The sequence below is a fragment of the Homo sapiens genome, chromosome 6 (genome assembly GCF_000001405.40).
Source record: "Homo sapiens chromosome 6, GRCh38.p14 Primary Assembly".
NCBI lineage: Eukaryota > Metazoa > Chordata > Mammalia > Primates > Hominidae > Homo > Homo sapiens.
In genome coordinates, this window is record NC_000006.12 from 105,206,709 (window position 1) to 105,495,066 (window position 288,358).

General features: G+C 40.7%; 1 protein-coding gene, 2 long non-coding RNA genes and 2 pseudogenes across 5 annotated transcripts, besides 8 other annotated features; 3 read left to right on the forward strand and 2 right to left on the reverse strand.

Moving 5' to 3' along the window:
- Nucleotides 26,598-27,099: an enhancer, noted in NCBI's record as "H3K27ac hESC enhancer chr6:105681181-105681682 (GRCh37/hg19 assembly coordinates)". NCBI's record gives its function as "activates a minimal SCP1, AML or CMV promoter by ChIP-STARR-seq in primed H9 embryonic stem cells {active_cell/tissue: H9 hESC(primed)}" and the evidence as "EXISTENCE:reporter gene assay evidence [ECO:0000049][PMID:30033119]".
- Nucleotides 27,100-27,599: an enhancer, noted in NCBI's record as "H3K27ac hESC enhancer chr6:105681683-105682182 (GRCh37/hg19 assembly coordinates)". NCBI's record gives its function as "activates a minimal SCP1, AML or CMV promoter by ChIP-STARR-seq in primed H9 embryonic stem cells {active_cell/tissue: H9 hESC(primed)}" and the evidence as "EXISTENCE:reporter gene assay evidence [ECO:0000049][PMID:30033119]".
- PREP (prolyl endopeptidase) lies at nt 66,510-196,374 on the reverse strand. Of its 3 annotated transcripts, NM_002726.5 has the most exons (15): nt 196,139-196,374; nt 191,145-191,219; nt 170,678-170,811; nt 169,417-169,547; nt 166,661-166,870; nt 162,195-162,316; nt 146,264-146,369; nt 126,606-126,797; nt 122,121-122,318; nt 116,957-117,060; nt 82,050-82,186; nt 78,778-78,872; nt 75,743-75,874; nt 75,038-75,194; nt 66,510-71,730 (listed from the first exon to the last, which is right to left on the reverse strand). In NM_002726.5, the coding sequence occupies exons 1-15, from the start codon at nt 196,181-196,183 to the stop codon at nt 71,436-71,438; spliced, it is 2,133 nt and encodes a 710-aa protein (NP_002717.3). In that variant the 5' UTR covers nt 196,184-196,374; the 3' UTR covers nt 66,510-71,435. The 3 variants fall into 3 exon arrangements, with proteins under 3 accessions (NP_002717.3, XP_011534227.1, XP_005267101.1); XM_011535925.4 differs by lacking the exons at nt 66,510-71,730; nt 75,038-75,194; nt 75,743-75,874; nt 78,778-78,872; nt 82,050-82,186 and adding an exon at nt 107,924-109,881; XM_005267044.4 differs by lacking the exons at nt 66,510-71,730; nt 75,038-75,194; nt 75,743-75,874; nt 78,778-78,872; nt 82,050-82,186 and adding an exon at nt 115,551-116,403.
- PREP-AS1 (PREP antisense RNA 1) lies at nt 72,308-75,048 on the forward strand. Its single transcript, NR_199037.1, has 2 exons — nt 72,308-72,370; nt 73,913-75,048. It is a non-coding gene; the product is annotated as a PREP antisense RNA 1 (long non-coding RNA).
- On the forward strand, nt 91,433-92,217 carry RPL7AP35 (ribosomal protein L7a pseudogene 35; annotated as a pseudogene).
- On the reverse strand, nt 95,712-96,151 carry RPL35P3 (ribosomal protein L35 pseudogene 3; annotated as a pseudogene).
- Nucleotides 153,286-153,475: an enhancer, noted in NCBI's record as "active region_24868". NCBI's record gives its function as "activates an Ori minimal core promoter by ATAC-STARR-seq in GM12878 lymphoblastoid cells {active_cell/tissue: GM12878}" and the evidence as "EXISTENCE:reporter gene assay evidence [ECO:0000049][PMID:35858748]".
- Nucleotides 191,192-191,954: an enhancer, noted in NCBI's record as "OCT4-NANOG-H3K27ac hESC enhancer chr6:105845775-105846537 (GRCh37/hg19 assembly coordinates)". NCBI's record gives its function as "activates a minimal SCP1, AML or CMV promoter by ChIP-STARR-seq in naive H9 embryonic stem cells {active_cell/tissue: H9 hESC(naive)}" and the evidence as "EXISTENCE:reporter gene assay evidence [ECO:0000049][PMID:30033119]".
- Nucleotides 196,082-196,651: a silencer, noted in NCBI's record as "silent region_17428". NCBI's record gives its function as "represses an Ori minimal core promoter by ATAC-STARR-seq in GM12878 lymphoblastoid cells {active_cell/tissue: GM12878}" and the evidence as "EXISTENCE:reporter gene assay evidence [ECO:0000049][PMID:35858748]".
- Nucleotides 217,713-217,762: an enhancer, noted in NCBI's record as "active region_24869". NCBI's record gives its function as "activates an Ori minimal core promoter by ATAC-STARR-seq in GM12878 lymphoblastoid cells {active_cell/tissue: GM12878}" and the evidence as "EXISTENCE:reporter gene assay evidence [ECO:0000049][PMID:35858748]".
- LOC105377921 (uncharacterized) lies at nt 249,922-274,598 on the forward strand. Its single transcript, XR_942832.3, has 2 exons — nt 249,922-250,386; nt 271,987-274,598. It is a non-coding gene; the product is annotated as an uncharacterized LOC105377921 (long non-coding RNA).
- Nucleotides 252,499-252,768: an enhancer, noted in NCBI's record as "active region_24870". NCBI's record gives its function as "activates an Ori minimal core promoter by ATAC-STARR-seq in GM12878 lymphoblastoid cells {active_cell/tissue: GM12878}" and the evidence as "EXISTENCE:reporter gene assay evidence [ECO:0000049][PMID:35858748]".
- Nucleotides 252,779-252,838: an enhancer, noted in NCBI's record as "active region_24871". NCBI's record gives its function as "activates an Ori minimal core promoter by ATAC-STARR-seq in GM12878 lymphoblastoid cells {active_cell/tissue: GM12878}" and the evidence as "EXISTENCE:reporter gene assay evidence [ECO:0000049][PMID:35858748]".
- Nucleotides 274,599-288,358: the final 13,760 nt, after the last annotated feature.

Consider the following 288,358-nt stretch of genomic DNA (forward strand, 5'->3'; position numbering starts at 1 on the left):
ATGGCCACTGTTGCCAGAGAAACTTTAAGACCAAAATGGAAACCGTAACAGTAAAAATCATAACAGGGCTGGGCGCAGTGGCTCACGCCTGTAATCCCAGCACTTTCGGAGGCCGAGGCGGGTGGATCACCTGAGGTCAGGAGTTTGAGACTGGCCTGGCCAACATGGTGAAACCCCGTCTCTACTAAAGATACAAAAAAAAATTAGCCGGGTGAGGTGGCAGGCACCTGTAATCCCAGCTACTTGGGAGGCTGCGGCAGGAGAATTGCTTAAATCTGGGAGGTGGAGATTGCAGTGATCCGAGACTAGGCCATTGCACTCCAGCCTGGGCAACAAGAACGAAACTCTGTCTCAAAAAAAAAAAAAAAAAAAAAAAAGAAAAGAAAATTGTAACAGTTTTCCTCTGTTTTGCCACTAGGAGATTCAGGACAGATTTGGTGGCCTATCTGTAGCTGTTTAAGATCTGTATTTTGTGTATTAAATTAACCTCAATTCCCCTTGCCCAAACTTTTTGTCTGTTTTTTACCCTGTTGTAATGTATAAATTGATATAACCTTGCTTTTAAACTAGGAGGGGGTATGAATATAAGTAATATATGATGTAATATATTTTGTATATACAGACTATTTATATAATCGTTTGTATATATAGTCCTCCCTCAGTATCCATGGGGGATTGTTTTCAGGACTCCTTGCAGATACCAAAATCCATGGATGTTTAAGTTTTTGATAGAAAATGATATTTGCATATAACCTATGCATGTGCTTCCATATATTTAAATAATCTCTAGATTATTTATAATAACTAATACAATGTAAATGCAATGTAAGCAGTTGTTATATTGTGTTGCTTGGGAATGACAGAAAGTCCATACATGTTCAGTACAGACACAACATTTCTTTTTTTTCCTGAATATTTTTGATTAATGGTCACTTGAATCCACAGATGCAAAAGCCACAGATAAGGAGGGCTGCCTGTGTCTATAAATACAGCTATACTTTGCTTAATGACAGGAATACATTCTGAGAAATGCATCGTTAGGTGATTTCGTCATTGTGTGAACATCATAGAATCCACTTACACAAACCTAGATGAGCTGCCCTACTACGCCGCTACTCTGCTATATGGTATAGCCTATTGCTCCTAGGCAATTGTAACATAATTGTAAGTATTTGTATCAAAACATATCTAAACATAGAAAAGATACAGTAAAAATATGGTATCAAAGATTTTAAAAGGTACACCTGTATAGGTCAGGATCATCAATATCATTGTCTTCCACGTCCACATCTTGTCCCACTGGAAGGTCTTCAGGGCACTTACCATGAATGGAACTTGCAAGACAGGAAGTTGCTCTGGGTGAGTCAGTGGGTGAGTGGTGAGTGAATGTGAAGGCCTAGGACATTACCGTCTACTACTGTAGACTTTATAAAGCCTGTACACTTAGGTGACACTGTTTATAAATTTTTTCCATTTTCAATAATAAATTAACCTTAGCTTACTGTAACTTTTTTACTTTATAAACTTAACTTTTTGAAAACTTTTTGACTATTTTGTAATAAAACGTAGCTTAAAACACAAACACATTGTACAGCTATACAGAAATATTTTCTTTATATTCTTATTCTATAAGATTTTTTCTATTTTTAACTTTTTTACTTTTTAAACTTCTTTGCTAAAAACTTAAGATGCAAACACATATTAGCCCAGGCCTACGGAGGGTCAGGATCATCAATACCATTGTCTTCCGTGTCCACATCTTATCCCACTGGAAGGTCTTTGGGGGCAATAAACACACACAGAGGAGCTGACATCTCCTATGACAACAATGTCTCTGGAAGACCTTCTGAAGGAACTGCCTGAGGCTGTTTTACAGTTAGCTTTTTATTTTATTTATTTACTGTAGAGGAAGGGTCTTGCTATGTTGCCCAGGCTGGTCTCAAACTCCTGGGCTCAAGCGATCCTCCAGTCTCATTCTCCTAAAGTGCTCGGATTACAGGCATGAGCCACCATGCCTGGCCCCAGTTAGCTTTAAAAAAAAAAAAAAATAGGAGTACAGTCTAAAATAACTACAAAAAGTTTGGTAAGTACTGAGTGATAGGACTGTATCAGCTCCATTATAATCTTAAAGGACCACTGCTGTATATGTGGTCCGTTGTGGACAGAAAGGCTGTTACGTGGCCTGGGACTGTACACATACCCCTGCTGAATATCTCCACCTTGATAGTCCATGTGGCGATACCTTAATTTCAACACATTGAAAATTGATCCTCCTCCTAAATTCTGTGCCATGAACTCATCTGACCAGTCTCCCAAACTAGTGGTCATCTTAAATCTTTGACTCTTCTTTCTTTCTCCCCCAACCTCATGTCTAATTCGTCATCAAATCCTCTCAATTTATTCTGGGCTTTCCTCTCTAGCCCCATTCTAGCTGTCCCAGCTGGAACAATTACAAGAGTAATTGCCACCCTACTCTCTGTTCTGCTTCAGAATAACCTTCCTAAACTGTTTAGTCTTGTTAATGCTCTATTTAAAAGACTTCACTATCTCCCCATTGACTATGTGATAAATTTCAAACTACTTTGTATGATGAACAAGGCTCTCCATGATTTGAACGGCGAAGTATTTTCTCTCAATAATGGGAGTTTATCCTCCCTTCTCGGGGTTCACTGTACTTGAGTCACATTGGTTGCAGGTTGGATTCCCTTGGAAGCAGACTCTAAGACAGACAGAGATTGGAGAGTAGGAGTTTTGTCAGGGTGTGCTCCTTGGATTACTACCTGTAGAAAAGAAGGGAAGAAAGCAGAAAGGGGCTAAGGGGGAAATTGGCCATGACTTGTGGTATGCACGAGCTAGCTTGTATGAAAATTGGCAAATGCTATAAACCAGGGTCCACTGCTTCCATATGGCCTCCCATTTGCAGCTCTTTGAGTACCTCTGGCCCCACTGGGTTGGGAGCATGGTTCAAGCTCAAGATGACCTTTAGAGCTGTATGAGATAAAGGAGTCTTTTAGCAAATGTCTTTCTCTCCATCCTCTTGTACTAAAAATTCTCCTGGATTGTCATTCTCTTTAATTAAGTTACCCACTCCAAAGTCATTTTAATTCATCAGCTTCTTTGTGTTCTTTATGGCAGTGCTTCTCAACCCGGGGCAATTTTGCCCTCCAGGGGACATTTGGAAATATCTGAAGACATTAGTTGTTGTTATTACTGAGTGTGGGGGTACTATTGGCATCTAGTGGGCAGAGGCCAGGAATGTTGCTAAATATCCTACAACACACAGGATAGCCCCACAACAAAAAATGATCCAACCTCAAATGTTAATAGTGCTGTGGTTGAGAAACTGCTCTAAGTCCATAATGACTCAGCAGGAACTTCATTCTAGATGACCATGGGGAAATAATGAAATCAATTGTTTCATCTCTGCTGGTCTTGAGTCAGCCAGAGTCCCTTCCCCTCGCAATTTTTCAGTGCTAGCTGGATTTTCATTGCCTTTTATCCCTACCAGACTGGGTAATCAATCTCAGATTCTTTTCTATTTCTTTGGAGTTTATGGCCTGCAGTCATTCCCGTATCAGTTAAAATGCTGTTGCAAGAAAAACAAGCCATCTTGATTTAAAAGAACAGTTTATTGGAAGAATATTGGATAGCTCACAGAAATACCAGGAGGGCTGGATTGTGGCATCCTCACTGAAATCGGGTAGCCCAATTCATCCGGATACTAGACATCTAAAACTACCACAAAGTAGATCTGGTGAGGTCACTGCCATTGGCATCCCAAACATTAAATTTTACAGCTTGTGTACTAGACAGGACACTCCATTGTAGCACCGTGCTGCTGCAGTCCCCAAACACTGGGTGCTGCTGCTGGAGATGATTCCCTGCTATCCCAGCTCCTCTGCTTCTCCTGTTTCACAGTCTGGTGTGGGTATGTCTGTCTGATGAGGCCTGGGTTGTTAAAACTGCAAATAATGCTTTGAGGGTATCTGGTAATTTCAACTTGGATGGTAGAAGGTAAGCTTTACCTTACAAACAACTTGTAAGTTAGAGAATTCATCAGACACAGGGAAGTATTTCTGGGGAACAACATGGTGACAACTTTTAGGCAGAAAAGGTGTTCATTCCTTTTGACATTCACACAGATTTCAGGCTACTTTATCATAAATATCTCTAACAGCAAAAGTTTAGAAGTGTGTAGCTCTCTGTATTTTTCTAGTGTGTTATCTCAAGTTAATTTATAGATTTCTGACTCCATCATAACTGCTGTATACTTTTTCATATGCCCCTCCCCCACCAACAACTTGTAATTTGGAACCACTATGGTTACTATATTTACTTAGGATAAAATTAGGTGTATGTCCCCTAAAGATCTTATCTTTAGTATTCTAATTCATTTCAACATGTGCTAGCAGTGCTAAAATAAACAATGCTGGAAATAGCTTTCTAGGATACAAAGCTAGACAGCATGACTTTTCATTTGTCTTTGATTAATTGTGTACTTGCCTCTTTTATGGAAGACAAACCCATATGTAAAGCTATACCAAGACAGAAAAACAATAGACCTTTTTAAAAGGTTCTTAGTGTGAGTGTGACTTTTTTACTTTTTTCCTTATTGTCACTTGATGGATCTTTCCATTCACCTTTTCTGACATCAAAGATGAAAAATTATGTGCTTCAGAGATGAGCTGATAATACCCTGACAAGGCTTTGCAAGAGTTTCTGGTAGCCTGTCTTATAAAATACCAACATTTCCTGGAAGACTCAGAAATTGCCAGTACGGTAGGGTGGTTATTTAATTTATGTATTTTTATTTTTATATAAGATAGGGTCTGCCTATGTTGCCCAAGCTGGTCTTGAACTCCTGGGCTCAAGGGATCCTCCTGCCTTGGCCTCCCAAAATGCTAGGATTTACAGGCATGAGCCACCATGCCGAGCCATGGTGATTATTAAAAAAAAAAAAAAAAAAAAAAAGTGAAGTTAATGAGGTGATTTGATAGAAGGACCCAGAGACAGGTCAGTTTTTGACTTTCACATGAAGACTGGGGGCAGCCAATTTGCCTTTTGCTGTTGGCGGTGTTTGGTATATGTTGGTAAGACCCCAATCTTACGAGTTCTTATTGCCAAACGTAGGATTGCTTTTTCATTGTTGCCTAAGGTATCTTTCCATACTGTCGTCTATGATTCCTTCACTTTCATAGATGGAGAAAACTGAGTTGTAGGAAAAGTAGACCACGGATTCAGAATTAAAAATATTAAAAACCAACTGATCAAATAAAAACTACTATAAGGCCCAGTGCAGGAAGAAGGGAGGGGAATCCTTATGAGTCAGAGGCTGGAGATCACCACACCCAGTTTCAGAAATCATCAGAATGGCAGGCTTGCTTTTTAAATAAACTTTTAATTTCAGAATAGTTTTAGATTTATAGAAAAGTTAAAAAGACAGTATGGCAAATACTGGATCCACACCAGCAAACTGTCCTTTACTGAAAGTTTATGCTCAAAGAGGTTTGAAGCCTGGTCACCCCCAATGAAAAATGAGAGCTAACGATGTGCCTGGCTGACTACCGATTGTCCTGCCATATTCACTTTTTGATTTTAGCAGGATCTCCAGTCAATTCTTGTGCACATGACAGTTTGAGAACCATTTAGCTAAGTTACATTCTTGGTCAGCTTGTTGGGGTGGCGAGGGTGCGGACTGTGCATGTGTTTAGGTGTGTGATTGCGGGTTGATGATGTGATTTTCATTTATTTGGAGAATCCATAATCCAGACTCGATTGGACCATAATTGCTAGAATCATGTAGGCCACACTGAGGGAATAAACTGCCTTTCCTCTTCCCTTTGCTTGGTATCTTCTCTCCCAGATCTTCACAAAGTTCCCTTCCTCAGGTCTGTCCTTGGAGAGCCCTTTCCTGACCACCCTATTTAAGATGGGCCCTGTCATTCTCTACCTGCTGACCTTGCTTTACATTTTGTCTTCTCTGACATTATAAAATAGATATATTTGGTTTTTATTTTGTTTGTTGCCTCTGTCTCTCACCATGCACTGGAACATGAGGCCAATGGGAACCAGGAATCTGCTTTGCATACCACATCCTCACCAAGTCCCTGCTTACTCAATTAAACCATTTTGATTCATTTTCTGAAAAATATAACACTAGCGATTTGGTAGCACAAACTACTTTTCAATTTTCTTTTCATGAAAAGAAATTCAAGAAGACTTTATTCTAACTCATGTTTTTGTGCTAATTTTTTGACTGAGAATTCCTTTTATCTCTAAGAATATTTTTAAACATTATGTTTATTACACAAACTTATTGGTGATATAAAAAGAGTAAATGAAAAAAATCTTCCACAATTGCTATTCTAACTAGTTCCTTTTCTTTTTTCCCTGCTGGGATCCAATTCATATCTATATGGATGAACTTCAGTTTTTAAGTTAATTGTAGAGGTTTGCTGACAAATGTAGATGACATATATCAGTTTCTCAGACTAGGGATTTGGGTTTTTTTTCATAATTTTTTTGTTTTTATTTTATGTTTTAAATATATAAACCTTTAAACATTTAAAGTGGTAAAAATATTCAGTGTTTTAACTTTAAAATAATTATTTAAAAAATTAAGTGTCCCTAAGGAACACAAAAGGACCATGCCAACTTGCAAAGGACAGGAAATAAAAAGCCAGAAGTTGATAGGAAGATGGTTTCTTATTCACCATATTCAATGAGGCATGAAAAATGCTTAAATATGAAAGAAAGCTTATCTGATAAGGTAAATAAAGAATGACTTTTACAAAAGAAAAACATTTTTAAGCAGTGTATCTGCCATAATAGTGGTGATAAATCACTGGCCCTTATAATCATACCAATTTAGTTTTTACCCAATTCTTTAAGCTTTGAAATATCATTTTCTTGTATCAGTTTAACCAAAATCATGGTCAGTCTGACCATCTGGACCTTCTTATGGTGATGACAGTTGGATGCACCTAATCAAAAGTCAGCAACTAACTGTTAATAAAGTAGGAAATTCTGAGTTCACTACATTCTGAGTCAGAAACAACTGGTCAAATAGGTTTGAAAGATATGCCCAATGGTTACCATTTAGCAATAAAAAGGAATAAAGCACTTTTTCATACCAAAACATAGATGAATCTCAAAAACATTAAGTTGAACAAAAGACAGTTACGGTCTGTACATTTGTATGACACCAATTAAATGAAATTCTAGAAAAGGAAAAAATAATCTAAAGGGACATAAGTTAGATCACTGGTTGCCAGTGAGAAGGAGGAGTAAATGCAAAATGGCATGAGGAGTCTTTTTGGGGTGATGGTAAGGTTTCATCACTTCCATGCAGTGATAGCCACATGTGTGTATATGTTTGTCAGACTCATCAAACTACATTTAAAATGGGTACACCTTATTGTCTGTAAATAATACTTTAAAGTTGATTTCAAAAAGATATTAAGTCTGTCTTCTGAAAAACTTTTATTATTCTACCTACTTTTCTCATCAAAACAATTCCAAGCCTCATTAAATGTAATAATTATTGCATTATCTGTTAAAATGTATTCCTACTATGTGTTAACACTCCCAGTAATGATTTATTAGCCATATTTTATCAAACTATTTGTTATTCAGTGAATTTTAGGATCTGCCTGATATGAGTGTCCACACCTAAATGTTACTGAAAGCCTTTGAACACACCTTTGTCATTGGTTTATTCTTATCTGCTAAGAAATAGAAGTGGCAGATTTCATATATAAACATAGATTTTAAATATCCATTAAAAGAATAGGGCAGATTGGTGAATGCTGATTTCCATATTAATCTCTTTGTGTTATTACAAATAACTCATTGAACACGAGTCCTTTTCTTATCGCAGGTAGGCATTGAAATTACATTTAGAAAATAAGGCTAATGAGAAAAATAGCTAGGAAAATGTCCAAATGCAGTTGTTTATACTGTGAACCTCACAGTCAATAGTAAAGAATAAAACAAACAGCCTTTCTGAGAAGTCTTGGAAATCACAATTCATACTGGTTCTGTGCAGCCTGTTAACAAGCCAGTCACTTTTTGCACTCAGGTTGAGAAAGTCATTATTTTTCTTCATTAGTTACAATTCTGCTGACAACAGTATTCTTCTAATAGCCATCCTACAACTCAGTTGGCTACAATTGATTTGCAGACTCTGGGTCTTTATTGATAACCTTTACACTGACCTTGTAAGATTCATAGATCCTCATTATGGCAAAAGTCCAAGTGCTTCATGAAACAAAATGTTTTGGCACAAGCACTGATTCTATAAGCACTGGACAGGACAGAGGTATCTGCAATGAAAGACCATGCTACCTATACCAATATTTTTCCTTGAAAAGCCCAGTGTAAAACACATGTGTGTATGTGTTTATTCTCCAACAGGACAAATCCAGGTTCCTATTTCTGCCTCTTTTATACTCCAAGGAAATTAAGGCATGCCTGAATTCTGATGATACCTGTGTCAATACAAAAAAACCACTGAATCTTGTACAGATCTCTTTACATGGATTGAGATCCTTTCCAGCTCATAACAAAATGGAATTCCTGTGTAAGATAATTGTTTCATGCAACAAAAGATAATCTCTTAAATCTTTTACCATTTGTTTCTTATTAAATGTGGAGAATTGTGTTTTGAGATTGTGAAAGTGAAGAAAATAATGTGAAACCCATCGAGGCAGCTTTTTATTAATATACCCTATTCATAAAAATCCTTATTTCCTGGAAGGACTGAGCAAATGATGACATTCTCTACAGTAACTTTCCCAGTTAATTCATAAATTTCACTGAGTGTCCACCCACAGTCCATATAAACCTGTTTTATGTGCTCTGGAGGATCAGGAGATGAAACACTGGAGGAAGTTTTTTGCCCTCAAGGAATGCAAATTGTAACTAGGATTACATAAGAAACATAGGAATACACTGCGTGCGTATTCACACAAATTCATACACATCTGTCTGTTTCCAGTCTTCGGATAAATGCAGTAATTAACTAGGGATGGTGGTTGTGTTTAGAGTAATAAGGAAGTAAGTGGATTAGAAAGTGAGATAGGAAAAGGAGAAAGATCTTTCCTCCCACCACAGACAATGGAGACATTCTCTCTGCCTGCTTCCATTTTATTTATCTGAGTGGAAGTATCCCCTATGGACTATTCTGAGGTGTAGGATTTCATACTGGCCCTCTGGAAAATGTCCTATGTAATCAAAAAATGGGTTGTGTATTTTTGTGAGGTAGTGCCGGCTCAGTAACACACCACCTTGTGATAGATGTCTACTTATCTGTCTTCTTGTGATATTATCAGCCATTGATAGATGAAAAATAATCTATTATAAGAGATTACAAAATGGTGGCATTCTAGTTCTATAATTTCTTCATCTATTAACTAAAATAATGTCAGATGTTTGCTTCTTCAACCATTTGGTTACTGTATTAGAGTTCTATAGAGGGTTAGAACTAAGAAGATAGATATATGTATTTAAAGGGGAGTTTATTAAGTAGTAGTAACTCACATGATCACCAGATCACAATAGGCTGTCAGCAAGCTGAGGAGCAAGGAAGCCAGTCCGAGTCCCAAAGCTGAAGAACTTGGAGTCTGGGCTGGGTGCTGTGGTTCACGCCTGTAATCCCAGCACTTTGGGAGGCCAAGGTGGGCAGATCACAAGGTCAGGAGATCAAGACCATCCTGGCTAACACAGTGAAACCCCGTCTCTACTAAAAATACAAAAATTAGCTGGACATGGTGGCGGGCGCCTGTAGTCCCAGCTACTCAGGAGGCTGAGGCAGGAGAATGGCGTGAACCCGGGAGGCAGAACTTGCAGTGAGCCAAGATCACCACTGTATTCCAGCCTGGGTGACAGAGCAAGACTCTGTCTCAAAAAAAGAAAAACAAAAAACAAAAAACTTGGAGTCTGATGTTCAAGAACAGGAAGCATGCAGTACGGGAGAAAGATGTAGATGGGGAGGCTAAGCCAGTCTAACCGTTTCACATTTTTCTGCCTGCTTTATATTTGCTGGCAGCTGATTAGATGGTTCCCACCCAGATTAAAGGTGGGTTGGCCTTTCCCAACCCACTGACTCAAATGTAAATCTCCTTTGGCAGCACCCACACAGACACACCCAGGAAAAATACTTTGCATTCTTCAATCCAATCAAGTTGACACTCAGTATTAGCCATCACAAGTCCACCCCTTGTTAACTTGAACCCAAACACATCTCCTGAGATCATACAGAATCTTCAAATAAAGACAATAATAAGATCATAATTGTGCCTAACATAATACAACTATCCTTTGTACAACTGGAAATGCACCAATCCCCAATCCAAATGCTATTTCATAAAGTTAACAACACTTAAATGCTGATATGAAATCAATAAATGTTATGTCACATGATAAAGGAAAAGGAAATAAAACGAAGTTATTTTCTTAGTATAAGTTTACATGTACAAATGTGTTTTTTTGTTTTGTTTTTTTGAGACGGAGTCTTGCTTTGTCGCCTAGGCTGGAGTGCAGTGGTGCGACCTCTGTTCACTGCAAGCTCTGCCTCCTGGGTTCACGCCATTCTCCTGCCTCAGCCTCCCGAGTAGCTGGGACTATAGGCACCTGCCACCACGCTCGGCTAATTTTTTTGCATTTTTAGTAGAGACGGGGTTTCACCGTGATAGCCAGGATGGTCTTGATCTCCTAACCTTGTGATCCGCCTGCCTTGGCCTCCCAAAGTCCTGGGATTACAGGTGTGAGCCACTGCGCCTGGCCACAAATGTTTTTAACAAAAGAAAGAAATACTCATGACAATTACAGTCCTCATTTCTGCAGCTGGTCACATGGTTGTAGCTGGTATTGATGACTGCCTCCTTCTATCCATTTTGTATTCCCTTTGCCTTCAGTGAGCACCTCAGCAGATTTTTTTTTTTTCTGGTGGAGGGACTCAAACCTTCATCCCTGAAGTGTCTGGGCCATTTGTAGTCCTGCCTGGATTGGGCTGTCGTAGTTTCCCATTGACCTTAATCATAGGGCATGGTAATAGTAAGAGACGCCCCAGGGGATCACCAGTATTCCACGCTTATTCTTCTTACCTCTGTTATGGAGCAGTAGACTGATCTCATCATGATAGCCTGGGTCAATCACCCCAGCCAACACTGTAACTCCCTTCTTAGCCAGTTGACTTAAGGTAGGAGTAGTCCAAAGTGTTCAGGTGTAAGTCTTAACTTCCAGTTTAGTGGAATCGTTGTGTCTCCTGGTGGCAGAATTCCTCCCTCTGGAACTAAAACCTCTAGGCCACCAGAATGTAATGGGGAACAGGAAGCAAAAATTTTGCTAGTGGATCACTAGGGGTGATGGCATGTGGTACCACATCCACTTCCACCTCTTGATTCCTGGACCCGTGAATTCTGGCTATGGGAGAAACAATACCATATATTTGATGCTGATTCAGAGCATACATGGCCTTCTGGAGAACTTTGCCCCAGCCCTGCAAAGTATTATCACCTAGTTGGCATTGTAATTGTGATTTCAAAAGGCCATTCCACCATTCTATTAATCCAGCTGCCTCAGGATGATGGGGAATATCGTAAGACCAGTGAATTCCATGAGCATGAGCCCACTGCCACACTTCTTCAGCCATAAAGTGAGTGCCTTGGTCAGAGGCAATGCTGTGTGGAATACCGTGACGGTGGATAACGCATTCTGTGTGTCCACGGATGGTAGTCTTGGCAGAAGCATTGTGTGCAGGATAGGCAAATCCATATCTGGAGTAAATGTCTATTCCAGTGAGGATAAACCTCTGCCCTTTTCATGATGGAAGAGGTCCAATATAATCAACCTGCCACCAGGTAGCTGGCTGATCACCCTAAGGAACGGTGCCATATTGAGGGCTCAGTGTTGGTCTCTGCTACTGGCAAATTGGGCACTCAGCAGTGTCTGTAGCCAGGTCAGCCTTGGTGAGTAGAAGTCCATGTTGCTGAGCATAACCTCTATCACTGCCACCATGGCCACTTTTATCATGGGCCCACTGGGTGATGACAGGGGTGGCTGGGGAAAGAGGCTGGGTGGTGTCCACAGAACAGGCCATCCTATCCACTCGATTATTAAAATCCTCCTCTGCTGAGGTAACCTGTTGCTGAGCACTCACATGAAATACAAATATCTTCAGTTTTTGACCACTCAGAGAGGTCCACATCCACATACCTCTTCCCCAAGTTTCTTTGTCACCAATTTTCCAATCATGCTTCTTCTAAGTCCCTGACCATCCAGCCAAACCATTGGCTACAGCCCATGAATCAGCATATAATCGCACATCTGGCCATTTCTCTTTCCATGCAAAGTGCCCAGCCAGGTGTACTTCTCGAAGTTCTGCCCACTGGGAAGATTTCCCTTCACCACTGTCCTCTGGGGATGCCCTAGCAAGGGGCTATAGTGCTGCAGCTGTCCACTTTTGGGTGGTGCCTGCATATTGTGCAGAACCATCTATAAACCAGGCCCTAATCTTCTCTTCCTCTGCCAACGGATCATAGGGAACTCCCCATGAGGCCATCGGTGCAGGCTGGGGGAGAGAAGGCAGGGTGGCAGGAGTAGAGACCATGGGCATTTGAGCCACTTCCTCATGTAACTTAACTGTGCCTTCAGGACCTGCTCGAGCCTAATTACGTATATACCACTTCCATTTGATGATGAAATGGCGCGGTGCATGACTTACTTTATGGCTAGATGAGTCAGAAAGCACCCAGTTCATAACAGGCAGTTCAGGTCGTATGGTGACTTGATGACCCATCGTCAAACGTTCAGTTTCCACCAAAGCCCAGTAACAGGCCAAGAGCTGTCTCTCAAAATGAGATTAGTTATCTGCAGAAGATGGCAGGACCTTGCTCAAAAATCCTAGAGGCCTCTGCTGTGGTCCACCTATGGGGGCCTGCCAAAGGCTCCAAACAGCATCTCTTTCTGCCACTGACACCTCAAGCACCATTGGATCTGCTGGGTCGTATGGCCCAAGTGGCAGAGAAGCTGGCATAGCAGCCTGGACCTGGTGCAGAGCCTTCTTCTGTTCTGGACCCCACTCAAAACTGGCAGCCTTTTGGGTCACTCAATAAATGGGCCAGAGGAACATATTCAAATGAGGAATGTGTTGCCTCCAAAATGCAAATAGGCCCATTAGGTGTTGTGCCTGTTTCTTGGTTGTAGAAGGGGCCAAATGCAGCAACTTATCCTTCACCTTGGAAGGAATATCTCAACATGCCCTATACCACTGGACCCCTAGAAATTTTACTGAGGTAGAAAGTCCCTGAATTGTAGTTGCATTTATTTTCAATGCTGTGGCATGCTAATGTCTCACCAATCAGTCCAGTCTGTTTGCTACTTCTTGCTCACTGGATCCAATTAGCATAATGTCAGCAATGTAATGGACCAATGTGATATATTGTGGAAGTGAAAACTGATCAAGGTCTCTCTGAATCAGATTATGACAAAAGCTGGAGAGTTGATATACCCCTGAGGTAGGACAGTAAAAGTATATTGCTGGCCTTGCCAGCTGAAGCCAAATTGCTTCTGGTGGGCCTTACAGACAGGAATGGAGAAAAAGTCATTTGCCAAGTCAACGGCTGCATACAAGGTACCAGGAGACATGTTAATTTGCTCAAGCGATGCAAACACATCTGGTACAGCAGCTGCAATTGAAGTCATCACTTTGTTAAGCTTATGATAACACACTGTCATTCTCTAAGATCCATCTGTCTTCTGCACAGGCCAGATAGAGTTGAATGGGGATGTGGTGGGAATCGCCACCCCTGCCCCTGTGGCTTTCAAGCCCTTGATGGTAGCGCTAATCTCTGCAGTCCCTCCAGGGATGCGGTGTTGTTTTTGATTTATAATTTTCCTAGGTAGAGGCAGTTCTAATGGCTTCCATTTGGCCTTTCCCACCATAATAGCCCTCACCCTACCAGTCAGGGAGCCAATATGGGAGTTCTGCCAGCTGCTAAGTATGTCTATGCCAATTATGCATTCTGGCACAGGAGAAATGAACACAAGATGAGTCGGGGACCCAGTGTAAGTAGGACCTGAGCTAAAACTCCATTACCTCCATAAACCCCTACTTTAACTGGAGGACCACAATTCGGGTCCCCTGGAATCAACATCAGCTCACAGCCAGTGTCCAGTCGTCCCTGAAATGTCTGATCATTTCCCTTTCCCCACTGCACACTCTGGTAAAAGGCTGGATGTGTCCTTGGGGAAGGATGGGAGAAAGATTAGCATAAATTGTTGGTAGTGTAGTGGGGTTCTTCCTCAATGGGACCTGGGCCCCCCTTCATTCAAGGGATTCCAGGTCTGTAAACTGGCTCAAGTCTGGAAATTGACTGAGGGGCTATGATTCTCTGTTCAAATTAGTCTTTTGTTCATTTGACCTGGAAGTTATGCAGTAGGCTTCCTATCAATTTCACTTTTAAGAACAACATCATTAATTAGCCAATGCCAGAGCTCTATGTGAGTCAGACTATGTGATTGCTGCTTTGCCTCTGCTGTCCATTATGGTAGCTGTGCCCACCTTTCCTTTGACAGCTGGGTGCTGCCAAGTTGTCCGTGCCATCTCAGGATCCAATTATTCCCATTGTATTTAAATTTTGTAGTCGGGTGACTGTGGTTCCCACTGTTAGATCTGACATACAGAGAAGAGCAATTACAGGGCTCTTAAAAAATGCAGGTGCTGCCCTCACAAATCTATTTCACAAAGCATTGGTCAAGGGTATATCTTCTGGACCCTCCCAGCTGGGATGAGTAAGTCTAAAGTGACTAATCCACTTCAGCATCCCAATCTCCCTAAGCCTTTGGATCCCTTCCTCTACATTAAACCAAGGGAGATCAGGCATTTCCAGCTCACTCACAGTGGGCCATCTTTTAATCCATATTTCGGCTAACCAAGCAAATAAACTATTAGAACCTTTTTTAACTCCCCAAGTTGCAACATTAAATGCAGAATCCCTACTTAGTGGGCCCAAATCAATAAATTGAGCCTGATCCAACTCTGTTCCTTCCACCATTATCTCACACCCTTAATATCCATTCCCATGCCTGTTCTCCAGATTTCTGTTCATTTAAATTAGAGAACTCAAGCAGTTCTTTTCGAGTGTAGTGTACCTCCTCATGGGTCACACTCTCAACCTCACTTCTAGGGCCCTGCCAGGACTTATAGGTCAGAAGCAAACAGGAGTATTGGGGTGGCTCCTGAGGAGAATCAACATTATCTTGCCTGGCAACTGGCTCAGGGGAGGCCATCACTGTTGCCTCAGGCAGTGCAGGGTTTATCTCCTCAGAGAAAGGTGGAAAGGCTGATGCCAGTGTAGGTCAGGGAGGGAATGTTGCCACTACTGGTGATGGGGAAGCCGTTTCTTCTGGCAAAAAGAGTTCACCAGAGTTTACAAGCTCAGTGTCCCCAGCTTCATCCCACACGTCCCCATTCGAAGTTGCAGGGTCCCATTCTCCTCTAATCATTGCCCTCATTTTAACAGGAGACACCTGGTGAGGCTGTGCATGCACCTTTCATTGCAGGTCAGCCTCTTGCGTGATAAGAGCTTGTGTGTGATTTTCCACAATTTCAGCTCTTTCTCCACAGGAGATAAGACTCTCACTCAGGGCAATCTTAGAAGATTTGAGGCTCAATATCTGCTTCTGAAGCTGGGAGACAGAATCCCTGAGTTCATTATTTTCTTTCATCACTGTGTCTAGTGAACTTAGGAGCAACCAACCAGCTTCATTATGTTCCTTGGTTCTCCGCATATGGTCAAAGGTATTATGTATAGAGTCACTAAACTCCTTGTCTCTCACGAGCAGTGGATCAGGAGTGTCAAATACATTTATTTTGCCTAACTTTCTAAACAGTTTATGCCAGGGACTCTTGGTATCCTCCATACTATTAGAAGTACAGTCCTTAGTATTTTTGGGTCTAATCATTTTAAGCAGCCACCTCCAGAAACCCCCAAACCAACAAAATAACTCCATCCTTAATATTCTGTTCCTCTAGAACCACTCCTGGTACCAAAATCTGTATTAGGGTTCTCTAGAGGGACAGAACTAATAGGATAGACATATATATAAAGGAGAGTTTATTATTAACTCACATGATCACAAGGTCCCACAATCTGCAAGCTGAGGAGCAAGGAAGCCAGTCTGAGTCTGAGTCTGAGTCCCAAAGCTGAAGAACTTGGAGTCTGATGTTTGAGCGCAGGAAATATCCAGCATGAGAGAAAGACGTAGGTGGGGAGGCTAAGCCAGTCTAACCTTTCCAGGTTTTCCTGCCTGCTTTATATTTGCTGGCAGCTGATTAGATGATACTCACCCAGATTAAGGGCGGGTCTGCCTTCCCCAGCCCACTGACTCAAATGTTAATCTCCTTTGGCAACACCCACACAGACCTACCCAGGATTAATACTTTGCATCCTTCAATCCAATCAAGTTGACATTCAGTATTAGCCATCACAGCTACTTCATGAACTAACTAGAACCCAAAGCCTAAGGCAAAGTTTGAATACTAAGGTTTTACTGGGAGATGCAATTCAAGAGCAGCAGGAGTGAAGGAAAAAGTAAGTGAGGCAGGGAATGAGGAAAAGCAAATGCAAGGTGGTATGTTACTGAGCCAGCACAACCTCATAAAAATTACACAGCTGGTTGTTTGGTTATGTAGAACATTTTCCAGAGGGCCAGTGTGAAATGATACACCTTGGAATAGTGCATAGAGGACACTTCCACTCAGGCAAATAAAAATAGAAGGGCAGGCCAGGCATGGTGGCTCATGCCTATAATCCTAGCACTTTGGGAGGCCAAGGAGGGAGGGTCACTTGAGGCCATGAGTTGGAGACCAGTCTGGCCAACATGGTGAAACCTGTTCTCTACTAAAATACAAAAATTAGCCGGGTGTGGTGGGGTGTGCCCGTAACCCCAGCTACTCGGGAGGCTGAGGCAGGAGAATCACTTGAATCTGGGAGGTGGAAGTTGCAGTGAGCTGAGATAGACCCATTGCACTTCAGCCTGGGCAAAAGGGTGAGACTCTGTCTCCAGAAAAAAAAAAAAAAGGGATGGGGGCGCAAAATCTCATTACTCGTGAACAATTAGTTTTTCCTTCCCTACCCTTGAGTTCATTGACCATATAATGTTACTGTTAGTGGGCAAAATAAACTGAGGCTCTATTGCAAATATACTGTGAATATAATTCAACTCTCAGGCTGCCTGTGCATCATTAGGGGAGGAAGGGAAGCAAACTTATCTGCTGATAATTTCCTATATTCTATCTCTCATTGGTCAAAGTTTACCTTGAGGTGTAACTCCTCTAACCCTCCAGACTGAGCTGTCAGACTGGCCAGGGCAGCATCTGGAGAAGTCAGATCCCTTGCACTAATGATTGGCACTTTATCTGGGTCCAGAAGTAATGGGAGGAGCCAGTACCTTGGTGCCTTCCCCCTCAGGATGGACCAGGGCACCAGAGCAGCTGTTCCCAAGGCAGCAGGGATGACCACAGCCATGCTCAGAGCCCAGCCCTTGACTCGGGAGGCCGACACAGTAGCAGTGTTAGGAGGGCAGACAGTGATGGTGGTGGTGGGGATGTCCATTAAACAAGTGGCTGGAAACTCGCGACAGGTGGGGATGTGCAAATATGGAGAGGTACATGAACTACCTTTTATGTGCTTGAGGTAGACTGCATATAAGAGGCAGGATATGTTCTTGACTTTCTCTTTTAAACAGCTTTTCAGATAGAGTTGACTTCCATAGATCCTCTAAGAGTGATAATGAAGGTTCTAAATTTTGTTTTGTTTTTTGGATTTTTAAAAAAACATAAGGATTTATTTCAATCCATTGGAATTTATATTTCACATACATGAAATACACTTTTATAAATGTCCGATTTGTCCCTTCTTTGGCAAGTGGGAGCCACTACAAGCTGGTTCCTGACTCCTACCAACATGACCCAGAAGTCTTTGAGAGCTTCCTTGCTTTGTGGCATGACAAAGTATCTTGTACATTTCCTGACCCAGACCTGGCATCAGCCATTTCTGCGAGGAGCCCTGGTTCATTTTGGTGGGGAATGGTATTCAGAGCCACAACCTGGGCATGAATTGTAAAGTGGCAGAACACTGCAAGGAAATCCAAGTCTCAGATTTGTTAAATAAAAGGTTTCAAGAATAGAAAAATGAGGTTATCAACAGGAGAACTAAATTTTGACAAATGCATGAGGAAAACTTGTGTGCAAACTCAAGGAGACAGACAAGGGAATGTCCCTTTGGGATGGCAAAGTGTTTTGTGAATACAAAGAAAAGGTACATGGAGTGGGTCTGGGATGAGGAGGCGATGAGTATGGAGATGTACATAGTGGTCAAACAAAGTCTGGGGTTATATGCTGTGCCAACCTGTTTGAGCTGTTTAGATCATTAAACATGATTGAATTCATGTGGGAAGTATCATTTGGAAATAGTTTGGTGATTTTCTTTCTGTCTGTCTCTCTTCTCTCCTCTCTCCTCTTCTGACAGTCTCGCTCTGTCACCCAGGCTGGAGTGCAGTGGCGCAATCTTGGCTCACTACAACTTCCATCTCTCAGGTTCAACCAATTCTCAATCCTCAGCCTCCCAAGTAGCAGGATTACAGGCACGCACCACCATGCCCAGCTAATTTTTGTATTTTTAGTAGATGCGGGGTTTTACCGTATTGGTCAGTCTGGTCTCGACTCCTGACCTCAAGTGATCCACCTGCCCCAGCCTCCCAAAGTGCTGGGATTACAGGTGTGAGCCACTGTGCCCAGCCCCTGTCACTTTCTTTATAGATAAGATGTTGACTTTAAAACAGTTCTGGGGCTTAGTTGGGTAGGGCAAAGATTGAAGTGTTCTGAATAGGCCAGTGGCCACCACGAAAGGCAGGGGTCAGCTAGGGGCAAGCAGAATGTAGTTAGAAGGTGGCTGCTATGGACAGCCAGAAGGGTCCTGTGAGTGTTCAGACCTGCAGTTCTAACTTCATCCACTGCAATTCATCTCCTGATTTCTAGTCTTAATTTCCACTGGTGACCATTCATTAGGGACTCTCTTCCTCTTTCCCAGTTCCTGACTTGGCTGGTGGTTTCTGAGTGGCTGTATCTTCTAGGACGAGGATCCCTAATTAGTAGTGGGAAATATCTTTTGGTCCTGAAGTCACACCTGGTAGATCTGCAAGCTGATTAGAGTACAGGCATGTGGCAGGGTTTAAGATTGAACTACTTTGGGATAGGAACTTCCATGGCAAGTTTAAAATATGTTCTGATAAATGAGACCCTGTGAACAGTGTCACATTACTTGTATCAAGATACATCTAAGCGTCAGTAGCAAAGACACTCCAAAATGCCATGACTTTAGTAATGAATAATAAATAAAATGTCTCTCTCTCTTTCTCTCTCACACACACACACAGACACACACACACACACACACACACACACACACACACACACACACATAGTTCCAAAGTGAGTGCTGCAGGTTGGTGGGACAGCTCTGTTCACACGAGGACCCAGGTTTGTTCTAGGTCTGGGCTCTGCCAGCCTTTGGCCGGGGTGTCTCAAACTTCAAGCATGTTTGACTCCCCTGGAAATCTTACAATTCTATTTTTGTAGGTCTGTGACTGGACCTGAGATTCTGCATTTCTAACAGTTCCCAGATGATGCAATGCTTCTGTTCCCGGACCACACTGGAGTAGCAAGACCCTAGAGTGTTATCATCTGTCAAAGCTGTGACTGCCACATTCAGGTTCTAACCTGCAGGGAAGAGAGAAGGCTGGGGTTGGGGGACAGCGAGGAGGCCCCCTTGATGTCTTCAATCCCAGACCTGGTGATGGTACATAACACTTCCGCTTACATTATTTGGGTGAAAACCTGGTTATATGGTTACACCTAACTGCAAGGACATCTGAGAAATGTAATCTTGCCTGACAACCACATACAAAGCTACAATTCTATTACTTTCAAAGAGCGGGGAGCAGATGTTGGCAGACAAATCACAGTCCCTGCCACATTACTCTATCTAAAGTCCCCTCACACACCTCCCAGAGACTCCTGGTGGCCACCCAATCAGGTGAAGCGTACTCAGAAGTGTCCAGGAGGCTTTCCAGATCTGAACTTCACAGCATTCTTCCCTTCAGCATGTACTTGAAAAATTCTGCTCCCAGAATTTCCTGAGTATTTATTTATTTATTTATTTATTTAGGGGAGAATGTACAAGTCGACTTTTTCTTTCCACTTTTGTGACTTTGGAAGTGAACGAGATGACCAGATTATGTCTCTTTAAAATCGACTTGTTTAATTCTTCCTGTTTTGGTGAGAAGAAATTGATGCTTCAATCCCAGTCTCACATTATTCCAGCCAAGACAATCTTGCTGGGCTGAATCACTGTGCTGCAGATTTTCCTGTCCGATGAGTGGGTGAGATATAGGATAATAAATGAGTCCAGGCAGTTGGCAAGATGCACGGGCAGCCTGAGAGCAGAGTTATAATCACAGTACATTTATGATAAAACTGCAGTTTATTCTGCAGACATGACAACATTAGATGGTCAAAGAGCTCAAGGATAGTGAAGGAAAAACTAATTGTTTGTGAGTGATGAGATTTGCCCTTCATTTTTATTTACCTGACTGAAAGTGTCCAGTGTCTTTGCAGATGGAAATTTTCATTTCCTAATATTCTTCTCAATACTCAAGCAAATGAAATAGAATTAACTAAAAGCAGAGAGATATAATCTGCTTTAGCCGAAAGGCTAGAGGGGCAAGGAATAATCAAGCAAGCACTCTAAGGCTGCTTCGATATTTCCTTCATAAATGAAAGTGAAGGGAGAGTCATACTGGGCTGTTCTCTGACACACACACAAATTAAATATGCATATTGCCCTCTTAAAATACAGGCCTAGGGAACAATGAGCTCTTAGTTGGGTTTTCTTCCCTGTATGGCATTCTTATGCGGTCTTTCACTGAAATGAACAATTTCAATATAAGAAAAAAACCCTGAAATATAACTTGAAATCAAATAAGGCTGCCATGTCCTTCCATTAGCCCCAGCAGTTGCTTCCAATTATCATGACCAGATTTTCTCATTTGTGCTTTTTAGAGAAACAATATTTGTATTCAGGAGGAAAGCTGAGAATTTAATCATTTCATGTGATGCTCCAGACAGTACCAGCAGTGTCAAAAAGTAGGAAGAACTCTCCCTGGATTCTGAGTCAAAAGATGTACATTTAAATCCCCACTATTTTTTTTCTTTCTTTCTTTCTTTTTTTTTTTTTTTTAGATGGAGTCTCCGTTGCCCAGGCTGGAAGGCAGTGGTACAATCTTGGCTCACTGCAAACTCCGCCTCCCAAGTTCAAGTGATTCTCCTGTTTCAGCCTCCTGAGTAGCTGAGACTATAGGCGCCTACCACCACACCCGGCTAATTTTTGTATTTTAATAGAGACAGGGTTTTACCATGTTGGCCAGGCTGGTCTGGAACTCCTGACCTTGCGATCCACCCGCCTTGGCCTCCCAAAGTGCTGGGATTACAGGCATGAGACACTGTGCCCAAACTAAATCCCTTCTATTGGCTGGGCACAGTGGCTCACGTCTGTAATCCCAGCACTTTGGGAGGCCAAGGCAGGTGGATCACTTGAGTCAAGAGTTTGAGACCAGTGTGGCCAACATGGTGAAACCCCGTCTCTACTAAAAACAGAAAAATTAGCCGGGTGTGGTTGGTACGCACCTGTAGTCTCAGCTACTCGGGAGGCTGAGACAGGAGAATCACTTGAACTTGGGAGGCGGAGTTTGCAGTGAGCCAAGATTAGATTCTTAATTCAAGAATTAAGATTCTGCACATGTGCAGAATGTGCAGGTTTGTTACATAGATATACATGTGCCATGGTGGTTTGCTGCACCCATCAACCCATCATTTAGGTTTTAAGCCCAACATGCATTATGTATTTGTCCTAATGCTCTCCCTTCCCTTGCCCCCAAACCCTGACATGACCTGGTGTGTGACGTTCCCCTCCCTGTGTCCACGTGTTCTTATTGTTCAACTCCCATTTCTGAGTGAAAACGTGGTGTTTGGTTTTCTGTTCCTGTGTTAGTTTGCTGAGGATGATGGCTTCTAGATTAATCCATGTCCCTGCAAAAGACATGAACTCGTTCTTTTTTATGACTGCATAGTATTCCGTGGTGTATATGTGCTACAGTTTCTTTATCCAGTCTATCATTGATGGGCATTCAGGTTGGTTCCAAGTCTTTGCTCTTGTGAATAGTGCTGCAATAAACATACATGTGCATGTGTCTTTAAAGCAGAATGATTTATAATACTTTGGGTATATACCCAGTAATGGGATAGCTGGGTCAAATGATATTTCTGGTTCTAGATCATTGAGGAATCGCCACACTGTCTTCCACAATGGTTGAACTAATTTACGCTCCCACCAACAGTGTGAAGCATTCCTATTTCTCCACAGACTCATCAGCATCTGTTGTTTCCTGACTTTTTAATAATCACCACTCTAACTGGCATGAGATGGTATCTCAATGAGATGGTATCTCATTGTGGTTTTGATTTGCATTTCTCTAATGACCAGTGATAATGAGCTTCTTTCATATATTTGTTGCCCACATAAATGTCTTCTTATGAGAAGTGTCTGTTCATATCCTTTACTCACTTTTTGATGGTATTGTTTTTTTCTCGTAATTTAAGTTCCTTGTAGATTCTGGATATTAGACCTTTGTCAGACTGCAAAATTTTTCTCCCATTCTGTAGGTTGCCTGTTCACTCTGATGATAGTTTCTTTTGCAGTGCAGAAGCTATTTAGTTTAATTAGATCCCATTTGTCAATTTTGGCTTTCGTTGCAATTGCTTTTGGTGCTTTAGTCATGAAGTATTTGCCCTTGTCTATGTCCTGAATAGCATTGCCTATGTTTTCTTCTAGGGTTTTTCTGGCTTTGGGTTTTACATTTAAGTCTTTTAATCCATCTTGAGTTAATTTTTGTATAAGGTGTAAGGAAGGGGTCCAGTTTCTATTTTCTGCATATGGCTAGCCAGTTTCCCCAGCACCATTTATTAAATAGGGAATCCTTTCCCCATTGCTTGTTTTTGTCAGGTTTGTTGAAGATCAGATGGTTGTAGATGTGTGGTGTTATTTCTGAGGTCTCTGTTATGTTCCATTGGTTTATATATCTGTTTTGGTACCAGTACCACGCTGTTTTGGTTACTGTAGCATTGTAGTACAGTTTGAAGTCGGGCAGCTTGTTGCCTCCAGCTTTGTTCTTTTTGCTCAGGATTGTCTTGGCTATATGGGCTCTTTTTTAGTTCCATATGAAATTTAAAGTAGTTTTTCCTAATTCTGTGAAGAAAGTCAATGGTAGCTTGACGAGAATAGCATTGAATCTATAAATTACTTTAGGCAGTATGGCCATTTTCACGATATTGATTCTTCCTATCTATGAGCATGGAATGTTTTTCCATTTGTTTGTGTCCCCTCCTATTTCCTTGAACAGTGGTTTGTAGTTCTCCTTGAAGAGGTCCTTCATATCCCTGGTAAATTGTATTCCTAGGTATTTTATTCTCTTTGAAGCAATTGTGAATGGGAGTTCACTCATGATTTGGCTCTCTGCTTGTCTGTTATTGGTGTATAGGAATGCTTGTGATTTTTGCACATTGATTTGTATCTTGAGACTTTGCTGAAGTTGCTTATCAGCTTAAGGAATTTTTGGCTGAGATGATGGGGTCTTCTAAATATACAATCATGTCATCTGCAAACAGAGACAATTTGACTTCCTCTTTTCCTAATTGAATACCCTTTATTTCTTTCTCTTGCCTGATTGCCCTGGCCAGAACTTCCAAAACTATGTTGAATAGGAGTGGTGAGAGAGGGCATCCTTGTCTTGTGCTAGTTTTCAAAAGGAATGCTTCCAGGTTTTGTCCATTCAGTATGATATTGGCTGTGGGTTTGTCATAAATAGCTCTTATTATTTTGAGATATTTTCCATCAATACCTAGTTTATTGAGAGTTTTTAGCATAAAGGGCTGTTGAATTTTGTTGAAGGCCTTTTCTGCATCTATTGAGATAATCATGTGGTTTTTGTTGTTGGTTCTGTTTATATGCTGGATTACGTTTATTGATTTGTGTATGTAGAACCAGCCTTGCATCCCAGGGATGAAGCCAACTTGATCGTGGTGGATAAGCTTTTTGATGTGCTGCTGGATTCAGTGTGCCAGTATTTTCTTGAGGATTTTTGCATCGGTGTTCATCGGGGATTTGGCCTGAAATTTTCTTTTTTTTGTTGTGTCTCTGCCAGACTTTGGTATCAGGATGACGCTGACTTCATAAAATGAGTTAGGGAGGATTCCTTCTTTTTCTATTGATTGGAATAGTTTCAGAAGGAATGGTACCAGTTCCACTTTGTACCTCTGGTAGAATTTGGTTGTGAATCTGTCTGGTCCTGGGCTTTTCTTGGTCGGTAGACTATTAATTACTCCCTCAATTTCAAAACTTGTTATTTTCAAAGAACTTCTTTATTTCTGCCTTATTTTCATTATTTACCCAGTAGTCATTCAGGAGCAAGTTGTTCAGTTTCCATGTAGTTGTGCAGTTTTGAGTGAGTTTCTTAATCCTGAGTTCTAATTTGATTGTGCTGTGGTCTGAGAGACTTGTGATTTCCGTTCTTTTACATTTGCTGAGGAGTGTTTTACTTTCAATTATGTGGTTGATTTTAGAATAAGTGCCATGTCGTGCTGAGAAGAATGTATATTCTGTTGATTTGAGGTGGAGAGTTCTGTAGATGTCTATTGGGTCCACTTGGTCCAGAGCTGAGTTCAAGTCCTGAATATCCTTGTTAATTTTCTGTCTTGTTGATCTAATATTGACAGTGGGGTGTTAAAATCTCCCATTATTATAGTGTGGGAGTCTAAGTCTCTTTGTAAGTCTCTAAGAATTTGCTTTATGAATCTGGGTGCTCCTGTATTAGGTGCATATAAATTTAGGATAGTCAGCTCTTGTTGCATCGATCCCTTTACCTTTGTATAATGCCCTCTTTGTGTTTTTTGATCTTTGTTGGTTTAAAGTCTGTTTTATCAGAGACTAAGATTGCAACCCCTGCGTTCTTTTGCTTTCCATTTTCTTGCTAAATATTTCTCCATCTCTTTATTCTGAGCCTATATGTGTCTTTGCACAGGAGATGGGTCTCCTGAATACAGCACGTCGATGGGTCTTGACTCTTTATTCAATTTGCCAGTCTGTGTCTTTTAATTGGGGCATTTAGCCCATTTACGTTTAAGGTTAATAGTGTTATGTGTCAATTTGATCCTGTCATCATGATGCTAGCTATTTATTTTGCACAATTTGTTGATGCAGTTTCTTCATAGAGTCATTGGTCTTTATACTTTGGTGTGTTTTTGCAGTGGCTGGTACTGGTTTTTCCTTTCCATATTTAGTGCTTCCTTCAGGAGCTCTTGTAAGGCAGGCCAGGTGGTGACAAAATCTCTCAGCTTTTGCTTGTCTGTAAAGGATTTTATTTCTCCTTCGCTTATGAAACTTGGTTTGGGTGGATATGAAATTCGGGGTTGAAAATTCTTTAAGAATGTTGAATATTGGCCCCCACTCTCTTCTGGCTTGTGGGGTTTCTGCACAGAGATCTGCTGTTAGTCTAATGGGCTTCTCTTTGTAGGTAACCCAACCTTTCTCTCTGGCTGCCCTTAACATTTTTTCCTTCATTTCAACCTTGGAGAATCTGATGATTATGTGTCTTGGGGTTGTTCTTCTTGAGGAGTATCTTAGTGGTGTTCTCTGTATTTCCTGAATTCGAATGTTGGCCTGTTGCTAGGTTGGGGAATTTCTCCTGGATAATATACTGAAGTGTGTTTCCCAACTTGGTTCCATTCTCTCCATCACTTTCAGTATACCAATCAGTCATAGGTTTGGTCTTTTCACATAGTTGCATATTTCTTGGAGGCTTTGTTCATTCCTTTTCATTCTTTTTTCTCTAATCTTGTCTTCACACCTTATTTCAGTAAGGTGATCTTCAATCTCTCTTATCCTTTCTTCTGCTTAATCAATTTGGCTATTGATACTTGTGTATGCTTCACAAAGTTCTTGTGCTGTGTTTTTCAGCTCCATCAGGTCATTTATGTTCCTTTCTAAACTGGTTATTCTAGTTAGCAGTTCCTGTAACCTTCTATCAAGGTTCTTAGCTTCCTTGCATTGGGTTAGAACATGCTTCTTTAGCTCAAAGGTGTTTGTTATTACCCACCTTCTGAAGCCTAATTCTGTCAATTCATCAATGTCATTCTCCATCCAGTTTTGTGCCCTTGCTGGAGAAGGAGTTGCAATCATTTGGAGGAGATTCTGGTTTTTGGAATTTTCAGTGTTTTTGCACTGTTTTTTCCTCATCTTTGTGGATTTATCTACCTTTGATTTTTGAGGCTGATGACCTTTGGGTGGAGTTTTCATGTGGGGGTCTTTTTCTTTGATGTTGATGTTGTTGCTGTTTCCTAGTTTTTCTTCTAACAGTCAGGCCCCTCTTCTGCAGAAATGCTGCAGTTTGCTGGAGGTCCACTCCAGACCCTCTTTGCCTGTGTTTCGCCAGTGGAGGATGCAGGACAGGAAAGATTGTTGCCTGCTCCTTCCTCAAGAAGCTTCATCCAAGAGGGTCACTGGCCTGATGCCAGCCAGAGGTCTCCTGTATGAGGTGTCTCTCGACCCCTGTTGGGAGGTCTCTTCCAGTCAGGAGGCACAGGGGTCAGGGACCCACTTGAGGCAGCCTGTCCGGTAGCAGAGCTGGTGAGCTGTGCCTGGAGAATCCCTCTTGTCAGGATCAGCTGCTCTCTTCAGAGCCGGCAGGCAGGAATGATTAACTCTGCTGAAGCTGTGGCCACAGCCGCCCCTTTCCCCAGGTGCTCTGTCCCAGGGAAATGGGGCTTTTGTCTGTAAGCCCCTGACTGGGGCTGTTACCTTTCCTTCAGAGATGCCCTGCCCAGTGAGGAGGAATCTAAAGAAGCAGTCTGGCCATAGCCACTTTGCCGTGCTGTGGTGAATTCCGCCCAGTCCAAACCTCCCAGCTTCCTTAGCACTTTCAGGGGAAAATTGCCTACTAAAGCCTCAGTAAAGGCAGACGCCCCTCCCCCCGCCAAGCACAATCATCCCAGGTTGACTTCAGACCACTGTGCTGGCAGCGAAAAATTTCAAGCCAGTGGTTCTTAGCTTGCTGGGCTCCATGGGAATGGGACCTGTTGAGCGAGACCACTTGGCTCCCTGGCTTCAGTCCCCTTTCCAGGGGAGTGAACAGTTCTGTCTTGCTGGGGTTCCAGGTGCCACTGGGGCACAAAAACAAATACTGCAGCTAGCTCAGTGTCTGCCCAAACAGCTGCCCAGTTTTGTGCTTGAAACCCAGGGCCCTGGTGGTGTAGGCGCACAAGGGAATCTCCTGATCTGTGGATTGCAAAAATTGTGAGAAAAGCATAGTACCTAGGCCGGGTAGCAGAGTCCCTCACGGCTTCCCTTGGCTGGAGAAGGGAGGTCTCCTGGCTCCTTGCACTTTCTGGGTGAAGCGATGCCCCACCCTGTTTCTGCTTGCTCTCTCTGGGTTGCACCCACTGCCTAACTGGTCCCAATGAGATGAACAGGGTACCTCATCTGCAGTTGGAAGTGCAGAAATCACCCACCTTCTGCACTGGTCTTGCTGGGAGCTGCCGACCACAGCTGTTCCCATTCGGCCATCTTGGCCCCTCCCCAGGAATTATATTTTGTTCAAATATGTATTAGTTTAGGAAATGACCCAAAGGTGTTTTAAATAACATTTTTAAAAATTTGATTTTGCTGGTAAAATTAATTCAAATATTCTGTGTGGTCTAAGAGATCTTTCGAAAGAACTGGAGTGGGCCCTTCACAGTGGGATAAATAAAGAAGAAAATGGGGAAGGAGGAAAGCGTTGATTACACATGTCTTAAGAATGAGCAAAGGTACAAGGAAAAAATATATTAAGACAAAGCTAAGCTCCAGATTGACTGTAAGAACAAATCAGCAATCCTGAGAGGATTCACAGACCCTCTGAAAGAAGCAGACTGCTCCTGCAGAACCAGGAGACACCCCAAATACTGTGAGTGCCCCAACTGCAGAATTGGGAAAGGGAGATCCTCCTCTCCCAAACACACACTCCCACTGGAGAAGCTGAGCGTCTATTTGTGGGAGAAGTTTCTGACTTTACCTGGAGCTGAGTCAAGCTAAGCGAAATGCAGGGGTAGAGGAAGAAGCCCCTGGGAGCTCGCGGGGTCCCCAGTCAGCCCATTCCTGCCTGGCACCACAGGGATCCATCGGGAGGGGGGCCAGAGGAGCAGGGGGTAAAACCCCACAGAGGGCAGGAAATCTCTAGCTGAACTTTGTAACAATTTAAATGTGGCGAGAAGCCTCCTGGCCAGAAGTTGGAGGAGTGTTCGAATCCCACTTGCAGACTTCACAGGCAGGGGAAGAGCTAACGCCCTTTTCTTTCACAGCCCCAGTAGCCTAGGGCAAGTCTTCAAGCCTGTCTCCCCCTCTGCCTGGTAACAGACCTCGGGGCTGTTGCAGAGGGGCATGGTGGGAGTGAGACCAGCCCTGTGGTTTGCATGGGAGCTGGTTTGAGGCCTGTGACTGTCGGCTTTTCACTACTGCATGACTCAGCAGAGGCAGCCATAATCCTCCTAGGTACACAACTCCAGTGACCTGGGAATCTCAGCCCCATCACCCACAGCAGCTGCAGCAAGACCCACACAAGGAGAGTCTGAGCTCAGACACGCTTAGCCCTGCCCTCACCTGATGGTCCTTCCCTACCCACCTTGATAGTGGAAGACAATGGACACATAGTCTTCGGAGTTCTAGAGCCCCACCCAGCACTGATCCCTCTCCACACTACTTCAGCTGATGCTTTTTGGAAAGTACCACCTCCTGACAGGAGGCCAATCAGCACAAAAATAGAGCATTAAACCACCAAAGCTAAGGACCCTCATGGAATCCATTGCACCCTCCACCACCTCCACCGGAACAAGCACTGGTATGGTTCACATCACAGGACTCTGTGCAGACAACCCCCAGTACCAGCCCAGAGCTGGGTAGATTCACTGAGTGGCTAGACCCGGAAGAGAGAGACAACAATCACTCCAGTTTAGCTCACAGGAAGCACATCCACAGGAAAAGTGGGGAGAGTATTACATCAAGGGAACATCCTGTGGGACAAAAAAATCTGAACAACAGTCTTCAGCCCTAGACCTTCCCTCTGACAGAGCCTACCCAAATGAGAAGGAACCAGAAAACCAACCCTGGTAATATGACAGAACAAGGCTCATCAACACCCTCCAAAAATCACACTAGTTTACCAGCAATGGATCCAAACCAAGAAGAAATCCCTGATTTACCTGAAAAAGTATTCAAGAGGTTAGTTATTAAGCTAATCAGGGAGGAACCAGAGCAAGGCAGAGCCCAATGCAAGGAAATCCAAAAATTGATACAGGAAGTGAAGGGAGAAATATTCAAGGAAATAGATAGCTTAAAAGACAATCAAAAATTCAGGAAATTTTGGACACACTTTTTGAAATGCAAAATGCTCTGGAAAGTCTCAGCAATATATAATTGAACAAGTGGAAGAAAGAAATTCAGAGTTCCACCTGGGTGCAGTGGCTCACGCCTGTAATCCCAACACTTTGGGAGGCCAAGGCAGGCGGCTCATCTGAGGTCAGGAGTTTGGGATCAGCCTGGCCAACATGGCGAAACCTTGTGTCTACTAAAAATACACAAATTAGCTGGATGTGGTGGCACGTGCTTGTATCCCAGCATTAGGGAGGCTGAGGCAGGAGAATTGCTTGAACCTGGGAGGCAGAGGTTGCAGTGAGCCAAGATAGCGCCACTGCACTACAGCCTGGGCAACAGAGCAAGACTCCATCTAATAAAAAAACAACAACAACAAAACAAAATGAAACCAGAAATTCAGAGCTGGAAGACAAGGTTTTCAAATTAACCCAATCTGACAAAGACAAAGAAAAAATAAGAAAATATGAACAAAGCCTCCAGGAAGTCTGGGATTATGTTAAATGACCAAACCTAAGAATAATCGGTGTTCCTGAGGAAGAAGAAAATTCTAAAAGCTTGGAAAACATATTTCAGGGAATAATCAAGGAATCCTTCCCTGGCCTTGCCACAGACTGAGAAATGCAAATACAAGAAGCACAAAAAACACCTGGGAAATTCTTCTCAAAAAGATCCTCGCCTAGGCACATTGTCATCAGGTTATCCAAAGTTAAGATGAAGGAAACAATCTTAAGAGCTGTGAGACAGAAGCACTAGGTAACCTGTAAAGTGGAACCTATCAGATTAACAGATGTCTCAGCAGAAACCCTACAAGCTAGAAGGGATTGGGGCCCCATCTTCAACCTCCTCAAACAAAACCATTGTCAGCCAAGAATATTGTATCCAGCATCCTATGTGAAGGAAAGATACAATCATTTTCAGACAGATGCTGAGAGAATTCACCATTATCAAGCCACTTCTACAAGAACTGCTAAAAGGAGCTCTAAATCTTGAAACAAATCCTGGAAACATATCAAAACAGAACCTCTTTAAAGCATAAATCACACAGGATCTATAAAACAAAAATTCAAGTTTAAAAGCAAAAACAAAACAAACAAAAAAAAACAAAGTACACAGGCAACGAAGAGCATGATAAATGCAATTGTACCTCACATTTCAATACTAACATTGAATCTAAATGGCCTAAAAGCTCCACTTAAAAGATACAGAACCAAATAATTTTCTGTTTTTTCCTTAGATAATCTTAATTTTTTATCATTACACAAAGCTAAATATTCAGTGGTGATGTAATGAAAAATTACATCTTACTGTTGATGTATGTATGCTGTGGTACACAGGTGTCATTTTGTTGTCCCAGTACTACAGTGAAATACACAAATAAAAAGTTTATATAATGACTTAAATGTATTATATGTTAGAATTGACAACATAAACTACTTTTGCTTTGAAATGATGTATGTTTTAGTAAAATCATATTCAAATTTTTAAAAATGATACAGAACTGCAGAATGGATAAGAACTCACCAACCAACTATCTGCTACCTTCTGGAGACTCACCTAACACATAAGGGCTTACATAAACTTAAAGGGGTAGAAAAAGACATTTCATGAAAATGGACACCAAAACTGAGCAGAAGTAGCTATTCTTATGTCAGAAAAAAAAAACTTTAAAGCAACAGTGGTTAGAAGAGGCAAAGAGGGACATTGTATAATGGTAAAAGGCCTTGTCCAACAGGAAAATATAACAATCCTAAACATACATGCACCTAACACTGGAGCTCCCAAATTTATAAGACAATAACTAATAGACCTAAGAAATGAGATGGGCAGCAACACAATAATGGTGTGGGACTTCAATACACCACTGACAGCACTAGATAGGTCATCAAGACAAAGTCAACAAAGAAACAATGGATTTAAACTATACCTTGGAACAAATAGACTTAACAGACATTTATAGAACATTTCACCCAACAACTGCAGAATACACATTCTATTTAACAGTGCATGGAACTTTCACCAAGATAGACCAGATGATAGGCCATAAAACAAGCCTCAATAAGTTTAAGAAAATTGAAATTATATCAAGCACTCTCTCAGACCACAGTGGAATAAAACTGGAAATAAACCCCCAAAAGGAACCTTCAAAACCACACAATACATGGAAATTAAATAACCTGCTCCTGAATCATCATTGGGTTGAAAACGAAATCAAGATGGAAATTTAAAAATTCTTCAAACTGAATGACAATAATGACACAACCTATCAAAACCTCTGGGATATAGCTAAGGTGGTGCTAAAGGAAAGTTCATAGCCCTAAATGCCTACATCAAGAAGTCTGAAAGAGCACAAACAGACAATCTAAGGTCACATCTCAAGGAACTAGAGAAACAAGAACGAACTAAACCCAAACCCAGCAGAATAAAGGAAATAACCAAGATTAGAGCAGAACTAAATGAAATTTAATGAAATTGAAACAAAAAAATACAAAAGATAAAAAGCTGGTTATTTGAAAAGATAAATAAAATTGATAGACCATTAGCAAAATTAACCAAGAAGAGAAGAGAGAAAATCCAAACAACCTCACTAAGAAACAAAACAGGAGATATTACAACTGACACCACTGAAATATAAAAGATCATTCAAGGTTACTATGAACACCTTTATGCACATAAACTAGAAAACCTAGAAGAAATGGATAAATTCCTGGAAAAATACAACCTCCTAGCTTAAATCAGGAAGAATTAGATACCCTGAACAGACCAATAACAAGCAGTGAGATTGAAGCAATAATTTAAAAATTACCAGCAAAAAAATGTCCAGGACCGGATGGATTCACAACAGAATTCTACCAGGCATTCAAAGAAGAATTGGTACCAATCCTTTTGACACTATTCCACAAGACAGAGAAAGAAGGAGCCCTCCCTAATTGATTCTATGAAGCCAGCATCACCCTAATACCAAAATCAAGACAGGACACAACCAAAAAAGAAAACTACAGACCCATATCCTTGATGAACATAGATGCTAAAATCCTTAACAAAATACTAGCTAACTGAATCCAACAACATATCAAAAAGATAACCTACCATCATCGAGTGAGTTTTATACCAGGGATGCAGGGATGGTTTAACATACACAAGTCAATCAATATGATACACCGTATAAACAGAATTAGAAATATCACATGATCATCTCAATAGATGCATAAAAAGCATTCGACAAAATCTAGCATCCCTTTATGATTAAAACCCTCAGCAAAATTGGCATACAAGGGACATATCTTAATGTAACAAAAGCTATGATAAACCCACAGCCAACATAATACTGAATGGGGAAAAGTTGAAAGCATTCCCTCTGAGAATAGGAACAAGATAAGGATGCCCACTTTCACCACTCCTCTTCAACATAGTACTGGAAGTCCTAGCCAGAGCAATCAGACAAGAGAAAGAAAGAAAGGACATCTAAATCAGTAAGGAGGAAGTCAAACTGTCCCTGTTTGCTGACAATATGATCATTTACCTTGAAAACCCTAAGGACTCCTCCAGAAGCTCCTACAACTGATAAAAGAATTCAACAAAGTTTCCAGATACAAGATTAATGTACGTAAATCAGTAGGTCTTCTATCCACCAACAGCAACCAAGCAGAGAATCAAATCAAGAACTCAACCCCTTTTACAATAGCTGCAAAAACAAACAAGCAAACAAAAAACAATAAAATACTTAGGAATATACCTAACAAAGGAGTTGAAAGACCTCTGCAAGGAAAACTACAAAACACTGCTGAAAGAAATAGATGATGCAAACAAATGGAAACACATCCCATGCTCATGGATGGGTAGAATCAATGTGAAAATGACCATGCTGCCAAAAGCAATCTACAAATTCAATGCAATCCCCATCAAAATACCACCATCATTCTTCACAGAGTTAGAAAAGACAATTCTAAAATTCATATGGAACCAAAAAAGAGCCCACATTGTCAAAGCAAGACTAAGCAAAAAGAACAAATCTGGAGGCATCACACTACCTGATTTCAAACGATACTACAAGGCCACAGTCACCAAAACAGCATGGTACTGGTATAGAAATAGGCGCATAGACCAATGGAACAGAATAGAGAACCCAGAAATAAACCCAAATACTTACAGCCAACTGATCTTTGACAAAGCAAACAAAAACATAAACCAGGGAAGGGACACCCTTTTCAACAGATGGTGCTGGGATAATTGGCTAGCCACATGTAGGAGAATGAAACTGGATTCTCATCTCTCACCTTATATAAAAATCAACTCGATGGATTAAGGACTTAAACCTAAGACCTGAAACTATAAAAATTCTAGAAGATAACATTGGAAAAACCCTTCTAGACATTGGTTTAGGCAAGGATTTCATGACCAAGAACATAAAAGTAAATGCAGTAAAAACACAGATAAGTAGCTGGGACCTAATTAAACTAAAGAGCTTTTGCACGGCAAAAGGAACTGTCAGCAGAGTAAAGAGCCCACAGAGAGAAAATCTTCACAATCTACACATCTGACAGAGGACTAATATCCAGAATCTACAATGAACTCCAACAAATCAGAAAAAAATCCCACAAAAAGTGGGCTAAGGACATGAATAGATAATTTTCAAAAGAAGATACACAAATGGCCAACAAACATATGAACAAATACTCAACATCACAAATGATCAGGGAAATGCAAATCAAAACCGCAATGTGATACCACCTTACTCCTGCAAGAATGGCCATAATCAAAAAATAAAAAAAAAACAGTAGATGTTGGCGTGGATGTGGTGATCAGGGAACACTTCCACACTGCTGGTAGGAATGTAAACTAGTACAGCTGCTATGAAAGACAGTGTGGAGATTCCTTAAAGAGCTAAAAGTAGAACTAGCATTTGATCCAGCAATCTCACTAGTGGGTATCTACCCAGAGGAAAAGAAGTCATTATTTGAAAAAGATACTTGCACACACATGTTTATTGGCAGCACAATTCACAATTGCAAAATCGTATAACCAGCCCAAATGCCCATCAATCAATGAGTGGATAAAGAAACTGAGATATACATAGATATAGATATATGATAGAATACTATTCAGCCATAAAATGGAATGAATTAACAGCATTTGCAGTGACCTGGATGAAATTGGAGACTATTATTCTAAGGGAAGTAACTCAGGAATGGAAAACCAAACATTGTATGTTCTCACTGATATGTGGTAGCTAAACTATGAGAACGCAGAGGCATAAAAATGATACAATGGACTTTTGGGACATGGGAGGGAAGAGTGCGGGGGGACGAGGGAAAAAATACTACAAATATGGTGTGGTGTATACTGTTCGGGTGATGGGTGCACCAAAATCTCACAAATCACCACTAAAGAACTTATTTAACCAAATACCTGTAACCCAATAACTTATGGAAAAATAAATTAATTAATTGTTTTTAAAAAAGAAAGAACTGGAGTGAAAAATGAAGGCAGTGCTGGAGTACAGAGAAGTAATTACCAAAGATCACAACAGAGAAGTGTTAATAGCTGCAGACAACACATTCGATATCAATTCCTAATGGCAGACACTGTGGGTTCCTGTGTGGTTTCTTTTACGCTGAATTATGGCACTGAAGCAAACTGTTAATCACAAAAGGTGGAGATGAAGCCTTCTTGATGCTGACCTATAGCTCTTATTCAGTCATCTTTGGCAAATGCTGTTCCAGGGCATCACAAGCTCTACTCATGGGGTTGAAAGTGTTTCTCTTATACTCATTTTAGTTCATGAGGAGACAGCTTTCTTCCAAATCCATTTATCCTGATTGATTTTTAAGGAATCAGGTTTCAGGTTCCAGGCAAAGCAAATTCAGGATAAATAAAATAGAAACACCGATAAGATAGGACACTTCTATTTGCTTGAGTAAGTATCCATTGCTATATATACATATATATATATATATATATATATATATATATATATATAATCTGTATATGTGTATATATTTAGTTACTTTGGCATAATTTTAGATGTATGGAAAATTGCAAATATAGTAGAGAGAGTTCCTATATACTCTTCATCAGCTTCCCCTGATGTGAACATCTTATATAATATTGATGTATTTGTCAAAACTAAGAAAATAACATGGGAATACTATTAATTCAACTAGAGATTTTATTCATATTTCATGAGCTTTCCCACTACTGTACTTCTTCTGTTCCAAGGTCCTATCCAGGATGTCATATTGCAAGTAGTGGTAGTGTCTCTTTAGTGTCCTCTCGGCTGTGACAGTTTTTCAGTCTTTCCTTGTTTTTCATGAACTTGACAATTTTGAAGAGTATTGGTCAAGTACTTTGTAGATGCCCCTCTGTTTGGCTTCTCAGATGTTTTCTGATGGGGTAGCAGTTTGGGAGATGAATACTACAGAGGTAAAGTGCCATTCTCCTCACATTATATGGAGGAAAATACATGATGAATATGACTTATCACTAGTGATACTAACCTTGATCACCTGGTCAAGGTCATATTTGCTAGGTTTTATCCACTGCCAAATTGCTGTTACCTTTCCCATTTGCTGCAGTCTGTCCTTTGCAAGCAAGTTACTAATTCAAGTGGGGAAGGGGATTAAGTTCTACCTACTCGAGGGTGGAGAGCTATATACATTATTTGTAGTTCTTTGTAAGGAGGACTTGTCTCTTCTCCCACATTTATTTCTTCATAATTTATTTACATCAGTACGGACTTGTGGATATTTATGTGATACTTTGGATTCCAATCCAATGCTATTTACTTCATTGCTCAAATTGTTCCAGCTTTGCCCACTGGGAGCTCTTTTAGGCTCACTCTTGTTTCCCTTTGACATGCCTCATCTTTTAAACTTTTTATGCATTTATTTATGTTTTGAGCACTTTCTTTCAGGCACTGAGAGATGTTCCAGGCTTATCTTGTACTTTTGCAGCCCTATGATCAGCCATTTATTCAAGAAGCCCTGGTGCCTTTCATCAGAGACTTGTACCTTATATTTAATATTATTCTGGAAGCCTTAGCAGTGCTCTCTGCAGAGAAAATTTTGGCACAAATGAAATCACTTTGGGTGCAGACTGAGAGAATGAAATGTTAGTAGTATTAGGAAGCCTTACAAGGGGCTTCAGGGCATGGATCCAGAGGGTTTGAAATTGTGTGTCAAGTGACAGGGTTACCACGTCTTGGTTTTTCAGAATTGATGCAGGGGAATACAAATTCTTTTGCCCAGTCTTTCAACAGCAATTGGGGTGCCTAAGTCAAATAGGTTTTTGTCTTTGTTATCTGTGATTCTCAATCCTGTGGAATTATCTTAATGCCTCTATTGCCAACAGTTGTTTCAGTTAGAAATCTCTTTTGTGAGTCATAAATCGTTGCAAATTGTTGTTTGTGGATGTTATAAACAAAGAATAGACTGGAGATGCCGTGGAGATTATTGAGTAAGAGTGAATTGCTGTTAATAGCAGAGAGATAATATTGAAGAAAAGTTGCTGACTGTTACTATGAAGTAGATGACTTTGGTCAGAATGTTCCTTAAAAAAAGTTAACTTTACTATTTTTGTAGCAGGACAACCTGTTAAGATACTATTTTTATGTTTTATTTATACTGTTGTAGAAGATTCAAAGAATAAAGAGTTAATTCCTACCCATCCTTTCTCCTTCTTCCCCTACTTCCTTAACACACACACACACACACACACACACACACACACACACACACACACACACACACCCTCACCTCCATATATTGAGTATTAGATATTTGCTCTTGAGCTCTGGTATCTCTAGCCCCTGGAAGAAATTATCAGTGACTTCGGGCCAAATTCTGAGGAACAAGATTGTAAACTGATTGTCTGAAAGCAGGAGGGAGCAAGCCTGTATTCTTCAAGAAAGGAAGGGGCTGAGATGGAATCTCTAGAAACTACATTACCCTGGAGTTGTCTGGACTTTGGTACAGGGGATAGGAGAGGGTAAAGTGGGATGTCTGTATGTCAGCCAGTGGACAGCTGGAAGGCCCACTGTGAGAAGCACCATTGCCCAGTGCCTGGGCCATGGGAAAATAAACAATAGTAGCGGGAGGAGCCAAGATGGCTGAATAGGAACAGCTCCGGTCTACAGCTCCCAGCGTGAGCGACGCAGAAGATGGGCGATTTCTGCATTTCCATCTGAGGTACTGGGTTCATCTCACTAGGGAGTGCCAGACAGTGGGCGCAGGACAGTGGGTGCAGTGCACCATGTGCCAGCTGAAGCAGGGCGAGGCATTGCCTCACTCGGGAAGTGCAAGGCATCAGGGAGTTCCCTTTCCTGGTCAAGGAAAGGGGTGACAAAGGGCACCTGGAAAATCTGGCCACTCCCACCCGAATACCGTGCTTTTCTGACGGGCTTAGGAAATGGCGCACCAGGAGATTATATCCCGCACATGGCTGGGAGGGTCCTACGCCCACGGAGTCTCGCTGATTGCTAGCACAGCAGTCTGAGATCAAACTGCAAGGCAGCAGCGAGGCTAGGGGAGGGGCGCCCACCATTGCCCAGGCTCCCTTAGGTAAACAAAGCAGCCGGGAAGCTGGAACTGGGTGGAGCCCACCACAGCTCAAGGAGGCCTGCCAGCCTCTGTAGGCTCCACCTCTGGGGGCAGGGCACAGACAAACAAAAAGACAGCAGTAACCTCTGCAGACTTAAATGTCCCTGTCTGACAGCTCTGAGGAGAGCAGTGGTTCTCCCAGCACGCAGCTGGAGATCTGAGAATGGGCAGACTGCCTCCTCAAGTGGGTCCCTGACCCCTGACCCCCGAGCAGCCTAACTGGGAGGCAACCCCCAGTAGGGGCAGACTGTCACCTCACAGGGCCGGGTACTCCTCTGAGACAAAACTTCCAGAGGAACGATCAGACAGCAGCATTTGCGGATCACGAAAATCCGTGGTTCTGCAGACACTGCTGCTGATACCCAGGCAAACAGGGTCTGGAGTGGACTTCTAGCAAACTCCAACAGACCTGCAGCTGAGGGTTCTTTCTGTTAGAAGGAAAACTAACAAACAGAAAGGACATCCACACCAAAAACCCATCTGTATATCACCATCATCAAAGACCAAAAGTAGATAAAACCACAAAGATGGGGAAAAAACAGAGCAGAAAAACTGGGAACTCTAAAAAGCAGAGTGCCTCTCCTCTTCCAAAGGAATGCAGTTCCTCACCAGCAATGGAACAAAGCTGGACGGAGAATGACTTTGAAGAGTTGAGAGAAGAAGGCTTCAGACGATCAAACTACTCCGAGCTACAGGAGGAAATTCAAACCAAAGGCAAATAAGTTGAAAACTTTGAAAAAAATTTAGACGAATGTGTAACTAGAATAACCAATACAGAGATGTGCTTAAAGGAGCTGATGGAGCTGAAAGCCAAGGCTTGAGAACTACGTGAAGAATGCAGAAGCCTCAGGAGCCGATGCGATCAACTGGAAGAAAGGGTATCAGTGATGGAAGATGAAATGAATGAAATGAAGCCAGAAGGGAAGTTTAGAGAAAAAAGAATAAAAAGAAACGAACAAAGCCTCCAAGAAATATGGGACTATGTGAAAAGACCAAATCTGCGTCTGATTGGTGTATCTGAAAGTGACAGGGAGAATGGAACCAAGTTGGAAAACACTCTGCAGGATATTATCCAGGAGAACTTCCCCAATCTAGCAAGGCAGGCCAACGTTCAGATTCAGGAAACACAGAGAATGCCACAAAGATACTCCTCGAGAAGAGCAACTCCAAGACACATAATTGTCAGATTCACCAAAGCTGAAATGAAGGAAAAAATGTTAAGGGCAGCCAGAGAGAAAGGTCGGGTTACCCACAAAGGGAAGCCCATCAGACTAACAGCTGATCTCTCAGCAGAAACTCTACAAGCCAGAAGAGAGTGGGGGCCGATATTCAACATTCTTAAAGAAAAGAAATTTCAACCCAGAATTTCATATCCAGCCAAACTAAGCTTCATAAGTGAAGGAGAAAGAAAATCCTTTACAGACAAGCAAATGCTGAGAGATTTTGTCACCACCAGGCCTGCCCTAAAAGAGCTCCTGAAGGAAGCACGAAACATGGAAAGGCACAACCGGTACCAGCCGCTGCAAAATCATGCCAAAATGTAAAGACCATCGGGACTAGGAAGAAACTGCATGAATTAACGAGCAAAATCACCAGCTAACATCATAATGACAGGATCAAATTCACACATAACAATATTAACTTTAAATGTAAATGGACTAAATGCTCCAATTAAAAGACACAGACTGGCAAGTTGGATAAAGAGTCAAGACCCATCAGTGTGCTGTATTCAGGAAACCCATCTCACATACAGAGACACACATAGGCTCAAAATAAAAGGATGGAGGAAGATCTACCAAGCAAATGGAAAACAAAAAAAGGCAGGGGTTGCAATCCTGGTCTCTGATAAAACAGACTTTAAACCAACAAAGATCAAAAGAGACAAAGAAGGCCATTACATAATGGTAAAGGGATCAATTCAACAAGAAGAGCTAACTATCCTAAATATATATGCACCCAATACAGGAGCACCCAGATTCACAAAGCAAGTCCTGAGTGACCTACAAAGAGACTTAGACTCCCACACAATAATAATGGGAGACTTTACCACCCCACTGTCAACATTAGACAAATCAACGAGACAGAAAGTCAACAAGGATACCCAGGAATTGAACTCAGCTCTGCACCAAGCAGACCTAATAGACATCTATAGAAATCTCCACCCCAAATCAACAGAATATACATTTTTTTCAGCACCACACCACACCTATTCCAAAATTGACCACATAGTTGGAAGTAAAGCTCTCCTCAGCAAATGTAAAAGAACAGAAATTATAACAAACTGTCTCTCAGACCACAGTGCAATCAAACTAGAACTCAGGATTAAAAACTCACTCAAAACTGCTCAACTACATGGAAACTGAACAACCTGCTCCTGAGTGACTACTGGGTACATAACGAAATGAAGGCAGAAATAAAGATGTTCTTTGAAACCAACGAGAACAGAGACACAACATACCAGAATCTCTGGGACACATTCAAAGCAGTGTGTAGAGGGAAATTTATAGCACTAAATGCCCACAAGAGAAAGCAGGAAAGATCCAAAATTGACACCCTAACATCACAATTAAAAGAACTAGAGAAGCAAGAGCAAACACATTCAAAAGCTAGCAGAAGGCAAGAAATAGCTAAAATCAGAGCAGAACTGAAGGAAATAGAGACACAAAAAACACTTCAAAAAATTAATGAATCCAGGAGGTGGTTTTTTGAAAGGATCAACAAAATAGATAAACCGCTAGCAAGACTAATAAAGAAAAAAAGAAGAATCAAATAGACGCAATAAAAAATGATAAAGGGGACATCACCACTGATCCCACAGAAATACAAACTACCATCAGAGGATACTACAAACACCTCTATGCAAATAAACTAGAAAATCTAGAAGAAATGGATAAATTCCTCGACACATACACTCTCCCAAGACTAAACCAGGAAGAAGTTGAATCTCTGGATAGACCAATAACAGGATCTGAAATTGTGGCAATAATCAATAGCTTACCAACAAAAAGAGTCCAGGACCAGATGGATTCACAGCCGAATTCTACCAGAGTTAAAAGCAGGAGCTGGTACCATTCCTTGTGAAACTATTCCAATCAATAGAAAAAGAGGGGATCCTCCCTAACTCATTTTATGAGGCCAGCATCATCCTGATACCAAAGCCGGGCAGAGACACAACAAAGAGAATTTTAGACCAATACCCTTGATGAACATTGATGCAAAAATCCTCAATAAAATACTGGCAAACCAAATCCAGCAGCACATCAAAAAGCTTATCTACCATGATCAAGTGGGCTTCATCCCTGGGATGCAAGGCTGGTTCAATATACGCAAATCAATAAATGTAATCCAGCATATAAACAGAACCAAAGACAAAAACCACATGATTATCTCAATAGATGCAGAAAAGGCCTTTGACAAAATTCAACAACCCTTCATGCTAAAAGCTCTCAATAAATGAGGTATTGATGGGACGTATCTCAAAATAATAAGAGCTATCTATGACAAACCCACAGCCAATATCATACTGAATGGGCAAAAACTGGAAGCATTCCCTTTGAAAACTGGCACAAGACAGGGATGCCCTCTCTCACCGCTCCTATTCAACATAGTGTTGGAAGTTCTGGCCAGGGCAATCAGGCAGGAGAAGGAAATAAAGGGTATTCAATTAGGAAAAGAGGAAGTCAAATTGTCCCTGTTTGCAGACGACATGATTGTATATCTAGAAAACCCCACTGTCTCAGCCCAAAATCTCCTTAAGCTGATAAGCAACTTCAGCAAAGTCTCAGGATACAAAATCAATGTACAAAAATCACAAGCATTCCTATACACCAATAACAGACAAACAGAGAGCCAAATCATGAGTGAACTCCCATTCACAATTGCTTCAAAGAGAATAAAATACTTAGGAATCCAACTTACAACGGATGTGATGGATCTCTTTAAGGAGAACTACAAACCACTGCTCAAGGAAATAAAAGAGGATACAAACAAATGGAAGAACATTCCATGCTCATGGGTAGGAAGAATCAATATCATGAAAATGGCCATACTGCCCAAGGTAATTTACAGATTCAATGCCATCCCCATCAAGCTACCAATGACTTTCTTCACAGAATTGGAAAAAACTACTTTAAAGTTCATATGGAACCAAAAAAGAGCCCGCATCGCCAAGTCAATCCTAAGCCAAAAGAACAAAGCTGGAGGCATCACGCTACCTGACTTTAAACTATACTACAAGGCTACAGTAACCAAAACAGCATGGTACTGGTACCAAAACAGAGATATAGATCAATGGAACAGAACAGAGCCCTCAGAAATAACGCCACATATCTACAACTATCTGATCTTTGACAAACCTGAGAAAAACAAGCAATGGGGAAAGGATTCCCTATTTAATAAATGGTGCTGGGAAAACTGGCTAGCCATATGTAGAAAGCTGAAACTGGATCCCTTCCTTACACCTTATACAAAAATTAATTCAAGATGGATTAAAGACTTAAACGTTAGACCTAAAACCATAAAAACCCTAGAAGAAAACCTAGGCATTACCATTCAGGACATAGGCATGGGCAAGGACTTCATGTCTAAAACACCAAAAACAATGGCAACACAAGCCAAAATTGACAAATGGGATCTAATTAAACTAAAGAGCTTCTGCACTGCAAAAGAAACTACCGTCAGAGTGAACAGGCAACCTACAAAATGGGAGAAAATTTTCACAACCTACTCATCTGACAAAGGGCTAATATCCAGAATCTACAATGAACTCAAACAAATTTACAAGAAAAAAAAAACCCCATCAAAAAGTGGGCAAAGGACATGAACAGACAATTCTCAAAAGAAGACATTTATGCAGCAAAAAAACACGTGAAAAAATGCTCATCATCACTGGCCATCAGAGAAATGCAAATCAAAACCACAATCAGATACCATCTCATACCAGTTAGAATGGCAATCATTAAAAAGTCAGGAAACAACAGGTGCTGGAGAGGATGTGGAGAAATAGGAACACTTTTACACTGTTGGTAGGACTGTAAACTAGTTCAACCATTTTGGAAGTCAGTGTGGCGATTCCTCAGAGATCTAGAACTAGAAATACCATTTGACCCAGCCATCCCATTGCTGGGTATATACCCAAAGGACTATAAATCATGCTGCTATAAAGACACATGCACACGTATGTTTATTGCATCACTATTCACAATAGCAAAGACTTGGAACCAACCCAAATGTCCAACAATGATAGACTGGATTAAGAAAATTTGGCACATATACACCATGGAATACTATGCAGCCATAAAAAATGATGAGTTCATGTCCTTTGTAGGGACATGGATGAAATTGGAAATCATCATTCTCAGTAAACTATCACAAGGACAAAAAACCAAACACCGCATGTTCTCACTCATAGATGGCAATTGAACAATGAGAACACATGGACACAGGAAGGGGAACATCACACTCTGGGGACTGTTGTGGGGTCGGGGGATGGAGGAGGGATAGCTTTAGGAGATATACCTAATGCTGAATGACGAGTTAATGGGTGCAGCACACCAGCATGGCACATGTATACATATGTAACTAACCTGCACATTGTGCACATGTACCCTAAAACTTAAAGTATAATAATAATTAAAAAAAAAGAAAAGAAACAGTAGTGAAATAACAGCAGCCACAGACTGAAAGCTTCTTGCAGGATGCTTCCATAATTATGGGGAGGGGAAGGAAACTTGAAAATGATGACAGTATGTATAAATCAGCCTTGGTGAATGATGGATGTAGACCAGATTTGCTCTGATTAGAAAAGTAAAGAATGATTACAACATCTGAACTGGAAGAATGGCTACCGTGACTCACAGGACACAGCATATAATGGTACTCATGGCTATGATTTATTACAGTGAAAGGACAAGCACAGCAGAGGGAAAAAGTGCATGGGACAAAGTCCATGTAGACCAGGCACAAACTTCCAAGGGTCCTCTGCCAGGGTAGTCACACATGATTCCCTTAATTCCCCCAGCCATGAGTTGTAACAACACATGTGAAACGTTACCAACATTAGAGACTTAGTGTCCAGGGTTCTTACTGGGGGCTGATCATGTAAGCACCCTCTGCTTGGTATTATACCCAAGTTCCAGATTCCTGTAAGGAAAGTATTGTTCATCGTAAACCACACTGTGTGGACAAATAGTTTAGATGCAGTGAGCCACACTTACCGGTTAATGATGGAAATCTTCCCAAAATCTAAGTTCCCAAGACACCAGCCAAGAGCCAACCTTGTAAGCAGGACTTTGAACATTAACTCTTTTCTGCACGGCATGGCTTTGGATTCTGTTTAAGTAGGGCAAATGGACAGAAGAACTTTTGTACCACTCTCACTCCTTCAGAATGTATGGGCACTACTGGTGGTTTTGACTGGCCCTTTATCTCCACCGTACCTAAAGAATTTTTAATGTATGGAGGTGATTGACCACATAGGCTAATGCCACTGAAAAAAGAATGTATTATTTACAGTTCCCAAGAGAGTGGGAGCATGGCATGCCACACAGAGCCACATGGTAAGCACTAGGTTTGGTCAGGAGGCAGAAAAAGTAAAAGGAAAGTAGAGCCTTTATTGTGTTTTTCTTGAGAAAGGCAAGGCAGGGCATGGGCCACAGCTTGGGATTAGCTAGTTTGAACAATGTTGGCGGGATCTGGGTGGTTTCTGATTGTCTGGTACCTGGCTCTGGATTGATTTAAGACAAGATAATTATTGGTTTTGTGTGTGAGGGTCAGATAAAGTAGGGGTGGCTGGGAATATGAACTCGGGACTGATTTGTTTGTATATGAAAGAAATGCTTTCAGGCAACTTGTTATCTCTAGGAATTAGCCCTGGGAAAAGGCAGTCTCTCTCTGGCCAGCAAAGCCCCCAAGATGTCAAAACATCATAATATATACACATGATTACTATACTGTTAGTCCCAGTTCTTATTGCACAACCACTATGTGGTCATTTACTGTCATCCTCATTTGTCTCCATTGATCAGATTTCCACACAGAGGCAGACACATCTACAAAGACCAAAGGATTGATAAAGTTGGTGTCAACTGGGACTTCTCATAGACTCCTAAGGAAAATCACTGACGAACGTGCAATGAAATGTTTTAGAAACATTTGAGAAGATGACTGGAAAGAGAGCAACAGAGATTTTAACTGGGTAGAAAGATCTATTTTAGGAGAGTGGATAAGTTATACAGGAATATTGGCTAACTATTTGGTTTTCATGAATGAGCGTATAGACTGAAATCAGTTGAGTTAGGGGAAGGGGTAGGGAAGTTTGTCACTGGTTGTTCTTAGACATGTGGGTTGAGAAGCAACTGAGAGGTATCTTTTGAGTTGGAAGATGAGGTGTTCAAAAGCATGTAAGAAAGGAGAGTCCTGTATCTGAGAGTGAGGGAATGGGAATGATTAAAGAAGCCAAGGGGTAGTTTGCAGATAGGAAGGTCAGTAAAGAGCCTTGTAGGGAAACAAGCCAGGGACAAAAAGGTGCTGGATGTTAAGAATAAAAAAAGGGAAGACAAATTCTCTAGTCTTGGCAATATGAAGAATGAAGGGCAAAACAATAGGAACAGCCCAAGTGCCCTTTGAGAGATGAGTGGATAATCAAATGTGGTCTATCCATACAGTGGACTATTCAGCCATAAAAAGGAATGAAACTGCTGATACATACAACAATAATATGGATGCATCTTGAAAACATTATGAGTGAAATAAGCCAGACACAAAAGGACAAATATTGTATGATGCCACTTATATGAGGTAGGGCAAATGCATAGAGACAGAAAATAAAATAGTGGTTAGCAGAGGTGGACAGAGAGGAGGGAATAGGAGTTATTTTTAATGACTACAGGGTTCATTTGGGTTGATGAAAAGGCCCTGGAGATAGACAGTAGTGATGGTTATACAACATCGTGAAAGTACTTAATGCCACTGAATTGTTAAAATGGTTATAGTGGTAAATTTTAGGTTATATATATTTTACCACAATGAAAAGAAAAAACCATGATGAAAAAAAGAATAAATGGCAGTTGAATAGTGACTCTGAGATAAACCTGGAGAACAAGATGGGTGGTGGTCATTTGATGACTGGTAAAGCCAATACCAAGGTCATAGACCCTGTGGGCCTATCATCTTTCTCTAGTGCCTGGCCACTGCCTCTTCTGTTACTCCTGGTTGAGTACTGTGAATGATGGTTTGAGTCCAAGGAAGACAGGAGGGAGTACTGACAGAACAATGCATGTTTATCACTTCTCCTGAAAAATAAACACCTTATGATAATGAGTCAGGAAATTGGTCTCTGTATGTGTGTGTAACACAAAGACTATACTAGTAATTAAACCATGGGGGTATAACTCTGTGAAAAATAAATTAAAGGACCAGCTACTTTTGTGGAAAGAGTACCAAATAAGGCTTTCATATCTGTGAGTTCTTGTTCTCACTTTTTCTTAATTGCTTGAGATTGGACAGGTCATTCCCCTCTCTGGATCTGTTTTCTTAATTTCCCTTCACTTTAAAATAAGGAGGTTATTTATTTTATTTCTGTTTTTAGTAGTTATTCTTAAAATTTTAAAGTCATTAGTTCTGTCTACAATTAATCAGTATCTATACCTTTGGGAATGGCACTGCTGACGGCCATCCCAAAGGTCCATCTACATCCTTTCCTTGTGGTAGTTTGCCTCCCGCTAAGGTGTGGAAGAACATAGATGCTCTCTTTGACAGCCTACCTTCCATCAGGAACCTAAGTATGTGACAGAATCCCTGCCTGGGGCTAAGGGGAAGTCTGCTGAATGGGAAAGTTGCTTGCTAGGAAATGAGACACACATGAGGAGCAATGTCACTGCTCCTCATTGTGATAGTTAACTTTGTGTGTCAACTTGGCTAGACACGGAGTGCCCAGATTAAACATTATTTCTGGTGTGTCTGTGAAAGTACTTCTGGCAAGATTAGCCTTTGAATCAATGGACTTAGTAAAGCAGGTTGACCTCCTCATTGTGGGTACGCATCATCCACTCCGTTGAGGGCCTGAAAAGAACAAAAGGCAGAGGAAGGAGGAATCCCCCTCTTCCTGCCTGACTGGTTAGCCAGGACCATCCATCTTCTCTTGCCCTTGACATTCCTAGTTCTCAGGCTTTCCCGCCTGGACTAGAATCTACATATTGGCTCCTCCGGTTCTCAGGCCTCTGTATTTGGGTCTGAAATACACCACAGGCTCTCCGGGTTTCTAAATTGCAGATGGCAGACATGGAACTTCTCAGCCTCCATAGTTGTTCAAGCCAATTCCCTATAATAATTTTTTTTTTTTTTTGAGATGGAGTCTGGCTCTGTCGCCCAGGCTGGAGTGCAGTGGTGCAGTCTCGGCTCACTGCAAGCTCCGCCTCCTGGGTTCACGGCATTCTCCTGCCTCAGCCTCCCGAGTAGCTGGGACTACAGGCACCCGCCACCACGCCTGGCTAATTTTTTGTATTTTTAGTAGAGACGGGGTTTCACCGTGTTAGCCAGGATGGTCTCGATCTCCTCATCTCGTGATCTGCCTGCCTCGGCCTCCCAAAGTGCTGGGATTACAGGCATGAGCCACAGCGCCCGGCCAATAAATTTCTTAATGTATACATATATATGAAGATATATAGTCTGGGCACAGTGGCTCATGCCTGTAATCCCAGCACTTTGGGAGGCTAAGGCTGGCAGGTCACCTGAGCTCAGGAGTTCTTGACCAGACTGGGCAACATGGCGAAACCCTGTCGCTACTAAAAATACAAAATTAGCCAGGCCTCGGGGGTGGCTCACGCCTATAATCTCAGCACTTTCGGAGGCCGAGGTGGGTGGATCACTTGAGGTCAAGAGTTCAAGACCAGCCTAGCCAACATGGTAAAACCCCGTCTCTACTAAAAATACAAAAATTAGGCGGGCGTGGTGGTGGGTGCCTGTAGTCCCAGCTACTTGGGAGGCTGAGGCAGGAGAATCGCTTGAACCTGGGAGGCGGAAGTTGCAGTGAGCTGAGATCACACCACTCTACTCCAGCCTAGGCAACAGAGTGAGACTCTGCCTCAAAAAAAAAAAAAAACAAAAAAAAAAAAACAACTAGTAATCTCCTGTGTACCTATACCTTACTCTCCTCCTGTTACAGTGGACAAACTGTCCAAGCTCCTGCTCAAGGACTACCCCTCCATTTGTGCACAGATTCCATCCTCTTCTGCCTAATCAAGGACATCACGCTCTCTTTGTTCATTGTCATCATTTGCTGTCTCTGGATTATTTTCTCTCTCTGGCTTATTCCCACCAGCATTGTATATATAGTTCAATATCTCCCATTCAAAACAGAACAACAAAATCCTTTTTTTTTTTCCTTTTCTTTTCCTTTCTTTTTTTTTTTTGGAGACAGAGTTTCCCTCTGTTGCCCATGCTGGAGGGCAGTAGTGCGATCTCGGCTCACTGCAACCTCTGCCTCCTGGGTTCAAGCAATTCTCCTGCCTCAGCCCCCAGAGTAGCTGGGACCACAGGTGCCCACCACCACGCCCGGCTATTTTTTTTGTATTTTTAATAGAGACAGGGTTTCACCATATTGGCCAGGCTGGTCTTGAACTCCTGACCTTGTGATCCACCCACCTTGGCCTCCCAAAGTGCTGGGATTACAGGCATGAGCCACTGCTCCCGGCCCAAAAATCTTGTTTACTCCATCTCCCAGACCAGTCACTACTCCATTTCCTTGCTTGTGTTATGCCACAATTCTTTGAAATATTTCTCTATACTTCACATTCTTCACTCTACTTCCTCATTCTCTCTTGACTTCACTGAATTCAGGCTTTTGTCTCTGCTACTTTTCAGAGATGCTTATCGAAGTCACCCATGACTTCCATGTTACCGCATCCAATGGCCAATTCTCAGCATACATTTTTTTTAACCCATCAAGAACATTTGGCACAATTGTTACTCTCTCACTAAAACATTTTAGTCATTCCTTTCTATACTCTTCTCTCTTATTTGTCTTCCTACATATATTGGGGCTCTTCCTCAATCTCTTTTGTGGGTCGTTTTCAACTTCCTGACCACTAAATGCTGGAGTGCCTAAAATGTTGGAGCATCTCAGGGCTCAGTCTTCAGAACTCTTCTGTTTACCAGTCTACATTCCTCAGGTGATTTTATTTAATTAAATTCCATCTCTACTATGATGAATTCCAAATAACTCCCCCCAGAATGATAGTTCAGTTCACCCAACAGTCTAGTAGACTTCTAGGTTTGGTTGTCTAATGGACATCTCAAAACTGCTTCTCTCATTGCTTTTCATTCTCAGTAAATGGCGCCTCTATTGTTTCAAAAGCTCTGGCCAAAAATCTTGGAGTCATTCTTGATGCATTTTTAAGCAGCAGATGCCTCTTTGTAGAACTTCTGCTACCATCACTGCCCAACTCTCACCCATATTATTGCAGCAGAATCTAAATATGTTAAATATTAAATTTGGCTATGAGGAGACTGTTTACAAAAGTATTCCTTTTTGGATTAGAATGATTCAGCAAGTTTATTTAATACTACAAGTGAATAATGGATTTAACTCTAAGATCTCTTTCCTAGTGCAATCACAATACACTTATTGATTGCTTCTTTTTCCTACCACCATTATTCTTCCCTACCTTTGTGAATAATGGCAATAAAAGCTAGGTCTACTCCTCATTTTTCCTGAAACATTGCTCCTAATTCTTAACAATGCTTCCCCAGGACAGGCACATGACTTCCCATTTTTATTTCCATTTATACAGCCCTACAAAGGGTACTGCTGAAGACTGTCCTGGTTCAACCTTGATATCTCCTACCTTTAACAAACCAGAGGGAATCTGAAATTGCAGGAACAGCAGGCAGCCATAACCTGACCCTTGCTTGGCCCCTCACAGAGCTGAATACTGTGGCATGCATTAAATATTCAGCAACCTATTCCCAGTTTAAAACAGACAGAGGTGATCTTTTCAGACTGTCTAGTGGGCCTGCATTGCAACTGAAGAATGACTTTCCTGCTTCATTAAACATTTAGGCTACTTCTTGGTGCAGCTGCCTGTTATCATGACAGCAAATAGAGTATGGTAGCTTAGACTCCCTCTCTTTTTAGTACATGAAAACTTTCATCGCATTTTTATTGATGATCTATGGCAAAGGTGACAGGAAGGGGATGACAGTGTCAATTGTCAGAAAATTGGAACAGATTCTCAAGAAACAAGTGTTAGACCTTTCAAATATGTAGGAGGCTTGGCAATGGCATTACGACCATCTATTTTAGTTTTGAAATGCATTCTCTCTTGCTCTGTGGTCTCGATGAAAGCATGAGAGATTTCTAAGAGCATAGCTAAAACTGTGAAAAAACTTTATTCATATTAATAATGGCCTAAAATACACTAAAACTTTAAGCTCTTCTTGTATATTAACTTGTTCCTTTGCATTTGGAGCTATCTGGCCCTCCTAAATTTTTACCATCATTATTTCAAGATTATAATTTTGCCCTATTGTCATAAGGATCCACTTATGATTTGGGCTGTCACCTTCTGCTTTTGTAGCATGTATTCAAACTCAAGAAAGAGCTGAGTGCACTGGGAACTCAAAGAACCTGTGCTTGACTGATCTAGTTAGTTGATAACAAAACCATGAACTACTCTATATTTGTAAAGTGAAATTTGAAACCATGAACTACTCTCTATTTGTAAAGGGCTTTGAAATTGTGCTCACAACTTTCTCAGTGTATAAGAGACCATTTTGCATTTCTTCTACAAAAACCAATGAAAATGTAAAAGATGTTAAGTATAAATTCATTTTAAATGTAAAGCCTCAAATTATTTTCTTTGTGTGTCACTTTCTCTCCCTTCCATTCATCAATCTATCTTTGCATTGTAGCTTCTTCCTCATGATCACATAGAAGCAATTCCAAAAAGTCTTCTGTGCAAATATCATATGCTACTCCATTTTTTTTTTAATTGTTGTTCAAATTCTACTTTGGAGCAGAGGCTCTTTATTTTTTTAAAAAAACTGGTTTAATGTAATTTGTCGTAAGAGACATTTCAATGGATAATGTTGTTTTGGCCTAATCCTTCTACGTTCTTCTGGTTCTTAAATATCATTTGGTAATAAAATTTTCAGGCTGGATCTGATTTCAGATTATTTAACTTCCTTATTTTATAGATGTGACACTGAGGTCTAGACAGGTGGCATGCACTGCCTGACGGTTGTTTAAATCCTTCTCACTGTTCTCAGTTTTCTGTCCCATGGGATAATATTTTCGTATTTGTCCTCATAACCTTGTCCTTTATGACGTTTCACTTTGTTCCGCTTACCACGACCTTTTCCAGGACATGTCTTCCTGGGTCGTGCACATCTTCCTTGCACCCCCTCCCCCACCCCCGCCGCCAACCACCCCATCATTTCTAGCTCCATCATTTTGTGTAGGGGATGATTTGACCCTTGACACCTGGTTCTTCTAATTTTCTGCCCTAAATAAATTTATTAAGCCAAGAAGCAATTATGTGTAAATAATGCCCACTTCCTCCGATGGTAGAGTCACAAAGTGTTTTCTGAGTCTAGTCCTTATATCAGAGGGTTTCCATCCATCCAATCTCTATCCCTTGCTCCTGCGAACCATGTAGAAATAACACACAGAATGTGGACATCAAGCAACTTAAATTTTTTCCTGCCTCCTTCTGTTAATGTCCAAATTCACCAGTTATATTTTAAACTTTCTGCTTTATTTTTGTGTCACAAATTTTTTCTATTCAAAATATGTGGTAAGAATTATCACTGGCCTGGCTGCCATGCATACTTCTTCAATAAAATCCCACTTCTCCACTTTCTTTTGTGGTTTTGCATTTTGCTTTATTAACTCTTGCTTCAGATTCTCTGGGTTATCAGATACGCATGTCAATCCAGAACACCAGTTTATTGATTTTCACGGGAAACATAAAATACCCAGAATCAGTATCTCTTTCCCTGGACAAGCCTGGCTTAACCTCACACACCTGGTCCTTTGACTCACTTTTTTATCTAGATTTTGGGCTGAACAGGTTTCCTCAGCATGTCAGATTATGGTACAGTGGAGTAAAGTACTGCATTCTTCGGCCACATTCCAGGCCGAGATCTCTACCCTGCTCACCCTGATAGAGCTTTGCCAGCACCGGCACATGACGTGAAATAAGTGACTCTTAACATGTTTATTTAAGTGGATCTATTTTAATTTTCAAGTTCCCAGCAACATTTTTGCAGTGAATATTTGCTTGGTTATTCTAAATTTTGCTTAATTTCTTCCACTATATTTATAGTTTCCCTCCAAAGGGCCTTTTCTAGTTTTTGTTTTTGTTTTTGTTTTGAGACAGTGTCTCATTCTGTCGCCCAGGCTGGAGTGTAATGGCATGATCTCGGCTCACTGCAACCACCATCTCCCGGGTTGAAGACTTCTCCCTGCCTCAGCCTCCTGGGTAGCTGGGATTACAGGCACCTGCCACCACACCTGGCTAATTTTTTAGTAGAGATGGGGCTTCACCATGTTCGCCAGGCTGGTCTTGAACTCCTGACCTCAGATGATTCACCCGCCTCAGCCTCCCAAAGTGCTGGGATTACAGGCATGAGCCACCGTGCCCAGCCACTTTTCTAGTTCTTGACTCTCCTTCTTTTAAACATTTATCTGGGCTGGGCGCAGTGGCTCACACCTATAATCCCAGCACTTTGGGAGGCCGAGGCGGGCAGATCACTTGAGGCCAGGAGTTCGAGGCTAGCCTAGCCAACATGGCAAAACCTTGTCTCTTTTAAAAATACAAAAAAAATAGCCAGGTGCGGAGGTTGCAGTGAGCTGAGATCATGCCACTGCGCTCCAGCCTGGGTGACAAAGCGAGACTCTGTCTCAAACAAAAACAAACAAACCAAAAAACATAAAGATTTATCTCAAGTTTTAGCCAGACAACTAATTCTGGCTCCGATATTTAGTAATGTCAGTACTCTCCAGTTTTTATTATAGTCATGTGCTGAGTAAAATTTCGGTCAACAACAAACTACTTAAACAACAGTGGTCTCATAATACCATTTTTTTTAACTGTGCTTTCTGTGTAGGTATATTTAAATACACAAATACCATTGTGTTACAGCTGCTTACAGTATCCAGTACAGTAACATGCTGTGCAGATCTGTAGTCTAGGAGCAATAGGCGACACCACATAGCCTAGGCGTACCTCGGCTGCACTATCTCGGTTTGTGTAAGTACACCCTATGATTGGACAACAATGGAATCATATAATGACATGCTTCTCAGAACATTTCTCCGTCATTAAGTGATGCATGACTGTACTCTCCCTATTTACTTTTATAATTAACCTTTACCAGCATTCTTTGTTTCACTTGGTTGTTCTTTCCGTTACTGTTCTCTATAGACCCCTCTCTGCCTTCCATCTGGATGAAAATCCTGGGGATAAAGAGTGGTCTCAAGTTTCACGGTACAATAGCAATGTTATCCCCCACTTATCTGGTTACCAAAGCACATCTCCACTCTCAATTAGCAACTTAGAACTGCAAGTAGAACTGCAGGAGATTTCTTTGCTGGCCCTTGTATACTGTTCCTGGCTTCTGTCCTCTCTCTAGCTTTTAACGAAGCTTGGCATAGAGAAGTGCCATTTAGGCTGTGGGTCTTCCTAGCACTTCAGCTTCCTGCACTTGACCAGAAGCCAACAGACTTGGACCATGATGGTTCGGGTCAAGGTAGTTTTATTAATAACCATCTGGAGAACTCAGTCCCATGGAGTCTGTCTGCTCTGGCTGTAAAATAGCTTTCAGGGAATTTTCCAACACATGACTTAGTCACTGATATGAAATCACATGTGAGAAGTGCCCCTTAGACTCCACGGTTGGTGCTCCTGGAGCGTTTTGTACCTCAGTCACATTTTCCATTGTTTCAGAGCTTCCTATGTAGTTGCTCCTCCCCCCTCCCTCTCCCTCGGTAACTGGACTTTTCTGGGGTGCAGGGTCCCTGACTTACTCATCTCTACACTGCCTGCAGCACTGTGCCCTAGAAGGAGTGGAGTAAATGTCTGTATAAGGAATTTCACAAAATATTTTATAGAATTGGGATTGAGAATGAGCAGACCTTTAGGGGTGGTGAAGAGCCGTTAGGGTAGCAAAAGAGCTATCCATAACTGTGAGAGGTTTGAAAATCTGTTCTGAAATTCCTATCGCAAGGGATGCATGTCCTTTGAAATCTTACTTAAAGGAAAGGAGGCTGAGTGTTTGAATCCAGTTGTCTTAGGACATACACGTGACCTACAGGCAGTAGCTGATGAGGCGAGGGAAAAGGAGCTGCAGTGACTTGCTTCATCCTCAACAATCCATTTTTCTAGCCCCGTCTTTCCAACTTCTTAGTTTAAATGATTCCTCTTAGGGGAAATTTAAACCCTCTTTAATTAGGAAAGAGAAAATATGAGATGGAGAGAGAAACTATCACAGGGAGGGGTGTGGCATTCTGAAGAAGTGTTTGTTCTTTGAAATATATTACAGTATAGATTTGCATTTTCTGAGCAGGAATGTTTAGTTTTCCTTGAGGGAGGATTAGGGCAGTCGCAGCAGGAATACAAGGAGAAAGATTCGAGTCTAGGATTCAGTCTTAGACTTCTAGAGGAGGACTTCCGGGTCTGCAGAAAAGCGCTAGTTTTGAAAGGCAAGCTTTGTGGAGAGAGAATTTCTTTAGCATCTATTGAGAGCTGTCCTGGTGGACTAGATTATAATAAACAGCAGGGACAGAGAGAAGTAGCCAATGACAGGGGAGGAGGAACGTGTGAGAGAGGATGGAAGATAGACGGAGGGGAAGCAGGCAGTAAGACATGTCCTGACCACTCCTTTACGGGCTGATGGCTGGGGAGAGGAGCCATGGCAAATCAGTGGACACAAAAGCAAAGGGGTTCGTGTCCTGCCCCACTCTGGATCCCCTGGGAGGATGGCATTGGGAGATATACCTAATGCTAGATGACGAGTTAGTGGGTGCAGTGCACCAGCATGGCACATGTATACATATGTAACTAACCTGCACAATGTGCACATGTACCCTAAAACTTAAAGTATAATAAAAAAAATTGAGGGATTCTGGGAGGATGTAGGACTAGCTGGAGCCTGAGGTCAGGATGAAGAAGCTGCAGAGCAAGTGACTGGCACGCTGGAGCCAGGCGGTGGATGACAGAATGCTGTCCCCAGTGGGTAGACAGATGGGCCTGCTGACCCTCAGCAGTCACCAGTGTGGGGCATGAGCTGGACCCTAGAAGGAAGATGGAGAGAAACCAGCCAGCAGAGAGGGTATCTTTAGGTGGGGCAGTCATTTACTCAATCCAGGTATTACATAATAGCCCTTTTGAGGTCAAGAGATTTGTATTTTTTGGCTGAGAAACTGAGGCTCTTGAAGTGAGGGTAATTCACCCAAGTTCATCCAGGGGCCTGCAGACTCAGGGCTAAGTTCTGTGTTCAACCTCAGCAGTTCATCCCACGTGCTTAACGTCAGTTTCTCTGCTCCTTTGAAGTTTTTATTTTTTTCTGGATTCTACATTTAGATGTCTCATTTAATCTCCAAAGACGTTCATAATTCTTCTGAGATACATACTCCAAACAAATAAAATGTAGTATGGTTTGTCCTTATAGTAATAACTCAATCCATCACCTTTTAATAAAAATGCTGTAGTAATCCCCAGTGGAAAATCCCATACAGTAGAAAATTGGTTTTTGGGGAAACCCTCGATTAGTTCTCCCAGTTGATTTTATGATTCATTCATTTGGAGCTTATTGGATTTACATTTTAGACTCCAAAATTAAAAAGTAATAATTAAACTCAGCAGAATATTGAATTTTTCAAATTCATAGCACTTTGTTAATTTTCAATTTTTCTTTCTTTTGCTTATGGTCAGAGTCTACGATAAAGATCTTATCACACTGTGTATTTTCCTCATTCATTCATGCAAACTACAAGAAAGTTCATTTCTTTTTTTTTGAGACGGAGTTTTGCTCTTGTTGCCCATGCAATGGCGCGATCTCGGCTCACCACAACCTCCGCCTCCCGGGTTCAATCTATTCTCCTGCCTCAGCCTCCTGAGTACCTGGGATTACAGGCATGTGCCACCATGCCTGGCTAATTTTGTATTTATAGTAGAGATGGGGTTTCTCCATGTTGGTCAGGCTGGTCTCGAACTCCTGACCTCAGGTGATCTGCCTGCCTTGGCCTCCCAAAGTGCTGGGATTACAGGCTTGAGCCACTGTGCCCGGCTGAAAGTTCATTTCTTAATCAAAATTTTGTCATAATTTGTATCCATTAATTTTTTCTTAACAGTTAAAAAATACATATTTGTAGACTCCTGGTTCCTCTCTTTCATGTAAAGAGCTCGGAATCACTGTTTCATCCTAGTAACCAGTAAAACCTGAACAGACTAAAAAGTCAAGAAGTCTTCTTGGTCTGTGAGAGGGGAGGACACAGGGCAAATTGTTGTTTGAGAGAATGGAGAGATAGGCAAATACAGGGAGACACAGCTTACTGGAGCAAAGACTCACGCCCAGGTGGAAACTGCCATGGGAACCAGTGCCACAGTAGGAAAACCTTAACTGTAATCGATGAATTCTTAGAGATGTAGTGTGGACAGCTCTGACTTTTAAAAACTCCAGGGGCCAGGCATGGTGGCTCATGCCCATAATCTCAGCACTTTGGGAGGCTGAAGTGGGAGGATTGCTTGAGCCCAGGAGTTCGAAACCAGGCTGAGCGACATGGTGAAACCCTCTTTCTACCAAAAAAACAAAAATGCTCCAGGAGGACCTGGTCATGTGGGGGTGGGGGCTATTTTACAATGTTTTACAATATTGTGAAATTTCTCTCCAAGAGCTTGAGCAGGTACCAGAGAAAAATCGCCTTGTGCTTTTGGCAAAGGGACGGGAAAATGAACCATGTGGAAATATGCCAGGGCACTTTGTTCTTAATACCAATGTTTGCTATCAGGAGAAACTGGTTGACCGGAACCTAATCTGCTGGGATATTATCAAAGCCTAACAGGTGGGGGTGGGGAATACCCAATTCCAGTCAGTTTTAGCATTTCATGTGGAAGAAGGGAAATACCCAACTCCAGCCCACTGTAGTCATCCTGTACCACCTAAGAGGGGAGGGAAAAAACTGAGAAACACTTGTGAAGTTCACAGCCCAGAGTGAGTCATAGGACCACTAAGACCGAGATCTAATTATAGCACTATAGCATGCTGCCCCTGCACCTATACCTTACCACCACATTACAAAAGGACTATTTACAGCACTTCCTTTGACCCAACACATTGTGTCCAGCTATCAGGAAAAAATTACAAGGCATCCTAAAAGGCAACAAACAAAAACAGAAAAACAAAAAACACACCACAGAGCAAGCATCAGTACCAGGCATGGCAATGATGTTGGAATTATCAGATCAGGAATTTAAAACAACTATGATTAATGTGCTAAGGGCTCTACTGGGTAAAGTAGACAGCTTGCAAAAACAGATGGGCAATGTAAGCAGAGAGATGGAAATTCTAAAAAAGAACAGAAAAGTAATGCTTAACGGAAATGAAGAATGCCTTTCATAGGATTACTAGTAGACTGGACATGGCCGGGGAAAGAATCTCTGAGCTTGAGATATATCAATAGAAACTTTGAAAACTGAAAAGGAAAGAAAACAAAGATTGAAAAAAACTAAATAGAATATCCAAGATCTATGGGACAACTGCAAAGGAGTAACACGCATGCAATGGGAATACCAGAAGAAGAAAGGGGAACAGAAGAAATACTTGAAACAATAATGACTGAGAATTTCCCCCTATTAACATCAGACACCAAACCACAAATCCAGGAAGCTCAGAGAACACTTAGCAGGATACATGCCAAAACACCTACACCTAGGCATATCATTTGCAAACTACAGAAAACTAAAGATAAATAAAAAATCCTGCTGCTGAAGACCAGGAGTTCAAGGCTACCGTGAGCTGTAATCACGCCATTACACTCCAGCCTGGGTGATAGAGTAAGACCTTGTCTCTAAAAATAAAGAAATTAAAGAAAAAAAGGATAAAATCCTGAAATAAGCCAGAGGAAAAGAACACGTCACTTATAAAGGATTAAAAAATAAGAATTGCATCCTGCTTCTCCCCAGAAAGCATGCAAGTCAGAAGAGAATGGAGTGAAATATTTAAAGTGTTGAAAGAAGCTGGGTGCAGTGGCACATGCCTGTAATCCTAGTTACTTGGGAGGCTGAGGGAGGAGAATCACTTGAGGCCAGGAGTTCAAGGCCAGCCTGGGCAACATAGTGAGATTCTGTCTCTAAAAAAATGGAAAAAAAATTATATCAGAAATGAAAGAGGGGTCATTACTACATACCCAAGGACATTAAAAGGATAACAAAAAAATACTATGAACAACTCTATACCCACAAATGTGATAACCTAGAGGAAATTGATTAGTTCCTTGAAATACGCAAGTGTGCAAAACTCAAACAAGAAGAAATGGACTATTTGAGTAAGTCTATATCTATTAAAGAAATTGAATCAATAATCAGCTTCCAAAACAGAAATCACAGGCCCAGATGGGTTCACTAGTGAAATCCACAAACATTTAAGGAAAATATGATATCAGTTCTTTACAACCTCTTTGACAGGATATAAGCAGAGGGAATACTTTTTTTTTTTTTTTTTTTTTGAGACTGAGTCTCACTCTGTTGCCAGTTGGAGTGCAGTGGCGTGATCTCGGCTCATTGCAACCTCTGCCTCCCGGGTTCAAGTGATTCTCCTGCCTCAGCCTCCTGAGTAGCTGGGACTACAGGCATGTGCCACCACACCTGGCTAATTTTTATATTTTTAGTAGAGATGGGGTTTCACCATGTTGGCCAGGATAGTCTCGATCTCTTGATCTTGTGATCCACCCGCCTTGGCCTCCCAAAGTGCTGGGATTACAGGCATGAGCCACTGCACCCGGCCCAGAGGGAATACTTTCTAACTCATTATATGAGGCTAGCATTACTCTAATACTGAAGCCAGGCAAAGACATTACAAGAAAACTATAACCAGTATTTCTGATGAATGTAGATGCAAAAATCCTCAAAAAAATTAGCAAATCAAATCCAACAATGTGTAAAAGAATTATACACCATGACCAACTGAGATTTATCCCAGCTATTTCCAGACCTGTTCAACATTTGAAAATCAATTAATCCATCATATCAAAAAGCTTAAAAAGAAAAAAAATCAGTGATTTATATCAATAGATGCAGGAAGAGCATTTGACAAAATCCACACTCATCCACAATAAAAATTCTCAGTGAACCAGGAACAAAGGAGAACTTTTCAGTGTGATAAAGAATATCTACAGAAAATGTACAGCTATATCATGCTTTATGGCGAGAAAAAGCTTTCCCCCTAAGATCAGAAAGAAAGCAAGGATGTTGCCTCTCACAACTCCTTTTCAAAATGGTACTTGAAGTTACTAATGCAATAAGACAAGAAAAGGAAATAAAACTTAAACAGTTTGGGAAGGAAGAAATAAACTCGTGTTCATAGATGTCATGATCATCTATGTAGAACATCCAAAAGAATTGACAAAAAACAAACTACTAAAACCATGAAGTGATTATAGCAAGGTTGCAGGGTACTAGGTTAACATATAAAAGTCAATTGCTTTCCTGTATTCTAGCAACAAACAAATGGAATTTGAAATTAAAAACACAATACAAATGTAAATATTACATTAACACCTCCACAAATAAAATATTTAGCTATAAACCTAACAATGTATGAAATCTATGTGAGGAAACCTATAAAACTCTGAATGGACTCAAAGAACTACATAAATTGACTGATATTCCATGTACATGGATAGGAAAACTAATTCCACTAAGATGTTGGTTCCGACCAGGAGCAGTGACTCACGCCTGTAATCCCAGCAATTTGGGACACTGAGACAGGCAGATCTCGAGCTGAGGAGTTTGAGACCAGCCTGGGCAACATGGCAAAACCCTGTCTCTACAAAAAATATAAAACTTAGCCAGGCATGATTGCATGCACCTGTAGTCCCAGCTACTTGGGGGCTGGAGGCAGGAGGATTGCTTGAATCCAGAAGATTGAGGCTGCAGTGAGCTGTGATCATGCCACTGCACTCCAGCCTAGGTGACAAAGTGAGACTCTGTCTCCAAAAAAAAAAAAAAAAAAAAAAAAAAGTTCTTTTCAACTTAATCTATACATTCAATGCAATCTCAATCAAAATCCCAGAAACTTATTTTGAGGCTATTAACAAACTGATTCTAAAGTTTATATGAAGAAACAAAATATCCAGAATAGTCAACACAATTTTGAATGAGAATAACAAAGTTTGAGGACTGACACTGCCTGACTTCAAGACTTACTATAAACTACAGTAATCAAGACAGTGTGGCATTGCCAAAAGAACAGGCAAATAGATCAATGGAACAGAACAGACAATCCAGAAATAGACCCATATAAATCTAGTCATCTTACATTGGCAAAGGAGCAAAGGCAATACAATGAAGAAAGACAGTCTTTTCAACAAATGATGCTGGAACAACTGGAATTCCACGGGCCAAAAAAAAAAAAAAAATTAAACATAGACCTTACACCCTTCACAGAAATTAACTCAAATGGATCACAGACCTAAATATAAAATGGAAAACTATAAAAGTCCTAGAAGGTAACACAGGAGAAAATCTAAATGACCTTGGGGATAGAGATTACTTTTAAGATATAACACCAAAGGCATGATTTGTGGAAGAAATGGTAAGTTGGACTTTATGAAAATGAGAAAGTGCTCTGTGAAATACAATGTTGAGAAAATGAGAAGACAAGTCATAGACTAGGAGAAAATATTTGCAAAAGTCTTATAAGAGACTATAATCCAAAATATACAAAGAACTCTTAATATTCAAGAATAAGAAAACAAACAAACAAGCAGTATTGGGTTCACAGCAAAATTAAAGAGGAATGTAGAAATTCCTCTTTGGCCCATAAAAAATGGGCGAAATACCTTAACAGATATCTCACCAAAGAAGATATACAGATGACAAATAAGCATATAAAAAGATGCTCCGGCCAGGTATGGTGGCTCACGCCTGTAATCCCAGCTACTTGGGAGGCTGAGGCAGGAGAATTGCTTGAACCCAGGAGGCCGAGGTTGCAGTGAGCCAAGATCACTCCACTGCACCCCAGCCTGGGCGACAGAGAAAGACTCCACCTCAAAAAAAAAAAGATGCTCCACATCACATGTTATCAGGGAAACACACACACAAAAAACAAATACCACTACATGCCTATCAGGATGGCCGAAATCTGTAATACTGACAAATGCTGGCCAGAATGTGGACCAACAGGAGCTCTCATTCATCGCTGGTGGGGATGCAAAATGATGCAGCCACTTTGGAAGACAGTTGCCAGTTTCTTACAAAACTAAACATTCTCTTTTACAGTCCAGCAATTGTGTTCCTTGGTATTTACTCAAAGGAGTTAAACTTACGTCCACACAAAACTTGTGCGTGGGTGTTTATAGCAGTTTATTCATAACTGTCAAAACTGGGAAGCCACCAAGATGTCCTTCAGTAGGTGGGTGGATAAATAAACTATAGTACACACAGGTAATGGGAATATATTTCAGAACTAAAAGGAAATTCGCTATCAAGCCATGAAAAGACATGGAGAAAACTCAAACGTGTATTACTAAGTGAAAGAAGCCAATCTGAAAAGGCTACATTCTGTAAAATTCCAACTATATGGCATTCTGAAAAGGCAAAACCATGGAGACAGTAAAAGGACCAGGGGTTTCCAAGGGTTAGGGAGGATGAATATGGAGTACAGAGGATTTTCAGGACAGAGAAAATGCACTGTATGATACTAAAATGATAGGTTCGTGTCATTATACATTTTTCCAAACCCACAGAATGTACAACACCAAGAGTGAACCCTAATGTAAACTATGGACTTTGGGTGATTATAATCTGTCAATGTAAGTTCATCAGTTAGAATAGATGTACCTCTGAGGTGGGGGATGTTGATAATGGGGGAGCCTATGTCATGTGTGGGGGGAGGGGATATATGGGAAGTCTCTACATTCCTCTTTAATATTGCTGTGAACCCAATACTGCTTAAAAATAGTCTTAAAAATACATGCATATGTGTGTCTATGTGTGTATTTTTGCCACAAGAAAAAATATAAAGGAACAGGTGGTGAATGAGTTAGCTCTAGACCTACAAAAGAGTCACATTCTGCAGTGGTTCTGACTTAGAGCAGAGGATTTAGGGAACTGGGAAGTACAAACGATCACAAGCCAATATCTACTGAGACTCCTCTACTCCCCATCTCCTCTCTGCCAGCATTTCCCCAGCGCATTCAAGTGCAAAACCTGTGAGATCAGGAGAAGTGGAGGGAGGTACATGTTGACTGAAAAAAAAAATCAGATTAGATGCCACTCCTCTTATTTTGTTGGGAGATAAAATATTGGTTCACATTTTATCTCTATATAGATTTAAATATGTTTTTATCTTTATCGATTTAGGGGGTAAAGTACAGATTTCTTACATATGTTGCATAGTGGCGGATTCTGGGCTTTCAGTGTACCTCTCATCCTAATACTGGAATAATAAATAATCCACATTATTTAATGTTTAATATATAATATACCATATATTATAAATTAATATATTAATATTATATATTATTTTTTATATATTTAAGTTGAACTTTAAAATTCATTGGTGGACCATGTATTTTGCTATCTTAGAAATGAGGCTAAAGGTTACCATGTAGGGAATTATGCTGAGGCATTCATAAGTCTGGCACAGGTAATGAACTTGATAGAAATAATTGCTTGATAGAATTGGTTTTGGAAATTGCTGAATTTTTATTTAAATTTCAAAGTATTGGGGCTGGTCATGGTGGCTCAGGTCTGTAATCCCATCATTTTGGGAGGCCTAGGTGGGTGAATCACCTGAGGTCAGAGGAGTTCAAGACCAGCCTGGCCAACATGGAGAAACCTCATCTCTACTAAAAATGTAAAAATTAGCTGGGTGTGGTGGTGGGCACCTGTTGTCCTAGCTACTCTGGAGGCTGAGGCAGAAGAATTGCTTGAACCTAGGAGGCAGAGGTGGCAGTGAGCCGAGATCGCACCATTGCACTCCAGCCTAGGTGACAAAGGAAGACTCCATTTCAAGAAAAAAAAAATTGGGAATGACTAAAAATACATTTTTAGCACTAGGTGAATGGCTATATTTGTCTACTCCACAGCCATGCACAGGGCTCCACCTAAATTTTAAAATATGGGAACCAGAGCTTGGTAAATGTTCTTTGCTGGACACTGGGATCTTTAAAATAGGACAATAGAACTACATATCATGATCCCAAGAGGATTATATGCATATCACTAGGGATTTAAATATAATGAGTCTTAGGAAATGATCACCATTCTTAAGAAAAAGAACATTCTTGTAATATGTGCAAATTCAACAGAAGTTAGAATATGCAAAGAGTACATATTTTGCTGATTTTTAAATAAAACCTTTAGTATAACTTTTAAAGATGTATTTAGAAATTATAGCAGAATTGCAACAGCATTACAGAAAGTTGAAAAATGGAGGAAAAAGTTCCTCCTGGGAACCAACATCAGAACTGACATCATTTTGCTGTGTTAAGTCAGTAATTTCTCAGTTGACCTCCAAATTGGAATCACCTGGGGAGCTTGTTAAACAGCAGATCTTGGTTCCTTCTGAGTCAGAATCTCTGTGGGTAGGACCCAATGGATTTATAGCTTTAATAAGCTCTGTGGCTGATTCTGATCTGCAGCTGGGAGATTAACTTGTTCAGCTGCCTAGATTATTCTACCACCAGTTCATCCTGGAGGGCCCATCCCAGGCTTTGCTGCAGAGATTGTCTCTGCTTAAGAGAAGCCACAGAAGGCTTAAAACAGGAGTTGACCTGATCTTACTCACTTGTATAAAGCCCTGGAGTAGAATCTGAAAGGAATAAACCTTGGAGTCAGGGAGAGCAATTATGAAGCATGGTGAGGATAGAGAGATGTGGATACATTTGAGGGAAATTTAGAAGGTAAAATCTGGTAGAACTCGCTGACAACTGGATTTAAGAAGGAAAAAATCAAGACATCGTCCAGGCTTAGGGACAGAACACATGGTAACAACTATTTGAGACAGGACACACAGGAACCTTATTTATATAAATTTTTATTATAATTTGTCTGAAATATTTTTCCAAAAGTGGTATTTAAATATGCATCTGAATTAAGACAAAAAATACAACTTACCTTAAATTTTAAGGTAATCTTTAAGAGGGAAAAATAGTCACTTTACAGTAGAGAGACTAGGCAGACACCACCTTAACCAAGTGATCCAAATTGATGTCACCAGGAATAAGACATATGAACACCATGTGCCCCCAATAGGATGCACTGAGAAGAGCACAATGTCACATCTGGGGTATTCTTGCTAAAACTGCATAACCTTGGCTGGTGCGCGGTGGCTCGTGCCTGCAATCCTAGCACTTTCGGAGGCCGAGGGGCGTGGATCACCTGAGGTCAGGAGTTCGAGACCAACCTGGTCAATATGGTGTAACCCTGTCTCTACTAAAAATATAAAAATTACCTGGGTGTGGTGGTGGGCGCCTGTAATCCCAGCTACTCGGGAGGCTGAGGCAGGAGAATCGCTGGAACCCAGGAGGTGGAGGTTGCAGTGAGCTGAGATCACACCACTGCACTCCAGCCTGGGTGACAAGAGGGAAACTCTGTCTAAATAAATAAATAAATAAATAAATAAATAATAACACTTAGTTTAAAACACATATATTGTACAGCTATACAAAACTATTCTTTTTTCATGTATATATATTTTTTTAAACTTTTTTTGTTAACTAAGACACAAACACACACTTTAGCCTAGGCCTACACAGGGTTAGGATCATCAATATTGCTCATTGTCTTCCACTTCACATCCTTCCAAGGTCTTCAGGGCCAGTAACGCTCATGGAGCTGTGATCTCCTATAACAGTGACTACTTCTGGAAAACCTCCTGAAGGACTTGCCTGAGACTGTCTTACAGGGTAGCCTTTTTTTGTTTTTAGGAGTATACTTCAAAATGATAAAAAACTATAATATAGTGAACACGTAAACTAGGAACAGCTGTTATGATCAAGTATTAGGTACTGTACATACTTGTATGTGCTAGACTTTTATATGACCGGCACTGCAGTAGGTCTGTTTACAACAGTATCACCACAAACACATGTGTGTTGCACTGCGACATGATGGTGGCTATGATGTCATTAGGTGATAGGAATTTTTCAGCTTGTTATAATCTTATGGGACTATCATTATACATGCAGTCATATGCAGAAATGTTATATGCTGCATGACTGTATCTTGGATGAATTGCAGCATTTCACACTCCAAGGCAAGACCAGAGTAGTGACAGAGCAGGGGGTGGCCCTGGTGTTCAGGTTCCTGCATCTTCTGGGGCCTGAGGTTGCAGGCAACCTGGTCCTCTGGAAAAATGCCAATCACAGCGCCAACACCTGAATGTCCTGGGGAAATAACTCAGTGCTACCTGTATTAACTTCCATCATTTTCTCTGGAGTTTTAGGGTGGTTATGTTTTGATGCTGATTTGGTTTTCAGGTTAACCTCAGTTTGACTCTCCATAGAGGTGACTGGAAGCTCTTTCCTCTGATGTTTCTCAAAGCCTTTCATACTTTGGAACTGGAAGACACTATAATATTGTGTCAATTAGATGTAAATCAGTTTCTAAATCATATATTACCATTATGATATTTTGTTTATAATTTCTAGATTATTTGGCATTAATAACCTCCACAAATGGCCACCAAGTCATTTTCTCTTGCACAGTAAACAAGAGCTTCCTTAGTCACTTACTTGGCATTGAACGAACCCTCCTTGCCCGTGCCTCCCCCTGCCTGCTTCTCAGTGCTGCGGTCACGTGGCTGCAGGAGGCCCTGAGCTCCTGAGCAGAGCAAAGCCTGTAAGGTGGATGCAGGGCATATTCTCAGGACACCCTATCAGCCGGCCTGATATTTGATCTACAGGAGCAAACTCAGAGAGAGAGAGGGACAGTTTTGCCTGCAAATGTGAACCCTGACCTAAAGACGGCTGCTCAAAATAGCCCTCATCCTCTTTGCCTAAGCCTGATATGCAAGCTTTTATCTCAGTTGCCCCTGGTCACCTGCCTTTCTTACTTGACTCTGCAGTTCTCCAGGTGGCTATTCCTGGATGGCACTCATCCAGAAAGGGTCATTGCTCTTTTTTCTCTTTATTTCACTACCAGAGATTATTTCGATAACATTATGATTTACAAACCATAAAATTCATACATTTCAAGTGTACAATTCAATGACTTTTTAATACATTTACCAGGTTGTGCAACCGTTACTGAAATCCAGTTTTAGAACATTTTTGTCATCCCGGTTAGATCCTTTATGCCCAAGTAGTTAATTACCATCTTCACCACCAACTCCAGGTACCCACTAATCTACATTCTATCTTTATAGAACTGCCTTTTCAGGATATTTCACTTAATCAGACTATACCCAGTCATTTGTGTCTGGCTTCTTTCACTTATAATGTTTTTGAGATTCATCCATGATATGGCATGTCAGTGATTTTTGTGATGGTGGGTTCCTGCTGCCCCCACCCCCAAAATTCCTTAAAGGTGCTAAGCAACCTGCTCTTTGAATAACCACCCCGCTTTTCCCTAGGCTCTCCTGCTGTCAGTTTCCCACAGTGTTGTCGGCTTTCATCTCTCAGTGGCTTCACCTGACTGAGCTGCCTGCCATCTCTAGTGTATCCTCCAGGCCTCGCCTGGCTCCCTGTTCCCCCCACACTGGCTTCCTGCTCTTCCTCCAAAGGCCTGGCTGGTTCCTGCCTCAGGCTCTGCCCATTGCTGCTGTCCTCACCAACCCCCAAAACGTTGCCCATTGTTTGTCCCCTCATTCCGTTCGGGTCTTTGTCCGAATGTTGCTTCCTGAAAGAGGCACCCTGACCTCGACTCAAATAGCATTCCTTCTCACGGACTATTCATTTGCCCCACTTTGTTTCTTCACAGCTCTTTTTATTCCTGTTTCTTGTTAATTCCTGAAATTATACTTTGTTTATTATCTTGTTAATAGACTCGTGGGTATCTTAGTCTGTTTAAGCTGCTATAAGAAAATACCATAAACTGGTGGGTTGTCAACAACAGAAATTGCTCTCTCACAGTCCTAGAGTCTGGGACATCTAAGATCAAGGCACTGGCAGATTTGGTGTCTAATGAGGGTTGCTTCCTGGTTCATAGGTGACACCGTCTCCTGTGTCCTCACATGGTGGAAGGGATGGGGCGGGGGGGTCTCTCCTTGGGCTCTAATATAAAGGCACCAGTCCCATTCATGAGGATTCCGCTCTCATGACCCATCGCCTCCTGAAGGCCCTGCCTCCTAATTCCATCACTTTGGGATTTACGATTTCAACATATACATTTCGGGGAGGACATAAACACTCAGACAACAGCAGTAAGAGAGCTGTTTCGGCTGGGCATGGTGGCTCATGCCTGTAATCCCAGCATTTTGGGAGGCTGAGGTGGGTGGATCACCTGAGGTCAGGAGTTCAAGACCAGCCTGGCCAACATGGTGAAACCCCATCTCTACTAAAAATACAAAAAGATTAGCCGGGAATGATGGTATGCGCCTGTAATACCAGCTACTGGGAAGGCTGAGGCAGGAGAATCACGTGAACCCAAGAGGTGGAGGTTGCAGTAAGCTGAGATAGCGCCATTGCACTCCAGCCTGGGCCGTAACAGCAAAACTCCATCCCAAAAAAAGAGTGCAGTATCCAAGGCCCAGCTCCTGGGGTTACTGCCCTGCCTGCCCACCTCCTGGCTGGGGAACTTGGACCTTTGCCAAATGGGGAAAAGGTATTATGTGCTTCCTAAGGTTGTGTGAGGACAAACATTCATCCACACAGAGTGCTTGCAGCGGGTGGCACAGGGTAAACATGAGCAAGATAATTTACCATCTGTCTCCTCCCTGGAATATCAACTGGATGAGGGCAGGACATTTTCTCTCTGCACCTTCAGCCCCTGAGATATGGAGGATGAGAATGGCTCAATGTTCCTCCTTCAAGGGCCTCAGTCCTCATCCCACTGGCCTGACCACCCCAACAGTATGACCTTTGCCTCTTTACAGCAACCTCCACAGCTTTCCAGCCTGTCCTTAACCTGCCTTTGAGTCTTTGCAACTCCTTCTGGGCATTAGCTATGTGGCCTGCTGGGAACTTCCAGAGGCTGGTAAAACTGACAAACCTTGAGAGACTGGTGACAGGCTTCCTTAGTTGAAACTTATCCTTTTCAAACTTGTAGCACCATGTGTGTGTAGCTGCTTAAGCTTTAGTGGGAGTATTTAAGAAACATGATTAATTGGAAAGTTTTATAATATTCCAGGTAAGTCCATAGTGAACATAAATGTGACTTTATCTTGCTAAGGTAACAAATGCTCTGGTGTGCTTAGCAGGGCCTTGTGACAAAGCAGTGAGGCCACCTGTGCAACATGTACAACTTTTTCTTTTTCAAAACAGTCCTAAAAAAACTAAACATATAAGTCCTCTGTGATCGAGCAATTCCACTACTGGGTATGAATCCAAAAGAAAGGAAATCAGTATATCAAAAAGATATCTGCACTCCTGTGTCTACTGCAGCACTATCCACAACAGCCAAGATAGGGAATCAACCCACGTGCCCATCAGCAGATGAACAGATGAAGAAAATGTGGTACATATATACAATGGAATATGATTTAGCCATGAAAAAGACTGAGATCCTGTCATTTGCAGCAACATGGATGGAACTGAAGGTCAATATGGTAAGTGAAATAAGCCAGGCACAGGAAGACAAATATCCCATGTTCTCCACTCATGTGGGAGCTAAAAAAGCAGGCAGAGAAAGGGAGGATGAAGAGATTAATGCCTACAAATATACAGTTTGAAAGAAGACCTAGTGTTAGATCAGTAGGGTGTCTATAGTTTACAATAATCTACTGTGCATTTCAAAATAGCTAGAAGAGAGTAATCATAAGAAAGAGCCAAAGGGCAGAGCACAGGATACAGAAAAGTGGGATCAAATAGAGAAGAATCCCTTAGAGTTCTGGGTAGGAGCCCAATCTCAAGTCTTATTTCTAATGTTTAAAGCTCCCCCTACTCCCCAAAATACCTTTAGTTGGTGGGATTAGTTGTCCTGTGAAAATCTAGACACAAAAATTAGGTTGGAAAAGAGAACTCGTAACTGGAGGCCAATCATGCTAGGCATTAAAAACGTATTACTGTATTCCTCCTCCTCCTCATCAGTTGCTAAGTGACATTTGGGATTTGAACCCAGTCCTGATATCTGAAGCTCACACACTACACACTGTATTTTCTGCTGTAAAGCAGACCTCAGAAAGTATGGTTAGATTCTGTGCAACCTTGAAAATGCTCTGGACTCAGTGGGTCCAACTCAGCTATTTGTACTTCACACCACACAGCTAGTCTAGGAAAGAGGCTGCCTCTGGCTTGACCATGCAAATGTATTTTCTTTCTTTCCTGCCATGCTGGTCAGCAGTTACACCAAAGCTAGCTAGTATCAGTATCTGAGTAGATGGTGATGACGACAGAGTCTCAGCATGCAACACTAGCTACTGGCACACTTTGTTTCCAGAGGAGTTATGGTGAATCTTATACTCAATGACAACTGTATTATGTACCGTACTAAATAGTAACGGAAAACATGATTCCAGTAGAGAAAAACCAAGCCATATAGCTGTCTTTCAATATGCTTGGTATGCAGTGATATGCTTGATAGAAAATGGTATGTCTAATTTTTGACCATAACTTGAAACGTAGAGAATGAGAGAGTGCTCTTAAAAGCACATACATATACAACTTGGAAGATGGGACTTACTTGGAAAAGTACAAATTATTGGAATAATGAAGTAATCTTTTAAGCTATTTTATATAAGGTTAAGATACTATATAAAATAATAATTTTTATCATATCATCTGATAAAGCAAGACAAAGGAAAAAAAACTGTTTTAAGTTAGATCAGCATTTCCCAAACTGATACTCAAAGGAACATTGTTTCATGAAATGTTAAAATATATGCCTTGAAAAAAATTTTATGGATGAAAGTTTAAGGAATAGTATATCTTAAAAATCTTGGGGGTGGGCAAACCAAAACTTTTTTTTTTTTTTTTCCAGTAAGTAAGTATGACTATTTCTATTTCCAGGAGTGATCTATGCAGGAGAAACAGCTTGGGAAATGCTGAAATTTCTGACTGTAAGAAATGCTTGGATATATGTATCTGTTTGTTTGGATAATTTACTCATGTGATCTCTTGGAACCAAGGATCCTTGGATCCAAGGAACTCTGATTTCTAGGAATACTTTGTAAACAAATCAATATACAAATAGGTGAATAATCTGAATTTTCCAGCCCAGTGATTTTTGAAAGGAGGCATCCAAACCAAAAGAGCCCCAGATCAGATTTTTACCCAACTAAGTGGTCAGTGTTTGTTTATGACAGTGAACCCCCTCTGACAGCTTCATCACCTCTAACAAACAAACAAACAAGGGAGACAGAGTGGATGAACAACTTATTTTCAAAGCTAACAAACATTCTATGACTTAACTGCTTGAAAACTAACTTGTTGCAGAAAGGTGAAATGCTTTATTCTCACAGAAAACTCCACTTCTGGAGTTGCCCCTCAATATGAAGAAACCGGAAGTAAAAGCCTGTCATTCTTAAATAACATTTATTATTGTTGCAAAGAAGTCTTCTCCATGAGAACAGTTCTCACATTTATTTAAAGATATAGAGGTTATGGATATAGATAAGTATGCCCGACTATGATCCTTAATTCAGCAATCTAATATTCACAATGTGTTTGTTGCCATTTAGCTATTTATCCCAACATGCCCTTAAAAAAAACACCAAAAAACCACATGTGCCTAGACAGGGTGGAAAAAGAAACACCAAGGCCTTGCTAAAAAGGAGAAGCCTAAAAAAGATAAAATTCCCACGGCAGTTCTGTTCAACTGTAGCCTGTGAGTGCAGGAATAATGTTCCCGTGGGGAAGCATTATGCCCAGTGGTTTCTTGGTGTCAACGTGGGAAAGCCCTTGAGGTTTTCTGTCGCTGTCAGGAGGAAGCACGAAAACTGTTTATGGAATCCAGTCGACGTTCAGGCACCGCGCGATGAACGCAAACATGTCTGAGACTTCCTCTATCACTTTGGCTGTGGGCTTCCCCGCCCCGTGGCCCGCCTTGGTGTCCACGTGGATAAGCAGGGGGTTGCTTTGCTTCCTGCTGCGGCCCACGATGTACTGAAGGGTGGCAATGAACTTCAGGGAGTGAAGCGGGACCACGCGGTCATCATGGTCAGCAGTGAGGAGCAGCATGGACGGGTACTGGATGTCATCTGCTTCTGGTAACTTCACATTATGCAATGGAGAGTATCTGGAAGGCAAAAACACCTTTGTGAGGCTGGAGAGCAACAGTAGAGTTTTATGGCACAGGGACCTAGGTAGTTAATTAGCAGTGAGGACTGCAGTTAACTAGTACGTGAGTGACCACCATGGACTGTGCCTATGCGTTACCATTTAGGCCATGACTGGCAAGGGCTCCTGGAAACTGGGGAGCTGTGTCATTTATGTGGCTCCAACTTTGAAAGACTGTAGGAAGGAAGCTCACAGGTCTGTTGAAACAACCCAAATCACAGGCATGCTTACTGTCTCTTAAGGTGAGTAGTTTCATATTCTCTAGGCTTTTTTTTTACTGCTACAAAGTGGAGTAATAATTGTCATTATAACCACACTCAGTGGTTCAAAAAAAGTCCAAGCCTTTCTTTTGTTGAGAAACTTGAAATCCACAGTATAAAGGGGCTTGCTGCCCCTTTAATAACATCTATAAAGCCTTTATTCCAGGCTCAGTTTTGCAATCTTAGGAAAAGCACATGTCCTCTCTGGGCCTAGTTTCTTTGTAAACCGAGAAACCTGGATGGGCTGTTGAGCCTCCTGCTGGCTCTCAGTCCGGCAGAAAGCAACAGACTTTGCCAGAGGAGGAGGGCACCTTCCGAAGTACCAGGCAAGTTTCCTGGGTAAGTTAACAAAAAGGGTGTTAAGTATAAAAGTAATGTTGATTTTAACAGTGACTGATAATAGTTGAAATATCTGGATATTTTTTCTTTACATTCTCCTAATAGGGGTGTCATGTTTTTCAATGTATTTAATATTTATTAATGAATAAAATCACCTGTTTTAGTAGAGTTTTATTTTGAAGGGTAGGTAAATAGTGAAAACAGTAAAAATTCTGCTCAGTTAACCAACGTGAGGCCAAAACATTCTTGGGCTCAGTTTCCCACCAGATAAGATGGAGATCTGTTTTCTGATCTCATTTAAGAGTGTCTTTTGACCAGCCCCATTCTTCCAAATATGGGTTAGTTCTAAAAAGAAACAAGTTTGGAAAACCCTGCCTGTTAATAATAACAATCTCCCCCTTGGAGATTCACATGCAATATTTATACATTATCTGTAGGAAAAAATACATTAGGCTTTATTTATCGCCCAGCCATTCAAACTTGGAGCTCTAGCTCTTTTTTTGGGGAAACACCTTTTACTAATTCTGGATGGTGCTCCATGAGGCACAGCCCAGGGGGCGGGGAGGTGTGCTGGGCTTGAGGAGCTCCCTGTAGGACCCTTCCTAGCTAGTGTGGGCTGAGTTCCATGCTCATTTTACCAGCCGCAGGTGAAATGCAGCCCTGTGAGAGCAAGATTTGAAAACTGAAGAAGGAACATCATGGAGAAAAATATTTAGAACTTTCTTTGTTTTTAAATTAAGTTTGAAAGTATTAGGTGTCATCTAATATTCTTTTGCCTTCAATTAACTCAGTATTTTCAAATGAGTTTAAATAGGACTTGTTTCCTTACGTGCAAATTTTCTCTAAGTTAGATATTCCTTCTTCAAATATATAGCTTCTACCAATGTGTGTCAATGAGGCCTGCATGTACTGAAAAGTAATAACTTTCATAGTGAACTTTGTTTCCCCTTAGAGAATAGAGTTTAGTAAAGTATCCAGTTAAAAAAAATTCAGTCATTTTAAGTATATTTCAAACTGGAGAGGCTAGCCATAAAAAGCAAACAAAATGAAAGAGCAAACTTTAGAAACTTGGCCGTGTGCGGTGGTGCGCACCTGTCGTCCCAGCTACTCAGGTGGCTGAAGCATGAGAACTGAGAACTGCTTGTACCCAGGAGGCGATGTTGCAGTGAGCCGAGATGGCGCCATTCCACTCCAGCCTGGGTGACAGAGCAAGACTCTGTCTCAAAAAAACAAAACTTTAGAAACTAAAGTTATTTTCATCAAAATTTGTAGTTTACTAATAGGAGGAACAGGCTTCTTGTGCCAGTCTGAGAGCCAAACACTGGTGATTAAAAATAAAACTCTTACATATGGGGAATGAAGGGCCAAAAAGAAGTTTTAATGTCTGTTTACTCATTGTTATCAGCATAGTGGTTGCAGGATACAATGGAAGTTGTGTAAGATTTCAATAATGCAACTTGCAGTTTCAAACATATGTAGCTATATTGAGCATAAAAGAAGTTTAATTGTATTTGAATATATTCCTTTTTTTTTTTGAGACAGGGTCTTGGAATGCAGTGGTGTGATCTTGGCTCACTGTCCCCCCAGGCTCAAGCCATCCTTCCATTTCAGCCTCGCGAGTAGCTGGGACTACAAGCATGCATCACCATGCCCAGCTAATTATTTGTAGAGACAGTACAGTATTTCACCACATTGCCCATGAAGGACTGGTCTTGAACTCCTAAGCTCAAGTGATCTACCTTGGCCTCCCAAAGTGCTGGGATCACAGGTATGAGCCACCATACTCAACACCCCCTTCCCCTACTCTTGACCTGCCATTTCAGGAGCATATATTCTTTACTTAATTTAGAAAAGGAAATCCCATATATTTGATATAAAGTATAATAATACCTTTTGATTGTTACAGTAACAAATTACCACAAATTTTAGCAGCTTGAAACATCACAGACTTCTTATCTCACAGTTCTGTAAGCCAGCAGTCTGGGTTGGCTCAGCTGGGTTCTCTGCTCTGGGTCTTCCAAGGTCAAAGAAGGTCAAAGTCAAGGTGTTGGCTGGTTGGACTCTTACGGGGAAACTCTGGAAAAAACCTACTTGCAGTCTCGGGATGTTGGCAGAATTTAGTTTTGTGCGGCTGTGGGACTTAGGTCCTGTTTCCTTGATGGCTATTGGTTGGGGGTTGCTCTCAGGTTCTAGAGGTCCCCCTTCCTCCATTGTCAAAACCAGCAATGGCAGGCTGAATCCTTTACAAGCTTCCAATTTCTCTGACCTCCCTTTCTGCTGCATCCCTGACTCCAGCCAGAGAATGTGCTCAGCCTTTAAGGGTTTATGTGATTTGGGACCCCTCAAGAGATAATCCAAAGAGCAGCAGATGAATATCCTGCTCCCTGACAGCAAGCAGTATCTAGGTAAGTGTTTGAATAACCAGGGTAGGAATCTTGGGAGGCCATCTGTAGAATTCTGCCCTACCACATTTTTTGTAGTTTGTTGCTTTTGTTCAAGACCATATTAAATCAAGAAAGACAAGTAGGTAGTCCCATCTCCTCTCCAGCAGATTATATGCAAATGCAAGACCCTGACAGTGACAAAGCTCAAGCACTAATCCTGCTGTGACTGTGTTCAACTTTATATCAAACCACTAACAACATATATATGTCAATAAAACCTTACTTGACAAGCCATTCAAAGTGTTGTTTGCTGTCCGAGCACCCATAATCAGTGGTCCAAGCATGGCCGATGGTATATTTATGAAACTTCAGCATGTCCATTACTCCAACTTGGGCAATAACACAACCAAAGAGGTCAGGTCTCTGATTTGCACAAGCAGCTAAAAGCCCAACGTAGAAAGAAAAGGGAGGCAGTCTATCATTAAACATCTACATAAACAAGGCAAGGCAATACTTACTTACATGCTTCCAGAGCCCTGGTTGCATTTATCCAGAGCACAAGAGGAAACCATCAGAAATCACCTGCCCAATAGCCCCAAAGCTCCCCACCCACTCTGAGATCTGTCAGAGGGGGTGGGGATTCTCATCAGTAATGGAGCTTTACTCCCCAAAGTGAATCTTGAAAAGCTTGAGGACTTTCTGGAAACCCTGTATCCCCTCCTCCCATCCCCACTTGCTTTCACAGTGATGAGGGAGATTAAGGGACTTGTTCAAGATCTCAGGACCTGCCCAAGGCAAAATAAATAGGGTCTCTTCGTATGTCATTTATCAGATACCCAAATACAAATGGTACAAATGGGTTTTGCTCTCCTTATACCACTTTGTGGTCCTATCCACAAAGTTAAGTCAAGAGCTGCCTACAGATGGTGTATCTGAAAACCCCAAGAGGGCTAACTAGTAAGTGCAATGAATAAAATCCAGTACTCACCCACTAAGAGGCCTCCATTTGAACCTCCATTAATAGTCAGCCTCTTGGGAGATGTGTAACCTTCCTTGATCAGATACTCAGCAGCACACTGAAAGTCATCAAAGCAGTTTTGTTTGTTGGCCAAGATACCACCTACAGTGTGCCAAAGTGGAAGATAGTTAATTAACAAAACATAAAAATAAGTTTAATCTAATGGGAATTCAAATGATAGAGCACGGTTTCAAATACTGATTAACTTAAAAACCATGGGTTAACACTGCATTTAAAAAAAAGCCTCAATTTAAGTTCTGTTATGCACTGTGGAAATATATCATCAATACCACAATGCTAATCCATATGGTGGATCTGTATTTTTCTAAAAGCCTCTAGAACTTAAACGGGAAATGCCCCAAAGGGAACAGATGGTCGGTTATGAGAGATGTATGATAATGAAAGGATAGAAGCATGGCATCACAAGGAACCTGTATTTTGGGAAGCTGAACTTACAAATATAAAGCAAGACCTGCAGCAGTGTTTAGTCCTCTAGGTTGCACCCAGCACCCGAGCCGGAGCTGGCTGTGGGAGTGCTCGTGTCTCCCCTCCCCGCGAAGACGGAGGTGGAAGCGCTCTGCAGAGGCACGCTTCCCACCCCACCTCTGCAGGAGTCTGACATGGTCGGTGATGGGGAGAAAGAAATTCCCCAGTCTTGCCCTCGGTTATTAATGGAAAGAACAAAAGGAATTGGGTGGTGAGGTAGCGTTGCGGCAGAGCATCACATTATGTTTTCTCAATTCCAGAATGAAAGATCTTCAACGTTTCCCCAGAGAATCTGGGCTTTATCATCTGCAAATCGTTCCAGTGTATTAAACCAAACAAATTACTTGGAGAAACATTTACAGGGCCATGAAATATCTATAAGTAAAGGCCAAAAGTCAAAAGCATGTCCTCAAAGGAACAGATGTCTGAAATAACGGCCTTTGAAATGAACAAAGAGCAGACACAGATCTAATTAGATACTTGAGATTAACCACTTCTGCTGAAATTTAATTAAAGATAAAGCAGTCCTACTGAAATGTTTTTCATATCAAAACAAATGTTATTAAGATTTCAGTAAGAAATTACCAGTGAATTTAGAACAGCTAGGATTACTTAGTTACTAGGAATAACAATATTTTGGGTATATGACTACATTTTAAAAAGAGCATTAAATTTTAAAGTCAATTAACAGAATGGAATTTAGATTTACCAGTGTATCATATCCTAGGCTATAACTGGAAAAGGTCTATTTCTGGTCCTTTCATCATGGCCTAAATTTTGAGGAAGTTTATAAATCAGTCTAAACATAGTCTACTGTTAGCCTTAGTCAATCTTGAACCTGCCTAATCCCAAGACTGGAAAATAACTTGGTTCTAACTAATAAAAAATGAGAGAGCAGACTAGGACCAAATTACTCTTCCCTCTCAGAGCATGGTGGACATCTGATGACCAGAGGGGTTTTCTGGAGAATAATCCAGTTATTTCAGGAGAGGATCCCAGGATCAGGGGACCATGAGTAGGGGGTATGGTGCATAAACTACATACAATTTAAATAGGAAATCAGGTGAGTCAAGGGGTTCAGAATTAGCATACATATTTGGGATCAAACATATGGTATACAGAAATTTTATCCTCTTATCACTCATCTTTTAATATCAGTTTCACAGTATGATTTTAGTGTAAACTCTAATATCAGCTCAAAATTATGCAATGAATTCTTTGCAGTTTCAAAGACAGTCACAATCAGTAGTTTCTGGGGATGATAACTGGCAACGATGGACCAGATGGCCGGCCAGGGGCACTCACTTTCACTAAGGTGCACTTGAGGAGTCTGCTGTCAGCCCCTGGGGTGCATGCTGGATGCCCGGGGGTCATTTCTAAGCCTTTCCTGCATATGGTACCTAACAGGTACTTAATGGAAATCTCTTTACAACAGGTTTACCCTCATGTTCGCTGATTTGATTTGATGCAAAAAAAATCCAGAGCCTCAGGCCTCTGGTTTGGGATGGCATGGGAAACAGAAGAGAGGTACAGATATCTTAAGGGTGGTCTCTGATGCTGAGGAGACCCCTCTCACCTGGAGCTGCTGACCAGCCCCAAGCACTGGGGTCCTGGTAGGCCTTATGATAAATGATGGCTGAAAAGACTGGGGGAAGCATAGAGCTGATGGAGGTGAAGGTGCTTTCCCATGTCCTCCCTCCCCCAAAGACACAGGACAAGTGAAGAACCTCTTCAGACCACTGGTTAGTCTATGAATTCAATTTCAGATACACAAAAGCCTGGGTGAGGGGTGCTCCACATAGAAAGAAATGGAAGAGATGCAGCTTTAAAATACAGACGATCATTCAAAAAAATTGTGACCATTTGGGGTATAAAGTTGGGTATTAGTCAATCAGCTAGAATACATGCTTCAGGAGGCCACAGAATGGAGACGGAATAAAACTAGAAAAATGATTGTTTTTGTGTCTAAAACTAATGCACGACAGAGTCACAGCAGCAATGCTAGGAGGATGAGATTCCTCAGCAATGCCGGGAAGATCTGAGAAAACCAGCAGGAGGATGCCCACACTGGGAACAGAAAGCTCCAAGATTGCTCCTTTCTCTTAAGAGAAAATGACCTGCCTTGACTTCTGTTTCAAGACAGTCAACTAATGCTGAACTATAAAAACAAGGCTAACAAGAGACAGAATAAATACCAAAAAGCTCTCCGAGATTCACTCCTGACAGTGATAATTAAAAACACAACCTATGAGTTGTTAAAAAACCCCAAAATAACAAGGAATGCTTCTGAAAAATATGTACTTCATCTATTTATTATAACAAAGGAAAATAAAATGTGAAAAGTGAGTTGTTTTTAAGGGGGGAGTGGTGCCTGTGTCTGATAATATCCTTGTTTTTCATTCGTCTAGCCAAAAAGCTTTCCTGCTCCAAACCCCTTCAGCTCATTCAAACAGGAAGGATCAGCACAACCTTAGCTTTGATTATGTCAGACTTGTGTTTCTGTAGAGAAAACACCTCACCTTTATGCCACGTCTCTCCATATTCGCCACCTCCTCTGATGTTGGCCACTGCCAGGATACCACCCATGTGTCTCACAAAAATAAGCCTGGAAACACTGAGAAGCAGTAAAAACAGTTAACCTTCCATTAACTGCCTAGTGAAGACCATGCCCTCTCTCTCCATCTCAAAAAAGTGTATGCCCAACAACACTCTGAGTAATATCATCTCAATAGGAGCTTGACATTTCTTTTATTGCTTGATTAAAGTGAAAAACACATAACTTCCTGTTAATACTTAACTGCAAAGCTAATATATATACATATTTTTTGAGACAGAGTCTCACTCTGTCACCCAGGCTGGAGTGCAGTGACACAATCATGGCTCACTGCAACCTCCACCTTCCGGGCTCAAGTGATCCTTCTGCCTCAGCCTCCTGAGTAGCTGGAATTACAGGTGTGCGCCACCATGCCTTGCTAATTTTTGTATTTTTAGTAGAGATGGGGTTTTGCCAAGTTGGTCAGGCTGGTCTTGAATTCCTGACCTCAAGTGATCCGCCTGCTTTGGCCTCCCAAAGTGCTGGGATTACAGGCGTGAACCACTGCACTCAGGCAAAGCTAATATGTTCTCACAAGCATTCAGTGTCTTATTTTTCTACGTTGATAAATATTTCACTACACCATTCATAATATAAACAAACAGAGAAAAAACAAAACACTGCCAGCCCAGGCATGAATGGTGCTGGGCTCACAGGAGGACCTGATAATGGTTCCTTTTATCATTTTTTGAGTAACTTTCTCCAAACTGTTTTAAGTTGGAAAAAAGAAAAAGCTTTTTCTGGAACATGGATTTTTAAACATGTATTCCAGTTCTACAGAAATTTCTATGGTAAATTAGCCAACACAGGGTGTGCAAGAGGTAAAGGAGATCAGGAATAGAGTTCTCAGGGCTGGAGGATATTTTCTCGAGATAAGCAGAAGAAACTATAGCACAAACCCTCTAGGAAAGAGCATTAAGTCCTTTGGAAAATTTGGATTTTGTTTCCCCCTTCTCTTTCCACTGTGACCCTAAAAGTACTGAGTGACATGCTGTTAACTAAAATTAACTGTGCTTTGAGAACTATTTCTGAGAACTGTGTCACTCTTTTAGCAACTGGGGAAACCATGGGCTTCTATAAACTGAAGGTTCTCAATGGTTTGAATGCTAATTTCCTGAATATTGAGGATGAACAGGAAAGGTCAGATGAATTAGGGTAGATGTATCAGACCATCCAACCACACCTTATTAGCCAGATTGATGTTTGATCACTTGGTCCTCTCTTCAAGACTTTCATGCATCTCTGATGGTCTCTCCTGAGACTACTATTAAATGCACTGGGTTCTGGGATGAAAATGGCCCCGGGACTCATCTCTTGAATCCCAACAGGATCCACTCAGGAATCAGTGTTGTCTTGATCCTGGACCACCTGCTGGGACCAAGGGAATGGGGCTCAAGGTGACTCATTGTCCACTGATGAAACACGTGTTCACTGCCCCACACTCGAGCATCACTGTGAGTTAAAACTGAAGCCTGCATTTTAATACTTTGAGTGATATAAGGATTAGGTTAATATAATAAACCCCAACATTTATCGTCTTGCTTTTTTTCAAGGGGCAAGGTTGCTCTACCTGAGGCTTGCATTCTTAGACTAATAATCACAAAGAATAATATGGCATGTAATATTAACACATAGATACCAATGTGTTAATATTACATATTTGTTATTACAATGATAACAAATCTCGTTGCCTGGGAAACTTTGGAAAGAGATGGGAAGTCCTCATGTCTGGAATGTTGCCTGGTATATGGCGCTGTCAATATAGAATGAATGAACAGCAACCGTTATGACACTTTTCTAACTAGTTTCCCTTCATTTACTCATATGATGATGCCACATATATCTTTCGAAAATATTGTTCTACATCGTGATTTTACACAAAAACCTCCCATCAGCTCCTTGCTAACAAAAGGATAAATGCAAACTCTTCTGCCAGATATTCGAGGTCTACAATTTCATTATAAATCACTTGAGGGCAGGCATCATATTTCATACTTCATTAAATCTAAAATAATGAGCTTCTACAGATATTGAGTGCTCAAAACAAAGTACCAGTGTTCTTGTATCCAACTTCAGGACAGATGGTTGAATCTATTCTGAATTTATGTCCTGGTAGTCACCAGTCCATGAATCTCTTCCCAAACAGAAAAGATCCTGGATGAATCTGTGAATCAGATTTCATATGGGGTTCTATTTAGAAGTTGGCTCAAAGCTAGTCTTGCTGGTGGGAAACTCCTTGTTTTTATTAAAAGTGCTCAAAGCAAATTCCACTTTATACTAGCAATGGGATATTAAAATCAAGTTTGCAAATAACAGAGAAGATATTTATACCAACAATAGCAAACATATAAATGTAGAATTTTCTCCCTGAACGTAATTATCTGGGAAATAATCACAGAAACAGCACACAATAGTCTAAAATAGATGATGTAACAGAGTATACAGAAAACATTTATGGCTGAACGTTAAGACAGTCTATTTTAAGACTCTGCTGGTGAAAAATATCATCAGCTAAGAAATCATTCCCTCTGAAGAGAATACTGAAGGTAGTGCGGTGGCAGCAAATGACAAACACTGAAGAAAGGAGCTTCCTTTAAGACCTTGATTAATACAAATCTTCTGTAGTCACGCAGCCATAGCCTCCCAATCCAGTTCCCAAACAACCTGTTACACTGAGGACATTTTTGGTTGTTTTTCAAGATTAGCTTGAAATGATCCTTCAATTCCTGGTCAACATTTCAGATAGTTAACACATAATCCTGCCCGTCTATGAAAACAAGCAGCAAGAATTTTGTAGAACTGTAATTTGAGATGGAGTTTCGTTCTTGTTGCCTAGGCTGGAGCGCAGTGGCGTGATCTTGGCTCACTGCAACCTCTGCCTCCTGGGTTCAAGTGATTATTCTCCTGCCTTAGCCTCCTGAGTAGCTGGGATTACAGGCATCCGCCACCACGTCCAGCTAATATTTTTCGTATTTTTAGTAGATATGGGGTTTCACCATGTTGGTCAGGCTGGTCTTGAACTCCTGACCTCAGGTGATCCGCCTGCCTCAGCCTCCCAAGGTGCTGGGATTATAGGTGTGAACCCCCACGCCTGGCCAGTAATGTATTTTAGAAAGTTGATTTAGTAGAGCACTCTGGTTTGTTTCCACTATATGGAAAAGATAAAATACTGGCACTCTGAGTGCGTTCCGAGCTCACCTGTAGTTGGGTGTGATGGATATGTTGAAGCCGCCATAGCCATATAAGAAAGCTGGATGAGAGCCATCCAATTTTATGCCTTTTTTATGCACAATGAACATTGGAATCTTCGTACCATCCTTGCTAGGGTAGAAAATCTAGAATATAAGAAAGCAGAATATAAGATTTAGCATTACTTAGTAGATACTGCGTGCTTTTAAATGGGAAAAATAGTAAATTCTCTCTTCATGATGTACAGTAGCACAGTGAAAACCTAGTACCTCTCAAGGGCTATTTGGTGAAGCACCTTTCAGTTTTTATGGAGAGAATGTAGAACAGTTTAAAGAGGCTGCGTTTGAAAACAGGGAGACCTGCATTTGAATTCTTATTCCACAACTATCTTGCAGGATGCCCTTCACACATCGTTTATCCTCTCCCAGCCTCAATTCTGCATCCCCACATGTGGCCATCGTGCCCACCTCTCCAGGCCTTCCCGGGGCACACAGAAAACAGGCTTTCCATTCTCTGCTCCTTCTCATCCCTCTCAGTGCTGGGAGGGGCACATTTGCCATCCTGCCAAGCAACTCAACCTAGTGAGACTTATATTCCAGAAAACAAATTTCATATTCAACTTCCTCTCTAAATGTTAAGATGCTCAAGACGTCATTTTTCTATGCTGAACTACTAAACAAATGCTAGCAGCAACAAAATTTATTAGCTTAGAAAGTTGATGAGGAAAATCATAGAAATCCTATTATTCCTGGTTAAACAAAGACCCTTCTCTCCACTATTGATAATTAAGGTTCATAAAGCCTTCTTGAATCTGGGCTACCTCTGGCAAGTTCAAAGTAAACATCTCCTTATCCTTTTGGATAAAGGATTTTAAAAAAAGCCATAAGGAAGGGAACATTAAAAGCTAGTCAACTGATAAGCCATAGAATAAATAAGCCACAAAAAGCTGATAATGCTTTTTTTCCCAAAAGGAAAAGCTGTGAATAGCTTTCTCTTTGTGTAAACATGGTGTTTTTACCCCCAAACAACCCCTGGAAAGTGCTCCAGTTTGGAATCATCTTGTTGACCTTACGTTCCAGTCATGGGCATAAGCCTTTACACTTCATGTGACCTGGAGCCATATTTTATCCATAGCTTTTTAAGGTAGCAGTTCTGTTGCGCAAAGTTGCCACAAAGTCCATAGAAATAACCATGGTGGGGGAAGGGCGGAGGGGGAGAGTGGCAGGGATGCAGATTTAGAGATAGGAGTTATAGGACCATGATAAACGCCTGCAATCTGGTAGCTTTTTGAAACCTGCCAAGAAACAGTAACATAAAAAGCATTTGTTTCGGACTCTGCAGAGAAATACTGAGATATACATTTAAATTTGGCATCTGACGAATCATGGAGAATACACTTCAGAGTTCAAAATTATCAGAGGGGATACAGTTTTATTTAAAGTTATTTAGTGCCAGTTAGCAGCCACCAACAGAGTGTAACTGTGTGGGTAGGTACAAGTAAACACGGAGTAAGAGGAACAAGTTCCAAGGGACTGGCTGGGATTAGTGAGCTAAAATACATAGCCTTCAACTCAAGAGTTAGAATTCACAGCACTATACCCGCAGAGGCAACAGCATCAATGAGCAAGCGAGCAAACCGTCTCACATGATGCTACCTTCACTGTTCGAAAAATCATCTGTTCAAAAAACCGAATTCCCTCCAACTACCCCCAGCTTCTCATCTAGTTTCAAATCCAGGTCCAGCTGAATTCTCCCCAGGCTGACCCCTCCTCATGTACCCTGATCTTCATGCAGCCAGCTGGACTGATACACTCCTCATCCCAGCTGACTCTCAGACCCTCCATCATTCCCAAAGTGCTCTCTTGATGCTTCATGACAATTCAACTTCCTCCTCCCATATCACTTTTCTTGCTACCATCTGTAAGATTTCCAGTATCTGAAAGCCAGCCTGCAACTCTCTTATCTGACTCCAGGACAAAGGCATCCTTGGAGAAAACCATTGAAAGCACAAAGTTCCCATTATCCCTGTAGTTGCAGAAATATATCCAAGCTTTAAGTTGGTGTGGTTCTAATGCTAAAAACAATATTTTGAAAGCGGTCCAAAATGAAAGGACATTGTGAAGATGACTTAATTGTGGGCAAGAAAACTCCTTACAAGAAGTTTCTTTATTTTAGTCTTGAAATAAACATACAGGCATACCTCGGAGATATATTGATTTTTTGGTTCCAGACAACCACAATAAAGCAAGTGATACAAATTTTTTGGCTTCCCAGTGCATATAAAAGTTATGATTACACTAGACTGTAGTCTATTAAGTATGCAATAGCATTATCTAAAAAATGTGCATGCCTTAATTAAAAAATGCTTTATTGCTAAAAAAAACACTAATGGTTATCTGAGACTTCAGCAAGTCATAACCTTTTTTGCTGGTGGAGGGCCTTGCCTTCGTGTGGATGGCTACTGATAGATCAAGGTGATGGCTGCTGAAGGCTGGAGTGACTGGCATTTTCTTAAATGAAGATACCAATGAAGTATGCCACAATGATGGACTTTTCCTTTCATGAAGGATTTCTCTGTAGCATGCAATGCTGTTTGTGATGGTTAATACTAAGTGTCAACTTGATTAAATTGAGGGATACAAAGTATTAATCCTGGGTGTGTCTCTGTGGGTGTTGCCAAAAGACATTAACATTTGAGTCAGTGGGCTGGGGAAGACAAATCCACCCTTCATCTGGTGGGCACAATCTAATCAGCTTCTAGTGAATATAAAGCAGGCAGAACAACATGAAAAGGAGAGACAGGCCTAGCTTCCCAGCTTACATCTTTCTCCCATGCTGGATGCTTCCTGCCCTCAAACATCGGACTCCAGGTTCTTCAGTTTTGGGACTTGGACTGGCTCTCCTTGCTCCTGAGCTTGCAGACAGCCTATTGTGGGACCTTGTGATCATAAGTTAATGTTTAATAAACTCCTGTCCTTCTAAGAGAACTCTGACCAATACACTGTTTAATAACATTTTACTCACAGCAGAACTTCTTTCAAAATTGGAGTCAATCCCTTCAAACCCTGCCACTGTTTTATCAATTAAGTTTATGGAACAAACTAAAACCTTTGTTGTCATTTTAACAATGTTCACTGCATCTTCACCAGGAGTAGATTCCATCTCAAGAAACCACTTTATTTGCTCACTCCTAAAAAGCAACTCCTTATCCATTCAAGTTTTATCATGAGATTTCAGCAGTTCAATCACATATGCAGGCTCCACTTCTAATTCTCGTTCTCTTGCTATTTCCCCAACATATGCAGTGACTTCCTCCTTTGAAATCTTGAACCCTTCAGAATCATCCATGAGCGTTACAATCACTTCTTTCAAACTCCTATTAATGCAGATATTCTGACCTCCTCCCATGAATCATGAATGTTCTTCATGGTATCTAGAATGGTGAATCCTTTCTAGAAGGTTTTCAATTTACTTTGCCCAGATCCATCAGAGGAACGTATGGCAACTACAGCCTTACAAAATGTATTATTTCTCAAATAATAAGACTTGAAAGCCAGAATTACTCCTTGATCCATGGGCTGCAGAATGGATGTTGTGTTAGCAGGCATGAAAACAACATTCACCTCCTTGTACAGCTCCATCAGAGTTCTTGGGTGACTAGATGTGCCGTCAATGAGCAGTAATATTTTGAAAGGAATCTTTTTTCTGAGAAGTAGGTCTCAACAGTGGGCCTAAAATCTTGAGTAAACCTTGGTGTAAACAGATGTGCTGTCACCCAGCTTTGTGTTCCATTTCTAGAGCACAAAGTAGATTTACCACAATGCTTAAGGGCCCTGGGATTTTCAGAATGGTAAATGAACACTGGCTTAGCCCCTAAGAAGAAAGTCAGCCTGTCCCTTGAAGCTTTGAAGCCAGGCACTGACTTCTCTCTAGCTATGAAAGTCTGAGATGATATCTTCTCCCAATATAAGGCTGTTCTGTCTACATTGAAAATCTGTTGTTTAGTGTATCCACCTTCAACAGTGATCTTAGCTAGATCTTCTGGAGAACTTGCTGCAGCTTCTACATCAGCACTTCCTGCTGCATCTTGCACTTTTATGTTATGCAGACGGCTTCTTTCCTGAAACCGTATGGCCCATCCTCTGTTAGCTTCACACTTTTCTTCTGCAGCTTCGTCACCTCTCTTAGTCTTCACAGAACTGAAGAGAGTTACTGCTTTGCTATGGATTTGGCTTTGGCAAATGTTGTAGCTGGTTTGATCTTCTATCCAGACCACTCAAACTTTCCCCATATCAGATATAAGGCAGTTTTGCTTTCTTATCATTCATGTCTTCACTGAAGTAGCACTTTCAATTTTTTCAAGTTATTTTCCTTTGCATTCACAACTTGGGTAACTTGTACTGAGACAGACCAAAAGCTAGCCAGGCCTCTTGCACATTCCTTCCTCACTGAGCTTAACCCTTTCTGGCTTTGACTTAAAGTGAGATGTGAGAGTCCTCCTTGCATTTTAACATTTAGAAGCCACTGGAGGGTTGTTAATCGCCCTAATTGAGACCCAAGGAGAGGGAGTGAGACAGGAAATGGTCAGTGGAGCAATCAGAACACATACAATATTTATCAATTAAGTTCACAGTCTTATACGGGTGTGGTCTTATACCACAAAACAATTACAATAGTAACATTGAAGATCACTGATGAGGGATCTCCATAACAAACACAATAATAATGAAAAGCTTTGAAGTATTTTGAGAATTATCAAAATGTGACACAGAGGCATGAATAAGCACATGTTGTTGAAAAAATGGCACTGACAGACTTGCTTGATTCAAGGTTGCCACAAACCTTCAATTTGTAAAAAAAAAAAAAAAAAATGCAATTATTTGTGAAGCTCAGTAAAATAAAGTATGCCTGTACATACAATATACATACGTATAAATATTTTATCAAATTCCTCTATGGACACGTGCACACACTCAGCAGTATTTTCTGCCATTTCCATTGATGGAATGGTAATTGAGACTAAACCTAAACCTCCCTCTTCAATAGAAGGGCAAATAACCTGAGTCTTTTGATAACTATGGAAGGAATCCATGTAGACATTTTCGAAACAGCCATTCAAAACAGCCTAGGCATTTTCCATCACGTACTTTCTACTTCTTTGATTTAACCAAAACTGGTTTCCTCCTGAAGCCAGTTTTTCCCCCTTTGTATTTTCATGGGTACAAAGAAGCTCCTTCTTTCAAAGCTTTTCTTTAAGAGGCTTTGGGAGTGTTTCCTTTCTCATTGTCCTGAATTTGCTGGGTCAGGAGAAGAAGCTAACAAACTCCTTGCTTCCATTTGCTTCCCACACTTGGCCAAGAAGCTCCACATCAGAGTCTACACCAGTGGTTTTTGAGCCTTATTGACTGGGCCTACATATCTGTGAAGAAACTGTTAAAAATACAGTTTTCCAGGCTTTATCCCCAGAGATTCTGATACGACAGGTCTAGGGCAGAGCCCCCAAACGTGCAGATTTAATACATATCCTACATACTCTGTGGCAGGTGGATCTGGGCTCAAAACACTGGTCAGACCATCTGCTTTTGTCACTTCCTCTTTCCTTACCAATTAATATCAACTAAAACCAGAAGTTTTCCCACAATTCTTGATCATTTTAATACAAGTCTCTATACTTCTCTTTACCTAGGTCTCCTGTGATTTCCCTCAGTGACTGTAACAGTGAAACCTGTCCAGCATCCTCACCTTAGAGATACCTGAATGCCTCAACACCAAGATCTTAGTTTCCACCCTACCCTAGCCGCTGGTTCCCTCCAATGTTTGCTGTGTGTCTATTATGTGCCAGGGACTGCACTCAGCCCTAGAGATGTAAAGAAGGCGAGCTGCATAATCCCTGCCCTCATGGGACTTAAGAGTCTCCTGAGACAAACCAACAGCACAACGCTCACCCATCACCTTGGTTATACCTTGGCCCTTAGAGCCTGAATTTCTTCTGCAAAGAACTAGGACAACCCACCTTGTAGCTCCAACTTGCTCTTTCGCCACTTCTGTCATTTCCTTACCCCTGGAATATCTGCTTTTATTTTTTTAAAAAACTCTTATGAAGACGTTCAGTTCTTTATATTCTCTCAGGCTGTCAGCATCGCTTGGGCTTTCCTTGCCCAGCTTGGGACCCTTGGACAGCTCTTTAAATGTTACTAAATCCGGAACTCCTCTAATTCTGACCCTAACCCATTGGATTCCTTCTCCTCCCCCAGGCTGCTGGACACTCCGGAAATGGCAACTTGCTTCATTACAAATGAATACTTGATCTCAGCTGGGCTCTGAACTTAGGTCTTATGTCTTTTCCTTCCTCAAAGTCTTCCATCTTTTCCCACCTAAATCAATTCAAGAGTAGTTTCCAATGTTTTCCTTTTTTTTTTTTTTTTATTTCTGACACCACCATTTGCATCCCTCTCTGCCTCTGGCCTTGCCTATCCCTCACAGGGTCCATCTGCTTGTAGCTCCTGGTAAAGCTTCTGCTAACTTCATTCAGCCTCTGCAACCCCAGAGAAAGGAGGATCGCCCTGTCTTGATTCCATTCCTTACTGCCTCCACTACTACTGTGCTCTTTCAATTATTACAGCTTTTGTTTTTTGTATTTTTTCCCTTTCTTTGGCATACAGATAGACTCAAATTTCTCCTATCCTAGCCAACAAAACCTTATGTATCACCCTGTCTGCCTCTTAAGCTACATCTCCATCTTCCTAATCATTAATCCCGAGTACCCCATACTCACAGCTCACCACTTTCCCACCCCATTGATTCCTATCCCCACCCCTGCTCTTTCAAAGGTCATCAATGAACGTTTCTGTCTTTCTCATTGCCTCTCCATCCCTGCCTCTATCCTGTTGGTGTATGTCCTTCCCAACATTTTCATGATTGCATAGAGACACGCCTATTTATATGTTCAAATACACATAGGAGTTATTATTATATAGTGATAAATGGAATCGGGCTAATACTGGGCTATGATTCATTCTCTCTCCTCTTCACTTAGCAATTTATCATGGAATTCTTTTCAGAGTAAAACACCCAGATTTATCTCATTTAAAAAATGGCTGCCTAATATTTCATTCTACAGATGCACACACATTTAACCATTTTCTCATTGATATTTAGGCTATTCTTTATGTTCTGTGATTGGTAATGATGGAATAAATTCCTTTTAGATAAATCTGGTATTCTCGTGGTATGATTTATGTATGATATATTCTTAGACATGATACTGCTAAATCGAAGTATACGTGCACCCAAAAATTCAATAAATTTGGACCAAATATTCTCCAAAGAGAACTTAACAACTTAGGTGCCCAGTGACAATGTTTGCCTAAATGTCCATGCCTCATCAGCAGTGGATGTTAAAATGGATTTTAATTTTTACTAGTGTAATAGGCAAACACTGCCATTTCCTTACTGTATTTTTTTTATTAGCAAACATTTTCATAGTCATGTTATATTTTGTCCTTGGAGAACAAAGTATACCTGCTCTTTTATTCTGTTACTTCTCCTTTCTGATTACAGAAATTTATCTTACATTGAAGGGTAGTAACCTTTTTTCTATCATGCTTTGTTTATATTTTGTCCCAGTACACCAACAGTTTTTTTTTTTAACTTTCTCTGTGGTGTCTTGAGGTGCAAGAAGGTGTTAATATTTATGTACCCAAATATCTGTTTTCCCTTTTAGCTTCCTCTCTTATAAAACATTCTCTACTCCAAGTTATAAAAATATTTGTCTATAATTTCATCTTGATTTTTTACATTTATATTTTATGTTTACATATGGTCTGGGATCTAACTACTTTTCCCCAAATGGCCAACTATTATACACCATTTATTGGAGAATCTGTTCTTTTCCTCTCATTGTTCAGAAATGACATTTTTGAATGGTTCCTTTCCAGGTCTCATCCCTTTCAATCCCTATATGGCAACTGCTTCTTTGGCTTCCTGGGTGGAGTATTTCTCTGGTTCTTCTTCATTCCTCGAAATCTTTTTCAACCTTCCTAATTGATCCATTATTGCCTCCTCTTCCTTCTGTTTTGCAATTTTCTATACTTGGCTGTCTCTTTTCAAGTTCCCTCTTTGCCATCTCAGAGAGCTCCAACAATCTGCTCTATGCAAAGGACCTCCATGTCCACATCTGCAGGCCCATAGCCAGACATGTGTTTCCTGGAAGTCACCTGTGAGGGGCTGGTTAAGAAGCCCATCAAGTTGCCTAGGCTATGGGGGTTCATGATCTCATGTGGCAGATGGCCTGTTCACATCTCCAAATCAACGTGCCCAGACACACCTGTGTACATGCTCCTCCATGGGCCTCTTGCTTGGGCTAATAGCAACACTCTCTTCTCAGCCACCCTACTTTCAACCCTCAGGATCATCTTGTGCCAAGGCCCCCTACACCCAGGCACCCATGTGGTCATTTGGTTTCACAAGCAAGTGTCTTCTCTGTCATTTATACAGACAAACCAGCTCAGAGCTCTCTACTTCACTAGCATCATGACTAACCAGTCTCCCTGACTCCTCTCATCGGCTACAGTGGAGTTGTGGTAGGAATATTAGAACCTTAAACTATTATTAGTAACATATAAAATGTCATTTATACATCTATATAACAGCCATTAGTGCTTGATAAGTAGACAGTTGCCAAAGCTTAAATGCACGTGTTGTTTCTTTACTTGGTAGTTTATTGCTACCACAGTACTCAGGTTCAAGTTAAACAAAATTACTTCCTTTTCCTTTTTCCCATACTGTAACCAATGAGAGAGCTGATAATACACCTCCATTCTTTCTGAGTGTCCACTGTGCACACAGTTCTGTAGTGGGATGCCAAAGCTTTTATGGGACCCTCAATGGACAGGAAAACAAAGTGCTCACATGGGATCTAACAGATGCCCACTTGAGTAATAGGAAAAGTCTGTCTGTCTTCCAGGGCTAACAGCTCATCATGTGAGGCACACAGAGCCCTGTCTTCCTTCTTCTTGTCAACAGCAGAGTAAATGAGTTGTACAATAGATCCAGTTCAACAAGGAGCCTGGACCTGGCACCCCCTTTCACCTTAACAGACTACAAGCACCACCAAAGAATCCACAATGAACAGATAAGATTGTCTTTGGAAGCATCGGTAAGATCTCATAAGCGGGACTATCTTAGAGTACATCGATATGAAGCCTTCATGAGGGACACAGAAGATAAAACCAAACATTACGACAGTGATTCAAACTCACAGTTAGTTCTAAGCATTAGTGAGCCAGCCCGCGGCTGACCGAAGTTACATGCTAAATTAAGAAAGCTTCTTTCCTTAATTTCATTTTCTTCTTCTTTAAACGTTAGACTCTGTTGGCATCTTGGGCAGCTGGAGACGGTGGCCCCAGTCCCTGTTGTGAAGAAGCAAGCAGCCAAGGTGATGAATCACCTGAGAGAGACCCAGAAATGTTGGCACTTGCAGGACATCTGGCCCCAAGAGACCTCACCTGCTTTGTCAAGTGACCCTGCTACATCCAGCTGCGGTGACAAAGGGCTGTCCTCTAAACATGGCTGAAAGTGCCTTCATGAGCAACCAGTTCGTCCAGGCCTTGGGCAGCAAAACAGCACTCAGCTGCCTAGGCTGGCTCACAGGTACTGACCAGAGACAGTGCAAGAGAAGAACTGATGGCTGCTGGCCCGGGCTGAGAAGAAAGCTGCCAGCAAAGGGGAGGTCCCCACTGGAGACCACCTGTCCTTGGTGCAGGGGTTGACACTGTTGCTACCTTGTGGGAGAACAAGGTGGCTCAACTGGTGGTGACTGCGCACGACATGGATCCTTTCCAGCAGGCTGTCTTCCCATCTGCCCTGTATCATGAAAGGGGGTTCCCTACTACATCATCAAAGGAACGGCCAGACTGGGACATCTAGTCCACAGGGAGACCTGCACCAGTGTTGCCTGCACACAGGTTAACTTGGAAGACAAATGAGCTCTGGCTAAGCTGGAGGAAGCTACCAGGACCAGTTACAATAATGGGTATGCTAAGATCACTGTCACCGGGGAGGCAATGTCTGGGGTCATAAATCTGAGGCTTGCATTGCCAAGTGGCAAAAGGCAGAGGTCAAAGAACTTGCCACTAAACTGGGTTAAATATATACTGCTGAGTTTCTGTACTTAAAATTCTCCTTCAAAAAAACCAAAAAACCTTAAATTCTTCATTGTGGAGACGCACAGCAGCATAACAATATTATTCCACATCCCAAACCAATAACATTAAGCACCGCAAGGCTGTAAGGAACCACACCCTTCATGAAGCCCACACTGATTCTTGATAGAGGGCTGAGAAGGGTATTTTCTGAGCAGCCACAAGACTGTGCCACCTGGTAAACAAAAGCTGGTGTCAGTTCTTTCTCAGCCCTGAGGATATAAGATAATAATAGTAAATTCTGGGACTTTAAAATGTTTCAGATATAGGGAGAGGTTGTCACTCCAGGCTGTCATCCAGCTAGCAGTCCTCTCTTATTTTACAAATGACAAAATAAGATTCAAGAAGATAAAGATACCTGCCAAGGGTTGGGTACAGTGGCTCATGCCTGCAATCCCAGAACTTTGGGAGGCCAAGACGGACAGATCACTTGAGGACAGGAGTTCAAGACCAGCCTGGCCATCATGGCAAAACCCCATCTCTACTAAAAATACAAAACTTAGCCAGGCATGGTGGAGGACACCTGTAGTCCCAGCTATTCAGGAGGCTGAGGCACGAGAATCTCTTGAACCCAGAAGGCAGAAGTTGCAGTAAGCCGAGATTGCGTCATTACACTCCAGCCTGGGCAACAGAGCCAGACTCTGTCTTTAAAAAAAATACCCGCCAAGGCAACACTGCCAGCTTATGGCACATTACTACCAAGGTCTCCCAAGTCCCTGTTTCAGTGTTTTTTTCCTACTATATCACAAAGTAATTAACTTCAAGTTATTACTTCCTTGTAAATATCTTTATTGGGTGCAATTATACAAAATGTTGAAAGTGTTAGAGCCTTTGGTATAGATTTAACACATTCATTTCTTCTTCCCCAAGACAATGACCACCTATCTCTAGGGAATCCTGGGGACAAATATCATTCTGCCAGAGATGCTATCCCTTATTTGCTTCTCTGCTTTTTTTTTTTTTTGAGACGGAATCTCACTCTGTTGTCCAGGCTGGAGTGAAGTGGCATGATCTCAGCTCACTGCAGCCTCTGCCTCCTAGGTTCAAGCGATTCTCCTGCCTCAGCCTCCTGAGTAGCTGAGAATACAGGTGTGCACCACCACACCCGGGTAACTTTGGTATTTTTAGTAGAGATAGGGTTTCACCATGTTGGCCAGGATGGTCTCGATCTCTTGACTTTCAGTGATCTGCCCATCTCAACCTCCCAAAGTGCTGGGATTATAGGCGTGAGCCACCGCGCCCAGACTGTTTTTGTTATTTTCTTAAAAAGGAGACTCACTCAAACATTTCAAAAGCGATATTCCAGATACAAGAGGGGCTGCTGTTACTATTTTAGCAAAATGAGTCAGCTTAGAAAGATGATCCTTCTCCACACAGTCATTAGTGTTACCATCTTGAAGACAGATTATTAAAACAATAAAAATCCCACTATATCTTGCCATGGCCATTCTACCAAAAAAATTCCATTTCAATAGTATTTTTTTAAGGCTTAACAGACACAATTCATTTCACAAATAAAAAAATGCTTGAGCAAATCATAAAGCTATCCCAACTTTTTAAGTAATCAATTAAATTTAAAGCAGCTTCTGATTTTGCACATTTAAAACCATATTCTAAGAATAATTGTTTAACAGATAAGAACTCACAGATCCTTGAGCTGAATGCTTTATGTTAAAAAAAAAAAACTACTGAAGAAATGGTGTACATTTATATAAAGTACATAAGTCTAAAGTTTCAGAAATCCCATCTCTGTTGTCAAGCACAACTTTCCAGAGGCATCACCAATGATAAAGCAGTTTAACTCTGGAAGCATGTTTTAGCACAAGAGGGCAATCACTAAACACACATCTAGCTGCCTTAACATGTAAATCTGATTTCAAAAAAAAAAGAATATCTTCCTTTAAAGAAAAAAGAGAAGTAAATATGACAAATCAATGGAACATTACTGTTCCTTCAAATCAATGACCTTAGTTGTGCAAAGATCAACTGTCTCTCTTGAAATTATTATTCTCCTTGAGATGCGTACATTTAGTAATAAAATCAATTGTGTTAAGACGCACGAATGTGCAATCAGTTAGGTTCCTGAAAACAATCTTCAGTAATGCATTTGATGCAGTTCAGATACTGAGCTATCTGAGGCAAATGCCAGGACTCCCATTATCGCCAGTCATGAGATGTGCTCATCTATGAAAGATGAAGGTAGGCTGCAAAGGGCAGCCCCTTCAGACAGAAGAATGTCTGGTGATAGCAACTCCTGCCTAATTTTAGAGCCTGACAGGTTTAAAGGAGAATGTTCATAAAAGGGTGTTGAGCTCCCCCTTTTTATCAGAGTTGACAGAGGCCACTTGTGTGGTCTGTGCTACGTGTGCCAAATAAATCTGACAAGGAGCAGAACTGCTCTGAGTCCACAGGCAGCATGCAGAGGAACAAGACATTCCATTACCAAAAGAACTGGACAGTAGGCGGGCAAACTCCGTGCTTCAGTTACCCTGTAACATGAGCATATGAAGAACTTCCTAGGACTTAGAGGGAGGCATTACATGTTTCTGTGCTGTACTAAGGTGAAAAATGCTAGCCTGGCATTAGAAGGTTGTCATCTTGTCTATGTTCCAGGCATTTAACTTTTGGGGAGTAGAGAGGAGTTTAAGAGTCATCTTTGGGCAGAAAATACAGAAGGAAAGTCTATTCCAGACTGCTTTAGTTAGTTTTTCCAAGGATGGCTGGGCATTTTGGTAACACTGGGGATTTAAAAGCTCCCTTAGGATACCTCAATTACAGCAAAGTCAGTCTATTTAAAATCTGTTTTAACTTTTAGTACATTTCTTGAGCACCAACAATGTGCTAAGTGCTATACTGATCATCTCTGCAGAAATTCACCAGCTCTCTAAGGCTCAGCCATCTGTTTTTTGGAATAATACGCCTTTTCCCAGTCTCAAACTGTGAAGCCAAAAGCGAAATAGAAAGTGGAAGTTCTGAATACAAGGAAAGAAGGGCAGTGAAGGAGGCACAGCTGGATCTCGTGCTATGGCACTTTGATGAGTTTATTTGGATTTTAGCAGTAACCTGGTGTTTTGAGGTAGAAAGACACACAGGGCTAGGATGAATAAATCTGACTTGATTGTAGAACATCAAAGCCATCTTCAGTTCCACTGGTCTGATCTCTTTGTAGTTAATGAAGACACACAATCAGACATTTTCATTAAAAGTGAAGGAACCCTGCTACACGCGGAGGCCCAGAGAAAGCAGCGTCTGTTTTGGTACAGGCAGAAACTGCCCTGTAACATGGCTCACTGCAATGGGATTTATGCTGCACATGGAAGGCATATGCTGTGTGTTTTGCTCCTGCATGAGAACCACATGATGAGTCCATCATCAGAGGGTTATGAGTTCTGCATTGTTTGCCTTCAATAAATATTTGTTGAATGAATACAGAATTGCATATTAAATACACACTTTTCTTTTGTTCTCTTCGGCCAGCTCTCTTTTATTGACAATGTGACGTTCAGGCGTTCACTGTGTACTTCTGCAGCGGGTACGGCCGCTCCTTCCGCGGCTGCTGCTTGGTCTTCAGGTTCTCCTCGTGCTTGCTGGGCCAGTGGCGCAGGCGCATGTTTTCTCAGGCCGCAGGTCCAGGGGCTTGTACCTCTTGCCCTTGTAGAATTTCCTGAGGTTTTCTTTGTGTGAGTCTGGTTAATTACGGTGAGAACACGGGCAATGGAATTGTGGATGACACGGATCTTAGAGAGCTTGGAGACCGCGCCGCCTGTCAGTGGCGATGCGCAGCTGGGACAGCTCCACCTTCAGGTCGTCCAGCTGTTTGAGCAGCAACTCTTTCTCCTTCCCGTGAAGGTCCCGAGACTTGATCTTAGCCATTGCTGCACAGGCCGCCCCCGCCGCCTGCTCCGAGGGCTAAATACTCTCTTTTTGACCCTCAAATACCTATACCAGCTTACCTCAGGTCCGGAGCTCAAAGTCATTGTAGCTACCTCTCCCACACCATCTTATCCCTGCCTGCCTGCACAGGGGCCTTGGCTTCCAGGACTCCTGCTTCCAATCTGAGCACCTGTTACCAGATTAATCCATGTAAAACCTCCCTTTTAATCTAAGTCACTCTACTATTCAAAACAGGCAATGCCTCTCCATTCTCTACAAAATGAAGTCCATGTATGTATGTATGTATGTATGTATGTATGTATGTATGTATGTAAAGCAATCCTCATCCTCCTGGCTCAGCCTCCTGAGTAGCCAGGACTTCAGGCATGCACCACCACATGCAGCTAATTTTTTATTTTTTGTAGAGACATGGGTCTCATTACGTTGTCCAGGATGGTCTCAACCTGCTAGCCTCAAGCAATCCTCCTGCCTGGGCCTCCCGAAGTGCTGGTGTGAACCACCAAGCCCATCCAAAGTCCACGTTTTAGACCAGCAATTAAAGCTCTCCACTTTCTGCCTTCAACTTCTCTCAGTTCTTCCCAACTTCAACCAGCCTCTCTAGTGATATTGCTGTTTCGCATCTCCAGAGCCCCAATCCCAATGTCACATGCCTTTCTAAACCAAATCATGACTGAAAAAAAAAAAATCTATTGGCTCTTAGAAGTTCACTTGTTTGACCTCCTCCTCCCTCCCCTATCCAATGCAGACACCCACAAAGCTACATCTCAGGCAGGTTCATCCTTTGCTTAAATATTTCTAGTAACAAGAAAGAAACTTAAAACAGCACAAATGGCCATTCATTGCATTTTGGAGCCTCTCTGTTAGAAAGTTATTCCTTACCTGAAAATGTTAAAATAACCAAAACCAAAAGAAACAAAAGTTAGCCAAGGTTCTGCAGACAGAACCTAGTGACAGAACCTTGCAAGCTAATTATCAACTAAAGTTTCCATACATTTAAAAACAAATGTTAAAATACCTGCCAGTTAGTTTCTATATTTTTCACAACAGAGTTTTCTTTAGTTCATACTTTGGTCAAAATTCACATTATTTATTTTACTTGACTTGTTTAAAACACTTATTTAGTTCTTACCATGTAACAAGCAAGCACTAGTCTAAGGGCTTTAAAAATATTCTCTCATTTTAATCCAAATATGAGGTCTATACAGTTGGCTCTCTACATCCATGGGATTCACATCTGCAGAGTCAACCAATTGTGGATTGAAAAATTTTTTTTAAACCCAACAAAAAATAATAATACAACAATAAAAAATTTAAAGAACAGGAGAGTATAACAACTATTTACATAGTGTTTACTTTGTATTAGGTATTATACACAGTCTAGAGATAATCTAAAGTGTGTGGGAGGACAACCATAGGCTGTATGCAAATGCCGTGCCATTTTATATAACAAACTTGAACATCCTCAGATTTCGGTATCCACAGGGTGTCCTGGAACCAATCCCCTGTGGAATGTACTACGAATACCCCCACTTTTCAGCTGGGGTCATTCTGACGCAGATAAATTGTTAAGTAAGGAACCCAAGTCATACATCTCGTAAACTATGGAGTCAGAATTTGAACCCAAGCTTTCTGGCTCCATACTGTATGCTCTTAGCCACTGTAAAAAGGAAATCAGCCAATCCCCTCCCCCTCCTCTGGGGGCCCCTCCTGAACTCACCATGGCACTGTATTGTGCTCCCATGTGTCCCCGTTCTAGGCCTGTGCATCTATTTGCCTCTGTATCCAGCAAGGTACCCAGAAGACAGTAGGTGCTTTGAAAACATGCTACATCAAGACATAAATTAATGCCCAAACTGGACCCTACATTTCAATTAAATAATATCAGAAAAGGTAGTTTGAATGGTGTTTCATTAAAAAAAAATTTATACAGAGCAGCCTAGAGTCTTGCCTGAAAATCCTTGTAAGTTGAAAAATAATAAGATAAAATTAACTCTGGTTCAGGCACTTAAGAGATTACATAAGCTTTCTGAGGTCACAAATTTCCAACTTATTACTAATGAAAAATATTTAACATCTGACATTTTCCTTATGTGTAGCTGTTAATCTATTAATTTGGCAATGCCAGGGCAGAGGAGCTTTATGGGTTCTTAAACTGTTTAGTTATGGTAATTTGCTGCATGAGATTGCACCTGCATAATAAAAACCCAACAAGGATATGTGAAATCCATTTCAAATCCTCATTAACTCAAAACTACAGCAGACCACTTACTTGTTTTATTGTAAGTAGAAAAATAAAATTAATAACCAAAATGCTGAAAAGACAAACTCTGGTCAGAATGTTCATTAATAGAACAGAAGAGAACTGTGCAGCCTTAAAAATTTGTGGCTGGTAACTATTCACCCCTTAAAAGGGTGAACTACTAAAGAGAGGCAGATGTTAGTGGGGAAAAAGCAGAGCAGTGTTTGTGCAACCAAGCAGTTCATGGCAGTGTGGGGGATTAAATGGGACTGTATGAAGCTGAGTGTGGCCCCGAATTAAGGACAGCATCAACAGAAGTCCTAGAATCAGGAAGCTGGCATAACTGTTCAATACCATTTTTTTGTTTTGCAAAGAGGTGGTCAATTAGAAGAGACTGAACTAGAGGCGTAGAGGCGGTATCACAAATAGCTACTGGGAAGTAACTCACTAGTGGGGTGGGGAAAAACGGGGCAGGGGGGACATGAAGGCAAATCACAAAGCAGAAATCCTGCTGTGAAGGTAAAAGAACAAATTCTTTTTGATTTATATTCTGAACTTGGCTGTGTGAAATGTTTTATATTTGTGCAGTGGAATAACAGTAGCAGAAATCTTATCAGTCAAATCATATATATCTTTTTTGACAGCCCAGACATGCCTCCCACCACTCTAGCCCCAGCATTATCATCATAGACAGATTTTTGCATATTCCTTTGTTTCTAAACACAGAAATATACTTTTAATCTTACAGATATATCCTTTTCTTTTTTTTTTGGGGGGGACAGGTTCTGACTCTGTCACCCAGGCTGGAGTACAGTGGTACAATCATAGCTCACTTGCAGCCTCAAACTCCTGGACTCAAGGGATCCTTGTGCCTCCGTCTCCTGAGTAGCTGAGACTACAGGTATGTGCCACCATGCCTGGCTAATTTTAAAATTTTTTGTAGAGATGGGGTCTCACCTATGTGTCCCAGGCTAGCCTCAAACTCCTGGGCTCAAGTGATCCTCCTGCCTCGGCCTCCCAATGTGCTGGGATTACAAGCGTGAGCCACCTTGCCCAGCCCTATATATACCTTTTTATTATCACCAGTAATCAAGAAAATGAAAGCTGAAGATGACTAACTGAATCATGTTCACGAAAGATCTAGAAAAGAACATGGTATACTTTACTGATGATAGACGGCATTCAGGATGGTGGATGGGGAATACTGATGATTATGAAGCACTGGGGTGCATACACAAAGGCTGGCAACAAAGTCTGTATGTGGAGTGCAAGAACGTTCATTCAGCGCATTTCCAGTAATATTTCTACTACCTGGTAATTAGCACACATGTCCTGGGCTGTAAGGAACCCCTTCATTCATGAGAAGCAGAGTTAGGCTTCCTGACCCCTCACATGGTCAATCCACTGCTACCTGACATTGACTGGCCCCTCTCATAGTCAAATGCTCACAGCCAATCCCAGCACTGCCCAGTCTATATCCCCTGTGACTTCTCTGCAATACCACACCATCCTCCTTGAAACTCTTCTCCTCTGGCTTCTGTGATGCCAGCTTTTGTGGCTCCTCCTCCTCCTGTGTCCCTAAAATGTGAGACTGTGGTCCTCTTCTCCCACCATACACACTGTTGGAGTTTTCGGCTGTGCCCATGGGCTCCTCCACCACCACCACCATCCCCGCCCCCACCACCCCCTTCACAACTTTCCCTGGAACCTGACTCTAATTCTCTAAGCACCTGGTAGGTAGATGGCCTGATACGAATCCTACACAGGCCCTTAAGGGTCTGGATCTGTCTCCCTTTCCAGGCTCACATGCTATGGGGCTCCAACCAGGCTACTTGCTTATCTGCAGCACTGTGAGGACACCTTTGCTTTTGTACAAGCTATTCATTTCCACTGGATTGGTGCCTTCTAACTCTAGGTTGCTGCATGCTTACAAACATTTGGAAAGCTTTTAGACAAGCTGACCAATAAAAAAGCAATTCTACTAACCTGTAAATTCAGCTGACCTAGTCCTTATTGTGTTTTATGAGACTCTGGGATCATTACTTTGGATTTATTTTCTTCAGACTCTGGATGCTTACAGCTTCATCCTTTTAGTGGCTTTGGCTTTTCTAATATCATGTTTTTAAAAGTAGCTTGTTTCTTGCATTCAACTTCCTTTCCCTTCTTCACTCCTCAGTATTTGTATGAATTTGTATGTATGATTTCTTTTCTTCATTATTTGTTCCTTGTGCTCTTTCCATCTGCCCAAAGCTCCTTTCCAGGAGGCCTTGTTTCCAAGAGGAGCCTTAGATGCTTCTCCTTCTCCAGGTTCCCACAGAACCTGTGAGCAGCTTATTAATATGGTTTTCCCTCCACTGAATTGCTGGAAATGCTTGATTGCATCTCCATTTTCCCTAGTAAACTCTAACCTGCCTTATATTCCCAAAAATAATTATTTCACAGATATTTACTAAGCACACCACCAGTGCATAGTGCTTAATAAATATCTGTGAAATAATTATTTTTATTTGCTTAAGCAATGTTTTCACTCAGTCATTCTTTTCTTTTGAGATGGAGTCTTGCTCTGTTGCCCAGGCTGGGGTGCAGTGGTGAGAGCTCGGCTTACCGCAACCTCCACCTCCCGGGTTCAAGCAATTCTCCTGCTTCAGTCTCCTGAGTAGCTGGGATTACAGGCACCCACTACCATGCCCAGCTAATTTTTGTATTCTTAGTAGAGACAGAGTTTTTCCATGTTGACCAGGCTGGTCTTGAACTCCTGATCTCAGGTGATCTGCCCGCCTCAGCCTCCCAAACTGATGAGATTACAGGTGTGAGCCACTGCGCCCGGCCACACTCAGTCATTCTTAGACACTTACTGTGATTTCTCACTTGAAAATTCCTTTTTATTTAAATTAGGATTAGTCAGTACAACCATCACCATCTTTAGCATCCTTTGGTCTCTTTATGGGGCACGGTGACTTCTGGGGCCTCACTTAGACTAATGCAGCATTCAAGACATTACAAGAAACACAATGAAGAAAACATGCACATAAACCAATACAAATACTGAGAAGTGAAGAAGGAAAAGGAAATTGAATGCATGAAAGAAGCTATTTTTTAAAAAGATGATGTTAAAAAAGCCAAAAGCCACTAAAAGAATGAAGATTTGACCGTCCAGAGGCTGAAAAAAAAATAAATACAAACTAATGATCCTAGATTCTCATAAAACACAATACGGAATGGGTCAACTGAATTTACATGTCAGTAGAATTGCCTTTTTACTGGTCAACTTGTCTAAAAGATTTCCAAACATGTGTACACATGCAACAACCTAGAGTTGGAGGGCTCCAGTACAATAAAAGCATGCTAGGAAAATAGACAAATTTACTTTGATGCTCTATAAGGGAGGCATAGTATAATTTTCTGTTTTGGTTATAAACTATGGCCTAAAATAACTCTTAAAGGCTAGATCACACAAAAAATTTCACAGAAGTAAAACTCGTAGTACAACATTCACTTTTCTGGCAACATTTGTCCATTTCTAGTGGACAAATTACCCTACCAGAGGAGAGGAAGATGGTCCAACACAGAAATATTAAAAAAAAAAAAAGTTTCACTTTTATAGGTTTCTGGCAACAACCAGATCATTTCAGACTCTATCTATCACAACCACTTTCAATCGTCAAGTACTTAAACATATCTACTCTGTGTTCTGGACTCTGGGGACACAGCAGTGGGGAAAACCACATTCTAAAGGGGAGACAGACAGACACATGAATGAAAATCTAATGTCAGCTGGTGATGAGTGCAATGGAGATACGGGTAAGTGAGTGGGGAAGGGCTGCTATAGTACACAGGATGGAGAGCGAAGGAGTCTCTGATCCATGCAGAGTAAGTGACTCTGTATAGTAGAGGATGGAGGGCCAGGAGTAGGGGCAGTCCAGGCAGAGGGGAGGGGTGGAGTGGGTGAGTACATGCATGTATGCCAAGCAAAGCAAGGAGGCCAGAGCGGCTGCAGCAGGCGGGTGAGGGAGAGTGGCAGGAGATGAGTGAGGGAGAGGGCAGGGGCCAGGCTGGTGGGGTCTCAAGGGCATTGCTCAAGGCTGGTCAAACTGGCAGCCAAATGTGATCACGAGGGCTAGGCTATTTATTAAGTAGCCACTTTATCCTATGAAAAAATGGCAATGAGTCCCTACTGTTTTAGTTTTGATCTCAGAACTGACTGCCCTGCCTGCTAACACTGACCCCAGCCAGGATGTCAGCCCACTAATGCATCAAGAATGATATAAATCATTCCCCAAACTGACACCAACACAAACTCTCAATATTGTGGGTGTAATGTGTTTATGCGATCTCGACTCACCGCAAACTCTGCCACCCGGGTTCAAGCAATTCTCCTGTCTCAGCCTCCCGAGTAGCTGGGACTACAGGTGTGTGCCACCATACCTGGCTAATTTTTGTATTTTTAGTAGAGATGGGGTTTCGCCATGTTGGCCAGGCTGGAAAACTACCTTTTTTTCTTTTTTCTTTTTTTATTTTTTAGTTGAAACTCAAGATAAAATAAGTAAGCAAATGGAGAATTCAAGGCCTGAGAGGTCTCACAGAAGGAGAGCAAGGAGCTGGTGCTTGGATTCCCTGCACTGACGCCCCCAGACACTCTTGCACACTCATTCCCTCCTGGCAGAATGGAGAAAACGCTCCTTCTCCTTTGAAGGCCAATCCTTCTTCTTATGGCTGTGGCTCTCTTCCCCTTCTCAAGGGAACTTGTTTCTGAGTGATTCTCTCCCTCTAGAACCAAACTATCAATGCACCAAGGCAATCTAGTTTCTCTCACTTAACATGCCATTGAACTCATATGCCCCATGCAACTTTTCATTGTCTGGAGCCCATTTTCTTCCCCTCTCCTACCTTCTCCCGGGTCCTGAACTTAATGACACAAAAGCTATGGAAAGCCTTGTTGGTAAAGTTTTATGTAATTAAGATTGATTTTTTTATAGGTTTTCTTAGCACAGCTGTACAAGTTATTCTAAAGGAAGAAAACATCAAATTTGAAAAGTAATCGGAAGAAGAGAGAGAGTGGGAAGATGTAAACCACAGCTGTTAAAAGTCAGAGATGCGTGATTAACGTAGCCAGGGATTGTATTTTTCTTAAAAAATTTAAATATTTTTAATAAGCTTTTCACATCATACCATTAATACAAGATTATTTTAACTAGCAAAAATGCAATACAAAAATATGTAAAAGCATAGCTAATTCTCCCCATCTTCAATCACACCCATCCATAAAGAAACCTGTGATAAGAGCGTCTATCTCCTCCTCTCTTGTCTTTCCTGATACACCCTGTTCAGCCCTCATCAGCCCTACTACTCACTGAAAGTGCTCTTATCAATATCACCAATAATCCACCTTGTCAAATCCAGTAACTCCTCTTCCTTCCTCATTTGCCCAACCATCAGCACTGGGTGTTGCCTGCCACTCCCTCCTTTTAATCCCTTTTCGTGGACTTCCTGCTCTGCCTGGTGAGGTCTCTGTTGGTTCAGCTCTCACCTCCCTGGCTGCTGCTTCTCAGGCTCCTTTGCTAGCTCTTCCTCCTTCAACTGACCCCCCTAGATGTGGGGCTGCCCCAGGCATAGTCCTGAGCCTTCTCCACTCTTTATATGCTCTGCATGTGACTTTGCCCTTGTCCCTGGATTTAAGTAACATATTTATGCTGAAGATTCCCACTTAAAACTCTAACTCAGATCTCTCCTTTGAGCATGAGACTCAAATATCTAACTCCCTATTTGACACTGCCACTTGGATGATATTTAACATGTACCACAAACTTAACACGTCCAAAATATTTATCCTCCTAATCTCATCCTACACAACCCACTGCCAACTCACTGATAAATGGTACCAGTTTCTCAGATTCAAAATCTCAGTCATTCCTCAGGCATCCTTTTTTCTCAGCCTTCCAACATGCAATCCCTTAGTGTGTCTTCGCAATTCTACCTTCTAGGTATATTCCAAACTCACCAGCCCACCTTGTCCACAGTCACCACTCTAGCCTGGGCCACCTTATCTCTTATCTGGTCTACTGCTACCAATGTCCATCTGCTCTCTCTGCTTCCTTATCACCCCCTCTAATCTGTTCTTCACAAAACGGAAAATGATTTTCTTACATCAAAACCATGTCTCTCTCCAGTATAAAACTCTGCAGTGACTCCCATCACACTTGGAATGAATCTGACATTCCCTAACACGGCCATGAGGCTCTCTGCCTTCCCCCTGCCCTTCATCCACTCCCCCCTTACTCACTGGGCTTCTCTTAGGTCCTCTCTGAGACCAAGTGCTTTGTTCTCAGGGCCTTTGCTTTAACGTTCTGGGCCGCCTGTCCCCCATTTTCACTTGGTTAGCTCCCGCTGAGCCTTTAGGTTTCAAGTGAAAACTCAGGGGAACTTCCCGTGACCACTCCAACTGCACAGGGCCTTCTGCCATTCTCGGCTGCAGTCTTTGTTTATTTCATGCACAGCTCTTCTCCCAACTTGCAATGCTGACATTTATTTTCTGTTCACTTGTTTTTGCCTGTATTTCTCATAAGGGCAAAGACAACATCTCTTCACGTCGCTGCTACATTCCCAGTGTTTACAACAATGCTTGGCACATGGCAAATTCTCAATAAAAACAAACTGACGGGATGAATGAAAGGGGTTCTTCCCCATCCCACCTCCACCCATCAATGCTGACAGAGAATTTCTGATGAAGGCAAGGAAAGGCAGCCATACATAGACATAAATGAATTGTAAATCCAAACAGGTGAGCTTTAGGAATCCCAGAACACTCCTTCGTTGCTCTTATTTCTAAGGATTCTGAGCAATGGTGTCAAAGCATTTCCAAACACAATCAAATCTGCAGATTCTTAAACAACATGCCATCCACAGTTCAGATTATACTCTTTCTAAGTCTCTTCCAAATACTTAAATTAGCTATATACATATTAAATTCTGGAATTGAATTAGATATATCCTAGGCAAAACAGAAAACTTGAGGCTCCAGATGTAGGTAGCACATATATAATGATTTTTTACTTGCAGGCTAAATGATTTTCTATTTGAAAGCCAATTTCACAATCACCCTCTACCTGAACTGAGATCAAAAAAGCATGCTGTTTAAAGACATGCTTGTATGCATATATTAATGTTTATGGCTACTTCTATACAGGCATATGTATACAAATGTACACACATAGAGGCTAGGAGGAAACAAAGAGTCATCTATTACTTGATTCAGAACTAACTGGTAGATGCTCTTAAAGACAGAATTAAAATGGGCTGCATTTGTCAATTCAGCCTGAGAAGATGGTTTAAATTTTTCTTTTGAGACATGAACCAACATAAATGATGAAGCTTTCTCTAGTGTCTTAACAAAGCCACAGTGTTTTATATCAATTTCTGCATGAAGACCCAGAACTAACTACCTCAGAGTACTCAACTGTTTAATTGTGACAGCCTGATCAGAGAAGCCAGCACCACTTCTCAGGGCAATTCAACTTTGAAGCAATGAGTTTATGTACGAAGAACATGAGCACACATCCATGCTGTATTTTCAACTAACAGCTGAATGTCCTCTTTCCCCGTCTTCTGCTTTACACTGAGCTCCCAGGGGCAGGAGCAAGAAGACAAGCTTCTACAGGACAGTTGGCGTTTGGATGAATATTGAAAGATGTGTGGAATTTCAGAAAATAGTAAAGAAAAATGAGCAGAACCAGGATGGGTCATGGAGAAACGAGGCAGAGGTGAGTCTGAGTATGGTGGTCCGGGGCTACGGGGCGGCACTGGGGCGCGGCTGTATGAAGAAGAGCATCAAAAGTTGTGTGGAGGAGCATGTACCCAACACAGACAATGACAAGGAACTTGCATGTGTTTCTATGAGGTACCCTCACAATGCCTTCCACTTCACAATATTTTACTACCATTTTTATAACTATGACAACATTTCTGTCTATATCTTACATTGAGTCAGCACAGAGGGTGAACAGAGAATAATCCAGTCTACCTCCCTAAAACCAGGTCAAGGTACACTTAATCCAAATCAAAAGACTACACTTGTGGAGATGGAAATTTTTTCCTCCCTCCTTCACAGACCAATGACAGTAATGCCAGTAATGGTTTTTCCTTTAGGGAGATAATGGAATATCCCCAGCACTGGGTCTATTTTTACTCACCCATCACCCGTCGACCATCAGTGTAACTCCAGGCAAAGCAAGTGGAGGGGAGGGGAGGGAAGAAATCTGTGTAGCAGGTGGACAGCCCACACGAAGCTCCTATTGTCTCTCCTCTCCTTTTGTTCTAAAACAGTATGGCAGAAAGCCAAAAACAGTTGAGTTTTGCTGGCAAACTAAAATGTTGCCCCGGGGGTTTAAGAAAAGCAGGAAAAGATTACCCCCAACTCTTTTCTGCCAAGCCTTCTCTAGGCAGAGCAAATCTAAACAATGATCACAGTTGTGTTTCTAGATGGCCTGCTAATCCTATTAATTGTCTACCATCACCTATTAGGGAGGCAGAAATAGGGTGAGAGACACTGGGACAGATGTAACCCTGCAGGTAGAAAAATCACCTGCTTTTATGAGTACAGAAGTGGCCATCCAGACTCACCGCACAAGGGGCAGAGGTCTTGGGCTACAATTTCCAAAACAGATCTGTGAATATTCTTCTGAATTTGAGTTAGAAGGTGGCTGGTGCCAGCGTTGGCATGAATGCCAATCCCTGAATATGATCCTGAGAGAAGTCAACCAGAGATAAGATGACAAAAGCAAAAGAGTAAATAAAGTTTTATTTTATTTCTGAATATATTTCAAGTGGGGGTTCAAGCTGCCACATGGTGACCAACACTAAGACTTAAATAAAAATCTAAGTGTGTGTCTATACAGGCACACCTCATAGATACTGTAGCTCAGGTCCAGGCCACTATAATAGAGCAAGTATCAAAAAAGAAGAAAGTCACACCCACTTCTGGTTTCCCAGTACATATAAAAGCTGTTTACACTAGTGTACAAAGCAATAGCATTATGTCTTAAAAAAAAGTACCTACCTTAATTTAAAAACACTTTATTGCTATAAAATGCTAATGATCATCTGGGTCTTCAGTGAGTTGTAATCTTTTTTCTGGTGGAGGGGTATCTTGCCTCAATGTTGATGACTGCTGATGATTGGGATGGTGGTTGCTGAAGGATGGGGTTGCTGTGGCAATTTCTTAAAACAACAATGAAGTTTGCCCACTGGTTGACTCCTCCTTTCATGAAAGACTTCTGTAACATGCAATGCTGTTTGATAGCATTTTGCTCACAGTAGAATTTCTTTCAAAACTGGTGTGAAGCCTCTCAAGCCCTGCCACTGATTTATCAACAAAGTTTATGGAATATTCTAAATTCTTTGTTGTCATTTCAACAATGTTCACAGCATCTCCAGCAGGAATAGATTCCATCTCAAGAAACCAATTTCTTTGCTCATTCACAAGAAGGCAACTCCTCATCCATTCAAATTTGGTCATTAGATTGCAGCAATTCAGTCACATCTTCAGACTCTACTTCTAATTCTAGATCTCTTGCTATTTCCACATCTGCAGTGACTTCCCCCATAGAGGTCCTGAATCCCTCAAAGTCATTCCTGAAGGGTGGAATCAACCTCTTCCAAACTCATGTTAATGTTGATATTTTGACCTCCTCCCATGAATCATAAATGTTCCTCATGGCATCTAGAATGGTGAATCCTGTCCAGAAGGGTTTCAATTTACTCTGCCCAGATCCATCCATTTGTAAGGCAACTACAGCCTTACAAATGTAGTCAAAATTACTCCTTCATCCATGGGCTGCAGAATGGATATTGTGTTAGCAGGTATAAACACAACATTCATCTCTTTGTACAGCTCCATCAGAGCTCTTGGGTGACTAGGTGCATTGTCAATGAGCAGTAAATATTTGGAAAGGAATTGTTCTAAGCAGTAGGTCTCAACAGTGTGCTTAACAGATTCAGTAAACCACTGTAAGCAGATGTGCTGTCATCCAGGCCATTTCTAGAGCACACGCAGAGTGAATTTAGCACAATTCTTTTTTTGTTTGTTTTTTCGTTTCTGTTGAAGAGACAAAGTCTTGCTCTGTCGCCCAGGCTGGAGTGCACTGGTGCAATCATGGCTCACTGAAGCCTTGAACCCCTGAGCTCAAGTGATCCTCCTGTCTCAGCCTCTTGAGAAGCTAGAACTACAGGCACATGCCACCATGCTTGGCTAATTTTTAAATTTTTTGTAGATAAATTTTGTATGGGATTGCACCACATTGCCAGGCTCATCTTGAGCTCCTGGCCCGAGAGTTCCTACTGCCTTGGTCTCCTAAAGCATTGGGATGACAGGCATGAGTCACTGTGCCCAGCTAATTTAGCACAATTCTTAAGGGCCCTAGGATTTTAAGAATGGTAAATGTGCACTAGCTTCAACTTAAAATCACCAGCTGCATTAGCCCCTAATAGAATCAACCTGTCCTTTGGAACTTTGGAACTTTGAAACTTTGGAACTTTGAAGCCAGGCAGACTTCTCTTTAGCTATGAAAGTCCTAGATGACATCTTCTTCCAACAGAAGGCTGTTCTGCCTATATTGAAAATGTTTTAGTACAGCCACCTTCATCAATTATTTTAGCTAGATCTTCAGGATAACTTGCTGCAGCTTCTACATCAGCACTTGCTGCTTCACCTTGAACTTTTATGTTGTGCAGATGGCTTCGTTCCTTAAACTTCATGAACCAACCTCTGCTAGCTCCCTAATGTTCTGCAGCTTTCTCATGTCTTTTAGTCTTCACAGAACTGAAGAAAGTTAGGGCTTTGCTATGGATTAGGCCTTGGCTTAAGGGAAGGTTGCAGCTGGTTTCATCTTCTATCCAGACCACTCAAACTTTCTCCATATCAGCAATAAGGCTGTTTTGCTTTCTTACCATTCATGTGTTCACTGGCATAGCACTTTTTATTTCTTTCAAGAACTTTTCCTTTGCATTCACAAGTTGGCTGTTTGGTGCAAGAGGCACCTATAGCTTTTGGCTTATTTTGGCTTTTGACATACCTTCCTCACTAAGCATAATAATTTCTAGCTTTTGATTTAAAGTGAGAGATGTGCATGTTTTCCTTGCATTTGAACATTTGGAGGCCACTGTAGGGTTATTATTTGGCCTAATTTTAACAGTGTTATGTCTCAGGGAATAGGGCGGTCTGACGAGAGGGAGAGAGATGAGGGTATAGCTGACGGATGGAGCAGTCAGAACACACACAGCATTTTTCAGTTAAGTTCACCACCTTCTATGAGCGCATTTGTGATGCCCCAGAACAATGACGATCGTCACATCAAAGCTCACTGTGATGTAATAATGAAAAAGCTTGAAACATTGTGAGAATTATCAAAATGTGACAGACACGAACTGAGCACATGCTGTTGGGAAAATGGTGGTAACAGACTTGTTCAACACAAGGTTGCTTCAAACCTTCAGTTTTTAAAAAACGAGGAATCTGCAAAGTACAATACAATAAAGCAAAATAAAACGAGTTATGCCTGTATGACATAAATAAACTAATGGAAAAGGCAGTAAAATCTCCATTAATATGTAACAAGGAGACTAGAAGTGAACATTAACATTCATTATAAAATATTTAGTATTTAAAACTATTTATAAAACAAGTCATTAAATAAATCATATTTACAAATCATAAAAATATAAATTTGTGGTCCCTCATTGTCTTCCCTTTTACACTGAGTATTGTTATCTAATAGGTTCTGTAAGGATCTACAAAGTAATCACAAGATACTTACATGGTGTAGAAACTATAGTTTTTAGAGGTAAGAAAGCTTAGGGATTTAGAGGCCATTTAGTCTAATTAATTTTTTTTTTTTTTTTTAGAGATAGGGTCTTGCTGGAGTGCAGTGGCACAATCATAGTTCACTGTAACCTTGAACTCCTGGGCTCAAATGATCATCCTGCCTCAGCCTCCTGAGTGGCTAGTACTACAGTTGTATACCACCGTGCCTGGCTAATTAAAAAAAAATATATATATTTTTTTGTAGAAATGGAGTCTTGCTATGTTACCCAGGCTGGTCTTGGACTTTTGGTCTCAAGTGATCTCCCTGCACCAGCCTCTCAAAGTGCTGGGATTCCAGCTATAAGGCACTGTGCCTGGCTAACATGTTTATTTAAGAGGTGAAAAAAAAATCCTGAGCTATAGCGAGAATAACTTATCTTGATAACAAAATGTGCAGGATTAGCATAGATCTGGAGTTGTAAGTTCTAGTCTTGGCTCTGTCAACTGTTAACAGTGTAACCTCTGTTAATACACTTACACTGACTGAATTTTAGTTTCCTTGTCTGTAAAATAAGAGGGCTCCATTAGATGAACTCTAATGTACGTGCAATTGGAAGGCATATAACTTGTCCTGAGGCCAGAATCATATTAGTGGAAAAACATACCACCTAGGAAAAAGCAAAGGAGGCAGCTATGAAATTAGGGACCTGATTACCTTTCTGTAGGTGGGTTCGTGCCATGCTTCCATTCCAAACACCAGGCCCAAGGATGGACTGTGTCCACATCCTGCTCAGGGACTGTGAAGGAGGGCAGTTGGGAGTTGGTCACCCCAGGCAAGATGCTGACTTAGCAGAGAATCAAACACCTGGAGAGCCATCTGGACACTAGCTTACACAGCTTCCTCACCGTGCCAGGCAATCCCTCAGAGTCCATCCTAATGCCCAAATATTCCCATACGCTTGCATCACGCTTCATGTTCTAGAAACAGTATTAAATTTCTTTCTCCAAGGGAGGAGTGCCTCCTTAACAGGTGCTTCTGTCTTTGTAGTATGTGATTTCTGCTGTCAACAATTACAGTATCTGAAAATTCTATTTTTTAGGAGCCTTCATTTTTCCAATCCTGATCCTGAGATTTAGGTACCTGGCCACCAGGTGGCATTTGGGTGCCCTGATCTCAGGGTCTACACCAAAAAGCTCTTGCCAAAGGCCTTTTTTTGCCTTGTGTGGCAGACTGCTAGTTGTCCCGCAATATCTATCTATTCCTCCTGTTTCCTTGATAAAAAGGCCCTAATTTTTAGCTAGTCACATTTTTTTTTTCTGGGAATAAAACTACATCTCAAAACCTCTTTGCAACCGAGTGTGAGTATGTTTTCACCAATAAGACATAAGCAGATAGAGGATGCAAGTCACTTCCTAACAAACATCTTTATAAGCCAGCTGACACATACCCATTCACCATATCATAGGTTATGTAGTCTCAGGTTGCTGCAGAGTAATGTCCTCTTTTAGACATGGTAGAGAATTTATGTACAGTGGAGCAGAGACTGCAGCAACTACAGACTTCAGCCACATAACTTACTTCTCTATTATAAGACAGCAAGAAAACAGACTTATCTTCCAGAGTCACACAGCTGGTATCCAGAGAAGGAGAAAGGGATACAAGTATGTACACTCTGAATATGAACACTACGCTCTCAAGCTAGAATGCCTGCATGATGGGGGAAATTCTAAAGTAAAATATGTTGCCATGAAGCGTAATATCAGAAATAACACAAATGCTCAGGCAATAAATCAGCAAGAACCGATACCAATTCAAGCAGTTTCCTAACCATATGAAAATAGAGTGACCCCTCAGAAAGTTTCTTTTTGAAAATGCTGCCCCATTCACTCTTCACTAAAACGTTCTGAAAATTTCTGACCTATACCCAATCACACGAACACGCTGCTATGGGAAGACACTGCCACTCGTTCACTAGTCAGCTCACCAAGGATGTGGATGAGTCAACACTCAAAAGCTGCATGTGTCATGAACTTGGCGCAGAAGTTAATGAGTATTGAAACACGAATTAATGTTCTGAAAATATGTTCTTTGAATGGCAAAGCCTATATGCTAGCAAGCACAAATCAGCTATCACTAAGATTAGAAAAATCTGAATTAAAGGGAAAAAAAATCCCACTCCCTCCACCCCAAGGCATGTTGGTAAAGCCAAAGATTCTTCTTACTTTAGCATTTTGGCTCGGCTGCAAAGCAAACCGCCTTAGGGATGTTACTGATGTTTCATATGTACTATAGCAGGTAATCCCCAGAAAAGCCAAATTCCTATTAAGTATAAGAGAACAACAGTAAAGATAATAAAATCAATGTTAACTACTTATAAAATCTTTATTATTTTTCCTTTGTATTAAGTTTGCTCCCCTTCTTAAAATATGAGTACTTGGATTCTCTTAATTTATACTGACTTTTATAAAATGTAGATGCTTGTTAATGGAGTTGATTCAGGGTATAGACTCAGTTAAGTGTTCTTTTCAGGTCTATAAATTTTGTCTTTCATTTTGCAAGAAGAAAAGCCAATCTCTAGCTGGCTGAACAATGATGAAACACTGAGGAATCAAAGTGTATTTTTGCTACATTAAATTCCTTTGTGACACCACATTCAACCACAGTACACTATTCCATCAACTGAGAAGTGCCCCAGGCAACCATCGCACAGGGTACTGAGAGTAGGATTATTATTTTCTTGAATTTACTGTAACAAAAAAGCAGAAGCAGTCTTTGAACAAAGGGCAGTGGTAAAATTGTTCAGGAATCTCAGTGGGGAACTGGGCATTAAAAAACACCCATTCCCTCAAAGCCCTGCCCAACTTCCATCCCTCCTGTGAAGGCTTCCTCCTTTACCCAAGCCAGGATGGCCTCTGACCACCACAGCACTGACCGAAGCCTGTGCCTTTCCCCTGACCACTGTGATAACATCCTTGGGTTCTTCAATCTTTTCACATCTGTATGTTTCAACTTTCTAGTCAGGGGCAGTGCTTATGTCTGGAATTTCTTTGTATTCAAACAGTACCTGGCGTTGCATATCATACTATGAATATTTATTGATAGGCAACATTTAACTATCATTTCCCTATTACTTCACTTTGTTTAAAATGAAACATATTGCTGACTGTAAATGTAGACAGATTTTTCAGGTAAATTCACTTACCACCAAATCTGTTTTACAAATATAATTTCTATGTTCAATATTTCAACTTCTTTTTAAAAGACAATGGCACACAAATTTTAATCAATATTACGTGGTTGTATCATTCACAATAAAAAGCAGGAAAAAGATGAATCAATTGCAGATTTGATAAACCTATCTAAAACTGAATTCTTATCTGTGTTCCAGATTGGAAGATAAACTGACAGTGTTTCTAGGATCAGATTTTCAAAACTGTATTTCTGGTACAGATCAATTTTCTACCCACAGCTATAATCAGGAATGGATGAAGGCTGTGTAGAGAGCAGCTCTGTTTTGTGTCTGTCTGTAAAATATGACACCAGATCCCTCACCTTCCCAGTCGAGATGCTCAGGGTCTTAAGGGAATATATTAACAGATCACACAAAGAGGAGCACTCTGTGGCTCATTTAGCCATGTTTCTTTGGCCCTTCTCCTTCTCCTTGGCTGGTCTATTTTATCAGCTACACCACCAGGTAGGCAGTGCCATTAAAAGAGGTTCTTGGTCATAGTGTTGACTAACCATGCACAGTAATCTGTGCTGCAGTATTCACATCAAAATGATAATATGCCTCACGGAATGAACAAAGAAATGAAACATAGCCTGGGAGATAAGATACTCTTTTCAAGTCACCTATGAGGTAAATACAAACCCCAGGGTCAAGTGGAATCAAAAGTAACATTATCCTAAAGTAATTGAAAATGAAAATAAAATGTAATAGAAGCAAAAATGTGGCTTCTATTACACACCTTTAGGATGCTTTCCATTCATCCACAAATCCCTCTCCAGAGTCTGCTTTTTACAATGGGAGGTCATTGTTGGCAACACTGCCAAGAGCCTAATCAAAATGTGAGAACATCTGTCACGCTCTCATTGCATGTCAAAGCTCTGCTGCACACATACACTTGAATCTAAACCACTGCACAACAGATTTTAAGCCATACAAGTCAATGATGTTGTGACATCATATTGTGCTTCAAAGGCACCTTTTACACAACGAAAGAATTCTATTTTAATAACAGTACTACGTGTATGAGGTATATAATCAGTAGATACAAATCTTCTATTGGCATTATACATACAGGCTATACCCTGTTTATGGGCAAAGTTGCATTTTCTAAATATGGAAATGAAGAGCAACGCATTAAGATCTGTACTATCCAGGTACTGTTTAAATATTTATCATGAGTCTTTTTATTCCTCCTATTACAGCAGTACAAATAAAAAACTGTAAGTATTTAAGAGGCTCAATGCCCGGAACTTTTGTTTGGGAAGTGGAGAGCCAGGTACAGGGAAATTCTGGGAGAGTTCCAGTGCCACAGGCACCTGGCAGCGCCGAAGCGCATGTTCTCCACGGTTTAACCTGGACATTCCAGGCTGCTATGTATGTGGCTGTTAGGTTTGTATTCCACAGAAGCACTTTCTTAGCTGCCATGTTTTATCTTTTCATTTGTAAATGAAAACAATATATATTAGGTGGTAACTAGCTTGTCATCTATAAAGAATATTACCATTATCAGAATAGGAAAAAAAAGCCATCTAATAGAGGAAACACCCCAATCATACTAAGCAGTAAGAGATATTTCCCTGGAAGAAGCGGCCTCCCTGGCAGTTGTCATTATTATAGGGGTCCTTCCCTTTCCCAGACTCCAAAGGCAATTATACACTTGGGTACTAAATGTCTGTGGGAAGTGGAAAAAAGGGGAAAACAGTATCTTTTTTTACACAGAGCTGAGCCCCCTCATAGACATGAGAAGATTAGGATCTCTCTCGTGCAACCCTACCCCGTCCTACCTAGGGCAGCTGAGAGTGTGCTCTTGAGAGCAGAGGAGAGAACACTTGCTGGGTGCTGCCTGGGTGTCCCTGACATTCCTGATAGGAGAGGCACACCTATCCTTGCTGGGGATACCCAGGCAAGGACCAGAACAAGGCCCTGAGAAAACCAAATGTCACAACTGATAGGGACACATTTTCTACAAATTAGAGGAAAAAAAAGAGCAAAGAATGCCAGACTAAAAGTGAACAGATGTTAGAAAATTGGTATAGGATGAGGGTGAATTTATGAACCATGAAAATACCAGACAGGGGCTACAGGCCCCTACAGGATCTCCCTCCAGGCAATGGCTCACCATGAAAACAAAATAAGCAGCAGCCAAATAAATAGGAAACTAAAAGTCTGTTACATTTATTTCTAACGTTGATTGAAAAAAATAGATTATATTCTATTGCCAGATCTTGAATATACCTTATCTCTTAATAATCCCACAGGAATCCTAAAAAACAGATACTATCAATCTCTACTTTACAGTTGAAAAAACTGTGGCAGAAAGGTTAAATGACTTGCCCCACGTGGATTTCAGGCCTGTCTGACAGAGCTTCTTGACCCTGTATGTCTTCTCGGCCCTGTATGTCTATCAAGAATGTTGTACTTTTAAATGCTATTTACATAGATGAAGATTCTGCAAACTTTTTCTTAAAGGCCATATATTAAATATTTCAGGCCTTCTGGGACATAGAGTTTCTGTTGCAACCACTCTAAGTGCCAAAGCAACCACAGGCAATATGTAAACAAATGGGCATGTGTTCTCCAATAAAACAGGAGGCCAGTTTGCCAACTGCTGATGTAGAACAGGGGCTGATAAATCATAGCTCTACACCAAATCCAGCCCACCACCTGTTTTAGTAAACAAAGCTTTATTCATGATCTAGATGTAGCCTATCATCTAGACCATTTCTAGACAATTGAAGGGTAATTCACCAAGCTATAATAATGCCCTAGTTTCACAGAAACATTGTGGGGAACATCCAGCGCTCTTTATTCTCATCTTCCTTCACAAACAATGTTCTGATTCCTAATCTGTGGCCTGTGTGGTCCAGCCCTCCAGGTGGGAGGGGCCTTGATAAACACCTGGTGCCCTATTGGTGACCTCTCATTGCAAAGGAACAGAGACATTCTTCGTCATCATCAATCAACCAGTGATTCAGTTTCTGGAAGACTCAGTACCCTTGGGGAGCTGAAAAAACAAAAAAGGAGATTCTTAACCTGAAAAGATGGTGGCCAAAGACGAAGCTTGTGGTGACATGACAATTAATTAATTTATTCATTCAAATGTTTTATTGAGTGTCTACTCTGTGTCATGCAGAAATGCACATGAACTTCAGACTAAAAACACTGACTCACAGCACTTAAGTCCATACTTTACATAGAGCAAATCCCCATGTTATTTACAACACCAAAAGACCTGAGCTAGAACACAAACCATATTCAAGCAAGCAGATTGACACAGACAGAAATGTTACAATAGGAGCCCCAAGAGAAAGAACTCCAGCTTCCTGTCAAGAGTAGCAGCCATAGGAGCAGAACCTGCAGGCTATGGGAGGGCAGCGACTATGCCAGCTCACTGCTGAATCCTGAGTGTTTGGCTCAATGACCGTCAACCGTGGGGGCTACAAAATACTAGTTGTCATGAATTACCTCCACTGCTTCTGATAAGCTACAGTGTGAATGGCCCAGCCTGAAAGTCAGACTTCCTAACTCTCACATTAATGAGATCATATTCTCCATACCTGGACTGTCTGGTAATCAGAAGCATCAATTCCTTTTACGGTCACCTCTCGGAAAACTCTTGGCTCCAGCTCCTCTTTGGTAAGATCACAGTGATAAATGATACCTAAAAAGTAGAATAAGGCTTGGTTTAGTCTACGGGACTCACTAGATTCAAAGGGGGCAAGGATCACAAACCACAACCAAATGCCAGCAATGGCAAGAGAGGATCATTTATCAGGGACTTGGTTAATCCCCACCACAGTCGAAGGCTCACTGCAGACAAGTGCTTAGAACAGAGTCTGGCATGAGGGGTGCTATGTAAGTGTTCATCCTCATCATCACCATCTCATGCAGCCTTCTTTTTTATAACACTAGTAAGTATATACATTTTAGAAGATTCTAATGCATTCTGTGAATATGAGAAAAGGTGAGAAACCTAATTGCAGAAATTTAACTCGTCTTCCCCAAGCTGGGTCACTTAGGAATGCAGGTCAAAAAAATGGTAGACTTCATCTAGTGCCATTTGACCTGGGAGGTGACTGACAAAAAACTCAAGTGATTTGCCCAGGGTCAAGAGCCAGTCAGGGGTCTCTTGACAAACACTCTGGGGCTCCTGCTACCTGGCACCTACCTATCTGTGGACACTCATGTGGACAGCAATCACGGACCAAAGATGATCAGTAGATATTTCAAAATTGCTTTTCCAATTTGGATTGTCCCAGTAATTGTGCACGACACAAAATGATTAATATACATACTAAGAATTCCAGCGTATGTAACACTAATTAAACATTTCCCAAATTTAATGCTACTACTTTCTAACATTTAAGAACTAAATCAAAGAAATAATAAGACAAGTCATTAATGTTTGAAAACAATGACACTGCTGTGGTTTATAAAACAGAATTAGTCATCCACAGAGTGGCTGGTGTGGAAATAGCACCTCCCCACATAATACTTTGAGCATATGCTGTCAAGTATATGAAAAATTGATTTAGTGATCCCATCAGTACTTGCTGGAAAACCAAAAACCAAACGGTACTCCCACAGAGCACATTTAAATGGAATAATCATTATTAAAATGTCAGTCCTTTCTTTCTTCTCGACTCCTCTGTGTATGCACTTCACTAACAGCTGGGAAACAATACGCTGCCCCCGACCGGAAAGGAGTAATACATTTAGATCCGTGAACAGCACAGCTGCTAATCCTTATGAATGTTGTCTCAATTCTCATGATTGCAGACAAACTGTTTTAAGGTTACCATAACAGGGTATACGATTAACGCTGACAGTAAGATGTATAACATGACTCAAGTATTGACTTTCTTAGTTTAAGTTATGCTTGGATATTTGTTAGAATATACCTTTATATATACTTCCAATTGCATTCTGTGAGCATGTATTCTAATTTACCAGATATAATGAATACTGTACTTGCCTAAATAAATGTAATCTTGGGGTAAAAGGCTATCTCTTGTGGTATATTTTAATTTTTAAGAGCTTCTTGATCAGTACCCGGTGCCCCCCACAAACACAAAAAGCATGTGAATCCTTGAAAAAAAGTATAAATAATCAAACAACAACAACAAAAAGACAACGTGCAGACCAAGCATGCACCATTTGAGCACCTGCCTCACCCTGGCATCACCACGACCTGTAGTACAGCAAATGACAAAGGCCTAGGGAGCCAAAATTCCCAGCTCTGAAAGTTGCTAGCTCAGTGACCTGAGACAAGGCACCAAAGTACTAGAATGCAAGTTCTGTAGTGAAAGACAATGAGTAGGAAATATACTCTAAATGCCTGTTTATCTAGAAAGGTTGAGACATCAAATCTAACCACAGAATGAAATAAATATGCAACAGGGGCTGGTTACTGTACACGGAAAGAGTTTCAAATGCCTGACCTCCCTATTCTTCTGTCCTGTGCACCAGAAGTGGTACCTTGAAGGAGGCTGTGTTAAACCTGAAGGTACTGGCACTTAATATATTTTATCGATACTTTCTGTTTATAGATCCATCTAGGTTAGCCCATTGCATATTCACAGCATAATGTGAATCCCTATAATCTAATGATGCTTTGTGTCCCATCTGATTTGGCTCAGAGGATAAGAACAAGGAAGGTGGGGTTTGAAGAAAACATCCTAGACTCATAAACCAGAGTTGGTCAGGTGATCGCTAGGAAATAAATTTCAAAGTTTAAGGGTGAAAAAAGAGAACTGAACTGTGGAAGTCCCTTAAGGCCAGAGAAGGTATCTGGACTTGAGAAGGAGGCAGGGAGATCAGTTGGTATGTTCCCAGTGTAATCTGAAATAAATGTAAGGAGAAGTAGGAGTAGTCAGGAGAAAGACAGACAACTCTAGGAGAACCTACCAAAACAAGAATCAGGGGATCCGAAAAGTCACGTATGTAAAAAGGCGGCAAACTTTGTAACCCATGGAGATTTTGTTTTAACTGATTTTAGGTTGGGTTTTAACATTATTCAAAGAAAAAAACAAAAACAAGTCTCAAAAAGTTTTGCCTTTCCCTGATATCCGTGAAAGGTTTTTCTATGATTTCTCACCCCTGACTCCCAGAGCCATGCATATGGGACTGCTCTACTGGATTATTACAACACGCAGGTCTGGAGCTCACCCTAGGCAACTCTCCAAGGTTCCACAAGTACAGAGTTCACCGGTTCAACCACTAAGTGGTTTGAACCACAGAGAATAAGTGCACTGTGCTCTAAGCTGCTATGGCTGCCTGTTTTTTTCCAAATGTGACTCAAGGTGCCAAAGTAAGTCATAAATGGCTTGGGCTCAAGATGTGTTTTCACCATGTACCTCCAAGGAAAACAAAGTCAGCTGGTGTGCACCTGCCAGAGTTATCAAATGTCTGCAGCAGGAAGCTGGAGCTGCAGTTATTTGTGACCCTGGGGCTTTACATATAATTGAGTACCTCTGCTCTTTACTGTAGTAGTGAACAGCTAGCCTTCAGACACCAGTGCAAGACTACTTGTGAGCCTATGTGTATATACCCACACTGACAATCCATGCTTTCATGAGATCTAATCTAATTATCTGATGGCTGTTTTTGCATTTGGTCTCACAAGATCTGAATCCGGAAGCCCCATTCTCTGGTTTTAGAAATCAAATTGCATTCGGCAGAGAAAAGAGAAAAATGGAGGCAAAACTAGTAAAAGGAGACAGACAAAGCTTGGTCAGAAAATTAAAGCTTGGTCAGAAAATGCCTGGCAGTACAGAACGAGGAACACACTTCTCTTTTCAAATTTCACAGCCACAGTCACGGGTAATATTTCATTGTTTGGCACAGAACCCAGCATTTTACACTTGGACAATAAGCCCTTTCTTCCCCAGGTAATGATGAGCTTGTTCCTGACATAAATGGTCACATGCGGTCACTGAAGGAGGTTTACAGGCCTTTGGGGACTCCAGCTTTTTTTAAGAGCAGGTGAGTCACCCTCACTGCCCTCCTCATTGCCCTTTATCCATTTAAACTATTTAAGATACGAAATTTTCCAAAGTAAAACTTCTGTACCCAGTGTAAATTTGAGGAAATTAACTGTGGGCCCTGCAGCAGTGGGCTAAGAATGGCTATCTAGAAGAAATGATTTTCCTCATCTGTCCACTGGCTGCTGCTGTACTCCAGGTTCTAGGGGGAAGAGGGAATGGGGGGAGGTGCAGGACACCCTGAAGTCGAATTCTCGAACGGTCACTTCCTGGCTTCTGGCCCTTGCATGGTTTCCACATTCTTGTGGGTGCTTTTCCTAGCTTCTCTTGATCCGCTGCAAGGTGCTTGGGAAAGTAAAGCCTGGCTAGGTTTTCAAGGTATACTATCAGACCTATTTACAGAACATCATTCTTTTGGTTTTAATAACCCTGACAGCAACCTACCACCACTATAAGATTCCTTATGGATTGCCTGCTCTGTGACTCAGAGGCTCAAAATAACAGTGATGAGACATCACTGTCAACTGGCCAAATCCCAAGAGGAGGACAGGGCCACTTGAGCACCTGCCTTGCTCTCCCCTAAGACTGCTTTTTTTGTCTAATGACCAAACGACTGCAGCAAAACTGAGTGGGACAAAAAGCACTTTGGAGGAGTTCAACATATGTGCATAAGGAAAGTGCAGACTTTTTTCAGCCAGATTGCTTTTAGGACAGGGTCTGCCTGGTCAACTGCAAACTGCTAACTGAGCCAGACTCCTGGGACAAATCAGTGTGTGTATGGCCATGACGCTACAAAAACAGTGCAGATGGACAGAATGGAGGAAAAAAACAAAACAAAGCAAAATGAATGTGACCAATTTTTTTTTTAAGTTAAAAAGAGAGCTATGTTTACTTTGGGGAAAATTAACCCGTACCATGAAATGTAAAACCACAACTTAACAAGTGTTTCCCTTTCCTACTAGAACCAAATAACACCCATGTTTTCATGATGTAAGACTATACTTTTAGAATTACATTTTATTTCAGTTTAACAACAGCAGAATTGATTCTCAGCTTATTCCAGAAAACATTTTTTGTCAGATGTAGCTAAAGATTTTACATTTTGTATCTGCACTGTGTTCTCATGCATATAGACCAAAGACTGAATCAAATGTTGTATTCATTGGTACTAATTTTTTTTTTTTTTGAGATGGAGTCTCACTCTGTTGACAGGCTGGAGTGCAGTGGCGCGATCTCGGCTCACTGCAACCTCCACCTCCCGGGTTCAAGTGATTCTCCTGCCTCAGCCTCCTGAGCAGCTGGGACTATAGGCACGCGCCACCATGCCCAGCTAATTTTTGTATTTTCAGTAGAGACGGGTTTCACCATTTGCCCAGGATGGTCTCAATCTCTTGACCTTGTGACCCGCCTCGGCCTCCCAAAGTGCTGGGATTACAGGAGTGAGACACTGTGCCTGGCCCATTGGTACTAATTTTTAATCAATCTAGAACGTTAGCTGTTCCTGCCTCCAGAGGAACAGAGACTTGGAATATAAGATTAATGAGAGTGCCATTTTAGGCGTTTACATTTCCCTTTGTTCTGGGCATCTGTTCTACCGTTTTATTCCCATTAAGTAATTTTGGCTATAATACAGCATATGTGATTTTCAATAACATAGCATTATACTTCCATTTCCCCAAAGAAACCCAAACACCAGTCGGATTTTTAAAGTGAACAGCAACAGTGAAAAAACACTTACCTGGAGATAAAAAGGAAGTAAACTGATAGAAGATTTCAGTGTCCTTCTTCTGACCGCTGTACCCTACAATGCTGCCGACATCGAGCGGGAAGGTCTTAAGGAGAGCACCAGTAGTCAGGTCATGGAGCTGCAGAATGTTCTTGACGTCATGGAGGTAGCATAAGACCAAGAAGTTGGACCTGACACAAGCTATCCATTCTGAAAGGATAAGAAGAGAAAAAACCTAATGCAATTTAAAAAATTAATGAAAACACATTTAATTGAGCAACAGTTCCAGAGCTACACATAGGGCTATGCAGCAATGAGACTTGCAAAGTCACTTTTACATTTTTTTTTTTTTTTGAGACAGGGTCTTGCTGTGTCGCCCAGGCTTGAGTACAGTAGTGCAATCTCAGCTCACTGCAACCTCTACCTCCCAGGTTCAAGGGATTTTCCTGCCTCAGCCTCCCAAGTGGCTGGGATTACAGGTGTGTGCCACCATGCCTGGCTAATTTTTATATTTTTAGTACAGACGGGGTTTCACTATGTAGGCCAAACTGGTCTTGAACTCCTGGCCTCAAGAGATCTGCCCACCTCGGCCTCCCAAAACTGTTAAGATTACAGGCGTGAGCCACCACGCCCAGCCTTATAATTGGTTTTAATCATTTATCTAGTTCTCAACATATTCCTTTAATAAATGACTGTTTTATTTCCCAAGGAAATAAAATACTCTTGGGCCAGGGGCTTTTGATGACCTAGATAATGTGTGGAATAGTAACCCTGCCTTCCTATTTTGTGCCTATTATCATGCTATAGGAGCTATAAGGAGGAAAACAATAAAAGCCAAATCACGGTTCATGTCTGACAGGATTGTTTATTAGATAAAAATGTAATAAGCCCTTGTTATCCACCAGATTCCCTGCAAAGTGCTAGAGAGACAAGTAGTAAGATGAGGTCGATTCTGCTCGTGAGACAAAATCATATAAAAATGCAAGTAATAAACCATAAACAAGGATAAGTGACTGGTGGGTTGAGGATCCAAAACAAATGACAGCCCTAAAGCAAGGGCTGAATTGAGTCTCAAGTGCAGGAGTGTGGAGATGGAGGGGAAATGGGTGCTAGCAAGAAAAGCACAGCATCCTACTGGATGAGGTGCAGGAAGATAGGCCACTCCTGGCATGAAGGCCACAGCCAGGAATGAGGAGAGGGGAAAGGAATAGAAAGGACAGAAGGAAGACTGGTAAAGAGAACAAACGAGAGATCCGTTTTCAAGAGGAAGTGTTGTTCAGTTTGGGGCAGATGGAGATGCTGGTGGTGGCCTGATAGGCCATCCAGTGAGCCAGGTAGAGAGCAGTTTAGTTACCTGTGACTGTGGAGCCACTGTCTGAACACAAGGGCAACATAAAGATGGCATTAATAAAGGATGCACGTGTCTAACAGCTGAATGCAGAACAATGGAAGTCTACGGAGGGGAGAAGAGTAAGAGCACTATTGCAACAAGCCGGGGAGAACACCACATCAAGCGGGAGATAAAGTCTGGGCAGGAAAGAAAACAAATGAAAGGTATTTCCCAAGAAGAATAGCCAGGGCTTGATGCCTGCAGGGATATGGAGAGTAAGGTAGAGAAATGAGTTCTTAACTCCCAGGGCTGCAACTTTCAGTGACAGCGTTCAGTGACAGAGCTGGGAGAGCAGGAGTGAGAGGTGATGAGGAAAGGAGAAAACGAAGGGCAAGCACAGAGGTCTGCCTGAGGTAGGGCCAGGTCACCCAGAGGGAGAGACACCGCAGCAAGTGGAAGTGAGGACAGGGCTGTAGGGGACAGGTCACATGTGCTGAACAGACAAGCCTTTCTTGGGTTTCATGTGGAAGGGGGGGGTTCTTGACACTGCTTATTTTTATAACCCAAGAAACTAGCAGTTCATGTTTTTAGGATGCTAGAATTTACCCACATGAAAAGATGTTGGAAAGAGGGAACTCTGAGGATCACCAGGGGCCTTGATCTTGGGCTGCTGAGATTAGTATGGCAAACTTTGTTTTCTCAAGTGAGGACATAAAGAAGAACTCATACAGCCAAAAGTAATTTGCTCATTCTCCAATGCACTTTCTTAAAAAACCTCAATCAGGCAACATATTTCATGTGGCTTAATGTTTTAAAGAGACCAAAGTATGGGGGAAAAATGAAGTAAATTATAGCTGTCAAAGAATAATCAATCTGTATTAACTATGAGCACATCAGAATTATAAAACAGACAGAAGTGAATAACAAAAGGACAAGGTGATTTGTAGACTGTCATTAATAAAAGCTCTGACTTTACCGCTGTACTTTATGACTCATCTCTAGTTTTTATTCTCAATAGGGCGCTCTGTGCTAATGATATATGGCACATTCAAATTCAACCATGCTTCTCTTTAAATTGATGAGTTCTAGTGAACACTGAAGGTTTCCCCTTTCCAGTCTGAAAATCTTATAACCTTTCAGAAGGAAGGTTATACAAATATATCACCCCCCCAACAAAATCTCCTAGCATTAATTTGCATTTCATTACATCTATAAGATGGGATGTCACCTTAAGGCATAGTTAAAACCCCTCTTTTGGCTTTAAATGGCAGAAATTCAGATGCCTTGGGAAACAGTTACAACATCCATGATGGTGTCCTATACAAGAATCACTGTTTAATCCTGACTTGTGCCGGAAAACTCCTGGAGCACCTATATGAAGACTTATGCCACCCAAGTCTCATTTGGATGCAGCAACGCATGAGGTCAGTGCATGATGAACAGAGTGCTGTACCTGGCATGCAGGAAGCCCTCACTAACTGCTGGCTGTAACTACCCTTAGGGGGACATCCCTGCCTCAGTTTGGACAGAAGCCATCAGGCTATCAAAGTGACTAGAAACAGATTCACTAAACAAAGATACTGAAATAAATGGTCAAAAATCTGTTCTGTGACTCGTGGGTCCCTCGTCCAAATATAAATAAGGGTCAGAATGTGAACAGAGGGTTTTGAGGAGACAGGTGATAAGATTTCCTCTTGTTCTTGCCTGTAAGTCCCCCACCCTATGGGAGGGTGACAAGATTATTACCTTCTACCAACCCCAGCCTGACACAGACAGAGTATCGGTGCCTGATCCAAACCTGCAAGTTAACGGGACTGTGCCTGGAAATCCAAAAGGCAGGAGAATGGCCAACTACTTCAGAGGAAGAGCCTGGAATGGGTTGCTGTCTCAGGGTTACAGATGTGAATTTCAAGCAGGCATGCAGTTGTCTTGGGTCCTGTCCAACAGAACTGCCTACAGGGGTGTGGAGATCTAAGTACAAGAGGGTTGAAGAGTGCAGTCAGGTGCCCAGGGGCTGAACAGACTCTCAAGAAAAACCCAGGAGTGCTTTCTTCAGGGCCAAGGGACCTGCAGAAAAAAGGGACCAGCAGAAAGTGCCCATAGCAACCTGTGACCCCGAGAGAAGCAGCTGGAATCAGCTGCTCCCCTGCCACCCCCAAGCAACGCTAGGTTTAAATACCTTCCAGGCACAGAAAGCATACCACCTTGAGCAAGGGAGAAATAGTTCCTTATTGATCAAGGACCTGAACGTGGATCTGCCTGACTCTAAGACCTGTGCTTTAATTCACGGAAAAACACATTTTAGGACTGCTTTATCTTAGACAGGGCCACTCTGCAGATCTCAAAGGGGACTTTTTTTCCTCATTATATACCATATATTTTGCATTTCTAAATGGTCCTATTTTATCCTCAATCTACCCAGCAGCAGCAGTTCACCACCACCAAGTAACCTCATTGGCCTAATAGTACTGAATTCTTCTTTTGTGTAAAAAACTGACCCCAAATTAATGAGTTTTACTGTAGTCAAAATCAACTTTCATGCAATAAATAATTTATAAAGCAGCATATCATTTTTGGAAAAATCACAGAGAATGAATAAAAGGGAACAAAAAGGCTCTCTGTGAAACACGACTGATACGGAAGTGACGTTCTCAAGAGGTTAATGTAGTTCACTGCACAAAGCAGCAACTGCGAAGGGTTTCAATTCAATCTGACAATAGTCTATTCCCTTTTCTAATAAGAGGGCTCTAAATCCACACTAAGATCAACAACAGGGATAATGCAAATAGCCAAAGGTTACTCAAAAGCTTAAAGCTAAGGATTCTAAATCTAAACAGTTTTAAAAATTAAATGTTCATGATTATTACCAGATATTAAGTATACAAAGACAACTGATATATTTGTTTAAAAAGCAGTACTTTGGAAGTCTGAAATCCTATCTTTACAATTTTTATGAAGACCTTGCATTTCTACATGATATAGTACTAAGCTACAAAGATATCACACAATGAAAACTTGGATGAACTATTTAGACACTTCATTCCTGATGATTACAGGTTGAAGGTTTTTTACCTTGTAACAGATCACTAGAGAATGAGAGACGCACTAACTTGTTGATGTTCTCATCAAAAACAAGAGCACAATTTTCAAGTCACATGTGTTCTCACCTAAGACATCTTTCTCATGCTCAGGAACAAGTACTTTCCACTTAGACTCTTCAGGATCCCTGAAGTCAATGTTGATCACGCGATAGTTGGGAGACTGGCGATTCGTCTTGAATGTGAACACCGTCCCCTCATTGGTCACGTAGTCATATTCCCCTTCAAAGTTGTCAATCAGTTTTACCCACTTCAGGATTCCTGGCAAGAGACCAAGCATTCTCATCATCTCTCTAATGTTTAAAAATGGTGTTGCTTTGTGTGTAGGGAGGGGAGGGTGGATCTTTCTTATCCTCAAAACATAAAGCAGAGATATTTGGAAGATCTAGGGCATGAAAAGGAGCAAGAACCAGTTGTGAGTAAATTGAAAAATGCTAAGGAGCCCCTGAAAAACCCAGCAAGGACGGGGGAATGAAGGACCTCTCTTCCCGGCCCATCACCCCCACAAGATCTGGTAAATCCTCTTCTAACTGAGCCGGCCTCAAATCTGGGCACTTCTCTCCACCTCTCCTGCCATCACACCATTCCAAGTCGTCGTCGTCTCCCTCCCAAGTCTTTGTGTTCTACAGCAGTGGCTTCCAACCACAGACACTTTCACCCCCAGGCAACATCTGAAAATGTCTGGAGACATTTTCGGCTGTCACAACTTGAGGGTGGGGCTACCACTGGCACCTAAAGGGTAGAGACCAGAGATGCTGCAATGCACAGGACAGCCCTATAACAAATTAGCAGCCAGCTAAAAAGGTCTACAGTGCCAAGTCTGAGAATTCTTGGTCTATAGCATTAGCTTCCTGCCTGGTCTTCCCACTGTCACTCTTGATTTTCTCAGTATGGCAGCCACCACAGTATCTCAATCTTTTAAAGTGATCCATGTTAGTGCCCTTAGAAACTTTCAATGACTTCTCCATTATACTTGAAATAAAATCCAAATTCCTTCCCATGGTCTTGCATGCTACAGTCCTTTCCCACTTAGCCAACTGCAGATGGTTCCAACACTTGCCTCACTTCCTGTCCTTTACTGGCATTGGCCTTTATTAGATGCCACTTTTAATCGGCACCCAGTTTGTTTCTTCACAGAGCTTCTCTCAAGATCTATTCATTTATTTGTTTTTGTTGAAAGATGAGGTCTCTCGGCTGGGCGCAATGGCTCATGCCTGTAATCACAGCATTTTGGGATGCCAGGGAAGGCAGATCACTTGAGGTCAGGAGTTTGAGACCAGCCTGGCCAACACGGTGAAACCCTGTCTCTATTAAAAATACAAAAATTAGCTGGGCATGGTGGCACACGCCTGTAATCCCAGCTACTTGGTAGGCTGAAGAGAAGAACAGCTTGAACACAGAAGGTGGAGGTTGCAGTGGGCTGAGATTGCGCCACTTCACTCCAGCCTGAGCAGAGTGAGACTCTGTCTCAACAACAACAACAACAACAACAACAGAGATGCGGTCTCTCCATGTTGCCCAGGCTTGAACACAGTGGCTATTCACAGGCATGATCATAGTTCACTGCAACCTCCAACTCCTGGGCCCCTAAGATCCTCCCTGCCTTAGCATCCTGAGTAGCCAGGACTACACGTACACAACCTAGCACCCAGCTCTTTCTTAAGATACAATTATGTGTTTATTGGCTTATTTTTTGTCTTTTCATTCACTGTTTCACACTTGGCACAAAACTGAGTGGCAGGTAACTTGAAACATACAAAATAAAACTTGCATGGCATAAAAGGGACATTTTCCAGTCTTTAATACTAAGAACTAGAGATGATCATCACTAAAGTAAATCTTCAATACGTCCGTATCATCAACATTTAAATAGCTCACTAAATGCCACTTTTAATAAAGTTGAAACCACTAAAATCCCTTGGAAAAACATCTGTTTTACCATGTGTTTGACACAGATGATGTTCAGAGAACACCTCAAAAGTTCTATAAACAAAAAAGTTCTATGACTTCTAAACTACTAAAAGGCAATGACTGATCTTAGCTATTCTCCAATTATCTACTTTTAATTTCACAGTGAAATTGCTACACTAATTTGGGTAGTTCATTTCCATTCCTTGAATCTCTCAAGGCAATTTTACATTCATTATCTCATTCATCTCTGCAGCATATCTTCATATAATTTGTTACTGAATTAAACTTAACAGGGAAATAAATTCCACCATAGAGTTCTGTGGTCATATATGTTTGGATTAAAACCCCAGTTCTAACACTATTTAGTTGGGTGACCTTGAGCAATCTCTTTATTCCTTGCTAAGCCTCATTTTCTTATCTGTAAACTAGGAATAATAGGTAAATATAAAAATAGGGCCAGGTGCAGTGGCTCACACCTGTAATCCCAGCATTTTGGGAGGACAAAGCCGGAAGACCATGAGGTCGGGAGATTAAGACCATCCTGGCTAACACAGTGAAACCCCGTCTTTACTAAAAAATACAAAAAAATTAGCCGGGTGTGGTGGTGGGCGCCTGTAATCCCAGCTACTCGGGAGGCTGAGGCAGGAGAATGGCGTGAACCCGGGAGGCAGAGCTTGCAGTGAGCCAAGATTGAGATTGCACCACTGCACTCCAGCCTGACAGAGTGAGACTCCGTCTCAAAAAAAATAAAATAAAAAATAAAAGTAACTATCAGTACCTTCCCCTTAATAAAAACTCAAATTTAAAATAAGTGATTTGAGGCTGGCTATGGTGGCTCACATCTGTAATCCCAGAACTTCGGGAGGCCGAGGCAGGTGGATCACTTGAGGCCAGGAGTTTGGGACCAGCTTGGCCAACATGGCGAAACCCTGTCTCTACTAAAAATACAAAAAAATTAGCTAGGCATGGTGGTGCACACCTGTAATCCAAGCTACTTGAGAGGCTGAGGCAAGAGAATTGCTTGAATCCAGGAGATGGAGGTTGCAGTGAGCCGAGATCACACCACTGCACGCCAGCCTGGGCGACAGAACGAGACCCTGTCTCAAGAAAATATACATAAAATAAAATATTCCCATATGTTATTGAAAAGAATGTGTATTCTGAAGTTGTTGGGTGTCAATATGCTAAACATGCCTATTAGGTTGTTAATCAGATTGTTCAAATCTTCTATATATTTACTGATTTCTTTTAGCCATTCTGTCAGTCACATAAAAGGTCTATTAAAAAATGTTTCTCTAGGCCTGTGGATTTGTCTGTTTTTGCTCATATTTCTATTATTTTTTGCTCCCTGTATTTTGTAATCATGATGTTAGATATACAAAGAAGTATCACATCTAAATAAAACTGAATTGAACCTTTTATTGAAGTATTATCTCTAGTGATGCTTTCTGCTTTAAAGTCTACTTTCATATTAAAATAGCTACAGCATTCTCATGGTAGTATCTTAGACCAGTTATTATTCACTTTCTCATTAGCTATGTGATGCCTTCAAACAGGCATTTTCCCCAGCTTTTCTAGTTGTCTTCTGCAAAATGGTTTGCCTCAATCTGTAGTTTATCATTTTTGGAAAGAGTCTGCTCTTTCTGTGCCTATAAACTTCCAGGTCTATAAACTCAATGTTTGTCCACCTCGTGGTGGGCTGTACTCTAGGTAGTTCCTTTATATATCTATATTCTATTTCACTAATTATCGCTTTGGCTGTGTCTGATTTCCTCCTTAGCCTAATAACTGAATTTTTAATGTTAATAATCATTTTTTTTTTAATTTCCAGAAGTTCTACTTAGTCATTTTCCCAATCTGGCAGGTCATTTTTTACAGTATCTTATTTATTTCTCATCCTTCCAAGCTTCTTGTTTATTGTTTAAAAGAAGCATCACACTGTGTAAGTATATTTACCGTATTCGTTTTTCACTAGGAATCTGATCATTTGACTGGCCAGCAGCCAGTGTTTCTGCTGGCTCTAATTTCTCATGCTGGTGAATTTCTTCATCTGATTTGTGACTTTACTGTGAACTGCTGATTTTCCTTGAAACATTATTTGTGGAAATTCTTGGAGGCCTGGGTTGAAGTAGCAGTCTTTCAGAGATGCACATTTCCTTTCTTGCCTCTTGGGATGCAACCAACCTGACAGCACTATAATTAAATCCTTGGCATGAGGATTTTGGACCTCATTGGTACAACCAAGTCAACCTGAACTCATGTGATGGCCTTTCTCATGTTTTAGGAGAATTCACATCCTGTCTTCCCCGACCCCTCCTAGTGCCTAGGTAAAGATAGGCAAGTTTCCTTACTGTTCACTCCCCATCCCCAGCCTCTCCACTGGCAAGTTTATTTTTATCAGTCATCCTTACATTGACAGTATGTCTCAGCCGACTCCCAATTATGCTTTATTTCCTATCCCCCTTTTCCTCTTTCCCCAGCAGAAACATTCAGGGACAATCCAGCTCACATTCCAGCATTCCTGCTTTCATTTCATCTTTGGTCTTTATGGATTCCCTTCTTTCATGCCAACTAAGCAATGTATTTGGAAAGATGCTTTATAAATTTTTTACATTTCAGTTGTTTCAACTGGGAGGTTATTCAGAGTATACAAGCTGTCAAACTCTGAGAAACAGACACCGTTACAACTAATTTTCAACTAACTTGAAAAAAGGTTCATAGAACTCTGCATCTGAGTTGCAATTAACTTTGTTTATCCAGTGACAAACTACTAACCTCAAAAGACTACTCAGCAGGTGATCCACTCAAAGGTAATTCATCTTGGTGTACATAAAACAATGCTTTAAAAAAAAATCCCCATTCCTTAAAAGAAAAACAATTTAAGTAAAATACTAGCTGGTAATACAAAATTTGAAGAGAATAAGAAATGTACATTTGTTTATAATAAGAACAATGAAACAATTTTCTGGACTATGACATTTGTAGACGCAAAATCTTGGCTCAGTGAAATGTCAGATTCCTTAAATGTTCCCCCAACAATAAAGCATTTCCTGATGTGAAACCTTTATTTCACAAAATAACCACCTTATGGTTTCTGCCTGACAAGGTCCTGGAGCCAGTGATATTTGTTATGACCCCTCCCTACCCAAAGTCACTAAAGTATGCACCAAAGGCAAAGCACAGTAGAAATTTCCTTCAGTACTGCTGTCTAATCAGGTAAGCCTGAAGATGTGGCACAGATGAAAATTATTCAAGCTCCAAGAGGGAGGTTCCAAGACAGCCGAATAGGAACAGCTCCAATCTACAGCTCCCAGTGTGAGTGACACAGAAGACGGGTGATTTCTACATTTCCAACTGAAGTACCGGTTCATCTCACTGGGGCTTGTCAGACAGTGGGTGCAGCCCATTGAGCATGAGCCGAAGCAGGGCGGGGCATCACCTCAACCAGGAAATGCAAGGGGTCGGGTAATTCCCTTTCCTAGCCAAGGGAAGCCGTGACAGACGGTACCTGGAAAATTGGGACACTCCCACCCTAATACTGCACTTTTCCAACGGTCTTAGCAAATGGCACACCAGGAGATTATATCCCGCCCCTGGCTCGGAGGGTCCCACGCCCACGGAGCCTTGCTCGCTGCTAGCACAGTAGTCTGAGATCGAACTGCAAGGCGGAAGCGAGGCTGGGGAAGGGGCATCCGCCATGGCTGAAGCTTGAGTACGTAAACAAAGCGGCTGGGTAACTCAAACTGGGTAAAGCCCACCACAGCTCAAGGAGGCCTGCTTCTGTAGACTCCACCTCTGGGGGCAGGGCATAGCCGAACAGAAGGCAGCAGAAACTTCTGCAGACTTAAACATCCCTGTCTGATAGCTTTGAAGAGAGTAGTGGTTCTGCCAGCATGGAGTTTGAGATCTGAGAACGAACAGACTGCCTCCTAAAGTGGGTCCCTGACCCCTGAGTAGCCTAAGTGGGAGGCACCTCCCAGTAGGGGCTGATTGACACCTCATAAGGCCGGGTGCCCCTCTGAGATGAAGCTTCCAGAGGAAGGATCAGGCAGCAACATTCGCCATTCTGCAATATTTGCTGTTCTGTAGCCTCTACTGGTAATACCCAGGCAAACAGCATCTGGAGTGGACCTCCAGCAAACTCCAACAGACCTGCAGCTGAGGGTCCTGACTGTTAGAAGGAAAACAAACAGAAAGGACACCCACACCAAAACCCCATCTGTACGTCACCATCATCAAAGACAAAAGGTAGATAAAACCACAAAGATGGGGAGAAACCAGAGCAGAAAAGCTGAAAATTCTAAAAATCAGAGCTCCTCTTCTCCTCCAAAGGTACACAGCTCCTCGCCAGCAACGGAACAAAGCTGGATGGAGAATGACTTTGACGAGTTGAGAGCAGAAGACTTCAGATGATCGGTAATAACAAAATTCTCCGAGCTAAAGGAGGATATTCGAACCCATTGCAAAGAAGCTAAAAACCTTGAAAAAAGATTACATGAAGGGCTAACCAGAATAAACAGTGTAGAGAAGACCTTAAATGACCTGATGGAGCTGAAAACCATGGCACAAGAACTACAAGATGCATGCACAAGCTTCAGTAGCCGATTCGATCAAGTGGAAGAAAGGGTATCAGTGATTGAAGATCAAATGAATGAAATGAAGCGAGAAGAAAAGTTCAGAGAAAAAACAGTAAAAAGAAACAAACAAAGCTCCCAAGAAATATGGGACTATGTGAAAAGATCAAATGTGGTCTGATTTTTCACGTGTACCAGAAAGTGATGAGGAGAATGGAACCAAGTTGGAAAACACTCTGCAGGATATTATCCAGGAGAACGCCCCCAGCCTAGCAAGGCAGGCCAACATTCAAATTCACGAAATACAGAGAACGCCACAGAGATACTCCTCGAGAAGAGAAACTCCAAGGCACATAATTATCAGATTCACCAAGGTTGAAATGAAGGAAAAAATGTTAAGGGCAGCCAGAGAGAAAGGTCGGGTAACCCACAAAGGGAAGCCCATCAGACTAAAAGCAGATCTCTCGGCAGAAACTCTACAAGCCACAAGAGAGTGGGGGCCAATATTCAACATTCTTAAAGAAAACAATTTTCAACCCAGAATTTCATATGCAGCCAAACTAAGCTTCATAAGTGAAGGAGAAAGAAAATCCTTTACAGACAGACAAACTCTGAGAGATTTTGTCACCACCAGGCCTGCCTTAAAAGAGCTCCTGAAGGAAGCACTAAACATGGAAAGGAACAACCGGTACCAGACACTGCAAAAACATGCCAAATTGTAAAGATCATTGATATTAGGAAGAAACTGCATCAACTAACAGACAAAATAACCAGCTAACATCATAATGACAGGATCAAATCCACACATAACAATATAACCTTAAATGTAAATGGGCTAAATGCTCCAATTAAAAGACACAGATTGGCAAATTGGATAAAGAGTCAAGACACATCAGTGTGCTATATTCAGAAGACCCATCTCACGTGCAGAGACACATATATGCTGAAAATAAAGGGATGGAGGAAGATCTACCAAGCAAATGGAAAACAAAAAAAGCAGGGTTGCAATCCTAGTCTCTGATAAAACAGACTTTAAACCAACAAAGATCAAAAGAGACAAAGAAGGCCATTACATAATGGTAAAGGGATCAATTCAACAAGAAGAGCTAACTATCCTAAATATATATGCACCCAATACAGGAGCACCCAGATTCATAAAGCAAGTCCTTAGAGACCTACGAAGAGACTTAGACTCCCACACAATAATAATGGGAGATTTTAACACCCCACTGTCAACATTAGACACATCAACGAGACAGAAAGTTAACAAGGATATCCACGAATTAAACTCAGCTCTGCACTAAACAGACCTAATAGACATCTACAGAACTCTCCACCCCAAATCAACAGAATATAAATTCTTCTCAGCACATTGCACTTATTCCAAAATTGACCACATAATTGGAAGTAAAGCACTCCCCAGCAAATGTAAAAGAACAGAAATTATAACAAACGGTATCTCAGACCAAAGTGAAATCAAATTAGAGCTCAGGATTAAGAAACTCACTCAAAACTGCTCAACTACATGGAAACTGAACAACCTGCTCTTCAATGACTACTGGGTACATAACGAAATGAAGGCAGAAATAAAGATGTCCTTTGAAACCAATGAGAACAAAGACACAACGTAGCAGAATCTCTGGGACACATTTAAAGCAGTGTTTAGAGGGAAATGTACAGCACTAAATGCCCACAAGAGAAAGCAGGAAAGATCTAAAATTGACACCCTAACATCACAATTAAAAGAACTAGAGAAGCTAGAGCAAACACATTCAAAAGCTAGCAGAAGGCAAGAAATAATTAAGATCAGAGAAGAACTGAAGGAGATAGAGACACAAAAAACCCTTCAAAAAAATCAATGAATCCAGGAACTCGTTTTTTGAAAAGATCAACCAAATTGATAGACCGCTAGCAAGACTAATAAAGTAGAAAAGAGAGAAGAATCAAATAGATGCAATAAAAAATGATAAAGGGGATATCACCACTGATCCCACAGAAATACAAACTACCATCAGAGAATACTATAAATACCTCTTTGCAAGTAAACTAGAAAATCTAGAAGAAATGGATTAATTCCTGGACACACACGCCCTCCCAAGACTAAACCAGGAAGAAGTTGCATCCCTGAATAGACTAATAACAGGCTCTGAAATTGAGGCAATAATAGCCTGCCAACCAAAACAGTCCAGGTCCAGATGGACTCACAGCTGAATTCTACCAGAGGTACAAAGAGGAGCTGGTACCATTCCTTCTGAAACTATTCCAATCAATAGAAAAAGAGGGAATCCTCCCTAACTCATTTTACGAGGCCAGCATCATCCTGATACCAAAGCCTGGCAGAGACACAACAAAAAAAGAGAATTTTAGACCAATATCCCTGATGAACATCGATGCAAAAATCCTCAATGAAATACTGGCAAACCGAATCCAGCAGCACATCAAAAAGCTTATCCACCATGAGCAAGTGGGCTTCATCCCTGGGATGCAAGGCTGGTTCAACATACACAAATCAACAAACGTAATCCATCATATAAACAGAATCAAAGACAAAAACCACGATTATCCCAATAGATGCAGAAAAGGCCTCTGACAAAATTCAACAGCCTTTCATGCTAAAAACGCTCAATAAACTAGGTATTGATGGGATGTATCTCAAAATAATAAGAGCTATTTATGACAAATCCACAACCAATATCATACTGAATGGGCAAAAACTGGAAGCATTCCCTTTGAAAACTGGCACAAGACAGGGATGCCCTCTCTCGCCACTACTATTCAACATAGTGTTGGAAGTTCTGGCCAGGGCAATCAGGCAGGAGAAAGAAATAAAAGGTATTCAATTAGGAAAAGAGAAAGTCAAAATATCCCTGTTTGCAGATGACACGATTGTATATTTAGAAAACCCCACTGTGTCAGCCCAAAACCTCCTTAAGCTGATAAGCAACTTCAGCAAAATCTCAGGATACAAAGTCAGTGTGCAAAAATCACAAGCATTCCTATACACCAATAACAGACAGAGAGCCAAATCATGAGTGAACTCCCATTCTCAATTGCTACAAAGAGAATAAAATACCTAGGAATCCAACTTACAAGGGATGTGAAGGATCTCTTCAAGAACTACAAACCACTGCTCAACGAAATAAAAGAGGATACAAACAAATGGAAGAACATTCCATGCTCATGGATAGGAAGAATCAATATTGTGAAAATGGCCATACTGCCCAAGGTAATTTATAGATTCAATGCCATCCCCATCAAGCTACCAATGACTTTCTTCACAGAATTGGAAAAAACTACTTTAAAGTTCATATGGAACCAAAAAAGAGCCTGCATTGCCAAGACAATCCTAAGCCAAAAGAACAAAGCTGGAGGCATCACGCTACCTGACTTCAAACTATACTTCAAGGCTACAGTAACCAAAACAGCATGGTACTGGTACCCAAACAGAGATATAGACCAATGGAACAGAACAGAGCCCTCAGACATAATACCACACATCTACATCCATCTGATCTTTGACAAACCTGACAAAAACAAGAAATGGGGAAAGGATTCCCTATTTAATAAATGGTGCTGGGAAAACTGGCTAGCCATATGTAGAAAGCTGAAACTGGATCCCTTCCTTATACCTTATACAAAAATTAATTCAAGATGGATTAAAGACTTAAATGTTAGACCAAAAACCATAAAAACCCTAGAAGAAAACCTAGGCAATACCATTCAGGACACAGGCATGGGCAAGGACTTCATGACTAAAGCACGAAAAGCAATGCCAACAGAAGCCAAAATTGACAAATAGAATCTAATTAAACTGAAGAGCTTCTGCACAGCAAAACAAACTACCATCACAGTGAACAGGCAACCTACAGAATGGGAGAAAATTTTTACAGTCTACCCATCTGACAAAGGGCTAATATCTAGAATCTACAAAGAACTTAAATTTACAATAAAAAAATCAACCCCATCAAAAAGTGGGTGAAGGATATGAACAGACACTTCTCAAAAGAAGACATTTATGCAGCCAAAAGACGCATGAAAAAATGCTCATCATCACTGGCCATCAGAGAAATGCAAATCAAAACCACAATGAGATTCCATCTCACACCAGTTAGAATGGTGATCATTAAAAAGTCAGGAAACCACAGGTGCTGGAGAGGATGTGGAGAAATAGGAACACTTTTACACTGTTGGTGGGACTGTAAACTAGTTCAACCATTGTGGAAGACAGTGTGGCGATTCCTCAAGGATCTGGAACTAGAAATACCATTTGACCCAGCCATCCCATTACTGGGTATATACCCAAAGGATTATAAATCGTGCTGCTATAAAGACACATGCACACGTATGTTTATTGCGGCACTATTCACAATAGCAAAGAATTGGAACCAACACAAATGTCCATCAATGATAGACTGGATTAAGAAAATCTGGCACATATACACCATGGAACACTATGCAGCCATAAAAAGGGATGAGTTCGGCTGGGCGCGGTGGCTCACGCCTGTAATCCCAGCACTTTGGGGAGGCCGAGGCAGGCGGATCATGAGGTCAGGAGATCGAGACCATCTGGCTAACATGGTGAAACCCCATCTCCACTAAAAAATACAAAAAAATTAGCCAGGCGTGGTGGCGGGCGCCTGTAGTCCCAGCTACTCAGGAGGCTTAGGCAGGAGAATGGCGTGAACCTGGGAGGTGGAGCTTGCAGTAAGCCGAGATCGTGCCACTGCACTCCAGCCTGGGAGATAGAGTGAGACTCCGTCTCAAAAAAAAAAAAAAAAGGATGAGTTCATGTCCTTTGTAGGGACATGGATGAAGCTGGAAACCATCATTCTCACCAAACTATCGCAAAGACAGAAAACCAAACACTGCATGTTCTCACTCATAGGTGGGAACTGAACAATGAGAACACTTGGACACAGGATGGGGAACATCACACACCAGGGCCTGTCGTGGGGTGGGGGAGGCGGGAGGGAGAGCATTAGGAGATACACCTAATGTAAATGACGAGTTAATGGGTGCAGCACACCAACATGGCACATGTATGAATATGTAACAAACCTGCACGTTGTGCACATGTACCCTAAAACTGAAAGTATAATTTAATAAAAAGTAAAAAAAAATCATTCAAGCTCCAATGAACAAAAAACAACAGAACGGTGTACATTATTGTCTGCCACCAAATTCTGAAGCATTAACCTTAGCCATAAATACATACTACAAGTCATAAGCTCATTCAGAATAAGGAATGTGGCTGGATTCACAAAAGTCTAGCTATAAAATTGGAAAAATAGTCCAAAGTATAGGCCCTCACAGGGCCGGATGTTTTAAATGAGAGCTCTTGAAATTCTTTTGCTCTCCTGAAACCTTGTTCTACAGGGCTTTGGTAGAGAAATAAATCAAGAGAAAAGGTATTTCAGTTCAACAATGGGGCTCATTCATTTTTGCTACTCACAAGTTAGAACACTGTTGATTTAAATGGAAAACAGGAAAATTACTTTTTAAAAAGAAACATGATTTAACTCTTTAACCATTTCATTTTTTGCCTACCTTCTCTGAGGTTCTTTTGTCTATAAAGTGGCATTATTCACTCTGAAGCCAAAAGAAATTTCAATTCCCAAACCTCTCTGCATTCAAATGTTAAAATTACTTTTTATAAACCTGCTTCTTGGTGGGGACTGATTCATTTATTGAGTGAAGATTAGTTTAAAATAAATTGTCTTATGCTTTTCCTAGAGCAAAGTCATACTTTTATTACTTTCTTTGAAAAATCATCAACTAAACTATATTAACTACATGTCATAGAAAATGCTGTGCAAGCTCCCTAATAATGGCAGCTAAAGTGCTTTTATACTTTACAAAAACTCTAAGGGCTGGACATGTCACGACAACAAATGCAAGGAGTGGTCAGGCACTGAGGCTGCAGGGCGCATGGGCTGCTGTTGTCCTGAATGACTTCCTTCTGTCTCAGTCTGCCACATGATTAACAGTTAGAACACAGGCTTGGGAGTTAAGCTGACATGGATCCAAATCTTTAAATGGCATTAGGAAAGCTAGTTGGCCTCACCAGCCTCAGTTTCCTGGGGATAATAATCCGTGCTCCTCGGAAGCTGTTGAGAAGACTGAATGAGAGGCCTACATTTGTAGCTCAGAACCTGACACACAGGAAATGTTACATAAACAGTATTAACTATTATTCCAAATAACCCCAGTGTTCAAGTGACAAAAGTAAACCGAACATTTTAAAATTAGTATAAATACTCATTTTATCACTAGTATTTTGTCTTTTATATCAGATTTCCTATTTTGGGTCTTGTTTTTATACTGTCTTTTGATGTCCCAATTCTTTTTCGTTTTTCTGCATTCCCACTCTGACACACAGATTTCCTACAAACTCCCTGTCTTCTCTCTGAGGCCCTCCTCAGAGAGGTTTGCTTTTAGCACTCAGATGACTTTGCTAAGCTTTGGACAGCTCCTTTGCTTAAAGCTTCTCGAATGTTTATCTCCCCTTTTCCACTCTACGCCCAAAGAATGTCCAGCCCTGTCAGGCAAGAACAAAAGAGTCAGTATCATCTCTGCTACCTAAAAATAAGAGCTGCATTAGTCAGAGATGGTGAAATGACCAATCTACATGTCTGCTAAATACCAGATTTCCTTTTATGGTTATGTGTTAGCATGTAATGCAAATTTAATTCCTAATGCAGGAAAAAGCCAATTTTCTTTAATGACACAAAAGCCTTAAAATAAAAATATGGTAGGTACTGAATACTTTATCAATCTAAAACAATCAAACTTTTAGCAAAAAAAGGAAAAAGCACAGACAGGTTAGTGAAAGTCTGGGCAAATCCCAGGTAAGCTGATATTTCCTTATAGAAATCAGCATGTCACCACCATGCACCTTTTCTCCCTAAACTCCTCATAAATGCTGTGACATGAGAAAAGACCGCTCTAGGCCCGTTTTAAGGATGCCTATATTGAAGGAGGTTGTTAAGTTACTAACAAAAAAGATTTCAGACTTACGGTTCTTTTTGCCTAACAATCACTTCTTAAGAATTCTATTAAAAATCTCTGATATAATTAACTTTAAATGTAGGTCGGGTGCAGTGGCCCATGCCTGTAATCCCAGCACTTTGGGAAGCTGAGGCAGACGGATCACCTGAGGTCAGGGGTTCATGACCAGCCTGGCCAACATGGCGAAACCCTGTTTCTACTAAAAATACAAAATTAGCTGGGTGTGGTGGCAGGCACCTATAATCCTAGCTACTTGAGAGGCTGAGGCAGGAGAATCACTTGAACCCAGGAGGCGGAAGGTGCAGAAAAAAAAAATGTATTCAGAACAGGGACTAATGGTCAGCTCCTTTTTTGCTGCTATTATCCTATAAAGCAGGGAATAAAGTACCTGACTTTCTACTGGAAAATTAAAGAACCAAAGAGAAAAGAAAATGAAAAAAAGAAAGAAAACAGAAGAGAGAGGAAGTCTGAGCATGGATCTGTGCGCTGGGCCACAGCCCGTCAGACACTCCCTCAAACTGATGATATCCACATCTTACCATCCAGCAGATGGGGAGCACTTGAAGGGCAGGGGCTACCACGTGTCATTACAAGTGCCCAACACAGTGCCTGGCACAGGGTAGGACATTAATGCATGTCTAATTCATAACTAAATATATGATTTAGGTACTCCTACATTTTAAACTGAACCTTACATACAGTTGTTTATAATGTAGACAACAAAAGTAACCAAAGTTAAATTTTAAAGAAGTTATTAGTATCTTCTGCTTTTCTAATAAAATTATTTAGAAATGTATCCCTGAGTTAAATGTATTTATATTTTTAAGGCAGAAACTTAAGTTTTCATGTAAATTTTTAAAGTCCACAGACTTGAGAGAAAAGAGACAGCTCTGAGCTCTGATACCCATACTGCAGAAAATATTCAAAAATTTATTCTGAATTTTGTCTATGTAACTAAAGTATATAAGGCAACTTTTTATATATTAAAAATAAGGCCAGACACAGTGGCTCACACCTGTAATCCCAGCACTTTGGGAGGCTGAGGCAGGAGGACTGCTTGAGCCCACGTGTTCGAAACCAGCCTGGGCAATATAGTGAGACTCCATCTCTATTTTATATTTAAATAAAGTAAATAAATAAAATAGGGTTATAGCAAACTTAGGAAACAAAGTATATACATACTTCAAAATAAATAATATTGATTAGGAAGGTATAGAAAATATAAGAAAATCCAGACAAATTATTTTCTTGTAAGGTTCAGGATAATTAATTTCAACAAATCTGTGGGCATGAACCACATCAAGGATCATAGGAGTCAAGACTCAGCTGTCTTTTCTACTCCAGAACTAAAAAACGTCATGCTAGCCTGGTGTCTTTAATGTTACCTTGATACTTCTTCACTTTTGATGTTAAGCAACAGAATAAGAGAATCAAAAATCTTCTGCTCACACAATATAAAGGAATGAAAAAAAGAACCCATCATTCTCAGTGCTTAATAAAGGACAAAAATTTAATGAAAAAATATTTAGGAAGCCACAGGGATAAAGATTCAAAATGCTCAGAAGGCAGTAACCGTTACAGAGGGAGGGGGGCTTATCAAGCAAGGCCACCTGAGCACAAGGATCCCTAAAGGGACACGTCATTCGAGACAAGCTGGTACACACCTGCTGTGAGTCCAATAGGGACTGCTCTAGGTGCTGGCAACTCCATGGGGAACAAGACAGGCAACATCTCTAATCTCATGCAGCTCACGGATCCTCACACAAAGTGCTTTTGTATGGAGAGAAATGGAAATCAGAATGGGGGAAAGGAGGAGAGGGGGCAACTCTGGAGAGAAAGGTATCTATCAAAAGTACAAGGAAGGCCAGGCACAGTGGCTCACGCCTGTAATCCCAGCATTCTGGGAGGCCGAGGCAGATGGACCATGAGGTCAGGAGATCGAGACTAGCCTGGCCAACATGGTGAAACCCATCTCTATGAAAAATACAAAAACTAGCCAGGTATGGTGGCATGCGCCTGTAGTCCCAGCTACTTGGGAGGCTGAGAAAGGAGAATTGCTTGAACTTGGGAGGTGGAGGTTGCGGTGAACTGAGATCACGCCACTGCACTCCAGCCTGGGTGACAGAGCAAGATTCCGTCTCAAAAAAAAAAAAAAAAGTACAAGGAAGCCTGGTAGCCCCTGACAGGGACCTCTCTTCTCCCAAAGCAAGAAGGTAGTAACTCCACACATTTCTCTGGTAAGCCAGTGGAGAATAGGACATGACTCTTTGGAGACGATCTGCTTAGCTGTTCTGAACAGCTGAAAAATTATTATATATAAGCTTCTAAAGCCCAGATGACAGGCCTAATTCCATTTCTATACAGTGATGCATGAGGTGAGTCATGGAAATTACCTGTTCAGAAAAGGTAAGAAGGAGCAATTGCCAGCCTCAACTGCAGTTACTGGGTAAAGGATGTGATCCACAGCTTGCAACAAATGTGTTCATATTCTTAAGTGAAAATACTGCAAATGTAAATGGCAGAAATGAGGTTGTCCAAAGAGAGGCAGAGAACAACAGAGACAGCACTCCCATAAGGCAGCAAAAGAACAGAAGTCCACACTTATTTGACAAAATGAATCCAGTTTTAATTCATACAGATCGCATTTAACTTTCAAGTTGCTAAGATATTTTCTATCCTGCTAATTTAGTTTTTTCTCCCTATGTGCTTTTTAAAAAGATATTAAATTGCCATTGGCCTTTTTCAGGGGGCTTTTTGTGCTCTCATTTCAAAATGCACGTGGGCAGGTTTTCTTGGGAGACACAGATGATGGCAACGTGACATGAGCCACCCAAGTGAAATTCTTTAGTCCTCAAAAAAGACAACTGAGTGGTATCCTAAATATATAAATAATTAATTTATACAAAAATGCTGATAATTCCCCCTGGCTTTAAGGGAAAACAGCTTAAAATCCTAGCAGAAAGGCTTTAAGATATCAAAAGAGGTATAGATTTTAGTAATATGAAATTGGAGGTTTCACAACATGGATTGAGTTTTCAGGCACCAGTTGTTCAGGTCTAAGTCATCTAACATTCAAGTTAACTAGTGCATTTAGCATTTAAGTTAAATGTTAATTATTCTATTTTTAGTGTAAAGAGGATAACAAAATTGGGGAAGCAGGTAAAAAAAAAAAAAAAAAAAAAAAAGCAAAAAAGATCCTAGGAGTTAGTCATGGTCATCAACCGGGCATACAGACCCCTGAATTTTCAATTACCAACCTGCACAATTAGACATGTTCCCTCACAGTCTTCTCTTTTGTGATTATGAATCTGGCTTTGCAGAAAACAAGTTAATTTGAAAATCTGTATTTAGAGCAGCTTTGAATCTGCAGATAGACTTTTTTTTGTTTTGTTTTTTTGGTGTCCTCAATCTAGTTTTCTAAGCTACCTAAAACTAAAGTACGGTGATTCTAAATATTCCTCTTTCAGTCAAGAAACAAAGAAAAAAAGAAGGAATACTTGAGAACTCACTGCATGCCAGAAACCCTGCTAAGTCCTTTTCTTTGCATTTTCATTATTCCTCACAATTCCCTATGAAGTAGATATTATTTCCTTATTTGCAGACATGGAAATATTAAGGGAGAGAAAAAAAAAACTTTAACAGGGTAACCAGTTATTTAGTGGCGGAGCTGAGAGTAAAATTCAAATCTGATTTGAAAGGCTGTGGTTATTATCCCAATATATCCAACTGTAACTAACAGGAACCATTTTTTTTCTTAATTTAATGATCCCTATCTGAATCTGCTGTGTCTCCCCTTTTATAGACTAAATTTACTTAATCTTTTCAATAGTAAAACAATCACACAAAATACTTGTTTCTCTAAATAGTCATGATCATTGATTCAAAATGAAACCAGTGATCAATTAAAAAGCAAACAAACAAGAGTTCTCTAACCCTGTCCCGCACCATTGATTTTTGAACCTAAGAATGAAAACTGATATCCACTTGGTGAATAACTGCAATTGTTGAGAACTTTCAGAATCCCAGGGCCACCATTCAAAAGAATTACTCTGAAGTTTATGTTATCCACAAACATAATGCTAGCAAAGCAATAATCAGAAAAAAGATAACGGGCTCAGTGCTACACCTGGAACCCAGAAGCTACCACTGGAGAATGCTGATCCAATTCATCAGTATGCCGCTCAACAGCTTCAAATCCACCTATCCTATGTTATTCTCTTCATATTCTGCTTTCTGGTCCACAGGATATGACATACTTTGCCAAACGCATCAGTAAAGCCCTAACACTGACAGATCAGGTTAGTACCACTGGACTTGTTTGTTCCATGAGCTCACTGTGATGGTCTTTTTGCTATCAACTTGGCTAGGCTAGTATGCCTCGTTAATCAATCAAACACAAATATAGGTGTTGCTGTGAAAGTATTTTGTAGATGGGATTAAGGCCCATAATCCATTGACTTTAATGAAGAGAGATTATCCTGGATAATTTGAGTGGGCCTGACTCAATCAGTTGGAAGGCCTTAAGAGCAGAGCTGAGGCTTCCCTGGAGCTCTGAATGGATCATGGCCATTAAGAGTTTCTTAGATGCTCCCCTTTATTCTTCCTCATATTCATTCTTAGCTACACTATCTAGAATTTGGTTTTTGAGAGCCTAGTGCACCTCTGTACTGTCTTCCTTTTGGAATCCCAATCTCTTGAGTACTCTCTTTTCTAAATGCTAACGCTGCAATAATAAAATAACTGGGTTGCAGGGGAAAGATAAGGACCGAGAGGTTGGGGGAAAACAAAGAGGGTTTCCATGAGTTTTGCCAGCACTTGAAAGTTTCACTCAAAATATTATTACGCCTTATTAAAGCAGATATAGCAATAGCAGTCTGGTATATAAATATGTGGACAGAATTTTATTCTCTATATTTGGAACATGTGTGCAGGATAACAGCACCATAATGTCTGATGTCACTGATTCGTTCAGGCTCAATCTTAAAAGGTTTGCTCAGTTCTATGAAGACCTATGCTTGCAACTCACGCAAACAATTCCTGGATGGTGGTTTGCCCTGACAGAGAATGCAAACACTGATGTGGCCAATGCTGGTTTCTTGACACCAAGATGGATGTATCTCTTTTTCTTAATAGAAAAAAATACTCAGTTTTATTAAATGGATATATATTTAACTCTAGGAAAAAAGTTGCTGACTTCACCCTGGTATATGTGTGTGAATGGTGCTCTGTAGTATCTAATGTTAGGATGCAGATCTTGCTCAGAGAAGTTTAAAAATGGCGCGATGCTCAATCAGACAAATATTTTCGTATCACAATGTAACACAGATTAGAAACTAATAATGAGGTAAATACATTATTACAGAAATGCACTTAGTATTTTGAAAATCTAGGTCAACCCTCTCTAAAATATTATTTATTTTGCATTAACTAGAAGATAATGTAATTAGCTTAGTGTCTGTCCTTATCGGGGTGCCAGTATGTCTGATAGGATTTCTGGGTCTGGGAATTTTCAGCATAGTAAATTGTGCAGCTGAAAAGTTTTTGTGCTTGATGATAGTGCTGGTATGATAGAGATGGTGGAAGAGAACAACATTTAAAATAAGCCATCTCCAGAATTTGTAACTGGCTGGTTCTATGCTTATCATGATATGTAAGGCTTTGGCAAGCAAACACAGGCTGTTCTTTTCCTAAGTACTGAGGGCCACTCTACTGATTACGTTAATCTAGCCAATTCCCATTGGTCTAATAACCCTTGCCTGTGACAGTTTGCAACATTACGCCTTTTTTGTTTATTTTAAAGACAGGGTCTGGCTATGTTGCCCAGGCTGGTCTCCAACTCCTGGCCCCAAGCTGTCTTCCTGCCTCAGCCTCCTGAGCCCCTAGGATTGCAGGTATGATGCCACTATGCCCGGCTGCACCATTAAATCTAAATAGTTACAGACCAAAAGGATCAGCTTCTCCTTCACGCTCTTCATGTGCAATACTCACGGGATATTTTCACACTATGTGCAGAAAGTATGGCTAATCTCAATCTACAGAGAAAATGCTAAAGCCAACAGTTTCATTCCATTTTCCCTCATTTTATGGAATAGTACTAAAAGAAAAAAAATCAGATGAACTGACATGATGTGGTAGAATGGAAGAGGGTCTTGGGAAATCAATTAATAGACCACAATAATACTTTTTAAATGAAGTTTCTTGGAATAACTATCTGTGTCTGAAAAAATAACTCACCCGCGATGCCACTGGATTCCTGCTGTAGGTCACAGTACCAGAGTCGGTTTACTGGATCACATCCTTCCCTTATTGATAACAAGACATAGCGGCCATCATCAGATAACTAAAAAAGAAAAAAAAATAGTGCAGGGGACTAATTAGAATTTATTTTTGTGAGAACATTATTGAATATTAAGTTAAAAAATTAAGGTTAATTTTCAAAGGCAGTGTCTCTGCCCCAAACTCATGATCTGATAAGAAAGTTATCTGAATAAAAAGATGAACATCAATTTTATCTTATTTCACCCATAATCACAGTTTAACAAAACACAGTGAATTATTTTAGTTGAAAATATCAGTAGAGGTAACTGAATGTCATAACTTCAATGTAATTTTTATTTTAATTTCTAGTCTATTCTTTAAACTGAAAATATGTGAAATCCATCATTTTGAATATAATATCCTTGACTTTAAAGTTTCCTCATGGGTTGCATAATTTAAAGTTTGTTGTTCTCAATAAAAATTAGCAAAATGGGGCCGGGCGCAGTGGTTCACGCCTGTAATCCCAGCACTTTGGGAAGCCGAGTGGGGGTGGATCACCTGAGGTCAGGAGTTCAAGACCAGCCTGGCCAACATGGTGAAACCCTGTCTCTACTAAAAATATAAAAATTAGCCAGGCGTGGTGGTAGGCGCCTGTAATCCCAGCTACTCGGGAGACTGAGGCAGGAGAACTGCTTGAACCCAGGAGACGGAGGTTGCAGTGAGCTGACACGGTGCCACTGCACTCCAGCCTGGGCAACAGAGTGAGACTCCATCTCAAAAAAAAAAAAAAAAAAAGAATTAGCAAAATGGGTATGGACGCAAGAAATTCACTATGGTTCACACTGGTCACATTGACAAGTTTCTACTGAACAACTGCTTATGCATATTTTTAGTCCCTTCTACTGCAAGATCTCAGAAATGAATGGCTTAGGCTCAGAGACTTTCCTTGTTAGTATAAACAGCAGAATGTTAGGTAGCAAAAAGAATCCTAATAAAAAAATCTAATACAAACAATGTATTATTGTTTTGAGTTGACAAAAAATGTGGTATCAAACTATACATATTCTTTTGCAACTAATTTTTTTCATTCAATGTTTTATAATTAGTCCATGTTGATATGTGTAAATCTAGTTCATTCATTTTAACTGCTGTATAGTATTACAATCCAGAAATATACCACCATTAGTTGATCCATCATCCTACCCATAAACATCTATATTATTTGTTTTCTTACTATTACATACTTCTTTAGAAAATTTCTTGAACATGTTTGTGACCTAAAATGCTTCCCAGTGTATATAACTAGAAGTAAAATTGCTCAGTGGTAGGACATGCACATATTCAACTTTATGAGATGTTGCCAAATTATTCTCCAAAGTGGTTGTACCAACTTACACTCTTACTTAGCAATACCGTATGAGAGTTCCTGTTCTTCCATACCCTTATTATGAGGGTTAATTTTATATGTCAATCTGGCTAGGCCATAGTGCCCAGATATTTGGATGTTAGTTTAGATGTTTGTGAAGTTTTTTTTTTTTTTTAAGATAAGATTACATTTAAATGAGCAGACTTAGAGTAAAGCGGACCACCCTCCATAATGTGGGTGGGACTCATCCAATCAGTTGATGGCCTTAACAGAACACTGACCTCTGCTGAACAGGAGGGATTCAGCCAGCCAACTGCCTTTGGACTCAACTAGAACTCTTCCTTGAGTCTCCAGCCTGTGGGCCTACCCTGCAGGGTTAGGACTTGCCAAGGCTCCACAATCACATGAGCCAATTCCTTAAACAAATCCTCTCTATGTATATATATACATACATACACACATCCTATTAGCTCTTTTCTCTAGTAAACCCTGACTAATAGCTGTTATTCTTTCATTTGCTCCTTCAATAAACACTTGCTAAGCAGTTATTTTGTGCAAGACATTTTTCTAGGTATTAAAGGTACATCAGTAAACAAATCAAGAAAAAATGTTACATCTATTCAGAGAGAGGAATACATAAATATGGAATTATGTAGTATATTATGATAAATGCCATGGAAAACATGAACAGGTCTGAGTAAGGGAGACAGGATATGGTGGTCGGGTTGTAGTTTTTTTTTTTTTTTTTGAGACGGAGTTTTACCTTGTAGCCCAGGCTGGAGTGCAGTGGCACTCCAACCTGCAATCTCTGCCTCCTGGGTTCCAGCAATTCTCCTGCCTCAGCCTCCCGAGTAGCTGGGATTACAGATGCCTTCCACCATGCTCAGCTAATTTTTGTATTTTTAGTAGAGACGGAGTTTCACCATGTTGGTCAGTCTGGTCTTGAACTTCTGACCTCAAGGTGATCCACCCATCTTGGCCTCCCAAAGTGCCACTGCGCCCAGCCAAGGCTGTAGTTTTAAATATGGCAATCAAGGTAAACCCCATTAAGAAGGCATCTTTCCACTGTTTTCTGACTTGCACTGTTTCCACTGGGAATTTGGTGTCATTTCTTATCTTTGTTTCCCTATATGCAATATGTGTTTTCTCCTCTGGCTGCTTTTAGTATTTTGTTATCTTTGGCTTTCTGAACGTTGATTATTCTGTAACAGGCTTTGATGTAGTACCCTGCTTGAGATTAATTGAGCTTCCTGAATCTGTTGATTTCTGTATTTTATCAAATTTGTAACATTTTTGGCCACTTGTGTCTCATGTATATATTTTTTGTCCTCTCACCCCTATTCTAGAACTTCAAATACATACTGTTACATAACTTGGTACTGCTCCACAGGTCAATGAAATGTGTCCATTTTTGTCTTAGTTTCTCTTTGTGGTTTAGTTTTGATTGTCCTGTCTTCAACTTTTGCATTTTCTTTTATAGCATCTAAACTGCTATAAACAGATAATTTTTCATCTCAGAGTTTTATTTTTTATCTCTAGAAGAGTATGTGGTTCATTTTTATATTTTCTATTTCTTTGTTCATTATATTAACACTTAGTAAAGATCTCTAAAAAGTATTTTTTTATGATAGCTTTTTATAAGTCCTTATATGTTAATTCTACTCTCTGTTATTTCTGGATCTGTTTCTATTGACTATTTTTCCTCTTGGCTATCAGTCACATTTTTTTTGCTTCTTTTTTAATAACTATTTATTTTTTAACTGGATTCTGGGCTTTTGAATGTTGTCTGGATTTCTTTTATTTTCTGGTCTGCCTGCAAAACATTTTGCGGCAGTTAATTCATTGGCGGATCAGCTTGATCCATTCAAGACTTGTTTTCAAAGGTTTGTTGGGTAAGGTATACAGCCCCACTGCTAAGGCATAGCTTCTCTGAGGTCTAAGTGAATACCCTGGGTGTTCACAAAGTCTTTCCCCTCTGACTTGTCAGAATGTGAACGTCTCCCAGCTGTTTTAAACCTTTGGGAGTTGTCAGCTTACAGCCCCCTAGTAGTTCTTAGCTTGAATCATAAAGTCTCAGTCAGCGTACACACTGCTTAACAGTTAGCCGAAAACATGAGGGGATTCCAAGGCAGATACCTGAAACTCTTAGTGGGCAGTTCCCTCCTTTTGTTATTCTGCCCTGCAAATTCCAGTGGCTTCAGTCTCCCTGATTTCCAATCTTTGGATCATTAGCTCAGTGAGACTACGATACTCTGAGCTCCTCCTCCTTGTGCCAGAGGCCAAAAAATAACTCCAGGCAGAAAGCTGGGGCAACTGTAGGATTTACCTCTTTCCTGGATCAGTCTGGGGCAGCCTATTGATCAATATCTGAAAACAGCTGCTTTGTCTATTTTGCATAGTTTCCTAGCTGTGTACAGCAGGAGGACTAGTCCAGTACCAGTTATATCATCATGTCCAGAAGCAAAAATCTATCATTATGTCTTAAACAAGTCTCTTGCAAATGAACACAATTTGAACACATCTAGTCTTTAAAATCCAATCTAAAAATCTGTATTCCATATCCACTAATTTTTATTGCTGAGGTACTGGCTTCCACATTTTAAATTTTGAACCTTTTATTTATCTTGCTTTCCCCGGTGTCTTTCCTCTTTGTATTATATTTTTCCTTCTTTGATTTGGGAATTATACATTCTATTATCCTTAAGCTTTTAATATACATGGCTAACAAAACTGTTCAGAATTTTGGTTCCATCTTATTTTTAAACCATCCTATATTAAGATTATCCACAACTTCACAATTATAATCTTATTAATATAATTGAAAGCAACATCATTAATACTACTTCATACTTTTGTTCTCTTGTCCTTTAAATAAACACAGACTCTTTACAGCTTACATCAATCATAAATGATGGCTAATTCAGTTGTAGTGATTCAGTCATCAGAAAGATAGGGCAGTAACATTCACTGCAAGAACCACACCAAACCTTTGATGACAGCTGTCTCAAGCACATCTAATGAGTTTTTCTCAGCATTTCCAGCTGTGCTAAATAGCTGTAGCAGTTTATACTTAATCTGAAGCAGGCAGTCCCAAGGTACATTGCTGTTATAACGCCAATTAAGTCAGTCCTCTTCATTATAATTCTCTTCATCACAATCTGGAGTTGCTCCATAGCCACTAAAATTTGCTAAACTGAAAACAACGTTGCATTTTCAAATGCTCAAAGTCACAAGCCTCAAAATCATTTGTAAGTCACTGTTGCCCCAAAATGTACAGACTAAAAATATACCTTCTTCCACTTAAATTTAAACAACACACACTTAATGACAGCCCCACACCCAGACTATTTCAAGGCAATTTAAAAGATGAATTTTGTAAATCATTGGGAGGGGAAGACATAAATCCTGTTGATGTGGAGGGCATGTGACTGTGAACAGAATAAAGTTACTTTCCTAAAAGCCAGATTTAAAAAAAGAAAAGTAGAAAAGCAGGCAAGCCAAGAGCCCATTAGGCCTTCGTGGAACAGTTTGAATTCCGGTTCAACAATACTGTTTTTTTTTTTTTTTCTCTAAGTGATAATGATATCCCAGCTAGAATAATTGTGCTCTCCAGAAGCAATTAATCTGATTTGCAAGCACTGATTTTTTCTTTTGCAAAAACTAATAATATTAGCCTGACCAATTATGAAATAATTCCTAAATTTACAAATTCCTAAATTTGTGCTTTCATGGCTTCCTTCTATTTTAAATCTATATTATTTTAAACAAATTTTCCTTAAGTAAAAATGACTTAACTTCATAAAAATCTACCATTTATGTAAATAAAACATTAACAAAAACAAAATTAAAAGAATTACTATAAATGAAACATTTACATTGCTGATATTAAATCCATTACTTGCATTCCTAATCATAACAATAAACATCAAGGTTAAAACTCTTTACCATTTTTATTACTGTCAATTTTTAATATGTAGGTTACTCTGACAGTCTACTTCTGCAAAGTCACCTGTTGAATTATATTTAGAGTACTGATTAAATATAATTAGAAAATATTAAAAGAGAAGAAAGTACTAACATCTGTATTGATAAATATATTTGGAAAGAGGAAAAAATCTAGATGTAGAGAGAGTGTGGTATTCTACAGATGGGCTAAATAACATTTGGTCATTCACTGGTACTAAGCCTTTCATTTTCTATAAGCAGACAAAACCTGGGAGGTTATTAAAAAAACAGCCAAAAGCCACACCCCCATGCTTCTTCTCTGGTGGCTGGCAGAAAGACATGTCTCCTGAAGGTGGGAGGAGCACTCACCTCCAGGCTTCAGGGAGTAATTCACTCTTCCCCCTTGCCTTGGCTACTCTTTCTTGGCAAAGTTTCCTCGAATTTAACTTCTCTTTCCACCAGAGTGGAATCAAGGTCGTCAATGAAAGGGGGAAGTCACTCAGCTTGCTTTGGTTAAGGGTACTTGGTTATGCCATTCGTCATTGTAAAATGGATCTTCTGGGTGGTCCAGCCCAGTTCTCCAAAAGAGTCAACTACCACAGGCTCAAGGGCAAAAGCCTTTTCATAAAAGTGTATTCCTGTGCCCAGGTGGATGAGGTTGGACAAAGCTACTATCACCAGAAGTGGCTGATCTTAATAGGAAAATTTCGGTCAACTTCCTGTCCCCAGCCAAATTCTCACCTCCCATAACAAAGACACAATTTAACACGTGCCATCAACCACTGCAGTCCACTATTCAGGGCAGCCACAGCTGGGGTGTGTATTCCCCCAAGATTTATCAAGAGTCTACCAAGTGCTGGCTGCTGAATCAGGCTCAGGCACACACAGATCAATAGGCTAGAACCTTCAAGAACTCATGCTCAGGTGGGAGAGACAGATACACTAAAGGATACAGACACACACAGAAAAGGCCATGTTGTAGAACATTAATAGCAAGAAGTACAATGTATGATGTGAGTGCCAGAGAGGGGCATCTACAGGGTGGTGAGCTGGACGGAAAAATGAGTTCTGAGAAGGCTTTTGGGAAGTGATGACTCCTAAATGATGATTAAAGAAGTAGAATTCCCCTAGTTTCTTGAAATTGTCCATGCTTAAAACTCAAAGGCTACACTGGTTTATGTTATCTGGTACAGAGAGCTATGTTTAACATATATTCAAGTACGTACATTCATTCTCAAGTGTATATCTCACTGACAGACATCAGCATGTGTAGTGGGTGCTGTGCTGGGCTGCCCTCTAGGGCTGAAGCCCTCATCTCCCAGCTGATGGGTGTTGGGAGCAGACAGCTCTCAGACGAGAATCTCTCCAGGTCTCATCCTCAAGTTGAAGATGGCACCTCTCCCAAGGTCATGCATTCTTTTGGGTTCATCCACATATGACAACTGGTTAATGTAGGTTTATAAAGGCCTGGACCCCTCTCCCTCCTGTTAGGACAATGCTGAAGGGCTCACCTAGCTTGAGGGTTCCTGTAGGATTGTCTGACACCTCTGTGATGATTGCATCACAGCTGAAGTTCTCCCTCTGCTGCGATCGTTCGTCACACAGGCAGAGATTTTGAAAGCTCTCCCATCAAACTTCTAGCACACAAATTTCTATCTCAGAGTCTGCTTCCCAGGGAAACTGATCTGTGACAGCATGTAAGGCATCGCTAATATCCTGTAAATATGCAGTGTGTACAACACAGCCCACGGCCACTGTTCTTCCACTCAGTGTCCTCGCCAGGCCCAACAAACAGTTCACTTCTCTCCGCCTCAGGTCTGAATCAACTAGAAACAGAACAAGAGTCAACAGATGGAGAACCGAGATCTCAACTTTAGTGCTGAATAAGTACACACTTAAGAATGTGGCTTTGTGCTGTGAGTCAGCTAATCTGTGAACTCCCAACCTCTCTCATTTCTAGTCATTGAGAAACCAAGATTCAATGAAATTCCTTGGCAGGGAGGTCAGAAAAATGGGGAAAGAAGTGTTCCCCTTCCATCTTGGTGATTTCTTACCCTGGCATATTTTATGCTAGCCTGAGGAAACCTTTTTAAGTCTTGGCTTCTACTTTTGAAGACGAAACCCAGTAACAGCTATCATTCTAACTTACATTTATCAAAAGGTAGGACATAAGGTATGGGGGTATTGTATTTTATAGTTTCATTAAAGAAGCCACATTAATCCATTAACAATTCTACTGTGTATACTGTGGTTCTAGGCTACACTAAGGAAGTCCAAGAAAACTCTCACTAGACATAGTTCAAATTGTTAGAGTATATGTATAAAATACATATTTTATACTTAACTCTATTAGGTTCACATGTACTTGTCTGATAAACGTGTAATTCGGACAACTTAGCATATTCAGGAAAATAACTCCTATAAAAATCACAGAATTTAGAGGGACAAGTAGCAACTGGAGTCTTTTTAAGGGAATCTAGTCCCAAATAAATGTTTTTACAAAATGTCTTCAGTTAATGCCTCACCTAGGTGTGATGTGATTCACTCAGACCAGAGTCTTGATCAAACAATTCCACTTCACAAGGTCATCGGCTCTACCACTGGGTCATTTGAAGGCTTTACACACACACATACATATGTACACACACATATATATACACACATATACATACCATACATGTATGAGTCTTCAGGGTAAGTATGAAATAGATACTAACATCTCAATATGGAATTCTCTGGAAAATGGGTATATATTTTAAACAATAAACCTATATTATTAATATTAAACTGAATCTGGCTATTTTCAGTCTCAATACCATATAATGCAAAGAATACCTGAGCTTTCCAAATGACCAAAGTAAACAAGCCTTTCTTCATATTAAGAGACAATTAACAGAAAAGCATTTCATGTTTTAAACTCTCAATAATTTAACTATGTATGAAGTAATTTGTCCTTAAAAACAACAGAACACAAAACCTAATATTTATATATATACAGGATATGTGGACTTACATCAAACATATTTTCAAAGAAAAACTCAAAAGCTATTTTATGCTACAGCAACTACACTCCAGTCGTGTGGTGGTGTATTAATAAGGAAATTTTCATGGCCATGAAATTTCTTTAGTATAATTTTTTTCTCTTAGAACCTAACCAAAAAAAGGCAAAGAAAGTTTTTTCATTATTTGAATCTACATGCACTTTCAAACTGAGGAAGGTATTTTCTTTTATATGTTATAATAAAAGAATTAGTTGCACGTAAAAAAAGCATTCTAAAAAGCAGTGACACTTGAAATTGTCCTGGAAATGAACAAAAGGAGTGAAAATGGATTTTAATAGCTTTGAGAGTTAATCATGCTATTCTCAGAGCAGGAGACTTTATCAAATTTATTTTATATAAATCTTTTGAATTCCTTTCATAATAGTTGTGAATCATGGCAACATCCCTTTAATATTATTTTTCTAACACTTAGGAAAACTTTTAAAACTAACCACCTACAATGATGACTTTTCATATATGAAACTCATTTATGGATTTGTAATAAAAATAAGGGGCAATGCCAGTAACAGACATACAGGGGAGCCATAAGCACATGTGAGTATGCATTAATAATTTTAACAAATAAAGTTACCCAGCTTTCCCAGTACAGTGTGGTACAACAGCAATAGAAGAAAAAAAGAAATCAATCCAAATACTGTGTGTTGTGTTGCTCGGTATGCCAGAAACTGATAAAACAGAAAATTCTAAGAAAACAAAACACGTACAAAATAAAATAAATAATGTAGGACTTGACATGATATAGGCACTACTGTTTCTAAGTTAGCTGGTTGTCTGTTTGATAAATTTGGTTATTCAACAATCTACTGTTGGGGTTGGGTGTGGTGGCTCAAGCCTGTAATCCCAGCACTTTGGGAGGCCGAGGCAGCCGAATCATTTGAGGTGAGGAGTTCAGGACCAGCCTGGCCAACATGGTGAAACCCCGTCTCTACTAAAAATACAAAAATTAGCTGGGCTTGGTGGCGTACGCCTTTAATCCCAACTACTCGGGAGGCTGAGGGACGAGAATCGCTTGAACCCAGGAGATGGAGGTCGCAGGGAGCCAGGATCACACCACTGCACTCCAGCCTGGGCGACAGAGCGAGACTCCATCTCACAAAGAAAGTATCTACGGTTTGTCTTATTTTCTTCCTTGCTGAGAAAAACAAGTGTTCTGTAAGAAAAGCGATTGATCAACAAATCCAACATGTCTACTAAAAACAACTCTCTTCTGCAGGATTGTTTTATGTATGAAGAGCGGCACAGCCTTCTTGCTTTACTCACATCCACGTCTCTAGCTTGGCTTTCTGACTTTTCTGCCTTCCCAACCATGCTGCTGAGATTTTCCTGTGTGCTTATCAGCACGGTGAATATTATCACATAAGGCAGTGCTAATGAAACAGTGGTGGACACAAGGCAAGGGCTAAGTACTTGGGGAATAAATATGGACTGTGCCAACTGGGAAGAGGGCTACTGAGCAATTACTGGTCCAAGTCAAAAACAGCCAACCAGCAAGGGGCAGAGGAGGCAGGGACCCCCCACCAGGAACACCACTGGACTTTTCTGTGTCTGTTCTGGAAGGTGAGACCCTGCTGGTCTTCATGTGCATGAACTTCCACAGGGGACATGGGAAGAGTAAGGAAATTAACATTCACTGCATGCCTACTATAAGTCAAGCATCAGGCAACACACTTTATATGTTAATATATGTGTAATACATATGTTTTTAATTACTAGGGTTCACAGGTGAACATATAAAAATGGCTTATGGAGACACAACAGATACTAAGATTCAGGATTACTTTTGAAAAAAAAACTTTTCAAGAATTAGGTATAACAGAATTAGGTTCTCAATATAGGATTTAGGGAGATAATCACAAAGAAGCTGGGCATTTTTTCCTTAATCCTTTCTAAAGGGATGATGCATTTTCACAATCTTCATTCTAGAGCACCCTCTGCTGGGAACAGTGCCACAAAGTGTTTGATTTCTTTAGGATTTTTTTTCTCCCCAGATGCTCACAATTCACTTTAAAACAGAGCTTTGTGGGTTTTTGGGTTTTTTTGGTCCAATAGAACCTGACAATTTCTCTCCTGCCATGAAACTGTCCTTCAAGTAAAGCCTCACAGTCTATATTAAATAACTGGCACCTCTGCCCATCAAAGCCCAATGGCAGCTGTTTCATGTTACACCCCAGGGGCACAAGGGAGCTCTTGTTCCTGAGCCCAGCATTTTGGACATGTGCAGGAGGGACTGAATGTGGGAGGCTTCCCGAGGTCCCTGGCTGAAAGTGAGGAGGGCAGTGAACACATCCTGTACCTCCAGAACAGAGTAACCCATGGATATGCCTTCCCCTGGAGCAAGAGGTACCCAGGAAGCTACCAGGAAGACAGCTGGCCTTGAGACATCTTGAAAGGTCCCTGATGAAAAAGGGTGGAGGAAGGAAAGGCAGAGAAGTCTGAATCTCGAGGGAATGCTTCTGGGATCAAAAGCTTTGGGGCAGGCAGGTGGTGCAAAAGGGCAGCCAGAGAGTTTATAACCCACATCAGGGAACAGCAAAGTACAGAGTTTCCTAAAATCGAGGGGATGTCTCTGAAAAAAGGATGGCATAAGGAGAGCTGGAACCTGGACATACATCCTCATTGCAAGCAGCCAAGAGAGGCCAACAATGATAGACCAACAAACAATTCCCAATAAGCAAAACTCCAGTTTCTCTTGTCTTACTCCTCCTCCCTGAGTGGCTACTGGGAAAACTAACAGGGTGAATAGGCAAGGAGAGGGGCTTGGCAAACTTGAGCTGGGTAGAGGGCGAAAGCATGTAAATTGGAGAGAGTGATATTTTGTTCTGGACTGCAATGAACCTTTAATAGCAGTTCCAATAACCAAAAGTGTCCAGAAAGCAAGGAGTTCTGCCAGGTTGAAGGCAGTCGTCCCGGGAAGACACGCTGTCACAGCGTGACGGAGGGCAACAGTGGGGAAACTAAAGCTGCTTCCTGATTGGAACTTCCTGAGATCTGCCTGATCAAGGCAAGACAGACCTGTCCATGCAGGAAGGCAGAGGAGGTATCTGTGAAGAAGGAAGATGAGTCACGAGGAGACAGCATCTAGGATATAAAGAGAAGTTCTCAGTGAACTTGGACTGCGGCAGCCGAAGGGGAGGTTGACGACAGCAAGCCAGAGAAATCTGCACACGTCCACAAGCACATCCAGTCTCTGCCCACAGGGTTCCTCCACCCACACCCACAAAGCCCGCATCCTGCCCTGTGTCCTGCTTCTCTCACACCCAGCAGCTAAGTTCTCTCCCAGGAGGCTAAGAGATGCTGTGATAAATCCTCCGTCCAGTTTCAGAGCTGAAAAAGCCCTGGAAGAAATAAAGGAAATGACCTTGAACAGATTAAGTGACTTGCCCAAGGCCACAGACCGAACTAGAATAAAAATTTCTGTTCCAGTACAGTCCTCCCACTCTAACACTGGCTCTCTCATCACAGACACTGTAAAAACTGTTATCTAAATACTAGGTTCTATGACTGGACTAAAAGCAAGTACTTTTATAACAAAAGCAACAATTAAATAAAAGCAACAATTGCAGCACATGCCTTTGGTACATGGTTATAAAGAGGACTACAGCTGGGCACAGTGGCTCACGCCTGTAATCCTAGCACTTTGGGAGACCAAGATGGGCGGATCAGAGGTCAGGAGTTTGAGACCACCCTGGCCAACATGGTAAAATCCTGTCTCTACTAAAAATACAAAAATTAGCCAGGCATGGTGGCATGAGCCTGTAATCCCAGCTACTCGGGAGGCTGAGGCAAGAGAATTGCTTGAACTTGGGAAGCGGAGGTTGCAGCGAGCCGAAATCATGCCACGGCACTCCGCCCTGGGTGACAGAGTGGGATTCCATTTATTGCTTTTCTCTAAGATGCAAATCACTAAATAAAGGCTGTTAAGAAATTGCTTCATTTCCAGTGAATAGCCTGAGAGCTAATGTGTCCACCAGCCATGGGTGCTTCTGGCCCAGCTAGTTCTACAGTGCACCTGCTTCTTGGACTCCCCTGGCTTTATCACACTTCTTGAAGGGCACAAGAAATTCCCACCTCAAGATTTTTTTCATGATCCAGATTTTTCTGAGTGAAGACTTGGAACTGGACCATCAATTCAGATTGGACCTGAGGCTTCTGAGGCGTCACAGCAGCAGAACTCTAGAGTTCATGTTTAAGTGACAAGAGTACTCCTCCATGTAGCAAGATGGTCCTTTTGCTCAGAAGATCACATACAGCTGGGTTGGGAAAGGAGGAAGGAAGGAGCACTTACCTAGCCAGCCAGACCTGCCTGACCAGCCATGGTAACTGGTGGGATGACACCAGTCACAACAAGACCACCCAAGTTCTGGAACACTGCTTGAGGGAAGTCTACGCCCACTTCTTGTTTACGGAGCCCACGAGTTTTCTTACAGACTTCCTCTGCGTAATTCACTAAATAGGGCCCTGATCCAATAAAGATCAAATATAAAGGACTCACTTTATATTGTTCCTTTAGCTTTTTTTTTTTTTTAAACAACTTCATTTATTACTTCTGTGCAGTAGAGATGCATCCCTTTATTTATTGCTATTCTTTAAAGTCATTACTCTTAGGCTGGGCATGGTGGCTCACGCCTATAATCCCAGCACTTTGGGAGGCTGAGGCCGGCGGATGACCTGAGGTCAGGAGTTTGAGACCAGCCTGGCCAACATGGTGAAACCCTGTCTCCACTAAAAATACAAAAATTATCCCGGCGTGGTGGTCCATGCCTGTGTAATCCCAGCTACTCAGGAGGGTGAGGCAGGAAAATCGCTTGAACCCGGGAGGTGGAGGTTGGAGTCAGCCGAGACTGAGCCACCACACTCTAGCCTGGGCGACAGAGCGAGACTCCATCTCAAAAATAAATAAATAAATAAAACATAAATAAAGTCATTACTCAATTTTTGTGTGCCCTTTCCTCTTGATCAGGGAAACAGTGTACACAGTGGTTAAGAAGATACAGGCTGTGACCCTAACAGACCCAGCAGGCAGTTCCAGCATGGACTTGCAAGATAATTACCCTAGTAGGTATTTTATTTTCTTTATGCATTCCTTCCTTCTCAGACTGTAGTAAAGATTATATCGGATGAGATACGCAGAGTGTACATCTATTGAAAGAATGGTAGAAGGATCATCTGAACTATTTAAATTTGCTTTTCTTTTTATTTGCCTAGCTAGCAGAAGTGACTATACATATGTTTAATGCATGTGATATATTTCCACTCTATTTGTAAACACTAGCTGCTCACAGCAGCATTACTCATAACAATGCTGTGGAAAGCAACCCAAGTGCCCAGGGATGAATGGATAAATAAACTGTGGCACACACACATGGAATATTGTTCAGCGTTAAAAAGGAGGGAAACCGACACACGCTACAAGATGGCTGAAGCTTGAAGATGTTACGCTAAATGAACTAAGCCAGTCACAAAAAGACAAATACTGTAAGACGACATGTGTATGAGGTACCCAGAGCAGTCAAATACAAAGGGACAGAAAGTAGAATGGTGGCTGCCAGGTGATGGCAGTGGTGGGTGGAGAGGGGTGGGGGAAATGAAGAGTTATTGTTCACAGGGTGGAGTTTCCACTTTGCAAAATGAAAAAGTTCTGAGGATTGATGATAACGGTTGTACAACAATGTCAATGAACTTAATGCCACTGAACTTGTAAGTTCACTTAAAGTACACTTCACTTAAGTACAATTTGTAAGTTGTACACTTAAAAATGGTTATAATGGTCAATTTTATGAGATTATATATCATATAATATTTTGGTAGCATATTTATCTTAATCCTATTTCACTCAGATGAAGGTAAAAAATGTACATTATTTCATATCTATGGTACGCAGAAGCCTTATGTATGAGGAGAAGATGTAGTAGATAGAAAACTTGGCAGAAACAGTCTCCAAATAGATCTCAGAAAAGCCATTAAAAACAAATACGTGAGAAAAACAACAATAGCAATTGCACAAGAAAAGCTGGTAGAGTGGGAAGTTAGATGGGAAAGAAAAGGCATGAAAAACGGACAATTGGGAGGCCGAAGCGGGCGGATCACGAGGTCAGGAGATCGAGACCATCCCGGCTAAAACGGTGAAACCCCGTCTCTACTAAAAATACAAAAATATGCCGGGCGTAGTGGCGGGCGCCTGTAGTCCCAGCTACTTGGGAGGCTGAGGCAGGAGAATGGCGTGAACCCGGGAGGCAGAGCTTGCAGTGAGCCGAGATCCCGCCACTGCGCTCCAGCCTGGGCGACAGAGCGAGACTCCGTCTCAAAAAAAAAAAAAAAAAGAAAAACGGACAAATTTTAGGGTAACAAAATGTCCTATAAATTTATTTTTAACACATTCTACTAAAATCTGGCAAACTTTTTCTATAAAGGTCTAGATAGTCCATATTTTCAGCTTTGTGAGCCATACGGACTTCTGTGGCAATTACTCAACTCTGCAGTTCTAATTTGAAAGCAGGTGAAAATGGGTGTGGTTGTGCCACAAAAAAACTCCATCTACAAAAACAGGCAGCAGGCCAGATCCAGCCCAGTGGCAGCAGTTTTTTTTACTAACCCCTGGTCTAGAAAACCCAAATAAATAAAAGGACAATTTGGAATACGGAAGATCAATTCCCATGGAATAAAATACCATAGATTCCTGTTTTGTCCCCCAACGAAGCAGACAGAGGAACGTAAGTTAAAATTGAAAATGTCCCTTTCCTAACAAACTGCTAATTGTTTTTCAACTGAAGAGGTGTCTCAATGAGCTAAAAAGTTTGTAGTACATTTCTCATTCCCACTAAAAATGGAATAACATCCCACCCATATTAAAACATATTCAGAATGCTTCTCTAACAAGAAGTATTTCTTAGTACACAGGAATGAACTAACCAGAGTCAAAATTTTACTCCAAGTACCCCTAAGTTTCTTCACAGCTGATTCTCAAAATACAGACTAAATTCTAGGCCAGTAACTTAAAAACCTATCACTTCAAGAGGTTGGTCCCTGTCAAGACCCCCAAGGAATATATGAATATTGATGAGAAAATGTATAAAAGACACTCATTTTAATGTAAAAACAAGTGAACAATATGCATGAAAAGAGCACAGTTGTATAAAAAAGGGAAAGACACACTCTCTTTCCCCCATACTCTCACTTGTATGTACAAAGAAAATTTGTGGAAGGCTACCACACTCACCTCTGAGAGGCAGGATTCTGAGTTTTGAAAGGTTCATGTTTTACCTTACTAGGTACTTTTATAGTTTTTACTAGAAGTAAAATTACTTTTTTACCCTCAAAGTATTACTTTTAATATTAAGAGTAATAGGTTGAGATTGCAGTTAAAGGTTTATCACCTCCATTATTAAGAGTCAATCTGAATACCAATATTTTTAACAAAAGAATATTCACTCATGGGACTTCTGCCATCCATAAAGGTCACCACATAATAAGAATATTTATACACACATCCATGAAACACAGTCTTTGGGGGTAAAATTTCACAGCTGTACAATACCTCAGCTCCACCCATCCATTTAGGTTCATCAGGAAACTCAGCACACAAAATATCTTCTGACTGATCGGTTCCCAAGACATGGTAGTAGAGCTTTTGGTGGAGATTGGTAGATGTCTCTGTGCCTGAAGGAGTTAAAAATGTACACTGAAATGTACTTGATAATTTTAAGAAAATCAATTCCACCCATATTGCAGAATGCTAGACACATTTAACAAGTAGCTGGCTGCAGGATACAAGGTTAACATACAGAAATCAATTACTTTCCTATATACCAGCAACGAACAAGTAGATTTTGAAATTAGAAACAATACATTAGCACCTCCAAAAATGAAATATTTAGGTATAAATCTAACAAAATATGTGTAAGATCTATCTAAGGAAAACTGCAAAATTCTGATGAAAGAAGTAGAAGAACTAAATAAATGAAGAGCTAGTCCATGTTCATGGATAGGAAGACTCAACATTGTCAAGATATCAGTTCTTCCCATTTTTGTCTACAGATTTAATGAAATCCCAAACAAAATCCCAGAAACATATTTTGTGGATTGACAAACTGATTCTAAAGTTCACATGCAAAGGCAAAATATACTGACTAGCCAATACAATACAGAAGGAGAACAAAGTTGGAGGACTGGCACCTAACCTCAAGATTTATTATAAAGCTACAGTGATCAAGATAATGTGGTATTAGCAAAACAACAGACAAATAGATCAATGGAACAGGAAAGAGAGCCTAGTAGCCTTTTTAAAAAAAGGTGCTGGGACAACCAGACATCCACAGGCAAAAATATGAATCCAGACAAGATCTTACACCCTTTACAGAAATTAACTCAAAATGGATCACAGACCTGAATGTAAAACATAAAACTATAAAATTCCTAAATATACAAAGAACTCAGCAATAAGAAAAACAAACAAACAAACAAACAAACAAAAAAACGATTAAAAACTAGGCCAAAGGCCTTGACAAACATCTGACCAAAGATACACAGATGGCAAATAATCATATGGAAAGATGCTCCACATTATATATCATTAGGGAAATCCAAATTAAAACAATCAGATATGGTCGGGCGTGGTGGCTCACACCTGTAATCCCAGCACTTTGGGAGGCCGAGGCAGGTGGATCACCTGAGGTCAGGAGTTCGAGACCAGCCTGACCAACATGGTGAAATCCCGTCTCTACTAAAAATACAAAAATTAGCCGGGTGGGGTGGCATGCACCTGTAGTCCCAGCTACTTGGGAGTCTGAGATACAAGAATTGCTTGAACCCGGGACAGAAGATGCCGTGAGCTGAGATTACGCCACTGCACTCCAGCCTGGATATTTATAAAAATACAAAAAAAAAATTAGCTGGGCGTGGCGCTAACTAGTCCCAGACAGAGTGAGACTCCATCTCAAAAAAAAAAAAAAAAAAAAAATTCAGATATAACTATACACCTGTAAGAATGGCCAGAATTCAGAACCCTGATAGCACCAAATGCTGTCCACGTTGTGGAACAAGAGGAACTCTCATTCATTGCTGGCAGGAATGCAAAATGGTGTAGCCACTCTGGAAGTTTTGGAGGATTCTTATAAAACTGAACAGACTCTTAACCACATGATCCCACAGTCATGCTCCTTTACCCAAAGGAGTTGAAAACTTGTGTCCAAACAAAGACCTGCATACAGATTTTTTACAGAAGTTTTATTCATAAGTGCTAAAACTTGGAAGCAACTGAGCATTCTTTCAGTAGGTGAATGGATACACTGTGGCACATTCAAACAATGACTATTTAACACTAAAAAGAAATGAGCCATCAAGCTGGGAAAAGGCCTGTAGGGAACTTAAATGTATTATCAGTAAGCGAAAAAAGCCAATCTGAAAAGGCTACATACTGTCTAATTCCAACTACAGGATGTTCTGGAAAAGACAAAACTATAAAGACAGTAAAAAGATCAGTGACTGCCAAAGATTGGGGTGAGAAAGGAATGAATTGTTAGAAGACAAAGGATTTTTAGGGCCAGGGAAACTACTCTGTATGATACTACAACACTGGATACATGTCACTATACATTTGTTCAGACCTTCAGAATGTACAACACCAAAATCAAACCCTAAAGTAAACTATGAACTTGGGTGATAATGATGTGTCAATGTAGATTTACCAATGAAAAACAAATGTACCACTCTGGTGGGGAATGTTCATAATAAGAGAGGTAAAATGAATATGTGGGGGCAGGAGGCACATGAGAAGTCTCTGTATTTTCCTCTCAATTTTGCTGTTAACTTAAAACTGTTCTAAAAACTAAACTTTACTTTTTAAAAAGTTAAGTATCGGCCAGGCGTGGTGGCTCACGCCTATAATCCCAGCACTTTGGGAGGCCGAGGTGGGAGGATCACAAGGTCAGGAGTTCAAGACCAGCATGGCCAATATGGTGAAACCCCATCTCTACTAAAAATACAAAAAAAATTTAGCTAGGCATGGCGCTAACTAGTCCCAGTTACTTGGGAGGCTGAGGCAGGAGAATCACTTGAACCCGGGAGGTACAGGTTGCAGTGAGCTGAGATCACGCCACTGCACTCCAGCCTGGGTGACACAGTGAGATTCCATCTCAAAAAAAAAAAAAAAAAAAAAAAAAAGGTTAAGCATTGGTTGAATATCAAACTGAAAGTAATTAACTCATATTTGCTGATTTTGGAGGCTTCTTTGAGGCTGAACTTCTTTTTTTCATTATGATGACGTACCAAGCTTTCAGGGCAAGGGAGGGAAAAACATAAGATAATACCAGAATGTAAAAAAAGCTTCATGGCACTTAAGTGATTGTCATTGAGCTTTCAGGGACACTGGTAAGAAGCACATGGTAGGAATTGCTTAGCTTCATTTGTAAGGCTCCCATCACAGTCTGAGAGGCTACTGAGATGTTGGCTTTCTTATATCTATCACAATTACTAATTATTATTATTTTGTGCCACTGAAAGCTGATGGTAAATAATAACTTTTGTTTTTTACAAGTTAATGTAATAACGTTCTCTAACATGAATTGGCCAGTTATACTTTTTTTGTTTCCCAGAAGGTGGAAATAACTAACATTTTCTAACTCTGGGGCACTCTTAACACAAGCAGCTAATTTCGTTTCCAGAGCGCAGACATCTTTCTTTAGCCAACATCCTTGAATAAAAAACCTACTTTTAGCTCATCTTGTAATTCATTGGCGAATTTATAAAAAAGGTCTTGATGTAGCCTAATCAAAAGGCAGAAAAAGCTAAACATAGCCAAGAGATGAAAAACACTGTAGCCTTATTCTCAATTCAATTGTGGGGGAAAAAAAAAAACAGAAAAGAAAGCAAGGATATTTAAAGATGACAAAGATACAACAAGTCATGATAAGGGGACAACAGGTACAGCAGAAAGCACTGGAGTAGCTGTGCTTCTTGCCAGATCCCAGCCCTCCAGCAAATTACTGAGCCTCTGTGCCCAAGCTCCTAATCTCTAACACAGGGATTGTAAAACTTACCTGTAAAGACCAACCAACATAACAAGAAAATGCTACATACCACGTTGAAATGTGGGGTAGCAAAAGGAAGAAAATGACACATTGTACCAGTAAGGTACAAGGTACATAGCCCTTCCTGCCTGGGAAAATTTAGAAGTGAAGGAGCAAAGAGGGAGGAACCCCTTGAACACAACAGGATCTTTGTGCAATTAAAGAGAAGAACAATAAAGGTGTGTCCAGAAAGTAACAAGGAGAAAAGTATCAAGATAAATGGCAACCAACAGGTGACCTATAACTTCTGATCAGAGGAGAATATGCGATTACTGTAGCAGTAAAGTTTTATAATCACTCAACATAATCAAATAGCTTGGTTCGGTTTAAAAATTCACCTTCTCCATAATCTCCTTAGGAGATATAACACATCTATAAGGGACTGATTGATTGTAATAATGATCTCATTTTTCCGCAGTTCCCTGTATCTATTTCTCCACCCATTGAAAAGGGGCTGGCCCTCTGGCTTGCTTTAGCCAACAGAATGCAGCAAATCTGACGTGCCAGGAGCAAGCCTAGGCATTAAGAAGGCTGTGTCATTCAGCTCCCCGTCTTGCAATTCTACTGAGTTGCCATGTGAGCAAGCCCAGGCTAGTCTGCTAGTCGTCCCAGCTGAGGGCCCAGAAATGTAAAAGAGCCAAGCCAAGATGAACCAACTAACCTGCAGCTGACCACAGATACATGTTAGAACTCAGCCAAGGCCAGAAGAACTACCTGGCCAACCCATAGGCTCATAGCAAAAACAAATGTTTATTATTCTAAGCTACTACATTTTGGTGGGGTCTATTACACAGCAAAGCCAACTGATACAACATCCTTTGAGGAAACATGGTTCTGGACCACACAACCTCTATGTAGGGTTCAGCATCTCTTTTCAGTCACTTGAAGTCACACTTCATTTTGTGAAAAATGTGCTTCATCTGAAGTCTTCACTCACCATCACTTTTTCCATCCTGTTGAGGGTATGAGTTGTAGAACATTCCCTTCCCATCATGGGTCCAGGCCATACAGCTGAACTTGACTCTTTCAAGCACATCTGGAAGCTCTTTGGCACCATCAACTTTCATGAACTTGATTGTCACCCAGTCTGAGCCACTGGCACTCAGACCATAGGCAAAATATTCACCATCTTCGCTGAACGCATAACCTATGGGACACAGGAGAAATCATCCAGTGACAAACACGGAACACAACTCCACGGTCCTTTATGCCATCTAACAAAGCTCTCTTTCATAACACGGAGGTAGAATGTGGCAATAAAAGGAATAGGAATCTGGTAGTGAGGAATCCCGGGGGCTCAGCCCAAGTTTTACAGGAATTACCCTTATAACCTTAGACAAGCTTCCTAACCTCTCCAGGTCTTAATTTGTCTATAAAATGAAATATTAGATTATATGCCTACTAAAATGCTTTCATTTTGAAATTTTTATAATGCAATAGGCAGTTCAGTTAAAAGCAGAGCTCATCTGGGACTTCTGTCATATTTCATTTATACTCTAAAGGGAATAAGGAGAAAAAGGAAACTGCTTTTAGAGTAATGACTGAATTATGACACATACCATATAATAGAACTAAATTGTAGTCATTAGGTAATTTGGGAGATTGATTCCAAATTATCTAAAATCCCTTGTTACAGCCTCATTTTTGAAGCATTACCTGTGCAATGTCCACACTGTCTGACCATTACAAGCCTAGGTAAATAAAGCCTGAGGGTTTGCAGTGAAGGCGCCCGGAGTGCACATTCCACAAGAAATTGTGAAAGGAAAAGCAACATGTCTATAGACTGTCGTGCCATGTACAGTCCTTTAGGGCCCTGGCAGAATGTTCTAATCACTATGGAATGTTTCCTGGCAAATACTTGTGTTTCATATTAGCTTTTTTAATTATGAAGTATGTAAAGCATTCAATACAACACCTCCTATTGGAGACTCTGACACCAGAGATTTCCTCTTAGGCTGTTTGCTAAACGTTATTGGGTAATGAAAATTTTAAGAAGCTCAACTATTATTAGAGGTTTCCTATTCTTTTACGTGGAATTTCATTTGTTTAAAATTTCACAGAACCTACTCATTAACCATTGTAGGTCCTATAAAGTATCTAGGCTCATATGTATGTAAATGCAGAAAAGAGTCTAGAAAGTGATAGGAAAAAGAAACATATTCACCTTTTATTCTACATAGCACTGGAGTGTTTGAATTGTTTATATATATATATATATATATATATATATATATATATATATATATATATATATATATATATCAGAAAATTTTCAGAAAAATTTAAATAAAACATTTTGATTTGAAAAGTATGTTTAAAAATCATATACTACAAAAATAATCTGAATGTTTACTCCTTTTGTGATAACTTCCCTATAATACCACTCTTAGAAAACTCAATGACTGTTTGAGGCAGGTCTCATGCCTAATTTAGCTTCTCGCCCATCAAGGCTTTGTCCATAGCAAACATTCCATAAAGAAGTCACTAGAAGAATGCATTATCGGGGTGGGAGTTAAGACCCTGTCCCTCTGGATGGGCTGCAAGATAGATCCTTGTGGAAACTAAATGAATTCCTATATGGGATATGTTACTTCAACAGAACCAGTGTATTAAATTCACTGAAAACTACAAGCTCAGATTCATGGAAGAATCTGAGCTGGTGATGTCTTATTTTCGATACTGGTTCGATAAAGGATCATTGTTTATATACACAGCCTATTCAGAGGGAGGGGAAGGTGGACCACCGAATGACTGGATCATGGTTAGAAGTGTTTGTATAAAAAAGGGTCTTTGCACAGGTCTGATGGAACGGGGCTCTATAACTCCCATCTTATTGATTACAGAGGACTTCAATGTCTCAATTTCTCAATTCTAGAGGGCCATAACTAATCATATGGTTTTTTCTATAAAACCAGAAGGTACTACAGGAGAAATGCTGAGCCAACGTCATCTATAACATCATTATCATTGTAGAGTTTACAATTATTAAAATACAGAACTGGAGAATAACTTAGTTCCTTACCCTAGAACTCTGCTTACTGCAGAAACCTTGGATAATCTTCTCTATGGCCTACGGAGGAGGTTATCTTAGGGGCAGAGTTAAGTAGGAGATGTACAGCAACTGTGGACAAACTTAGTCTTTAAACCTCCATCTTCAGGGAACAGGATACCCAGCTGTTCAATTTCTACAAGATTTGTGTGTTTTTACTTGTAATTCTAACATGTTGACAATTAACTAGATTTTTAAAACTCTAATCGCCTCCTTCCCAAGAGGGAAACTGATCTGATAAACATTCTTTCCTGTTTAATATTATAGTTGGAATAATCTTTGTACAGCTTAAACTTCTTATAGAAGACGACTTATTTTTTTCTAATCACAGGTAGGTCTCAGGGATGTTGGAGGAAATGATGATGATATGTCAAGATTCCAGAAGCCCTAGAAGCTAATTTGGGTCCAGTGTTAATTATTTTCCAGTTCTGCTTCATGCCATCAGAGTGGAAAAGAGGAATGTGACTATTCATGTATTCTAAATATACTGTGCAAAAATTAGCTTTCCTGATATTGTATGTGCATCTGTTCCACAATATGGTCCACACCCTGCCTGGCATTTCAGAGGTAAAGCAACTGCACTAACTTCAGAGCTCCAAGTGAGGGTCTTAGGAGTTCCACGGGCCTCTCTGTGTAGCACTTACCTCGGAGTGCCACTGTGCCATCGTCAGACAGTATGTTGGGGTCCAGGAACACTCTGGCCTCACCCTCTAAGGAATCCTGTACATATAATACTCGCTGGTTCTGCAAACCTGTATTGTAAAAATAAAAATACCTGGGGAACAGAGATGGTCTTTATTCAGCTGTGGAGTTTTCTATTTGTGGAGTAAAACCAAACACACACAAGCAAAAACCAAAACAAAACCAAAGACCTAAAAAGGTACCACTGTAATCTGGCCATCGCAGGGACGTGGGGACATGGGTGAAAGGTTCCATCATTTCTCTCTACCTAGAGCTTGTTAACAGAATTGCTTCCATATTCAAATCCTGTATTGTAATCCTGCACATTAGCCGAGTAGAGGCAAATAAAGACCATTTTATGTGTTAAAATAAAAATTGATATTCAAATAAAGCAGTAACTTTTTCTTTTAAATGAAGAAGAAAGCAGACTTTTCTAAAATAAAATTCTGGTTCTTTTCCCTAGCAAGGCTGCTAGGGTGGAAGGTCAGTACACTTTCTCTGTAAAGGGCAAGACTGCAAATATTTCAAGCTCTGTGAGCCATACAGTCTGTCACTATAATACTCAGGCCTGTAGCTGCAGCACAAAAGCAGCTATGGACAATACGTAAACCGATAAGCATGGCTGTGTCCCAATCAGACCTTATTTATAAAAATAGGTAGGCAGCCAGGGTTTGGTAGGCAGACTGTACGTTGCCGATCTCTGTAAGAATGGCAGAGGGCTGAAGAAAGTCTAAAGTAAATGTGTGATAGTGGCTCCAAAGAGATTTAATAAAAGATCAAGAAAACATCTGTAAGTGGGTGTTAACGGGACAGGAACAAGAGAAGTGAATTCACCCATTTCACCATTCTTTGACAGAAGAAAAACACAGAATTAAATGTTTCCAAGTAGTATACATCAAAGATAATTAACTTCGGAGGCAAACAAACCTCCACTGCTGTCTATGAATCATCCTATCTCACCAATTACTACCGATAAGACGACGATTTCCTATAATCTAGATTTCTTTATATGACCTATCCCTACTAAATTTCTTAACTATTATTTTAACAATTTGGACAATACCTAATAGATCAAAAATATTACTCTCATATTCAGGCATAGAAATTAATTCCTTATAATGAATTAATCTTATACAAGGACAAGTTATCTGGAATTTGTATTTTACAATTTAAGAAAGCATTTACTTTGAAAATAAAAAGGAAATTCAGTAAAAGCAGTCTCACCGTTTTCCTTTCTTGAAGTGGCAACTATACTTGGGATAATCATATAGTTCAGTCATTCTCTCTTTGTATAAACCTCTGATGGGACACTGCTCAAGAAATGGCACAGTAATCTTATTCTGGGCCTCCACAAAGGCCTGTGGAGAAATTAAAATGGACAAAGCAAGTTAAATATAAAATTTTCCATGTGAAATATTATCCACTAATATGTATCAGAAAAAGCACACTTTGTCTCTTAGCCAGTGCCTCTTCTCTCTCATTACCAGCCTCTCTCACCTCCTTACTCTTCTTCATACCTGCCCAGCTCCTGCCAAGTGACTGATTAATATGTAGTAACAACCAATGCTTACATGGTACTAACTCAGCTAATGCTTACAGGGCAAGTATTAACTTATTTAGAACTCACAATAATCCTATGGAGAAGGTCCTTTTATTAGGCCAACTTTACAGATTGGGAAACTGAGGTTTGGAGTGGTTAAAAAGTTGCCCGACATCATACAGCTAGGAAGTGGCAGATGGCAGAGTTGGCTCCCAGATCCACGCTCCTAACAAACACACTATACTGTAGCTCAGATCACACACTGCCAATAATCTGCATTTACGCAGTGCCATGGTTCCGGGATTCTTATTCAGCACCTGGCCATCCCAAGAGAAGTCAGAGTCAAAGAGAGAAAGTTAGGGATACCCAGGCGCTATTTTATCGATTTTGGCTTTGTAAGACCTACTACCATGTTAATTTCAATCAGAGAACTTTGCTAAAATTTGCAACCAAAGAACATTGAAAAAACATTGGAGGCCAGGTGCAGTGACTCATGCCTGTAATCCCAGAACTTTGGAAGGCTGAGGCGGGTGGATCACTTGAGGCCAGAAGATCGAGACCACCCTGGCCAGCATGGCGAAACCCTGTCTCTACTAAAAATACAAAAATTTGTCAGGCGTGGTGGTGGGTGCCTGTAATTCCAGCTACTCAGGGTGGCTGAGGCACAAAAATCGCTTGAATCCGGGAGGCAGAGGTTGCAGTGAGCCAAGATCGTGCCACTGCACTCCAGCCTGGGCGACACAGGGAGACTGTCTTAAAACACACACAAAAACAAAAAACACCTGAAACAAGTGGCATTGCAGAAGAATATCAGCAACATGGTTTATAAGAAAGGCAAGAGATGGCCATCAGGAAATACTGGTAGTGAAGGCAGGAAAAGGGGCTTTTACAAAAGATGAGTTGTATCCAAGCACACCCTATTTGTAACTAACCAGTTAAAAAGTTGACAATACCATAAAAACTTGGCTACTAGTAATTCACATCTGGCTATTAGCAAGAAATGAAACAAGAACATTGTATCAGCTTTAAATTCAATAGAAGATTTCATCAGATGTCTATAAATAAGTAAATCATCAGGGAAAAACTTCAGGAAATTAAGACCATAATATACTTTGAATGGCAGGGAAAAATGCATTATTATCAGAGTTCACTTTTGGATATATCATCAAACTCTAAGGGCCCATCCAAGCTCACAATGGTCTTCAAATGTGCAACAATGCTTTGGGTTCCCCTACAAAAACCACCAATCCCACTCTGCAGAACCATGATTTTGTGGTGAGACAAACTGTTCCAAAGCTCATTGATTACAATGCATTTAAAAACAAGAGACAAGGGATGTAAAGTATGAATACAGTAATTAACATTTTTGCAAGAGGACCAGTTCAAGAAAAATAAAACTGTTACAGGTCACATTTCTGATTTCATTTAAACAGAAAATAAAATTTACTGAGTCCCACAGAAATACAATTCCAACTATCACTAGGGATTGGCAATCTTCGCCCTGGCCCGCTTTCCTGTGGCTCTGGAGATCAGAATGGTTTTTGTATTTTCAAAGAGCTAGAGGGGAAAAACCAACAGAGACTTATGTGGCTTGCAACATTTAAAATATTTACTATGTGGCCCTTTACAGGAAGTTTGCTGACTGCACTTTCCCTCATTAAAAACATCAAGGAGGAAATTGGATTTTGCTTTTTAGTTATAAAATCAATGCCTATCTGAGAAACCACCCAGGGGAGCATTTTGGAGATCACCAAGTGTGTCCAAAAGCACTACTTCATTTTACAGTGGAAGAAAACACCATGCCTACTTCACAGATATGGAGATGGAGGCAAGTGGTATTAAAGTCCCCTGGTTAAGGTCATGCAGTGAGTTAGCAAAATCACTCAGAGACTGAAAAAGGATGTGGAGATGAAGCAGATCCACCCAGGAAAGAAGGAAGACGCAACCTGGGCCTCCTATGATTTTCTTCTGCATGAACTGGGCTGTGCTGGGTAGGAACATCAGGGAGCTGAAGCATCCACGTGGACTAAACACAAATCTTGTGTGTGTGTTTACACTGATCGTGGCATTGTGGATGGATAAGTGACAAGTCCAAGCTAAAATCCCTGTCATCACGGAGCTCATGCTACTGGGGACACACCCACAAAAAGCCAGAGGGTTGCAGAATGGTTGGTTCTAAGGACATACACAGGGTAATCAGCAGAGCAATGCTGCTTGATACCCAAAGTGTCAACTACAGATCAGTGTTGGCCTGAACTGTTTGCTACCAGCCCACAATGAGAAGAGTGCAGAAAACAAGAGTGAGTGCTGAAAACCTTTATGGCAATTTGACATTACTATGGCATCTTCATTATAGTTTGGAAAAACCTCAATCCACAAATGGTTTGGAAATTTACAAACCAGCCATTCCTTGCAGATCTTGAAAATCACTGGGAAAGAGGGCACCTAATTAAGCAGGGTGGTCACAAAAGCCCTTCTGAGGAGGTTTCAAATTGAGGACTGAGAGGGAGCAACCATGCAAGGTGGGGCAGAATGTTTTGGGCAGAGGAAACAGCAGGTGTGGGAGTCCTGGCAGGGGGAATAACTTGGCAGGTGTGAAGAAGAGTAAGGAGGTGAGTGAGGCTGGGAATGAGCTGAGGCCAGACGACCAGACATGAGCTACAGCAGGCGGCACCTGGTAGGCAGATATGATGTTTCGATCTCTCATCGAAGTGCAAATAAGCCATGATTGGGTAAGGAGATTTACTTTTTGAAAGATTACCGTGCTTTGGACAGAGAACAGACTATAGGGGAGCAAAAGTGGAGACAGACAGGCCAGTTAGGAGGCTGGGACAGTGGTTCGGGTGAGAGACAAGGCCAAGAGGAATGGCTGGTCTCTAAAAGGGGCAGGAACAACCATTATAATGGGAGTGGAAACAGAGAAAATGGGCACAGCACATGTTAGTTTGCAGTTTTGGCTATTTCCCAGAGGGCCTCACCAGAACATTCTAGTCAGAGCCCTAAGAAGGATTCCACACAAGACCCCAGCATGCTGAGGGTCTTGGCTGGCTCCTGCACTTCCACGGAGGGATTCTCTAAGGAGGGTACCCTGAAGATGTCATTTCCCTGATCCTTCTGATTTGCATGAGGCTGCACTTAGGCCCACGGTGGGTCCAAGGGTCAGAGGCTGCTCAACAGATTGCTCAGTTCATTTTCCTTGGAAAAGCAGAATTGTGTTCTCCAGCTGTTTCTCTATTTTGCTTTGCTTCTTTCACATGTCTCATGGTATAATTACAACTACTGCAACATAATTCATCTCACCCTGAAGCAGACACACTGGCTTTTCACATATAAAGTTTTCATAAAACTGTTATGCCAGGCATAAAAATGCTACCAAATAATTCTAGGATTAGTACATCCAATTTTGTCACCTCCTACCCACAAATGTTAGCTAATTACTTTAAATAGACCATTAAAGACTGCACTCTTCCAAGTCAAATATCTAGATGTAAAACCAGAGTGTCCAAATTCCTAAAAGTCTCAAGTTTTTTCATAACACACATCTTTATAACTCGGGCAAATCCTTTTCACGAAGGTGGTAGAAAATTTCTGTAAAGAAGCTTTGTTAAATTTAGGGTTACATAAATGCCAATAATATTTCTGATATTTTAACCAGGGAAATGCCTTCTTGGTCATTTATGTATTTAACAGGTATATCATCTTGGTTGATCTAAATATTAGAAAAAAAAATTGGGGAAAAGGGAGAAAAAGAATAAAAATAAAGAAAAAGAAAATGGAAGTGTTACATGGTGATAAGGAAGCAGGGTGAGGAAAACACAAATTCCTTGTTGTTCAAGGAGTTTCAGTACCCGCAGTCTCATTCTAGGATGTATTAAAATAACTGAAATATGAAAGCCCTGATGCACGCAGCTGAGCTTCTAAAGAGAGTCAACAGTTTAGATTTTATATCCATAGATGAATCTGAACACATTTTCCTAGCAAAGAGTAGCTGCTCAAAACTAAGAAATCTTACTTATATCTCATGTGCCTTGACTATTAGAAAGCTTAAAAGCAAAGCAAAGCTTCAGTTATGCAAGATCATTAAGTTCTAGAGATCTGCTGTACAACACTGTACCTATAGTTAGCAATACTATATTGTGCACAGAAAAATCTGTTACAAGGGTAGCTGTCATGTGAAGTGTTCGTACTGCAATTTAAAAAAGAAAAAGAAAAGCTATTTGGAAAGGGGTGGCTTAATTTGGGAGCTGAGATTCCTTTACTCCTAATGTCTTCAGAAAATTTTTTTCAAAGTGCCCTCATGTACTCTATTTTAATACACAAAATACTGCAGTCCTACGAAATAAGCCAGGCACGGAAAGATGAATACCTCATGCTCTCACTTATATGTTTTATTTAAAGGAGTCAAACTCACAGAAGCAGTAAAATGGTGTTTACCAGAGGCGGGGGTTGGGGGAGATGTTGGTAAAAGGACACAGAGTTTCAGTTAGACAGGAGAAATAAGTTCAAGAGATCTATTGTACAACATGGTAACTGCCTGAAAATTGCTAAGAGGGATTTTAAGCGTTCTCAACACACACACACACACACACACACACACACACACACACACACAAAGTATGTGAGGTAATTACACATATGTTAAATAGCTTGATTTAGCCATTTCACAATTTCTACATATATCAAAATGACGTGCTACACACCTAAATATATACAATTTTCACCTGTCAATTTGAAAAATTGACTTACGAAATACAGATACAGGCTCACTTACTGATTGCCTTAACTTTTCCCTTTCTAAATGGAAGTGTAAATTAAAAATACTGTTCACTTAAAAAAAACTCATCTTTTTACAATTCTTACATAAATGAATAAAAATTATGCCTAGAATTACTCATTAAATAAATATTTATACAAAACACTACAATGTGCACCATGGTGATTAACAAGATGAATGAAAGATAAAGATATGTGCTAGAGGAGAACAAATAAAGGGGAAGCTACTTCCAGGGCAGGGCAGGGTGGGCTGGGGCAAGTGCCATTGGCAGGCAGGCAAGACGACCAGGAGGGACTTCCAGGTAGAGACTGGCTCAGGCCCGGGTATCAACCTCCCCTCTTCTGAAATACCAATGAAAACTAAGAGTGGTGCTATCTACATCCCACAGGCTTTGAGGAGCATCTGTTACAAATAACAGATATAGGACTTGGTTAAGCAACTATCAGGGGCTTCTGGAGAAAGTGGCAAAAACCATAATCCCAGCCTAAGTGAAAGGCATGGGCGGCACACTTGGATCCCCTCTCACTTTAGCAGAATTTGGAATTTGGAAATGACTCTCCAAGTACAGGGACAGCCCCATCAAAAAGCAGCCAAGAGGCGCTCACCCTGAGGCTGTAGGACTTAGGGCCAGGAGGGCAGGACAGTCAAGGTAGGTCATGCACAAAAGAGAATTAGATGCAGCTGCTTTTCAGGAAACACGTCCAGAAATGGAAACAATAAAAGATTGGAATAATGTACTTTCCAAGGCTAATATCTATGCCAAGGAATCTCTACCATTAAAAAAAAAAAAAAAAGAGTGCTCGTAATTTTCCAGGACTTACTCAATATTTACAAAAATCAGCAGCCCATCAGACAACAAAGGGGGAATCTTAAGCCCCAGAAAGAAAAGCTTGTTCAGGTCACAGTTTTGACCACAATGCCATTAACCTCACCACATGAAGTGCTTTCTTTTCCTGGCCCACAAGCAACCCCCTACTCATTCTCAAGGTGGAGAAATATTCTAGTTCAATCAGTGAGAGCCCAAAATCTTTTGGGCTCAACTTTAACATAAAAAACCCAGAGTGGGCCCATCTCTTCTCTCTGGGACCATCTGCTCTTGGGTGAAAAGGGCTCATAGTAAGCTTCCTGCTGCACATGATCAGCAGACTAGGCGGAGCCTTCTAGAAGCCTGTCAGGCCTCTTTCCACCTCTCTGCTTGTCCCCGTGTGGGTAAATCAACTCGTTCCCTCACTGGGACTAGTTACTATCAATTAGGGAGGAAGCAGAAACCGTCACTCCGACCTGATATTCAAGCCTTGTTCTCAATACTCGTCATGACCAGGGAAAACTGAAATTTTAACCCCATTAGGCTCCATTCTTTGGTGTATACTTTCCTGACCAAAAACCTGGTGAAGAGGTGATTTGCACCTCAAATCCAAACCTAACTAAATATCTGATCGTGAGGACATTAAACACACTCATATCCTCCCTCTCCTGAATAATTCTGTATCAATGAGGAAATCCAAACTGTAACAAGATTACTTAGAAAATACGAAGAAATAAGAAAAACAAGACTATCACACATTAAGTTTCATGGGATGTGGCAAACACTGTTGGAGTTGACATCTATTTCTTTCTGGTGCCATATGAAGTCCCACTGATAGTTGGGGAAAGGGTGTGACCGCTGCTGGCCAATCAGAATGTCCCTCCCCCAGACCACGGCTGGGCAGGACCTCAAGCAGGTGAGGCTGCGGCTCATCTCAGGGCTTGCTGGCATGACTCACCCATCAGGGAGCCAGCCTCTTCCAGTCCTGCACTACTGAATTCAGGAGTGTACAGGAAGCAGGCTTGGGAGACTGAGTGCTCATGCTTGGTTATGCCAGGTACCGAAGGGCAGTGATCACACTGTGACTGATGAGGAACATCTGGCTGGAACGGTGACAGTTATACCTTCAGAAAGTTTGAGGTTTACCCTCTTTCTCCATCAGATCGTATCATCTGCAATTGAGCATTCTCAGTGAGGATTCTTGGTACCGCTCGCTTGTACCTCCATCTGTCATAGATAATGTGACAGACACCTCTGTCTGTATTCTAACTATGCTAACTCCCTTCCACGTTGTTTATATAAGTAAACCCTGTTCATTTTCATAAGCAAAGTCTTTCCATCAATTCTAACCCACAGGCAATAGTCAACAAAATAGTAATAGTAGTAAACCCAGGCAAAACAATCAGAATCCTTTTTTAGGGACAGAGATGAGTATTTGAAGGGAGAAGTTATCTCAACTTAAGACACTTGGGGCTACAAGGACTGTGAGAAACCCAAAGAGACAAGACCCATCTTTCTCTGCCACACAGGAGTGGCTGCTGGAAAAATAAAATTATCAGAGAAAAGCAGATGACCTAAGAGAAAAAGACAGGTTCCCAAAAATACCACATGCACTCCTGGATCAGACTGTGCCTAAAGGCACTTATACCCTGAACCCCAATAACGTGAGCCACTCAGCTCCTCTTTTTATGTGAGCTGGTCTGAGTTGGGATTCAGGTACCAGTAATAAAGTGTCCTAACACAGCTTTCCTTGGAAGCCTCTGGTTTTCTGAACGAGATGAGACTGGATGACCATGAGCAGGCTGGAAAGAGGAGAGCTGACCAGAAGCTTGCTCCAGGGCTGGCTGGGGATGACTGAGCAAGTTCTCTACAATAAAGGTGTTTTATGAGAAAGAATAAACTTTAAGCATTAAAATAAAAAATTTTAAAATAACAAGAGAAAATAAGAAATCAATGAACTAGAAGCTTTTAAGCATGAAACTTAGACTTCCTAGATCTGCTTTAAAAAAAAAAAAAAAAAAAGAAAAAAAGCACATTTAGCCAAAGCTCTGGCTAAACTAATCAAGCAAAGATGATGCTACAGATACTCAAATTTAGAAATTATAAACAAATATAACCACGGATTGGGAGAATAAAGTCATTTAAAAAGCATATTACACATAACTTCATGCTAGTAATTTTTAAATCTCAATGAAATGAATAATTTACTAAGAAATACAAAGGACTAAAATTGATCCAAAAAGAAAGCAGAACTGAACAGAGCAATGACTGTGAAACAAAATGGGGGGAAAAAACCCAAGAATTAATTGCAATAAAAGAACTTGTCCCAGATAACTCTAAGGATGAAGTTTTTCAAATTATCAAAAACCATAATTTCCATATTATTTAAATGGCTCAATAATGAGTGCAATGGTGAGCATTTATTAAGCACTTACTATGTGCCTGCTACTTTGCTAAATGGCTCAAAAACACTATCATTTAATGTTAACAATTATATGAGGTGGTTTTCTCCAAATTACAAGTCAGAAAAATGAGGCTAAAAAACACGACCAATTGTCAGACTGGGTGTGGTGGCTCACATCTGTAATCCCAGCACTTTAGGAGGCCAAGGCAGGCAGATCACGAGGTCAGGAGATCGAGACCAGCCTGGCCAACATGGTGAAACCCCACCTCTACTAAAAATACAAAGATTAGCTGGGCGTGGTGGCGCATGCCTGTAATCCCAGCTACTCGGGAGGCTGAGGCAGGAGAATTGCCTGAACCAGGGAGTCAGAGATTGCAGTGAGCCGAGATAGCACCATTGCACTCCAGCCTGGTGACAGAGCAAGACTCCATCTCAAAGAAAGAAAGAAAAAAACCAACATGACCAATGTCTAATAAAATTGTGGAGCTAAGATTCAATCCTGCCTTTCTACCTCTAAAGTTGCTCATTTAACAACTATACGCACTGCCTTCCTATGAACAGGCAGAGGTTCCAACATTGCTAAGGGTTCTCATTAGTTGCTAGAGGGAGCAGAGTAAAAAGAAAAGTCTGGAAGAAAAGAGACAAGTTAGGAAGTTACTGAACATCTAGCTCAGTGGCAATGTATGAGAGACCCAGGGAGGTGTTGGCACAGACAAGAGCGCAAGTAGAAAGTCATGAGATTTTATGGAGGTACAACTGGAGCTCCAGAGAGTCATGTATATGATTAAATGAAGAGCTGATTCAAATGGTCAGAGGATCTGGAAGAGTCCCAGAAATTTTGTCACATGCCTTGATTTCCCCCAATGAAAAAAATTGGAACCATTAACACTAATTTACAAAGATGCTATAAACAACAGTGAGGCATCTATTAGAACTTAGCTGCTTATGAATAGGCCCTAAAAAAAATGAAAGGTATTATAATTGTTCTTTAATCAAGTAATCTAAGTATTCCCTAGGGCAGTTTTCCCAAACTTTCTGGGTCTGAAGAATTACCTGAGGGTGAGGAATAGGGGTCTTGGAAAACAGATTTATACTGAAATCCAATGCTCCAGACTGAAGCTTCAGCATTTGTATTTTTAACAAGTGCCCCAGTGATTTTTATGGCTAAGCACTTTCTCCCCTGAACATGGCAGAATGGGATGGTGAATTAGGCACCTAAACATGGTGGGGGAAAAAAAGAAGCTAAGGCCGGGTGCGGTGTTTCATGCCTGTAATCCCAACACTTTGGGAGGCCAAGGTGGGCGGATCACTTGAGGTCAAGAGTTTAAGACCAGCTTGGCCAACATGGTGAAACCCCGTCTCTACTAAAAATACAAAAATTAGCCAGGTGTGGAGGCGGATGCCTGTAGTCCCACCTACTCATGCTACTCAGGAGGCTGAGACATGAGAATTGCTTGAACTTGCCGGGTGGAGGTTGCAGTGGAGATCTGCCACTGCACTGCGGCCTGGGTGACAGAGCAAGCCTCCATCTCAAAAAAAAAACAAAATAAAAAAGAAGTTGAGAGAAATCAGTTATCGCAGTTCTTTAGATGTTCACTTTTTAACTGCTGTTTTCCCAAAAATACCGTATCTGATGCCAGCATTTTTCACTGAAAAACTGCAGATGACTGAAACCAAAGCTGAGTAACTGCTTACAGAGAAAACAGTAACATTAAATGTATACAAGTACTTGAAACAATTCATCAATGATTTACAGTGTGCTTTTCTAAAATGGAGCTTTCCCTGATAGTGAACCAATGGGGCTGGAGTCTTCGCCTCTACAACAGCAGTGTCCAGTCTTTTGGCTTCCCTGGGCCACACTGGAAGAAGAATTGTCACAGGCCACACATAAAATACACTAATACTAATGATAGCTGATGAGCTAAAAAAAAAAAAAGAAAAAAAGAAAAAAAGAAAAAGAAAAAGAAAGAAAAAGAAAAAGTCGCAAAAAAAAATCTCATAATGTTTTCAGAGTCTATGAATTTGTGTTGGGCCACATTCAAAGCCATCCTGGGCCACATGTGGCCGGTGGGCCGCAGGCTAGACAAGCTTGTGCTACAAGATGTGGCTTGGCCTCCTTTCTGCTCCAATCTCTAGCAGCTCAGAGATCAAGTGGCATGCCCATCTTCAATCTCTGGTCCTCCCAAGCTACAAGGCAAATTCCATGCTGGTATAGGCATCTGTCTTACTTATGACACCGCATCCCCCTTATTTAACCCAATACTCAGCACAGTGGGCACCTAGATAAACTAAGGAGAGAGGAGGAAAGGTGAAGAAGTAGGAGGAAATGAAGCACATATGGAGAAAAGAGAGAGAATGAAACCTGCAGGCATGTGGCATTGGGGTAGCCAGCATCCATGCTCCCTCCGTAGCGCCCTCCCTTCTAAGTGGAGCAGGTAGCTGTGCTGCCACTACAGAAGCCAAAGAGGGTCCCTGGGGCTTCTACCAAATCTCTTCTCTTAACTGCTGCAATACAGCCAAGGGGCGAGCACACACCCACAGCTTGGCCAATCAAGACTCCTTCTGTTGGGATACCATCACTTGAAAAAGAGACGGCAGGCTGAATGACTGGAGATCAGTGAAGCCATAGCAATGCTGGGTGAAAAGTGACATTCCTGCCTGCTCAGAGCCTGGCCCTTGGTCCATTCCAAGCTGCCTTCATATCCTTGCCATAAATGCCCCATTTGCCTAACTTGCCCAGAATCAGTTTTTGCCGCTTGCATCAAAAACCGTATTACAGAAAGCAAGAGAAAGGAGATTGGGGGGTGGGGGTGGGGAGAAAAGGGAACGTAGTGATTAGGAGTAGCCCAGTACCAGCAACTTCCTCATACTTTTGACAATTATCCCATCCGGAGATCAGAAGGAAGGTGTTCCCTAAATACATATTTCACTTGTGAATTTCTGAGAAGTATGTTTACAAACTGTAATAAAGCTAAACATTCCCACAGAAGGTAGTAACACGTTTAAGACCTTAGAAGTCTTAGAGACTGAGATAATATGTGGTAAAATAGTTACTAAACACATTTCCCACGTCTACTACAGCAGGGATACATACACCAGTAATTCTCAATCCAGGCCCATATATGGGACATGAATGAATGGGTAGAAGGTGTCTCACAGGCCAGCTCTGCCAGTGGGGTTCACAAGGTATCAATTTAAAAAGACGCTACTTTAAGGCTACTGCCTTTAAGTAATCTTTGGCCTAGTTTCATCACTACACTTGGGAACAATAAAACCACACTTACAAGTCACAGTTCCAATGAAAAAACAATGTTCAGAATGTATCTTTTCATGAAAAATCTAGAATTCAAAAGGAAAATCGACTTAGTTTTGTGGATAAAAATAAAAACAGATAAGAGTCTTTAAAGTCAAACATTCTGACTAAGCAATTAGGAGACTAGAGTCAGAAAGTATGTACCCTGATACATGGAAGGTGCAATGCCCAAGCAGCACCATCTTCGTTTGACTGGAGCTTTGCTGTATATGGATTTTTACATACATTTTCTCACTTGGGTGTTGTTATAACTGGGAGCTAAATTAATGAATATTACTTTAACTCTTTATAGATGAAGAAAATGAATACTAGATCAGGTAGCTTGCTACGGTCATAGAACAAGAAAACAGAAGACCAAAGACTGCAATTTGTATCTTCTGACTTCTGGTACCATCCAGCAAATACTTCATTCCTCCACACTGCCTTGCAACAGAAGCAACATCGGAAATGCCTGCCAACTCACAGAATGAAGGAATTATCCACACAGATATCCCCAGTTTGTTATAAAGTTTTCAAAGAACACTGTACACCAAAACCAGCCTTTTATACCTGTAATTTCTGGGGATCAACAGCTCCATCAGTAAGCTTTAACTGCTGGCTTTTGGCTTAGAGACATTTAACTAACCCCTCACGTACTGCAATTTCCTGGGAGCAAGCTTCCACCCCAATGGCTCTGAAAACGTAGTGGCCAGATGGGGAAAGGCAATCAGACAGATCAGTCCCTGCTTGCCTAGCTCAGCACCAGTTCTTCCAGAGGCTGCCTCTGGATCCGGGCTAGGGAAAGCACATGATCCAGGCAGTCCTAGGCTAGACCGACACCGAAATTGACACCAGAAAGAACAGAAACTCCTCATGCTACACACTTTTAAGGTTAACCCCAGAGACCAAAAACAAAAGCAAGCAAGCAAAGAAACAAACAAACAAAAAGACTTCAGGACAGACAATGAAGGGCACCTGGGAAAGCAGACGTTTTCCTACACAAACTTTGTTCTCCGCTGATCTCTGTGACACTAAAATACCTACATAGAAATCCTAGGATTTAAATATCCTAGAGATGATCAGAAGTCCTTTAAGGTTTAAATCTTTCCTGCCAAGGAAAGAAACAGTACTGAGACAGGCGGAGAAGGTGGTGACATTTCCAGGATTCTTATCCTGCAATCCTGAAGGATTTCTGTTCTAATTGCCATAGCCTCTTAATCAGCAGGTGTAACGGGGTCACTTCCAGCTAGTCAGTGAGAGAATGGAAAGTGGGAACTCACATGTCCCAGAAAAGAAATCTACATTTATATTCCTTTCATCCTCTCTGAAACAAATTGTTATTTTATCTTATTTTTCAGAAGGAACGAATATAAATAAAAATACTTTTTTCCAATCCTGTTAGAGTTCTCTTCTCAAGGTCTGTGAAGGAAATGGAGTTGTTGTTACTCTCATTTTGCCCAGGGCGGCACTCAGGGAGAATAAGAAGTTATTAGATAAATGCCACTGATATTCTACATTTAGCTAACTCATGTGCCCAAGCTCCAGGACAGTTCTGTGAAAGCCAGACCTGACAATCAGTTACAGTTAAGGCAGCTACCCCTTGAAAGGTGTAAATTTTTCTTTTGTGTATTTCTTCTTCAGCAACTCAGTAACAACTTCTAGAACATTCAGCTAAAAGGGTGAAGACACAATAAGATGGAGTAAGATGGGGAGACTGAGATTACAAGAATATTACTTCTACTTGGACCCCTGGGTTGCAAAACCAAGCCAGAAAAGTAAAGAGAAGAAAGTATCACTATCAGGAAGGGGAGCAAATTATGCAATATAGACTACCTGGTACCACATGGGTAAAGAGGCCAGGAAGAATAAATGCTAATTTAGCATTCCCCCAGCGATCGGAGAGATGCTGCCTCCATGATGAAAGCAGTGTAAAAAAGCAGGGCTGAAGGAAGAGCATTCTCCTTGCCTGCATATCCCAACTATACAATTCTCCCTGGACATGAGGCCCATCTCCCTAGTGAGGAATATATGCTGATTTATCTAAGTCTCTGGTTTTATACACACACACACACACACACACACACTTTTTTTTTTTTTTAATTAAGAGACAAAGGCCGGGTGCGGTGGCTCACACCTGTAATCTCAGAACTTTGGGAGGCTGAGGGCTGAGGCCTCAAGTGGATCACTTGAGGTCAGGAGTTCAAGACCAGCCTGACAAATATGGCAAAACCCCGTCTCTACTAAAAATACAAAAAATTAGCTGGGCATCGTGGTGGGCGCCTGTAATTCCAGCTACTCAGGAGGCTGAGGCACGAGAATCGCTTGAACCCAGGAAGCAGTGGTTGCAGTGAGCTGAGATCGTGCCACTGCAATCCAGCCTAGGTGATGGAATGAGACTGTCTCAAAAATAAACAAATAAATAAAATAAAGAGACGGGGTTTCATTATGTCATCTCAGCTGGTCTCAAACTCCAGGGCTCAAGTAATCCTCCCATCTTGGCCTCCCAAAGTGCTGAGATTATATGTGTGAGCCACTGTGCCTAGCCTGATTTCTGGAAGTCTCTGGATTTGGCCACTGGGCCACCACTGATCTTGAAGAAAATAGTTTATGCTAATGGGAGATGTTACTGGGAGTAGTACAAAGAAAAGGGTAGTTTCAACTATATCAACAGGCATGCAGAAAGTGGCTTGTGGATAGGCAGGGAAAGAGAGGGAGAGAGCCCATGATAAAGTAAGATCTGAACAGGGCACACGCCCTAAGGGACCGGGAGACCGACTGAGAGGAAGAAGGTGGTTCAGAAGAGCTAAGGCAAAGTGTGGGGTTTGGGGTTTGCTTGTTTGTTTGCCAGGGGAAACAAGTACACATACCAGAGGGAAATTTAGAAAGGTAAAGTTTAGGAAGTCAACCACATGTTATTTACAGACTGGAGGCTCAAGTTACCAAACAACAGGGTACGGCAAGACTGCACCAAACTTCCTTCTCCAAGTTACAAAGGACAAGCTGGAAATGTGTGCGGAATGGGAAACATGGGCTGATTATTGGGACCTACTTATCTAGTCTTCAAATCTTTTTTTTTTTTTTTTTTTGAGACGGAGTCTGGCTCTGTCACCCAGGCTGGAGTGCAGTGGCACCATCTTGGCTCACTGCAAGCTCTGCCTCCTGGGTTCACGCCATTCTCCTGCCTCAGCCTTCCCTGGGACCACAGGTGCCCGCCACCATGCTGGGCTAATTTTATGTATTTTTAGTACAGATGGGGTTTCACTGTATTAGCCAGGATGGTCTCGATCTCCTGACCTCGTGATCCGCCCACCTTGGCCTCCCAAAGTGCTGGGATTACAGGCGTGAGCCCCCACGCCTGGTCTCAAATCATTTTTAGGGACTGCAAACCTCCTTCTCTGGCCCTTCATGCTAACGCTACCATGGTTACTCTGATATCCCATTTATACCAGTGAAATTACACTGTGGTAAGTGCACTTAAACAGCATATTATACTTAGTAGGAATCTGAAGGATTTCTAACTCAAAGCTTTTCCTTTACCTTACTTTTGGCGTTTAGTTTGTATTTCCATATAGGTCTCCCAGACCAGTTTTTACAAATGTAGTTTTTGTTTGTTTTTTTGAGACAGAGTCTCGTTCTGTCACCTAGGCTGGAGTACAGTGACATGATCTTGGCTCACTGCAACCTCTGCCTCCTGGGTTCAAGCGATTCTCCTGCCTCAGCCACCCAAGTAGCTGGAATTACAGGCATGTGCCGCCATGCACGGCTAATTTTTGTATTTTTAGTAGAGATGGGGTTTTGTCATGTTGGCTAGGCTGGCCTCGAACTCCTGACCTCAGGTGATCCACCCTCCTCGGCCTCCCAAAGTGCTAGGATTACAGGTGTGAACCACCGCAGCCGGCCCCATGCTGACCTGTTCAGACAGCATACTTCAGGTGTCAGAGGGGGCAACGTAGGCCTTTCCTGTGCATCTTCCATGCATACCTCTCATGCGTCTCTAAGCAGTTAATGATGCCAGTGAGTCTATCATCTTGGATCTGATGAGTTAAATTTTGGTCCCAGACTGAAAAGGTATGGTGGGTTTTTCACAAGAGCAGAAAAGCAGCATGAACATTTTCTATTCACATTATTAGCATATACACAAAGGTGTATTAGCCATACCTTGCTGTAAAGAGGAGAATCTTTACAGAGCTTCTAAAACAAAAAGCTGCTTATTACATTTCCAATAAAAACCATTCAAGAAGTGAGAAACATCTGTAGCTCTTTTATAAGATCTGAAATGCTACCAGTAGGTCTTGGATTTAATCTAGTATTTAATTTAGGTTGGCTAATTCTGACAGTGCCTGGCGTTTAAGGCTATATCCTTTATAAAACAAAACCAGAGCAGACTTGTAACAGAAAATTCTCAAAAACAGGGGCGGGGCAGGGGGTAGAGGGAGAGTTGAATCTGGATGAATCTTTTCTAGCTGTCAAGGCCCATATTGCTATTTTATAGCAAATGCTTCAGACTGTACAAGGCAACACACAATTCAGTTGATTCTCTGAAGCAAATCTAACGCTGATATGAAATATGTTAACAGAGATATTTTGTAAAGAAACAGAGGAGCAGCGCTGTCCAGTAGATACATTATGCAAGCTACATATACAATTTAAAAATTTCTAGTAGCCACATTAAGGAAAAAAAAATTAATTTCAATAATATATTTTATTTAATCCACTACACACAAATCATTTCAACTCTGTTTTTGAGAATTTTCCATTACAAGTCTTCTCTGATTTTGTTTTATAAAGGATATAGCCTTAAATGCTAGGCAGTGGCAGGATTGGCCAACCTGTATTAAATACTAGATTAAATCGAAACTCTATTTCAGATCTTATAAGAGAGCTACAGATGTTTCTAATGTCCTGACTGGTTTTATGTAATCCATATAAAATATTAAGGTATTTTACTTTTTTTTTTTTCAAACTAAGTGTTTGAAATCCAGCATGTATTTTATGCTTACAACATGTAATCAATTCAGACTAGCCACATTTCAGGTCCTCAGGAGCTACAAGTGGCTAGTGGTTATTATATTGGATAACAAGATATTGACCAACTTTTCTTGTAAATATAGTTGTAAGGAACATAAAAACAGATTAAAAATGGAATTTTATCACAGGAATTCAAGGACATTTTAATATTAATATATTAGTGAAGCTATATAATTACCCTGATTGGTATTAAAAAGAAATCAAAATCCAAAACTAAAAGTAGGAATAACAATGCTTAAACAAGATGACAAATATCATTCAAAATAACAATTTAAACACTAGGCTAGAAAGTTCTTTCTCACTACTATTCTTACATGTTTTGCAGAGCTTTGACCAATTCAATAAGACCTGAACCGAAATTTGGTAGAGGAGAAAATAATAATTGATTGTAGATGATATGATTATGTATCTAGAAAACCTAAGGGAAATAGCTGAAAACTTATTCAAATCTGTGAGTTCAAAAAAATTACTAGGTACAAAATATATAAAATAACCAAAGTTTGATAGAAGAGAAAATAGAATTATCACTAAATTTGATTATATGTTATATGATTATGTATCTAAAAATCTAAGGGAAATAACTGAAAATTTGGTGAGTTCAGTAAGGGAACTAGGTACAAAATAAATATAAAATCGGTAGCAGTAGCTAGTTTAGCCAGGCATGGTGGTGTGCGCCTGTAGTCCCAGCTACTTGGGAGGCTAAGGCAGGAAGATGGCTGGAGCCCAGAAGATGGCTGTACTCCAGCCTGGGCAACAGCAAGACCCTGTCTCTAACAAAAGAGTCAGTAACACTTGTATATGCCATCAATAATGAAAAAGGAACCCATTTGATAGCAACGACAAAAAGCAAATACCTGAGAATGGAGAAGAGATTTCAAGGCTACTGCAACAAGTAATCATGTCATTGTCAGAAATGTGGAGATCTAGAAAAGTGCTTGTTTGGGACATTTGGGACATTATTTGTAATAGTGAAAAGTTGAAAACAATCATTTCCAACAGAAGTCATTAGGCATAATATAGTGCATCTGCCTGATGAAATAGTATCACTATTAAAATTCTGGGCTGCAAAGATTGCTTTCTAACATGAAAAATTGCCATGGTAGAATATGAAGTCAGAGAAGGATGTAAGATCACAGTACTCTGAATTATTACAATTTAAAAAATATATATATTTTAAAAAAGAACAGGTCAGCATGGGAGTGGGGGCTGGCCCAGGGTTCACACCTGAGGGCCTACAAAGGCACATGGCAAGCACAGACATGAATACATTCCTTTAGCTCGCATCTGCAAAGTATTACACCCAGTCTTTTTACTTTTACTTATTTTTTAATGTGTAATTGATAACCACCTCGTCTACCTGGGTTACCCTTGACTACACACTTACTAGCTGAGTAGCCATGGACAACATATTTAATCACTCAGCACCTCAATTTCTTCATCTGTAAAATGGGGGAAATAAAAAGATATATTTCAGAATTTGAGAATTAAATGAAACAGGGAATGCAGAACTCCCGGTAAAGTGCCTGGCACATGGTAACCATCCAAGAAATGTATACCACAAAAATAGTGTATACTCCAATGTCTTAGTTTCTATCAAGTGCTGACTATAAGATCATTAATTAGCAGTTTCATCCACTAATTGGAAGCCTGATATCCACTAATAAGTGGCTTGTCATCCACGAACCTGTCATTATCAACTAAGGAACAGCAAAGTATACATTCACTAACAGATAAAACCTGGGTCATTTTGACAGTGCTAAATCACTCAATCACCATCAAAGGCTGTAGAAATCCAGGTTATAGCCGATACTTCAGGTGAAGAAATCATCAGGTCCTTAGAGACAGTTTTCCAAGAGATGCACAGGAACTTCATCCTTTCCCTGGTGCTTTCTAGCCAGTACAGGTTATGCAGGTGCATGTGACTCTCCACTCCCAGACCCAATCCCTCTGTCTCAGTCAGCCCAGTGTTGAACAATCAAGGTAATCTATGGCAGGGATGAAGTGGGGAGGTAACCCCACACCTGTTCTCTGTCCCCTCAGACTTACCTGCAGAGCTACAGCCTTCACCATTCCTAAAGATACTCAGGTGTTTCTCACTTTGGAATTTCTGCCCATCCACTACTATAACCCAGTGCTTCTGGAAAGAAAAATTAAACCCCAAATATCAACCATTCTCATCCATGAGATCTTTGTCTTTCTTGAAGGGAGTTAGAGAAAGAATGTAGGATTGCAGATAAAAGTAAAAACCATTAGGAAATCTCAAAATAGCAGTGTGCTTACTTTAGGGACAAAGGATAAAAAGAAGTTGTAAGAGCTTTGCAGTGGGCAAAGGAGAGACACTACTCACAAAGAACAGGTGAGGATAGCAGAAAGCAGGTGAGCCAGTGCTTGAGACTAAAGGAAGAAGAAAGAGATGATCATGTGGTTTACTCCCCTGCCTCTACTTTCTCTCTTTTCTCCATATACCATCATGCTCTGGCTAAGCTCTTCACTCCATCCCTTTCCTTGTCCCAGTGGGGAGATGGGCAATTCTACATCAGGAAGGGATGCTTTCCTGGCAAATCTGAATTCAGGTCTCCAGAGAACACTGGTATATACGGTGGAAAGGGACTGCAAGAAACAGGCGGAGTTAAGACACAGGCGTTTGAAGACTGGCCTGAAAAACTACCTAGAGTGCCATTTAACCTTTTTTTTTTTTAAATGGGAAACGTACCCTGCAACTCTAAAGAAGCTCGAATAAATTTTGGGATGCTGAACATATCAGAAACTGCAAATATGTACTAAGTATTATGTACTATGGTTATAAATAGAAGAATCCAAGAACTTAAGATGAACTTGAGAAACACTATTCCCCCAACCAAGCAAACTTAATTAACTACATAAAGTACACATAAATGGGCTGGGCGCGATGGTGCACACTTGTAATCCCAACACTTTGGGAGGCCGAGGCGGGAGGATCACTTGAGGCCAGGAGTTCGAGACCAGCCTGGCCAACATGGTGAAACCCCCGTCTCTACTAAAAATACAAAAACTAGCCGGGTGTGGTGGCACATGCCTGTAATCCCAGCTACTCGGGAGGCTGAGGTACAAGAATTGCTTGAACCCAGGAGGCGGAGGTTGCAGTGAGCCAAGATCGCACCAGTGCCCTACAGCCTGGGTGACAGAGTAAGACTCTGTCTACAAAAAAAAAAAAAAAAAGTATACATAAGTGACAAGTCCTAGGCACTCCAAAAAGGGAAAAATGTCTGTGGGACATAGGACTTAGGGCCACCTTCATTACTGAATGGACTTCAGCAGGATCCTTGAAATACTGTTTCTCCAAAAGAATATGAAAGCTTTATGTTTTTAGGGCAGAAAATGCTCCCCCCTGCCCCTTCACTACTTAGCTTTTGTTTCACTGTTGTTGTGTTGACATCAATAAGCAATTTAAGGACAGTGTTCAGTTTTCATGACCTAATATTCATTTCATATACAAGATTTCCTTTTCTTTGGAAAAAAATATTTAGGCAATTTTTTCCTTTAACATCATTTCTATCTAGGTTTTCATTTTTTCTTTTGGCAAAAATCAGTTTTCTTTCTGATATTTTCATTTAAAATAGCTCATCAGTGTCACTATGAACCATAAACATTATCTGAAACACTTAGGTGATCTTCTCTGGGACTAAGCCATGCTTTTGTCTTTTTCCCATAAATTATTTGACAAAAAGTAGTGGTAACAACAGGTATACTCACCATCCCATGGCAGAAAACACAGGAGAACACCAGAAAGGAAAAGCTATAGTTACTGACATTTAGAGTTTGGTGCTAGCTACTAAGGCTGCCTTATCTTTAATTAGAAACCAAATTACCTTAGTCTGTTCACTGTCGGGGTCTTCAAGCCAGGCGTAAGGGTCACAAATTTTATGACCATGATAATCCTGTACCTGTAAAAAACAAAATGAGGTATTAGATAATTACTCTCTAACCCCAATTAAAACTGGTATTTTTTTAATGTAATGGAGAAATAGGAAAGGGATGGACAAAAATGCTAATTGGCTCACTGGCAACGTGTCTGCCCAAATTACCACATGAACCAAAGTTGGCAGGTTCTCAAAGGTGTCAAGCCACCCTTCATGAAAAGAATGTTTCAGCTAGAGAGGAAAGAAAGATGAAAGGTCAGAACAGGAAACCGCTCTGTCCCTACAACACAAAACAAAGACCTGCCACTGTGCTAAAGAAACTTGAAAACGTGCTGTCAGCAGCCAAGCACAGAATGACACAATACAGTGGACAATACAGTGGGCACACAAGAAGGGCACGTCAGGGAGGGGGCTAACACACACGTGCTCATTCTCCTGTTCCGCTGAGCTTCCCAATGATTAGAAAATCTCCCTGCAATATAGCCCAGGTTTGCTTTTATGTCTAAACTGCCAAAAAGCAAGTTACTAATATGTAGTATAATGATTCTAATTGACATAAGTTCAAAAAGCTGACTTAAATGCAATGGCAAAACATTTTAAAACTAATGCCTTTCTTCCTTTTTATTTACTGTTATGAAATGCTTTTTTCCACTGTTTACAAAAAGAAGGTGCAAAAGCATCACCCATTCAGGTTACCATGATATTGGAAGAAATAAAACTGCTTAGTGTAAGTAGAACCTGGCTGAAGGAAGCTTTCTGGAGCTTCTAAGGCCTGGCCTTAGAAGCCACTTGAAGGCGTTTGAAGGAGCAAGTAGAAACAGTTTTCACCACTCCTCAAGTGATTATGCCAAAAGAAATTATCCAGCAGTAAAAATCATTACAAAATCTCTCCACCTGATACCATCAAGATTAACCCCATTAGGACAGAGTGCAGTGGCTCACAGCCATAATCCCAGCACTTTGGGAGACTGAGGCAGGCGGATCACTTGAGGTCAGGAGTTCAAGACCAGCCTGGCCAACATGCTGAAATCCTGTCTCTACTCAAAATTTAAAAATTAGCCGGGCATGGTGGCAGGTGCTGTAATCCCAGCTACTCGGGAGGCTAAGGCAGGGGAGTCTCCTGAACCCAGGAGGCAGAGGTTGCAGTGAGCTGAGACAACGCCTATTGCACTCCAGCCCGGGCAACAGAGCAAGACTTCATCTCAGAAAAAAAAAAAGATTAACCCCATTAATGAAACCACACTGACAATGTCTTGCCAATCAAGTCTCTGAACCACTCCAACATTCTAGTTAAGGCTTCTTGTATAAAGCTGTTGGGAAGACTACCTCTATCTCAGATGAATTTTTTAATCTGTCTCCTTGCTTTGTTCTACAATGCCAGAAGGTAAGGGCTATTTCCTAAAGAAAACCTAGTGCTGCTCTAGTTCCAGTGTGGCTCTGGCTGGGTGAGAACAATCTCCTTGGCCCTTACAACACCGGGCTTTCCACATCTGTCCTTGTCTGATGCCAGGTCAAAGAACTCCTGGGGAAATGCACAACTGGATAAATGGGCAGGTAAGCCAGAACACTCTGTATATATTTTCATTAAACAACTGACTGAGCAAGGGACGTAAAAACAAGAGCAAGGAACATAAAACCCGACTAAAGCCTCTCCAGATGGGTCTTCATAAAGTTACCAATTTTCAATTCTGACCTCTCTAAATTTTAGCAGATTGTCACCACCGAACAACAGCTTTTCATCTTTTCTTCTCATCTGCAAGTCTTTTACGTTTTACACACCTTGAAGTGGTTATAAAATAGGCTTAAAATAACAATCTGCTTTTCCTAGCATTAAGAAATCAGAAAATTTTGAATTGTAAAGCATCTTTCAATCATGCACTTCTAGGAGCAACAGCAGGGATAAGGCTGGGTAACATGCCCAGAACCATATCAAGTTCAGAACCAGACCTGGGACTAAAGCAGTCAGCCCACCCTTTTCCCCAAACACTCATCAGAGGGGCCAGAATAGACACTTAAAAAATGTTCCTGGATTATGTTACTAAATTCAGGCATATCTAGAATTTTACACCAAGCAGCCCTATCTGCCCAGACCGGGCACCATCATCTACAGCAGATGGAAGTTATTGATCAGATATTTTTAACTAGGACAAGAAACATTCTCTCCAGGACAATTCCAGAGTTAATCCCAGGAGCCACAACTTTCCACCTCCAATTTTTTCTAAGACCATACCCTACAAATGAGGTGGATGTGTCTTATAGCCACTTCCCTTGAATCAAATTCTTCCACCTGATTTAAGTTTGCTAATCATTCTTGATCTCCTCAAGAAGCTTTAAAAATAGAGCCCTGATAAGGTACTGTACTACTTAATCCTGTTCGATATTTTACTTGTACTGTTCAACAACTCACCCACTGCCTTCAGGATAAAGTGCAGACTCGTACACACAGCAGGCAGGACCCATCAAACCTGCCCTGCTCATCTTTCCAGCCCCATGCAAATTTATCCATCTGTTGATGGTCTGGTCAGAATCGCCTTCTTGCCACCCTACAAACAAATGCAATTCCACAACAATCCAGGCCTGCATAGCTATGGCTTTACTTTAGTCACAGGATCAGGAATGTCCTTTGTCCCTTACCCAACTGGTCAACTTCCAGACTCAATTCACATAATGCCTCCCCCTCCTGATGGAAATTAGTCCCATCCTCTTCTGTGTTCTCCTCTCACCCTAAATCCTCTTCTATCAGAGTGTGAGTCCCCTGTGACAGGCCTGAATTTCCTGATAGCAACTCTCTTAAGCAATGGTCGATGGTATTGCACAAGAAGTGTCATGGCTTCCAAATTTCTGCCCAAAAAGGCAGAACTCCACCAAAATGGTCTCAACGCTCCAAAGCTTTCAGCAGGAGAGTACTGAGCATATGGCTGAAGGTGCTCAAGTGAAAGAGACAGAGAGCTACCGCAATGCCCAGCTGATGCTGGGGAGAAACAAACCCATCCTAGAAATCAAAGGCTACCATTTAAGCAAATACCTAAGTCAAGCCTAGGGCTTAGTAACCAAAACCTTAATGCAAAAAAAAAGATACTCCACCGTAAGCTATCAAGGAGCCACACAACAAGATCCAGACTGGGCCAGAGCTACATTCCCTTGGCCACGAGGCTTAGAGTTAGCATGAGTTGCTTAATGAGAAGGAACTGGAGTGTATTAAAATCCACAGTATACCCTTCCGAGTTGTTTATAATCTTTTAGACGTCTTCATAAAATCCTCACTTAAACCTTTCATGAAATATCAAACATAAATAAACAAACTGTAGGATTTAGGCACCCACAGTGGTGAAAAACTAACAAGTAACTCTAAAAACAAACTTAAAACTGCACTTATCAAACCACAGAATGGGTAATTCTTTATATTCTGATCCTCAAGAACCAGAACCAAGAGAGTCACCTGGCTTCCCATTACTAGTCTGGAACACTGCAGAGCTAGACTGTCACATGAATGAATGAATGAATGACAACATTCCTACTGCAGAAGCAAGTAAGCCCTATGGTCAGTCCAAATATTTCTCATATGAGAAAAAAGGCCCATAACAGGTAAAAGAGCTGCTAAAAGTCACCTAACTAGTGAATGACAGAACCAGAACTAGCGCTCTGGTCTTTTCATTTAGTCCAGCCTCTTTCTCCATTCCAGCAGGATCACTTTACTCCCATATTCAAAGGAAACAACCTTTAAACCACAGGAATAGAGCTTCTTGAGCTGTTAGGGTAAATTTAATAAGCAAGCAGCTGAGCAGACTGAGAAAACATGGTTACCAGATGGCCACTGGTCAAAGAAACCATGAATGAATGCATCAGTGTCACTTGGAAGTCTTAATTTAAAACAGTATGTCCTTTACTCCGAAGCGTCAGCACCCTTTACCCCAATGTAGCACGTGCTTTAAAGTAAACACTTTCTGGCATAAATTGGGAAAGTAAACAGAAAAACATTAAAACTGTATCACACAAATACATACTTATTCTGATTATATTTTAAGTAATCTGAGAAATGTAGCTATTAGTAAGAGAATCACGGCCACAACATGTGGATGCAATCCAGTTCCTAAGTCGTCAAATTCACGTTTACACAAAAAAGGTGTCTGCCCAGAATTCCGCCTACTGGATCTCAACAGTTACCTTGAGTTCATCTGCAGCTTAGGCAAATGGTGGTCAACTCCGCCACTAGACAAAACTTACTCATTCTGAAAAAGGTCAACCCCTCTCCCTTCTAAGACCTCCTCTCACCCTCTCTCAACTCCTTTTCTTGTTTAAGAAAACATGGATCAGCACGGCCACACTATGGGGTCACTGCTCCGCCTTCCCCATTTCTGTCCGGGTCTCTGGCATCCCCAGGGCCCAGTGCGCCTCATCCGACCTGGGACAGGGTAGGCGCTCAACACACCTTTTAAAATCGAACGAATATGCTTCAACTCTAAGGACTTTAAAGTGTAAGTTTTAAAAGTTTGTTTTCGTTTTTAAATGTGACATCACACACACACACACACACACACACACACAAACACACACACACACCCCAGCGGACACTTTCTCCTACCACCATATTTAAGCAAGAGGCTTCGCCAGTCAAAAAAGCAGTGACACCGTCTGTCTTCCCACTCCCTGAAGACACCCATTCTACCCGGGCGTCTGCCCTTGACCCCATTGATTCTAGGAAGCGGCCGGGCGGCGCTGCCCACAGGCTCCGCCGCCAGCACTAGCAGAGTGACCGCCCGCGGGACCCCAGCGCTGCAGAGGAGCCCCGCGCCCCCGGCCCAATTCTCCCAAACAAAGGCCGAGGGGGAGGGGAGGGACGCGGGGGTCGAAGGCCTACAGGAAGAGGAGCTGCGGGTGCCACGGGTCAGGCAGGCTGGGCACCTTTGCCCGGGAGCCCTCTGGGCGGAGGCAGAGATACTTACGGCGGTCTCGTCGCGGTACACGTCGGGGTACTGAAGGGACAGCATGGCCGGGGACAGGCAGGGGGCAGCGTGGAGGGGCGCGGGCTCCGGGAGCGGACCTGAGCTAGCCGGGCTGGCCGCGAGGCGCGGCTGGGGCGCAGGCAGCTGCGGGGCGGCCGGCGGCAGCGGGCGGCCGGCTCACGGCCAGAGCTAGCACAAACGGACTGGCGGCGCGGCGGCGAGGACGTGCAGAAAGCAGGAAGCCGCTGTCTGCGAGGCCGGGAGCCCCTCCCCGGCGGGCGGGCCCAGCGGCGGCGGCGGCGGCAAGAGGGAGCGGGCGGCACCGAGCGTGCGCTAAGGCCGGCGCACAGCTCCCTCTGCAGGATCGCCGGCCGCGCCCGCGCCGCCCGGGCGCACGGAGGAGCACGCCGGCTACGCGCTCGCCCACGCCCGGCCGCCCGCCCGTCCTCTGCGCCGGGGACAAGTCCTTCCACCGAGGCCGGGTCCCCGCGCCTTCCCTAGCGCCCTGCCTCTCTTTGGCCGCGCTCGCAGGACCGCCTGTAGGAGAGTGAAGCCCCAGGGTTTCCTTGCTGATGGAGTCCCCCACCTTCCCCAGCCTTCCTGTTCCCGGGCTGGTTACGGCGGCGAAGGGAGACCTTGCCTCTCCCCAGCCTTGGAAGCAGAGGGCTGGAGGTGGCCTTATGTCCACTGCCTGCGACTCTGGACTTGAAGGGAAGAAGTAATCGATCATGATGACCGTGAAAGAAACACGTCTCCCTTCATCCCAGGACCCCTGGTGGACACTGGGTGGTTTAGCATCCGGACTATGGAGATGCTTTGGAGGTGTTGGCAGGACTACGGTTGAGCCCTTATTTGATATTTACCGATTGAGAAAGAACCAAGATTAAGAGGCCTGGAACTCATCAGGGGTATTTTATTTATCCTGCCTTTTCCTCATTTCCTCTCCTGCTGTCATGCTTGTTTATTGAGCACCTACTGTTTATGGGAAGAAAAGATAATAGACAAGATACTTGACCTCAAACCCATGAAAATTTAATAGTTACATGTCATCATCCTCGGGCCAGCAGCGGTATGTGTTCTGGTCTTGCTTCCTGGACCACCCAGAAGAGACTTTATAGCCCCAGCCATCAGGGGTATAGTGTGTGCCCAGTGTGTTTTCTATCCCTGGCTTCCAAAAAGTCCTGGAAGAAAGAATAGGTGTGACCAGAAAGTCCTTCACCTCCGGAATCTAAGTGGATATGGTAACTATTATAAACTTGTGTCCTCCGTCTCTTTTGTGATATGGTCCCAATTCCATGCCTCACCCTTAGTTCACCATTTCTGTTCATAGTGATGTGTCATAATCATTTTCTGCATCTGATCCCAGATACCCCCTCCTGGGGCAATCTGAGAATCCTCAATTCTGGGAGAACTCACGCTATTGATAACAAACTTTGTGCAAACACGGGGGCATAGCCCACTACAGCCCAGAAGTCCCAATTCCAGTTCCCACCTCGTGCCTTCCCTGGCTGTCACCTGACGCAGGGACTGGCAGGCATTGTCTCCTCCTTCTGCCACTGTGAGGGATTTTTTAAAGAGCAACCCAGGAGCACTTGACCCAGCAGACCCCCTAATGATAATATTAATGCTTATGGAGTGTTTTTTTCAGTGTATCAGGAAACTATCTAGAACTAATGTCCCTATTTTATAGTTAAGGAAAACGGGCTGACTTTTGCCCAGGACTTCACAAAAAGTGAAAAAGTAGAGCCAGGATTCCAACCTAGGTCTCTCCAATACCAATGCTCATTCTTAACCACTCTGACGGCCTTCCTACTCATAAATAAGTAGAGATACTCTAGAGTCTACAGGGCACCCATTTGCAGGGAAAACTTCAATTTAGCAGGACCTAAAGAAAATGTGGGAATTGTGGTACCCAAAGGACAAATCAAACCTAGGTATCATCCTCTCTTCCCTTTCAGTCAGCCGTTCTGGTGCCCAGTTCCTCTGGGCCCTGAGAGGTAAAGGTTTGTAGTGGCACAGACAGTGCAAGAGGCTCCCAGCAGTAGGTTGTCTGCATCTGGAGTGAGATGGAGTGGGAGGGAAGATGGGAGAGCACCCTTTCCCCTCCTATTGACCACGTTAGTTGCACTTTTGTTTGCCAATGTGTTGTCTCCTTTAATCCTTATAGCAAAGACCATTTTACAGATGAGGAAAAAGAATCTCAGCAGCTTTAAGGGAATGAGTTCAAAGTCATCACACAGCTAAGACAATACAAGATTCATATTCATAAGTTGACTGCAAAGTCAACTTTTTCCATAGACAATGCAGAGAAAGGAAGTATTTGAACTATCTCAGAATGGAAGTGCCACCTCCAGAATAAATACCAGAGCACTCTTTGACCTCTGACACTGTAGACTGTTTTCAGGGGAATTGTAGAATTTACACTGTGATAACTCATGCTCTAATTCAGAACCCTAGGCCTTTGGGAGAATGAGGGTGAGCAGAGACATAGAAGGACTTCCAGGGCAGCCTTCAGCCTCTCCTCTGACCTCAAACTTTGTGCCCCACTCAGTTAAGAAGAGTCACCCTCTGAAGAAGGCAGGCTAGTGATCATTTACTGCTGCTTGGCTGTCTCTACCCCACCTCAAGTTGCTTATCAAAGCAACCCCCACCCACATATGGTCTCCAAGAGAGGATTTCTGGTAAATGCACAAGGATGCCCACCCAAGGGGCGAAGTGGGGACTGAAATCCATCTCACTCTCCACTTGCCACACTGCAGACAGGTGCTGGCACATTCACCTGGAGGAAGGGGTGTCTTATTCTCAAGGGACTGCACCTTCCTGGGTAAAGGATATTTTTCTAATTCACACAAGGGTGCTGTCTTGTTAGCACCCCTTAGAGATGGATGCTTTGAGTGCTGCCTGGATAATCCACCTTTTAATTTGACTCTGGTTTCCAGGTAGCTAGCTAACATACTGACTAATTGGTGGAGTGCAGTCATTTCACACTATGTTTCCCCAAAGATTTATGTTGCTTTTTCCAGTGTGACTTTTAATGGAAATTCTTATGTATTCTTGTATATCTAATCTTTGCAAGGCATCATGAAGTGTGAAATAGCACCTAGGATAAGAGTAAGATTCTCTTTCAGGCTCTGTCACTAACTGGTTTCCTAACTTTGAATGAGTCCATCATATCATCAATATTTTTATTTAGAAATTGAGACAGTTGGGTTAGGTGGTTTCAAAAGAATCTAAGATTCTTTAATTCTGAGTGGGAACAGGAGATACAGGAACCTCAAAACTAACTCTGAATTAAGAATAAGATTATCCTGAGGGAGAATTGTCCAAACGTTATGGACAGATGCAGGTAAGATTGGGCAGTAATTGTCTGTCTACTGAAAAGACTTTCTCCATAATTTTCTTCTGTTTTCAAACCATTCACAAGAGAAGATTTGGCTCTAGGGACTATTGTTGGGCCTGTAGTCCATACTAAATGCATGGATCTGACCTTTTCAGGAGCTATAACTGTTCCCTTCTAATACCCTTCTCTCAACATGGGCATATGGTTAAAAGGAGATGTGAAGTGTCTGGAATTACAGCTGTGAAATCTAGGTCTCCACCTCATTCTTCCCCTTCTCAGTTTAATGCTTGGCTGAATTAAGCACTAATATGAGAGGATAGGGCTGAGTTCAATCCAGATTAAAAATGTGGGCAGAGAAAGTAAATCAAGAATGAATCTGAAGTATTTTTCTACTTCAGTTCATGGAACTTATTTAAAGCATTTCTAATGAAGTTCCTAAGATAGGAATGTTTTTAAATCAGGAGAGAGGAATATTTTTTCTTAGGCCGATTGTAGGAGAAAAATCAGGTGTGGCCCCCTGCATGAAAAATGTTTCATTTAAGTAGAAAAAGATGAAATGATCTATTCATCCACTGTTTTAAATGGAGAACTGAGAACTTAAAACTATTCAATAAATACAACATGTAATAGAAAATGTGTCAGTTCAAAATGATTGGGTATAAAGTTAGAGAGGTAGGAGATTAGGAAGGAAAAGAAAGGGGGAAAGCGAGATAGACATAGCAAGATGGACACACAGCATCACAGATTTGCTCACACCAAGAAAAGTAAAGATAAGTACTAAAAGATAGTATGGAGACAGATAAGCACATGAAAACATGCAGAAAATCAGGGTTGGACAACTGCAAAGAGTTTCATGGAGCCACATTTCATCTTGTGGCCTTTAGGATATTGTTACAAATTTTAAGTTCTATTGGAATTTGTAAAACTCTAGGATAATTAATGATATTACCGATATTACCTCTTGGTGCTTTTTTTTTTTTTTTTTTTTTTTTTTTTTTGAGACAGAGTCTTGCTTTGTCACCCAGGCTGGAGTGCAGTGGTGCAATCTTGGGTCACTGCAACCTCTGCCTCCCAGTTCAAGCGATTCTCCTGCCTCAGCCTCCCGAGTAGCTGGGACTACAGGTGCCACCAGTGTGCCCAGCTAATTTTTGTATTTTTAGTAGAGACAGGGTTTCACCACATTGGCCAGGCTGGTCTCGAACTCCTGACCTCAAGTCATCTACCCACCTCAGCTTCCCAAAGTGCTGGAATTATAGGTGTGAGCCACTGCACCCAGCCTCTCTTGGTGCTTTTCTAATTAATGTAAACTAAGCAGGATATCTGACCTACATGTTCCAGGTTCTTCACCCTGATCAGTATCTCCAGTTTTCTCTGGAGTTAACTGGGTAGCAACCAGATTGCCTTTCCATTTGCTGCTGCTTCTCTCATGCAGTACTCACTGCTATCTTGATTTAGAAAGAACTAAGCCTATATTAAAGTTTACTCTGCTGGTCTTATTTGGCATTTATAGTTTAACCATTTATCTGTAAACCACAATGTAGCATTATAGCCTCTGCGAAGTAATATGTTCTGGGAAGTTTTAGTCTTTATTCAGTCCATTACCCCCTGCACTGTGGAGAGTCAGTGTTCTGTAAAACTCAAAAAGTCCAGTGCCAAGCCGATTTAGGGATTTGCCCCAATCCTTAAGACAATGTAAAGTACCTAAGCCCTCTTTTGGGGTAGCTCAAATTCCATTGAAAGATAACTGACAGAATTCCCAACTCTCCTGTGGCCTTACCATTTTTCTCCTCTTTTGTGGGGGAAGGGAGAAAGAAAAACTGCTTTATTGTTTCTGTCAAAGTACTACATGGAAGTTTTTAGTGTGGGCAGTAAGGTGGACTAGACAGGTCCTGCTAAAAGAAAGAATTGCTATTACGTTGCTCTTACTCTTACTCCTTACACTCTTACTCCTTCCAAACAGATCAGCCATTTAAAAATATGTGCCCAAAACAGAAGACTGAGAAGCAATAGGGTCCCTGTGATTTAAAACAAAACAAAACAAAACAACTCCAGAGGACATTATTTACATGATATTCCATATAAGTGGTACTCTCTGGAGTTGTGAATGTAGTTTCCCTGTACTCAAGAAAGGTTGCCCTGAAAATAAATGACTGCATCTGAGTTGTCAATCATAAGTGGCCATCTTTGAAAGAAAGCATCCTAACGTAGGCTCAGAGATTTTCTACTGATTAAATCAACCATGATTTAAATCACGATCAAAGATCATGCAAGGACACCGTATTGGCTTTTTGTCTATTAGCATCCAGCAACATTTTCACATCACTTTGCTATCCTCTGTACTGCAAAGGGCTGCAAGCCTAAAAACATTTCCTGAACTCCATTGTCGGCTCATTTCTGGCTAGGTTCTACCAATGAGAGAAAATAAAGATGAGAATGGGGAGGAAGAGAGGAAGCTTTTCTCTTTTAGCTTAGGTTCCGGCAATGGCAGGACCCTTCAAATCACTGAAGTCTGCTGCAATAGGAGCATAGTTGGATTGGCAGTGGGGAACCTGGGGCCTCAGAGGCATCAGCAGCTAATTCAGCAATTTCAAATGGCCTGTGGACTTCCAGGACCTTGCAGAGCTAGTTGAGCTTCTTATGCAGTAGCAGCAGTAACCAGAATAATAACAGTGGTGCTCACACTGCATCAGCAGTATTGTACTCATGAGGTCTGCATGTATATTAGGCTGTTCTTGCATTGCTATAAAGGAATACCTGAGACTGGGTAATTTATAAAGAAAAGAAGTTTCATTGGCTCATGGTTCTGCAAGCTGTACAGGAAGCATGGTGCCATCATCTACATTGCTTCTGGGGAGGCCTCAGGGAACTTTTACTCATGGTGCAAAGTGAAGCTAGTGCAGGCACATCACGTGGCAAGAGCGGGAGCAAGAAAGAGAGAGGAGAAATGCCACGCACTTTTAAACAACCAAATCTCCTCAGAACTCGCTATCATGAGGACAGCACCAAGAGGAGGGTGCTAAATCATTCACAAGAAACCCGCTGCCATGAGCCAGTCACTTCCCAACAGGCCCCACCTCTAATACTGGGGATTACATCTAACATGAGAATTACAGGGGACATCCAAACTATATCATTGTACCCCTAGCCCCCCAAATCTCGTGTCCTTCTCACATTGCAAAATAGAATCAAATCCTCCCAATAGTCCCCCAAAGTCTTTTAGTCTCACTTCTGTGATCCAGACTGGAGTGCAGTGCTGTGATCATGGCTCACTGCAGCCTTGACTTCCTGGGTTCAGGTGATTCTCCCACCTCAGCCTCCCAAGTAGCTGAAACTACAGGTACACACCACCATGCCCTGGTAATTTTTTATCTCTTTAGTAGGGATGAAGTTTTGCCATGTTGCCTAGGCTCGTCTCAAACTCCTGGGCTCAAGCAATCCACCCACCTCAGCTTCCCAAAGTGCTAAGATTATAGGCATAAGCCACTAGGCCTGGCCTCCAGGCTTTCTTATACATCCTCTGAAATCTAGGCAGAGGCTGCCAATCCTCCTTCACTCTTGCAACTCTGCATTCACAGGCTTAACACCATGTGGAAGCCACCAAGGCTTACAGCTTATACCATCTGAAGCAGTGGCCTGAGCTGTATCTGGGGATCTTTGAGCCAAAGCTGCAGCTGAAGTGGCCTAGATGCAGGAAGCAGTGTCCTGAGGCTGAGCAGAGCAGCGGGGCCCTGGGCCTGGCCCACAAAACCATTCTTTCCTCCTAGGCCTGTGGGCCTGTGATGTCTGAAGAGGCTTTGGGCTTTAAGTGAACATTGGTAGTGGCCTGGCAGAACCACCCCACCCTCTGTGGGCAGATGATAGTAGTGGCCACAGGGAGAGGCCCCTCTACCAGTAGAAAGGGTAGGGAAGTGCAAGAAGGACTTTGTATTGTAATTTGAGTGCCAGTTTAGCTGCCATAGAGTAGAACATCAGGCAAATTTCTAAAGTTTTTGACTCCAATCCCTGGCCCCCCAGATAGCACATCTGGTCACACCTGGAGGCTGGGGGAACTCACCATCCTGAAGGGAAGGACACAAACCTGGCTGGCTTTGCCATCTGCTTATCATAGAGCCTTTGGCCCTTGAGTAAACATAGGTGGTAGCCAGGTAGTGGTTACAGTGAGCCATGGATGAGACTCAGTGCTGTGCTGGCTTCAGGTCTGACCCAGCAGTGTCCCAGTGGTGGTGACCACAGGGGTGCTTGCCTCACCACACCCTCAGTTCCAGGCAGTTCAGCATAGAGAGAGAGGGTCTGTTTGGGAGAAAGGAAGGGAAAAGAGAAAGAGTCTCTGCCTGGTAATCCAGATAATTATTCTAGATCTTATTGAAGACCACCAATGTGGTACCTCTATGAGTCTGCAGAAACCACTGTGATATTGGGCTTGGGACCCAAGTCCCTTTGAATACCTGGAAAGCTTCCTAAAGAAGGATGGCACAAACAAGCCCAGACTGTGAAGACTACAATAAATACCTAACTCTTCAATGCCCAAACATTGACAAACACCTACCAGCATCAAGATCATCCAGGAAAATATGACCTCACCAAATAAACTAAATAGGTCCCCAGGGGCCAATCCTGGAGAAGGAAAGACATTTGACTTTCTAGAGAGTTCAAAATAGCTGTTTTGAGGAAATTCAAAACAATTCAAGATAACACAGAGAAGGAATTCAGAATTCTATCAGGTGAATTTAACAAACAGATTGAAATAATTAAAAAGAATCAAGCAGAAATTCTGAAGTTGATAAATGCAACTGACATACTGAAGAATTTATCAGAGTCTCTTTAATAGCAGAATCAATCAAGTAGAAGAAAGAATTAGTGAACTTGAAGACAGGCTATTTGAAAATACACGGTCAGGGGAGACAAAACAAAAAATAATAAAAAAGAATGAAGCACCTCTAAAAGATCTAGAAAATATCCTCAAAGGGGCAAACCTAAGAGTTGTTGGCCTTAAAGAGGAGGTAGAGAAAGAGATAGGGGTAGAACGTTTATTCAAAGGAATAACAGAAAACTTCCCAAACCTAGAGAAAGTTACCAATATTAAAATACAAGATAGTTATAGAACAGTAAGCAGATTTAACCAAAAGAGGCATACCTCAAGCCATCTAGGAATCAAACTCCCAAAGTTCAAGGAAAGGATCCTAAAAGCCGCAAGAGAAAAGAAAGAAATAACACGCAATGGAACTCCAATACATCTACCAACAGACTTTTCAGTGGAAACCTTATAGGCCAGGAGAGAGTGGCATGACATATTTAAGATGCTGAAGGAAAACAACTTTTGCCCTGGAATGGTGAAAATATCCTTCAAGCATGAAGGAGAAATAAAGACCTTTGCAGACAAACAAAAGCTGGAGGATTTCATGAACATCAGACCTGTCCTACAAGAAATGCTAAAGGGAGTTCTTCAATCTGAAAGAAAAGGATGTTAATTAGCAAGAAGAAATCATCTGAAGAGCCAAAACTCACTGGTAATAGTAAGCACACAGAAAAACACAGAATATTATAACAGTGTAATTCTAGTGTGTAAACATTCTTAAGTAGAAAGACTAAATGATGAACCAATCAAAAATAGTAACTACAACAACTTTTCAAGATCTAGTCAGTAGAATAAGACATAAGGAGAAATAACAAAAAGTTAAAAAGCAGGGGGAAGAAGTTAAAGGGTAGAATTTTTATCAGTTTTCTTTTTGCATGTTTGTTTATACAATCAATGTTAAGTTGCCATTAATTTAAAATAATGGGTTATAAGATAGTATTTATAAGCCTAACAGTAACTTTAAATTGAAAAATATACAACAGATAAATAAAAATAAAAAACAAGAAATTAAATGATACACCAGAGAAAATTATCTTCACTAGAAGGAAGACAGGAAGGAAGAAAAGAAGGAAGAGAAAACCAGAAAACAAATAACAAAATGTCAGGAGTAAGTCCCTTCTTATCAACAATAACACTGAATGTAAATAGTCTAAACTCTCCAACCAAAACATGGCTGAATGGGCTGGTGGACTGGGGGGCGGTGGTAGGAAGCAAGACTCAGTGATCTGTTGCCTGTAAGAAACACACTTCACCAGTAAAGACACACATAGATTGAAAATAAAAGGGATGGAAAAAGTTATCCCATGGCAATGAAAAACAAGAAAAAGCAGAAGTGGCTATACTTACATCAGACAAAACAGATTTTAAGACAAAAACTGTAAGAAGAGACAAAGAAGATCATTATATAATGATAAAGAGGTTGATCATTTATCATTATTGCACAGGATATAATGATTATAAATATATGTATGTACCCAACACTGGCACATCCAGATATATAAAGCAACTATTATTAGAGCTAAAAAGAGTGATAGACCTCAATACTATAATAGCTGGAGATTTCAACACCCCACTTTTAACATTGGAATGATCTACCAGACAGAAACTCATCAAAGAAATGTCAGACTTCATCTGAACTATAAAACAAATGGACCTAATAGATAGTTACAGAACTTCTTATTCAAAGGCTTTAGAATACACATTCTTTTCCTCATCACCTGGATCATTCTCAAGGACAGACTATATGTTAGTTTGCAAAACAAATCTTGGCTGGGTGCAGTGGCTCACACCTGTAATCCCAGCACTTTGGGAGGCCAAGGCGGGTGGATCACGACATCAGGAGATTGAGACCATCCTGGCCAACATGGTGAAACCCTGTCTCTACTAAAAATACAAAAATTAGCTGGGTGTGGAGGCATGTGCCTGTAATCTCAGCTACTCGGGAGGCTGAGGCAGGAGAATCACTTAAACCAGGGGGTCGGAGGTTGCAGTGAGCCAAGATGGCACCACTGCACTCCAGCCTGGCAACAGAGCAAGACTCTGTCTCAAAAAAAAAAAAAGTCTCAAAACATTCAAAAATTGAAATAATGTCTGGCATCTTCATCTTCTCTGACCACAATGGAATAAAACTAGAAACCAACAAAAGGAATTTTGGAAACTATAAAAACGTGGGGAAATTAAGCAATATGCTCCTGAATGACCAGTAGGTCAATGAAGAAATTAAGAAGGAAATTGAAAATTTTCTTGAAGCAAATGATGTTGGAAACACAACATACCAAAACCTATGGGATATACTGAAAGCAGTACTAAGGGGGAGAGTTATAGCTAAAAGTGCCTACATCAAAAAAGAGAAAAAACTCCAAATAAATAACCCAATGATGCATTTTAAAAAACTAGAAAACCAAGAGCAAACTAAGCAAAACCAAGAGCAAACCAAGAGCAAAATTTAGTAGAAGAAAAATAATAAAGATCAGAGCATAAATAAATAAATTGAAATGAAGAAAACAATACAAAAGATCAATGAAACAAAAAGTTAGTTTCTTGAAAAGATAAACAAAATTGACAAACCTTTAGCCAAACTAATGAGGAAAAAAAAGGGGAAAAGACCCAAACAAATACAATCAAAGATGAAAAGGAGATATTACAATCATTACAACTGATACTGCAGAAATTCAGAGGATCGTTAGTGGCTACTATGATCAACTATATACCAATAAATTGGAAAATCTAGAGGAAATGGATAAATTCCTAGAAACATACAACTTATCATGAATGAACCATGAAGAAATCCAAAACCTGAGCAGACCAATAACAAGTTAACAAGATCGGAGGTGTAATAAAAAGTATGCCAGTAAAGAAAAGCCTGGGGCCCTGTGACTTCACTGCTGAATTCTACCAAATATTTAAAGAGTGAATATCAATGCTACTCAAACTATTCTAAAATATAGAGAAGGAGGGAATACTTCCAAACTCATATCTATGAGTCCAGTATTCCTCTGATACCAAAACCAGACAAAGACACATCAAAAAAAGAAGACTACAGGCCAATATCTCTGATTAATATTGATGCCAAAATCTACAACAAAATATCAACAAATCAAATTCCGCAATACATTACAAAGATCATTCATCATGACCAAGTGGATTTATCCCAGGGATGCAAGGTTGATTCAACATATGCAAACCCATCAATGTGATACATCATAACAACAGAATGAAGAACAAAAACCCTATGATCATTTCAATTGATGCTGAAAAAGCAGTTGATAAAATTCAACATCCCTTCATGATAGAAACCCTCAAAAAACAAGGAATAGAAGGAATATGCCTCAACATAATAAAAGCCATATACAACAGACCCACAGCTAGTATCATAGAATGGGGAAAAACTGAAAGCCTTTCTCAAAGATCTGAAATAAGACAAGAGTGCCCTCTTTCACCACTGTTATTCAACATAGTACTGGAAGTCATAGCTAGAGCAATTAGACAAGAGAAAGAAATAAAAGGCATGCAAATTGGAAAGGAAGAAGTCAAATTATCCTTCTCTGCAGATAATATGATCTTATATTTTAAAAAACCTAAACTCTACCAGAAAGTGTTAGAACTGATAAACAAATTCAGCAAAGTTGCAGGATACAAAATCAACACGCAAAAATCAGTAGCGTATCTATATGGCAACAGTGAAGAATCTGAAAAATAAAATTAAAAATTAATCTCATTTACAATAGCCACAAATAAAATACCTAGGAATTAACTAAAGAAGTGAAAGATCTCTACAATGAAAACTATAAAACACTGATGAAAGAAATTGGAGAGGGCACACAAAAATGGAAAGATGTTCCATTTTCATGACTTGGAAGAGTCAATATTGTTAAAATGTCCTTATTACCCAAAGCAGTCTATAGATTCAATGCAATCCCTACCAAAATACCAATGACATTCTCCACAGAATTAGAAAGAACAATTATGGTCCATTCCAAGATGGCCAAATAGGAACAGCTCTGGTCTGCAGCTCCCAGCATGATTGACGCAGATGGGTGATTTCTGCATTTGCAACTGAGGTACCTAGTTCATCTCACTGGGACTGGTTGGACAGTAGGTACAGCCCATGGAGGGTGAGCTGAAGCAGGGCGGGGCATCGCCTTACCCGGGAAGCACAAGGGGTCTGGGGATTTCCCTTTCCTAGCCAAGGGAAGCCATGACAGACTGTGCTGGGAAAATCGGGACACTGCCACCTAAATACTATGCTTTTCCAATGGTCTTAGCAAATGGCACACCAGGACATTATATCCTGTGCATGGCTCAGTGGGTCCCATGCCCACAGAGCCTTACTCACTGCTAGTGCAGCAGTCTGAGATCAAACTGCTAGGCAACAGCCTGGCTGGGGGAGGGGCGTCCACCCTTGCTGAGGCTCGAGTAGGTAAACAAAGCAGCAAGGAAGCTTGAACTGGGTGAAGCCCACTGTAGCTCAACAAGGCCCGCCTGTCTCTGTAGACTCCACTTCTGGGGGCAGGGCATAGCTGAACAAAAGGCAGCAGAAACTTCTGCAGACTCAAACATCCCTGTCTGATAGCTCTGAAGAGAGTAGTGGTTCTCCCAGTGTGGTCTTTGAGCTCTGAGAATGGACAGACTGCCTCCTCAAGTGGGTCCCTGACCCCCGAGTAGCCTAACAGGGAGACATCTCCCAGTAGGGGCCAACTGACACCTCATACAGCCAGGTTCCCCTCTGAGACAAAGCTTCCAGAGGAAGGATCAGGCAGCAATATTTGCTGTTCTGCAATATTTGTTGCTCTGTAGCCTCCGCTGGTGCTACCCAGGCAAACAGGGTCTGGAGTGGACATCCAGCAAACTCCAACAGACCCACAGCTGAGGGACCTGACTGTTAAAAGGAAAACTAACAAACAGAAAGGAATAGCATCAACATCAACAAAAAGGACATCCACACCAAAACTCCATCTGTAGGTCACCATCATCAAAGACCAAAGGCAGATAAAACCACAAAGATGGGGAGAAACCAGAGCTGAAAAGCTGAAAATTCTAAAAACCAGAGTGACTCTTCTCCTCCAAAGGATTGCAGCTCCTCGCCAGCAGCAGAAAAACCTGGACAGAGAATGACTTTTACGAGTTGGCAGAAGTAGGCTTCGGAAAGTCAGTAATAACAAACTTCTCCAAGCTAAAGGAGGATGTTCGAACCCATCGCAAGGAAGCTAAACCTTGAAAAAAGATTAGACGAATGGCTAACTAGAATAAACAGCATAGAGAAGACCTTAAATGACCTGATAGAGCTGAAAACCACAGCATGAGAACTACATGATGCATGCACAAGCTTCATTAGCCGATTCAATCAAGTGGAAGAAAGAGTATCAGTGACTGAAGATCAAATTAATGAAACGAAGTGACAAGAGAAGTTTAGAGAAGAAAGAGTAAAAAGAAATGAAAAAAGCCTCCAAGAAATATGGGACTATGTGAAAAGACCAAATGTACATTTGATTGGTATACCTGAAAGTGATGGGGAGAATGGAACCAAGCTGGAAAATACTCTTCAGGATAGTATCCAGGAGAACTTCCCCAACCTAGCAAGGCAGGCCAACATTCAAATTCACGAAATACAGAGAACACCACAAAGATACTCCTCAAGAAGAGCAACCCCAAGGCACATAATTGTCAGATTCACCAAGGTTGAAATGAAGGAAAAAATGTTAAAGGCAGCCAGAGAGAAAGGTCAGGTTACTCACAAAGGGAAGCCCATCAGACTAACAGCAGATCTCTCAGCAGAAACTCTACAAGCCAGAAGAGAGTGGGGGCCAATATTCAACATTCTTAAAGAAAAGAATTTTGAAACCAGAATTTCATATACAGCCAAAGTAAGCTTCATAAGTGAAGGAGAAAGAAAATCCTTTACAGACAAGCAAATGCTGAGAGATTTTGTCACCATGAGGCCTGTCTTAGAAGAGGTCCTGAAGGAAGCAATAAAAATGGAAAGGAACAACCAGTACCAGCCACTGCAAAAACATGCCAAATTTTAAAGACCGTCGATGCTAAGAAGAAACTGCATCAACTAATGGGCAAAATAACCAGCTAACATCATAATGACAGGATCAAATTCACAAATAACAATATTAACCATAAATGTAAATGGGCTAAATTACCCAATTAAAAGACACAGACTGGCAAATTGGATAAAGAGTCAAGACCCATTGGTGTGCTGTATTCAGGAGACCCATCTCATGTGCAGAGACACACATAGGCTCAAAATAAAGGGATGGAGGAAGATCTACCAAGCAAATGGAAAGAAAAGAAAGCAGGGGTTGCAATCCTAGTGCTGATAAAACAGACTTTAAACAGACAAAGATCAAAAGAGACAAAGAAGGCCATTACATAATGCTAAAGGGATCAATACAACAAGAAGAGCTAACTATCCTAAATATATATGCACCCAATACAGGAGCACCCAGATTCATAAAGCCAGTCTTTAGAGACCTACAAAGAGACTTAGATTCCCACACAATAATAATGGGAGACTTTAAGACCCAACTGTCAATATTAGACAGATCAATGAGACAGAAGGTTAATAAGGATAACCAGGACTGGAACTCAGCTCTGCACCAAGCAGACCTAATAGACATCTACAGAACTCTCCACCCCAAATCAACAGAATATACATTCTTCTCAGCACCACATCGCACTTATTCCAAAATTGACCACATAATTGGAAGTAAAGCACTCCCCAGCAAATGTAAAAGAACAGAAATCACAACAAACTGTCTCTCAGACAAAAGTGCAATCAAATTAGAACTCAGTATTAAGAAACTCACTCAAAACTGCATAACTGCATGGAAATTGAACAACCTGCTCCTGAATGACTACTCAGTAAATAATGAAATGAAGGCAGAAATATAGATGTTATTTGAAACCAATGAGAACAACGACACAATATACCAGAATCTCTGGGACACATTTAAAGCAGTGTTTAGAGGGAAATGTATAGCACTAAATGCCCACAAGAGAAAGCAGGAAAGATCTAAAATTGACACCCTAACATCACAATTAAAAGACCTAGAGAAGCAAGAGCAAACAAATTCAAAAGCTAGCAGAAGGCAAGAAATAACTAAGATCAGAGCAGAACTGAAGGAGATAGAGATACAAAGAACCCTTCAAAAAAATCAATGAATCCAGAAGCTGGTTTTTTGAAAAGATCCACGAAATTGATAGACTGCTAGCAGGACTAATAAAGAAGAAAAGAGAGAAGAATCAAATAGACTGAATAAAAAATGATAAAGGGGATATCACCACTGATCCCACAGAAATACGAACTACCATCAGAGAATACTAGAAACATCTCTATGCAAATAAACTAGAAAATCTAGAAGAAATTGATAAATTTCGGGACACATTCACCCTCCCAAGACTGAACCAGGAAGAAGTTGAATCGCTGAATAGACCAATAATAGGCTCGGAAATTGAGGCAATAATTAATAGCCTACCAACCAATGAAAGTCCAGGACCAGACGGATTCACAGCTGAATTCTACCAGAGGTACAAAGAGGAGCTGGTACCATTCCTTCTGAAACTATTCCAATCAATAGAAAAAGAGGAAATCCTCCCTAACTCATTTTATGAGGCCAGCATCATCCTGATACCAAAGCCTGGCAGAGACACAACCAAAAAAGAGAATTTTAGACCAATATCCCTGAGGAACATCGATGCAAAAATCCTCAATAAAATACTGGCAAACTGAATCCAGCAGCACATCAAAAAGCTTATCCACTAAGATCAAGTCGGCTTCATCCCTGGGATACAAGGCTGGTTCAACATACACAAGTCAATAAACGTAATTCATCACGTAAACAGAACCAATGACAAAAACCACATGATTATCTCAATAGATGGAGAAAAGGCCTTTGAAAAAATTCAACAGCCCTTCATGCTAAAAACTCTCAATAAACTAGGTATTGATGGAACGTATCTGAAAATAATATCAAACCCACAGCCAATATCATACTGAATGGGCAAAAACGGGAAGCATTCCCTTTGAAAACCAGCACAAGACAAGGATGCCCTCTCTCACCACTCTTATTCAACATAGTGTTGGAAGTTCTGGCCAGGACAATCAGGCAAGAGAAAGAAATAAAGGGTATTCAATTAGGAAAAGAGAAAGTCAAACCGTCCCTGTTTGCAGATGACATAATTGTATATTTAGAAAACCACATCATCTCGGCCCCAAATTTCCTTAAGCTGATAAGCAATTTCAGCAAAGTCTCAGGATACAAAATCAAAGTGCAAAAATCACAAGCATTCTTATACACCAGTAAAAGACAAACAGAGAGCCAAATCATGAGTGAACTCCCATTCTCAATTGCTACAAAGGAATAAAATACCTAGGAATCCAACTTACAAGGGATGTGAAGGACCTCTTCAAGGAGAACTACAAACCACTGCTCAAGGAAATAAAAGAGGACACAAACAAATGGAAGAACATTCCATGCTCATGGATAGGAAGAATCAATATCGTGAAAATGGCCATACTGCCCAAGGTAATTTACAGATTCAATGCCATCCCCATCAAGCTACCAATGACTTTCTTCACAGAGTTGGAAAAAACCACTTTAAAGTTCATATAGAACCAAAAAAGAGCCCGCATTGCCAAGACAATCCTAAACAAAAAGAACAAAGCTGGAGGCATCATGCTACCTGGCTTCAAACTATACTACAAGGCTACAGTAACCAAAACAGCATGGTACTGGTGCTAAAACAGAGATATAGACCAATGGAACAGAACAGAGGCCTCAGAAACAACACCACACATCTACAACCATCTGATCTTTGACAAACCTGACAAGAAATGGGGAAAGGATTCACTATTTAATAAATGGTGCTGGGAAAACTGGCTAGCCATATGTAGAAAGCTGAAACTGGATCCCTTCTTTACACCTTACACAAAAATTAATTCAAGATGGATTAAAGACTTAAATATTAGACCTAAAGCCATAAAAACCCTAGAAGAAAACCTAGGCAATACCATTCAGGACATAGGCATGGGCAAGGACTTCATGTCTAAAACACCAAAAGCAATGGCCACAGAAGCCAAAATTGACAAATGTGATCTAATTAAACTAAAGAGCTTCTGCACAGCAAAAGAGACTACCATCACAGTGAACAGGCAACCTACAGAATGGGAGAAAATTTTTGCAATCTACTCATCTGACAAAGGGTTAATATCCAGAATCTGCAAAGAACTCAAACAAATTTACAAGAAAAACACAAACAACCCCATCAAAAAGTGGGTGAAGGATATGAACAGACACTTCTCAAAAGAAGACATTTATGCAGCCAACAGACACATGAAAAAATGTTCATCATCACTGGCCATCAGAGAAATGCAAATCAAAACCACAATGAGATACCATCTCATACCAGTTAGAATGGCTATCATTAAAAAGTCAGGAAACAGCTGGTGCTGGAGAGGATGTGGAGAAATAGGAACACTTTTACACTGTTGGTGGGACTGTAAACTAGTTCAACCATTGTGGAAGACAGTGTGGCAATTCCTCAAGGATCTGGAACTAGAAATACCATTTGACCCAGCGATCCCATTACTGGGTATATATCCAAAGGATTATAAATCATGCTGCTATAAAGACACATGCACACGTATGTTTATTGTGGCACTATTCACAATAGCAAAGACTTGGAACCAACCCAAATGTCCATCAATGATAGACTGGATTAAGAAAATGTGGCACATATACACCATGGAATACTATGCAGCCATAAAAAAGGATGAGTTCATGTCCTTTGTAGGGACATGGATGAAGCTGGAAAGCATCATTCTCAGCAAACTATAGCAAGGACAAAAAACCAAACACCGCATATTCTCACTCACAGGTGGGAATTGAACAATGAGAACACTTGGACAAAGGAAGGGGAACATCACACACCGGGGCTTGTCGTGGGGTTGGGGGTGGGGAGAGGGATAGCATTAGGAGATATACCTAATGTAAATAACGAGTTAATGGGTGCAGCACATCAACATGGCACATGTATACATATGTAACAAATCTGCACGTTGTGCACATGTACCCTAGAACTTAAAGTATAATTAAAAAAATAAAAGAAAAAGTACTTAATTTCACTAGGAATCAGGGAAATGCACATTTAAACCACAGTGTGGTATCATTACAGATCCACTAGATTAGAAACAATAATTCTGGGCCGGGCGTGGTGGCTACAGCTGTAATCCCAGCACTTTGGGAGGCTGAGGTGGGCAGATCAGGAGGTCAGAAGATCGAGACAATCCTGGCTAACACGGTGAACCCCGTCTCTACTAAAAATACAAAAAAGTAGCCAGGCATGGTGGCAGGCACCTGTAGTCCCAGCTACTCGGGAGGCTGAGGCAGGAGAATGGCGTGAACCCGGGAGGTGGAGTTTGCAGTGAGCGGAGATTGCACCACTGCAGTCCAGCCTCGGCAACAGAGCGAGACTCCGTCTCAAAAAAAAAAAAAAAAAAAAAAAAAAAAGATACAATAATTCCGAAAATACCAAGTATAGGGGAAGGATGTATAACAAGAGAGATTCTTCTCATGCACTTCTTGAAGGAATGTAGATTGGTAAAACCACATTGAAAAGCAGTTTTGCTTTGCCTAGTAAAGTTGAAGATTCATATATGTTACATCAGTAATCCCACTCAGGTATTTTTAAGAGAAGCTTATGGGCATGTGCACCAGGATATACATACAAGAATGTTTATGGCAGCATTTGTGCATAATAGCACCAAACTAGAAACCAAACTTATGTCCACCAATAGTAGATTGAATAAATTGTTGAGTATGTACACAATGGATTATATTATACACACTATTTTTAAATAATAACTACAGATGGTCTCCAACTTATGATGGTTTAACTTATCATTTTTTGACTTTACAATGGGTATATCTGGGTATTAAATGCATTTTTGGCTTACAATATTTTTGACTTATGACAGGTTTATCAGGAGATAACCTCATGGTAAGTTGAGGAACATCTGTATTGATATTTGCTTGACTTTAACAGAAGAAAAAGAAAAAGTAAAACTGATGGAATTGCTGAAACTTCAGATAGACTTTTCTTTAAAACTAGAGATGTTAGGCCAGGAGTGGTGGCTCATGTCTGTAATCCCAGCACTTTGGGAAGCTGAGGTGGGCAGATCACGAGGTCAAGAGATTGAGACCATCCTGGCCAACATGGTGAAAACCTGTCTCCACTAAAAATACAAAAATTAGCTGGTCGTGATGGCGCATGCCTGTAGTCCCAGCTACTTGGGAGGCTGAGGCAGGAGAATTGCTTGAACCTGGGAAGTGGAGGTTGCAGTGAGCTGAGATCGCACCACTGCAGTCCAGCCTGGCAACAGAGTGAGACTCCATCTCAAAAAAAAAAAAAAAAAAAAATCTAGAGATGTTAGTTCTCAAAAGAGCTCTTTGGAGGTAATATTATGAAAAGTAAACAGAACTGCATTTTCCTCTACTTTTTTAGGAGCATCAGTTTAATAAATAATAGTACATATAAAATCATAATGCTATAGTCTTTATGGAATGTTCTTATGTGTGTGCATGTGTGTGTTCTTACTTAAGTACAAGTTTAAACCTCAGACAGTATTTATTGATTTCTTATTTTCTGTCCACTCAGAAAGTCATGGTGGACATGGATTGTTTTAAATTCATGTTTAATTGATCTTGAATTTTCTGGCATAACCCTGGTATCAGAGATACAAGTGGTCTAAGACTACTCTGTGGGCCTGTTTTGTCAACTTATCTGTCATATAATGGAGGGGATGTTTTCTCTAGATACCCCGCTGAGCTGCTGACAATTCAAAGTTCCCTTTGGAGGTCTTGGGGACCAGAGGCTGGTCTCATTGGCCAGTTACATGTGGCAGAGGGAACGAGGGGCCCTCCTTGGAGGCAATAGGACACCCTTTAGGTTGGAGACAATACTTAAAGCCATGCTATGGGACCAAGATCCAAGAACCTGGTTAGGGTTTGAAACCTGCCAAATCTGAAAGTTCCAAAGGCAGACACCAAATTTAGGGTATGAGATCCAGAGTTTGGGGCCTGGAAAATCAAAGCTTTTGTGAATTGTGAACTGTAAAACAGAAAAGAGGGACTTGGAGAAGGTCCTGAGTAATTACTGCTCACAGAACTTAAAGCATTCACAATCTGCCATGACATGCTATTTAGGGACCAGCAAGAAAGCAAGGCACAGGTGGTTCTGCAGTAGTAAAAGCTTGAGGTGGATCACTAGTAAGCATGCTAACTGCCATGTAATGTAAGGAAATCTCCATTTTTATAGACAAAGTATTCCATAGCCTGCCAGTAGGAAAGCTCCTTTGACCCCTCACTGAGCGGTCACTCAGGTCTTCAGGATGTCTTTCTGCACACATTTCTTTCCAAGAGTTAGTGGAGTGAGGCTTCTGGGTTTATACTGGTGTCTTACAGTTGCAGTGTTTCTCAGCACTTGCCATCTACTGGCTTAAGGGACAGCAATTCTGAATGCCCCCTAGGACCTCTTTTTACAGCTTAGACTGGGCAATAAACTCAAAGAAAAAACTCACAGTAAAAATAGTTCACTTGTCCCCTTCTCTAACCCACATATGGAGACAAAACAAATTTCTCATAATATACCAACACTTTTAAAAGTGGAAGCCTAATGATTTGAATTCCAGTGGGTAAGGAAGGAAGCAATGTTTTTATGTCCTCTCCACCTTGGAACAGGGTGGGCTATTTCTCCATTTATGTGGGCTGGCAGCAGATGGGGAGGTAAGGGCTTCTCATGATCCACAGCACCACAGTGCCAGCCCCCTGTCAAGCCTATATCAAGAAGAGGTGTGCAGGAGAAAGCTGAGTGTTAGGATTTCACCTGGGCAGAAGAATCGGGGGTGCCAGTTGCAGATTCCCGAAAGAGTGACTGTGACTTGTTGTGGTCCTTTTCCTGTTCCTGGAGTCAGAAAAAAGGGACCAGCTGCTTACTGATCCATCTTCTTTGAAATGAAGTGGAGATTAATTCCTAATTGTTCCACTTCTCATACCTACACATCACAAGTGTAGGTTCACTCCTGATCATTTCTGTGTGTTTTGTATTGTACTGTATTGTATTGTACTGTATTGTAGACAGGGTCTTTCTCTGTTGCCCACGCTGGAGTGCAGTGCTGACCATTTCTTTATCTTTTCAAGGCAGCCCTGATCCCACAGATAGTCCTTCATCCCTTCTTCACTAACAGCCCCTCAGTACTGGATTCATACTCTCTTTAAGTCCCAGCCGTTTGAGGTTTCAAAGTTTGCTACACTGCCCTCTGCTGGTCTGAACTCGGATTTACCCTAAAATGGGGGGCTCCCATTGCCAAGTACTTGAAGTTCACCCTAGATAAACGGCTTCATCAATCTCTATAGCACTTGATTTCCTTTCCTTATCTGGTGAAGTTTCCTATTCATATAGAACTTAGAGATGCTTAGGCTCTTGGACAGTTTCTGCAAATGTAGCATGAGGCTCTTGGAAAGGGAGACTTCTCTGCTTAAGGTTACTCCCTGGCTCCTGGCTTAATCTTTTCAGTGACATTTAATTCTACGGCCAATATCTGATGTTTACTCTTGTTTCTAAGCCATGGATCCTTTCTTGGTCCTCGAGTACGTTAGCCAATATGTCACCCAGATCCTTAAAAAGAGTTAGGAAACCATTCCCTGAGGTACCCTAGAAGTCTGCAGTGATACCAGTTGCTTCCAGTCTATTCTGATGAATACTGTTCCTATGAAATCACTGGTGCATACCACCTACAACTGCCAAGATCACTCATCCTGTGTGTTTAACCCAGGACTGTCTGCTTCCAGTCTGCTTTAGAAATCACGTACAAATATTTTTAAAAATATTATCTACTAATAAGGCAATCTCTCATCACAGTACAGTACAAACACAAGGTGTGTTATTAAGGATTTATCTGGCACCACAAAATTTGCCATAAAACTTCAAAGTCTTAAGAATAGGATTATCTAAAAAGCTCAACATCACTGATCATTAGAGAAATGCAAATCCAAACCACAATGAGATATGATTTCATGCCAGTCAGAATGGTGATCATTAAAAAGTCAAGAAACAACAGATGCTGGTGAGGCTGCAGAGAGATAGGAACACTTTTTTCTGTTGGTGGGAGTGTAAATTAGTTCAACCATTGTGGAAGATGGTGTGGCAATTCCTGAAAGATCTAGAACCAGAAATACCATTTGACCCAGCAATCCCATTACTGGATATATACCCAAAGGAATATAAGTCATTCTATTATAAAAATACATGCATGTGTATGTTCATTGCAGCACTATTCACAATAACAAAGACATGGAATCAACCCAAATGCCCATCAATGATAGACTGGATAAAGAAAATGTGGTACATATACACCATGGAATACTGTGCAGCCATAAAAAGGAACAAGATCGTGTCCTTTGCAGGAACATTGATGGAGCTGGAAGACATTATCCTTAGCAAACTAACACAGGAACAGAAAGACCAAACACTGCATGTTCTCACTTATAAATAGGAGCTGAACAATGTGAACACATAGACACAGGGAGGGAAACAACACACACTGGGGCCTGCCTGGCAGGGTGGAGGGCATGGATGGAGGGAGAGCATCAGGAAGAATAGTTAATGCATGCTGGGCTTAATACCTAGGTGATGGGTTGATAGGTCTAGCAAATCATAAGGGCGCATGTTTACCTATGTAACAAACCTGCACATCCTGCGTGTGTACCCCAGAACCTAAAATAAAATAAAATAAAAAACGTAAAAAAAAGAATTTTCTTTGCCCTCTATTCCTTTTTTACCTTTCTTGACTTACCTCTTCAGAATCTATTCTCTTAGAACATTTGGTTTTGTGTGTTTGTGGCTGTATACCTACATACCTTTCCATCATTGCCATTAGCTTCTTTCCAACAAGCTTTCACAAGTCTAAGAATTCTTGATTAGATTTTTTTTTTATTTTGCTGGCCTACAGGATTTGACATCCCACTAAAATCTTCTATCCTTCAGATGAACACTTTAGCCCCCAATTCTAAACTTGACTGGATGTTACTCTGTTTGCCTAAAATATTTCTGATTTATTCATATCAGTTTTAAGGCACGTCCATTTCTTATATGTATTTAATTGTTTTATTTAAATTGATCTTTCTGGGTTTTTCTAATTATCACTTATAAGAAAAATCATGCTTCTTATGCATATGGAAGTACATGTTGGAAAATGGATAAAAGAGCCATTTTAAGGATAAAATGCAAATAGTGCATCAGGCCTCAAAATTTCACTTTGAGTTTTCCCTTTAATAACAAAATATGGCCAGGCATGGCCTATAATCCTAGCCTTTGGGGAGGCTGAGATGGGAGGATCACTTGGGCCCAGGAGTTCAAGACCAGCCTGGGCAACATAGGGAGACCCTGTCTCTATAAAAATTTTTAAAAAATTAGCCTAGCATGGTGGTATGTGCCTGTGGTCCCAGCTACTCAGGAGGCTGAGGTGGGAGAATCACTTGAGCCTGGGAGGTTGAGGCGCAGGTGACAGAGCAAGACCCTGTCTCAAGAACCAACTGACCAAACAAACAAAAATATAAGTCTTTCTCAAAAAAGGTAGTCACTTAACAGATATATATGGGTAACACCTATACACAGGACACTGAATTAAACATGGAATTATAAAAAGATGAACATATGTTGACTTGTGCTCAAACATGATCTCAGATTACTATATTAGGATTTCGATGGCCACTTCAGGAGCAAGTCTTTCATTTAATAAATATTTATTGAGTGCTTACCACATTCCAGGTACCATGCTAGAAGCTAGAGATTTATGGAGCCTGGATTTGGGAGGTAACTCTAATCTAGTGCAGTTGGATCTATAGGACAGGATGCTGTGGGAGCACAGATGTCATCTAACTTCGTCTTGGAGGGATAGAGAAGGGTGACCCAAGGTAGTAATGTCTAAATTGAATTTGAGAAATGAGTAAGAAGTAACGAGGTACAGATCAGAAGTAGCGGGGGTGAGCAGCTAGGTGCAGAGTTTAAGGGAGCACCCTATGGAAATGCTGAGGGCTGTGTACAAGGGATGTATGTGAAGGAGTGTGAGAGTTTGGTATGGATGGAGCCTGCATTAGTCTGTTCTCACGGTGCTAATAAAGACATACCCAAAAACTGGGTAATTTATATAGGGAAGAGGTTTAATTGACTCACAGTTCAGTATGGCTGGGGAGGCCTCAGGAAACTTACAATCATGACAGAAGGGGAAGCAAACACATTCTTCTTCTCATGGTGGCAGGAAGAAGTGCAGAGCAAAAGGGGAAAAAACCCATATAAAACCATCAGATCTTGTGAGAACTCACACACTATCACAAGAACAGCAGCATGGGGGTATGCGCCCCCATGATTTAATTATCTCCCTCTGGGTCCCTCCCACCACACATAGGGATTATGGGAACTACAATTCAAGATGAGATTTGGGAGGGGACACAGCCAAACCATATCAGAGCCTACAGAGCAATGTAGGAGTCAGGAGAGATGAAGCTGGAGAGGAAAATTGGTCAAATCATGCAAGTCTCCTATATTCATTGATGATAGGGAACTAGGAGAGATATGCACTGGCTTTATAGTAAATGGCTCCTATAGTGTGTGAGTCAGATAATGTCACAGGCATGATACAAATTATAAGCAGGGTAGGCCTTGCTGCTGCAACAAAGATCTACAAATTCAATGACTTAGAGAACAGAAAGTTTATTTCTTTCTCACTTCATAGGACTGAGTGGTTTCAAGTCAGCAGCTAGAAATGGGAAGAGGAGAAGGTGGGCTCTGCTTTTTGCAGAGACCCCGGCTGACTGCAGCTGTGCTATCTTTAACCCATTGTTTCTAGCATCACCACCCCAGGAAACTAGAAAGAGAAACGGGATTGTAAGTAAGTGGCTTTTATGGGCCAGGTCTGAAAGTAGCACGTACTGCTTCTGTCACATTCCATTAGTCAGAAACCGGTCACATGGTTACACCATATTGCAAAGTACCCTGGAAAATGGAGCCCAGTTTTGTGCTCAGGAAGAAGAGAAAATGGATTTTGGGGAATAGTGTCTGCCACAGTGCTGGAGGGAAGAGCTGGTGGGCTATGAATCAGAACCATTGCTCACTCCTTCTAAGAGCCCTTTCTCTAGTTGCCTCTGCTTATCTCGTAGTCCTGGTCTTCTTTCAATTCCATTTCCCTTATGCAAATACATACAGGGCCTCTTGGATTATTTATCTCAACCCTAGCTACTTGTCATTCCTCAACTAAGATTCATGTTTGATCAATCTCCTCTGACTCTCAGCACAACAGGCTGTTTGCTTGCCCAGCTCAGCCTGTTTTAAGGAGAGAGTCCGACCTTGCTGGTCAGTTGGGGAAGCCAGAAATGCTGGTTGGTAGGTGGCACTCAGCAAGACACTCATTCCAAAGCAACACACACGTAATGAATGCAAGGATTCAGTCACGCTCAGGAGAACACAACAACACTGGCTCCCTTGACCTATTTCCTCAAGACTAAACTTTCAAAAGAGTAACCACACCCAGGCTGACCAGGGAATTGTTAAAAACAGGGATGTCAGCATGCTCTGATCTGACTGCCAACAAAAATATTTCCTTTGTGTTGATGCTTTCTTCATACTGCACTCAGGAAGGGCAAAGAAGTTTGACCTGTCTGGGTTGGAGAGCCCGGTGAACCACTCTCCCCAGGGTTTCTCTCTGGGAGTTACAGAAAGAGGCCTGCATGTTGTTTCTTTCTAATGGGAGTTGAGGCTACCACTTTCATAACCACCGATTAGTCCTATTTGCTATTAGGAAATCTCAGGGCTCTCCATCAAAGGCCTCATTGTTTGGATGTTTTTTTTCTTTCACTTGTGTCACTCTGCTAAGGTACGCTTTCACTCAGCAGTGTCTTCTGGGTCATTTTTATAATGCTGTTAAAGAGAGGATGAAAGTGCTAGAATCAAGAGTTGGAGATACCACTCCTCACCAAGAGTTTAAAACCGACATTGAGCGGAGGTGAGGAGGGATGGGGAATTTGTTGATGAATTTGTATTTATTTGTGTATGTCCCTTGGGTTTGTTTCCTTTTTGTCCAAATCCAGACATTTAAAACTCATATGTCTACGCTCATGATTTATAGAGATCTTCACTGTCATGATAAGCAAAATAGGAAGAAAAGGAAAATAAACAAATAAAAAATAAATAAAAAGGAATTCTGAGTGTTAGGGCTTTTTATTTCTGTCTTCATGTAATATATAAGCCTCATAGAAATACAGGTAAGGACTTGATTTCCTCTAAAGCCATTTCAAGCATTATAGTATATGAGAAATTTGCATTTTAATATTGTCTAAAAACATCGTGTTGTTATTATTGACCACCTGATTCTTAGCCATATTTCAAATTAAGCTAGCCATATGAAATAGTAGTTCTTCCATTAGTAATGCCATCTCTTATTCTTAGTCTTTTTTTTTTAAGGATTTCACTAAAACATTTATTCTAAGAAGCCCTCTTTCATTCACCTCGATTTGACTGGGATTATTTCTTTAAATTTTACATTTGTATCCCAGATGTGGCAAGGCCCTAGGACCAATCAGGATAGTCCAGGTAATGTTGAGGTAATGATCCCAGAATCTCAGTGGCTTAAATCAGCAAAAGTGTGTTTCTCCTTCGTGCTCCAGGTCCAGTGTGGCTCAGCACATGTGGAGTCACTCAGGGACCAGATCCAGATCCACAGAGGCTCCATCCTAATGTGTTCCGTAAGCATCCTGTTAGAGTGAAGAGAACGTGGTGAAATACATACTGACTTGGAAAGCTTCTATCTGGAAGTGGTGTGTCACCTCTGCTCATGTTTTTTTGGCCAAAGGAAGACACATGTTCACAATTAACTGCATATCAATAAGTAGCAAAGGATAGGTTAAATTAACAAACACTCCCGTCCATATGAGTAAGTATCACAGTTTTAAAGCATTCTCTCAGACATTTCAGCAAAGGATAGGTTAAATTAACAAACACTCCCGTCCATATGAGTAAGTATCACAGTTTTAAAGCATTCTCTCAGACATTTCAGCAAAGGATAGGTTAAATTAACAAACACTCCCGTCCATATGAGTAAGTATCACAGTTTTAAAACATTCTCTCAGACATTTCAGGGAGGTTGGAAGGGTAGGTTAATAATTTACTCATTCTATATATAGGGAAACCAAGGCTTAGAGAGATTTTTTTTTTTTTAAGGTCAAAGAACTTTCCTTTAGATTAGCTAATCATGATTACCAGTTTTTTTTTTTTTTAAATCTACAAATTTTCAGCATTATATTTTGTAATGTGCAAATTGATAAGCACCAATTCTGTGGCACAGATCTGGTGTTCAGAGTAATAGAAACAAAACAGCATTTGTCCAGCTATGTCACCATCAGCAATTGAGAGAAGTCTAAGCCCATTTCAGAGTCTTCCATCTGAACTAATCCCAGGAGTCACAAGGATGCTTACTATGTACTAATAAATGTGGTCAGCCAGGTGCCATGCGTGCTCTGTCCCTGCCCTGACTCTCCAAGGTAACAGTCCCCAGTAAGCCACCCTTTGATGCTGCTGTTGAAGGAACTTATGCCCTTCCCAGAGTGATGATGGTGCCTGTGAAATCCACTGAGGCCTCAGAGGAGCTATCTTCTTTCACTTAGGAAGCCAGCACCCACAGTATCCTCAAGAAGTGTGAAGCACTCTTTTAGTTTTTATTGACTCTTGTTCCAGCTGTTTCTCATTCAGACTCAATCATGAGCCCTCAGCCACTCTGAAACACATTAACCTCTGCGCAGGCTCTTCTGTGTCCTCTTGGGTCAGACTTGTGGGCCTGAACTCTCTTCTCTCATAGAGATGAGTTATTTCCCAGAAGGCTGTTCAATTGCTCATGCAAACAGCCAACTGGTGGACCCACCTTCCCCTTCGGCCAGACATACCCGCACTTGTTTGAATGTCACATTAGACAGCCATAGAATTGTTCCTTCATAATATGGTAAAAAAATATTACTAGTTAATATAATGGATTGAAACACGTCAGTATTTCATGGTGTTGTGTAAAGAGCACTTCAGGTGCTCTGCCACCTACATAAGTTCGATAATAAGGGGCATGGGAAAATCAACACTGCACTCCAAGGCCCGAACCCCCAAACCTATGTTCTTGCCTCAGATCTGTCTCCCTTTGAGTGACCTTGGGAAAGTCACTTGGCCCTGCTAGGCCCTTTTATCATGCATAGAATGAAGGAAGTAGTATGTTTCTAAGGACTTTTTCAAGCATGCAAGTTTGCGATTTGTGGAGACAAGATTTATCATTTGCAATTACTGTCAACAGGTGGCAGCAAAAACCCAATTTTTAGTGACAAGAAAAGAATGTTAGCTGCCTTTGATTAATCCTCAGAATTTCAGAGAACATTTAATTAATTGTATTCATTTTAAATATGATGAAAAAACCATAATCTCCATATTTAAAGATGCTTCATGATAGAAAGACTGTATGTACAATATATGTTATCAAGTGAATTGAAAAGTAGGGCTTTTAAAATGGGCATGTTTCATAAACCATTGAGCTGAATACTTTTCTTCCAGTCATTTTGAATGTGGGTAGAGGTCTTAGGATAGTAAAACTGCCATATTAAGTGATATTTCAGAACAGGTCTTTTATATCTATTTTTAAGTTAAATGTGGAAGGATAAACTAACAACTTCAGGAATTCCTTTTTAAGTGTTGTATAAGTTTTTTTTTTTTTTTTTTGGCAGGGTCTTGCTCTGTTGCCCAGGCTGGTGTGCAGTGGTGCAATCATAGCTCACTGTAGCCTCAACCTCCCGGGCTCAAGCAATCCTCCTACATCAGCCTCCCAAGTAGCTGGGACCACAGGTGCATGCCACCATGCCCGGCGAGTTTAATTGTATTTTTTGCAGAGTTGGAGTCTCACATGTTGCCCAGGCCAGTCTTGAGATCCTGAGCTCAAGCGATCCACCCACCTAGGCCTCCCAAAGTTCTGGGATTACAGGCATGAGCCACCACATGCAGCAGTTTCTTATGTAAAGGGTGTTGAGAAAAAGCTGACATACATAGCAACATTACAATATCATTACATTTTACATTTTACCATAGCTCATATCACATTAAATGAATTCCAAAGAACTTTTGAAAAATGTAAAACTTTATTTGTTAGCATTTTTCTAATTTTAACAGTTGGAAATGAATGGGCTGTTTTTGGAACTTTGAAAAGTTTTTGCTAGCCAAAGGTTTTGTTGCAATGAACTAGAACACAAATGTAAAAATATATACGGATATGTTATTAAATTGTCAATGCAAACTTGATTCCATTTCATTTAATATTGTGAGCAAAACAATGATATATGAAACTGAGAAAAGTGCTATGGAAAAGACTAAGATAGGAGCTATATTGCAGGCATAGTCTCTTACAGGAATTTATAATTTTAATAAAGTGAATACCTAGATACTATGTTACTCTATTAAAACTGGAGAGGGTATACAAGCTATCATCTTGAGCTTTTCCTGAATTACAGACTTGTACTTTCAACTGCCTCCTTGACATCTCTACTTAGCCTTAGTATGGACAAAAGAGAAATTTATGTGAACAAATAACTTTAATTTACTAAGATATCAGATCCCTTGATCTGGAGATTTAATTACATTATTTATTAGCAATGTTTATAAAATTCTTTATATTATAAAAATCGCATAAGTCTAAATCAACCACCATCATCAATCATCAACATTATAGTAGACAAAGAGTGGAAAAAATAAGAGATACGATCTTGTTGGTCAATTTGTATGATTCATACAAAAATCTGAAAAATGCTCCTAAGCTTTTATAGAAGTAAGTACATTCTTCTTAGATGAGTCACAAATTCCTATTTTACAGCTGAAGAGATTTAATGGTGAAATGACTGGCACAAAGCCCCACATTCTCCGGACTTCACATTTGGTATTTTGTACCTAAACTGGCTCTTACCCTGATCCTTGCTGACTGTTCCTCCTACTTCTTGCAGAGAGGTTATAACCCATTGGTCTGTAGCTGCACTGCCCAGTGAGGTACCCACTAGCCACTATGGCTTTCAAATGGAAATTAAATACAAATAAAATTTAGTTCTTCAGTTGCTTCAGCTACGTTTTAAGTCCTTAGTAGCCATGTTTGACTAGTGGCTACCAGATTGGACAACAAAGATATAGTACATTTCCAATATTACAGAAAGTTCTGCTGGATAACACTGGTCTAGAGTGTGGAACACTGTGGCTATCTACCTGTCCAAGTGCCATCTTTTCTGTATATAATGCCCAACTTTTACAACTTCAAACATATAAAATACACATTGGTAGGAAATTGCACACTTGCTTTCAAATTGCTCCTCTCAGCCAGTGATTTCTCTTTGGGTAGTAAAGTTGAGGATGGTAATTATTAAGTGGCTACAGTATATCACAAGAAATACAATATTATGATACCATTGAAAGAAAATGTCTCTTGAAATTCTTTCCTAAGCTAACTTTCATTGCCTGATATAGAATAATTTTTTTCTTCTACCTAGAGGGAGCTCATTATTGTTTTTTTGGACCAAATAAACTGTAAATATCTAGCTACTACTGGACAGTGTGCCGTCAAGTAGAAAAGGTAGGCAGTAGCATAATAAGCTACTCTTTGACCCTCTCCTTCCCAGACGGTCTTGACTGCCTGTATTTAAGAAGCTGGGGCACAGGACACACAATCATAGTGGACTCTGTGTGGTACCTGTTCCTTGATCCATGAGTGAATCCTGTCAATGTGACTATTTCTTCTACTTTAGAATGGTTGTGGTGAGTCAGCCAACTCAGAGTGGCTACTTATTCTCCCTCAGGGCCGGGAGTTGTGGAAAAATGTTAAATTGAAGTGTGTCTTTCCTCAGTGAAAATACTACATTACAGTCAGTCGTCTGCATCTATGGGTTCCACATCCATGAATTCAACCACCTGTGGGTTGAAATTATTTGGAAAAGAACCCAATAAAAATAACTATACAACAATAAAAAATAATGCAAATAAAAACCAAAACAGTATAACAACTATTTACGTAGCACTCACATTGCATTACGTATTATAAGTAATCTAGAGATGATTTAAAGTATACAGGAAGATGTGTGTAGGTTATATGCAAATATGATATCGATACCATTTTCTATAAGAGACTTGAGCACCTGTGGATTTGAGTACCCAAGGATGTCCTGGAACTAATCCCCTGAAGATACCAAAGGACAACTGTATTTTGTGTTGGCATAATATTCTAGAATAAGATTTAAGGACACTATTATCCCCTTTTATGGGCTAAAATAATTTAGAGAGAATCTCTCAGTAAGGATGAATACATCTTTGCTGAATGGCAGGATAGTTCTAATATTTCAGATGTAGTTATTGGTGAACATATTCTATCTTTGAATGCAGTATTTGATATTGTGCATATTTTTCATGAAACTTAATGGTTGGATTTATTTTTAATTTGTTTGAAATGTTGGATTCAATAACAATGATTCCAACAATTTAAATGAATAAAACTCTGGGTACAACTTAGTATCCAGAGTACCAGATTGAGAGTCAAGAAACCTGACTTGTCTCTAGAATGGATTTGCTCAGCTCTTGAGTTGAGGTGTTATAAAACCTAGTAATCTTGCCTATGAGATGGACTTGATTAAGCCATTTTAGTTACATCATGAGAGATTCTCAGTTACTCTAAGAAGTGATGGGAAAGTGAAAAAGCATGTTCTTTTCCTGTAGCTACTACTGTATCTGACATCCCTTTGTGGTCACTGAGGCAGGGCACATATGGCTGAAAGGTATGGTAAGAACGTTCTCTCTCTGGGATGTTCCCGGATGTAAGTCAAAAACTTGCCCACACTTTGAGGCAGTGGCAGTCTGGATGTACCTGCTCTGATACTCCAGGGCTATAGAGCAGCCTTAAAGCAAAGAATTGAGACATAGACATGATTTTTAAAGTATTCTATTCAGCTATGCTGATATCTAGAATTACTTTAAATTAAGTCATTGGAAAATATTGGGCAATTATACCAAATTTCTGGCAGACTGTGATTGGAGTGATAGATATCTTAGAAATAGATTCCTGTGTTCAGTTGGTATTTTGTGGTAGGGGTCTTCGTACTTTGGGGATGTGGAGTTAGGGGAATTGGGTTTGCCTTTTTGCTCTGCCTATCAGCTTCTTACTAACTCATTCATAAAATAAAGATGAGTCTATTTCAAAGATCTGTTCCACTCTTCAGATATAGCTTTTTATGGTTTTATCAAAATTTATTTTAAGAGTATATCATAAAAGAGTATTTTTAGAGTAATCCACAAAGACTGGTGCATATTTATTAAACAATCAGAACTTGCATGCTTGAAAAAAATCTTAAAACTTTTTTGTTTTAATTCTTAATTTAGAGATGGGTTCTCAATATATTGCCCAGGCTGGCCTCAAACTCCTTGGTTCAAGAGATCCTCCCACCTCAGCCTCCTAAATAGTTGGGACTACAGATGTGTACCACTGCCTCCTACTAAAGAAATCTTTAATTCCTGCCACTGGAAGATTAAATTGTTCAGGTCTTATTCCTACTTCATTTACTTTAACAAAATCAAACATTTTTTATTTCAGAATAGTTTTGGACTCACAGAAAAGTTGCAAGGAGAGTAAGAGAACTCCCATATACTTTGTAGCCATTTTTTCCTATTATTAACATCTTATATTTACTGTGGTATATTTGTTATAACAATGAACCAATAATAATACATTGACATTAACTGAAGTCCATACTTTATTCAGATTTCCTTTAGTTTTTACCTAATGTCTTTTTCTGTTCTAGGAAGGATCCCATCCAGGATACTATATTACATTTAGCTGTCATGTCTCTTTAGGGTCCTCTTGGCTGTGACAGTTTTTCAGACTTTTCTTGTTTTTGATAACTTTGACAGTTCCGTGGTGTGCTGGTCAGCTATTTTGTAGAAAGTCCTTCCATTGGGATTTGCCCATTTTTCTTATGATTAGGCTGCAGTAATGGGTTTGGGGGAGAAAGACCACAGAGGTGAGATGGCCCACTCATCACCTCATCTCAAGGGTACACGCCATCGGCCAGACTTATCACTGTTGCTGTTAACCTTGAGCATCTGGTCAGGATAGTGTTTGTCAGGTGTCTCTGCTGTAAAGTTACTTTTATCCCCCCTCTCCTTTCAGTAGTCTTTGGAAGAAAATCACTTTACACAACCCACTGTTAAGACATGGGAAGATTTAACTCATTTTTAAGTCACCATCCATTGAATTTTAGAGTAAAATCTCGTTAATGTTAGGCACAGCTTTGAGACTATTAGGTAAGTTTGGTGGCAAACTGTCCTGTAAGTTCTTACTAACCTGGAATAAAATTTCTGGGGGAAAAAAGAAAAGGGCTATGACTTGTCCTTCTTCTTTGATATTTTTTTATCCCTTCTTTTGCAGGGAGTTATAAGGTACACTTACACTTAAGTACAAAACAACATGATTCTCTCCCCATCCCCCACAGTCTAGCAAAAACAATCTATCGCCTTAAAATAGGAAGAAAATATGCTTCTTTTTCATTGCTTTAGCAAAGGATTGCGGGAGATCTGGATCAATAGCATTTTTCCAAGTTGTAGTTATGTGAATCCTAATATTTACATTAAACAGTTTTTGTGCTTCAGCATCTTTGAAACTTTCTTTGGTCCCCACCCTTTTAGGAACAACAAATTCCTAAAGCGTGAATGTTTACGACAAAACAAAATATTCTCAGCCTTTCATTCTATTTTTTTTAAAATTACAGAAGTAATATATGTTTTTTTAAAGTAAAAAAAGTTAAAACAATCCAGAAGTACATAAAGTGTAAAAGTAGAAGTCTTCCCTGGCTCTGCATGTGGTAGAATTGACTCCATTATTAAATGTTGTTTTTTTGGCTTTCTATCACAGATGATAGTGTTATTTTATTAAATATGCTCCACTATAACGTAGTATGTAGCAATTAAATGGGGGAAAAGACATGTTTGAAATTTGGCTTGGACTGTTAACTTGTTACTTATTTAATCAACTATCTAGCAAATGATGTTCTAGATGCTGGAGAAATGTAGGGGTATACATGATGCAAAAGCAAATTATCTGTCCTCAGAGGAACCCATGGTACAGATACAGAGGGACAGACCTCCATAAACGACAAAGAAGTTAACAAATGTCTTCCATCCAAGCACATCTGTCACATGTAGAACTTGAAAACTAATTTTTGCTTGGCTAATATGATTATGACCTACTCAGAGTATATTTTTAGTTTATTTAGTTTGTTAAATTTGGAACAAAAAGCTCTGAGCTAATTTTCAGAATGAGTGTGAACTGGTTCGTTTAACTATGTAACACAATTTCACCATTTTTCTGAGACTGCACATGGTAGTTCTGTTTTTTTAAGATGATGAAAAAAGATTTTATCCTCTGATCATGCCAAGAAGGGAAGACTCAGAATCTATCATCCTAATCTTTTCAAGCATATCAAGTACAGCTTTGATGATGAAAGAATTTTTATGGAATAAGTTTGGTGCCTAAACAAATCTCCTACTATTTTCCTACCTGTAATGATATAAGAAAATGTATATCTGCCAACAATCACTCATTCACTAAACAGGAACTAATTTTAATGTAAATTATTTATGATTAAATCAGCTTTGAAGTATTATATCAGGAAATTGTGAAAGACCAAAAAAACTCATAATTTATTTTCATTTATTTACAGACCCTTTTGATACACATGAAATGTCTCATAATAGTAGTCTTCTGTGTATATAGAATTTTACATTATTTTTTCATTATATGTTTCATAAATATTTTTCCATGTACATCATCACACTATTTTCATGGTTGCCTAATATTCCACAGCATTGATATTTTGTTATTCAATTATCCTCTATTGTTGGAAATTTAGATTTTTCCAGTTTTAGATAGTATAATGCTTCTCTAGGCATCTCTCTTTATTTGGAGATTTCCAGTAATATCATTTTCTCCTCTTGAATTATTTCCTGAAGATATATTTCCAAAAATAGGATTATCATGTTGCCTTGTATTTGATATGCATTGTCAAGTTGTTCAAAAGAAATGCTGCCAATTGACAAAACCTAGAATGATAATGGATGAACCTCTTTTTCTGAAGCCCCCTGCCAATACTATAATGACGTAATTCCCTTCGTGGTAAGCAACAAAACTCAGATTTATTTCTGATTTTATTGGTAAATCTTGGAGTAATTTAGAAATCTCCCTTTACTAACATAAGGCACGTGATATCAATCCATAGATCATGTTCCTAATAACAGGACTGTGTTCACAGACAGCAGAAACGCACTGTAGGCTCTGCCTAAGAACTTGACTTAGGCCAGCCTCATTATCTTCCTTCCTCCCTCCTCCCTCTCACCCTTCTTCACCCTTCTTTCTTTCCTTTTTTTTTTTTTTTTTTTTAGATGGAGTTTTGCTCTTTTTGCCCAGGCTGGAGTGCAATGGCGCGACCTCAGTTCACTGCAACCTTCACCTCCTGGGTTCGAGTGATTCTCCTGCCTCAGCCTCCTGAGTAGCTGGGATTACACAGGCATGGGCCACCACACCGGGATAATTTTTGTATTTTTAGTGGAGACAGGGTTTCACCATGTTGGCCAGGCTGGTCTTGAACTCCTGACCTCAGGTGATCTCCCTGCCTCGGTCTCCCAAAGTGCTGGGATTACAGGTGTGAGCCACTGCACCCGGCTCCCTTTCTTTCATTCTAAATTAGATTCTGAATGGCTGAAACTGGAACAGGGCCAACACTGGTGACAATAGAATGGTGAGTACCAACGTCCTACTAACTCAAAGGGCCTTTGATTCCCTGAGAGTGGCCTGTAATTTTTTGGTTTTCTGCAGGGAAGCGGAGAGAATGGTGCCATCTTGCATCCCTGGGAACTTTGCCTAGTGGAAGAGTGAATGATATTCTGCTGAGGGAGATTTCCCCTATGACCGCCCTCTCCCTCAGTGAACACTTGTGTGATCACTGCTGTTGATCATAAAGAGAATCGAACTAATACAAAGGAAAAAACAGTCCCATAATATATTGTGAGCAAAACAAATTGCTGAATAAAGTACAATATCAACTTAGATTGCCTGGGACATTTCGTTGTTATTAGGATACAAAAAGACTCCCTTTTCAGAGGTAGCTTTCTAAAGACAGGTCTAAAATAATCTGCTAGGGCCCGCAGTCTGAACTTTGACAATTATGCAAAATAAAGGACAAAGAAGAGATTATCAATAATAATAATTTATCAATGGGAGTGTGTTCTCTGCCTTTCAATGGGTCTTGAACCCTTCAAATGGCACTATTGTCTCCTTAGATGGAGCTGACCAGGCAACCTTCCCGGGAATCTTTGTTGCCTTCCTTGAAAAACATTTAAAACAAACAAGCCCCTTTCTCTTCCCAGAGACAGTACAAGCGATATTAATGGTTATCTACCTGTGATAAGCACAACAGTCTCATTTTACCTGACTTGAAAGGGTCATCTGTACTGTCAAGCCCAATTAACTTGTCTTACTCTCACACAAGAAAGGAAGGTTACTGAAAGGCCACATCTTGCTTTATATCTTGGCTGCTCTGGTACAATGACCTGATCAAAGGCCATCAAAGCGTCAGTCCAATAAAGCCAGATCCTGCTTTTTTAGGACACGGACATAGCGCCACACATGGGAGCTTGCAGGTTCTTACTGAAAGGCTCAGAAGCCAAGATGGAATTTTATATAAATAGGGTCTCCCAGAGGTTGAGAGAGGCACTAGGCTACTTCCCAATTTTATAATGAGGTTATAAAAAATGTGATATATTTTAAATGTTCACTGTTAATGAATTAATGCTTTAAGTACATAATTAATGCAATATAATTGGGCTTTTCATAAAATAATTACATGACTTATAAAAAGTATTTAATTTAAAGTGCACTATAGGCAGGATGCCTGTAATGGGACAGAAGCTTATAACTGAATGATAAATATCTTCTGTCAATCATGCGTATGTATCTGTGAGACTCCCTTTGGGGAAAATCACCAAAAGCTCACATTTGAAGTCCTGGGTGAATGGGAAGCCTGAGTAAATTCCCAGTCAATGACTGAACTGTCACCCCTGAGATAAGTTCTATTTGCATGTTTCAAGCAGGTCACAAAACTCTTTACTTGTCTGTTCCACAGATCCTGTGTCAGTGCTACAAATCTATTGGATACTCAAATGTCTGTTGGTATACTTGGTTCTGTTCCACAGAATTCTAATGCTAGAAACAAACAAACAAACAAACAAAAAAACCTTATTTATTTCTTTTCCTGTTTCTAGGAAAGCTTGACTCGACATCATTGCCCTAGGTGCCTATCTACATGAGTGCCAGTGTGATTCTTGCTTCCTTTAATGGTTCATTTTGAGGTTTATAAGTACAATTTTTTGAAACAAAATTAAATGAGACTGGGATTATTTGATTTGGAAAGAAAGGAATTTGACAGGGTTCCCAGATGTTCCATATGGATGGGATTCTTCTGTTTTTAAAAGAACAACAACACACACACACACACTCACACACACTCACTTGCTGACATGCACTCACACATGTAGTATTTGTGCCCAGATTAGACACTACAGTGCATTACCGTTAACACAAATTTTGTCAAAATATGTACCAAATTCTGGCAAACCTAGCAAAGATGAACAGTGATAAACATCTTCAAGTATCTATACATCCTCTGGATAAAGTTTAAAACCAGATTTGTCTACATTTCTACTATGAATATAAAGGAATAAATAGATTTAAACTAGGTTAGACCAGGAATTGATTTTAGACAGGAGAACGGTTAAACTTCAGAATATATTGCCAAGAAAATTTGTGGAGGTGTATCCTCTGATGGGATGAAAATCTTAAAATCAAAACAAGGCAATTTCCTCTGATGTAAGTGATTTTTTTTTTTTTTTTTTTTTTTTTTGAGACAGAGCCTCAGTCCGTTGCCCAGTCTGGAGTGCAGTGGCACAATCTTGGCTCACTGAAACCTCCACCTCCTGGGTTCAAGCAATTCTCCTGCCTCAGTCTCCAGAGCAGCTGGGACCACAGGTGCCCACCACCATGCCCAGCTAATTTTTGTATTTTTTGTAGAGATGGGGTTTCACCATGTTGTCCAGGCTGATCTCAAACTCCTTAGCTCAAGTGATCCACCCTCCTTGGCCTCCCACAGTGCTGAAATTACAGGCCTGAGCCACTGCACCCGTACTGATGTAAGTGATTTGATTGTTTCTCTGATACAGAAGAGGAATAAATGAGGAAAAATCATTAAGTTCTTTTAGAATTTTTAAAGTATATTTATATTCTACAATTTTATAATTAAATTTAACTTTCTTGAAATATCTCTAATAACCTATTTTTTTGTGGGGAGAAGGGAGAGGGCCACTCCTTTCTGAAGATTCTCAACTCAACTGTATAGGCTGAGTCATGACTTGAATTTTAAAAATACGTTTGAATGTATTCGTTTTTTTTAAATCAGGTCAGAGTTTGAGTTCTGGTGTCCTGAGGCATTTTGGAAATGAAAGTTCAATACTTAGAAAAGAGGGAAAGCCAATAAAAGATAAGCCTGGAATTATTGGGAGCCCATTTTAGCTGTAATAAGGAGATGGCAAATGGACATGGTAGAGCTCATCGGAGCTCTGTACAGAAGCTCTCAGTAGTCCTTGGAGTGTGGGCCAATGGTCCTTCTGAGCAGAAGCCCTTAAGTGCACATAATAAAGGCAAAGAACATAAGCTGGGCAGCAGAAGATAAGCATAGCATACAACACCTTGATGTTCTCTGTCTTCTTTCCTTGCCTCTCTCCAAGTTAGTAGGCAGAGGTGCTATTCCAGATAAATGCCAGCACCAAGTGTCTGTGTCTGGTAGGCTTGACCATTTTTAATAGATATTTTTGGACAAAACAGAGCCTTACAACTTAACTAATCAATGGATCCGTTGAACAAATGGTTTTGGGAATGTCTTTGGGTATCACTGTCTACTCTGGTAGGCAAAATTATGGGTCCCCAAAGATATCCATGTCCTCATCCCTAAAACTTGTGAATCTGTTACCTTACATGGCAAAGGAGAATTAAGGTTGCAGATGGAATTAAGGTTGCTACTCTGCTGACCTTAAAATAGAGAGATTATCCTGGATCATTCATGTGGGCCCATGTAACTACGAGGGCCCTTAAAAATGGAAGGGGGAGGCAGTAAAGTAGGTAAGAGGAATGTGATATAAGAATGACTTGCTTGCTGTTGCTGGCTTTGGAGAGAGGGCAGAAGACCTGGAGCCAAGAAATGAGGGAAATCTCTGGCAGCTGGAAAAGGCATGGAAACGAATTCTCTCCTAGAGCCTTCAGAGAGGAATGCAGCCCTGCCCACCCCTGGATTTTAGCCCAGTAAGACCTATGTTGGACTTTTATTCTATAGAACTATAAAACAATGAATTTACATTGTTTCAACCACAAATTTTGCAGAGACTTGTTACTGCAGCCATAAGAAACTAATACATTTACTCAACAATGACATTCCTCTTATTGCACTAAGTAGCCCATTGGAGGAAGAAAACCACAACCATGATTATATTTGCCCATGGCAATGAAGATGATTAGTGATACTATATTCTTCCACCTCAAAATGGAGACACTGATCAACCTCACAGCCAAATATATTTGCCTCTTCCACTTCTCCAACACAAGCTCTCCTCACTGTCCCCTGAATAGGTAAGAACACATGGTAGAAAGCTTTCACATGCATGACACATTTTGTTGGGAGTACTCAGGGTTAGGTTTAAATGCCTGTGAATGAGCTGTAACTCTGTAACTCCAGTTGTCTTTTTCCTTCCTTCCTTCCTTCCTTCCTTCCTTCCTTCCCTCCCTCCCTCCTTCCTTCCTTCCTTCCTTTTTTTATTTTTTTTTTTCTGAGACAAGGTCTCACTCTCATTGCCCAAGCTAGACAGCAGTGGTGTGATCACAGCTCACTGGAGCCTTGAACTCCCTGGCTCAGGTGATTCTCCCACCTCAACCTCCCAAATAGTTGGGATTACAGGCATGTACCACCATGACTGGCTCATTTTTGTAATTTTTTTTTTTTTTTTGTAGAGATGGGGTTTCACCATGTTGCCCAGGCTGGTCTTGAACTCCTGGGCTAAGGTGATCTACCCACCTCAGCCTCCCAAAGTGTTGGGATTATAGGTGTGAGCCACCACGCTAGACTTATGGCTCTAGTTCTTAATCATGAAACTTTATCACCTCTCAAAGAGGGCACCTTTATTCCTTCTACTGTGAAAGAACATAAGCTTACTATGCAATGATCTTGCAAAACATGCCTTCATGGAGGCCTGTTCTTCATATCAGGAATGTTCTTAATTTCTTCTCCACATACCTGAAACCTACTTAACACTCAGAGTCCAGTTCATTCTATTTTCTTCCCAAGACCTTTTTCCTTGTCTCTAGAAGCAGGTCTGCAGGAATTGACTGTTTACACAAAGGGACTTCAAAAAGTTCATGGAAACATGACATTAAAAGATAAAAATTAAAAATGTAAATTTTATTTCTCAACGTAAGCACCATCAAGGTCATGACACTTTTTTAAGTGATGATCTGAGCCATTTAGTCCATCCCTAAATAACTAAGGGTCCTGGGAATTTAACCATGTCAATGCAGTCTTTTATACATTATTAACTGAATAAAAATGGGTGCCCTTTAAAGACTTTTTTAAGATTAGGAAACAAAAATAAGTCAAAAGGAGCCAAATCAGGACTGCAAGGTAGATGCCAATGATTTCTCATCAAAACGCTCACAAAATTGCCCTTGTTTGATGAGAGAAATGAGCAGGAACATTGCCATGGTAGAGAAGGACTCTCTGGTAAAACTTTCCCAGGCATTTTTCGGCTAAACCTTTGGCTAACTTTCTCAACACACTCTCACAATAAGCAGATGTTATCATTCTTTGGCCTCCAAAAGTCAACAAGTAAAATGCCTTGAGCATCCAAAAAAATTGTTGCCATGACCTTTGCTCTTGACTGGTCCACTTTCGCTTTGACTGACCACGGCCACCCCTCGGTAGCCATTGCTTTGATTGTGCTTTGTCTTTAGGACTATACTGGTAAAGCCGTGTTTCATCTCCTGTTATAATTCTTTGGAGATATGCCTCAGGATTTTGATCCTACTTGTTTAAAATTTCTATTGAAAGGTCTGCTCTTGTCTGCAGCTGATCTGGGTGCAACAGTTATGGCACCCATGGAGTGGAAAGTTTGCTCAACTTTAATTTTTCAGTCAGAATTGTGTAAGCAGAACCAATTGAGATATGTATGGTGTTGGCTACTGTTTCTACTGTTAATTGTCAGTCCTCTTCATTTAAGGCACAAACAAGATTAATTTTTTCCTCCTAAATTTATGTGGAATGGTCTGCTGCTGTGGGCTTCATCTTCAACACTGTCTTGTCCTTTCTTAAAATGAGTTATCTATTTGTAAACTGTTGATTTATTTGGAGTATTGTATCCATAAACTTTTTGTAAAGCATCAGTGATTTCACCATTCTTCCACCCAAGCTTTACCATAAATTTGATGTTTGCTCTTGTTTCAATTTGGGTAGAATTCATGTTACTCTGATAGGGGTTCTTTTCAAACTGATATCTTATTCTTCTTAGTGCCTCAAACAAGATCTTGTTCAGACATATTATAACATGTCGGTTCAAGTTTATTTTGGTGCAAAAAAAACACATACAGTTTTTTCATAAAATGCATTTTTATGAACTTTTTCTTTTTTCTTGTTTTGAGACAGCATCTCATTCTATCATGCAGACAGAGTACAGTGGCATGATCATAGCTCACTGCAGCCTCAAATTCCTGGGCTCAAGTGATCTTACCTCAGCCTCCCAAGTAGCTGGGACTACAGGTGTACACCACCATTCCCAGCTAATTTTTAAAATTTTTGTAGAGATGGGCTCTCACTGTGTTGGCCAGGCTGTCCATGAACTCTTTGAAGACCTCTTTTATATCCTTTATATATAGGATATAGTTATAGCCTTTCCAACACTCAGCACAGGGCTTTGCACATAGTAGGCAGCTGCTAGGTAGTAGAAATTCCACAGACCTTGTCTCAGAGGAGTGAGGCTTGAATCTCTGCTTTCCCACTTACTAGCAGTGTGGCCCAAGATTCAGTGACCTTATCAGAAAAGAAAAAGAAAACTAATACATATCTCACAGATTTGTTATCAAGATAAAATGAGCTATTGTTTGTAAAAGTACTTTGTAAATTAAAGTACCATTCAAATACAAGGGATCAGAGGATTAAATTAAATTAAATCAATTCTGTATTGCATTTCTTGAACTAGTCCTAAGATTGTTGAACTATGTCCAGTTTTGGACATGAGCACATTTTCATGAGTGCATTATAATGCCATTGAGGAAGGCTGTGGAAGCTCGGGATTGTTTATTCTAGTAAAGAGAAGGCCAAAGTGAGTTTTCAAAACAAACTCCAAGTGTTTGTCTACTCAGTAGACAATTGTGAGCAGCTCCACAGAGTCACTGGCCTCAAATTAGAGCAAAAAGGGATTTGGTCCAGACATAAGGAAATACTTCATGAATATAAAGACTGTGAAACCTGCTATTAAGGGAAATTGTGGAGACAAATAACAGCCACAAATAAGTTACTTTATGCTGCCAAGTTGACCAAGGAGAAAAAGAAACATGTTTATTCTTCAAAATGTGGATGTTCTGAAGCAATTAAACATCTTCCCTTGCTAAATTGACATGTTTTTGGTCTTGAGGGCAATATAAAATTAGATTCTTGAAAAGAGATTTTAAAAATAAGAGATGGCATCTCTTCTGAAGAAAAAGAGAAAACAAAATGAAGAAACTATTAAAAATAGAACTATTTGTAAAAAAATACTATTTGTAAACTACTATAAAAACTTACATAAAGATAGTATAATCTCTAAGAAATTGTCTCAGTGAAATAAAACCCATCCCATACATATCCTTTCCCTGTCCTCTTCGTATTGCCTCCCCACAGCCTGCAACAGTCCTTAGCTCTATAATTGAGCATCCACCACTATTATGCTAAGATTGGGAACCTCAGTACCCCACTTGGCATAGCAACTGGTAGGTGATTAGAAGGCAGAGTTGCCTTAGATACCTATATGGATGTTATACAGAAGAGGTGAACATCCTAATGCTATTACAGACATAGTTTCAGTTGAACTATACCTTGTACGTGTCTTTCAAAAGGACAGGACTATCTTTGTGATGACTGAGTAGTGACAGCTAATGTAACCCGAGTCCAGTTAAAGGTCACTGACCAAGCTCCATGCTCCACAATAAGCTTATCAGGGCCATCTCTTGAAATAATAGTCACTTCCAGGTCTCCTTCATCTTCTTCACTCTTTGCCTTCCTCCCTCCTCCCCCATCAGAGCCCGCCCTTCCCCCTCCAGGATGGATCCTTCAGCAAGGTTCTCTCTTTTCTTGGGCTTTTCCTGTTGCCATCACAGAGCCCTCAATGTTTTTTTATAGAGTTATCTTTATCTAACCTTGAGTCAAAGGCCACTCTTGCCCCAGGATAAAAAGCAAATCCCCTCATTTAAGCATCTTCCTTTAAAAAAGGAAAGGGAGAAGTTTTAACAGAAACAATACATTAATATACACTGAAGAAAATTTCTAGGCTAAGCAATCCCATTTCATAATTTTCCTTAGAGAATCTGTCTGTGAAAAATGTTTCTACCACTTGTAGACTAGTGGAAGGTAGAGTCTTTTTGGCAGGCAGCATTCCTTTGTGTTTCCTGGGTAATTTCTTACAACTCGGTTTTCCTAAAATATAGAAGTGGATTGTCCAAAAAATGCTTCTATCGAGTGCCAAAATGATGACCAAAATAGACTCTTGCCATGGCTGCTCCAGGTGTTATGACACTTCAGCCATATTATTTTGAGCAGATGCCCTCTAAGTTCCACCAGTTCTAAGTTCTAAGTTCTAAGATCAGCAGTTATATTGAAATAAAAATGATTACTCTTTTATTATAGCAAGTGTAACTGATTGGTTGCCAAAGACAAGATTATTTGTGCAGAGAATTGCCAAAACCTCCAACTAAACATTATATAAGTATTTATTTTGTGGCTGGGTATCCCTAATGTGCCTGTTTACAGTTTATTCCAGAGTTTACCTGAAGTTTATTTCAGTTTCTTTGCACAGTATCTACAGTATTAAATCACGGTGCTGGCCGGGCGTGGTGGCTCACGCCTGTAATCCCAGCACTTTGGGAGGCCGAGGCGGGCAGATCACGAGGTCAGTAGATGGAGACCATCCTGGCTAACACGGTGAAACCCCGTCTCTACTAAAAATACAAAAAGTTAGCCAGGCATGGTGGCCGGCGCCTGTAGTCCCAGCTACTCGGGAGGCAGAGGCAGGAGAATGGTGTGAACCCGGGAGGCGGTGCTTGCAGTGAGCTGAGATGGCGCCACTGCACTCCAGCCTGGGCGACAGAGCGAAACTCCGTCTAAAAAAAAAAAAAAAAAAAAAAATCACAGTGCTAGGCACTACAGGGCATTTGAGGTGAGTGAGACCTAACCCCTGTGCTCAGTGGCCAAGGAATGTTCTGTGAAGATTGAAGCTGGGTCCTTTCCTATCACCTGTAAGGTCTGTATCATCTAGCCCCAGGCCCCCCTCTACCTGCATTTCCAACAACTTTTCTCCTACCTTGCTATGCTCTGGCCATACTGGCTTCCTTTTCCAGTTTATTTATTTATTTATTTATTTATTTGTTTGTTTGTTTGTTTGAGACATGGTCTCACTCTGTCACCCAGGGTGGAGTGCAGTGGCGCAATCTTGGCTCACTGCAGTCTCAAAATCCCTGGGCTCAAGTGATCCTCCCACCTCAGCTTCCCGAGTAGCTGAAAGTACAGGAGCACGCCAATGCACCTGGCTTGTTGCCACGTTGCCTAGGCTGGTCTCAAACTCTTGTGATCCGCCTGTCTCAGCCTCCCAAAGCACTGGGATTACAGGTATGAGCCACCATGCTCAGCCCCTGGCTTCCTTTCTGTTCCTTAAATTTGCTAAGTAAGATGCTTCTCAGATCCTTTGTCCTTTACACTCCCTCTGCCTGGAACTCCCAGATATACACCCACAGGGCTCCCCTCCTCACTTCATTCAGGTGTCTGTTCATATTCCCCCTCCTCAGAGAGCCTCCCCAGCATCCTATCTATGAGAGCATCCTCTGTCACTTACCATCTCCTGTCCTTATTTTAATTTTCTTCCCTTATATTGTTTAATGCACAGCTGTGTCCTCAACGCCTTGCCCAGTTTCTGACATGTGGTTGGTGCTCAATAAACATTGTAAACTAATAAATAAATGGATGAATGGATGTTCAACCTAACGGAGGTCTTGGACAGATTCACAGATATTATGGTATAGTCACTGCTAGAAGTCTCATCTTCTGTCCTTTGATGGTTCCTTTGTTCTCCTAAACCATGATCCTCCTCATTTCCCCATTCATTCAGCATCATGTGCTCCCTGTGATGCTGAAGAACCTCCTTTTGCCACTAGTCTTATTTATCTAAGCAAGATGTTCTCCTTCCCCCCAGTCGCCATGGATGAAAAACCCAGCAGTTTTCTTGGTTAGTATCCATTCAAGTATTATACTAGGCCTCTTTTCTAAAAGGTTTCAAATGGAAACCAGGTACCCCATCTTTTCAAGCATTCCACCTAAACAAGTTAGATGTTTTGAGAATACGTAGGTTCAGACTCAAATCAAGTTCCTTCCTTTTTGCTCAGTTCTTACCTGAGTAAATTTAAGCTGGAACCTAGCTCTGATGACAATTGGACCATCTTCTCTGTGAGAGTTTTTGAAACATCCCAAAGCCCAATAATATTCCTTCAGGACATTCAGCTGCTATGGTTCCTGAGAAAGAAGGGTTAGAAGACTTGCTAGCATTTATTAAATGCCTACAATATTCCATTGCATTGACCTGGAGATTTTTTTTTTTTTGAGACAGAATCTCACTTTGTTGCACAGGCTGGAGCGCAGTGACCGATCTGGGCTCACTGCAACCTCTGCCTTCCGGGTTCAAGCGATTCTCGTGCCTCAACCTCCCAAGTAGCTGGGATTACAGACGTGCGCTACTATCCCCGGCTAATTTTTGTATTTTTAGTAGCGACGGGGTTTCACCATGTTGGCCAGGCTGGTCTCAAACTCCTGACTTCAGGTGATCTGCCCCCTTTGGCCTCCCAAAGTGCTGGGATTACAGGCATGAGCCACTGCGCCCTGCCAGACCTGGAGATTTATGTCACTGAGGCTTACCACAGGGTTCCTATTGGTTATGCATTATTTGAGAAGGCAACCAGAATACCGGTGGCCTCTGAGCCTACCTCCAGCACTTCAGGATTCTCAAAAGCCACAAAGACATTCCTGCTGTCTCTTGAATGATGAAGCACATTACTGAGTGTGAAGGCTAAGCTACTGTAAAAATAAATCAACTTAAATAATAGAAAAGTTATTTCTGTTTACTGTAAAAGTCCAAAGATTCTCTAATTGGGCTAGAAAGGCACCATTGGTCTGTGAGTTCATCCAGGAACCAGGTTTGTGGGTTGGTTCTGCTATGGTCAATGTATGCATCCATATCTAGGCCCAAGGCAGCTGGTCCAATTGTTGCCATTTCTAAGCCAGCACGAAGAAGAAACGTGGAAGTATAGGCTAAGAAACTTTCATCTTTAAGAAAAAGACCCAGGAGCTACAATACATTTTTTCTTACATGCCATTGGTGAGAAAGTAGTCACATACAATGCCTGCTGAGGAGGCTGGGAAATGTAGTCTCTAACTGGTGGTCATGTGCCTGGTTCAACTTGGAGGGAGTTACACTTCTAAGAAGAAGAAGAAGAAGGTGAGAATTGTTCCTTGGAGAGGGTTGGCAGTCTTTTGCCAAACTAGGGTTTTAATTGGTTGGATTTTAGGTCTGGGAAATAAACCCTCTGAGTGATATAATGGGCATTTGCATGTTTGTGGCTGATGGGAATCTTTTCAACAACATTCCTCAGGTGGAGAATGTCCCATTTTGTGACTCCTGGTTCCCATGAGTAAAGGCAATAGCTTGTTTTCCCAGCATCTCTTGCAGGAAGGGCCTAAGCATGTGCCCCAGGCTCTGCTGATCTGATATATTGTACAAGACTTCAATTCAGATAAGCAGCATGAAGAGCCTTGCAGAATCCATTTTCTGATGGGAGTGGCAGCAGAGGCATTTGATGTGGGGACAGCAGTGGTGCTGGTTCTGTGTCAGCTATATAAGGCCTAGCATTTGCATCTGGTCAGAGAGTCCATGGTGTGGATTGGGTATTTTCTCTGACCGTGCCATTTCTGAGCCTAACTTTCTTGCCCTACCAAAGATTCCCACCTAATATTCTTTAGTTATTTTTTGTTCTTGCTTGAATTAGAGGTGTTTTTGTTATTGGCAACTAAGGACCCTTTTAATAAAGCTGAAGATCACCTTGTGTTACTTCTGTGCTTTTTTCTCCTGGGGTGGTCAGATGAGGGTGGGGATAAGAGGTGTTATATACTTTCAGTCATCAGCCATATATGGTGCTGTCACGGATGTGTAGAATACATGAATCTGGGATCCAAGGTCAAGGGGAGGGAAGTAGAAGTTGCCTTACTCACCATCACTCCCAGTAACTCACTTACGTTTACTGTCCCAGCAACTTCTGCCTTTACTTCACTTAGAGGTTCTGGTTCTTGAGGTTCTTAACACAGAGGACATGTCAGTTTCCACTACGTCTGCATCTGACTGGTCATTTTGGGATCCTCTGGCCAGTAGATAGGCAGGCAAAGGAAAAAGTATTTGTACTGGAAGATGCAATTAACCTTGATTATTATTAGGAGATAAAGTTGCTCCTGCAAAATGAGGGCAGGGAGGAAAATATCCGAAATTCAGGAATTCCCTGCGAATACTTCATGGCGCTTCCCATACCTGCTGATAATCATAAATGAGTGATTGCAGCAACAAGAATTGGTAACCAAAGCCTTGGCCTTCTCAATGATGGTCTGGATTACTCTACCAGGCAGGCATCCTAGACCAGCCACAGTATGGCTGAAGACGAGAGTGAATCTGGGTGATGGAGGAAGAAACAAAGAATGCCAGTTACAGCCTTGGGGGCCAATTGCAACACTGGAGACTGTAACTGGTCTCAGTAACTCACGAATCCTCATTATTATTATTATTTCTAACACCACCATGAAGAATTTGTGACAGTATAGGGTCAATTTAATGTGGAGCATGAGTGGATCTGAGCATGCAAGAGGCAGATGATGCCGATGCTGGTCCGTATTCCCTTAGTACTGTTTTCTTGCACTCAGCCAGATTTCCAACTGGCAACATCTGTGACTCCACTTAAAAGCTTTCTTTGGCCATCAGAGCCGACTCTGTCCATGCATAGAGCAGGCCAGAAGTGCCAAGGAATTAACTCTTTCTGGGAATCACCCCCAACCAATGACTGGGGGAGTCCTGTAGAGATACCCCAGTTCCCTTGGCCCTTGATTGGGGTAACTCTGTGGTTAGGTCTCCATAGCCTCTTAGAGCTCCCCAGTGGGATTAAGCTCCAGTTGTCCAACTAGTAACTTGCTTGATAACACAAACTTTGCTCTCTTCCTTCCCAGGGAGCCTATTCCAGGTCCTTGGAACTCTGGAATTCTATGTCCAAATGGCCCTAAACCTGGTTTCAGGGCTTGCACAAGGCCTTCCCTTGGCTGTTCCTCCAAAGGTGGATAGCCACAGAAGTGTGCAGACCTGTAAGCCTGAGGGAAGACTGAGGAGTGGCTATCTGGGGAGGGAAGCATTGGATAGAGCGTGAACATGTGGATCAGTGTCCACATGCATGAATGGAGGACCCCTCTCTGTGTGGCACAATATCAGAAATGGAAGGAGAGAGGTAGTAGAGTACAAGTAGAATGTTCTGGTACAAAATTCCAAGGAATCCAAAAATTCTAAATTTAACCCAGGCCCCCAGGTCACTTAGGTAAATTTGTCGAGGCAGAAGGATAGAATCTGTTTTCTTTAGCAGTTTGTTAGCTTGCTTTATAACCTTTAACTATTTAGACATTTAGAATATGGCCCTCTATTTGCACTCTTTCACCAATTCCTGGCAGTAAGTATGTAATCAATGGCTGCATGCTAAGCTATAGATGCGAAGAGCAAAAAAGAGAATAACTCGCCTTTCAGACGAGTTATTCCTGAGGGCTATTCATGTATACTTTTAGTCACTCTCTATTCCAACACTTAAAGAAAACCACTAGAGACTCTGGACCACTACTGTCTTGATGAAAAGATAGAGGAGTCATTGGTGAGGATAAATCACTGCATCGTCTTTAATTTATTATTACTGCTTTTCACAAAAGTAGCTGGTAATTAGACCCATCTCTGTACCCTGTTCCAAAAGAGGGCAGCATTGCCACTAGCACATTCCTTCAGCTGTAAATGGCCAAGACCCTCTGCTGGAGTAAGAGTCATCCATTACTTTGGCACCTCCAGGCCAGATTCTTGTGATACATTCTATGTATGGAAAAGCAAGGCTTTACCAGCAGCATCAGCTCATACATGACACTCACGCTTGGCTCTCTTTGCTACTTGGAGCCATTTTGATATTATTTGCAACGTGGAATGGTTAGTCTGAGCCACACATTGTTTTTAGTAATTCCATAATGTGGGTAAAAGTACGTGTGTGTGTATACGTGATAGTGAATAGCAAAAAGCAAATATCCTCCTCCCGCACCCCACCTGTGGTATTGATATTTCCACTATGCTGGTAGGAGTGCAGGGGAAAATACCATTTAGATGTTCCTGGGATTGATATTAAGAATTTTCAGGATACCCCCAAACAACCACTTCAAAAGATGTGCACTTGGGTTCTCTTGCTCATATGAGGTCAAACTAATTGGATTACTTAAACACAGATAATGCAGAAGAGGAAGTTTGGCGGCTCATGATCAATTAAAACAGTTTCCTTCTCAATTTTTGATTTGGTTTGGGTTTCCTTTGCTTTGGACCTTGGCATTAGAACACACATAGAAACTGTGTCTTTATAATTCCCCTCAGGCTTTTCCTAGAGGTAAGCACTCTAACTGGGGATGGAGATTTTGGTTAATTTCTTAATTGGCTGTGTCCTGGTAATGGTTTTTGCAGGATAAAAGCTCTATTTGTATCTCAGTCATTATGGACAGTGAGTCAACTCAGGACTTTAAATGAGGTTTATTATCTTCAGAGATTAAGGCAGTATTTTCTGAGCAGATTTAACAAAAATGATCTTGCCTAATTAAAAGGCTTCACTGGGTAGTGTTCGTCAGAGAGCCCGGCTGCTGGCTGTTATTTCCTGTGTCAAACTTCCTCTTACCCCTCAAGTTTGTACATGAGACAGTTAGAGGGGCCGTGTCTCAGCTCTGCCACCCACGTCTCAGCCCACTCGCACTCGATTGGACAGAATGTTAAAGAAAACTCAGAACATAAATCTGGGTGGGGAGAGCTAAGAACTCTACATTATGTTCTGTCTCGTTTCTTTTTTTATAGCTCATCATAACCTATGCCTATTTTTCCCTTTGAATCTTTCATAGATTCCAGTCATAGGCCAGATTCAAGACTCAACCCCAATTATTGGGTATAAGAGACACAATAGGTATTCAATAAACATCGGTTGAATTGAATTAAATGGGATTGAAATTGGCCCCACTAAGACATAGATCTCTTAGGGGTTGTTTGGCTGCAAAAACCAGAAATCTAGATGACTAGCTAAAGCTAAACAAGAAAATTTACTGTAAGGATACATGGATTTCTTTATGAGAAAATGCAAAAGGAAGTGGAAACTTACCAGGAATGAAAGAGAATGCTGTTTATAATTGTAAGTGCTCTCATTTCTGAAGAATCGTTCTATTCTTCTCCCTCTCTCTCTCTTTCTCTCTCCCCTTTAAACTTTCTTGACTTAGTGTGCATGAGAGAAAATGGCATTCCAAACCCCACATAAACTCCTCTTTCAAATGCTTAGTATTTGTCAGCTATAGCCATTCTGTTCTCAACACATGGGTACTGGCTTTCTTTCAAGCTTTGACAGACATCATTGTCAAGCAGAATTTTTTCCACTGAGCTTGGATACTGCTTCACATTCTTTTTAATTCAGAGCTCCAGACAGCCATGACTAGTTGTTGAAATGGCCATCTCTGTTCTAATTCCTCTGTCAATGGGTAGTCCTTTAAATATTTTAAGATAGCTCTGGGGTCTTCTGTGAATATATAATTCTAAGGCTAATATCTCTAATTTCTTGAGTTCTATAACATGGTTTTGAACCTACATTTAAGTTGCAACAAAACCTCATTTAACTCATAGAAATTCAGTAATATTTGTGTTGCACCAAACAACAACAACAACAGTGAGGGAAGAATCCCCTATTCCTTTCCTCCCATTTACACTTGTAGGAGAGGAAAAACCTTTCTCTAATCTCCTAGATTCTGTAGCTGAGCCTGTGAATCAAGCAGACAAAAGACATATTAACAGGAGAAAAGCATACAAATTTTATTTGATGTAAATATTTTTATGTGGCATGAGGGGCTTCATAGGAAAGAAGCGAAAACCCCAAACAAGCAGTTAGACTCAGGGGTTATATACCATTTTAACAAAGGGCAAAAAATTTGTGGAGAAATGATAGGACAAAGGAAGGGTGTCCAAAAAGGTCCTAGGGGCAGTAATTTGTGGGAAAGTGACTAGAAAATATATGAGAGAAACTAATGGAAGATAAGGGTTATTTCAGTAAGGTTTGTTTGTGCAGACTTATCTCTGCACCATCTCCTCCCCAAGTCCTGTCTCTGATAAGAGTGTTCTCTTCTTCTTGGTATCAGAAGGGCAACTTTCTCATGGGAAATATGCCCTTCTTTTAAGCAGAAAGGGAAAGGGCATAGATCCTTTCTTGCAGCTGCTGTTTCTCAATTGTTTTCATCTCAAAATAGTATGCAAAAGTGGCGTAGTTTGAAGTGGCATTTTTCTCGTCCCTTTCACAATCACCTTTCCCACTGGATTCATGAACTAGAGAAAGGGTGATCCAGGGAAAGGGAACTCATAGAAAACATACACAGGAAAACAAAAGGAGTTAATTTATGCCTTTTGACCTTATGACCCAGGTCCTCGGTCATAAAATTGATTTAAGAAATGTTCAAAGAGGCCGGCGTGGTGGCTCACACCTGCAATCCCAGCTCTTTGGGAGACTGAGGCAGGTAGATCACTTGAGGCGAAGAGTTCAAGACAAGTCTGGCCAACATGGTGAAAACCTATCTCTATTAAACACACAAAAAATTAGCCAGGTGTGGTGGTGTGCGCCTGTAGTTCCAGCTGCTTGGGAGGCTGAGGCACGAGAATCACTTGAACCTGGGAGGTGAAGGTTGCAGTGAGCCGAGGTCGCACCAGTACACTCCAGCCTGGGCAACACAGCAAGACACTGTCTCAAAAAAAAATGTTCAAAGATAAAGTTGACTATACATAATTTTAGTGTGATGACTTTAGAATTTGTGGCCCACTTAAAATGAGATGCTGCTCTGTTTTCTTCTGAAGATGGTCCTACTTGCCCTCTCTCACTTAGAGAATAATCTCTATGGGTGGAAGCAGGACTCCCCATGTGGTCTCAGCAGCAGAAGGTGGTTTCGTTACCATCTTACTAGCTCTAGTGCTATAGTTCCACATATACTGCTCATCAGCAGTATAGGGATTACTGAAAGCCCAAAGTCCTGCATTTTCTTACACTTATTCCAATAAAACCAGGAAATAATGCACCCACTCATAACATGAACTCAAATATGATTCAGCCAACTCCCATTTAACCCCGTTCTCATTAACATTGCATTAACTTACCCACTGCAGTATTATACGGTGATTTATTTATTTATTTTTTACTATAATTTACAAGATAACTCAAGCAAAAGTGCATTAAAGAGGGACCAGTACCAAGAAGGTACTCAGTAAAATCAGCAACCTCCACAGGTGTTTTATTGTGCACAGGTATAGGCTTTTGCTTGAAGAATCACTTACTTTTCCCTTGTTGGTTCTGGTTCATAGTTCAAGCCTGTCATAACCTTTTTTGGCCCAGGTTCCATCATCCAATGTATTTGCTATGCCTCCAAGGTTTGCATGCCAGTTGGCTTTTTGAAGGCAATTTCTTTTATTTTTATGCATCCAAATCTGGGTGAGAGAGGGGAAGGTAAGGCATACCTGGAGAAAACCCTATACTGGGAGATAAAAACTTCTCTCACTGTATAACACAGAGTACTTAAAAACATTCTAAAATGTTATTTAATGATTTTTTAAAAATCACATGTAGCAAGCTGAAACAATAGAACACAATCCCCATAACTGGTCTTCAGTAACATAGTGAAGATTTTGTATTTCAGCTAATTCTCAACTAGCAAAAGAGAAATAAGTGAACAGGAGAATTAATATTTTGTTGTTTTTCATCCACTTTCTCTCCAGTTTAGGGAGCATTGAGGTCAAGGATCTGCCTCACTATCCTTCCACCTTTGGCTCTGCTTGCAGTGGCTCTGGTTCTATCCATGCTTTTACTAAGCCTGCAAATTCTGTAAAGCAGGAAACTACAAAAACGTTACAAAAGGCTCTGTCAAAAGATTCTTCAAGTGATTAAGGATAGCACACTCTGCATAGGAAATGAAGCCCTCGGAGAGATTTGAAGAAGCCCTTGGAGAGATTTGAGATATCCCTAACGGAGAAAGAATTGACCTTCATTATCTCAGGAAGGCTTTTGACATAAAAGAGAAAGAGAAGAAACTGATTACTTAAAGAGGAGAGAGAGCTGTAAAGAGAACTACGAGGATGAGCATCAGGCTTAAAGTGGCTTAATTTATAAACGGATAATTTAAAAATAGAATTGGAACATTAAGCCTTAATATGACCTATACTCCTCGCAATCCAGAAGTGAAGGTCAGTATTTAACCAAACCTCAGAGGTTAAGGAACATACACACACACACATATATACATATATATACACATATAAATATATGTGTATAAAATGTGTGTGTATATATATATTTAGAATCAAGATAAAATATATCCTGATATTATAAAATACTTACTCTAATAAGAAAAATGGCTAAAAACTAATGACCCTGAACAATCAAGGTTGAGTTTTGTGCCTCTTAAATCAAGAAAAATAGTGATAAAAAAGAGTTTTGTGCCTCTTGATACATATACAAACATACATACGTGTGTGTGTGTGTGTGTGTGTGTGTGTGTGTGTACACTATAAATACTGCCTAAAATGTTTAGGTCTGATCTCTAATGTACTGATCTCTAATGTACAGAGGAGTAGTATGGGGTAGAAAGTAGGGCATGGTGTTTGGAACCAAATATCCGAGGTTTGAGTTTTTGTTTAGCTGCTTGCCGTTTTCCTTGACCAAAATTTTCTGAGTTTCAATTTTCCTATTTTTGAAACTGTCGTGATAATAGAAAAGTGACAACTTGCGGTGTTCTGTAAAGTCTAGGCAAATTATATACCATCAGTAAACATTTTATCACTAGTTTTATAGCTCTCATTCAAATGCTTCCACGATCCCACCAAGATTCATGAATATCATCATCCCTTCAATTATTTAGTAGATGATAAAATGAGCATTAAGAAAAATCCCTTTGCATGAGCCAAGAATTCCTGGCTGTGCTGTTTATGTTTATTCACTGATTTTTCAATAATTAGGAGAGCAGGAATAACAAAAACACCAATAAAAAGAACTCAGCTTAGTAAAAGTAAGGTAGCCAGAAAACCAATTTCAATGTGTATTTTTATACCTCAGAAAAACCAATTCGCTTTGTAAATGGTGTGTCGGGACCATCCCTAAGGGTCATTGTCCTAGACCAATGGTATTAACTATCAGTCTATGTTCAGAACTGGAAATAGAAATACCTCCAGGTATTTGAAGAAGAAAAGGATTTAACTCAGGGAAATAGGCCCTTTAAAAATTACTGGAAGAGCTGTAGGCACCACTGAAATTTTTGAGTTTAAGGACAAACTGCTAGTGCTTCTTCAGCAGCTTCTTCAACACCCACCCTCCTCTCCACAGCTTTGTCAGCAGAAAAAAAAAAAAAAAAGGAAAAAACCAAAACTACAGATCATCTCTACTAATGCCTGTAGACAAAAGGATAGATGATGAGAACTTGCAATGTGTTACAAGATCAAATGTTCAAGGTGTAAGGGATGAGCTCATGATAGTTGGGTTTTAGCTCCTGAGGCTGATAGGGCTGTTTTGTGTTCAGGTGATCAGGAAAAACAAACAGAGTCACTTTCTTCATTTATGAACCTGCAAACCAGAGACTCTAAGGTTTGATATAAACATTCTGCCTAGTCAGTATATAATGTTGACAAAGATGAAAAAAATGTTAAGCCAGAGATAAAACAAAAATATTTTTACCACTATAGAGAGAAACAAAGGAATAATCATTTAACCGCCATTTTCCCCTTACATTATAGGAATTTCCATACCAGCAATTTTGGTGGCCATTAAAGTGAAGTTGAGGGAACTGGATAGAAGAGAATTACCCTGACTTTACACTGGAAAGTACCCTTAGCATTGTTCTAGATGGTGACCTAGAGAGTGCCTGATTCATGCAGCTTTATGTGAGTTGAAATTGAAAGTTGGCTCTGAAATCACAAGTTTTACAAAATTCACTCAATGGAATCTTAAATGATAATAGCAAAAATTTCTCTGCATCTTTTGCATAGATGTTTCCTATAATTTTAGTGTCAAGACATATGTTCTAATAATGTTTCTTCACTGGTATCCTCTCCCCTGAAGTTTGACACTCTTGTACTTAGTTTTCCTCCTGGAGTCCCAGGCAAATAATTACTATTTTTTTTTTTTTTGGTTGGCAGACGTTATTTGAACTGCCATCCCTATTATGAGATTCAGGTGAGAACAGGCTTGGGCAGGGAGGGAAGCACATACGTGCATAAATGTGCCATATCGCCATGTTCTTGTTGCAAATCCTTTAAGTGACGGCAACGGAGCCAAGGACTGACTGGGAGGTCAGTCACACACCCTCACAATCTGGTGCACTGGCATCCGTTGTGCTCAGAGTGGTTTGTTTCTGACAGTTACGGCAGCTGGATCAACACTTATTTTTTCATAATGACTCAGATCTTCATGTTCTGTTGCTTTGGGGTAATACCTATGACAAATATTAGGATGTGATGGTGCTGGGCTAGGAAGAGTGGACGTGACAACGAGCACTCACTCTAGGACGTAGTATCTGAAGGCTTCAACTCTGAAAGTCTAGTGACTCAGCTACTCAAAATCCTACATGTCACATTTCTATAAACATCCAACATCTGCTCCTATAATATATATGAGGGGATGTCATAAAAGTTGGATTTTATGACAAAAGTTTTGTTGTCTAGAGAGTCTCTCTGATGAAACCGTGAGGCATAGTTGTGATCAGTTTTAAGAACAGATGGCATTTTTGTTGGTTGTTCACATCTGTTGAGACTTAATGATATGCTAGGCACCCCCCTATAGGTTTATGTAGGACAACTCTACGAGGTAGGCAGTATTATTATTATTATTACCATTTTATAATGGAAATGGACACACAGAAGGGTTAAGTAATTTGTCCAAGGTCAAACAGCTTCAACAGAATCATCTAAATCCCAGAAATTGGGATCAGGTTCCTCTGTGGGACTTCTGTTCATGTTACCTTCATCATTCTGGTCACTCAGCCTCAAAACGTTAGATCTTGGAGGGACCTGAGAAGTTATAGAGGAACACATTCATTGTAGGGATGAGGAAAACAAAGCTAAGAGAGCATTAAATATCTGTCCTGAGGATCTACAACTGGATTGTGGCAAAACCAAGACTAGCCAATGTTGTTTTTGTCTCTTACATCACACTCTGGCTTTTCTCTGCCCATTGTTCTTTATTGCTAATGAATCACCAGTCTTATTCACTTCCTTCTTAACTTTTCTGATCTCTGCCCCTTCCTTCCTATCCCCCAATTCAGGTTCTGGTTACTCTTTGCCTGGACAACTACAGCAGTCCTGTGGCTTCAGGACTGCCCATCTTTTTTTTTTTTTCCAAGTAGATTGAAATTGGAGCAAAAGTAATTAGTAATTATAAAATCACCTTTTAAGAAATGTTATATTTATTCCATTCAGTCATTTCTCAAATGTTGCCAAATTTCTCCTTTGTAATTGCTAATTGTTATTTTAAAAACGTCCACCTTAAACATTATTAGTGCTTAGCTCTCCCTTGTAATTAGATGCAATTATCAGAACATAGTTTATATTAACCTGGGTTTGTGTGTTGTGCTGTGTGAGCCATACTTCCTACTGACTTGTTCCTGTCCCCGATAAAAATTCCTTCCTTTATTTTCGCATAATCTTAAAATTTTTTTTAAAAAGAAAGCATGTTCATTATAGAAAAACCCAGTGCATATAAATAATTACAGAAGAAAAATCTCAAAACACTTAGACTCTTATTCATCCAAATCAAGGTTAACACATTGCTGTGTATTATTTCTCTTTTATGTGTAGATTTTTCTTTTTTAATGTGCAAATTTAGGAAAAGAACTAATATTCCTCTTTGTTAAAATGTGGATAATAATACCTCTATCACAAATTTCTTGGAAGAATAACATGAGAATATATATGAATGACATGGACAGGAGGCAGGGAAATACTGGGTAGAAGAGGGTGGTTCCTCGGCAAAGGCACCACCCTCAAGCCTGGAAACCTGTGGCCCTAAATGGGAATGGGCATTCCTGTTTTTGTGTCCAAATGTTGCCTTTTGGCCTGCCACACCCCCCCATCCTGTACCTATATAAACCCCAAACCCCAGGCTCCACAAGCAGAAGAGCAAAGGAGCAAAACAGTGGCAGAGTGGCACAGCAGAGAAGGAAAGAACAGAAAGAGCGTCTGAATGTCGAGAGGAGTTCGGCTGGGAACAGAGAGGAGATTGGTCACAGGACAGCCAAACTCCAGGGGAGGATTATCTTCCCACTCCATCCCCTTTCCAGCTCCCCATCCATCCCACTGAGAGCCACCCCCATCACTCAGTAAAATCCTCACATTCACCATTCTTCAAGTCCATGTGACCTGATTCTTTCTGGATGCTGGATAAGGAGTCGAGTACCAAGAGGGCAGAGGGCAGGGTGTAAAAGGCTGTCACCCTGACCCTCCGCTAAGCTGGTTTAACACTCAGCTGTCCGTGGATGGCAACTGCTAAAAGAATATTAATTGTAACACACCCTTAGATGCTACCATGGGGCCAGAGCCCAAAAACGCTTGCCCTGACTCCTGCACCTGCCCGTCTGCATGCTACCCCTCCCATAAGGCATTTCAGTGCATGGTGACCCGAGCAAATGAGCCACACCCTTATTGCAATTTCTCCAAGGGGATTGGGGAACTCTCCCATTCTATGAATATACTTGGCACGTAGAAATTGCCCAACATATGGTAGATATGAGCTGTTTTTATATTCAACTCTTCAAACTCCTGGAATTAGTTTTGATGTCAAGTTTGAAATAGGGATATGATTTCATTTTTCCCCCAGTGGTTAAGTAATTGCTTCACTTTTTCAAAATTAAAGTTTTAATTTAGAGATAACTGTAGATTCACATACGGTTGTAACAAATTATACAGTGAGATCCTGTGTACCCCTTACCTAGTTTCCCCCAGTGATAACATCTTGCAAAACTATAGAACGATGTGAACCAGGATGTTGACACTGGTACAGTTAAGATACAGAACATCTCTGCCCCACAAGGATCCCTCTTGTTTGCTGCCCTTTATAGTCACATCCAATTCCCTCCTGCCCCCACCCACCTTCTTAACCACTTGTAACCACTAATCTGTTCTACATTTCTATAATTTAGCCATTTCAAGAATATTATAGAAATGAATCATATAGTATATAACACTTTTGATTGTTTTTTTCTGCTTAGCATAATTATCTGGCGATTAATTCAACCTTTTGCTGTATCAACAATTCTTTCTTTTATAGATTAACTTAGAGAGAATAGGTCCATTTAGGAGAGGCCATAATGTCTCCATCAATTAGTCTTTTTAAAAGTCCCATGGAAATGTTTTGCTGTTTTCTTTATTGAGTTCTTATAAGTTTTTTAAAATTTTATTTTTATATAACATATACAAATAAATGTGTTATGGATCTACCCAACTTTTAAAATGCATGGGAAATATACTTGTTGAGCATGGTTCTCAAAAGGTCTTGGATTTAAAAAGTATCCTTTTCTCAGGTACTCTGAAAGAGTTACGTTTCAGGTACTCTGAAAGAGTTACGTTTACTGTTCCACTAGTGTTGGCTCATACTGGTTACCTATATTAAATTCCCATTTTGAGTTTCCTGATAGGCCCTGGAGTGAGACAGGGGGCATTGTGCTCTGTCTTCTTCCCATCTTGGCTTTATTTTGACTGAAGTTGAGTTACATGTTCTATTTAGTAAGAGGTAGAAATGAATGAATCTTGCTGAAAGAAAAAAAAATGTGAAGAACTAAACCCAAGGCATGACACATTTGGCTAACATCTCCTAAAGACACAATGCACTGTGGTGAGAGAAGTGTCATTTATGTTTCAGTCTCTAAATACTGTGTTTATTATAGGTTATGATTTGTGAGATTTATCTTTTTTTCTTTCAAAATCACTGTGAGTCTTTTTACTCCAAACACATAAATTAACTCTTTATGTTTCTGGCACTTGTTCACATAACCTGGTGACATATGGTCCTAACTATAGAATTTGTATTTTTATAAATACAGATATATAGAATAAAAATTACTAAGGTATAACTTATATACAGCAAAGCACAGTCATGGTAAATAATATTTTCACCACCTCCAGAAGTTCTTTTGTGTCCCTTCTCAGTCAATTTCCTCACCCACCCCTAGCTTCTGGCAATCACTGATTTGCTTTCTGTATTTATAAATTAGCTTTATTTTTTTTTTCTAGGGTTTTAAGTAAATAGAACCACACAGTATGTACTCTTTTGTGTCTGGTTTCTTTAGTGCAACCTTTTTTTTGAGGCAGGGTCTCACTCTGCCATTTGGGCTGGAGTACAGTGGCATTATCCTGGTTCAGCAGCCTCTGCCTCCTGGGCTCAAGCGATTGTCCCAACTCAGCCACCTGAGTAGCTTGGATGTGCCACCATGCCTGTCTAGTTTTTGTATTTTTTGTAGAGATGGGGTTTCCTTATGTTGCCCAGGCTGATCTTGAACTCCTGGGCTCAAGTGATCTTCCTGCCTCAGCCTCTCATGGTGCTAGGATTACAGGTGTGAGCCACCGTGCCTGGCATTGTTTTTGAGGTTTATCTGTGTTGTTGTGTGTATTGGTAGCTCTAGAATTTGTATTTTTATTAAGGCTACATCCATTCAATTAAGAAATATATTCTGAGTCTGGGCGTGGTGATTCACGCCTCTAATCCCAGCACTTTGGGGGGCCAGGGCCGGTGGATCACCTGAGGTCAGGAGTTTGAGATCAGCCTGGCCAAAATAGTGAAACCCCACTTCTACTAAAAATACAAAAAATTAGCTGGGTGTGGTGGTGCATGCTTGTAGCCTAGCTACTTTGGAGGCTGAGGCAGGAGAATCATTTGAACCCATGAGGTGGAGATTGCAGCGAGCCAAGATTGCACCACTGCACTCCAGCCTGGGTGACGGAGTGAGACTCTGTCCCTCTCCCCCCCATCCCCCCACCAAAAAAATATATATATATTCTGAGTACCTATTATGTGCTAGGCACTGTTCTTGATGATGGAACAACTGTGAATAAAAAGAGACAAATCCCTACTTTCATGGAGCTTGCATATTAGTGGAGACAGGAAGTAAGAGCTTCCTATATGTACACACAAATGGTATAATTGCTATAGCAATGGGCATTAGAGACTTCTTGGGAAACTTTAGAAAAAGTTATCTGGGAAAATTTTACTGGAAGTTCATTTTTGAGTATTGAAAGAGTTGAAGGAGAAGACATAAAGATATTTAGAAAAAGAGCATTCTAGGTGGAAGCAGGTACAAAAGCCCTAGTTCCTGCCAGGAGAGGCCAAGAAACCCAGAGTGGCTGGAGTGGAATGAGAGTGAGGTCAGAGAGGAAGGGTGGTGGTGAGGGGGTACAGACTTTCTAGTCCCTGTAAGCAGTGTAAGGGTTCTAACTTGAGTAAGTTGGGAGCCATTGGAGATTTTGAGCAGTGGAGTGACATGCCTGACTCACATTTTCAAATGGTCACTTTGATTGCTGTATTGAAAACAACTGTAGGGAAGTAGGAAGACCAGTGAGGAAGCTGTGGCAACAATCTATGCAAAGATGATGATGGCTTGGACAAAGGTAGCCATGGTGGAGGAGTGGCAAGTGGCCACCTTCTGAACACATTTAATACAGAGTGTCAACAGTAATTGCTGATTGACTAGATGTGTAGTATGAGGGAAAGAAAAGAGTCTAAGATGACTCCAAGGTTTGTGGCCTGAGCAACAGTACAGAACAGAGTTGAGCCCGGAAAAAAATGAGAGAAATAGGTTGTGGTGGAAGAGGGAAAACATTCACTTTAGACATGTTAAATTTGATATACCTATGATTGAGTAAGCAGTTATGAGTTTGTCCTTTAGAGATTAGAACTAGAAATATACCTTTGAAGTCAACAGCAGCATATAGATGATTTTTAAAGTTATGAGACTGGATAATATCTACAAGTATGTAGTAATGGATGAAAGAGGAGAGGTCCAAGGACCCAGGTCATGGGATGACCTTCTGATGTTGTGAAAATGAGGATGAACCAGTAAAGGGGACTACAAGCAGGGGCTGGTATAATGGAAATCATCCAAAAGGGCATGTGTCCTGGATACCAAATAAAGGAAGTGATTTAAATAAAAGGACGTGCGCAACTATGTCGAATGTTGCTGAAAGTTCAAATAAAATAGGGACTGAGAATTGGCTTTTGGGTTTATCAACAGGGAAGTCATTGGTGATTGTATGAAGAGCATTGGTGAAATGGTTAGGAGTAAAATACTTATCAGAGTGAATTTAGAGAAGAATAGGAGAAAAGAAATTGGAGACACTCTGGATAACCTTTTTGAGAGATTTTGCTATAAAGGAGAGTACTGACATGTGATTGATAGTGATTAGATGGGAAAGTGGGATGAAGAGAAGGATAGTTTTAAGATGGGAGATTTTTTTCCCCCTTATGGAATGACCCAGGAGAGAGAGAAAAAATGCTGAAGCAGAGATGAGAGAGGCTGAAGTGATAGAGAAGGAAATCTCATGCAAAAGTGGAGGGGTTGGCACAAAATAAGAACATGGAAAGTTTGCCTGTGGTAGTGGAAAGAAAAGCAGAGTTGATGGCCTCCAGTACAGGTAGATGAATAGATATGAAGGGAGCTTGTGAAAACCATCTTTTAATTGCTTCTATTTTAACAGTGAAAGAAGGAGCAAAAGTCGTAGGCTAACAGTGACGATGGAGAATAGGATATTGGCAGTTTGGAAGAGGTAAGGTAAAAAAACTGAGAAAAAGATGGCATAGGTAAATAACTGTATGAACTCAGGACATGTGGTATTATTATTCTATAGTACTAAGATTTTACTTGAAGTTTTGGTCATGATTTAAAGACCTGTCAACATGTGGTTTTCTCCAGCCTCATTCAGCTTTGGGAATGCACCTATGCCACATTTGCACACTTGCACAGAAGAGTTGTACTCAGTTAGAATTGAGGTGTTTCAGTTATCTATTGCTACATAACAAATCTCCAAATGCAGTCATTTAAAAACGACTACAGTTTATTGTTTCTTCCGAGTCTATGGTTTGACCTGTTGATCTTCTGCTTCACAAGGCGTGAGGCTGGGCTGCAGTGATATGGTGCACTTGACTGGGCTGAAATGTTCACAATAGCTCATTCACATGTCTTTCTGGATGGCTAGAAGTGGATATAATTCCTTTAAAAACTTTGTGAGTTCCTGTGTATCAAATTACAATCCATTCCATTAGACAGAAGCCTCCATAGCCAAACTCACCCTTCATTAGGGACCCTTTTTCCGATGATATAACAGTTTTTGCTAATTTTTTGGTCAGTACGTAACTTAGGTACCCCCTGTTTTCCAGCCTCCAAGAGCAATTTCTTCACTGCCCTTACTGTCTTCACTAATAGTCTTCCTGAAGCTTTTCCAGCTTCTATCTGGTCCCAAAGTCAATGTCACTGATTTTAGGTTTTTGTTATCTCAGCACTGCACTTGTAGGAACCAAGTTCTATCACATTTGTCTATTGCTATGTTACAAGGATCCTCAAAACTTAATAGCTTAAAGCAATAGCAATGTATTATTTCTCACAGTTATGGGGGCTGACCAAGCTGTTCTTTTGACTCATATCGTATCGGCTAGGGCTGCAACCATCTGGGCTTAACTGAGCTAGTGTCTTGGCAGAGACAGATGTAAGGTTGGGTTCAGCTAGGAACTGGGGATGACGACATCTCTTCTCCATTAAGGTCTCTTCATATAGTGTCTCTACATGGTCCTGCCAGCATGGTAGCTGAATTTCTACATGGTAGCTTACGGTTCACTGAAGTGCAAATACAGAAGCTGCCAGTCCTGGATGGGGCACAGTGTTACTTCCACTGCACTCTATTGGTTAAAGTGAGTCACAGGTCAACCAGATTCAATATGAAAGGGGGTCTACAAAAGGGAATGAATACTGGGAGGTGTGTTTCATTGGGAGCTATCTTTGAAGAACAGATACCACCTCAGATGAGGTGGGTAAAGTAGAAGGGGGCAAAGGAGCTGAGAAAATATGAAGAGAGTGATTTTCATGATGAAGCATGGAATTTAAGCTGAGTAAGGGACACTTTTAAAAAGTTGGGGGAGGGTCATTGTAAAGGTGATGGAATCACTGGGTCCTCATGGAGTTGAAAAGATTTTTATTGAGATAGGAGAGAGAGTGAACTGGAAAGTTAGGAAGAACATGGGAAGTAGGATGCTTAAAACTGGATCATGCCATGAGCAGGCGGCCGGGAGGTGGGGAGGACTGGGAAGATTTTGGTCAAAGGGTACACAATTTCTGTTAGACGGGAGGAATAAATTCAAGAGATGTATTGTATAACATGGTGACTATAGTTAAATACAATGTGTTATATATATACTTGAAAAGTGCTGAGAGATTTTAAGTGTTCTCATCACAAATGATAGGGATGTGAGGTAATGCATATGTTAATTAGGTTGATTTAGCCATTCTGTAATGTATAGGTATTTAAAAACATCATGTTGTACACTATAAACCTATACAATTTTTATTTGTAATTAAAAAATTAAAATAATCAAATTGAATAGTTTTTTTTCTTTGGGGAAAAAAAGATTATGGAGGAGTTGTAGGTATTGATGATGCCAAAGTCTAAGGCAGGGGAACATCCCTGGCATCCCTTCAAGAGTGTATAAAAATTACCAGTGCCTGGGCTTCTTTCCAGACCAATGAAATCAGAATCTCTGTGGTGGGTCTGAATTGTTTTTTTTGTTTTTTTTTTTTAGCTTGCCAGGTGATTCTAGCATCCATCTAGGGCTGAGGAACAGTTATCGTAAGTAAGTCATTTATGAAATGCCTACCACAGTGTGTGCCAAGCACTACCGTGAATCCTTTTTACATCCCCTCACTTTGTATTCACTAAGTTCTGTGAGATACAACTATTCTTATCTCCATTTCACAGATGAGGAAACTGAGGCTTAGGGAGATTAATCAGGTCCACCTGACATCAAAGCCATATTCTTAACCACTACTATTTTCTAATTTCTTTTTTCCAATAAATGTGTGGATTTTGGGGCAAATCAAGGATATTTTTACAAATTCTTAGAAATGCACTTAATGTCTGCTCCTTAAGCAAGCGTTTCTGCATATTGATCATATATTATTATTTCTTTAGACAGATTTTGAATTATGACCAGCTGATGTCACTTTATTATTAGTTCAAACCTCATGGTATCTGAACCCAATTAGACAGAAGGGATGCCATGGGCATCCTCACAGTCCACGGGCTGTTAGAGGAAATCTGAAAACAATATTTTGTACTTCTCTATCTACCCTTTACTCATTTAGAGTAATCCATGCAAGGCATTTTTAGAAAGTAAAATTTGGAGAGAATTTTAGATCAGAAAAGTGAAAACTGTCAGGTGCTTAGGTAAGAATTAAATTTGACGCGGATAGTCAAATAGCGGACTCTTTGGAGAGTATAGTCACTCAAATCACAAGCCAGAAGTGTCATTTGATATTAAAATTTTCACTTAGAAAGACCAAGTATCTAAACGTTTTGACAGACAAGGAAGGACATTTCATCTTACAAGTGTCCCTCTGGTAATCTATTGCATACCCTTTTTTACTATTAAGACTTGGCTCTAATTCTCCTCCCTCTAAGAAACTTTTCTGATATGCCATACTCCACCTTGGCTACCCCCTCATGTTCTGTCCATTCATATTTATGCCAAAAATTGTTCTGATGCCAGTTAATCTATAGTTTGTATGTTTCTCCAATGAAACTACAAACTTCTTGAGGTCAGAGACCCTATATCCTTCTTCTTTTTTTTTTTAACTTTCACGCTGCAATGCCCGATATGCTGGGCATGTGGTTGATACTTGACTAATAAATAAGTGTTGGATGAATGAACTATTACTCAACTGGGGACCTTAGAAATATTCCTACTGAAGGTAGCACCAGGAAAGAACAGCTGGATTTTCACGCATGTAACTTTATTTAGCCGTGGCAATAACTCTGTGACAGTGGTGTTATTAATATTACCACTCAATAGAAGAAGAAACTGAAGCTTTGAGAAATTAAATAGTTTACCCAAGTTTAAGTGGCTGGAATTATCATGACTCAAATTCAGAGTTGTTTGTTTTTGCTGTCTCTACCACTTTGAGCTACTGCAGTGTTAGGGGCTTTTCTTTTCTAGCACAGGTGATGGTAAACCAACTCAAACTAGCTTGGCCTTAAAGAGGATTGTTATTGGAAGAGTCATAGAATAACGGGAAGGTCTGCAGAAGCCAGGGTTGTTCTGAGAACATTGGTGATGGGAACTGAGAAGAGGCTGCCTGGGCTAGACCCGTCTCTGCTTGGCTCCTGTCTCTCCTCCTGAAGAGGGCTTTCCTCTCTGTGTATCGGGGGAGGGTGAGGGGAAAGAGGCATGATGATCACTAGGAGCCCCAGACTCAAATCCTTCTTCTTTCATGACTTAAAAGCTCCCAATGCATGTATTATCTCCTAAAACCTTATTTGTCAAACTGAACTTAATGTGCCTCACAGGAAATCTCTCTGGAGGAAGAAAAGCAAACCATTCAATGGTGTTAGAATACAGTGTCCTAAAGAGGCACAGTGCTGGCCTGGGTGATGAATGGCCAACCGGGTACCCTAAAGAGATGAAGGCTGACGTGTATCACATCCTCCCTGCTTTCATCCCACACTGCTCGCACCTATGGCCAGATCTCTGTGTCCACCCAAATCATCATTTTGCTGTTCTTAATACATACGTTTGTAGAAGGTACACACACAATGTTTAAAAAAGGATCTAATTTGGTGTTAACAGACAACCAGGTTCTTAATGCCTTAAGGATAACAATGATTATATTTTTCTCCTTACATTGGCCCTTTTCTCTTAAACTGATTAAATCAGTTGCTAGTACTAGGGAAAAAAATGACTGAATTGACATTATCACCGTGCCAGGATTTCCTATGCGTTTTGAGGCAGTATAATGTGCACCGGTTTTCTATTTTTTCTTTTCTCTCTCTCTCTCTTTTTTTTTTTTTTGCCAACGATCTCCTTGTTTAAACAAAAATTTATCCAGTCTCCCAACATGTGAAACAGATAAAAACTGAGGGAACTTGGAAAGGGGTCCAGTGTCCCTGTCTTCCTTTTCTGCGATGCTTCTTTTAGGTAGACTCAGAGGAGGCTTCTCAGGATAGACTTTGAACACCCTGGTGGAGTGGGAGGACCCTGCATTAGAAGCCAGAAGGCTCGTGTTGAAGATCTGGTTCTGCTAGTAATTACTTGTGCAACCTTTAGCAAGACATTTAACCTCTGTCTTTTTCCAGTGATAAAATTATACTTGCCCTTTCCAACTTGCAGGTTGTTGTGTGGACTAAATGACATAATAGATATAAAAGTGCTTTAAAAATGGCAAAAAATTAGTTTAACCATGGAAAATCCTTCATTGCATTTATATGTCAATACATATTTGTTGATGTTGACTGAACTTTGCAACCTAGGTAACAAAAATAACTAAGGATGTTCCACTTTTAAACATTTTGTGGTTCTAATAGCACTGAGGTAGAATACACATTAAAGTATTGAAATGGAATATATTTTTTGTGTATATAAGTAGGACAATGTCAGTTTTACCAATCATCCAAAGTTAGAAAGGTGATCAATCATTAGTTAGGTGCTTGGTCCTGAGAAAAGTCTACGGAAGAGAAGGAAAAAAGTTTAGAGTATAAAGGTAATTTTTATGAGCAGCAATGATAAATTCCATGAACTCCTGGGATAAGATCATCTGAATTAATTGGCATCACCATCAATCAAAGGCTGTTGATTGCTCTAGTAAAAGGGTGTAAATCCCATGAAATGAAAGTGGGGCTGAAAAATATCAATCTATTTTAGCCTGCTGTTAAGAAAGGAAATGGGTAGCGCTGTTCAAATGTTGTATTTCCACTTGCTAAATTCAACAATTAGAACCACACTTTCATGAATTAACCTGTTAAGTGAATAAATCTTCTCTTCAACAGTTTCATGTCATTGGTTCAAATGGTGTAATGTTTCTCACATAAAGAACTTAAGAAGAATAAATCCATTAGGGAAATCGGTGGAATTTATTGTACTCTAAGGCCGTGCATTTAAACAGACCTCAACTGTACAAGAACACATAATGGCCTTGTGTTTGAGGACTGTCAATTCTAGATCTGCAACAAGCATTATAAGAAACCAACAAACGGTGCGTGTATTTATTCCACCTCTCTTCACACTGGGCACTGTGCTTCTTTGTGTGTGTATCTTACCAAATGCTGAGTAGCTTGTTCCCAGGAGATTAGTGGAGAAGACTCTGTTCCCCAGGTGAACCATTTCTATTTAATTTTTATTTATATTTCCAGTGAAATCTGTACTTTCCTCATTTCTACAACTGTGGAAAAAATAAAATCTGTAAGCTGACCCAAAATTTCTGTTGGCCACATCAGAAACTTCCGAAAACACCATTTACAAGTTATATCATTTCCCTCAAATGAGCCAATTTTTTTCTCCTTTTACTCTAGGGGTTAAAAAGAAAGCCCCTCTACCTTTGCCATAAATATCAACAGGTCAGGGGAAAGCTGTTTATTTTTCTCCTGAAGCACATTAATGCTACCAACCAACAACAGCAGCCTTTAAAACTCAGAATGCAAGACTAGAAGGAGCCAGCCACAACTCCCCCGGAGTAATGGCAAACACTTTTTCACCTCAGGCTATTCGTGAGAAAGGATTTTCTTTTTTTCTTTTAGGGCCTCTTTTCCTATTCACTGATATTCACCCCTAACCCCACATCAGGGAGAATGAAAAGGTTCAGGGATACTTTAAAGTTGGGCTATTGGAAAGTTAAAAGCCTTAAATTGTAGAATAAACATTGACTACTTCGAGCTCATGTTTTTCACCACAAACTAGGTGAAGATGTATTTTCTCACAGATCCCTTGATTAGGAAATTTTAAAAACAATTCAAATATATAAATAAAATACATAAATTAAAAATTTTTTTCATGAATGTTCTGGAATATTCAGGCTAGAAAACTTTGTGCCCGTTGCCAGAAAGTCCTAGCTTTTACACAGCGGTTAATGCTTATCTCCAGGGAACAACTGACTTCATAAGTTCTTTAGACATCTCGACAATCAGGAGTGCTAAGTTTCTTAAAGGTAAGCCTCACATTGTGGATTACGGTGGTAGACAAGTAAGACAAGCAAAACCAAACTGAACACATGTTGATCATTTCAGCAATGCAAGTTCTATTATGGTTGGAAGGGCAATGCTTTCCGTAGCTGCTTGATCTTTATGAATCCATTTGCTTCTTTACTATCCCAGTAACTATAACTATTCTTGTTGCCTTCCTTTTTTTTCGAACAATCTTGAATTCTTTTCTCTACCTTGAGTTCCTTGGGTTGTGTTTTTCATCAATTCCAGTACTGACAATAGTTCTTTATTAAAATTCTGAAAGGTATTCAGAGAACTCACTGACTATTAAAACCAGGAAGCTGCTAAAATTCAGAGCAATCAGAGAAGAGACATGATCTTTCCAAGGATATAGAACTAATTTTTGCCAGGTTGTTGGAAAAGCCCAGATTTCTGGACTATGACAATCACCTGCTTTTTCCATCACACCAATCCCATCTATAAGTTAGTTGTGAGTGTACACCTGCAATCTTTTTCTATAAACAAAGGCTTTCCTCCCATACTTAATTCTCCACTCTGCACTGCTATTCCACTCAGAGTTAGGGACCATAAATCATTCATCTTTCACACTGAGCATCTCCTATAGTGCCTAACACGCAGTGGATGCTCAATAGCATTGTACACCACCTCCATTTACTATTGAATACTTCTCTAATCTGCTCATGAATAGGTCTTCTGAACTTGATTACAAACTCCCCAAAGGCATAGATTATACCCTGTTATTTCCAAGATATAACAACAGTTCTAGTAGTGTTTAGTACATGTAGGCTATTTTTTTAGAAGTTGAAAGTAGAGAACAATGTCATAGAATGACATCAACCCAATTTTCTGAAGTACTGTGGTAGGCTGAATAATGGTATCCCAAAGATGTCCATGTCCCAATCCCTGGAACCTGTGAATGTTACTTGTATGGCAAAAGGGACTTTGCAGATGTGATTAATTTAAGGATCTTGAGATGGGAAGATTACTCTGGATTATCCAGGTGGGCCCACTGTTATCATAACAGTTCCTATAAGAGGATGCGGGAGGAGTCAAATCAGAGAAGGTGATGTGATCCTGGAAGGAGAGATAAGAGTGATGTGCTTTAAAGATGGAGGAAGGGGCCACAAGCCAAGCAATACAGGTGGTCACTAGAAGCTGAAAAAGGCAAGGAAACAGATTTTCCCCTCAGAGCCTCCAGAAGGTACCAGCTCTGCTGACATCTTGAGTTTAACCTAGTAAAATGATATTGGACCTCTGACTTCAGAATAAATTTACATTGTCTTAACCAACTGAGTTCGTGGTACTTTGTTACAGCAGAATTACAGGAGAATGATGGAAGTACCATGAAGGCTTTTTTTTTTTTTTTTTTTTTTTTTTGACAGAGTCTCACTCTGTCGTCCAGGTTGGAGTGCAGTGGCATGATCTCAGCTCACTGCAACCTCTGTCTCCCTCAAGCAATTCTCATGCCTCAGCCTCCTGAGTAGCTGGCACTACAGGCCTGTGCTACCATGTGCAGCTACTTTTTGTATTTTTAGTAGAGACAGGGTTTCACCATGTTGGCCAGGCTGGTTTTGAACTCCTGACCTCAAGTGATCTGCCCGCCTTGGCCTCCCAAGTGCTGAGATTTCAGGTGTGAGCCACTGCACCCGGTCCATAAAGGCAATTTTTGCAAACTGAAAAAGTAAAATACACAACCACATATACGATAAAAACATTGAATAACAGAATGGACAGGACTTTGAAAAATTATCTTTCTAGTCACCTGACCTGAGACAAAGGACAGTTTGTAGGAGAAATAGTTTGTCCATTCTCTTTTTAAACACTTCTAGGAACAATGATACCATTTTATTTTGTTTTGTTTCATTCTTTTAGGTTGGCAGAAGATAAAATTCTGCTTGCCTTTCATTCACTTAAAACATATATAATTTATTTTTTGGTTTTTGCCCAAAGGGGAGAAAAAGCTGAGCTGTGTGGTTGGTAGGCAGGCAACTTCACCTGCAATCTTTCCAATATAGATTTGTATCTGGAGATACCAGTAGTGGCAATCAAGCAAAACAATCCAATAAACAGACGGTTTTGGAGACAAAATATCTAGTTTTCTTGAAGCCAATTCACTTCTGCTGTGGTCTTGCCTTGACCTCACTTCTACTTTTTAAATCCCACGATTTGTGTGTGTGTGTGTGTGTGTTATTCATCTGAACTAAGCTCACCCTTGGCTTATGAAACATGTGAATTGGAAAGCTGTTCTCAAAATGAGCTCTCTCCTGGAGGATTTCCCAAAGCTCAGACTGCTTTAATTACATAACCAAGAAGTTTTCAATGAACTGTTTTGAACCTGGCATTCACAATACACTTGCCTTGTACTGAGCGATAGCTTTATGACAGGAAGCTTTGTTAGCTGGACCACCCGGGGAATGCAGCTTGAATAGAATATGGCCGCCTGTAGACTCAGGAATGTGGGCTTCTCTGGACACGCCACACCTGTGTTCCCTTAGCTGCCCCCAGCTCCTGCTTATTTCCCATGTAATTCAAGGTGTTGAACTTAATCCATAGAGTTATGCATCAATAGCCTCATTTATGGGTCCCTCTCTGGCCCTGGCTATGCTAGAAATCTCTTCCCAGGCAGTCTGAAGGTGCTGGAAGGTGTGCGGATTATGCCTTCAAATGATACCTGAGACATGATGGAACTGTGTTTATGCAACAGCCCCCAAATTGTTTGAGAGTGAAACCTTTAGGATTCCCCAAATTGCCCATTTCAGTTTTGACTGAATTTACCACCTTCACAATCAAAAGCAAAATAAAAAAGCATTATTTAGGTTAAGAGACCAACCTGATTTAAACACAATTTTTCTATCTGACAGAGATTCCTGTAATTTCTATCTGTTTGGTTTGTGTTTCAAACAAATTGACAGAGCTTGCCTCACCACATTGCATTTCTTCTTCTGGCAAGGCATCATAAAAAAAAAAAATCATTCCGCCATCATCTGGCTTCCACTGATGCTGCTTTTCCCCCCCATTCTTTTTACTGTGGTAAAATATACATAACAAAAAAATCATTTTAACCATTTTAAATGCACAGTTCAGTGGCATTTTGTACATTCTCATTGTTGTGCCACCATCACCACCATCCACCTCCAGAAATTTTTCATCTTCCTATACTGAATCTCTGTCCCCATTAAAAACTAACTCCCCATTCCCCTTCCCTGGTCCCTGAACCCACCGTTCCACTTTCTGTCTCTATGAATTTAACTACTCTAGGTACTTCATATAGTTGGAATTATACAGGATTCATTATTTTGTGACTGGCTTATTTTGATGTTGCTATTTTTTTAAAAAAAAAAGTTTATTTTTATTTTGAATTGGCAAATAATAATTGCATATATGTAGGGGGTATGTGATATTTCAATACATGTATACATTGTATAATGGTCAGATTAGGCTAATTAACATATCCATCACCTCCCATGCTTATCATTTCTTTGTGGTAGGAGCATTTAAAATGCACTTTTTCTTTTAGCAATTTTGAAAAGTACAATAAATCATTATTAACTATAGTCACTGTGCTGTACAATAGATGAACAGAACTTATTCCTCCTAATTGAAACTTGGTACCCTTTGACCAACAACTCCCTTTTCCCTGTCTACCACTCCTTTCAGTCAGCCTCTGGTAACCTCCATTCTACTCTCTGCTGTGAGTCCAACTTTTTTAGATTCTACATACAGGTGAGATCATGTGGTATTTGTCTTTCCATGCTTGGCTCATTTCACTTAGTATAAAGTCCTCTGCATTCACCCATGTTTTTGCAAATGACAGAATTTCCTTCTTTTAATGGCTAAATGGTATTCCATTGTGTATATATACCACATTTAAAAAATCAATTTATCCATCGATGGGCACTTTGATTAGTTTCATATCTTGGCATAGGAGTGCAGATATCTCTTTGATTTCAAGTCCTTTGGATACATACTTAGAAATGGGATTGCTGAATCATATAGTAATTTTATTTTTAGGTTTTTGAGGAATCTCCTTACCATAACCCAAAATGGCTGTACTAATTTACACTGCCATCAGCAGTGTACAAGGGTTCCCTTGTCTCCACACTATTTTCGACACTTGTTATCTTTCATCTTTTTAATAATAGCCATCCTAACAGATATGAGGTGATGTCTCATTGCGGTTTCAATTTGCATTCCCCTGATGATTAGTGATGTTGAGCATTTTTTCATATACCTGTTGGCCATTTGTATGTCTTCTTTCTGAGAAATGTCTATTCAGGTCCTTTGTCCCCTTTTAATAGGGTTGTTTTCTTGCTATTGTTTGAGTTTCTTACATATTTTGGATATCAACCCCTTATCTTGTATATAATTTGAAAATATTTTCCCCCAGTTTGTGGGTGGTCTGTTCACTCTATTAATTCTTTCCTTTGTTGTGCAGAATCCTTCCAGTTTGATGCAGTCCTGTTTGTCTATTTTTGCTTTTGTTGCCTGTGCTTTTGGGATCATATCCAAGAAACCACTGCTCAGACCAATGTCATGAAGATGTCCCCCTATGTTTTCTTCTAGTAGTTTTACAGTTTCAGGTCTTACATTTAAATCTTTAATCCATTTTGAGTTGATTCTTGTATAAGGGGTGAGATAAAGGTTCAAGTTCATTATTCTCCATGTAGCTAGCCAGTTTGTCTGACACCATTTATTGAAGAGACTGTCCTTTCCCCATTGTGTGTTCTTGGCGCCTGTGTAGAAAATCAATTGAGCTTGGGTGTGGGGGGTTATTTCTGGGCTATCCTTTTCCATTGGTCCATGCGTTTGTTTTCATGCCAGTACCATGTTGTTTTGATTACTATAGCTTTGTAATATATTTTGGAATTAAGTAGTATGTTGCCTCCAGCTTTGTTCTTTTTGCTCAAGATTTATTTTGCTATTCTAGCTCTTTTGTGATATTTATTTTATGACTGCTTTTTCTATTTCTGTGAAGTGACATTGGAATTTTGATAAGAATGTCATTGAATCTGTATATTTGGGTAGTATGGACATTTTAACAATATTTCTTCCAATCCATGAACATGGGATATCTTTCCATTTATTTTTGTCATCTTCCATTTTTTCCCTCAATGTTTTATAGTTTTCAGTATGTATATCTTTTACCTCCTTGGTTATCCTAAGTATTTTTTTTTCAACTTTTATTTCATGTTCATGGGGTACATGTATAGGTTTGTAAATTTACCCAGAGACATGGGTAAATTACATGTCACTGAGGTTTGGTGTGTCTCATTTTGGATGTGATTTTAAATGGAATTGTTTTCTTAGCTTCTTTTTCAGATAGTTCGTTATTAGTATATATAATTACTGATTTTTGTGTGTTGATTTTGTATCTTGCAATTTCATTGAATTTATCAGTTCTAACAGTTTTTTGGTGGCTTCTTTAGGGTTTTCTATATATAAGATCATGTGGTCAGAGACAATTTCACTTCTTCCTTTCCTATTTGAGAGTTTTTCCATTTTTTTTTTTTTTAAAGGCTAGGTCTCACTCTGTTGCCCAGGCTGGAGTGCAGTAGTGTGAACACAGCTCATTGCAGCCTCAACCTTCTGGGCTCAGGTGATCTGAAAGGTGTCACTTTTTATTATTTAAAATTCACTTCTCTTTTAATTTTGTGGTTGGATCCTAAGAGTAGAGCACGTGAGCCAGATTTAAATTGTATTCCTTTGGTCACAGTGATTGGCTCAGGGGTGAACTTATGGTGTAAGAAGAACCAATCAGAGGAAAATTTGGACTGTCTCTGGGAAAGTGGAATCTCAAACTGGAGAACAAAAACATTAGGCTCCTTGGGACATGGTTCGAATCCTGAATCAAGTCTTACCTGGTCTGTTTACTTACATAAGACAATACATTCTCTTTTTTTGATTTAGCTCTTTGGAGTTCAGTTTTTGTTATTTGCAACTGAAAGAATATTAATTATTATAATACTAAAACTTCAGATGTAGTTCAAACTCAATAATTTAATGATGTTTATGAAAATGGTACTTGTATTGGTACTACTAAGTCCTTGAATGTAAATACTTCTAGGACTCTCTCAGAAATCAGGAAGGTAGACTCCTGCTATTGCCAGCATACTGAAAAATATAAAACCCATTTATTTGTTGCTGAAGACGTTTTCTTTGTTTGTGTGTAAATACCTAGTCTTTTCATTCTACTAATTTATTAAGTTGGAGCATATAAACTTACCATTTTATAGGTAAAAAATGGTTGGAATTTTCCATAATTTTATATTATGGAATTCAACTTTATATTATTTACTTTTTAAAGGAAATTTCATAGTTTTAATTTTCAACTTTCAGGTTCTCCTTCCTGCCATAATATTTATAAATGATTTCTATTTTTTTCTGTATTGCAACAAGACCCTCTCTTGTCTGGGACAGAAAAAAATAAGCAACAAGTTAGTTGTTTGACACTCCCCTTCACCAAAAAATGAAAAAAAGATATGTTGAAGTGTTAATCCTTAGTACATCAGAAAGTAGTCTTCTTTAGAAACAGAGTCTTTACAGAGGTAATCAAGTTACAAAGAGATTATTAGGATGAACCTTAATCTAATCTTACTGGTGTCCTTGTGAAAGGGAGAAATGTGGACATGAGAGGGGCACAGAGGAAGACTACCTGAAGACACACAGAGAGAAGGTGACCACGTGGTTGGAGTGGAGCATCTACAAACCAACACACATACCAAGGATTGCTGGCAAGTATCACCAGAAGCTAGAAGAGGCAAGAAAGGATTCTCCCCAAAGCTGTCAGCAAAAACACAGCACTGATGGTACCTTGATTTCAGACTTTTAGCCCCGAAACTGTGAGAGAGTAAATTTCTGTTGTTTTAGGTGACCTGTTTTTTGGAATTTGTTATGTCAACTGTAGGAAATGGATATTGTACAACGATTGGGGCATGACTTTGCAATGGTTTACCTGCTCTCAGATGAAAATTTTTTTTTTTTGTTTTTTTTTTAGATGGAGTCTTGCTCTGTTGCCCAGGCCAGAGTGTAGTGGTGCCATCTTGGCTCACTGCAACCTCTACCTCCCGGGTTCAAGCGATTCTCCTGCCTCAGCCTCCCGAGTAGCTGGGACCACAGCACACCACCAGGCCTGGTGAATTTTTGTATTTTTAGTAGAGAAAGGGTTTCACCATGTTGGCCAGGCTGGTCTCAAACTCCTGACCTCAAGTGATCTGCTCGCCTCAGCTTCCCAAAGTGCTGGGATTACAGGTGTGGGCCACCACACCCTGTCTCAGATGAAAGGTTAATATAATTAAGGAACATCTTTTTTGTTTTTTTTTTCAGAAATTGGAATGGGGGAGTAGCTGAACAGAAAAGTCCATCTTGTTCAATTCCCACAAGAACATTTCTTTGCAATATTATTGGCAGGAATATGCAGTAAAGTTCTAATAACTATTTACTCCTTTCTTTGAAACTCTATTCAGTTATAATGTGTCCTGTAAAAAGTATGACACTGATTTCATAGTACCAATTTTAGCCTAATACATATTTAAATGATTCCCAATGTATAAAGATATTTTAGTAATAAGAAATTATTTAAGGATCCCAAACATCACAATAAACATAAAGCCTAGTTTTAGGTTGCAAAAAAGTATCAAACTTTATAAGTTTTAGTGCAAATTAAGAGAAATTACATTCTAACTACACTAATAACTGAAAACTTCATATTAGGCAAATAATGTCTTCAACTACTCAAATTATAGGAGCCCACTTCAAGAACCTCAGTAAGAAGAAATTTTGAATGGTTTAAAAATAATAAATGCCATGACATTTTAAATGGAAATTTGGCATATTTTTGAGATAAATATGATTGGATACATGTGTGTGCCATTCTTTTATCTCTTCTTACTTTTACTGTATCTCTACTTTAATGATGACAATAATATGGCTACAGACATGAAATGGTTTATCTTTCTTCTTTTCTTTCACTCTTTCATTTAAAGCATTTATATTATTTTTTATTGATGTCAATGTTAACATTTTGGCATCCTTCCCAAGTATATTGCAAGAAATACATCAATAAAAACTTAAATTTAAAAAATATGTAGTCTGGGGCCAGATAATAATGGCATATTTCTTTAAAATTAGGTATAAAGGAGTACAGACGAGGTCAAAATTCTAAAATTGGAATCTTGCCATTAACAAACAGAACTGACATTCTGATACTTCTATCTGCTGTGGACGTGACACAGAGACTTACCAAAGCCAAGATACATTTATTCAAGGAGGAGCAACTTGCCTTTATACTTATACCTTTGTTAATAACTTGTTTAAAGCAATCCTTTGTTTTCTTTGCATATTTGAATTGATTTGCTAAAAGTTATCTACTGTTAAATAAGCAAAACTCAAAATTTTCAAGCATATGGGACTTGTTCAGAATCAGTTTTTAGTTTCTTTTTCAGGATTTTGTACAAGTTGCAAGAGAAGAGACACAAAATTATCTTATTAATTCTATTGCAATATGGAGATACATTTTAAACAAATGGAAATAATCAATATTAGTATTATCTGTATATTTGTGTGTGTGTGTGTTGATCTGACTATATTTTTCTTCAAAGGGAAATCACAAAGGCCAAGTGTGTTTATCAGGTAACTCACCTTAAGAAAACTTGTACTATGTGAAAAGTCAATTTCTTTAAAAACTGTCACCAACTCAACCCTGGTTTGTAAGTAGAAAAAACTATCAATTATTTTTTAACAATAGTAATACTCCCAAGGTATATACTTCTGCCACAAAAAATTAAGAATAGTTTACTTAGCACGTTTTGTCATTGTGGAAATCATTGAGAAAAATCACAGTGGAAAGTTATTTGAAAAGGCATAACTGTCATTAGAAAGAAATTAAGAATAAAGAAGGCAGGCCTGGCGTGGTGGCTCATGCCTGTAATCCCAGCACTTTGGGAGGCTGAGGTGGGTGGATCTCCTGAGGTCGGGAGTTCAAGACCAGCCTGACTAACATGGAGAAACCCCATCTCTACTAAAAATACAAAATTAGCCGGGGTGGTGGCACATGCCTGTAATCCCAGCTACTCGGGAGGCTGAGGCAGGAGAATTGCTTGAACCCAGGAGATGGAGGTTGCGGTGAGCTGAGATGGTGCCATTGCACTCCAGCCTGGGCAAAAAGAGTGAAACTCCACCTAAAAAAAAAATAAAAATAATAAAAAAATAAAGCAGTAAAAACAAAATGTTTGCATGTGTCATTATCTTTGTATTGGTCGTCTATTTTGTAAACTTTCATCATTACTTTAAGCATTTCAGGCCACTTCTTCAGTCATTATTGTTGATTATCATTTAGTCCTCCAATTCCATCAGAGTGTGCTAAGGTAGTAAAATGAAATTAGGCACAATGCATGGCAGAAGGTATAGCAATTTGAAATGTCTTCCAAAATCAATTAGATATTACTTTGGGTTAGCAGTGGAGGTGGGAACATAGTTACAGGTAATTGAGAATTGGCTGTGAATATGGGCTCATACATTGTGTTTTTGAACATGTTGATATAATTCTGTGAAATGAGAGAAATGGCCTCAAATCACCTGGCTGCTTCTGCTTTATTTTATGGTTAGATATTCAACTGCCATCACAGACTACAATAGAGGAAAGCTGCTATTATTTATCAAAGACTAGACCTGCTAGCTGAAGTGCAGTTCACCATTCACTTGGGTGGTGGTATGGCTCACCTCCAAAACACTGCTCATGAGTTGACCTTATTATTTTTATCTGCATGTCTTGACCTATAGCGGGCTTAAAATGTCATTATCAACCTAATGGAAATACAGATTTTTCATTTTTTTCCCTTTCTCTGCCTTCTCTTTTTTCTTTTCTTTTCTTTTTTTTTTTTGGTATGCATATGTATCATAATACTCTTTGGGTTAATCAGGTCCCATAGTGGACCTCGACAATACCTGAGGGGATCCTAAGTCATCAGAATATAGGGGGTGTGAGTGGTCTCCCTTTATTTCTGGAATGCTTGCTTTCTTCGGAAATCATGAAGACATCTTTATTTGAAGCCTTGTTCATCCTTTAAATTGACTCGCAGATTTGCTATTATCTAGAGCGTCTTGAAAGGTGTTGTGCGTATCTGACAAATGGCCTCATTATTCATTAACTTTCACTTTGATATACATATTTTTTAAGTTTTTTTCTCTTTTCTTGCTTTTAAAAATTGGATGTGTCAAACATGCCCCGACTGCTTTAGCACTGTCTATCTGTCTGGTGAAGGAGTGCTGGAAAATTCACATTTAAACAGCATCTCCACAAGTTCTTAATGATGTGCTGAAAGGCAGCTGGCCCAAGTCCAAGTCTGGGGTTTCACTGCTCAGGAAGGTCAGTTTAGTCCTAAGGGGAAGGAAAGAAAAAAAAAAAAAAACCCAAAAGACCCAAAACCAACTATAATCTGTATATCCCGTAAAAGAAAAATTACAAATTCTGATGTAATACTTAAAATTATTATTTCTTAATTCCAAAGTAACTGCTTTTATGACCAGCAAACTCCCAATGGTTAAAATTATTAGCTCAAGACATTTTGCTTTAGTTTAGACAAAAACCTCTAAGTGGCCTACTTTCATTTTCAGTTGGTTGAACAGTTTGTGGTTATATTTGAAATACTTTTTAAAAATGGTCTTGGGTAGGGAGTCAAATTAAAAAACCAAAAAATGCCAAACCTCAGTTTTTGAAAACTGTTTTCCTGAAGACCTGTCTAATCATTCCAATAAGGACACAAAGACATCGACCAATCACATAAATTCCTTATAGTCTCAAAAGCAACAGAAGGCCCCCCCCCCCACTCCCCTCCTCCAATGCAGGCAAGTTTTACATTATTTCTTAGATTAGCTACACATCTTGTTTTTCATGAATTTTAAAAACACATTTATGCCTCTCTGAGGCAGGAAGAATGGGAGTTAACAGCTCAGAAGGAAAATCATAGTGACATTGGACCACATGCCATCTGACGAGGGGATTACTTATAGATGATGTGTGTTCTCTAGTTATCCCTCAAACTCCCCTTGGACGATTAACTGTCTGGTTGGGAGGTGAAGGCTAAGACAGACAGATTAATAAACAGCTTTTCTTCACAACCAAGTCATTTGTTGAATAAAATCTATGGGAAAGCTGATGCCATAAAAGAAGTTAGATAGCATCACCATGGCATTATCGCCCTGGTTATCCCTGAACTCTGGAGACTTAATAATCTTCAAATAAGTAGTATTTAAACAAATCCCCTTTCAAAAGAAATGAAAAACTGGAGAGTTTATTTAATAACCACCACAAACATGAAGTGGTATAAAAAACTCTGCTTTCATGATTTAATTTTGATAACAACCAAATGTGCTGAGTAAGTCTTCAAGTCCCAAAGTTCAGCATTTTTTTTTTCTATTTTCCACTGCTTAATCTATTAAGAAAAACTAACAAAAATGATTGCTGCTGCTTTTGGATCTTTGAGCGTAATTCATCTTGTTTGTTTAATGCACGGTGAAGAAAGCTGGTTAATGGAGGTTAATCAGCTTGGAACCTGCTCAAGGACAGCACGTTGAGGTTTGAGAAGGGTGCCCTATGCCATCACAGCAGTGCAAAATGCAACAAAAAACGTCTTGCAGCTCTCTGTTCAAAGAGTCATTGCATGATAAAAGAGAAGGCTACAGTCTGACTCATGATGTACTGAAATAATCTGATATCTCTGTTTGGCTTCTCTAAGAGCAGAATTTCATGGAGTCTGGGATCATTCTGAGGGGCATCCATTAAAATGTGAGTGTGAGTTTTGCTTTTTTTTTGGTCTGTGTGCAGATTTCTATACAGTTATATTCCTTATTCTTCTTTTGGGTTACAGGCCCCTTTGAGAATCTGATAAAAGCTATAAAATCCAGAAGAATGCACACACACAGAAGTTACACATCTTGTTAGGGAGCTCCACCAAGTCCCTGAAGCCTGTCTGTGAACCCCCTGTTGCACGTACAGACAAGACCTTGTCTGATTGATGAATTCATCTTGCATTTTTATAACCTTTCCAGGCTGCCTGCATTTTATTGGTGCTTTTTGGCAAGGGAGCCAAGACTCCTAAAAAAATCTACAAGCATGAGATTCCTTGAAATGGAGAGGTAACAAACAAAGAAAGGAACAAAGTTAAAAGCCCGAGAACCCCTAAGATTTCATTCCTTCAGGAAAATCTGTGTCATAAATCACTTCTCCAGGTGTCTATATTTGACTCTTAGTTGTTTGTGTGGGAGTCCTTCCCTTCACTTTGCTGCCTCCACCTGCTTTCTCCCTTCCTTCTCACCGACCCCAGCACAGGCACAGTGTTACCTGTTCTGTTCTGTTCTGCACCAGTGGGACAATGTTGCCAACTGCCTTCTCATCTAATTTGTGAAACCAGGTCTCTTTCCTCCAACATATACAATCTTGTGTCACAGGATATCTTCCTCTTTCTTTGGAAAAGATATCTTCAAGAAGATAAGTTCTGAACTCAATAAATATTTTCCTTTCTCAAACTAGTGATAGATATAGCCCATTGACTCATTTCAAATGCCAGAGATTGCACTTGTTTTCATCAGTACGAGTTTGCCCTTTATGCCTGTGAGGAGCTAAGTATAAGCCAGTTTCACACACCCCTCCCCTTTTAATTCAGCGCCTTGTCCATATCTCCACACCCCAAAATGAGCAGTGTCTGTACGATCTTACTGGCTCTTAACCTGAGGAAGAGAGACCTGTGGTCATCTCCTATTTAAATGTTTTCTCTTTAAGTGCAGTTTTCCAATATTCCACTAGTTGGGGCTCTATACAAAGGAAAGAAAAAGAAGGGGTTCCTGCAGAATTATTTACTAAGAAAACACAATATATGATACCGCTAAACTATTTTCTGAGGCCCTGGAAATAAGCGCGTTAATTTAATTTTTGTTCCTATATACCAACCATGAAGTTGTATTATATCGCTATATCAGACGTGCTTGCTTTGCTTACATTGGTTAGAGAAGTAAAACCAAGATTATCGCTTTTGATATGATTTGCAGGTAACCAGCTTACCCATTGCGTAGTTATTACAAAATATGAAATTATAAAGTGCGCAATGGAACATTTGCTACGCAAGTGGTAAGACCATCTTCTTTGTAAGATTTTTCTAGGACAGTCATCTTTTAAACCCTTGTTGTTTGATTGAAAGTCTTTCCAGTCTTGAGAATTTGATTTCTGTGTCAGCCTAGGACCAGAGTTTGGACAAGATGATCTAATATCGGTTCCCTCATGAACCGCTGGGAAACTGACTTGGTCCATGCTAACATTTGCTTCTCTCTCTCAGCTTTTACTTACTTTGTGTCAGGTTGAAAGATTACCTCGGACAGTCACAAATAATCCAAGTCTCCCAGTGCTTTGCTTACCCTTGCTTGTTGTAGGTTTGTTTATCCTGTCTTTCTCCACCTCCCCGGAGATCCTTTGGCAAATCTGATAAACAATTCCTTTTTCTTGCTCAAGGCAGAAAGTCCAATCGAATACAATGGGAGGCCAGACTTGGCTGAAATGCAGGCTGCAGGTGTTCTCAGCATTGTGGTCATCTAAACCAGATGCTGGGGGAGTTGAAGCACCTGCTTCCCTTCTCTGTGTACACTCCGGAGACTACCACTCCTGGGTAGGCTGGGCCAGAGAACCAGGCTGAAGTGAGCGACGTACATACTGCAGCATCCTTTTGACAGATAAAATGAGTTGCTCTAGAAACAATTTCTCAAAATTCCCCTTTAAGTCCTCAAACACATACAGGTTGATCTGCTATTCTCTCTCTCCCTTCCCTGATATGACACCACTATTCCTTCAACACACACACACACACATACACACACACACCTGACAACAGAGCCTGCTTCAAGCAGATACTCAGAGACTCAGAGGCAACTTTATTTTTCCCCGGATTATCTAGGAAGAAAAGACTGGCTGTGGACAAGATGGTGATGACTTTTATGGTTCCGATAACAATGAGACAGATGCCAAAAGGCTTGCATAGCCTCAAATTTTATGAACATTTCTATAGGTGTCATAAATCTCTGAACAATCCAGAGAGAACATTAAATCTTCTATCTTGAATGTTGAAGATTAATAAGAGTTCAGGGGAGAAATTGGTCCTGAGGCAAGGTGACTATGTTATAAGCAGCTGCAGAGGTTGGCTCTGGTATTTTCATTAAGATGATTCTAAGTTGTATTATTTCAGCTCTAAATGTTAATAACACATTGACAGCAGGCCTGTGCATGTGTAGCCAAACCCTTAGTTGTATACCTGCACGAGTCAAGTTCCGTCCTTCTGTTAATATTTTTTAAAATTTTTATTTAAACAAATATTTAATTGTTTTGTAGGGACAGGGTCATGCTGTGCTGCCCAGGCTGGTCTTGAACTCCTGGCCTCAAGTGATCCTCTTGTCTCAACCTCCCAAAGTGCTGGGACTACAGGCATGAGCCACCGCACCTGACTCCTGCTATGACTATTTCTATTCTGATTTCAGTGTTTCTTTTTACCGCAAATACTCTTCTGGGACAGAGATAATGCTTTGCATTGATACAGAGGGATATATTTTATCTGTATATCTTTGCCCTCTGTTCTAAAAGTCAGCTGAGAAAGTTTTTGTCTTGAGGATTGAAGCCCCGACCCTGCTCCGCTCTGGAGGTTTCCATGCAAACATAGGCAGTGAGGGCCTAGGCCCAGGCCCCTTGAAGGGGAGGTATATCCTGGACCTCAGTCCTTCCCAGCACCCCATCTCCTCCCTCCAAGGGAAACTTGTCTCTTACCTGAGCCTCTATTGATATCAGAGCTTGAGGAAGCCCTTTAAATTTGCTCCCTGTATCTCTGTAATGCACAGACACATTCTTGTTGCTACACGCCCAGACCAACTCTACATTCAAAATAATAATTTTTCAAAGGAGAGACCTGGGGTAGGTTTGTGATGTTAAAAGATAAAACTTGGACAAATTAAATTTAACAGAGTTTAATTGAGCAAAGAGCGGTATGTGAATCGGGCAGCCTCCCAAATCAGAAGAGGCTCAGAGACTCCAGTGCAACCATGTGGTGGAAGAAGATTTATGAACAGGAAAAAGAAAGTGATGTGCAGAAAACAGAAGTGAGGAACAGAAACAGCCTTATTGGTTACAGCTTGGAGTGAGCCTTATTTGAACATGGTTTGAATAGTTGGCCACCCTTGATTGGCTGAAACTTGGTGATTGTCACTAGAGTAGGTTACGGTCTGTTTACACATCCACTTAGGTTATAGTTCACTATATAGAGAAAGCTTTGGGCTGAATTTAAAATATGTAAGGAGGTGGCTTTAGGCTACACTTAATTTAACAGTGGGCATGAGCGGGAAAGAGGGTTGGTAGGCTGGACAAGAGTGATAAATCAAAAGAAATTAGTGGAGTCGATTTGAGATGAGGGATGATATACGGTATTGGGTGAAAATCGTTTGAAATAAACCAAAGGATTCACAACATATTTTCAAAACAACAAAAAAAGGCTACCTCAGCTCTTTTTTTTTTAGACCTCCTGTCTACATTCTTTTGGAGCAAGGCCTCATTAAAAGAGGGGATTAGAGGCCGGGTGTGGTGGCCCACACCTGTAATCTCTGCACTTTGGGAGGCTGAGATGGGCAGATCACCTGAGATCAGGAGTTCGAGACCAGCCTGGACAACATAGTGAAATCCCATCTCTACTAAAAATGCAGAAGTTAGCTGGGCGTGGTGGTGCATGCCTTTAATCCCAGCTACTCAGGAGGCTGAGGCAGGAGAATCACTTGAACCTGGGAGGCGGAGGTTGCAGTGAGCCAAGATCACGCCACTGCACTCCAGCCTGGGTAACAAGCGTGAAACTCTGTTTCAAAAAAAAAAAGGAAAGGAAGAGGGGCTTAGACATAGTGAAACTAGAGATAGGGAGGATGGTCTGGCAGTGAGAAAGGGAACGGTAGATACTACTCCAGTCTGCAGATGCATTGTGCAGTGGAGTTAGGAATTTACCTGGGGTAGCTAATGGGGTGGTGGGGGTTGTTTAGATGAATATGGGAATAGAGATTACAACCTAACATAAACAATGCATCTTTTATTTAATATCATTGAAACTGTTTTCACTTATCTGCATGACTCTTTCTTTTGTGCCTCTTAATTTGTCCTTGAAGTTCTGTATCTAATCATTAGTTGAGCAACCAATAATTCTCCTTCAGTCCCCCACCCCTTTTTACAACCAACTTTAATCTTTCGACTCGGTGAAAAACATGTTTCTCCTATCATAACTAGTTTAACAAAAATTCTCTTTCAAGTTTAGATTACTCAGATACAATGGCTTTCCCGTAGCTTCATGCTGAAGAATGGAATTTACATTAGAAAAGAGAGATTTATGATAGCATTGAATTTCCATTTGAATATGGAGAATTAATAACATGCATATGTTTTTTTATTATTATTATTTTAAGATTTGAGCTATGCCATAGGCAAAAAGAAAGCTGGAAACTGTGGGGCTGGCAGGGCTCGATGAATAATTTTATCTGGATTTCATTCACAAACAGCAGCTCCCTCCTCGGGAAAGGACCTGTGTGTCTCCCCAGATCGGAACTGGAGTAAGTGCCAGGATTTCCTGATTTGTTTACATTTCTCAAAAAACTTTTTTCCCCCTGGACTAGGACAGAATTAGACTTCCTTTTCCACTTTTGGCTCCTTCCAAGCTATTCTTGCTCAAGGTATTCTCTCCCCTTTCCCCTTTCCCTGCATTCTTCTTTGTGGAAGTCTCAGCTGGGTTCTTTTGTTTCACAAAAACACCGAGAGGCAATGAAAGATGTTGGCGGAAAAATAATGGTCATAATGACAACAATAAGCCCACCGTGGCAGCATTTTCCTGGACACAGCACAGTTTGCCCAATCTTTACATTTAAAATCTGCTGTTCTGTCTCTCACAAATGCTTGGAGAAGATTCTGAGAGGCGCACACGTGACATGTCAAGTGACCTTGCCAAAGTCCTTGTGCCATAAAAGGAGGAATTGAAATCATCTCCTTTCACATAAACCCTGCTGATGAGACCTGTCATTCAGACAGTGAAACATCAGCCAGATCCAATAATGGATCAGAAATGTTTCATCTTTAGTGTCCAGGCTTCTTGGACCTGGGGCTGGGGGTTCTATTCTACCCTGTTATTCTCTCTGTCCTGTTTGGTTTCACTTTCACCATCTTGACCATCTATAATTGTCACTTTTGTCTAAGGCTAGTTTTGAAAGTTTACTCCAAGCTCATTTGTTTGTAAATGTTTTGCAATCTGGGGCTTAATTCCTTTTCTTAACAAGGGAAATGCAGGCCTTGGTCTATGGCCAATCTGAATGTATAAAAAGCAACTAGATCTTGTTTGGGGCCCACAAACAAGAAGTCAGAGAAACGCAGAGGCCTTTTGAGGGAGAGGGCGTAGGGTCATTGAGAGAGAGGTGTACCTCTCTTGTTTATTGACATTTCTATTTCTTTTTTCATTCTCTCTTGTTCCTGAGATTAAAGGCCTCTTTTGACTTCACTAGCTAAGTCATCTCTGCTTTGAAACATGTCTTCCATTCTGGCCCTAGGGACAATTGTGAGAATTGTCTTGGAGCAAACCTATCCTCTCTTCTTGGTCTCCTTTCTCCCATCTTGGGGTCCCCTGGGCAGTCAGTATCATCTGTCCTTTCTGCTTTCCTGGAAACCAAACACAGCTCTCAGCAGAGGATCCAATAACTTTGCTTGCACTGGGGCACAGTTCTCAATGTTAGCACTATCCCAGGGTTATTTGTAATATAACAGAAGAAACTTTAAGGTAAAGGAATGAGTCTCTGATTGTGGAACTTATGCTACTGGGGAGATCCTTGAGGAAGTAAAATGTCTTCAAAGTGTTCTTGAAATCACATGATATTGAGGGTGGATATGGGTCAATTCAGGCATATATGTTTATTTATATCCCTGTGTATACCTATGTAGATGTGTACATTCAGAGAGACATGGCTTATCACTGTCAAGGTCCCACTGCTGCTACTGTATCGACTGATGAGTGACCAAGAGCCTTTTCTGAACCATGTACTAAAATCACTGAGTTAAGAATCAAGACAATAATTAAACTATTCTGAAATGTCCTTTCATAGTTTTCATTCACTCACTGAAGTGACTGTGTGAGTGCCTTCTTTTTAGAAGGCCAAAATAGGCTTCTTCTGACCGGGTGCAGTGGCTCGTGCCTGTAATCCCAGCACTTTGGGAGGCCGAGGCGGGTGGATCACTCGAGGCCAGGAGTTTGAGGTCAGCCTGGTCAGCATGGTGAAACCTGTCCCTACTAAAAATACAAAAATTAGCCAGGCATTGTGGCAGGTTCCTGTAATCTCAGCTACTTGGGAGGCTGAGGCAGGAGAACTGCTTGAACCTGGGAGGCAGAGGTTGCAGTGAGCCGAGATCACACCACTGCACTCCAGCCTGGGCAACAGAGGGAGAATCTGTCTCAAAAAAAAAAAAAAAAAAAGACTTCTTCTATGATCTCCTTCAAAGTAAAGCTGAACAAATGGCCATATTTTTACCTTAACATAAACACACATTAAGATGTATTTAGAGGACATGTGTGCAAAAGGATGGTCTAAATGAACCCTGGCACATTTAGGGACATCCAAGGAATAACATTTTTGTTTTTCCCCCTGTTGGTTTCAGACACGGTACTGTGGGCCTGGGTGTTATAGAAGAAACTGAGGTTTAAACATTTGAGGATTTGAAGAACTCTGTTCTTTATGCTTTCAACTGTCTTCTACGATAAGCACTTATGAAATAAGATGACGTGTTATGTGAAGCACATATTCCGAAATCACAGAATGTCCTCACCAAGGTCTAGAGAAAGATAGAAAATGAGTAATGACATGAGGTCCAATGCAAAATATACCTTCTTTTTTAAAATTTTATTTATTTATTTTATTTTTGAGACAGGTTCTTGCTCCGTACCTCAGGCTGGAGTACAGTGAGTGGTGTGAACACTTCTCATGGCAGCCTCAACCTTCTGGGTTCAAGTGATCCTCCTGCCTCAGCCTCCCACGTAGATGGGACAACAGCCACATGCCACTGTGCCCAACTAATTTTTTGATTTTTTGTAGATGTGAGATTTCACTTTGTTTTCCAGGCTGGTCTCAAACTCCTGGGCTCAAGCAATCCTCCCATCTTGGTCTCCCCAAATACTGGAATTACATGGATAAGCCATCGTGCCTGGCTAAATATACATTCTAAGGTGGGGAAAGCGCCTCCACAAACAAACCAACATGTGAGATGAGAAGGAAAACACCAGCTTTAGGACAATGTTAACAGAAAACTTAAAAATTGTTTAAAGAACATGAACAAAGATGTCAATTTGACAGGATACAACACATTGTATTTTGTATGTGCAGTTACTGTGTGTGTGTGTGTATATATATATATATATATATATATTTTTTTTTTTTTTTTTTTTTCCTGATATATTTCCTATACCACTGGACATTTTTATTTCCAGGTCTTCATTTCAAGAGAAGATCTGAGGCAGGCAGTTTACCTGAGAGGCTTTTCCCTTCCTATCTGAATGTAAAAAAATTTCTGCAGGACCCTCAGATTTCTCTAGTTCTTAAAAACAAGGCCAAGAGGCTCATCTATTTGAAGGGATGGTTAGGCAGCTTGGGGTGCTTCAAGCCTCACCCACTGGTTCTTTGGTCTTATCTCCAGTGGTGACCCAGTTTATTACAGAAAGGAAACCTAGGTTGGCTCCATGACAGCCCCAGCAACCTAGAGGCTGGGGATGCTGAAGATCAGATGGATTTTGGTGTACATGTGCTGGTTTTGTCTTATACCTCTTTAGAAGCCTGAGTAGGCTGAGATGGTGAGCACTCAAGAACAGTCTGAGTTCTGGCAGAAAGCATCACCTTCATAACCACTACTAAAACATTTTTCCTCCCGCACAAAAGGTACACTTGTTTTTCTCTGGGAGCTGGTGATGTTGAGATGCTGCAAAGGGACACATTTTCTAGGCCCTTATTTGTGTTTTCTTGCTGTTTTCTTACATACTGTCTTAATTCATAGCCACAAAGCCATTGTACGTTGAATAAAATATAAAACCATAGCACTTTCCAATTCTATAAACAAATATATTCCTTTAATAATTGCCACACTTTAATGACTTCAACAGTGTAGATAGGTGGGTGAGTGGGTAAGAGTGGATTCCAATTGTACATAAATGGTTTTGAGTTCTTATAAAGGGATTATTTTTGTACTTGGTGCCTGTAGTGTCTCCACTAGGGCTTGAGTCTTACCAACTGATCAACTGTTTTTTCACTGGCCTTTGGGAAGATACCGTAGATGTGTCCTCTGCCCTCTGAGACTGCCAAAGGAGGATTAGGGGAATTACTGGCTGAAGCCATGGTTTCTGTATAGTTTTCATCAGTAAGAGATCTGTAGGATCTCCAGGCATGTGGACTATGGTAATATGAGGTGAGATGAAGGCCAACAAAGTTAGCAAAGCCAGGAAGTATGTCCTATAGGTCTTGATCCAGTCTACATTTTAGTTTATTCTGCAACCAGAACCTGTGTGTGGCTGAATGCAAGGTCTAGGATACATGACCCTGTCCGGGTGGGGGACAGTGAGGTCCTAAGACCCCTTGTAGAATACTGGAAAACAGTTGGTATGACCAACATGAAGATTTGGCTTTCCTGACAAATCCCCACATTCTGCACTTGACAGATGAATGCAAAGGTCTCTATTTCCAAGGAAAGCAAGCTAGGAGCATGTGATCCCTCAAGGCCACTTTGTGATTCACTGGGAAAACAAGATGAAATCATCCCATTTCCAACTATGGAACCAAGATGAGCCTAGGCATTTTTAAGCCATTGGCAGAGCTGTCTTCTTTATTTTCTTTGCCTGACCCCATCCAGCTCTGATACCTCTTGCCATACATAAGCTGGACATATTTAGCCCCCTAGAGAGAAAGGAACATTGGCTGGGACAAAGTCCCTACCCACCACACCCACCCTCCTTGGGCAGTCTTGTTATCTCTCCTTGGAGTGTGTGATTTAGTACCACATGACATTAAGATATGATAACCTGAACTCTCTATTACTTTGGGAAAGACTACTGAGAAAAAAAAAAAAAAAGCTTGTTGGAATAGCTCTGTTGATTATAGCTGTGTGGGGTTATCTTGGAAGAGGATGGAAAATAACCCAGAGCCAAGACTTGTTTTGGATGGCTAAAGTGAAGTCAAAAATAGATGAAGATCCACCCACATGTTAAGAAAATCCTTAAAGTCCTGACACCCAGCAAGGCTGTACTAAGCAGTTATCACCTACTTTTTGTTTTCTGCTTCATCAGCTCTCTAATCCTGCAAGTTTCATTATTAGGATTTCCTGCTATACTTTTAGTTTTCAGTTACAGATTGACTGGGGACTGCCAGTATGTCTGGCCTACTGATGTTTGCTGGTAGATTATCCTTGTAAGAGTTACTATTGTAAGGGAGCATTTTTTAAAAAGTAAGGAAGAGTGGCAATTCAAATAAATTCCACTGCCTCACTGCTTGCCATGGTCTGACAACTATGAATACAACAGAAAGGCTCTTTTGAAACAAACTTTCTTGTTAAAAAAAAAAAAATTTGCAAATGAAACAAAGAAGCCAACAAAACAAAACAAAGCAAAACAAAAAAACACAACACCCCATGGTTGAATTTACCAACCTGAAGAGTTCAGACGTTGCCCAAGTCAGGGACTGGTAATTGACATCCAGTTCAGGGGTTCATTTTCCCTTTTCTCAAGATTGAATGGAACTCTCTTTTTAAAGACTTATAATTTACTGTCTAAAATTGGAACGGTGACAAATTCAAAGCAGGGTAAAAGGAAGTCTCCAAAACAATAGCACTGAAATTATCCCAGAGCTTTTTCAATTGTGAGAATTTAGTGCACCTGAGTTGCTAGACTCACTATAGTGGCAGCATGCCTAAGTGGTATATTTTTTAATCTAAATCTAAGGAGGTGACCTCTTTTGGTAGAATGAACATTGATGGTTTTTTTTTTTCTATTTTGCTGAAAATATTCTACAATATCCCAGGGATTTTCAGGGAAAGCACGCTCTATTCATAAATGAAAATAAGAGCACATATTCCAGTCCTCAGTACAAAGCTTCAAGGACCATTGTTGAGCATTGGCTATTACCAAGTACTATGCTACATGCTTTATATACATTGATTCATTTGGTCTTCACAACAGTCTGCTAGGGGTAGGTACGACTATTACTTCTATTTTACAGAGACAGAAAGAGGGAGGTTAAGTAACTGGTTTAAAGTCATCTGGCTAGTGAGTGACAGAGTCAGGATTTGAACCCCGGTATTCTAACTCTATTGCCATACTCTTAACTACTTGGCAATACCACCTCCTAAAAAAAGTGAGTGGCCTAGCTTCAAGGACATTAGGTCCTGAAGGCCTAGTAGGAATTGAGTTTTGGTGCGAAGCCACTCAGCATGTTCGATTTTAGAAATGGAACCTAGTATTCTACTGTTGAATACGAGGCAGGCCAGGTAAGTTAGGTTTCACTGCATCCTAGCTATGCGGTTGATATTCTCAATTCTATTTAGTTTTATTCCCAATCTGTCTCTGAAAATGATCGAAGTACTTACATGCAAATATACATCCTTCCTTTAGGCCTCTACAGAACTCCAGTCTCATTTCGACTGCCTTCTAAATATCCCTACTTGCTTAAGCCTTCACGCATCTCAAATACCTACACTGAGCTTCCCAGTCCCACTTCAACAGCTCTGCATTCCAACTTCTCTGTCTCCATAGTGGTGTCATTCAGTCACCCACACTCTAAACTAGCTCAGGATCAGTTTTTACTCCCCTCTTTCCCGCACTGTTTCCTGCCTCAACCCCTGCCCCAAGCAAACATGCAGTTAGTCATTAAGTCCTGCTGATTCCCTTTGCCAAATCTGTTCTTTCCGATTCCTGCT

Coding starts and splice junctions, on each gene's coding strand:
- PREP (NM_002726.5), bottom strand. CDS start 196,183: ATGCTGTCCCTTCAGTACCCCGACGTGTACCGCGACGAGACCGCC. Junction 191,220..196,138: donor TGTACCGCGACGAGACCGCC/GTAAGTATCTCT, acceptor TGTTTTTTACAG/GTACAGGATTATCATGGTCA. Junction 170,812..191,144: donor CCGACAGTGAACAGACTAAG/GTAATTTGGTTT, acceptor ATTTCTCCACAG/GCCTTTGTGGAGGCCCAGAA.